Genomic DNA, 215,504 nt, shown 5'->3' with positions numbered 1-215,504 from the left:
TTAATTTGTTTTGTTTCTTAAATTCCACATATGAGTGAAATCATAAACATTGAACTTTACATTGGACTTCCATTGCCTTCCATCAAGGCAAGGACAAGATAAAATGTTTTTGGTCTTATTTTTAGATGAAAAGAGGTAGGAACCATTTCTGGTACTGAATTCTAGATCATTTCAACATACAGATCTTTATGTAAAGGACACCAAAATAATGAGCATGGTCTCCACAAGAAGCTTTTCAAAAAGCACCAACATTTCTTCATGGTTCTTATATTGAGTCCAGCGAAGGCCATTTGAACATTAAATTGTATTCCTGGAAAATAATTTTTCTTTAGGGCAAAAAAGTATTACTTTAGATGGGTGTATTACTAATAACCTCAATTGAAGCAGGAATAGAGTTTGAAGCCATTGAAGCAATGAAGATTAGCTTGCTCTATTGAATTAATTAAACATTTGGCCATTTGATTGATGTGGCTCTAACACTGTGGTGGCCTATATAAACAAACCAAAATCTAAGCTTATAAATGCCTCAAGATCATGCAATCTAAAGGCTAAGGAAACCAATCCCAAATAGCCAACTAGGCTTTAAGCTCTAGCCAATCAAATAATTTCCTTTCTTTGCTTCTGTACTTCATATAAGATTTTTCCCTGGCTCCTGATTGGGGAGTGCTCCCGACCACCATGGGTTAGGTGCTACCTGATTTGAATATATTTTTGCTTAAATAAATCCTTAAAAATTTTTAATGTGCTTCAGTTTATCTTTTAATATCCCTTACAGTCTTATTCAAATATTATAGAAATGATGCTTTAGGCTAGAATCGATGCCAGCTCATTCAATATTGCATCGTAAACAGCAGAATGAAGGATATCTCCTCCTTGGATTACCTGGGACTGCGTGGGAAAAATTGATATTCTTCCCAGGATATTCTTCTAGAGATGCCTTCATTCCAGCCAAAGTCCCTGTAGGGAGACACAAATGGGAGTGGCTTCCCTCGGCTTTCATCAGTGGGTCTAAGGAAAACAGGATTTTCTCCTTCTAACTATAGGTCTCTGTAGTCATAACCTGGCTTCTGTGAGGGAGGGCAGGTTATGTAAACCACATAAACTCTACAGGCAGTCTTTATTGTGGTGTAATCAAATCATGAAGGTCCATTTTTCTAAATTAATCATCAGTTTATTAATTTTCCCTTTTTTCACTTCTTGGTGCTAGACCTTACTTTCTTAGGATACTGACATTTTTCTTTTGCATTCATGTTAGTCCATGTCCTCCAAGAAGCAAATACCAGTATCAGATTAACCATGCTAGAAATTTATTAGGGCAACTGCCAGTGAGAGTCAAAGGTAGGGAGCTGGGAGAGGCCTTGCCCTGAACTTGGGTGAAGGAGAGAGAGAGGGAAGGAAGGAAGGAAGGAAGGAAGGAAGGAAGGAAGGAAAGAAGGAAGGAAGGAAGGGAGGAAGGGAGGGAGGGAGGGAGGGTTGATTCTAGATGGGTCTTGCAATTCTAAAAAAGTTCAGTATGGCAATGACAATCTCAGAGGTCTTGAGCCAAAGGCTCTGCTGCCAGAGGAATCCCGGGTCTCCCGGGAACAGACCTGCCTTAGGCTCGCTGCCACACCCAGTCATTGGCTGGAGGCCAGTGGAAGGTGTGGCCAGCCCTTGGCAGCCAGGGGCCGCATTACTTGTCCTCTCAGCAGTCAGAGATCCAAGAGACACATTCTCAGGGCCACCATAGCAGTATACAAATAATAGCCTTACCTTACCGTGAACAGAGTTATTTATACTCCTTTCCATTTTTGTTTATTTAATATATAATAATAATCACTTTTTGAGTGTTCACCATGTGACAGACACTGTTAAAACCTTTACATGCATTATGTCATTTCATCCTCACAAACACCCTGTTATTATTCCCATTTTACAGAAGATTACTTAATAAGTCTCCTGCACAGACACGCTATGATGGACTATTATGTCATCTTCTTTAAATGGAGAACTATATTTCCCAGAATCCCCTCATCTATATGGTCCCCCTACCTATATAGTTAGCCAAAAGAAGAACTTGCAAGAGATTTGAAAATTGGAAGTATGCAGCAAACATTATTCTCTGAAAGTTGTTTTGCTGCCCGATGAGGTGATGGACAGATGAAGCCGTGATCAGTGGGTTCCAAGCATCATCTAGTTCTCCTCTGCTCTGACAGTATGTCTTTTTATAGCCTACTGGCCCTGATGATCAACAGTGACCTCTTGTATACCTCCAAACACTTGACTGTGGACCCATAGAGTTGGCCTCCACAGAAAGAACAACTCTCCATAAAGCTCCCCGTGGGATCCCCTTTTATGGTTCTAATTTAGCAATAGGCTGTACTTGGCTTCCCAGATTGACTGCTTGTTAACTACTCTGATCTTCTAAACTCTGCCTTCTAGACTTTCACTTCTGCAGCTCCTCCCACAATTGTAAAGTCTAATTCCTATAATAAATCCTTTTTCTCAGAATGCACAGTGACTCTCCTCCCCTGCCTGAACCCTGACTGATAGAGTAACAGTGCAAACACCTGTTGAATGAATGGGCAATTTAGGCCTAGCCTAGGGATTAAGATGTATGCAGTCAGTCTTCAGAGTCCAATATCCTTTGTTTTGGATTAAAGTGAGCACAGTTCATTTGTTTCAAATACCAAATACAGAAGAAGAAATGTTACTATAAATTATTGAAGTTAAAGTCCCTCATTGGTAGTTTCCCATATAGGAGTTTATCCAATTACCCCACAATGTATGAGACACAGGGCCAAATTCCCCCCCCCCCCAAAAAAAATTAAATAAGTATGAAAACCTATAAATGTACCTGGTTGAGACTCCAGATTTTGGTGTCCTAAAAAGCAGAGCATAACATTTTAGTCAAGAAAATTTTAAGAGCAGATATTATCAGCCAAGCCTCTAATATTAAAAATGTCTCATGTGTCTACAATTGCCTGCAAAATTTACCTCCAAGAAACTGAATGGAGTTAATTTTATTATTTAGTAAATACGTATTAACTATGTCAATGTATCAACTTGAGTGTTGAAAAATATCTTTCAAAAAATAAGGGCTTGGCCATAATTTAGATCAAGCTGTTTTTTCTGAGAATAATTTTACAATACACTTCTCTCTTTTATGCTTTTCACCTTTAATTTTTGAACAATATAGAATCAAAATAAGAAAAAAAAATATCACCAATGGTGCTATCACATCAACCTTGGAGAAAAAAAAAATATGGGGCTGTAATAATAGTTGCACACAGTTCTTTTCTGTGCTTGCTCCGTTTATCTATTACGTCTGCCCCAAATGTATCTTTCTGCAAGCCTGAGCGTGGTACAGCTTCGCTAGCTGATGTCCTATTACATTGTGCTGATAGGAGTCACCAGAGGGAGTTCAGAAGCGAGGGAAGGGGAAGGCAAGGGGCAGAAACTACCTCCCTCCTCTTTTTTATTTTTTCTCCTCGCAGCACTTGGCAACAGCAATCTACTCCAAAAGTGACTGTTTATTCTCACTCCTTTTGGCACTTCTAGAGCAAGACTCATCATGGCCTTAAAGAAACAAGCACCAGCCAGGTGGACCCCCTAATCAGGGGTCTGAGCCTGAGCTCTATGAGGCCCCTCCTCTAAGCTGCTACTCCGGGAACCTCCATCTTTTGCCTTCTGTTCCCATAGTCCTTGGGGCAGAACTTGCTTGTCCTCATTAGCTCTGAGTTTTCCCCTGTGCTTCCCTCTTGCCGGCCTCCAGCACCTGTGTCACCGTTCCTTATGTTCAGTCTTTCTTGTCGAAGCACTGAATGTGAATTCTGTTTTCCTGCCAGGACCCTGGCTGATACATTATTACATGACTTCTAGCAAATAAAAGGGCTTTAGATCTCCTTCCTGCCTCCTTCTTCCCCTCCACTATTTAAGGGTGTCTTTAAGGTTTGTCTTAGATGTCCTCGAGAAACATCCTGTCAGAGTTTTCCTCGACTTCTCAGTTTTTTTGTGATGTCTATTGCCAGAGCCTTGAAAGCTATGAAACTCTGATCCTGCTGATAGGCATCAAACATGAGATCTTCCCTGATGGCCCATTCTACTTATTCTGCAGCTCCATAGACTACCCAGTCCTTGCTCCAAAAATTTCCAGCATAATATAACCTCTGCTCTCCAGGGCTGCTTTCTTTGGCAGCCTTTACATATTACTTTTGTGTTGGGTTTTCAGTATTTTTCAGACTTGAAGGGCACAGCTTTCACTTTTACAGTTCTATTTTATTGCAGACCCTATGGCAGAGGTCTGAGTCATGGGGCTGAGCTGAAGGGCAATCCGTCACTGACAGAGTGAACCACTTAGAATTACCCACACTTTCACAGGAGGGGAAGATGTCCCACCCCCCATGCCTTCCCTACTGCAACCAGATTATCATCAATTTTATTAGTTTCATTTTCCTTTCCTCTGAAGATTTCATTTGAACAAGGGAGTCTTCTGCTACAAAAAGATTTTCAAAACTACTTGCATAGAGCCTTCTGGTATACCCAAACTTATCCAATTACAAAGATAAAAATACCTAGGTTTCAAGCTGAGGCCACCACTATAAATGTAAAAAAAAAAAAAAAAATTACGTGGTCTATGATTCTTAGGATTTAATATAAAAACTTCTCCCAAGTTTTATAATATTGAAAAAAGAATGACTGTGCCCTTTATTTGTTGAAGAGTATTGCTGTGTGCACATGGTCTCCTAGGAAACACAAAGCCTATGTTCCTTGGAATGGTAGTTGTGGGTCCAAAGAACTTAGAAAAGTTATAGAGTGACATTTAATACTTTGGAGGTTCCAGAGTACAAGAAAAACTTCCATCAATTAAAATGATCATGCATCAGAACCCCTGGATTTCACTAGTTAAACAAGAGAAAGTGAAGAAATGTATTGAGCTTCAGATATCTCTAATAAGACATTGTAATTTGCATTAAAATGCATTAGTTCCAAGGAGTAAATGAAAATTGCATATGAGAGGGATTTGAAAGCTGTGGATTTCTAACAAAAATGACATGCAGATATTTGCAGTGCTCTTCTCAATAAAAGTGAATACCTGAAAAAATATTTGAAAAGAGAGAAAAGAAAGGTAAGTGAAAATACAGAAATTTAAAAGAAATCAGAACTCTATGTAGGTGGGAGCTATATAAAGACAGGATTTTTAAGAACTGACTTAATTTGGGACACCTGGGTGGTGCAGTTGGTTAAGCATCTGACTCTTGATCTCAGCTCAGGTCTTGATCTCAGGGTCCTGAGTTTGGGCCCCTCATTGGGCTCCACGCTGGAAGTGGAGCCTACTTAAAAAAAAAATTTTTGACGTATTTCTTTCAAAGTGGTAAATTCACTATACATTAGTGTCTGTTAGTCAAAATAAGCAAAATGGGAAAATTTTGTGGGAAAATTTTAGTCTTTAAACATTGAGCCATTTACTTGTGATTGTTGCAATAATTTCTGTGTGGTTCCAAAGATTGTTTTTGAAGGAAAATGGTTCTTTTTTTTTGGTAAAGATTTTATTTATTTATTTGAGAGAGAGAGAGAGAGAGGTAGCACCGGTGGCGGGGGGTTGCAGAGGGAGAGGGAGAAGCAGACTCCCGCTGAGCAGGGAGCCCCATGTGGGGCTCTTGATCCCAGGACCCTGAGATCATAACCTGAGCCAAAGGCAGACCTTAAACCGACTGAGCCATCCAGGCACCCCAGAAAATGGTTCTTGATAGAAATTTCTATGAGATTTTTTTGATGTGTTCTATCCTCACAGATTTTAGAATGGATTGCTCTAGTGTAGCTTTTTCTCTCATACGTTATCCAAGGTAATCTCACAGATAGCCTGTTGGTTTTCATATGTGTATTTAGTTGGAATATGCATTCTTTATTGCCTATGATATGACTTTTATTTAGGGAGTAACACCTTACTCATATTTAGTTTTCTTATTTATGATCCATTTAATCCAGTTGAAATAAATGAGACTGTTAGTTTCAATGAATATTCCTTGACCCTTATAGACATGTATCATTCGTGGACTCATCTACATAAGCTTAATGTTGATCCTTTATGCTTTAGCCAACCTGTATCTTAATAGCACCATAGAGACATAGCAAGTATTTTTGATCTCTAGATTGATCCAACAATAATTTCTAACAATTTTGTAATATTTTTGAAGATGTCGGATGTATCTTCCATCATGACAGAAAGATCCACCCTCTCCCATCCTTCTGAAGAAAGAATGTTTTGTTGACTCAGACTTCATGCCATTCCAGGCAACTGGCTCTGCTATTCAATTTCTAGCATTAAAGATTGCCTAACATAATCTATTCTAAAGCTAAAACACAATTTTGGGTAGGGATCTGTAATTAAATAGCTTGTAGCTAATGACTCTGTGACAAAAATTGCTAGTTTTCCCCAAATAGTCATTCTCCCCTTATTCGTTTAGTAAAAGAACGCTGGAATTTTAACTGAGCACGTGGATCCCCAACATAAGGAATTTCATTTCTCAGCCTCCCTTAAAGCTAGGTACAGCCATTTGATTAAATTTTAGGCCATAGGCTATGAGTAAAAATAATGAGCAATTTCTAGGTCTGGCCTATAAACCAGTACACCGTGCATTTTCTTCTCCCCTTTCACCAGCTGGGATATGGATATGATGGTGAGAGCTTGAGCAGCCATCTCTGGCCATGAGATAAATTCCACATGTATCTGATAAAGAGCTTGATCCAGTTCTGAAGTACTTTTATGTGAACTAGGAGAGGAATAAACTTCTATATTATTTAGGGAACTGTTATTCCGACCTTTGTTACCACATCCAAAGAAGTAGCATAAAACCCAAATACATAGAAGTCCTATAATGGGATATAGGATAGAGTGGGTAAATCTGACTCAACTATTACCAATAGGAATTTGAGCAAATTAAAGTCTCTTATCCTCAGTTTCCCTTCCCTTCAATGAAATGTGGGTTGCTATAAGGATCAACATACTTCATATCTGGAAGTGCTCACCTCTGTAACTGACACAAATTAAGCCTTCAAAAATATTATCTAGTCTTATTGTTAGACCAGGATGTCAACCCATTCAATTACATTGATTATTTTTTGGCAAATAACTGTCTCAAGAGTTTCTTTGGAAGTATGTCACTAATTAAAACTAGTTAAATTAGTTATATGTCATGTGTACTTTATTGAGCTCTTTAGGGCTTATAGCACATTTTTTTATCATCCACTCACAAATTTTCTAGATTAAATTTTGTTCTATTGTATAAACTTTGTGATCTTTATTTTTGGCTGTGAGTTAAATTGGATTCTAGAATTGATTTTTAAGTAGAAACCTCAGCTTTATCCATAGGGACACCTTCTTCCATTTCAATGAAGAGGTGGACAGACCTTCAACTGAGGCCCATATACTAGAGGTGCTATGATTTTCCTTTGAGTTTGTCACTCCTGTTTCCAGGTTGAAGTCTTTGGACCTTGAACAGACATCTAGAATAGCTGTACCTTGGAAGCATTTTAAAGATCATTTCCTTTTAACTCGTGCTGACCAAAATATTCTCAAAACCTTTGCTATAAGAAACAATAGTCAATAATCTTCTTTGAGCATTACATATAAGATGTGTGGTTCCCTAATTAAACTCTATCAGCTTTTCCAAAACTGTGGTTCAGCAAACTAAAGGTGTTATACAGAAAGATGGTTTCCTGATCCAATAGACCTAGGAAATGCTAAGTGAAGCAAGATTAAATAGGTTTTTTTTGTTGTTGTTTTGTTTTTTTTGGGGGGGGGGTTGTTTTATTTTGTTTTGTTTTGTTTTACAGGACTCCTGTAAAGGCTTTAATATGATAATGTATGTCATAAATCTCTAGGAGAGAGTATTGAGGAAAGCATTTTCAAACTTGATCAAGTAGCTCTAGTTTTCATAAAGCATTACATAGACCTAATACAAAACCTTAGTTTGGAATTGCTAATTTTATGACTGGCTTAAGCAGGGTCATTGGAGAGCTGCATGGGTTCTCTGGGGGCATAACCATCCCATCAGATTAAGTCATTAGTCAAATGCTTTCTTGGATCTATCTTTGCTCCTTTAACCCCTTTAGACTATGAATTCAAATAATGACTATTCCTCAGGCCTGATTCTGGCTTTCTCTTTTTCCTTTGAACCTTGCCACTGCTCCCTATGGGCCTAATAGCCAAGAACCTTAATTTTTTCAAGGTTTTGATATGCTGTTTTGCCTCTAAAGCAAATCTACTTGTTCTGAACTTGCCATGATGCTAATGTTCTTCTGGAAGACCTGCCTGATAACGTTACTAACTGAACCCATTTTTTTTTTCTCACAAGCTACTATGCATAATATGATTATCTGCAGTGTTCAAAGATGTCATAAGGAACTTGTGAACTGGCATTTAAAATGCATAACTAGACTCCTAGAAATCATAACTAAGTAAACTATAAATTTCATGAACTATCAGAAGAAATGTGAATCAGAACATTGTTGACTGTATTATTGATGCAATTTGCAAGAAGATATGTGAGGGGGTGGATGGATGACTTTGAAGACTTGGGTTTTGTTATTGTTTTGCATTGTTTAATTGGAAGATTACAGTCATGTGTAGGCCTGTACCCAGGAAACACCTCACTCAGTGAAAGATTTCTATCAATAACACAGAGATGAAAGCTGTTGTTAAAGTCTGTTATCTGGGCAAACCTTTGGCTATAGATGCAAGAATCCATTTAAATACCCCAGCTCCAGTGACTACTTAAACTGATAACAGTCCAGTTCCAAGGGAAGGTGGCTTGATGTAGTAATTGCAGTGAGCAAGACTTATGCATCTGACAGTGGTACTAAGTTTGAGTTCCAGCTCTACCATTTACAAGGTATGTGACCTTGGGCAAGTTAGTTAAACTCTTAAACCTCTAAGTAACCTCATCTATAAAATGAGGCTAATAATAGAATCCAATTCATAGAGCTGGTATGAGGATTATGAGAGATGGTTTATGTACTAGGTCTGTGTGTGGGTAGTTAATAAAGATGACCCCAGCATTAATAAATATGGGTAGTATTTAATAACTATGACCACCCACACATGCACACATACCGACACTCCTACATAAGTGAGACTCCAGCTTTGTGGATGGAGTAGCATGTTCTTCTTTACAACTTGTCTCTATCAAATGATATACTTGTCCACTGGCTCTTATCTATTATTCTCAGCCGTGTTCGATGTAGTATGGGCAGCAGTTTGAGGTTCAGCTTGGAAAAAAGTAAGACAACCGTTCATGCACCTGTCATCAATGCCAGATGTGTGTTTTAAAACTCGCTGAAGACTGTGGACTGGATGAGAGGTTTGAAGCAGGCACTCAAGTCTTTTGAAAGAAACTTAAGGTATCAGGAAGGTGTTGAGCTGGGGTGTCATAAGCTGCTGGCTGAGAGGAAGTATTTCCAGCATCTCTGGAGCATCCAGTAGAGTCCAGACTCCAGCAGTGGTTATGAGAGGGTGGTGGTGAAGTGGGGATAGAGTTGGGGAGAACCAGGAGAGGAAAAGCCAGAAAAATTAAACTGCACCCACCGCTTCAGAGACAACCTCTCCTCTCAATCTCCTTTTCCGATGGACCTGATCCTTGAGGGGTCTGATCTAGCAGCTAGCAAATGAGGGAAGAGGTGAGCTACCGAGAGAAATACTTCTAACCATGCCCCCACACCACCACTGCAAGGAAGCATTTTAGACCAGAAGCAGGCTTGTGGGAAAGAGGGTGGGGACTGAGGACAGTATGTTATATACTGAATGAACTGTATTGGAGTTAGTCTGTCATGCTAGATCAGACTGGACATTTTTATCAAATAAATTAGACTCTTCTTTTCATTGACACAGATCAGAAAATCTAAGGGACCTGCCCTCTATTTCATTCATGGGCAAGAGTAGAGTAACTCCAAAAAGCATAGTTTGGAAGGGACAATGAAAGAGAAACTAAAGTTCTTTGTATTTAATTATCGCCTATTGAATTCACCTGGTTCAATAAAATACCCATCTGAAGATAATGTTTTGCTTTTTGTTTGAAAATGCACTCTGCACTTTAGGAAGATAACCTAATGAATTAAATTGGTGTCTTTTTAAAAATTATAGCCTTAGTAAAAATTGTCCCTACTCGGGGCATGAAGACAAGTGACTGATTCCAGTGCTGTTTTATTTTCTTGTGTTTTCTGGAGATGAATGAAAAACAAAAACAAAAACCTCCTTTTTTTTAGTGTCCTAGTAACTATAATAAAAAAAGCCAAGCATTCATGGCTGAATGAATGCATGAGTAGTAGTTCCTTTACAAGTGAAAGAAGAAAAGTTCAATCAAGCATGACTGCCCCGGTCTCTTTAATATGCTTGCAAAATGTACTGAGCAGACACCATGTATTCTGATTGCTAAACCAGACTGAAGTTGAAGTAATGTGGGTATGAGAGTTTCCACAGGAAAAAATACAAAACCATTATACAGGATGCTACGAAGCCATGTGGAGTAAAGGAAATGCAAACGAGAGTTAGGTCTTTGAAGATCTGTGCACCTGCTGTTTGGCACAACTGAGATGGTATGTCATATTTCACACATAGAAAATGATCAAATGGCAGATAGATATCTTTTCTTAAGAATGAGTTTTAAAGAAACTGAGAACACTACCTTTTCAGACAGAGAAACAGGATATACGGATCTTCTTTTTTTTTCTGTAAGAACAGCAGACACTGATCTAATGGAATAGAAGTTGCTAGTAACCAATGTACAAACTATAATGACGAATGAACCTTTAAATCACGTGTCCATTTGTGGCACTCTTAGATATAGAAAGAGTAACTTGGTTAGCATCTTCATTGTCAAATCTATCAAAACTTTTATATGAAGTGTTAGGGCATTGTTATCCTATGTTCCCCTTCCTCCAATCTATTTGTAATTACCTGGTTTTGGGGAAATGATTGAATTTGTTTATGTAACACAAAAGAGGTACCTTACAATAAAAAAAAAAAAATGAAATCTTCCCTAACACTGGAATTCTGTAGAAACTGGAAGGATGAGTTGACTCAATCATCTATTTTGTTTCCCAAAACACAGAGGTATCAAATTATAAGTACCAAAATTTTTTATAAATCCCTCAAAAACCTGGTGAATCAGACCTAGCTATTATTTGTACAATCTACAAATGCACATATACCCTGAAATTTCTGCAGATTAGACTGTGTACTTCTTTTGGGTAGGTGGAATAGAAGAGTGGTTACAAGAGTGTTCCCTGGAATCATATGTATGTGCTATCAAATACTACATTTGCAATTTAACCTCTCTGCATCTCATTCTATTCAGCTGATATATTGGCATAACAACAGTACCTTCCAACAAGGGTTTTTTTGGAAGATTATATGAGATGAGGAAATAATTTCATTCTCCCCTGCTTCAGTCCCTTCAGTGATTTCTCACTGCCATCTCAATGGACTCCCGATAAAATCCCCAGACCTAGACATGGCCCATAAGGCCCTGTGTAATGTATGTTCCTGTCCCTCCAGCGTCATCCTGTCTACTCTGTCTACATCCTTGCTCCCTATCTAGCTGAAAGACCATATTTCAATTGCTCCAAAGTTCCTGCTTTTGCTGCCTCTGAGGTTTTGACAAATGCTCGTCTTTGCCAGGAATCTATTTCCGTCCTCCCACACACAAGCACAACACACATAGCTCACTCCCACCCAGCCTTTACTTCTCAGTTGAAACATCACTTGTTTCAAGAGGACTCTTCTGATTAACTGGTCAAAACCCATTCCTCTCCTTATTCTCTCACATAGAATCTTGTTCATTCCTAATACCAGAAATATTGTGGGGGGTGGAGGGGCTGCTTGTTTGAAATGAATGGAAAAATAGACAGGAATCAGGCAGACAAGGAATCAAATATTACTTTTAGTCAACATATCAGGCTCTGGAAGCTATGACTATATTTAAACCTCCCATAGGTGTTACCGCTTGGAAGAGTAGCACAGAATTCTGGCTCCCTGTGACGGCAGCCCACGCTGTAAGAGAGAGGAGATGAAGGAGTGGGGTTCAAGTGGCCAGGCCCTCCTTCCAAAGAGACGCAATAAATAAGATACTCCACTAGCACAGGGTAGTATGTAGAGATGAGGAATGGGGGCAAAGAGAGGCAGTAGGGTTAGAAACTCCCTCTGCACGAAGGAAAGATTGGGAGTAGGGGAAAAGCATTTCTTCCATTCTCAATTACAATGTATTAATATAAAGCTCAGGCAGTGACCATTTTTGAGGTTAAATATAGACAAATATCAGCAAATTCATATGGGTTAAACATAATCATACATGTATATGTTGTGTACACATGTAAATATGTAAATGAATATGTATGCATGCATAGATATACTACGTAGTATGCACTATATGTAACACATGTACACTCTACTATGGGTTATATATGTAAATGTATAATAGCACATGCATGTGCCATATATATACATATATATTTGCATAATAATTTGTGTAATATCTGCCCGTGCTATCATAGCGCAAGCTTGAAAAGGTAGTGAAGTATGTCAATGTTTATCTCTGCATCTTTGTGACTCATCACATTTTATAACATTGACAAAAATTAGTTGAATGAATCACAGTTACAAAGTGTTTAACATGTTATTTGACTTACTTTAAGAACTCAATAGATACAAGATCAGGCTGCTGCTGCTTCTGCTGATAAAACATTCTTAATATATTGGGTACTAACTTTTGACCTGGGCTGTATATTTCTAAGACTTCCATTTTGGAAATTCATAAGCTTGCCTCATGGGTCACTCATATAGCTGGTCTCCCACTGATCGTAATTTCAGGCAAGATTCCATATTTGCAAACTTCACAGCTCCTAAGTTACAACCTCAAGGAGAAACAGGGTGAGTAGGACTACTGCAAATTAGAAAATGTCTATCCTGGCCAGAAAGGGCAGCTGGGTTTCCAGTCAATTCAGACTTGCTTTGTGGGAATATGAGTTCAGTGTTAGCAGACATTCTGATTTTTCGAGAGAAGCTGGAAATCCATATTTTAATACAAAATCTTCTAAATTTGGGAAACTAATTAAAAATTGGTAAACTCTATGTGCTTCTGAAAGATACTTGGACTTCATGCTGCCCACAGCTAGTTCGTGACCTTTGCTTTTATGGCAATTGTCTTGTGGTATGAGGTTTTATCAATCCCTTTCTTGTTTTTTGTTTACCTTTTACATGGGTATTAGTCTGTGCTTTTCTTTTTTTTTAAAGATTTTATTTATTTATTTGAGAGAGAGAGAATGGAGACAGAGAGCATGAGAGGGAGGAGGGTCAGAGGGAGAAGCAGACTCCCTGCTGAGCAGGGAGCCCGATGTGGGACTCGATCCCGGGACTCCAGGATCATGACCTGAGCCAAAGGCAGTCGCTTAACCAACTGAGCCACCCAGGCGCCCTAGTCTGTGCTTTTCAAATTAGTTTTTTAGTAGTTTAATTTCATTGGTCTATAAGGGATCTATTTCTAGCTGTTGTTTTTGTATTTCTAACCTCTCTACCTTTTGCTTCTTTAAATCCCTCCCCCCTTTTGTTTCTTGAGGTCAGAAGAGCTGTCAACGTTAATTATCTATTATAAAGATAGCATTTTTAGCAAAACAGAAAAAAAAAAAACGGAGCTATATAGTATTTTCAAACTATAGCACAAATAGAATTTTCTGGTGTGTTCAGTAAATTCAATTTTGAAAATATATGAGAACAATTGACACAACAAAGTGAAAGTAATGATTTTACACTCAGTGAATGTATTTCATCTGCGAATCCATTGGGCAATAATTAGGTTCTCTGGAATTCCTTTTAACAATAATTTTTCCTCAAGGAACTTCTTTTCCATAGAAAAATAAAATTAGATATTTATGTTAGCAGTGGTAGAAACTACTGGATGTCAACAACTCTAAAATGCAATCTATTTTAGGATACACAGATCTTTTTTAAACCATGAGAAAAAAAATCAGTGACCTAAATTATGATATAACACAAATCACTTAGAATTTTTATTATATACATATGTGAAAATGCTCTTTGAGAATTGTTTAGATGTAGATTTTGATCTAATATCACACTTCTCTGTTTCCTTGACTTTTTGCAGACGTGTAGTGTAATCTTTTTAAAGACATTGTAAATGACAGTTAAGCTTAACATGTGTTGCACTGTCAATGCAAGTAACTGAAATGATCATATAAACACGTGTGGTCAAGTTCACGAACATGCAGACAATGACAAATTATAGTATGACTGCTGCCTGGCCAACCGCAATTCATCTAAAGATGAATCCCCACTTCAGAAGTAGTAAAGTGTAAAATATGTATCAGTGTCAATGAAATACTCTAATTTCTAGTGCCTAAATAAGTTTCTGAAACATTAGTTTTATAGGAAAACTTATTTTTTATTTTTATTTATTTTTAAGGATTTATTTATTTATTTGAGAGAGAGAGAGAGAGAGAGAGAGAAAGCATGTGAGCGTGGGGCTGGAGAATGGCAGAGGGAGAGAGAGAGATAATCTTAAGAAGACTCCGCAAGAGTGCTGAGCCCCACATGGGGCTCGGGGCTCGGGGCTCTATTCGATCTCACAGTCTGAGCCAAAAGCAAGAGTCAGTCGCTTAACCTACTGAGCCACCCAGGAGCCCCTATTTTTATTTTTTTTTACTTCTTATCTTTTTATATCTTTGAAATTTTCTAGTCTAAAATATAAGTTATATACAGGGCAGTAGGAGAGACAAAATTCTCATTGAATGGTACATTCACAATTTATATGAGTAAAGTTTTCTTTGCACAATTGAGGTCTCTAGTTGGATTTGGGTATCTGTTCTCTTCTATGAGATGCAAACCCCTAAAGATAATGTACTCATTCAGACCGCAAGAGAATGAGGAAGGCTTTGAGGAGATAAGAATTCAGAGGTGTGTGGGGCCCGCTGATTTTAAAACTGGCCCCTAAATTTGCTTCCTTCATTCATCTTTTTTTTCCTCTGCTGCCACCAGCCTAATTCTATCCTTTTGCCAATTCGTATAGTTTTATAGGAAAATTTATGGTCACTTTTTAAAACATTGGATGATTTCTGAAAAACATATCTTATTTCATTTATTTTTTTTAAGATTTTAATTATTTGAGAGAGACAGAGATAGAGAGAGAGAGTTTGGGGTGAGGAGGAGTTAGAGGGAGAGGAACAAGTAGACTCCACGCTGAGTGCAGAGCTCCATGTGGGGCTCATTCCAAGGATCCTGATATCATGACCTGAGCTGAAACTGAGAGTCAGACGCTTAACAAACTGAGCCACCCAGGTACCCCACAACTTATATTTTAATATCAGTTATTTCCACAATCTCATCAACCTTTGGCCAAATTTAATTGACTGAGTATTTGACATTGCTCCTTTGTCTGCCTTATAATAGACGTCCACTAGGTAGTTCCTTTGTGGTGAGAAAGTTAATAAAACTTTCAGAGCAACTCTTAAAACTTATAATAAAGTATCAAGTATTTAACCTAATGAATATAAGTATTTCAATTTAATAAAACAAACATTTATTCAAGGGCCTATGGTGGCACTTCAGGGAATTCACATAGTAATAAAAGATTCCAAGTACCCATAAGGCAAGGCAGACTGACAAGAGGACTCCAGCACAGGTAACGGAACTTCAGGGAATACAAATAGTAATAAGAAAAGCTCCTCAGTATCTGTAATGCAAAATCCCCTAACATCAGTACCCCAATAGTGTTAAAAACAAGGGTCAATGGGAAAATCCAAGAGAGAGTATTGTATGTGCCTGAACATAAGGCACATCATTTCCCCCAAAAAATCAGGCATCAGAAAAGATATCCTTCTGGCCAAAACGTTAAAAGTCTTCTCTGAGGAAGAATGCTTGAGACAGGTATAGACTTTGAATTCACATCATCTGGGTTCAAATCCTTTTTCCCTTATGGTTCTTAGATGAAATAAACTGTGTCTCCGTTTTTTTCACTGGCTAAGAAAGGATATAATGATAGTATGTAACTTCCAGACTTCTAGTGAGGATTGAAAGTGTTAAAATGTATATTGATGCCTGGTACCTAGAATCTATGTATTCCAGGATCTCGACGCTTCTGCCATTATTGTCCATTAACATTATTGTCCATTAATCCGAACTGCAAACTACTTGAACTGGGCGTGGGGCGTGTAGCCTGAAACATCCTCAATCAGATACATACAAAGGTCATCTGAGGGAGTTGGTTTAAAAATAAAGTGGGTGAAGATATTTAAAACAGATTAATTATGTATGGAGGTGTGACTTCACAATTTAAGTGTCCTATGTTAGTGCAAGCATCCTTTTAAAAAGCATTGAAAAAACTAAAAATTGGTGGAGATTACAAATGTACCTATTTAGGATGAATGAGAAAAAACAACTTCTTAATATAACGCAGGTGGAAATTTGTGGTTTGTAATAACATTCCTGGTGACAGAAACATAAAAGGATTCAGAAAGTTAGGTTTCTTCAAAATTTAGACACAAGTGAAAATAATATGCTTTGAAAAAACAAAAACAAAACGTTGGTGATTCAAAATGTGGCTCTGGTAATGCTGTTATTGATGTCAAAGTTGTATGCTAAAATGTGAATAAAATTATTTTATAAAATATAAGGGAACAAGCAGTGTTTATACATTAATCTATAATTTTATTTTTATAAATAATTGCTTATCTAAAATGAATTAAATACTGTAAGTTGACATATGCCTATTTTATCTATATTCCTAAAGTTTTATACTTGGCAAAAATAATGTTGGATTTTCCTTTACAGAAAAATAGATTAAATTCTGTTGTGTATATGATTCTGGGTAGCAGAGATTTGGAAAGGCTTAAGAGGGAGGTGGGATTTGAACCTAGTTTTGAAGAATAATTGGAGTAAAGAGAATAGAACTAAATGTATTAAAGGACTACTATTTTCTAGGTGCCTTAGACAAGCAATCACATTAAATTCTCATAGGTATTATTATTCCCAGTTTACAGATGGGGAAATTGAGGCTCAAAAAATTTAATGAGTCTTTTCAAAACACCACAACCTACATGGTCAGGCTTCATTTTCAGAACAGGCCTTTTCAATTCCAGCACTGTGATTTCCCTAAAAGGCAATCCAGTGCAGAGGGTGGATCCTGGAGAAAACTGGGTTGGACTTCTCTTTTCTTTATTTCCTAATTGATGTAAATTACTCAACCTCTCTTTCTTAGGTTTCTTATCATGGGGATAATAACACTGTCTCTTTAAGGAGCCGTTGAGATAATTCAGTGAGCTTTTACAAGTTCTGGGAATAGCAGTTGACACCTCAGTGCTCTATGGGAGCTAGCCTCCATGATATAAGGAAAAGGGGGAGGAGGGAGAGAAGGGAGAAGGAGGAAGATTTCCGCTCTGTCAGATTACCTCCTCCAGAAGCAGAATGCATTCTGGGTAGGAGGGATAGGAGGAGCAAAGATACAAAATCTGGCAAGGGACCTAGCTATACCTGCTCTCTGACTAAAAATCGAGGAAATAAGGGTAGGACTAGGTCATTTCGGAATAAATCCAGCCTAGCTGGAAATTACTGGGAATATATATATTCAATGGCCTTGGCAGTAAACAGATATCATACCTCAGTTTTTATGAAGTTAATTTTCTTGTATACTTTGCTTCCTGAATGCCTCACTGTGAGGGCTGCTAAGTAATTTATCGTATATGAATACAGCCTAGATGTGTTCAATCTATACACTATTGACCACTTAACCTACGTCTTAATTAAGCCTATATTTATAAAATTGGAAAAAGAGTTCTAACTAATAGAGTTGTTTTATATCCACAACATGCATATTAGATGCTTGGCTGGAATCTGATATAATGAATGAGCAATTAACAAAAGAGTACTTTTGACAGATTTCCTCTATAGATACCTTTTATTTTCCTCCATACATAAAGGTTCTTAAAACCAGAATATATCTTAGAACCAATGTATACATTCAATGGGGGACCACTGTTTTTCTTTCACTTCCCAGGGCTATTCTTAAATCATTGGTGTGCCTTACAGCTCTTAACTTTATTTCCCTTCAGAGAAAACTGTAAATCCAGAGGTTGCATTGTATTTGCTACTACTGTATTCTCAAATTATCAAGCAGTAAGTGTTCAGTAACTTTTTTAAACAATAAATGACTGAATAGTAATCAAGGAACTAAGATACTGTTGCAAAGAGACACAAGGTCCCAATTAGTTTATAAAATCTACCAAGAGAAGTAACTTGAGGCCAAAGCAACGCTTGGCATTCTGAGACACATCATTATTAATGTAAGAATTTTTGTTCATTTATAACCTAACTTGCTCAGAAAAAGATTGATGATGGCTTACAAAAATAAAAATAAATGACAATTATGTGAGAACTCTTAGAAAGAAAACAAAAACCAAAAACCAGATTAAGACCCTAAAATGAAGCCAGGAAAGCCACATAAATACAATTCTACAGGAATACAAGGAAAAGGCAGTGCTTGAGGTTCAGAAAATGTCAAGAAAATTTTCTGGGTGAAACAGGGCTTGCTATGAAGTATTCAGTTTAAAAGACCTGGAGATTTGGTGTCTCTGGAGCTTGTTTTAGCTGCTTCAGAATCTTTCAGGCGGGAGGGTGCTTTTTGGTGGGAACTATTTTGGTGAAGATGACGCGTACCACGGGCCTGGACTCCTGGGAAGGCTTCTCCATGCTGGACCTCACCAATTATCTAATTTTTATAATAAGCTCACCACTTTCCCTAATTGCTTCACTTCTATCAACAGGTACAGTGGAAAGATAAGGATATTTCATCTTTCAAGGGAGAGAATTTCAGGTACAATCTGTGAAGAGATGTTTATTAAAGAAAAAATAAAGGGTTTGGCCTTTGAACTCACTGGCAAAAAAGTGGTATTAGGTACTGGGGGACGCACAGGGCATATTGGGTGGTATTTTTTGTTTGTTTTTTTTTGCAGAGTATCCCCTTTTCTTTTGCTGCCTCCGTATTATCACTTCCAAGAGCAGAATGTCAAGGTCCAACTCCAATGGGTGATGTCTTTCCAGGATCTAACAATCTCAGGTACCATCTGGACTGGGGCATGGTCATCCCTCCCCTCCAGGTGAAAAAGACAAGAAAGGGGAATTTAGAAAATCAGGGAGTAGTTTGTGTTCCTCAGGGTTAAGAGTTCTGATCTAAATCGAAAATCACCTCCACCCCTTAAAGTTGTGTGGGCCTGGCCAAGTTGCTCTGCCCCTCCGACACTTCAACTGGAAAACGGAAATATTAATCCCTTCCTTACAGACACCTTTTGAAGGAGAATCCTACTAGGCTCAGCCTAATCTGCACCGGGCTTGGTAGACAGATTCCTGGGCCCATTGAATGCAACATTACCAAGAAGCAGCCTGGGAAAACCAGCGCCCTGGATGAGTCTTCAGTTTGGGAAACGCTGAGGTAACGAGGAAAGTACTTAGAGGAATACTAACAATCAGTGGTGGTGAGGTTCCGCCCATTTGACAAGCAGCCCCTCCGTCAGTGCGCACCGACAAAGCGCCTGGCGTGCAGGGGCCGGGAAGGGTCACCCGCATCTCCGTCCTGGGAGGGTAATGCCCTCGCCGATCTCCGCTCCCGGACGCGCCCTCGCAGGTATCCCAGCCCCGCCGGCCGGGGAGCCTCGGGGCCGAGGTGCGCCAGGGGGCGAGGGTGCCAGGCGCGGCCAAGTCGCGGCGGACTGAGTCAGCCGCCCAGCTATGCTGCGGAACCAGGGCGGCCAGCTTGGCCGCCCCCGCCGCTGAGCCCGGGCTGCCCCCGCGCCGGGCGCTGGCTGCCCGCCCCCGCGGGCGGAGAGGAAGCGGCCGAGGCGCGGCGCGAGAGCACCTGGGCAGGCGCCGGCGGCGGGCGCGGCGCTTCCGGAGCTGCGCGCGGGCTCGCGTTCCCCGCGCTCCCCGCCTCCAGGTGCGGCGGCCGCGGCGCGCCCGCCCGTGTGACAGCGCCGCCCGCGCGGCCGCCGCCCGGCAGCAGACGCGGTGCGGGCAGCCGGCGTGGACCGGGGAGGAGGAGGCCCCGCGCCTGGGGCCGACGGGTGAGGACCGAGCGAACCGGGCAGGGAGAGACGCCGGGGCTTCCCCGCCCGCCTTGCCTTTCCCAGCTCGGCTGCCCGCGCGCCAGGCGAGTACCGGGGGCCGCGGGTGGGTTGGGCGGCGAGGCCGGGGCGGGGCGGGACGGGGGGTTGGGGGGGGCGGGAGGGCCGTCTCAGGCTGGGCCGGGGCTTTTCGGCACTTTCCGGGTAAATTTCCAGAGCGCAAAGTGCTTGGCTCTGGTTCTGCCCCTTGTATTTCGCTCCCGCGTGTGGGCGTCTAAAAGGAAACCAGAAGCGGGTAAGTGATATAAAAACTCCTTACTAATGTGATTTGACCCGAGGGTGGGAGGGTGAGAATCCGCACAGACAACTAGGCACCTCCTCCAGCACCCCGCACCCCCAAATAAAAAGAAGCTGCCCTTTAGCGAGTTTCAGGCACCACGTTATTTACTCGGTAGAGATAATGAGTTTGCTCGGATCTCTGTGCTCCCCCGCACCCTGCTTGTTACACACTTTAAGAGGACAGGCTTGTTAATTAACTTTAATCACAGTCATTTGGCCTCCACCTGCCTGAACCCAGCACCGTACACGGGGACCTGTCGGCAGTGAGTTTATTACTTGATCTTTCTCATTTTGTTTTGGAGACAAGTCTCTTGGAATGGGTGTCCATCTCATTTAGTGTAGTAAGTTCGCCCAGGCTTGTTTTCTTAAACACTTTCCTCACCTCCTTTCGGCGATCTGGAGTTATTTTGATTTGGGGGAAGGCTTCGTGAAATTATATTGTGAACTGTATGCTTTGATAATTAGAGGAAAAAATAGAATCATGACATTTTAGGCTTTTGCAAGTTTGCGTAGTGATAGGAACATTTTTTTTTTTTTTTTTGAAAGGTTGTCCTTGAAGTAGGCTGCTTGGTGGAGTATATCTTTCTGGTTATAAAAAAAAGCGTATTGAAAAAGAAACTATTTTTAAAAGTACATTTAATCGGATGTCATTGTGATTACCAATAATAGTATTGTACTTAGGACAAGCTCAGTATTGATTTCCCCCGCACTTAAGCACTCTACACCGCATGAGCTTATGGAACTTTGCCCATAAGTAATTGGAAGATGAAGTTATGGTAGTTTTAAAAAGAAAGCTAACTTTTTAAAGGGGGGGAACCCCTCTAAACCTTTAGTTATGACTTTCATGCACTTACAAGAGAAATACTGAGGGAAAATTCTCATGACATGACACTGTTTAACAATGTTTAAAAAAGAAAGAAAAGAGTAAAATGGGTCATGGAACTAAGCTGGAGCCTACAGTGGAAATGCCTCCCTGGCTTCTTTTTAAACATATATTTAACAGATAGACATTTAAAGTGGGTGTTAACCCCAAGAGTGTTTTATATAGATTTGGTTTGTTAGTACTCAAAGATTTATTTATTTTTTTATTTTTTATTTTTATTTTTTTTAAATTTTATTTATTTATTTGAGAGAGAGAATGAGAGAGAGAGAGCATGAGAGGGGGGAGGGTCAGAGGGAGAAGCAGACTCCCCGCCGAGCAGGGAGCCCGATGTGGGACTCGATCCCGGGACTCCAGGATCATGACCTGAGCTGAAGGCAGTCGCTTAACCAACTGAGCCACCCAGGTGCCCCACTCAAAGATTTATTTAAATTAAAATGTATCTAGGGGGTAAGTCAGTTGACTTGTTAAAACTTATTTATGTTGGTGCGTGTTTGTATTTTTTCTGTCCTCTCTAAACCTGTCAGATTTTATATGGGTTGTCCACGAGAGGAAAGTTGATTGTGTGTGTGTGTGTATATATATATATATTTTTGCTGATGGTATATTTAAAGATAAACTCTTAATCATCTAATATCACTACAAGTTTCTAGCAGTGAAAGACTTGTAGATATTCAATTAATACTTTCCAATTCAACTACTCTTACTGTGGTTAAGTAGGACTCCTATTACAGTGAATTGCAATTTTTTAAAAAGATTTTTTAAAAAATTTATTTGAGAGAGAGAGAGAGAGCATGTGGAGGGGGCGGGGGGGTGGGGTTGGGGGAAGGGGGATGGGCAGAGGGAGAGGAACAAGTAGACCCCCCCCAAGCAGTATGATAAGGGGCTCCATTCCAGGCCCCTGGGATCACAGCCTGAGCAGAAGGCAGACGCTCAACAGACTGAGCCACCTTTGTGCCCATGAATTACAATTTTCTTGGAAACTTTTACATTAGTACTATGGAACTATGAAGTTTTAAAAACCCCAGAACTCCGAATTCTAGACTTCATGATATCCAAGAAGTGTTTTGTTTTTTGTTTTTAATTTCTATCCCACCTTCCTGCAACTTTGAGGAAGTTTGGTGAAAGATGTTTTGAAATTGCCAAGTGTTATGATGGTCTTTGCTTTCATAGCTTTCTTTTAACAAGAGTTGTTTTTTTTTTCTCATTTATTTATAGACTCATTTATTGGATCCAATCTTGGCACTTACTAAATTGAGGAATTTTTGGAATTTTCTGTAAAATATTAATTATGTAGAGAACTTTTTATTAATGTTGGAAATATTTTTAAAAAAAATTTTTTATTATGTTAATCACCAACTTCACATCATTAGTTTTTTATGTAGTGTTCCATGATGCATTGTTTGTGTGTAACACCCAGTGCTCCATGCAGAACGTGCCCTCTTTAATACCCATCACCAGGCTAACCCATCCTCCCACCACCCCCTTCCAGAACCCTCAGTTTGTTTTTCAGAGTCCATCGTCTCTCATGGTTTGTCTCCCCCTCCAACTCCCCCCCCCCCCATTTCTTAGCTTTGACCAAATGTGAATTGATGAGAGATTAAAAGCTATGAGATGTCTTTTTAAGCTTTACTGTGAAGTCCTGGACCCCGGTAGTTTGTCATTTTAGGTTTTTTTCCTTTTTTTAATAGTATTGGCCGGATTAAACATATAATGATGGTTAAACCATTTTGCTCGCTTATTTCCTTATTTGAAGTTGTAGTCAATGGTATTCTCTTTATAAGATCTTTTCTAGTATAAGTATAAGCATATTTGTTTACCCATGCTATGGAGGAAAAAAAGGAATCCTCATCTGGCTTGGGTAGTCATTTTGAGCAGCTTCAAGGGTAAAAAGTACTAGTAAAGAGGTGGGAGGAATTTTGTATGTTTTACCATTTGTGTACAAAGGTAGATGGGTAGCTGAGGGCATACTCAGGGAAGGACTAAGGTGGTGGTGAACATGCCCTCATGTTTCTCATAAAAATGGGAGGCACAAAGGGACTCTCTACAGGTTATATTACATAGCTTTAGGAAAAGGAAAGAATGATTAATCAATTTGAAGTTGGAGAGATGATCAGGAAAGAGCAGAAGAGAAGTGTGGTCTGCATGCTGATTATCAGGTGACTTAGGCTCTGGAGGTGGTGATGATAACGGTCATTGCCAAGTCTCTTTCACAGTATCCTGATGAAGTTTGGAATCTTTAGACTGCTATTCAAGGCCCTTCATAGCCAATTCCACCTTCCTTTTCTGGCCTCACCTTTCCTTACTTCTTGAACATTAAGTTGGCTCCAGCTCTTCTCATCTCCTTGCTGTTATTACCGGAAGACATCTCCCTCTGTGCCCCCTTTATGGCATTTCTTCTGCTTCGGATAGTGCTGCCTGTATCTACGTTTCTTCCTACTCATCTTCATATTCCCTTGCCTAGCCCCTTCACGGATCACTCCATTCTCAAACCTCTGAAGGGCTGCATACTTCACTTACCTTCATGGAATTAATTTGAGATTTTTAGAGTTCCCTGGCACTCATGAAAGATGATGGTTCTACTTCTCTATGTAATTAACAATAAAGCAATATTCAAAATGTAAGCCATGTGAGGGGCGCCTGGGTGGCTCAATTGGTTAAGTGACTACCTTCAGCTCAGGTCATGATCCTGGAGTCCTGGGATCGAGTCCTGCATCGGGCTCCCTGCTGTCAACAGGGAGTCAGCTTCTCCCTCTGACCCTCCCCCCTCATGCTCTCTCTCTATCTCATTCTCTCTCTCAAATAAATAAATAAAATCTTTTTTTAAAAAAAAATGTAAGCCATGTGAAAGTCAAAGTCACAAAATTAGATTTTTCTTATTACTATTTAAGCGCTTTTTGGGGGTATATCAGAGTGTTCCAATTTCAGTATTCCTTCTTTACTGGCGCTTAACTGAGGGGTAAAGAAATGATTGTTTGCATGTGTGCTATTTTCCTTTGCTTATAGATCTTTCTATACTCCTTTAGATTTTTAAACTCTTTGAGAGAAGACATTGCATCTTCACTTTCTTTGTGGCACTTGACACTGTTCTCAGATGAGGTAATAGGTGCTGTAATCTTGAACTGCAAATATTTCCCGCTATTACTACTCTTGGAGAGAGTAGTGTTCCTCAAATATTTATTGAATGAATAAATATAAGTAAATGAGTCAGGAAGTTGGGAGACATTTGCTGAGATACCCTCTTTTCTTAAGAAAAAGAGACTTTGACAATAATGGAACCAATAGGAGTAAGATCCCAAATTCAGCTGGAAAAGAGGTCAGGGTGCTATTTATAAATGCAAAGAGAGGAAGTTCACAGTAGGCTATTTTGAAACATCTGGTTGTTAGTCTAAAAATGTGTCTCAAATTCAGAGAAATGGTAGGGTATACATTTATACTAAAATTTTAGAATTAAAATATAATGTATAATAAAGTGCACATAAGTGTAAATCTTAAAATCTTCATGTTGAACTACAATATCATGCTAGTTTTGACCTGAGTAAATTAAAGCTATGTTCAGTGTAGCATGAAATGGAAGAGAATCCTGAAGAATGTGTGCTCATGTTCTTGTCAAGATACCTAAGTGGTCCAGTTCTCCTCTTCAGGCTGCACTGGGCAGAAGCAGCTGCCCCACTAGGGAGCCACAGGTGGGAGATCTCCACAATGATGCAGGCTTTGGCTTAATTCCTTTTTACTGTCCCCACTTTCGTTCTTGTAGAAGCGCAGCAAGGTGAAACCTGTCTGGTTGCTCAAGAATTATGGCTCTCCTTCAAAGATCTGTGAATTAGAACTGAAAACAAGTTTCAAACGTTAGCCAGTTAACTTAAAAATCTAGATGGACAGCTTGAAAGAGAAAGATTTACTGAAGCTAGGGAGATTATCAAGCACTTAACTATTGAGATTATTATCTAAAATACCTAAACCTAGGTACTACTTAACCTACTAGTAACTTCTCATAGTAAGTCAGTGAATTATCACTCCTAGCCTTCGCTGGATGTGGAAATGGATATTAAGTTCTAGATTTTGAAAGAGTTGTATTTTTCAAATTGCACAGTAAATAATCAAAATATAACTTAAAACAATCCTTTCTCCTTGATCCAGGCTGCAGAATGCTTTTGCCCAGGCTTTAGCTATTTTCAGCTCAAACCTTTCCATCCGGCAGACACTAATTAAATGCTGATTGCTCGCCAGGGACTGTTGTAAGATCTTTATGCATATTTACTCATTTCATCCTTGAAACAGGCACTATTGTCACTACTCCTTACAGATGACAGTGGTGAGGCGCAGAAAAATAAAGGAACTTTGCCAAGGTCATGCAGCTAGCACATGGCAGAGCTGGGATCACTGGTAATCCCCGAGCTCTGTGTCCCAAGTCTAGTCTTCAGGTAAAGTCCTCATTCGCACTAATCTAACCACAGCTCTATATTATTAAATTAATAAAACTATGTTTACTGCTGTGTTTGGTGCATTGTAGGCTTATTAGAAGAATAATTTACAGTGCTAATTTAAAGGCATGTAATTTTACTAGGCAGGCAGAGGAATACCAGTCAAACCAAGTGCAGCAATACAGTATATGACCAAGTCCAACATTGTTACAAGTGAGTGAATAATAATAGCCAACATTGATTGCACATTTGCAGTTTATGTGAGGTACTATTCCATGTACCTTACAAATTTTACTTGTTGAATCCTAACAAATTCTATCAATATGAGGTATATCATCCTCATTTTACAGATGAGGAAACTGAGCTTCAGGGAAATTAAATAACTTAGTAAAATACACAGTTAATAAATGGGGAAGGCTGATTTGGAATTCTAGTACTCTGACTCCAGAGCGCTGTGCTCCTGCCTGGGTGGAAGCATGGACAGAATAGGTAGGGAAGACTCATGGATGTGGTGGTCCCCAGTTGTAAGATTTGAATTGGCCTCTAAAGGAAAGTAAAAAAAGTCCCAAGTATGTACAGGAAGTTCAGTTTGAATAAAAGCTGAGAAGCTGGCCCAGACCTTCTAGTCTGTCTCCCTAGCTCCTCGTTGTGGTACACAAAACAGAACAAAACACATCACGTAACATAAAGTATGCCATCTCCACTATTCGAGGGCATAGTTGGGTAGTTAGTATATTTACATTGTTGTGAACTAGATCTGCAGAACGTTTTCGTCTTGTAGAACTGAAACTCCACACCCATGAAACAACTGCCCTCCTCTGCCAGCCCATTCTACTTTCTATGAATTGTCCTACTTTAGATACCTCACAGAAGTGGAATCCTGCAGCATTTGTCTTTTTGTGACTGCCTCATTTCACTTAGCATAATGTCCTCAAGGTTTATCCATGTGGTAGAATATTGCTGAACTTCCTTTTTATGGCTGCATAGTATTCAGTTGTCTGTGTACATAACATTTTGTTTCTTATATGTCAGTGAATATTTGGGTTGCTTACACTTCTTTTGCATCACATTTAAAGTTAAACCTTTAAGACCCTCGTCTAGTACCTTCTGGAACAATACTTCAGTACTTTCTATTCTAGTCAAGCTGCGTTTGTTTTTGCTTTTACCGTCACTATTGACTTCTGGGCAGTGACTACTTACTTCGGTTATATTTGATTATTTGATTTTTTAAAATATTTTGTTTATTTATTTGACAGAGAGAGACACAGTGAGAGAGGGAACACAAGCAGGGGGAGTAGGAGAGGGAGAAACAGGCTTCCCCCTGAGCAGGGAGCCCGATGTGGGGCTCGATCCCAGGACCCGGGGATCATGACCTGAGCCGAAGGCAGACGCTTAACGACTGAGCCACCCAGGTGCCCCTGATTATTCGATTTTGACTTCATACTTTGGTAGTATATAGTGCCATAGTAGCTGTTTTCTGAAATGATAGATGCAAAATAAGTTTTAATCAGCTAAATTTTAAGTTACCATTGCTTTATACAGTAATTTCAAAGATTTTTTTGTCATTTTGTCTCAAATATCACCCTAAGCAAAGGTAAATTAATGTAGGCTTCCATTTGTAACCACTTTCATGGACACATATACTCACAAACTGAAAAGGTATGTAACACTTGAGCTTACAAGACATGGTATATTGAAACAGGATTTCCCCAGTGACTGTAAGTGCTTATGCATAGCTGGAGAGTCAAAGGAGAGGGAAAATATCTTCGTATTGGTACCATTCTGTTGTTAAATCAGTTACGTGACTGTTTGGGGGCATGATGGTTAACAGCACAGGGCATGGAGTCTGACCCTTCGAATTCTGGAAGCTATCTGCTGTTTATCTGCTGTGTGGCTTCGAGCGTGGGACTTTCCTCCCCGGGCAGCTTTGAGGATTAAATGAGATCCTACACAGGTGGTTTGCAAACATCTGCAGATACTGGCTATTATTAGCGTGTACGTCTGGGGGAGAATGAACGAGGATGGCAGTGTTTTCATGGGTGGGGAGGAGTAGCGGTCAAGGTAGAGAACATGGCAGTGAAGGTCAGGGCCTGAGGGTGACCACAGTTAAGACAGATGGCTAGATTGGGGGAACTGGGCTTCCTGTAAGGGGTTTGGTGGAGGTAGTGTTGCCGCAAGCAAAGTATGTGAATGGGCGGTAGAAGAGAGGGACGCTAAACAGCCGGTTTTACAGTATTTTTGGCAGCTAAGCACTCAGGCTAGAAAACTAAGTTAGGATTTTTGACTTTTGACCCTTTGCAATCTATTCTATACTATGGGATGGAGTATTGTGACAACAAGCATATTTTCTCTAAACCACTTCCTCTTCTACATGGTTGTGGGGGAACAGTCAAATATCATCTTTATGAATACTTGGAGTTGACATCTTGGTATTAAACATGAGTTAGCTTGATATGCAAAAACCATGATATGTATTTCTTGTTGACTATATTGTGTGTTGAAGCAATGATGGAATTCTGTGAAGACCTGTGGCCTGAACTAACTAGCTCATGTGTGTTATCCATATGGAGCTCCCTGTTTTTTTAAGGGATTAGCTATTTCTCCATAGTAAGTTTATTCTCAACTTGAAGTCAGGGACACATCCCTTATCATCTATAGTGTCAGTCATCCTCTGGGGGTAACTGATTAGTTGTAGAGATTTAGAGGAATAAAAATTGTGAGGTTTCTACCTTGGGGATCATTGCATGGTGTCATAAATCAATTTTCCTATTTACTGGTACCATTCAATCATTATGACCAGCAAAAGCATTTTTTTTTTTCCCACACATTTCCGGGTTTCCCCTGGGAGATAGTTCCACTCCATTGGGAACCACTGTTCTGGTATACAGTAAACTCTCATTGTTCTTCAAATCAGTAAGAGTTGTATCGATAACCTTGAAAGTTTCATTATTCGTGTGGCAGCCTAATTTCTTTTTATTTGGTAGGTATTTTGTAAGGTTCCTTTTGGTTTTGTGATCCTGTGATGGTTAAACCTATTTTGACACATTTGCAGTTTCTAAATATTCTAAGGTTATGTTTCTGATTTTTAAAAAGGTGTGCTTTAAAAAATGGGTTAAAATTATGACTGAATTCAATTGTATGGTGCTACTTTTTTCCCTTCCATAAGATATGAGAGTTAGGCAAATGGGATTCCAGGAGTTGTCAGCACTGAGTACTTTAATGACTTCATGGTTTTCAAGAAGTGGCCCATGGTTTTCAGTTGTTTCTTTCCTAGCTCAACTAGGGGATGTGACCAAGGTCCACTGGTAGTGGGTGGAGGGATGGGTGGTGGGAGTGGCTCACTGTGGTGGTTTACCTTACTTGAGGCATTGGGAAAGAGAAAGCTGTCCCAACCCATGAGTTTTTAAAAGCCCCACAGGTGGGTTGGAATGCTTCCAGCTGCTTCTGCTAACCCCCAACTCCTAATTTGAAGATCTCTTTTAGTGGTTAGATGGATTGGAGAAGTCTGTATGTGAATCCTGTGTCTGCTCTTGGCAAATTTGGTGACCTAGACAAACAAGCTTTAACATTGTGTGTGTTTTACACTTTCCGTTTTAAATCATCTGAAGGCTGGGAAGAAGTCATTCAGCAAACATTTATTGAGCACCTGCTGTATGCCTGACCGTGTTCAAACATAAAGGCTAGAGCAGTGAACAGTACACAAGATCTCTGCCCTCTTGGAACAGTCCACAGATACTAGGTTGTAACAAAGCCATAAGACAGAGTAAGAGTAAGGAATAGTGAGGCACCAGGCCACTGGCATGCATGGGAGGGAGTAGGGAAGGCCTCTCTGAAGTGGCCACATTTGAACAGAGACCTGCTAAAGTGATGGAGTGAGCCATGGGTGTTATGTTGGGAAGGCAGATTTGAAGGAGATGTGAGGGTGAGAAGTGACCTCATGAGGTGGGAATAAAACTGAGGCCAACTTGGTGGCATTTGAGTGATGGCGTAGACAGCCAGGGAATATGAAGTTGGAAAGTCCCAAGGAGTGATGTGGTGTGACTTTTGTTGTAAAATGAATCCTTCTGGCTGCTCTAGTGAGACTATACTATGTGTATATGGGGGTGGGGGGCCGGACAGAATCAGGGATATGAGTCAGAAAGCTATTATAGTGGTCTGAGATGGACAAGATGGTGGCCTGGATGAGGCTGTGAGCAGAAGTGGTGAGAAGTAGTTGGTTCAGGATGGAGTTTCAAGGTTGAGCTCAATAAGATAATAAGATAATGTGTTATTAAGTGATATCCAAGCCAGGCATGGAGCAGGGAGTCCTAAATATTACTTCCCTTTTACTTCTTCTTGAAAAGTGGTCAGGATAGGATGGGGAAATGTATAACCACATCTGTAATGCCAACTATTTGTACGTTCTCTAAACATGTGCCACATATACATTGTGCACTATGTTTATAAACAATTTGGCATTTATTGGGCAGCTTATATGGGCTGGTCATCGTCTTGGCAGAGTTATTAGTTTATTATGGGATAATAAAAAATCATTATAATGGCAAGCACTTAACATTTCTGTGTGCAGTTGGTTTTCTAGATACTTCACAACAGCCATATGAAATAGGTATTATTATTCTATTTTCCTGATGAGGGGAAACCGAGGCCCAAAAAGGTTAAATACTTGTTCAGGCTCACAAAACTAGCAAGTAGAGGAACTGGGATTTGACTCAGTGTGTCCAGCTCCAAAATCTTGGTTTTGTACTGCACTGTCCCACTTCTGTAGGTTACTATGGAATGAATGGAATATGATTAAATGCTCTTAAGTAGTAAATGCCGTAGGAATACAGAGAAGAGAGTTTTTTTGTTCAATAGAGACCTTGTAAAGGAAGTGGCATTTGAGTTAGACTTCAAAGAATGGGGAAGATTTTAGCTGTGGGGAGATGATGATAGGGATGGAAATAAATAAATATAATGGTGGAAGTGTATGTCTACTAAGCACTTAACATGTACTAAGCACTGTTTTAACACTTCATCAGGACGGAGGTACCTTTGAGTGTTTCCATTTTATGGGTAAGGAAACAGACACGCAGACATATGCCTGTGTTTACACTGCAAGGAAGTGGAGAAGGTGGGGTTTGCGCCCGATACCAGACTGAGGGGCAGTTGTGTTAAGAGGGGCATTCCATCCTAGGGGAGGAGAGTGATGTGCTTAGGCTCAGGTGGGATGGTATAAAGTATATTCGGTGAATGTGAGGAATTTAAAACTGGAAAATTTTCTTGCACATCCCCAGTCATCTTTGGGGTGTGTTACAAGTACAAAGTTCTGGGCTTATTACCAGCCATTGTTGCTGGTCAGAAGATCCACAGACCAGTGTCGTGGAGAGCCACTGGGCCAGGGCATAGCATGCGTGCCCCTGTGCCCAGGTGGAGGCCAGAATATAGAAGGCTTTGATATCATTTTAAGGAGTGTACACATGGTAGCCTTTGATAGAATGGGCATGTCCATCTCTTTGCATCTGACGTGCATATGGGGTAGAAGCCTCTGCAGAAAGAACTGGATCTGTGAACACCCTTGAGTGGTCAGACAGTTAAAAAGTCTGGTGATTGGAGGATGGAGCTGACAAAAGCAGAGAGGATGATGGTAGGGCCTGTGGAAGGAACCCTCTTCCAAATCTTGAAAAGGAATCAAGTTCATGTTCAGCATGTGGAATGATAGTAGAGAGATGGTTTTGGGTATTTGGTGTATCCATCCTTGATTGAGCCACCCAGGACGTGTATGTGTATACTCCAAGGGAAGGAAAGGGAGTTGTGTATAAAACATAAACGCACACACACCGCAGAACTAACTCTCAACCACTTCTATCCCTTCCATCCTCTGCTGTCTCTTAAACATGTCCCAAGCACTTTGCAGAGTTCTAGGATTCCAGTTATACATGTGTATGAAGAAAGGAGGGGTCCATTGTATTTTAAGAGGTTGAAAGGAAGCCTTCACGGAGGAGGTAATACCAGCCTGCCTATTCAAAATTTTAAATTGTGCATAGGATTTTCCAAAATGTTCAGATTTGCAGGCAGATGGAGCATATGCCAGAGGTGTGGGGCTATTAAACAGTTTGTTGCCTCAGGAATGATAATTAACAATAATGAGCTAAAGTGAACAACGAGGCTGGTAGCATGTTTGGCATGGTTGAAATTGAGACTGGAGCTGGTACACAGGAACACCTACCTTGCGGTAAATAATGGGAGGTATGGTATCTGGCACATAATTGCTGTTTACATCAGTAGTAGCTGCTATTATTGTTATTATTAGACTGAGACCGGACTGTGGTAGGACACGGTAACAAGCTTAGACTTTATCCTGTTGAGGATGCGGAGGGATGTGCTAAATTTGGATTTTCAGTAGCTCACTGATACACGGAGGCTGGGCTGAGGGATTTGTTTAGAAACTGTTATAATCTATAATTTATAACTGTTATAGGCAAGAGATCTAATGAGCATCTGAACCATGGCAGGGGCAGTGAAGACAGAGGAGTGTATTAGTCAGTTTGGGTTGCTGCAACAAAATACCACACACTGTTTGGCTTAAAAAAAAAACAAAAAAAACCACGTTTTTTTTCCCTCACATTTCAGGAGATGGGGAAGTCCAAGATCAGGGTGTTAGCCAGTTTGGCAATAGTTATTTCCATTTGTGATGTGCAAAAAAAAAAAAAAAAAAAAGATAATGTATTTATAAAATAATTGTGTAGAGCAAGAGTGGTATATTTGAGCATTAGTTTTGTATATAGTGTTGAGGTTTAGCTTTCTACTTTTTTTGTCCTGACATTTTGTCATTTTGAGTGTGACAGCGGGATACCTTGTTGTCGACGTCATTTCCTGCCGTGCATCTCTTGTTCGTATCTTTATTTCTCTCCTTCTGCAGTGCTGCCTGAGTACAGTATGTGCTTTCCCTTTTTTCACATACCTGTGTGTCCGTGTTTGCTGATATTTTTAAGTAGTCGAGGCAGTAGCTTTTGGGTCACTGGAGAGAAGACATGCAGTGTCTGAGTTGTGCCTTTTGGTTGGAGAGCTATTTTGATTTGTGATTTCCAGAGATAGTGCATCAACACTTGTTCAGATCAATTTGCCTAGGTGGGGCGTGTCTCCTTTTGTTATTTCAGCATATGTTATGCATGTTCTGTACTTTTTTCTTCTTATTGAAGCATAATATCCAGAAACGTGCACATATTCTACATTTATATGACTGAACCCAGTCGTATAAACAGCACCTAGATGAATTGACTTTTTAAAAAATTTAAGGATGTTGTTTGGGAGAAAAATGAACATACGTGAATCTGCTGCTTATAAAGGAAAATGTGATCTTTAAACTTCCTTTTCCTTTCATATTAATTTATTTCCTATTATCTAATGTATTTGAGAATTAACTATTCAAGTAGTCTTATCTTGTATATTAATATTGTACATAAAATGCTATTGCATTTTTTTTTTAAAGATTTTATTTAAGAGAGACAGAGCACAGGAGTATGGTGAGGGGGAGCAGCAGAAGGGGAGGAAGAAGCAGACTCCCCACTGAGCAGGGAGCAGGGCGTGGGGCTTGAACCCAGGACCGTGAGATCATGACCTGAGCTGAAGGCAGATGCTTAACCGACTGAGCCACCCAGGCGCACCAGATGCTACTGCATTTTTGAAATGAAAACTCCTGACCTGAGAAAAATGTTTAACTGTGCTTTTTCAGAGAGTCTTTGAAGGAAGTGTATAAAAGGGGAAAGTTGTTCATAGCTAGTTACTGTTAAGAGAAATCTAAAATTTGGAAATCAAAAGACTCTACAGCATGTTCTTTCAATGGCTTGTGTGGGGGTGTTGTTTAACAGGCCCACCCTAGGGGTATTTAATTCTCATCTTGTGCTCTACTTTCTATTTACTGTCTAGTTAGAGCCCTGAACAGGGAAGTTATCTGTTAGCATATAGATTTTTGTCTGGTAGATAACCCCAAAGGTTATGGTTTTATTGCCCTGTAGGACGTTAACCAGTTTTTTAAATCTAACCTACCTTAGTCTAACACTTAAAAAGAAAATCTTTTCTGATGGGCTGTCTATACCTGTTCCATAAATGCTCTTGGAACTAACCTTACCATCTTACTGGTTCCCTCATTAATGGGTTGAATACATTATTTGACACATGTTCATTTTATATTTGTGGGAAAGTCATTTTTTACCTGTTCTGAAAATCATTATTGGATACTACCATGGCATTTCTGTCCTGTACTTCCACACTCTACCTAGGAATTGACTTCCTAGGGCATGCACAGTAATGCCAAAGATTCTAAATTCTGAGTGAGCTGAAGGAATTATCCTCATTTCTGTTGTGTTTCTTCAGAGAAGTTTATAAGGTAAAACTAGGTTTTACTAACTAAAATGTCCTAATAAATTAATATATATATATATATTTTTGCAGGCTTAAGCACATAAGATATTCACTGTGAAGAAAATAACATTTTGAGACATTTTTCTGTCACAAGTGATAGAGGAAAAGCCAATACAGAAGTGCACTCTCCTGTGTGTGGACCTCATTGTACTGCTTTTGATATATCAGCTTAGTAATGAAGCCACCATTATGTCCTCAGTCAGTGAAGTAAATGTTGATATCAGAGATTTCCTAATGAGCATTAATTTGGAGCAGTACCTCCTACGCTTCCGCGAGTTTGGTTTGAATACTGTGAAAGACTGTGTAGCAGTAAATGATGGTGTACTACACAAAATTGGAATATCACCTACAGGACACCGGAGGAGGATACTGAAGCAGTTACAGATAATCTTGTCAAAAATGCAAGATATCCCAATATATGCAAATATCCATAAAACAAAGAAGGACGATGAGACTTCAGAGGATCGCCACGCTCCGTCTTCTGGTCGGAATACCTCCGCAGAACCTTCCGGGACGGGTGGTGTGCAGGCACCTGGCCCGACACAGTGGGAGACCGTTACCAAAAGTCTTGACCGAAACGACGTTAGTGTAGAAAGTAGCCAGTCTTTTAAATCAGATGATAAGCTGTCTCTTCTTAAACACAACTTTCCCATTCCAGAAGAAGAACAACACCTGAATTTGAGTTCTTTCCAACATACTTTATATGGTAATGAAAATATTAAAATAGAATCTTTGATTACAGAGAAAACTACGGATTGCACAGTTGAAGAACAACAAGCGAAAAGATCTGATTTGATCTCAGAAGATGCGAGTAAGCTTCCTGATGTAGATCCTGAATGCCTTTCTTCCCTTGGCTGTTCAATATCGGAGGCAAATTCTGGAAGTGGAACTAATGGTTTAACAGAAAGATCACCACCATCCCCATTCTTCCAATTTCAGGGAGAAATGGTTGTAAATGATTTATATGTTCCATCATCTCCAATCCTAGCACCTATGAGAAGCCGTAGCAAGTTGGTTTCAAGACCATCTCGGTCTTTTCTGCTAAGACATCGGCCTGTACCAGAGATTCCAGGGTCAACAAAAGGAATTTCAGGGAGGTAAGAATTTTTATGATGAGCTATAAGTATTCGGTTTGGGGGAATTTAGTTACTTTTAATACATATTTTTAGTGTTTGTAAATTCGACTTATATTAAGTTGCCTACTGACCTTTTTTTTCTTCTTTTAAAACTAGAAAATGCCATTTACTTTATATACTTTTTCCCAGGTCCTATTTCCAACTTATAACTGCCTGGGACTCTAATTTTCTCCCATGTAATTGGGGGAAATTCCCTTCAATTTTACCTGGCCGTTCCTTCCCATACCTTCCTTCACACTTGGTATTATATTCTTCCACGAGTGCAATTCTCACAGTAGAATTGCTGATTCTGTCTCCCCACTGGATTCTTTGTTCTTTGGCAGGGGCCACCTTTCTAATGTGTGTATTTTACTGCCCGACACGATGCGTTGGCATGAATTAATAATTCAGGACACATCTAAGGAGCCACCTGCTTGGGTGCTGGTCAGTGCGTGAGGTGCAAAGGAGGTAGGGAGGAATAAAGGCCCTTGAGGTGCTGTGTAGGAAACATATAAAAACATGGTCACAGTACAGTGCAAAACCAGGTTCACTCGCATCAGAATTCTGAGGAGGGGCCCCCCAGCATGTTGGGTTGGTAGTCCTTTGAGGTAACTGCCGGGTCTAAGAGCTGACTTAACAGCAGAGCAAGCTTTCATCCCTTTCTCAGAGTTACACCTAAAATAGTTGTGGTTTTCTCCAGGGTTGTGGTGGGATGTTTTTTTTTTTTTTTTTTTGTCTGAAAGCTAACACTTGTCTCTGCTGGGAGTCCTGAGGTGGTTCGACTGTTAACTGCTATGGTACTAAATGCAATTACGGATTTCCTGCACAGGCTCTTGCCTGGCATTTTTGCAAGATCCTCCTGCCCTGCCCGCATCCACTCTGTCCCTACTGCTGGTACTTTAGCCGTGGGGTATCTGTGGTAATTATTGTGCATGATCCTGGTTGTGTTTGCAGGAGAAGATGTGGTAGTTCAGTATTTGCCGAAGAAAATGTGGCAATTTACAGGACTGTTAATTTAAGAACCTCTCATTAGAACATAAGCTCTTTGAGGGCAGAGAGCCCAGTTTATTTGTCTTTGTGCCAATAGCAATGTCTAGTCTTTCCTTGGAAATCAGTAGTAATAGCGTAATTTATTAAACACCCTAGGTTTCAGTTTGGTTTATAATTTCCCATGGGTTATCTAAATCCCACGGTGGCTCTGTGGCACAGGTATTATTAATTCATCCATTTTCTTATGAGGTAACTGAGCCTTGATTCATTTTTCCAGGATCACATGAGTGATAAACTGGAGTCTCATTCCATTACGTCAGACTCCAGAACCCATTCACTTTCTTAACCGCTCATTTAGTAAATATTATTAAAAATGTGGATTGCATATATGAGAATTAAAGTATTAGTTGCACATGTAGAAGATGACCAATTTTGTATGACACTTTAGTTTTAAAATGATTTGCTAATTTTAAACAAAAGGAAGTAACTGAGAAGGGTTTGCTTTGAATACACACGTTAACAGTATATCTTTGCCAGAACAGAATCCTTTTGGGAGTCGTAACGATAACTTCAGATAAGAAACATTTGGCTTAAGTGTTAAACAAGATGTGCTATTTTTCATACATTTTTGAGAATATTCAGTTGTAAGTGTAAGTAAGCTGCGTATCATATGAAAGTCTTCTTATTCACATTATTTGTGAGTATGAGTCTTTGAAAATGAGAATTGAAATAATGTTAAAATTATTCATAAATAACTTAGTACTAGTTGCTTCATAACCCTGTCAGATTACCCATTGTAACCTTTCTTCTCTGATTGTGGCGGTAAATGGTACCTATGTATCTATGGTGCTTATATCATAAAATGAGAAAGTAAACTAAATTATTTTCAGACTTCACTGTGTTTTTCCTTGTGGTCCTGGCCTGAATTGCAAATAATAATTTTGTAAGATTTTAAAAATGTTATATGACTTTAAAAATAAAACTGTGGATTATATAACCTGAGATTATCTGTAATCAGATTCACATCTAAATGATATTTTAGTACATTTCTTGATGTACCAAATAAAAATATTTTTTTTTGTGTGGCCAATGCTGTTAACATATTTCCTTTACTAGTTTAACATTTCAGGTATCTGTTAAAAGGTATAGATGTTGGATGTGTTATCCTGCTGTGAGGCCCTTTGTTTCTCTCTCCCTGGACACGAATTCCTACCCCCTGCCTCTTCCCTCCTTATCTATCTGACACAGTTGACTCCTTCCTGGTCACATGGATTATTTTTGTCCTTGCCTTGAGTTTTCCCTGAATTCCTGCCTGCTCCTAGTCTTGGGAAGTCTGGGCTGGGTGGGAGTATGGACAGTGAACCTTAGAATCTCTTTTTAATCTTGAAGAGCCAGCTCTTCCCTTATCAGCTTCACCTGGAGGTCTCCCATCGAGGCCTCCAAGCTGAAAGGGAGTTCCAGCATCTTGTCCTTTCCCTGGGAGCCATAGGTATGACCTGCGGCCCTTTCTGGAGGATCCTCGTCAGTCCACCAGGTGGGAAAGAGCAAGCACCTTTCAGCCACTGAAGAGGTACCTTTCTTACCCTCCTTCCTAGTTTCAAGATTTTCATACATCTTTTGTGCAACTATTTTATCCTTGGCATAAGTCATAAAGCCCTCTCCTTTAGGTATTGTGCCTCTCAATGTTTTGAGGGAAGGGAAAATAAGCAGAGATGGGGGGAAGGAGGGTGATACGCAGGGCTGCACTGTGATCAGAGGACATCCATTAAAATTTAAGACTGAGGTACTATATTGACTGGGGGCCCTTTAAAAGTTTGAAATCTAAACCTGAAGTGTACAGGCTTCTTTGAACTTTTTATTAAAAATAGCAATCTTAGATATTTTTCTCTAGATATACATAGATATGATATGGACATTAGAAATGGGTAACACTATATTAGACTTTAATGTTGAAATATATATGAGCAGAAAATGTACAGGAAAGTAATAAGCAATTGTTAGGTACATCGAATAGGAAAAATACAGAAACTCATCCTATCTTTCTCATGTTCAAGAAAAACTGCATATTTCATGTTATAGCGGAAAAATGCTTAGCAATCCAAAATTCCTTATTTTCTTTTAAAATACCTTCTTATAAATTCTGTGAAAAAATAGGCTGATTATTTCAGTATTTGCAAAATTTTGACTTCATCTAAATAACAAATCAAAATTTAATTCATAGTTTGATTTATTCTTAGAGGATGATAATGTATGCTCCATACTTTTTATAAGTAAAAAGACATTAGGTTTATACTTTTTTATTTTGCATAATTAAAAACACCACTTTGAAAAAATTTTTAAGTTTTTGCTTAAATTCCAGTTAACAGATGGTGTAATATTAGTTTCAGGTGTAGAATAGAGTGATTCAGCACTTCAGTACCTGGTGCTCATCACAGCAAGTGCCCTCCTTAATCCCCATCACCTGTTTAACCCATCCCCCCCACCCACCTCCCTTCTGGTTACCATCAGTTTGTTCTCTGTAGTTAAGAGTCTGTTTTTTGGGTTGCCTCTCTTTCTCTTTTTATTCCCCTTTGCTTCTTAGTTTTGTTTTTTAAATTCCACATATGAGTGAAATCATATGGTATTTGTCTTTCTCTGACTGACTTGTTTAGCATAATACTTTCTAGTTCTATGCATGTCCTTGCAAATGGTAAGATTTTGTTCTTTTTTATGGTTGAGTAATATTCCATTCCACACACACACACACACACACACACACACCACATCTTCTTTATCCATTCATCAGTCACAGGACACTTGGGCTCTTCCCATAATGTGGCTATTGTTGATAATGCTGCTATAAACATCGGGGTTTCATGTGTCCCTTTGAATCAGTATTTTTATATCCTTTGGGTAAATACCTAGTAGAGCAATTGCTGGGTTGTAGGGTAGCTCTATTTTTAACTTTCTGAGGAACCTCCATACTGTTTTCCAGAGTGGCTGCACCAGTTTGCATTCCCACCAACAGTGCAAGAGGTTCCCCTTTCTCCACATCCTTGCCATCACTTGTTTGTTCCTGTGTTGCCAATTTTAGCCATTCTGACAGATGTGAGGTGACATCTCATTGTAGTTTTGATTTATATTTCCCTGATGAGTGATGTTGACCGTCTTTTCATGTGTCTGTTGGCCATCTGGATATCTTCCTTGAAAAAATGTCTATTCGTGACTTCTGCCCATGAAAAAATATATTTTGAGCTGCAACTTTTGCTAGTTGATTAAAAAAAAAGAACAGTTTGAGAATAATGATGTAGATTTTTGTGTTGCAATCCTTCTGTAATTATCATTATTCTTATCCTAAGGACATTTTTTGGAACTTCTTGGGTTGAGACTTAATTATCTGTGCGTTGTAAATTTCAGATTCTTGGTCTGTGCTGTAGTTAATACTCTCATGTTTTCTGAAGTCAGATTTGTGTGTTTTAGTTAGAAATTATATAACCTCAAGGCAGTTTTAAACTGATGCCTAATGATTGTGGTTTTCTTCTGAATTCAGTTCTGTAATGACCTGTAGTTAGTCTGTTATGAATTGCAAGAATTGCATTTTTTAAAAACATTCTGTGAAATGATGGTCCATTTATGGTGTGTAATTATTTTTTGGTGTGGCTGCCTTCTCTAAGTAACAGGTAAGTATAGATCCTAAAGGGAGATCTTTAACATTAATTAACCTTTATAGCACTGCTTTTCTTGGTAATTTTAGTGATTAAAACATTTATGAAAAAATAACATCTGTAGGCATGCTGAAGATCTACTTTAATAATCAGAGTTATTTTTTTTTTGCAACTTGGTGTTTTACTTAATATTATTTTTGAGATTTGTCCACATTGAGGCACATATTTTATGCAATAACTGCTGTATAATATTTTACAGAAAACAAACAAACCCACAGTTTATTCCCTTACTAGGTTGTTGACATGTTTTCTCTATCACAAATGAGAAATGTGAATACTTTTAAGGACTTAAATGTGAATAATGTGCACGTAAAGTTTACTGGGAGGACCAACCATTTTTTTTCTCTAATAAAAATAATAATTGGTTCATTCTTGCTGAGTGTTTATATTGTGAAGGGCACACTTTAAATGCTTTAAAAGCATTTTCTCATGAATCCTCATAATATTCCTAGGAAGCAGGCCCTGTTTTTATTCCCCCTCAATAAATGAGGAAACCAGGCTCAGGACTGTTAGGTAACTTGACCAAAGTCACAAAAGCATAATTAAAAGAGAAGGTGATAACTACTGCCTTTCTGTATGGGTTTTTAATTTTTGTAAATCAACCGTGCTTTATTTTTCAAATTTAAAAGCAATCTACAGTTTTTAGGATAAATGGTGGGAAATCAATAGGGCAGAAAGAGACATAAATGAGGAAAGAGTGTTGGCTTTGCCTCTTATTAGCTGTGGGATGTGGGCTGAGAGAGCCTCCTTTCTTTATTGGTGGGATTAGGACACGAGGTCCTATGTCATAGGGCTGTTATGAGGATGAAAGATGAGATGCAGATATATAAATTCCTAACAATGCTTTGGGCATAATAGGTTTTATAATATAAAATAGCTTGTGATAATTTATTCGTAGATAAATGAGAATATAAATTACTGATCACTGATTTTCGAAACAACTTTTTTTCTATATTGAGCTAATCTTTCCTCAACAGTCGATGAAATGAAGTTGGTTGATAGATTCGGTAATTGCTTGCAGGTGGATATTTAGTATAAGAATCAATTAAAATCACAAACATTCTTCTTCACATTTCATATGGCTAATAGTAAAACCAGCAAAATATGCTTTAAAACACCACTAATAGATGTACTTAAAATTATTCTAATTCCTTTTTAAAATGTTTTCAGTATATGTAAAATATGTTAACTTTTCATTAATTTAATTTAATTTATTTATTAAATATATATATATTTAATTTTCTTTTTTGCTTTTTGTAGTCTATTCAAGACACATTTGTGTACTCAAAGGTTGCAAAGATTTTCTTGTGTGTATTTACAGAAGTTTTAGAGCTTTAGCATTGACCTGTAAGTCTAAACTCCATTTCAAGTTAACTTTTGTATATGGTATGAAGTAATGGTTGGTATTCACTTCTTTCTTCCATTGAGAGAACCAGTTGTTCCTGCAACATTTGCTGAAAAGAACATCCTTTCCCCATTGAATTGCCTTGACATCCTGTTCAAAAACTGGTAGACCTTAGATGTGTGGGAGTTATGTGGTATTTTTATTCTGCTCCATTAATTTATGTGCTTATCCTTTCATCAATAACACTGATTTGATTGCTATAGGTTTAGAATAAATATTGAAACCATATAAATCTTCCAGTTTGTTCTTTTAAATATTTATTGGACCATTCCAGGTTATTTATATGTGCATGTAAATTTTAGAGTCACCTTGTCAATTTCTATATAAAAGCTCCCTGGAATTCTGAGATTATGTTGACTGTGTATGTCAATATTTGGCAAATTGGTATCTTAATATTGTCTTCTAGTCCATTAACATGGTATATCTATTTATTTTGGTCTTTAGTTTTTCAGCGTTATATGGCTTTAAGTGTGCAGATCATGTTTTGATCTATTTACCCCTTAGTATTTCACGTTATGGGTATTATTATAAAAGTTGTATTTCAGACTATTTTTCCAGTTGCTCAATGCTGGTCATTTAGAAATACTATTGAATTTGTTAACATTTCCCCCTTATCGTGGGACCTTGCTAGACTTACTTGTTAATTTAGGATTCTTTTTGGTAGGTTCCTTAGGATTTTCTACTTAATAGATACCTTCTGCTTATAAGAGATCTTCCTTTCCAATGTGCATGCTTTTTCTTTCTTTCGCTTACATTGCACTGGTGGAGACCTCTGAAATAATGTGAATGTAAGTGGTGAGAGCAGACCTCCTTGTCTTTCTCTTAATCTTAAGAAAAACGATTCAGCCTTTAACGTGAATTATGGCTTAGGTTTTCCATAAATGCCCTTTATTAGGTTGAGGAAGTTTCCTATTCGTAGTTTACTGAGAGTCTTTGTCCTAAATGGATGTTGAATTTTGTCAATTGGTTTTTCTGGGTCTATTGTTATGAGAATGTGATTTTTTTCTCTTTTATTTTCTTAATTTGGTGAATTACATTGATTTTCCCCACGTTAAACCAACTTTGCTCTCCTGGGCTAAATCTCATCTATTCTTTGTATAGGTTGTTAGATTTGATTTGCTAATATTTTGTTAATATTTTGTCAGTTTTGCATCTGAGTTCATGAGGGATATTTCTCTAACAGTTATCAGTAGTTTTGTTTTTGACTGGCTTTGTTATCTGTAGTACTGACCTTATGGAATGAATTGGGACATAGTCTCTCCTTCCCTATTTTCTGAAAAAGTTCACATAGAATTGGTATCATTTCTTCCTGAAATGTTTGGTGGAATTCACCAGTGAAATGTCTCAGCCTAGAGTTTTTTGTCGGTAGGTGACTAGTTACTAAATTCAGTTTCTCTAATAGATACAGGGATATTAAGATTTTTTTTATTTCTTTATTATATTTGATAATTTATGTCTCAGATAATTTTTCCATTTCATCTAAGTTGTTGAATTTATTGGCATAAAGTTTTTTTCTTAATAATCTGTAAGTATCCCTTTAATGTTTGTAGCATTTGTAGTGATATCCTCTTTCATTCCTAATACTGGTAGTTTCTGTCTTGCTTTCATTTTCCATCCCTGAGGTTTATCAGTTTTATCAATCTTTTTGAAAAACCAGCTTTAGTTACAATGATTTTAAAATTTTGTCTGTATTTTATTTTGTTGGTTTCTATTCTTTTTTTATATCCTTGCTTGTAGTTACTTGGGCAGATACATATTTAAGAGACATTAAGGACACTCACCTGATACTTACATTTAGATAGATTTAAAAATAGAACTTTTTCATATAGTAGTGGATATTCATTGCAGCTGTTTCTACAGTGTTTTCTTTCTCTGTCATTATTATTATGTTGTATTCTAATTAATTTACCTGAAATCTTTCTCTCCCAAGGCAGCAAATTTTTTGAGAAAAGGTCTTGTGTATTTTCATACTATGCTCATAGAGCCCACAAATTTTTGACTCATTGTAAAGCTAATGACAAAAAAACCACATAAATACTGAAATCTAGTTAGAAAATTTGTTTCTCACAAGGGTATGGCTTAGCAGTTTTGAAATTCCAATGTGCATACTAGCATTGGGTAACTATATTTGTTTACTTTTGTGAATTATAAAAGTGAGCGCAAATGCTTGTAAAATCCAGTGAAGTCTCTTTAAAGATACTTAGAAAAACATTTATGGAATTTAGCCATTCTTTTTAATTAAAATAAAATTTATTTTTGAATAGTAGTTTTTTTCTACCCAGCAGAATGTGTGTCTCTATAATTAATCCTTTACTCAAGATAGTAATTTACTTATTTTTGCTTATCTGTTTTAATTTATCTATTTCCCCTCTTTGCTTTAAGCTATTTCCGTGAGAGAAGAAATGTTGCTACCTCAACTGGAAAGTCTGTGACACAGGAAAGTGAGTCTCTGCATTTAAAGTCTTTGTACATTAGCACTCATTTGACAGTTCTAAATGTGTCAAAATTGTGATAAAAAAAGCAGCCCACCTGTGGAACAGGGAATAATGTTTGCTAGGGTTCATAATACCTCAGATGCTTTTAAAGACGAGTGAATAAAAGACAGTAATATGTACTCAGACTCCTGAAAACCTGCACATACTAATGTAAAAAGATTTTTTTGCACCATTAGCCATAGTCGAAGGCATTTAACTAAATTAAGTGGTTTCTGACAGTCTGAGCTACAGGACATAGATTTATGGAAAGTAATTTTGCTATGGTAACTGGAAAGGGCTGACGTTACTTTGGTAAGTTCATCATTGACAGGCTTTTCTTTCTTTTTGAAAGTTCTGCTTATATAAGTTCAGGAACATTCTTCTTAACATAAGATGGCAAACACTTGGTTACCGATCCTTTAAAAAATTTTTGCCATAACAAAATGCAAGTGTTGAGAATTCTTTCTTGTAGATCTGTGTAATTCAAGGACAGTGGAAATTCTCTTGAAATAACTTATTTACAGGTGTGTTAGTGGCTGTTGTGTTAGATTATATTAAGTGGATCCTGGTATTTTGAGTGATACAATATCTAGCTCTTATGTTAGTGAAGTTTTAATAATTCAGTTATTGAAAATTATAGATCTAATACTAATTTTCTGCCATTAATACTATTCTCTTGTTTAAGAATTAATGTTATAAATGGCATCATGACTATTTGCATCATATGTGGGAAATGGGCTTAGTTATGTTAATATGGATCTTAGAGGTTAGCAAGGACATACATGACACATCACACTTTAGGAAACAGTGAGTAGTGTGTCTTGGTCGTGAAGTGAGAGGCATACACAGCGAGTTCTACATCAAGAAGACCATGGGAAGAGTTGATTTGGGGGTGAAAATTATAAGCATAATTTTGGACTCTCAGAGAATAAAGCTTAAGTTGTGATATTGCTATAAAATAATTAAACACTTTTTAAAAAGTAATATTTCACATTATTCACATCTTTTCATTCTCATCCTATCATTTCCCCAGAAGATTCAAATGAGGAAAATTCATCTTCCATTTTTCCTTATGGAGAGACCTTTCTCTTCCAGAGACTAGAAAATTCCAAGGTTAGTTCCATACATTTTCATTTTTTTTCCATATTCAAGTCTTTGCTTTTCTGTCTATATAGCCTCTTCATTTTCATTTAAAGTGTTTGAAGAATGAGTTATATTGAAGAAAGACATTTCCAGTCAGTAAAATTCTGTTCAGTAAAATCATGGTAAATGTGTATCTTTAAATATATTTCACAAAAACATGTTCAATTTCAGGAATACAAGAGGGGTTTTCAGAATTTTCCAATTTTCAGAATTTTCCAAAAGATAAGTTACTTTAAAGACAAACCCTCAGAGAAAGCAAAAGCAAACAAACAAAAATCCCCTCGATTTTGCTTTGCCTTATACCCAAATATCTAATTCTAACTATACATCTTAATTATTCAGTTTATCACCTAGCCTTTCCTCTTGTGCTCTTTTTTTGTATTTTATTTCTTGATCACAATAAAAGAGAAGTTGGAAGACAAAAAGTGACAAAGTAAAAGTAAATAAATTTTGTTCTTGGTTGGCATCTTCTGTTTTTCTTGGTTGAAATGATGAATTATTAATGATTTAGGTATAATACTGAAAAAGGCATCAAATATCATCTCCCTAATTAAGTTGTTTTTACTGAAAATTGATCTAAGCAGTTAGACATTTGTGTAAGAAACTAAACTCAGATGTTGTGGATATTTGTAGAATATTGCTATCCTAAAAAAAGTGTATATATATCCTAAAATATATATATATATATATTTTAATAGAAGAGGTCTATAAAGAATGAATTTTGGACCCATGAAGAAACACTCAAAGGGGAAACAACTACTGAAAGAAACTCTTTTCTCATCAGATCAAGGTATGAGGTCATGATTGATGATGATTAATTCTTTTGAATAAAATGTTAATACAGTGTTGACTTCTTGCTCATACTATATTTCTAAGAAAATAGTTTACACTGGTAAGTTCAAATCTTTCCAGATGTTTTAGTAATGGCATTTATTTTAATAATTGAATTTAGAATCTGTAAATCGGGTACATAGTGATATTCTGCAGCAGTTATGTTTGTTTTCCTATTTGAAACCACTCTTTCTGTCCCAAAGTGGCAGATATGTGGTGCCCTCAACTGCACATTAAAGATAAGAAGTTAGGTTAGTATGAAGGAGAAAGAGGCAGTGCAAAAGATATTACTGAGGTGCAGCATTTTTATAAAAGTAATATATCCTTTTTATTGGAAGTTCAGCATTGACAAGTGGCTTGACAGTTATCCAGTTATTTAGATCACACATTCAATTAAATAGTTTGTGAGGCACCAACTTAAATTTTAGTTTTCTCAGCTTTATTAGGACTTGGTGTACTGCATCGTTACCTAATGTTCATTTTATTTTTCATTTTTATCCTTCCCTTTCCAAGGCTGACACTGTTGTGCTTTTTTTTTTTTTTTTTTGGGAAAAGAGAGGGGGGTGTAGAGGGAGAGGGAGGGAAAAAATCTTAGGCAGTCTACACGCCCAGTGCAGAGCCTCATGTGGGGGTTCAGTCTCATGACCCTGAGATCATGACCTGAGCTGAAATCAAGAGTTGGACGCTTAACCAACTGAGCCACCCAGGTGCCCAGTTGTGGGTTTTCTTAAGTCAAAATTAAATAATTGAGGACCTTCAGTTAGCATTTGATGTGAATGTGTTCTAATGCAAAATGTGGAAGGGGCTAGGTGAAATCATTCTTTTAAGGAAGTAATAGTTTTTAGAACACTATATCCAGAAGGATGTAATTTGAGCCCTATGCTTATCTATTTCATTGATTAGCAAAAACTTCTTTGCAATGAGTTTTATTATACATAAATGACTGAGTGAATCTGTTTTGTCCTTCCTTAAGTCTATAGCAATATGCTTAGCTATTAGGAATGTCTTCCGGTGAATATTATAGGTTACACAGCTTTTACCTTCTGATCGTACCCTGACTCTCATTTTCTGGCCAACAGTGTGGTGTAGTTTTTCCTCATTAGTGTTGCAAAATAGTACAAAAGCTTTCATCAGTTGGATATACTCCCTGTTTTCTTACATTATGATGGAACATAGGATTCTTGGAATTGAATAGTAGAGAGCCAGAGAAGGGCAACAAGTTTGGAAGTAAGATCTCCAAATAGATGAGGTAGTGTTTCACAATGTTGCCCCGGGACTAGAGGTTGGGCCGGCTACATAATGGTGTTGGTGAAGATATGAAATCGTGATGCAGAGAATATGGTCGGTCTCCACCCTTACTACCAGTCTGCACCCAACCCCCTAGAATAAACAGTTCAGATTAATGACACATAAGAAAAATGATATTACTTCTAGCAGTGTTCAAATATGTCTTAGTGTAATAAGAGATTTCTATTTAAATTTTCTGGAAGAATTTTAAAAATTAACAGATGGATTAATTGAACTCTTAAGAGTTTTCTGACCTTTAATTTCTGTGATTTCGGGGCATGTGGGTGGCTCATTCAGTTATGCGTCGGTCTCTTGGTTTTGGAGTAGGTCATGGTCTCAGGGTCTCATGATTAGGGTCCTGGGATTGAGTCCCACCTGGAGCTCCATGCTCAGTGGACAGTCTGCTTCTCTCTCTTTCTCCTTCTCTCTCTCCCCCTCCCCCTGCTCACATGCCTGCATGCATGCACACACATGTGCGTGCGCTCTTTCTTTCTAAAAATAAATCTTAAAAAAAAAATTTCTTTGATTTGTTTTTTAAATAAATTTACAAAGTAACCAGTGGCTTAAATGACATATGGCACTTTGAAATGTTAACACCATTTATTTCCATTTAGCCTATACGATAACAGGAAGGAGAATATAAGTGACGACAAAGTGGAAGATATTTGGATACCTCGAGAGGACAAAAATAATCTTCCAATAGACTCTGCTTCAGAATCAGAATATTCAACAGTAGAAGAATGCTTTCAGAGCTTAAGAAGAAAAAACTCAAAGGCATCTAAATCTAGGACTCAGAAAGCATTGACTATGGACCCCATCAATAGGCACAGTTACCCATTAAGCTCAACAAGTGGAAATGCTGAGTCCTCGATCGTTTCCTCAAATGCAATATCTCCCTATGCCTGTTTTTATGGATCCTCTGCAAGGAAGGTTAAATCGGGATGGCTAGACAAACTGTCTCCTCAAGGGTATGTAGTTATTCATTTTTTCCCCCTAAGTAGCATATTTTTAATAGTTCGAGTTTACCCATTTCTAAATTTGCTAGGTTGCTGCTACTTCTCACCCCTCCCCCACCTCCACGCACACAGATACAGTTTTTAGGGACTTTCAGTGAATTTTTGCAAATGCTGTTCTTTAGACATAAGGAGGAACATGTGCAATGTGCAGTATAGTATGTGGAATGCTGGGATAAGGTTCTGAATAGCAAATTGAAAGTGAAAGTTGCAATTTCACATCTAGATCCTTAATGTCAGTTTCTAACTTTACACTAAAGTGCACTGTGTCTCAATTTGTAGCAAAGAAAAACAACACAGATTGAGTTGGTATTACTAGGCCCACGTTGTTTGGCTTTTGCTCATATTATAACAGTGTTCTGTTTGGGAATACAAGTCTTAATTGTAGTTAGGGAAAGTACATCATTGTTAGATTTCGGGCTTCACTGTTACTGATATATTGTTTTGATTTTTGTATGTTGCACGGAAGGTCAGAGTCCCTTGAATATTATACTTTTAAAATAGATTTATCATTTCAGATGTTTACAAAGAAACTTCTGTCCTTTAAGGGTCTTATAGTACTGAGAAATATTTGGGAGAGGGATTGTGTTTAGTTAGAATTGTTTTCCAGCATGCCGATTTTTGAATGTCTTTTTGAAATATTTACTTGAAGTATTCCTCATGAATTATTAAGTTATTTTGGGATTAAATCTCTTGTGTTTATGTAGTTAATGTGGTGAATCCCTGCAATGTGCTGGTTTTCTTTGTTCCTCCTAAAATGTGTATCATTTCTAGAAAGCCTTGGTTGGACCTAAAATAAATTTTATTAGCAGAAAATTACCTGAAGAAGCATTAGTTGGCTAGTGGGGAGCAGACATTATGTTTCTGAAGAAAGTGAAAAAAAAATCCCAGTACTTTTATGGTTAGTAATTATATGGTTAATACTTTATACCATTGCATTCTTTTAGCAAATTAGGTGTTGAATAAACTGAAACAGAGTACTTCTTAGTACCAGTTATCTTGTCTCCTTTCTTTACATTAGGTTACACTAGGGTGACGAAGTAGTCAACTATGCCTACTTTTCATCAGTCATCAGTATTATTGGTAACTATGTAGTCTAATAGCAAAGGTATGAATAAGCACTCAAAGGTACACACAGGTGGCATGAAACAGCAAGCTTGAATATTCTCAAATCTTTCATTTCTGTAAAATTGAAGTGTTTAGGGAGACCCTAGCACTCTCTCCACTTATCACCAGAAGATTTAGCAGACTCTGGGTATAGAGCCCCCAGAAGCTGTGGTTTCCTGCATGATCTCTGGTGGTACCTCGCTCTCTGCAGGGTTGATATGTTTATGCTCCAGGCACACTGAAAAAGCTTCACCATCATTGGCTACCTCTGGGACATTTAGAACATTTTTCCTCTGTATTTATCAGAACTCAGACTTTCCATCCTTTCTATTCTGAATCTGCCTAAGGTTAGATGCTGTAAGTTGTCTAGATTTATGTTTTTCCATTTTAGGGGAAATAATTGAGTTTTCTGGCTTAACAGTTTTTTTCCTGGGTACCAGGATGAATGAAGATCATGAAATTAAAGGAGCTTGTTATATCACCACGAGATTAAACTCTTCTACATGATTTTATTGCTATGACTTGAAAAGAAGTATGTGTTACTGGCCAAGAAGCATGTATTATTTATTAGAAGTAGAATCTGAATTTCTCCTTTTCCTGATTGGACTCTATGCTATTGTAAGGGTATTTAAGATGCTCATTAATTGGACAAAGTGATGCTTGCCCCTCCTTAAGCAGAGGTTCCTGAGCCTTATTGAACTCACGGTCACATGTCTGTCTGGTGCAGGTAGCGCTGCCGTAGATGGCATTCTGGACTCCAGAGAGAAGGTAGCAGCAAAGTTTTTCTGTAAAGGATCAGATAAAATACATTTTCAATCGGATACAGCCTCTGTGGGATATCTGTGGGAAATCAGCAACTCAGCAGTTGTAGCTTGAAAGCAGCCACAGAGAATATGTAACCCAATGAATGAGGCTGTGTTTCAATAAGACTTTATTTATAAACACATAATGGGCCAGATTTGGTCTGTGGGCCATAGAGGCATAAAACAGATTAGAGAGTTGGCTAGAACCTTATACCAGCTTCTTCTATTTCCCCTGGGCCCCAAGTAGAAAATTATAACTGGATAGATCACAAAGTATGGGAAACTGCTTTCTATTGTTCTAATAAATACAGAAGTCATGGTCATAAGAAGCAGGAGCCCTCTTTGGGGACCTGTGCACTTGTCATTCTTTGTCCTGGAATGCTTTTCCCCGCAGAGCAACATGGCTTGTATCCTTCCTCCCTCAAGTTCTTGCTGCGGTTTCTCCTTTGCATTGAGGTCCTGAACACTAAAGGTAAAATTATCGCTACCTCTCTCCCCCCCCACTACCCCATCACTCCCTTAATTACTTTATTTTTCCCTTTGGGGCTCATATGCTAGATGATTTATTTTATGTAGACTCCATGGGGATAGTCATCTGTGTTGGTTTTTGTTTGCTGTGATATCCTCAGCAGCTAGAATGTAGCCTGACATGTGGCAGATGCTCTTAGTATTTGTTGTTGAATGAAATCAGTGGAAAAGACAAGCATTAGATACATTTTTTTTCTTTAATTTTTTTAAAAACAGGCAGTTTTTTTATGTATAGGGATTTTGTAATAAGAACTGAACTCCAAACATGATATTGGTTGAAAATCTGCAGGTGCATTGATAACGCTGGTATATGTTAACATTGCAGTGGACTCTCAGTGTTCTTTTTATGATTCTGTTTCCCTCTTAAAGACACGTGTTTTTTCAAAACACAGTTTAAAAACAAAGAGCCACACTCAGTTATCCTTCTCCAAATAGTGTTTGAAACTTCATATCCTCAGTCATGAGGGACATTAAACAAAATAATCAAATTTATAATCTGGATTTATTTCATGTAACTGTCTGTTTGCTTTTGCAATGGAAATACCAGTCCTGAATCAATGTAGAGTATGTGAAAACTGCCTAATATTTAGTAAGAGAGTAATTGTAACATCATGCAACTAAAGAAATACTAAAACATTTATAGTTGGGCTTAAAGTATGAACATTCACTTAGCTATTTGAATCATCTAATTATAACATAGCCTGATACTATCAATTTCAAAAATTGTATGGAAGGAACCTAATAAAATGTTGACCCTGGGTCTGTGATTAGTGTTTCAAACAGGCCAAGCAGATGAAAAACTTAATAAATGGTACTTGTTTAAAAAAAACTAAAAACTCACTGGGTTTTGAGGATAAAAAAAAGCAAGTCTTTCTCCCTCCCTCTTCCTAACTGTAACTAAGCTGAAACTCTTCACCCAATCTAAGTGGATGCAAATCTGAAAGACCAGGTAGAATTTATTCCAGCATTTCTCAAATATGTAACTCGGAGGAAGCATCCTGCAAGTTATGTGAAGAAAGGCAAATGTGGTGAATGTGCTTTACCCCTCCTAGGAGATGCACATGGTGAAATACCCAAGCATATCTGCAGCAAAGGAACCTTTTTGACATTTTAACTTGCTGTTTTCTAAAGATATTTGTGTGTTCAGTATAATGCACCACCGTTTTTGTAAAAATTGCAGTGTATCTCAAGGAATTCATATTTTACTTGAGAATATGGTTTGCGACTTTATTTCTTACTCAGCGGAATTCCTCTTTAACAAATTATTAACTTTTTCTCCATAGAGAGGCATCCTGTGGTAATCTGAGCCTAGAACAGCAGAAGCTGAACATGTGAGGCTAACTCAGCAATTCAGATATAGAATATGCTTAAGAATTTGTGGAGTAATACAAATATGTGCAAGATGTGTGTGTTTCTTGTCTTTTTTGTGTCTTCCATTTAGGGCAGAAAAAAGGAAGCAAATAAATATAAAACCAAAATACCGAGTCTACTAATTGGTGCAGGAAAGTCCTCAAGCGTACAGAATTGTGAAGTTACAGAGGGGTTTAGAAAACATTTCTTCCAAGATCTTCTAGGGAGAGGAATTAGCAGTTCATTTGGCCTTTGGAAAGTGCATAAGATTTTAACTAGCATTTTTAGAAGAAATACTTTTTTGGCCAGAGGGAGTGAAAGGACCCTGACGTAGTTGGTACCTGGAGGTACTGAAGTCTGTGAGATGGATAGCAGGGGTTGGTCAGGTTATTTTATTGGAGATGCAAGATTGGGCTCTAGAACCAGGAGGGAGAAACTGCCAGTGGATTGATTGCATGTTCAGGTTGAACAGAGAACTAAAGAAAATGAAAAAGCCAATGGTCAAATACCAAGAAAAGATCAAATCCTGGACAGGAGTTAGGAGTCCGATCACCCAGAAGCCCTGGTGGGAGCTTAGACTGTTGGTGCCTCTGTCAGTGACTGATTTTCCGGCTTGTGCCCAGCGTGTCCAGGGCTGCTTTCGTGGAGCTCTTCCTCACCCTGGTACACAAGTATGAGAGCACCTCAAGTTTCCTGGGAATGCTGACCTCTGTTGGCCCTTCAGTGAAAAGCAGATGTAGTGGAAAGTTGACAAGTCTATCTGACCAGGATCTAATGTACCAATCGCCGTGTTGAACTTCAAGTTGAATCTTAAATCTTTGATGAAAAGTATCTAGTTGGTCGTTTCTCAAATCACACATCCTTTGTGAAGACGGACTGTGCCAAGCAAATAAAAAGCTTCAGTATTTTATTTGTAGTTTGAGGAAACAGTTTCTGAGTTTTAGCGTTTAGCAAATAACACGACTAATTTCTTTCAGTCCGCTTAGTGGCAGAGAAATGAACGTGAGGGTGTTGGAATCAGACAAACTGAAATTAGAGTTGTAAGCCATCTGTTGGTCATTGGCTATGTATCCTAGAACCTTCATTTCCCACATGAAAGTATAAGGTCAAGACTTCCTCTGTGGGATCGGTTGGAAAAGTAGGTAACACTGGGCCTGACACTTAATTGGGGCTCAATAAACTGCAGTTTCCTTTCTCTTCAGAAGAGCATCACTTTATTTCAGGTGACCTTTGATAATGTTGAGTTCTAGTCAGTTCTTATTTACCTTGGAAAATGTAAAGAAAGCATGTGTTCACATTAAACTTTTAAAATTAAGGTTTTGGTGATTGTAAAAGCATGTGGTTTAAAGTGTCAAAGTTGCACATGGTTTGTTAAAAAAAACCACATAGCAACTTTCCTCCCCTCCCACTTCATCACAAGAGACAGCTGCTTTCAGTTCTTTTAGTGGTTTCTTTGGTTTTTACTTTGTATATCTTAATATTCTTTTTAATATATATGTATTTTTTACATTTTTTTTTTTAAATAGGCTCCATGCCTAGTGTGGGGCTTGAACTCATGACCCTGAGATCAAGAGTCACATGCTCTACAGACTGAGCCACCCAGGCGCCCCATCTTAATCATATTTTTATACCTTTTTTCCCCTCACTTTTCAGTGTTAGTGATTATCTTTTGAGGTACTACCATGGAATATAATGGTTCCTCATTTTTATCACTGTCCCCATGCCGCCTCCTGGCATAGACACAGTTCCTATTTATCATCCTTTTCATATAGTTGTACAAAATAGTTAGATTTCTATCTGTATTTAATTTTATAGCCTCATGACTGGAAATGCTGCTCATACGTGAGCTCTGTAACATAGGATTAATTTTTCTTTCATTTGTGCTCTTTAGTTTTCTGTGAGATTTATAATTTTTGATTTTTTTTGTTTGCTTGTTTTTTTTTATATACTTGCCATTCATTCATCCCAAAATTCTTCCTAAGGACTATAAATCTGTGAAGTAACCAAAATACTTATCAATTTCATCATCGCTCAGCCTCCTAAGGAAACTTTAGTTTGGGCTGGTGGTTCTCCAGGCCTCCTGCACAATAAACCAGTTAGCTTTCTATGATCCCTTTCATTATTGTCCTGGGGATTCTCTATGCTGAGTGTTTTTGCCTTTCCTCAATCTCATCTCATTGTCTACCCGCCAGCACACCCACCCATGCTTCTTGGAGCTTCCTCAGAAATGGTGGATAGCAGGGACAGTTTTTGAGACTTTGTATATTTGAAGGTGTCACTTTCTTCCTAAGGATGCTTATCGATAATTTATCATGGTTCTGGAATCTTGATGAGAAAGAATACTCCCTCCAGATCAGCAATCCATAGTCTTCTAGGTCTCTGGTATTGTAGAGCTGGTATTGAGAAATCCAATTCTCAATCCTTTCTATGTAGCCTGTTTTTTAGTTCTGGGAGATTTTCTTGTTTTATTTCTTTGTTAACTATTCTATTTTTTTTTCCTAAACTTCTTGGTAGTTTGGTGTTGGATCTCCCACACCAAAATGTTGATAAAATGTAGCTTTTCCATTTTCCATTTCTGGGGACTTCCTTCAATTATATTTCTAACCCACTTTTGTTTTTTGTTATCCTATATTTAATATAGAAAGCACCTTCTTTTGACTGTCCTTTTTATAGCTTACTGTTATTGTCCCATGGACACAATATTTTCTGTTACCTCTCTGAAGATCTTACTATATTTTTTGAAGCTTTCTTTTCCTGTAGAATCTGTTTCTTTCAATTTTATTTCTTTTGGGGGGATCATTCCCCATCTTTTACCTTAGAGGTGTTTTCCTCAAATGTTTTATTAATCTTGGGCTGTTTATGTTTAAAGTGGGATCTTACTAAACTGATTGGAACAGGTTCTGATGAGTCCTGTTATTTATTTCTTATAAGATGATCTTGCTGGACTTTTCTTAATATGTTTCCTTGGTGAGTCCTCACAGCAGTATCTTTTAAATGAATCTCTTTCTTTGAAGGTGATAAGACTGGTAAAACAGCTTTTTGGGAGTGTAGTAGGGAAAGTGGACTTTGAGTATAAATATTTATGACACAGACTTTTGATTCTTCTGTTTTGAATACTGCCCCTTATCTTCAGTCATGTCTGAGCGTCCCAGCCAGAGATGCTCCCGTTTGATTTTCTGCAGTGAATGAAACTCTGCTATACTATTGAGCAAGAAGAGGGGCATTTTTCCAGCAGTGTGAAGAGAGGGAGGATTCTGGGATGGAGCAATGAAGGGCATAAGTTTATCTCTTAAATTGCCTTTCAGCAAATCTTATTTTTGGCACCCCCTCTCCTTCTTAGTCACTTCCAGAGTTACTTGATGTCTTCCATCTCCTGAGACTTTCTGAGATTTTGTGGGTAAATTGGTTTTCCTCTCATTTTGATTTGTTGCAGGCTTAGCAACCAGCTCTCGGACACTTCCTAAATCAGGCCCCTATCCTTCCTTCTGCTTTCTTGGTTCCTAAATATTGTTCTTATTGTCTACTTCTCTGGTTGTTGTTGTTGGTTTGTAGGTATTTATTTTTGTTTTTTTTTTTTAATCCTTTGACGCTTTGGGAGTAGAGGTAAATGCAAGCTTTTAACTGATCATCTTAACTGGAAGCTGGTTTCCTGTTTGTGTGTGTGTGTTTACAGAATATGACTGCATAAAATAAAGAGGTGTTAATCATTTAACATAGCTTTTCATATACCATGACATGTAAGCTCTCGGTGAATATTATAAAAATTGATAGTGACATATTAAAATGGATGTTTTATTACTGACTTTGGAAAGTTATTTTTAACCTGGAATTTTACATTAAAGTAACATTTGTTTTTTCTCATTGAAAGAGGTATAGCAGAGAGAAGCTGGGATTTCAGAGAATTTTGGTTTGTTTTTGTTTTTTTTGGCCCCAATTCATTTTGGTTCACCTAATCTTAGAAACTGTCATTTTGATTTGCTTAAAAGTGAGGAAATGCATCTTAGAATAGAGAAGTGCTGGCATTTTACACTTGATCTTAGCCAAAAGGCCAAGAAACAATCGTGCTGGCATGTTATACAGATATAATAATTTCTTGCATCTGTACTTGTAAAACACTTCATAACTAATACTGCATCATTTAAAAGCCTCAGGTAGGTAAAATAGGTAAAATAATTAGCTAAATAAAAAATGAGTAATTAGATAAAAGTATGCACTTTTGGAAATTGTGGTAGTTCTAAAACATTGAGGCTAGTTGGAGTAGTGAATAAGATATAATATGCATATAATTCTTCAGGATTATGTAAACAAGGCAGATGAATCTGGATCACCATGTTGATACCCTTTTCATTAGATACTATTTAGAATAATTGAGAAGTAGATTTGTGATGATTTAAATTACCTGATTAATAAAAGCCATAAATTTGACTAAGTGCCTTTGAGGTTCATTTCAGTTGTGTTATATTTAATGACGGTTTGGTAGCCTATGCCACCTTATATTAATATCATTGGTTACCATACTTGTTTATTTGGGGATTTTTTTTTTTTTGAACTAAAATATTAAATCTTTTTAAAAACAAACAAACAAAAAAACCCAAAACCCTGTTGGCACTTAAGAATGAAATTAAAACAGGAGTACTTCTGTGTGAGTACTTCATAAATACAGATTTAATTGTATGTACACTGTTGTTAAAAAAAAAAATTTAAGATACACAGTTTTGAGACAACAAAAACTGACACCAGGTGGTAAGCCTGTATTTATGATAGCAGCTGTAACTTTACACCAGCTGCCCTACCAGAGCTCAGGGGAAGAGTTTATAGAAATTCGTTCCATAAAGTGGCACAAACCTTATGAATTATTCTAAAAAAGCTTCTTAAAGAAATGCTTCCCTTCAGAACCCTAAAATCAGAATAGGATAAGACCTAATATGTTTCATGTCTGCTCTGCCTTTTCTCCTGAAGGAATTCTGATGCACTTTGCAAAATTGAACTCAGATATAAAGTGGATAGAGGTCAAATGTTATCACTGCCTAAAGTAAAGGGATGTCCAGGATGCCTTGCTATAAAATGTTCTAGTCTGTTTTGCTTCGTGGTTAAGAGCATAGACTTTGGGACCAGATTGCCTGGATATGACTCCCAGATATGCTCTTTGCTAGTCATGTGACAAATTACATAACCTGCCAGTGCCTCTGTGCCTTCGTCTGTAAAATGGGAATAATAATTACCTCATAGGATTGCTTAGGGGATGAAATGAATTAATATTAGCATATGCCTTGCAACAGCACCTAGAACGAAGCACAACATACTGTTTGCTGTTCTGTGATTTTTATTATGCCAAATAAATTCTTAATTGACCGAGGCTTTAAAATCTCTTTTCTTTGTAATAATTCATTATTATTTCAGATCTAATTTGTGTGCTATGACAGTAGAAACTCAGCCTAGGATGACCCTGTATTTTATACCATGTTTTTATTTTTAGCATTCACTAAGCAAATTAAGCTGTTAAGTGAAATTTAAGGGAAAATGCTTAACTTACATCAGAGTAAATTTTTAAAGTACTTTTGGAACTGCTAACTGTGGGTAGTAGATTAATTTTACATAATTCCAGTGGAGTTAGTTGCCTGATGTCTAATAGCCTTTTATAAATATGTGAAATATATAACCCTCGCACAGAAAAGATAGTTCTTAAAACTTTAGTATTCGTTAATATTTATTTTAAAATTGTACATTGACATTTAGAAACACCTTCTCAAGTACTCCCTTATTATGTCATTTAAATTTTAATTTGTAGGCTTTACCAACATTAAATCTGAGTTTCCATTTGCTGGAAAGGAGAATAATAATGTGAGAAGGGATATATATGTAAGTTCTTATCTTTAATTACCAGTTATTAGAATTCAGTATTGAACTTACATGCAGAAAACAGTTAATTGAATGTTGACATATTTAATGAGCAAAATAGATTAAACAATATTTTTATAAATTTAGTTTTAGAAACATTTGTATTAATTTATATTTTTAAATAGGAACATGTCAAATGCATACATTTTTTAAAAAGTATATTTTAAAAGTGCTTAAACATAAAATGTATTTTTAAATTACATGGGTATTAGTGATGAATTTTCCAAGCTTTCTGTAGGCTCTAATTTTTCTGAGAATACAAGGTATTTTACAAAGCCTTTATTTTGTCATATTAAAAAAAATCTGGTCTTTAGTATTTGGAAAAAGCAAAAAATGAAATGAAATGGAGGGTAAAATGTTTTAGTGGTGTTTCTCTTCTCTCTATATAAATAATGCAAATTTGAGTAAGCATTTTTCAGTGAAAAATATATTCCTTTGTTCATTAAAAATTTATTAAGCACATTTTATTGCTAGGAACTGTGGCAGTCGCTGGTTTTATACTGATAAACAAAATAGAACTGGTTTGTCCACTGAGGTACCTCAATATCTAGCATGGGAGATGGGTGAAGCAAAACAAATACATAAATACAAAGTCTGTTAGGTGTCATTAAGTGAAGAAATGGAGCAAGAGACCAAGGGGATCTGTAGGATCTGTATGGTAGTAAGGATGGCTACTTGGAGGGAATGCTTTCAAGCTGAGGTTTCAAGGATAAGGAGCCGGCCCTGTCCAGAGCAGACAGGGAGCATTCCAAGCAGGGAAAATCGCATCTGGGAAGGCCTGGGGGCAAGAAAGAGTCTAGAGATAGGAAGCAATATGACTGGAGGGTGGTGTCCACAGAGTAAGTCCCCACAGATTTGATGGCTGGCTGGATGAATGAAATGATGGCAGAAGGAGAGGGTTAATCGTAGGATTGCCAAGTAGCTCTCTCCAACTGCAAAATGGTTGTTTCCTCAGCTGCTGCACCATGTGGCCTCTCTTTCCATTTCACTGTCAGCTGGGATTTGTCCTCCATAGATTATTAGATTTAATAATCTAAGAATATTGAGTTAAAATGGCTGAACACATCCAACAGTTAACCTGGTAGTTGTGAAAATTAAATGGTTGGGAGACTATCTCTGAAACTGCGTCTTACAGAGGCTGAGGTTTTGGATGAGGCTTTGTTCAGAGAGCCAAGGATAGAGTGTGTCCTTTGTCATCAGTGCCCAAGAGGAGATGTGGTCAGATGGTGGTACCCTTGATCCCTAAATTGTCTGCCCTGTCTCTTCCCCTTGTCATTTTTCTGTGGGTACAAATGTTACACTCCTGGATGATGCCTCACACCCCAAACCATCTATTTAGTTGATGATGGAATGCTGAGGAAGCTTTTTGAGTCCAAGTGGCTGCAATTAATGATCTTAAGTAAAACATATTAAAGTAGGTTTTAAAACTTTTTTCACTCTGTGCTTTGGCAGGTTTTGAAACTTTGAATTAATTTTGAGTTTTCAGAAGTTTTCCTGTCTTCCACCAACCTTTTTTTTTTTTTTTAAGATGCTAATTATTTGAGTGCTAGTCATTGAGGTTTATTTGCCATCTTGCTAAAGGGACTGCACTCATGTCACTCATTCATTCAACAAATTCTTTTTTTAGTGCCATACATGTCTCTGTGTTAGTTGCAGATTGTGTAGTGAAAGATGAGACACTCTCGGAGTTTGTCCTTGTAAAGCATAGGGTATGGTATGGGAGACAGACATTGAGCAAGTAAATGCACACACAAACACACACACACAGATTGTGTTAAGTATTAGGAGGAAAAGGTGTGCTTTGAGAGAGAATAACTTTGTCATCTGCTTTGGATTGGCTCATCGGGAAGCAGTATTTGTGTAGGTACTATAGGTAGAACTCTGAAAGAGAGGGAGTCAGTAGCAAAGGGAATAGAGGGGTAATGGTGATCATTTCCCTAAAAGATGTTGATTGTTTTTATTCTGAAATGGAAGATTATATATATACTGTTGAGCTCCAGCTTACCACCATTCACAAAGTAAGGTGGGTAGGGCCCAAAATAAAAATCTTGATTTATAGAATTATTGCCGACATTGTGTGGGAAGATGTGTATTTACCTGCGTTCAAGTATGACAGAGATCAACATGAAATGAGTGCAGAGTGATCGATTGGTTCAATGTATAATTACTTTGTATTTAATACTTCTTTACCTTTTGATATTTTTAAGGCAAGGAATTTAAAGAACTCTTGGGTTTTAAAAACTAGATGTCTAACTACTGCATGTTTCACGGTTAAGAAAACAGACCAAGAGAAGTTAAAAAGGAGCAGAAAGATGATGGAAAGAAAGCTGAGTAGTTATGCTTATGATTTCAAGGTGTTTATTGTTACTTCATAATTAATTCAAATGCTTATATGTGGAAATGTCTGTCCTGATGAACTTTGAAACTTTTATCCATTTGCTCTAATTTTATGTAAAGCCGAATAGATCGGTGTGGGAGGCTTGCTGCATTTCACTTGAGTGATACATGTTTGGTGCTCAGAAAACAGCTGGGAAGGCAAGGTCTCCACACTTCCATATGTTCTTTTTTCTATCTTTAAATCTTAGGAAAATCACAGAACGTTAAACTAATCCCTTATCCTAAACATGTTAGCAAACTACAAATGGAAAAGGTAGACATGGTTGTTATTTACATATTTGCTTAGAAATGACTTTATTTAAACAGGAAGTTAGTTTTCATATATCATTTATGTTAGAAGCTAAAAGTATATTGTGTCAAGTAGAGAAAGCCACTTAGAGAATAGGAATATCTGACTTCAGGGAAGGGTTCTGAAACAAAACAAAAACAAGCCCAAGTCGGAATTGGTTCTTCACTTTTCCCTTATATAGTCAGAAAAAGTTTTTCTTTTAAACCTAAACAGGAAACATGTGATTATGTTATTTTGCTTTGTTTCTCATTATTTTTCCGTAATCATCTTAAATTGCATTTGCCTTTCATCTGATTCTTTTTGAAAAATGTTAATATTTCAATGAATTTTGGATGATTGTAAAGGATTCTCTATATGGGGCTTTTTTCAGCTCATTTGATCAAAATTAAGTAATTTATAAATCCAACTGACAAAGCTTTGTTATTTTGGCAAAATATTATTCATGCTCCAGAGCAAAAGTTAAGGTAAAATAAGATAAATGCTGTAAGCTTAATGAAGGATGAAAGCTTATATTTTTTTTAATGTTTTTTTAAAAAATTATTTATTTTTACGTAAACTCTATTCCCAGTCTGGGGCTTGAACTCATAACCCTGAGATCAAAAGTTGCATGCTCTACCAACTGAGCTAGTCAGGTGCCCCTATATTATCTTTATTAAGGGATTATTTCTGTTAGGGGAAATGGGTGCAGTGCTAGTGTTTTTCACACACTTTTGTGCTAACCCTTATAAATTTGGATATTAATACTGTTAATAATATCATTGTTTTATTTAATTTTTTTATTTGAATATAGTTGACATACAATGTTACATTAGTTCTAGAGTGTAGCCAACAACACTTTTACAGTATCATTGGCTATATTCCCGGGGCTGTGTCTTTTATTTCCATAACCTATTCATTCCATAACTGGAAACTTGTACCTCCCATTCCTCTTTACCCATTTTAACCATCCTCCTAACCCTCTCCCCTCTGACAACCGTCAGTTCTCTGTATTTATAGGTTTGATTCTGCTTTTTGTTTATTCATTTGTTTTTTAGATTTCACATGAGTGAAATCATAAGGTATTTGTCTTTCTCATCCTGACTTATTTCACTTAGCATAATGTTTTCTAGGTCTATCCACACTGTCACAAATGGCAAGATCTCATCCTTTTTTTATGGCTGCATCATATTCTGTTGTATGTATATGTGTGTATGTACACACACACACACACACACACACACACACACACACATACACTTTTATCCATTCATCTACGGATGGACTTTTGGATTGCTTCCATATCTTGGCTATTGTAAATAAAGCTGCAGTAAACATGAGGTGTATATATCTTTTCAAAATGCTGTTTTGTGTGTGTGTGTGTGTGTTTTAGGTACTCTGTAGTGGAATTACTGGATCATAGGGTAACTCTATTTTTAATTTTTTGAGGAGCCTCCATACTGTTTTGCACAGAGGCTGTACCAATTTACATTTCCACCAATGAGGAATTGGTTCCCGAGGGTTCCTTTTTCTCCATATCCTCCTTAACACTTGTTATTTGTTGTTTTGATTCTAGCCATTTTGACAGGTGTAATGTGATATCTCTTTACAGTTTTAGATTTGCATTTCCCTGATGATTAGTGATGTTGAGCATCTTTTCTTGTGTCTGTTGGCCATCTGTATGTGTTGTTTGGAAAAATGTCTATTAAGTTCCTCTACCCATTTTTTAATTGAATTGCTTTTTTTTTTTTTTTTGGTGTTGAGCTGTGTAAGTTGTTTATATATTTTGAATATTAAGCCCTTATCAGATATATCATTTGCAGATATCTTCTCCCATTCAGTAGATTGCCTTTTTGTTTTGTTGATGGCTTCCTTCACTGTGCAAAAGCTTTTTATTTTGAAGTAGTCCAGTAGTCTATTTTTGCTGTTGTTTCCCTTGCCCTAGGAGAAGTATCTAGAAAACTGCTGCCACAGCTGATGTTAGAGAAATTACTGCCTATATTCTCTTCTAGTATTCTTATGGTTTCAGATTTCATATTTAGGTATTTAGTCCATTTTGAGTTTATTTTTGTGGATGGTGCTAGAAAGTGGTCCAGTTTCATTCTTTTGCATGTAGCTGTCCAGTTTTCCTAACACCATTTGTTGAAGAGACTGTCTTTTTCCCATTGGATATTCTTGCCTTCTTTGTGGTAGATGAATTAATTGACCACATAAATGTGGGTTTATTTCTGGGTTCTCTATTCCATTTCATTGATCTATGAGTCTATTTTTGTGCCAGTACCAACAGCATCATTGTTTTAAATACTTACGTTAACTGATTAGGAAGTGTCATTTTATGTTTTTTTCCCTACATGCCATTGCCAAAATGTACACTGTCATAGCCTAATTTTTTTTACACTGTTTAACAACAAATAGGAATGTACTCAACAGTTACACTACAAATGTATTTAAAACCCAAGTTCATGATACTTGAATGTAAAATAACAGTTTCATATGTTTTACAGAAAACGCATGTTTCAGAAGAGATGGGTGAAATTTGATGGCCTTAGCATTTCTTATTACAATAACGAGAAGGTAAGAACATTTTATAGTTCTCAAAGATTTTCTTGCATATCCAAGGTACACTTCAGTACTAAGCAAGCAATTTGGTTTTTAAGAACAGAAGTTGGATTACCAACATGAAAAGAGTTTGCATGTGGTGAAACACTCTATTCATAGTTTAACTTTTCTTTACACATAAAATTTGGATTTAAAAAAATTACACATCCAACAATTATTTATGGAGTGTCTTCTACAACAGGAATTGTTGTGAATGATGTAAGGATGAATAAAAAATTATCTTTCTCTTAGAAAGCACTAAGGAATGTTTACAAAAGGATACTACAGGTAGGCAACAAAAGGAGAGGTTACCTTGTACTCTGGAAGGATATGGAAGAACCAAAGAAGGCTCTTGCATGAGATTTCATTTGCCATGGGTCTTGAAAAAGAGGAACGTTTGCACATAGAGACTAGAGAGACTAGGACGTGGTAACAGAGAACCATGAGATGTCCAGATGCGAAGTCAGTTTTCTGATCGGAAAATAGAATATATGAAGGATAACCCAATCAAGAAATGGGCAGAAGACATGAACAGACATTTTTCCAAAGAAGACATCCAAATGGCCAACAAACATGAAAAAGTGCTCAACATCGCTCGGCATCAGGGAAATCCAAATCAAAACCTCAATGAGATACCACCTCACACCAGTCAGAATGGCTAAAATTAACAAGTCAGGAAACAACAGATGTTGGCGAGGATGTAGAGAAAGGGGAACCCTCCTACACTGTTGGTGGGAATGCAAGCTGGTGCAGCCACTCTGGAAAACAGTACGGAGGTTCCTCAAAGAGTTGAAAATAGAGCTACCGTACGACCCAGCAATTACACTACTGGGTATTTACCCCAAAGATACAAATGTAATGATCTGAAGGGGTACATGCACCCCAATGTTTATAGCAGCAATGTCCACAATAGCCAAACTATGGAAAGAGCCAAGATGTCTATCAATGGATGAATGGATAAAGAAGATGTGGTATATATATACAATGGAATATTATGCAGCCATCAAAAAAAAAGAAATCTTACCATTTCAATGACGTGGATGGAACTAGAGGGTATTATGCTAAGCGAAATAAGTCAATCAGAGAAAGACATGTATCATATGATCTCACTGATACGAGGAATTCTTAATCTCAGGAAACAAACTGAGGGTTGCTGGAGTGGTAGGGGGTGGGAGGGATGGGGTGGCTGGGTGATAGACATTGGGGAGGGTATGTGCTATGGTGATCACTGTGAATTGTGTAAGACTGATGAATCACAGACCCATACCTCTGAAACAAATAATACATTATATGTTTAAAAAAAAAAAAAGATAGTAGGAAGGGAAAAATGAAGGGGGAGGAAATCGGAGGGGGAGACGAACCATGAGAGACTATGGACTCTGAGAAACAAACTGAGGGTTCTAGAGGGGAGCGGGGTGGGGGGATGGGTTAGGCTGGTGTTGGGTATTAAAGAGAGCACGTATTGAATGGAGCACTGGGTGTTATACGCAAACAATGAATCATGGAACACTACATCAAAGACTAATGATGCAATGTATAGTGATTAACATAACAATAAAATTAAAAAAGAGAATATATGAAGGAGACTTGAAGAGATGAAGCTGAAAAGTTCTTTGGAGCTAGAGCTCATTGAACATCTTGATGAGAAAGTGGTCACAATTTTGTTTTTAGGCAAGTGAATCTTAACATGATACTATTTTGATCATGTCTTCATTAGGTATGAGAATGTCTTTATTCTTAGGAGATGTAGGCTGGAATATTTGAAGTGTCCTATCTGCCAATGTTTTTCAGATGTTGCTTACCTATATATTTATATTTATAAATATATTTGCGCACACACATAGGTAAAATAAAAACTGAAGATGTTAACAGTTGTCAAATCTGGTTGGAGGATATATGGATGTTGGTTGTCATAACCATTCTACTTCTCTGTGTTTGAGAATTTTCCTTAATGAAATGTTGGAACTAATAAATATATAGTATTTTTAGTTAATTAAAATCAGGTAATCTTATAGTCTGAAATACAAACATTCTCTTGCTAGACTCATTTAACATTTAAGCACATTTTCTTATTTATAGCTTATACTCTAACATTATTTTCTCATTATTTGGAGAATATTACTTCCTATTGTGATATTTGTGGCTTGAATAGAAACTCCCTTTCATATATTGATTCTTCAGTGCTACTGGGCACATGCTACAATACTAAGAACATTAGAAAGTTTGGAGAAGTATTACTTGGTTTCACCTTGTAGTCATCCAGATAAAGCATCAAATAAGTTTAAACACACCTCTTCGAGGTTTGCAAGATGGTGGGATGAGTATTTTTTTAAAAGCTGATTTTCTGCCTTTGCTACTGTTTTTAGTTTGCTTGTGCATTTGCATGTTGAGACAGTTTCCATTCCAGCGGTGGGTACAATGTGGTCTCTGTATCTGCTGGAATCTGACCCCTAGTTTTTTTTCAGCAGCTGTGCCCTTCTCTGGTTTGATTGAAATGAGGGGGAATACTATTCAAGAGTAAGACTTCCGTGCCATGCGGCTCTGTTGGTGGTGGTATTATCCCCATGTGGGAGAGAGAATTTCTGGTATCCATGTCCAGCAGTGAGATGAGTGCCTGCCACGTTGTTCGGTATTCCTGCAACAAAAATGACGCAGCCTTGGTTTGAAATTGTGATACAGAGTTCATGTTAAAATGAATGGTTACAAATTCTTTTGCTTAACATTGTTTTTAAAATTTGAATTACTGTTTCTGTGGCATTTCGTCCCTCTACTATCCAGATGGTTGGTTTCATCTTGGCAAAAAAATAAAAATGTTGGGATGGGTGTTTCCTAAAAGGAGACACAGTTTCTGTTGTGACCCACCTTGCTCAAGGATGGATTGGAGGGCTGGGAAGAGGGCATTTCAGGGCCAGTGTGCGGAAGGCCTGGGTGTGGCCATAGCGACAGTGTCATCTGTCATGTGCGCTGAGTCCTCGCGCCTTTCAGTGTTTAAAGGTGCATCTGAGGAGTGTATGGCTGGGCAGAGCTCTGTGTTTCCCTGGTTTTCCCTCACTTTCCTCAGTGCTGCTCTATCACGTCTCTGCAAGAACTTTTTCATTGTATTACTGAAAATGGCATCATCCCACCAGCCTTGATATCTTGTCACCTGCCAAGAAATCTCACTCACCCCCATTCTCACTCGGCTGTGGGCAGAATTGCCTTGTGGTCATTTCATTGTCTGAAAGTGGTAGTAGATAAATGACAAACTTGACCTAGATATGTGTGTGTTACAGGCTCAGGGATGCTTTAAAATTTCTGTCCTTAAGGAAAATTTTACACTCTGAAAAACACAGTCATTCTGAGCCTGTTGTCTTTTTTTTTTTTTTTCCCTCTATCTTGTCTTTATCGTGTGTTGTTTGAAGAGAAATATAAAGGCAACTCTACAGTGTTAAGAATGACAAGATTTCTTGGGATCTCGTAATAGATTACAAATGAGCCATTAGAGAAACTATAACTTCCTGAGGTTAAAGTGACATGATAGTTAGCTTGTTAAGTACATTTTGATCACTCCTGGGGGAATTTATTTATTTTTCTATTTTGGAGTATTTACCTGTTAAATAGGATATTATTATTATAGGCATGTGGGTGGGTTGCTTTTTTGTAAGGAATTGTTTTTTAATCTCTTTAAGCAGATCTAGAGGTGGGAAAATCTGTTTAAAATTCTGATTTCTTTTCCTACAGTGCTGCTTGATTTTTTTAATACTGAAAAATGTATTAATGGTAACATTTTTATTCCACAAATGGTTAATTATCTCACTAGAGATCTAGTTTTATAAGCTCTTGTAATTCTTAAGCAAATTAAGATTTGAGAATGGATCATCTAAGAGAAGAAGTGTAAATGTTTGTGGACATTCTGGATTTTTCAGTCTGATCTCAGCCACTGTTGACTTACAGCCAGAGGCCCTTGCACTGTCCCCAAAGGTACTATGCTCCTTCCCACGTCTGAGGTTGCCTGACACTAGGGAGACATTTTCCCCCTTTCCTCATTCCTGGAGCACTTAGCGGTCTAGTAGTGCCCAGCATTGCCATCATACCCCGCTGCATTTATTGGGTTTCCTTTAAGCCAGTCAGTCATGTAATTCTTTGCATGACTTTTTTCAGCGGTATCTGGGTACACACTGTGGGGAATGCGAACATGTTTTTTTCCTGTATTTTCATCTCCATGTTTTTGCTCTTCCATCTGAACCTTCTGAGCCATTGCTATCCACCAAAATTCTGTGCAAACTTCAAGATCCATTTTTTTAATCCCCGTCTATGAACCTTTTCTTTATTTTTTTCCAACTATGACATTTGAACAATCATATGCAAGAAAGGTTAGAAGGAAGAGAAGCTGAAAGTAGGGAGGCAGATCAAGGGAGTGTGCAGTAAATTGGGCCGTAATTATCTGGGTGTAGGCTGTGTAGGCCAGTGCAGGTATTAAAAAATGAATTTAGAAAAAATACCAAAAATGAGTTGTCAGAGCTTGATTTGATTGTGATTGATTGGACGTAGAATTCATTAATTGAGCTTCTGCAATGCCGATTGTGTGTAAGGTCTGAGGAAAATAGATGTATGACCCACCGTCTATTTGGGGAGACCGTCTTAATCAAATGATCACACAGTAAATACAAAAATCACCGTTTAAGTTATAGTTAGTAATTGCTATAAAGGAAAAATGCAGGTTGTTATTAGCTTAAATTAGGGTCATCTGCCTAGGTGAGGATGGGAGCCTATGAGAAGAGGCTGGTCAGAAAACCTTTCTTCTGGAGCATATACTTATGCTGAAATATGAAGGATGGAGAGGCAGGAACCATGTGAAGCTGGATGTGGACAACATTCCTTGAAGAACAGAGTAAGCAAAGGCACTAGATTGGGGAGAAACATGATATGTTCATGGAACCTCAAAGAAGGCTCATGTGACTGGAGAGAATCAGAGAGTGCCAGGGAGGAAGTTGACATAGTCACTGTAGGGAGAGTCCCAAGTTACGTGGGTGCAAATGAGCCACACAAATGAATGACTACTTAAGACTGACTAGAAGAGTAGTATTTTAATGAACAGATATAAAGGGGGGGAGGTTATGTTTTCAGGAGATAATTTAAGGTTTGAGGTGCTTATGGGACAGTTATATGCACCCTTGCAGTTACATGCAACTTGAAATATGAGGTTGGAGTTGACCAAAATGGATAAGGAAGGAACAGATTTTAGAATTTTCCTCATAAAGTTGGCAGTTGAAATAGCAGGAATGGATTTTCTTAGAGAAGATAAAACAAAAAAAGTAGAAAACAAGGAGAAGAAAAGTTACCTTGAAATTTCTTACTTCTTGACATCCTTGTTTTTCTGTGAGGTTGCCCACTCATCTTCTTCAGTTACAGTTCAAAAACCGTGTTCAGTGTCGGCTGTGTGAGGGGATGTGGGAAAGCCTTTGTGGCGTTGGTAGTTAAAATGGTGTTGAAGAATGCAGAGGATTTTGATGCATACATGTAGTGAGGGATAGGAGATTGGAGCAGAGGCATTGGAAGAGAAGAAACTGTCAAAGAACTAAGAGGGAATGCCATGATAGCATAGTATATCTTCTCAGCGGGCAGAGGATAACCTCCCAGTAGAGCACCGTGCTGCTGACCGTGACTGTCCCTTATCTATCTGATATGCATGGCAGGAATTTACCACTAGGAGGAATATGACCTTGACATTTGTTCTCTGCATGGAATGGTTTAATACATTTAAACCAGTGGCTTCAGATACTTGGGATCTGCTAAAAAATGAGGGTTCCGTGAATCATTCTGTGGAAGGAAATAGTAGAAGAAACCCTGTAAAGATGTATCCAGACTCTTCTGATATTTAAGACCTTCCATAATGTGTCCTTGATGTATGTTTCCAGTTTTACCTCTTTGGACTCTACACTGTGGATGCTCTTATTTCTCTACTTTGCCTTTATTATTATTAAAGCTTTCCAGCCAGGATGGCCTCCCAACCAGTTATCTGTGTGGTTAAACTCAAGCTTTCTTCAGGTCAGGCTCTAATGTCATTATGTCTATGAAAACATCTGACCTCTTTTAAGTAGAAGTTGGGAGTTCCCATCTTTGTACTCATACGTTCCATGGTTCGGACTACGTTTTAAACTTTTCTGTCATCACATTAGCTTGTTTTTCATTTTGAGGCTCCTTGAATGTATAAATACTATTTGAATTTTCTTTCCAACACAAGGCCCAGTAAATATTTCACCCTTAGTAAATAGCTGAAATTGTCAGGTGGTCCTTATGCCAAATGGTTTTGGTGGATCCAGAAAAACGAAGACTGAGAAAGCTACCAAGAGTCTTCAGAATGACCTTCTTGAGCAAAATGGTAAAATGCATGTGCCAGTCACGAACAGCCAAAATTGCATTAGGTATATGTCGGTTGCAAACAGCCAAATCCATCTTTTTTCATTCTTTTGTCTTTTTCATTCATTTTTTGTTGGGGATTAAAGGTAAAGTGAGGCAGTTGTGATATTAAGATAATTATTAGAATCACTGGGTAATATGTTTAATTGATATAATGCAACAGTCTGGTTTTGATATATATTCTTGTTCACAATATGCAGTGGCAGTAGTTTTGAAGTAGTTTAGTTACAGTACCCACCATGGCCAGCAGATGCCTGCAAACACCATAAAATCATTTTGACCAGATAGTTTTAAAAAACATACAGCTGGTTTTGGGAACTCTGTATTGCTGGTCTAGTGCAATTGTTTGTATTTGATTCTTTGCCTTTTAGTTTTAAATTCCAGAAGAGGAGAAAATTGAAAAGACATCTCATGTGAAAGGACCATTTAATATTTTCCTTTCTGGAGTGTTAAGTGTGTCTGAGGATATATACTATTTGTATGTCATTTTAAAAATGTAGATTAAAATTATGAAAGAGAAGCACAATATGCTTGTAAATATTTGTAAATATTGTACCATTCTTTTTCTGATAAGGTCACAAGAATTTCATTTTAATCAGTCTTGTTTGTGTATCTTTTTCTCTAACCAATACAGGAAAAGTATTCAAAAGGAATAATTCCCCTTTCTGCTGTATCTACGGTACGGGTTCAAGGAGACAACAAATTTGAAGTTGTTACAACACAAAGAACTTTTGTTTTTAGAGTAGAAAAAGAAGGTAAGATTATTTCTTTATCCCTGTAAAAACACTCATAGACATTAATATCTGACCAGTCAGAAGACTGATAAACTAGTGAAGCTACAAACGTCAAGAGATCTTAAAATATGTTACTTTTAAGTAATTTACATTTTATATTATTTTGAATGCCATAAACAAGTTGGCAAGTCATTTGCTGTTCATTATTCTTGCATGCAGCAAATACTTAGAATCTACTAAGTGCCAAGAATTCTTCTAAATTCTGGATACATAGCAGTAAAAAAAAAAAACAAAACAAAAAAACCCAAAAATCTCTGCTTCTTTGGAGTCCACCTTTTAGCTGTTGTTTCATAATGCAAAGTAGTTATTTAATATGCAAAAACAATTTTTCTCACTATTAAAAGATTGGTTCTAGGGAAGTTAACTTATGCCAGGTTCAACTGAAGACATAGGCTCAGTAATCATTCTAGTACAGATTTTGGAGCATCTTTTATACTTTTTCAATTCTTTTTACCTTCTTCCTCTGCTATAGGTCACTTGATGGTGAAAATTAGATGGCATGCAGTTTATGGATAGAGACTAAATCTTTAGATCTTTTTTTTTTTTTTAAAGATTTTATTTATTTATTTGACAGTTAGATAAAGAGCACAAGTAGGCAGAGTGGCAGGCAGAGGGAGAGTGAGAAGCAGGCTCCCAGTGGAGCAGGGAGCTGGACGTCGGGCTCGATCCCAGGACCCCAGGATCATGACCTGAGCCGAAGGCAGCCACTTAACCGACTGAGCCACCCTGGTGCCCCTAAATCTTTAGATCTTTTCTGACTTTTGAGGGGTGGTAAGGAGGGAGATCCAGGAGAGCTAAGAGTTTTCTGTTGCATACTTTGATTGACTATCAGTACGTTATTATTATATTCCTTACTACTTTTAAATAATATAGGTAAGGCCATCCTCATTAATTAAAGAATTATAATTTTAACTTATTTTTTAAAGCTTTTATTTTAGTATAGATTATAACTCAGTTTTGAAAATACTTCTTGGTACTTAATTATTTGAGTAATGGTGATTTAGAGAACTTACTAAATTCTTGATATATGCAGTGATCTGTGCTTCATTATTCACGATAGTCTTGTGAGGGATGTAGGTGTTACAATTATCCCATTTTATAAAAAGAACAATCCTATTTTACACAGAGCCCATTCTACCCTTTTATAAACTACAACAATATTAGATCTTATGGGGCAATATTTGTCTTTTTTATACTGATAGATTCCTAGAACATATACCAGTGCAAGGCACATAGAAAACATTCAATAAATCCTACCTATTTCTAGAAAGCTTTCATTATTCCTTGGCATAATCAGTAAATGCCTAAGTTCCAGCTGCTGTCCACACTGGGGCAGCTTTTTTCAAACTGTGCATCACTATGCATTTGTGAAATCAACTTAGTGGTTTCTGATGGTACTAAAACAAATCCCCCCAAAACAGAAAAAACATGAAATAGAATAAGAAATATTAAAGTGCATTGCTTCTAGTAAGTATCGTATTGTGAGACATACCTGTGTAAATATTGCACATATGTAGGGGAAACAGTGCTTCTTACTTAAGTTGCTATTTAAAAAGTCGTTGAGGTCGATAGCCCCGAGTCGGGGTTGGCAAACCATGGCCCGTTGCCTAAATCTGGCCACTGCTTATTTTTGTAAACAAAGTCTTGTTCCATCACAGTCACCGTCATTCGTTTGCATATTGTTGCATATTGTCTGTGGCTGTTTTTGTGCCTTAGTGGCAGCGTTGAGTGTGACCAGGAAGGCCCAAGGTATTCTCCTTTGGACTGGATAACGTGAGGATCTTTCCTTATGCTTTGGTTTCCTCTGCCTAGAAGGTGACTGCCTGTTTCTTTGAGGTGCTTATCACTTTCCCCTTGGCTTCTCAAAATGAATTTCACATATGCTGCATAGCTTGCATTTTAAGATAGACACACTAAATAAAACTTCCCACCTGTGTGAAAATCTGTTTAGCCATATTTACTTACTGTAGTTAAAAGTTAAACAGACACATTAAAGTAGAATATATCAACCCACATGTTTAAAAGTTACATGCTGTGATACATAGTTCATATATGGTTCATAGTTCATGTATCACATAATTATGATAGAAACAGCATAAGAATTTCATTAAAACTTTGGTGTAAGTTATTATTTGTAAAATAAGTCTTAGGTCTTTAAGTTTTAAAACATGAAAATACTGCTTCAATAAAAACTGAAACTATCCACATGGAATTACTGAGTAATGTGGTTTTATTGAAAGTCATTTTTAGGGCGCCTGGGTGGCTCAGTCGTTAAGCGTCTGCCTTCGGCTCAGGTGGTGATCCCAGGGTCCTGGGATCGAGCCCCACATCGGGCTCCCTGTGCAGCGGGAAGCCTGCTTCTCCCTCTCCCTCTGCCCCCCTTCTCTCTCTCATGAATAAATAAATAAGATCTTTTAAAAAAAAAGTCATTTTAATGTCATAACTAACGTTTTTAAAGATAGGTAAATGTAGAGATGTGTGTGTATAAATAGTATACATGTGTCTATATATTTAGTATGGCACCTTCAACAAGATACTAAGTATGTTTTATTGTTTTTTCCTTCTCCCATGTATACAGATGGTTGATTATTTTTTACTTTGGGGGAACTGAGAAATCAATCATAGTGGCTTATGAAATATTTGACTTAACTTTTAAGCCAAAAGAAACTTTACTTCAGTCTAACCAAGAAGCAAGACAAAAGTTTAGAACACAAAGGGGAAATGGTTTGACATCCTAGCAGAAATGAATTCTCCATTTTTGGTGAGAAGGTTCTGAATGGCCTATCCTTTGTCTCCTCTGAAGCCAGGGTCCCTGTTGCCAAACTGTTGCATTGCCCATTGGCATTGCTAAGACAGGATTGTCATTTGGCGTCTTTTCCCCACAAATTTTCAAAGGCTTCAATTCCCCCAGGTTTCCTAGTGAAGTATTGTTATGCTCTTAGTTGAAAATGAATTATGTTGAAATAATAACATTTTAAAAATACTCTTCCTCAAATAAAAAATTTAGTGGGATTCCTTTGTCCTGAAGCAGAACCACTGGAGCTGATCATAGGGTCATAATGGCTAATGCTCTCTCCAGTCTGTATTCCCCTGGCAGCTGTGGTCACACACGCAGATGCATGACTTCAAAAAGCAGGTGATGTTTTGAATTCGCAGTTCTTACAGTGAGGAAAGGGCTTAAGAATTCTAAGTGGTCATTTGTGTTCCTGGGCCATTTTCAGTGCTGGGTTTCAGCTGCAGTCTCATGTTCCTGTCTGTCTCAGCTGGTCCTGGATCCCTGGGAGGCAGGCAGGTGTTTTTCCACTCAACTCTGTTTCCAGACAGCATCTTACAGCCCTCCAGTGGCAGCGATGATGCCAAGCTTGTTTGTTTGTTTGTTTGAAGGAACACTTGGTAAGAAACCCATAAATTTCCCTTAGTTATTGTGGGCAAGCAGACTTGCCTGTCTTGAAATAGTCAGTGTTGTTTTTGTTTTGTTTTGAGGGAGAAAGAGAGCACCGTGGGGAGGGGGGCAGAGGGAGAGAGAGAGAACCTTAAGCAGACTCGGCGCTGAGCGTGGAGCCTGACACAGGGCTCAATCTCACGACCCTGAGACCCGAGCCAAAATCAGGAGTTGGACGCTTAACCCACTGAGCCACCCAGGTGCCCAGAATATTTAATGTTTTAGAACATTGTAAATGGAACATTTACTAGGTGGAGGGAAAGCCAGGGGAATTAAAAGTTCTCCGTTGTATAAATTGGCCGACTATTGTAACGGGTCACAAACTGTGGAGTCATTCTTGAATCTTTTTCCTCTCATATCGCACATCCAGCCCATCAGCACATCTGATCATTTTTGACTTTGGGAATATATCTGGATTCTGATCGATTCTGACACCGCTGTCATTACTAGTCTAATGCAAGCCACCACCTCTCTCTGGGTTATTGTAATAAACTCCTTTGATTGACTTATAGTCCTGTTTTCTATACAGCTGTCAGCGATCATGCATCAAGGAAGTCTGATCACGTCAGTCCACTTCAGATGCTGTGCTGTCTTTCCATCTCCCTGAGAGTAAAATACTTACGTCCAAGAGCCACTACGTGATCTGGCTCTGGTCTCTGTCCTTGTCTCCTCCCGTGCTCTCCCTCGCTCACTACATTTCAGCTCTTCTCTTGCTCTTGAACATGTCAAACCCGCATGTCAACCCCAGGGCACTGACACTTGCTTTCTTCATCTGAGAGTGCTCTTCCTGCAGCCATCCTCCTGACTTGCTCTATCACTTCCATTTCCTTTGGCTTTTGCTTAACCATTGCCTTCTTTCTGAGGCTTTTTCTAGTATCAAGTATAAGGTAGCACTTCTTGTGTCCCTCATCCCTTGCTTTACTTTGTCCCATTGCACTTGTCACTGTGTAATACATTATATATCTATGTTTTATTGCCTTCCTCCTTTCACAAGAGGGCAAGCTCCAGGAGATTAAGGCTGTGGTCTGTCTTGTTCACGCTTCCATTCCTGGTATTCAGAATAGGTCTTGAAGCCCAGTGGGCACTCAGTTAATATTTGTACAAATGAATGGCTATTGATTTCATGAATAGTCATGGTGTGCAAATACTTCCTTCTCTGAAATTGATCATGGGTTACGTTGAGGAATCTTTAGTTCAATTATATTAGCATATCAAAAGTAAAGGTCCATCTAGACTTTGTTAGATTCTGTTACTAATCTTTTACACAGCCCTTACGTAGTAATCCCTAGGATAATCAGTCCTTTATGTTACTAATGAATATGCCTACTGCTAAATCTAGTGGTCAGACAATATTGTCTCTTTTTGGTTTTTGTTTGTTTTTTTACTTTTTTGATTCTTACAGTAGTTGGCATACATTCCTGAAAACCTCAAGAACTGGTTTGAGGGAATTGCTATTTTATTTATATTCTAGCATAATTATAAGAAAGTGGTGATTTTGTTTTCTCTACTCCCCCCCCCCCCTTTTTTTTTTTCCTTTTTCCAAACTGGAATGCTCTACTTTGAGCAAAGCTATATCTAGGTCAGGGCAGTTCTCTAAGGAATAGTGCTTAGCACAGTGCTAAGATCAAGACAGACAGTAAATGTTTGTTATTGGAAAGAATAAAAGCACCTTGGTGTGAAGAGCAGGCAGAAGCTAGTATAATAACTAGCTTTGCCCAAGACACTTAGCCCAAGGGAAGATCAGTATTTGATTTGGAATATTGTGATATATGGAATATTGGAATGTGTGTATGGAATATATGGAATATTGTGTAATATGCTTATCAAAGCATATTCCCCGTGTCTAAGGACACACACGTTGCATAGCCAAATATCAATGATGCTTGTAATCTATTTTATTGTGTTTGAATGATCTGTATCACTGTTTATCTCCATTGGCATGGGTAATTAAGAAGAAACTGAATGTTACTATTAATTCTCATACTTATTCATGACTGTTTACTTCCTGTTAGTAAATGAGGCCCTCAGGAGCTAGACAATACTTCTAGGCTGTAAGAGAACCATTTGTTTAGATGCAGCCATCATATGTTTAAGTCCAACAGATGCAATTGCCAGTTTCAAATTATTTTCCTGAGAAACTGAGATACATGCTGAGAGCAAGGTAGAAGCCACAAACACTTTGGCCTAATTTATAAAGTTATGACCTACAAAGTGAAGCAAATCAGAGAAGGACAAATAGCATGTGATTTCACTCATGTGGAATTTAAGAGACAAAACAAAATGAAAAAAGAAAGAAAAGAGAAAGAAAAACAGGCTCTTAAATACAGAGAACTAACTGGTGGTTGCCGGAAGGGAGGTGGGGGAGGGGATGGGTGAAATAGGTAAAGGGGATTAAAAGTACACTTACCTTGGTGAGCGCTGAGTAACATATGGAAGTTTTGAAGCATATTGTACACATGGAACTAATAGAACACTGTTGATTATATGTCAATAAAAATTGAAAGAAAATTAAAAAAAACTAAGTTGGGTTTCTTTTCATAAAAATATGACCTACATTTCAAACTAAATGATTTATGTAGATTAATATAAACAAACAAAAAACATTGTGTTGTTTACTTGGCAGGAGTATCTTGTGTGAAACTAATGATCACAAGTAATAACCAATGGAAGGTTTGTTGTTGTTCCTGAAAATATAAATTATCCTAGTGCAGTCTGGATCTGTTTGTGTAGATATAAAATGGAGACATTTTCATGTGTTTTAGTTTCTAATGATGCTGGGGAAGTTGGGTAAATATTTCTTCCTGATCCATGGGAACTATTACCTGGGGACTACGTAATGCCTATAGTAAAGCATTGTTGAATGAGTTTAAATAAATACTTTGGCCTTGGTCATTAAAGACAAAACTGTGTTTAGTAGTTTGGAAAGTGAGGGAAAAATAAAGATAATTTAAAAATTATGGCTCATTATAAAATAACTTAGGGTTCATGTTTGAATGGGAGCAAGTCTAATCTGGAGACCTACACCAAGATCTAGAGATCTTGAATCCATAATGGAGTAATTCTTTCCACACCTTAGATCTGAGATACTACCCCAGTTTTCCAAGCTTGAGCTCTGCTTATTCTTTCCTTCTTCTTCCTTCTTGATAATTTTTCCTACCTGGAATTCAGCCTGTTTTGTTTTGTTCCTTTTGCCTTGATAATCACTTCTTTGTTTTTTGCTAGCCCATTTTCTTGCCTCATAGATAGAGTTGTACCTCAGGATTTGTCCCATTTCTTCTCCTTTCACATTAAACGTTTATCTACTTCCATGGATCTTCTTTTGTGTAGGTTACCTTCATTCATGCATTGCTGTCCACCTAGATGCTCATGCTAGGGCACTGAAAACCTGAGGTGGTTCTGTTAATAAAATGGAATCTTCCACCTTCTTTGCTCAAGTCATTGTACTAAGCTAACTTTTATTCTGATAATTTATATTTTTTTGTGAATACCTGTCAAACATATTTAAAACTTCAGCTGTTTTTTCCGTCACTTAAGGTCTTGACTCTTCAGATATGCTTTTGTTTCCATTTTCATTGTACTTCAAGCCTCTCTTGCCTTAGTCCTGATCCTCCCCAGGCTTCCAGTTTGGTCTACCTATCATCATACTAATCATGTCATTTCCTTGTTAAGAATCCTGAGTTTTTTTTTTTTTTTCTTCCCTCTGTAAAAAAGTTTGGAGGCAAAATTCCATACAGGTACTGCAGAAGCTCTATCCATATTTCCTATTTCCTCTTGAGTTCAAAATTATCAATATGCTTATCTATAAGTTAGTCTCTGAGCAGATGTTGGTTCTTTCTGCCTTTGTTCTTGTGTTCTTCTCTGCTTAGAGTCATAAAGTTCTGCTCTTCCTTCACCAAACTCCAGTTTTGTCTTTTCAAATGCTCCTCATTCCAAGACCTAGCGCAAATACTTTTTTTTCATAGTGCTGAGAACAGTTGTCTGAGTTAAAACATTTGATTCTCCTAATTTTAATACTAACTTGCTGTATGACCTTCAGCAAATGACTTACTTCCATTGAACTGACTCATATTTTATTTGATATCATTTGTATGACATTTATGGTATTCTGTGTTCTATGTTCATATATAACTTGACTTACAACTTTGATTGCTCTTTGGGGACTATATCAGAGTCCTGTGTCTGTAACACAGTGTGTTATACATAGTTGAAGGTCACTTAGCTTTTGTGGAGGGAGAAAACCAAATTTTAATTTACCAAATGAGAAGCTATTGTTACTGTAGTGAGAATGGAAGGATGAGTGAATATCAAGTCAGCATACTCTTAAGTAGAGTAGGCTCTAAGTAACAGAAGTAAGATTTTCTGGGCCTTTGAGCAACTTAATTGCCAGATAAAATCTGTTAACTCGTGTCAGTATTACTTCTATTAAAAGAGAAAATCCAATCTCATGAATAATCTATAAGAGTGCTTCTTAAATATTAACATGGTTTCAAATCACCTGGGGATCTTCTTAAACTGAAGATTCTGATTCATCAGGTCCTGAGTGGGGCCTGAGATTTTGCATTCTAATAAGCTCCGAGGTGGGGCCAGTAGTATTGATTACAGAACACCTGGGTAGTGTTATTTCTTTTCTCTTACAGAATTGGGCCATTGGGCTCTCACTGCAGTAGCATTTAGATTGTGGTTGTGGGAAAGAATCTGTAAATTATGTGTTACAGGGAAAATAGATCCTTTGCCCGTGTTTCTGTGCCTGTATAATTTATATGAGTATGGATGTATGTATTTTCTCCTGTCTTCATTTTCAGAGGAGAGAAATGACTGGATCAGCATACTATTAAATGCACTGAAATCACAATCCCCTGCCTTGCAGTCTCAAGCAGCTGCTGCACCTGAGAAATGTGGATATCTTGAACTGAGAGGGTATAAAGCCAAAATTTTTACTGTGTTAAGTGGAAACAGCGTGTGGCTTTGCAAAAATGAACAGGTGAGCTCTGTTACAGTAATTGCAAATTGCGGTGCCTTGATTACATTAACAACTGTGGCTTTTTTAGACTTATTAGTGTTTTTACTTATAGCGCCTTGCTTTTGCCTTGAGTACTGCACCAAATGTAACAAAGAAAGCGTTGTTTTGTTGAATTTTCTCAGTTCCTCAGTGACAGGAAAGTAATCTACATCAAATTTGAAGCTAGACATCACCTTTTTAAGGGACTGGGAAAATAAAATCTTGAAAATAATTTTTGAAGGGTATTCTTTAGCTGAAGTGTTATAACACTATATGAGGTAACAATCAAGAACCAATTAACCATTACAGCTGTTGATGAAATAGGCACAGTTCTGCACCTGTTGTGTTTCTTTTGTAATAGAAAATTGTAAGAGTAGGCACAGGTAACATGTTTTCTTGAGTTTCCAGCATTTTTTTTTTTAAAGTAGATATGTTGCTTGCAGAGGAAATAATTCACTATAGGCAAGTGGTTCATATATGCACATACATACACATACACCACATATAAATGAAGTAGACTTGAGTTGTTGACTTACTGAATTTGGTTAATATTAGAAAGACTTAGTAGAGAAGTTCAGTGTTTTGAGGAGACTGGTATTAAAGTTCTAACAAATTCTGTTAACTTTATTTGATTCTGTAGACTTCCCTTTCTCTAACATATCTGATTTTTATTTTATATATTTTTTAAAGATTTTATTTATTTGAGAGAGAGAAAGCATGCGCATGCATGCACACACACAAGCAGGGAGAGGGGCAGAGGGAGAGGAAGAAGCAGACTCCCCACTGAGCAGGGAGCTAGATGTGGGGCTCGATCCCAGGACCCTGAGATCATGACCTGAGCTGACTGAGCCACCCAGGTGCCCCTAGCATATCTGGTTTTCAGTATGTATAAGAAAATACCCCTTTTGGGGAATGAATTCTTAATCTTTTAGCCTAGAATATGCTAGATGCTTAGTAATTTGTGGAATTGCATGGTGTGCTTTGGATATCTGATCTAAGATGAACTCATTAATGACATATAATGAATTATGATAGGGTGGGATATAAATGCTGACTGTTTTCATAACAAATACAGATGTCAACTCAAAACAAACATTAGTTTCAAAAATATTAACTATAGATCTTTAAAACATCTTCTGAACTTCAGTGTGATCTTATTCATTATATTTTTTGGATAAGATTTTTTAGCCAGTTAACTGTGGAAGGCGTCATTGAGCATTGTTGGCATATTAATAACTTGGATAGTTAACATATTCCTCAAGAATAATAGTGATGTAAAGCTTATAATGTGTATGAACTGAATGAACATTTTCAGTCTGAAGTGAGATGATTAAAACTTTTCTCATTGGAATGGAGTTTAAAAATGCATAATTTGCATTTATTGGTATGTAAGTTACTCTGCCAGATTAATTGAGGTATTCATTTTTTACTTGCATGGATTTGATGGACTTTACATTATTAGTTTCATCGCTTCCGTTAGCTAGATTGTCTGAGTTTATGTTATTCTCCCAAAATAGATGTTTTTTTAAAGTTTTATTAACATTCTCTGATTAGAAAGAAATTGTATGAAATTATTGCTTTAATATTAGCAATTGAACATAAAAAGCATAAGAATGACTATCATCTGGTGAGTACCAGGTATTGTGCTAATTAATTTATAAACATTTCCTTTTAATCTTGCCCACAAATGTAGGAGGAAGATCTTCTCCTCCATGTTTTATAGATGAGGAAAATCAAGATTGCGTAAGGATTGTAGATAGTCATGCATAACAAAACCAGAACTTTATGACTCTAAGTGTAGCATCTTAGCAACTATACCAAACTTTCTTTTTAAAGCTTATGTTGAAAATTTCTGGCCTGTGACCTTTTAGAAATAGCCTAAGCTTCTTTCCTTGAATAACTTAGCTGCTTAGGAGGTTCGGAGTATAAGTGTGTATTGAGTAATACACATTCTACCAGGTGAGGCATTCTGCAAGTGGTGCGCTTGCTTAGGACTCAAGTCCTGTCTTCCAGGAAGAAAAGTCTGACAAGACCATTGTTTGTGATGGATGACGAACCCAGTGCTTTATTAGGCTTATGCAGGAGTTGTAGAGAAGTGCAAAAAAGGGCAACTAATGAAGTCTGGAGATTAGAAACACTTCCACATACACAAGTAATGAATACATTCTCCTTAAAAGTTAAACCATTAATGCTGGACCCCTCCTCATCTTTTGAGACATAAACCTACTTTCAGTGCATGTATATTTCAGGTCCTTTTCTATGCATTAACATGCCTTTATATATACCCTTAAAAAGTACATACTGTTGCTTGTGTATGTGTTAGTTTTAAAAATTTTTTATCATTTTATATGGAGCTGGGTCTTCAGGGACTTGATCTTGAGTCAAGTCTTAAAAAACTAGTTGGCTCAAGACTGGATGGTTAAATTAAGGAAGGCCTTCTATGTTTAGGCCCTAACTTATCATTCCAGTTTTATCTGTGTTTACATCCTGGTGTATGCCTTTCTGTCTAGAGGAAAGTTGCCTATTGGTTTTTCACATGGTTGAACAGATTGTGTGAAGAACTTGGGTGATGTGCTAAATGGGGAGGCTTTCTCCTGAATGCAGGGGGCTTTAAGCTTGCATTTAAGAAAAGCACTAAAAGGTAATCATTCAGTGCTACTTCTAGAAGTTTTATATATACAACACATTAGGTAATTTTGTGCTTTTTTTAAATATGGAAAAAAATTTACTTATAAAAATGTAAGAGTAAGAGGTGTTATCCCTGAAGCTAATATAACATACCAATCATACTTCTATAGTAAAAATAAAAAATAAAAAAAGTGAGAGGTGTTAGCTTTGAACTTCTGTATCTAAATTTGCGTTGGATCTAATTGAGTTCCATGCATCAAAGCTAAACTATTTTCAGTTTTAAAAATTTAAAAAAAAAATAGTGAATTTATTGCCCACATAATTTGTAGTGTGAATAGAATAAAAAATAAGGAAAATTGACCTACACTACCCTAAATATGAATTATTTTCATTCTTCTTGCTTCTGTTGATGCATAGTTTTACAAATTTACTTTGGAGGTCACTCCAGAGAGAGGAAACATAATGGATAAAGGTGGAAAGGTAGCATATATTGAAGAGTTACTTAAAAGGAAGCTCCAACAGTCATTTAGAGCAAAGACGATTGGACAGAGCTAGCAGTTCCGGGTTTTCATTCTTTCTCTGCTACTAATTGGCTCAGGTAATTAAGTTAATGTCTTTAGGTTTAAATGGCATCATGTAAAGAAGAGAGATGGCTTACTATTCCTAAGGCCATTATGTAAACTGCATGTTAAAATTCCAGATATCTGGGCTCATTTCAGACTGTGGACTTTGAATTTCTGGGGATAGAATGTTGGAATCCACATTTATATAAGGCCTCCACATGTATCAGAAACTACATACAGTAAAACACTGCTCTAAGGGTATTTTTTTTTTCTTTAAAAAATGATAAGCATCTAGGTAAAGAGAGCAAGATATTTATGGAGTTGGAAAATGTGTAAAAATAGCCTTCAGCAGCATTGAATTCATCATCCTGCAACTTGGGACTATCATACCTCTTTTTGTGATTAACTTTCATTTGGAAGTGATCTTTTCCCATTTTTAAATGTGCCAACATTTAAGTGCAAAGTTAAGATAATCATGATTAGTAGTAATACATTTTGAAATTTTGAAGAACTGTTACTAATTGTGCATAGTTCTGAACTATAGCTACTGGTATTTTTTTTTTTTTTTTGCGCTAAGATCTCAATTTTTAAATTAAATTGAATTCTACAGTATCATTTAATCCCTTTTTCTTAATGTAGACTTTTATTGCCAGAGTATGATCTAGCGCAAACATTAAATTCCATTTGCAAACTCAGCATAAAGGGGACAATGTTTGGAAAACAGTTTGAAACTGTTATTTCCCATACATTCCTTCAACTCTGTCTGTCTGGAAGTGTACTCTAATTTTGTGGATTATTGTTAATCTTTTCCAGAGCTTTTTCTCTACTTCCAGAAAGTGTCCTTAAGATTCTGTGTCAAGAATCCCTACAAATATATTTTCAGTAATTCTTTCACCTTTTTCTAAATCTGTCCCTTCTACTGAATCAGTAACTAAGTTAAAATAGCTGTTAGAACAGGCTATCATAATTATTGCCTTTGCTTGTTTTTGAAATTCCTTCTTTTTTAACAGAAATGGTATGATGATAGCTAGGGGGATGCCAATCTGCATCTCCTTATGGACACTTCACTGACAGGTCTGAACTCTATGGAATTAACATGGACTTTTTGTTTTCCCAATTGCTTGGTTCAAAGATTCATTTTTTTCTTTCATCTCTGTCTTTCCCTTTCATTCATTAGTAGATTGTAGGAACTGAAATTTGCAGTAGTTTTCTACTGAGTAGGAGAAATGCCTTAGGGAATATCATGTCCCCTCCCCCTGCCCTTGCCCAATAGGTTGTAAAAAGTTGAAAAGAACTATGAAGAGATATGTAAAAACATTTGTTAGAAAGGAGTTTGGCAATGTAGAAACAGACACAAATTCTCTACCTAATTACTCAGTTGTAAAACACTGTGGCGCTGTTATCACATAAATTACACGCCATCCCTTTATTTAACACCATCTCACAAACGCAGTGTTTAATTTTTACAAATATTGTTCTCTTATGTTTTACATGCCTGCAGTATAATTATGATAGTTTTTCTCCAGTGTTACTTGAACTTGTTTAAAATGAGTTGTGTTTCAGTTTATACAGCTTATACTACATACAATTCCCTGTGTTTCTGTATTCATCCATTTTACAAAATGGATTTTTATTGGACACCTTCTCATTTCTGGGCACTGCTCTAGGCTCTAGGGGTATAGCAGTGACCAAAAGACGCCTTCTGTTTAGGGTCTCACCTTCCACTGTGGGTATCGCACATCGTGATAAATAAGTGGGACTTCTGGTGGCTTTCTGTATGTAGCCTTTTCTTCCTTTCTGATTATTATTATTATTATTTTTGGCATGGACTTTTATGACCTTTTCCTAAAGAATTGTTTACATTTTAAATGCTGTTAGCTACATGAACTAGGTACCAGCTTGATTTTAACCTTAAACGTGTTGTAATTTTATATTCTCAAATTAATGCTGTGATGGTTTATTCACTGTTAGGTCTTCAGGAGTTTCAGGCCCGTAGCTGACACTCAGTAAACATTTTGCAGAATGAAGCTTGTTGAATGAGCGGTCATTTACAGCTGTTTTTCTTGTCTATAGAGCTTAACCATTTTTTGTTTTTCAATTTGTTTTTAAGTTACTCTCTTTTCTGTGAATTGTCTCTTGATTTTCTTTTTCCTTTTATTTATTGGGATTTTATTGTCTTTCCTGACAATTTCTTTAAGCTCTTCATATAATAAAGATAATTAATCGTCAGGTCATTTTCTGTAACTGCTTTTTTGAGCTATCGCTTACTTTTCATTCTTCAGTTAATTTTTATTGTGTAGAAATTTTATTATAATTAAACTGCTTTTTATTTCAAAGCTTATAGATTTTCTATATTCTGGCAAATAATTATTTTATAAATTTATTTGCCTTGATGATGTGGATGTAGTATATAACCCACTATTTAAAATTTCAAATGAAATAATAAAATCTCAATGTACACTGAAGTATATGTAGTGTTACATACATGGTATTGCTATTTGAATGAAATTTCTGCAAATGGATGTGAGGCACATTTAAGATAATTGGCTTTGGTTTCCATTTGTTAGGTTGTTCCCACAGCCAGCCTCCCCCATTTATTTTTTTTTTTATCTTTTTTTGTGATAAGTTTTTTTCAGGATCATGTTAATATTAGTGAATTTGTTACAACCAGATGTCTTGCTTGGTGGGTCTGTGTATCCATTTAATGATAATTGTGGCATTGAGGATTTAACTATATAAATTTACTTGATTAAACATTTTCAGATCAGGGTATAACAAGAGACTCGTTCCCCCTCGTTCCCCCTACATAATGTTCCCGGTGTTTGGCACGGGCATGAAACTCTAATAGAATTTAAATAGACCTCACAGGGCTGTGGGTTGAGTAGCAAAGAAAGAAGCAGCAGGATGTAGGTGGTGACCTCAGATTCTCTGGGTTCTGTATCTGGCCAAACTCTGCATCTGGTGTTTCCCCGGAAATGTGGTGCCAATGTCATACAATGCCACATCTGTTTTCAACAAATGTTTAAGCACCAAGTTCTTAGATTTCTGGCATGGAAACCTGGCATCCAGTATTTCCAAAAATAGGTTTGAGATTTCAGCAAATTTGGGGTTAACAAACCCTTCTTTAATTTTCCCGGTTAGGAATCAAACTTTTATTTTGCTCTTCCGCCATGTAGTTTCAAAATGTAGCTTTAACCAGGTTCTGTTGTTACAAATTCATACAAATAACCCATTTCAGCATCTTGGTAAATATTTACCATTCATTCTAAACCGAGTATATACTATAGAATCATTGGTGTGAATACTTTCAGTCCTAATAAATAAAATGGAGATACTTTTATTGAAGACAAATTCTGGGTTTAGAACTCATAAATGAAAGAATTGTCTGTTTGTATTAGACCCTTCATTTATGTGGCACTCAATTTTTACAACCGTGCTGTAGAAGGTAGATATTACTGTGTTTCTATAAATGAGGAAGTTGAGGTCTAGATAAAGTAAGTAACTTGGTAGTAGTCGGAGAGCCAGTAAATGGCTTAGCCAGGATTCTCCCCCAGGTCTGACTCCCAGTGCCGACATGGTGACGACCACCTTCGCAGGTTGTCCAGATCTGTTCGCCAAGCAGTAACATTGTTACGGTAGTGCTGATGGAGGGATTCATGCTTTCTGAGATCCCACATTCTGTGATAGCAAATTAAATATAAGATATTGTTCAGAATCTGTTTTTAGCTTTTTGCTTTCTATAGTAATATTCTACCCGCTGAATTTTCATGCTCCTGTTTTTTTCTATCCAGCTTACAGCATTTTAAGTGTCGAAAAGTGTGGCTTGTCCCTGACTTGTGCCTATTTTCAAAATGAGACTATTACAATCAGATTGTAGTTAAAGGGTAATTTATTTTTTAACATTTGCCTTCCACCCCATTTTTATTTATTTATTTATTTATTTTTTCCACCCCATTTTTAAAAATTTATATATGCTTGCTAGTTATCTTAAATATGTGTTTTCTTGTAATTAGCTTTTTCATAGATAATATGTTCACTTGGTTTCAAATCCAAGAGGTAGAAACTAAGAAGAATGATAACAGTAGCTAACTAGGTCTGTGTAGCACTCATTGCCTGCCTGGTGTTCTTCTAAGCATATTTAATGGGTTGATTTAATCCTCCCCACCCTGAAGAAGTGTCGGTACTACTGTTCTCTCCATCCTGCAAATGAGTGAACTGAAGCCAGAGAGGTGTACCTGATCAAGCTGGTCTGGATTTTGTCAATGATCTGGTCAAGTTTCACTTCCTTTGGAAAGTCTACTAGAGGTCTTAATGATTTAAGATGATTTTTGTGTAATCACTGCATGCCTTTTCTTGTGCTCTACAGAAGGCAGAAGCAGCTGTTGATATCCTGATATTTAAATATTGCAGACTCATCCTGTCTAGATTCTACAGCTGGTTCTGCTGTCTGATTCAGTTTTTCTCAACATTGGCTGCATATGAGAATCACAGGGTTGTAGTTTTGCTTTTTAACTGGAGATTCTTAAACTCTGCTTTCCAATTCAGGGGATAAGAATCTCAGGGTCGGAGGGAGCATTGAGGAATTAGATATATTCTTAGTATATTCTAAATACAGTCTGAAAAATTGGCTTAATGTCACCACAAATATTTTTAATAAGAAACACAGTTGTTTCATATTTAAAAGCTCTCAAGAGCATGGACATTTGTTTTGTTACTCTGCTGTACATTTTACAGTCCACTTGTGCCAATGAATTCAGTAGATACTCTTAATTACTCAAAACCATATGGCCATGGCCAGCAACTGATAAATGGGTTACAATTTTCTTCCAGGCTAAAAAAATCATTTTTGCCTTGTTCGAAAGAAATTTGGGGTCTAGAGCCCACCCTCACTTATTTTTTCACAGAAATTGCAGCTTTATATGTAGACATTTCACAACTTGCTTGTAGAAATGAGGGGCCACCAGTTCAGGCCAGAGCCTGGATAAGGCTCATCAGTATCCATAAAACACTGTTACTCTTGCCATTTGCTAGTCTGATGGATTGAGTAGGTATCTCTGCCCTTCCTAACACACAGTACCTGCAAGCCAGGTGCTCATCAGAGAATATAACTTGGCATGGAAGATAATAGTGCATATCCAGCTCTTGTCAGGTCTCCATTATGGAGATCTGTTGGAAGGACATGCGGTCTGTTCTAGAGTTACTGCTATATCGAGTCGGCCCATCAGGTAGCTGTTTTTGAGATATCCTACCTTGCCTGACATACGGTAGCTACACTTGTGAGCATAGCACAATTTATAGGATTGTGGTATCACTATGTTTGCACACTCGAAACTAATGTTACTTTGTGAACTATACTTCAACTAAAAAAAAAAAAACCCAAACAAAAAAACCCCACAAAAACAATACAAAAGAACCCCCTGCTTTATTTCTTCATTTATAAAAGAGAGCTTGAGTTTCCGGTCACTTGCTTTGGAAGTTTCTCCAACAGTTGTTATCCAGCAAGAACACTGATATGGACAATTGAGAATTTTTTTTTTTTTAATTGTAGTAAGTAAGTATAACACTGAACCTATTTGATTCTCCTTGTCCATATAGATCACATTAAGTATTGTTTTATAGATGAGTTTGCCATACGAAGTGGAAGTATATTACGTTTTTCTAATTATTTTGCAACACTTAGCATGTCAGTGCATCTTCTCTTTTATATTATTGACTCTCAGTTTCTCTCTTGTTTCTCCTAACATAATAAGCTATTTGTACTTTCATAGGAAAAAAAAAATCAAATTGACGATACGTTTTATAAATGCGTCATTTCCTTATTCTAACTTAACATCTTATGTTAAAAATATGAAGGGAGGCTTTTCTGCAATTTATGAATGAAAACTCTGGATACTTTTACAAGTGGGGGAAATTTGTTACTATTTTATTTCACTTAATTTATTAGGAATGCTTTAGTATCAAATGACAAAAACCCAAAGGATCGCTTAAATAGGGATTTGTTTTAACAAATCGATTTCTTGGTGTAGGCAGCAGAGAGCTGATGCTGCCAGGGAACAAGGTTCTTCCTATCTTTTTTTCTCACTCTGGCATCCTTAGGTACAAGAATTTGTTCTCAGGCTTTTCATTTCAAGGATTCTAACAGCTTCTGTGCTCCGATGTTATTTCCTAAGAAGATGGAATGGCGAGGGGTTAAAGTCTTTCTTCTTCCAAGATTTGTTCCCTCCCCCCAACTCCTACCCCAGGAATTTTTTATATTTTATTGACCAAAACTAAGACATATGACCCCTTCTAGCTTGCAAGGGAGATGGGAAAATAGTACTTCTACTTTTAGCCTGTTGAGAGAAGGCCTGTGAACTTTCACAGTCTCTGCCAGAAGTATTCTTATTGAAAATGGACCAATATTTTTTGTAGCCTGTCTTTAGTATGGCTACTTTTTCTAGTCAATTTGAATTTTGGAATTCAGAGCACATTTAATCTGAACCTGTTTACATGCATAAATCTTTTGAAGTAGAGAATAATTATATTTTTAAGGTGTTGAGATTATTTGATAAATCAAATTCCCAAACCCTTATGATTAGATAACAATATTTCAAACTTTAATGCTTTTAGAAGGTAGACCTTGTAGCCTTTTGAACAGTTTCTAATTTTGGTGGGACAAACTGAACAGATTGGTATTGAACTATACTATAGGTATTGAACAAATGGCACTTTTCATACCAAAATTGCATTAAAGGAGCTTAAGAATTTAATTGAAGGAATAGGAAAGTAATAAAATATTGGGAATGAAATAAAATTATAAAATAAGTAATGCTTTTGTTTGAGAGTAAATGAGAAAAATAATGTGACAGAGCAGAGGTCACATCACAGAGTAAAACAAAGAATAATCAGCTTGGGTTTCAGTCACTTTCTACCACATACAACTAGCCGTGCTTTCTAAGTGACTTTCATTTCTTTGGGCCTCAGTTTCCTCTACTTTTTTATAAGTAGTAACTATAGCAGCCTCACAGTGTCATTTGACTCCCCTACTTAGAAATTACTAGGCACATGCTAAGGGCTAGTTAACTCTTAGTTTCCTTTGCTGAATAGATAAGGATGAAAAAGTGCCTAACTTAGAAAAGCAAGCATGTACAGTTCACAGTCTGTGTCCTAGTCAACTTAACATTTCATGTGAAAGAAGTCTGTACTTGATCAGTAGCCCAGCTGTCCAGCTTGCAATGGGACTGGATCGAGAGTGCCTACCTAAAATAAGAAAACCACTGTCAATCCATTTTTAATGACTTATTTAATTCTACATGTATATGTGTAGTAAAATTTAGTAGGATATAATGGATTTTAAAGAATATAATTGTACTTGCAAAATCCATATTTTTGTTTCTTTATAATGTTGTTACATATTTTTTTCTCCCAACTAGGATTTTAAGAGTGGACTTGGTATTACCATAATTCCTATGAATGTAGCAAATGTAAAGCAAGTGGACCGAACTGTAAAACAGTCTTTTGAAATAATCACTCCCTACAGGAGTTTTAGGTAAGCTATATTTAAACTTTTGTGTTTGTGTTATTCCAAGAAAGCTTGGGCGATCTACTTTTACATTGCTAGTGGTGGTTTTATTTCTTATAGATCACATAATAAAATCATGTTCACTGTTTTCTGTATTATCTAATTTATTAACCAGTATGTAAAAACACCTCATAAAAGTGACTTGAATTATCACACAACCTGCAAAGTTACTAATTTCATGAGATTTGGGATGTTTCTTTTCTTAATACCTTTTTTTCTTAGTACGCTTGATAAATATATTAATTTTTTATCAGCAAGTATATGAAAAATTCCTTCACATTTTGAAGGAATGAAGAATACTACATTGTCTTTAAGCTGTATTTTTATTTACCTTCTTTTAGCCTACTCAGATGTAGTCTTCCTTTAAAATCAATTCCTGATTACAGTTGCTCCATAATGATTTCCTAAAAGGAACTCCTGATTGAAATAATGGTGATGGATCTCATAGCACTTATTCATCAAATATTTTAACAGTTTATTATATGTTTTGTGTTACGGTAATCTAGTAATTACTTCATATGACAATGAGAAAGAAAACTTCAAGTTCCTAATATGTTTTAATAATCTATAATAACTCCATAGCTTTGGTACACAGAAGAGGCATTAAGTCAGTATCTGTGAGTTCACCCACATTAATTCATTTGTTACAAATAATCAGCATATCACAGGGTAGTATGCACGTCAGAGGCAATTGTTCAGAGGCCTTTGAAGGACTAACAATTACTTAGCAATTTCAAAAATACTCCCAAGTCTGGTATTCATTTCATCTGTCAGATGTGTCGCTGGCTCAAATTTTGAGGAAAAAATAATCACCTAAAGATTAACAAACTTTATTTTCACATAGGCAGATTCAAGCCTCAACTGAAAATGCAGACATTGGCTGAGCTGTTTTTACTCATAGTATTTCTGACACAAAATATGTGGTGGGCTTTTTCCTCACACCAACCAATTCTCCATGTCTCCAGATCCCAAGCGGGTGTTGGGATTCAGTCCTATTCCAACAGCAGCTACTTGGCGTGAGCATTAGACCCCACAAGTTTAAGGGCTCAATCCCACAGAGCTGCCTTCAATTCAGACTCCAGTCACAAGTACTGGGTCCTCAGCTTACCCACGCTTTGTTCTAACTTGGCTGCAAATTGGGATTCCCAAGACCCCAACTCCCCAGGTTCACTAATTCGTGAGAATGGCTCGCAGAACTCAGGAGAACAGTTTAATTAATTATTGCCAGTTTATTATAAAGAATGCATCTCAGGAACATCCACATGGGAGAGCCACACAAACAAGGTACAGAGCTTCCATGCCTTCTCTGGGTACATCACTCTTTCAACACTTCAATGCATTCATCAACCCGGAAGCTTTCTGAACCCTGTTGTTCAGGGGTTATTATGGGGGGGGGAGGTGTTTCATTCTGTAGGCATGATTGATTAAACCCTTTGTCTTTGTTGATTAACTCAATTGCTAGCACCTCTCCCATCCCTAGAGGTCAGGGGGGTGGGGCTGGAAGTTCCAACCCTCTAATCACATCTTGTTCTTTGTGGTGGCCAGCTCCCATCCTAAAGCTATTAAGTCCTCCAGCCACAAATTACCTCACAAGGATACAAAAGGCACTTGTCACTCCAAGAGTTTTAGAATCTGTGTACCAGTAACCCAGGTGCAAAGACCGTTGTGCCATATTGGCTGTGACCAATCTCTATGTAAAAGTGGAAACCACAAAGAAGTTTATGAATATTATGCTGATGATGGCAAAGTGCTTCAGAAAATATCCATTGTAGGCCTCTCAGTTTCCTTATGGGTTATTTGGAATATGTTAGTCATCTGTTATTTTCATTATATTTCAAAACATTTTCATCTTCGGAACAGAAAACATGACTGTGAAACATTTTGTGGGTCATTGGCCGAGTTTGGAGCACTGTAGCACATTTCCTGACACATTGCAGATACTCACTAAACATTTCTTGGAGTGAACCCATGGTTAATGTTTTATCCCTTTACTCAGGTATCCAGTAAACACTAAGAATTAGGATAAATCAGAACATGGCTAAAAATGAGTTAGAATTCCGTTAGAATAGTAATCACTTGAAACTTTTTTGATTTCTCAGTTTCTTAAAGCCATCTGGACATTCTTCTCATTAGAAAAGAAAATCTATTTTTAAGACTGAAAAAAATCAAAATTTCTGGTGGGTGTTTTTGATAATTTAGTTTCAGACTATCATGGCATACTTTCTTGGCAAAATAATCCAATAATCCCGAAAGTCTGAAACTCAGCCAGTATCTCATTGATTATTATATAACCACTGCTTAGGAAACATGGCCTCTCATTTAAGCTGTTGACCTAACAAGGCGATTTTTATATCCTGGTCAGAAAAATGTACATATTAATTTTGGTTCAAGATATGTAAACAAATTCATAAACAATGTGGGATGTTAAAGGAAAAAAGATGGATTTTTAAATTAGATGATTTTTAACAGAAAAGACTATTCAGCTGTCTGGAAGGCATATTTTTCAGCTGCTGTTTAATTAGTGAAATGAATATGCAAACTGAACATACCGCTTAATTGGCCTTTACAAGAGAGATCAATAATGCAGAAACATTAATTGTCTCAGCTTTACAGCCGAGTCTGAAAAAGAGAAACAAGAGTGGATTGAAGCTGTGCAGCAATCGATAGCAGAAACTCTCTCTGATTATGAGGTAGCTGAGAAGATTTGGTTCAACGAGTCCAACAGAAGCTGTGCCGATTGTAAAGCCCCGGACCCTGACTGGGCATCCATCAATCTCTGTGTTGTCATCTGTAAGAAGTGTGCAGGTAATTAGTGATCAGTTATGCTCAGCACTGTTTGGTAGCAGATTGGCACTGAATGCTCTTTATTGTCATACGTAATGTGTCCCAGCCAACAGTTGTGAAAAATAAAAACGGAGGAGGCTTTTACATTTCAATTAAATTTAGAAATATCTTGTAGTTCTAAACTTCTTTTATGCATGACTTAGACGTAAAAATTGATTTTTAAGCATGTAATCATTTTGAGCGCCTCCTGGTCCATGTGTGGATGTTAAAAAGACAGTGTTGAAATTTTTAGATTTTAAGGTGAGTGTGTTTCAGAATGCACCCTGAACATGCTTGCATCTTTGCATGATTTGCCCACTTTTCCCCAGTCATATTTTGTAAGATGTGTATTTCATATCAAGTCATTCTGAGCTCTAAACTTGGTACAGCAGATCCCATATCTCTTCTAATGAGAGTGTTTATCTAGAAGCATTTCCAAAGAGTATTGAGGTTTCTGACAGTAACCAGTACTATGACTGGTTATCTTATTGTGACTTTACAGCTTACAGACCATCTGACAGCTCAGTGTATTTGGGGGTTCATAGTTGTTCCAGTGAGTGGAGGGAATGGACCCCAGCTTAGGTGTGTGGTCATAGAGGTCTTGAAGAAACTTAGTCGTGTCCTAAACTTTACGTCAGCATCCTAGCTTTACCAGGTACTATGCTGATCCTGGGAATTAAAAAAATGTATAAGAGATTGATATTGCAGTAGAATTACAGTTCATTGCAGTAGAATATGATAATGGCAAGACCGGAGTTGAGCACAGGTTTCATTGAGAGAATACGGAGGAGGAGCACTACCTCAGTTAGAGCAAAGGCTAGGACAGTTTCTTCAATCCTCAATACTTTTCAAGAGTTCTGTGCTTCCACACTTCTTAACGCGCTAGATTTTCTCAGGAGCTAATTAACATCAATGGCAACAAGAAGAAGCATCAGCTAATCTCCCTCTACTTTGTATTTCTTCCCAACCTTTTTTCCTCTCCAGTCTCATTGGAAGAGAGCCTTTGTGTTGTCCGAGGCTATTGTTTCTACTCATGTCTTCTGCTTCTTTCTTCTCTTCTTAGGATCCTCACCTCATCGCTTATTCCTTCTCTGTAATTATTCAACCGTGGTTTCTTTTGTTTCAGCATATATACTAACGCATGTCTGTATGTTGACACTAGCTTCCTGAAAACTTCCCGTTTCCCTGTATGTATCATTCTCTGTCTCTTTTCCCTTCACAGACAGGGTACTTTCAAGAGTAGAATTCTGGGGGTGCCTGGGTGGCTCAGTCATTAAGCAGCTGCCTTCGGCTCAGGTCAGGATCCTGGGGTCCTGGGATCGAGCCCCATATCGGGCTCCCTGCTCCGCAGGAAGCCTGCTTCTCCCTCTCCCACTCCCCTTGCTTGCGTTCCCTCTCTCACTGTGTCTCTCTCTGTGAAATAAAATCTTTAAAAAAAAAAAATAGAATTCTGCACAGATTTCCTTCATTTCTTTAACTTCCTTGTTTTTCTTCATCCTATGATCAGTTTTCTCTTCTCTGTAGTCCAGTAAAAATATTTTCACCATGTTTCCCTGTGTATTTTACCTCTCTGTTTCTGTGTGGTCCGTTCCTATCTTTATTGTCTTCTCTGCAGTATTTGGCACTTCAGTATTTGACCAGTGTGTCTCTCTGTGACTTCCCATCCTCCCTTACCTTCCAAAATACCATTTTCTCTTTGTGTGTTCTTAATACTCTGGTCATTCTTTTTCAGGTTACTTTTCCTTTGCCTGGTCCTGAAATACATGTGTTCCTCTGGGTTACATCCTCAGTTCTCTTTCACTCCAGTGTTCCTGGTTGATGTTATTTATCATTTTAAGTTCAGCACTCACTTATGAGTGGACAGTTCTCACCATGTTGGACATCGTACTCGTGGGTCTACCTACTGGACTCTTTTCTTGGATGTGCCCAAGATACCTCAAAAATAGCATGTGAAAAATGGAGCTCTCATTGCTGCCCAGCTTATTACATAAAACTGAACATTCTCATTTATTCTAAATCTTGGTCAGAAGCAATACTGTCTACCCTACATTCAAGCCTAAAACCTGAGACCCTCTTGACCCTTCCCCTCCCTTAAAGCCAACCAAGTCTCAGTAGTTTTTATCGCCTCAGGATTTCTGAATCTGCCCTCCCTTTTGTGCTCCTCCTGCTTGTCTCAACTCAGATTCTATCTTTTTTTTTTTTTTTTTTTTTGCCTCCAAGACTCCAGGGGTTCTTTCCAGTTCTTCTACCTGTTTTCTGAGTTCAACCCCTTTCAGTATTGCCTAGTTGGTCTTTATAAATGCAAACCTATGCATATTTCTGCCATTGGGATTTTAAGACTTAGTGCTCTGAGTAGTTACCATTTTAAAGAAAGGAGGAAAGGACCCTCTTACCTAATGTAGAGAGAGGAATGAACTTTCATGCTCATAGGCAAAAAGTCATTAAGATAGGGACAGTGTCTTAATACCTTATTCTCTCCTCAGCCTAGAAACCCTGAGACACATTCCTGGGTGCCCAGTAATGACTGAATGATGATTACACAGCATAATTGAATCGATTGTAATAGAATGCTGGGCTCTTATTCTCTTTCAGGCATATAAGTAGAATAAAGAATCCACTTCATATTTTTAGATACATGTTTATTAGAGCTGTTGCTAGTTTTTTTTTTTTTAGGCGTAAAAGGATATCTATGTTTACATACATGGAATTTAAACAAACCTATTATAAAGGTTTTCAGTAACCTCTAATTGCTAGTTAATTACCAAGTGATGAATATACACACATACATATTGGTATACATATATACTTAGTTTTAAAACTATAGTTTTATACCACTACAGGGTAGTGATGAAGATGATTACTGTTATCTTCATTGTGGTTGGGATTTCTGTGTAATTATCACCACTACTTTTAATGCTATTGGCATTAGGAAATTAGATATTGACGTGTTTTAAGTTGAAAAGGTATATACACACACACATACATGAATGCATACACACATTTTTTAAAAAGTTTTAAAGATTAAAGATTTAAAGATTTCAAGATTAAAAATAAAAGATTTAAAATACATTTACATACAAATTGAAATAGAAATGCAATTGTGTCTTGACTTCAGGACAACATAGATCTTTAGGACCAAAAGATTCCAAGGTTAGAAGTCTAAAAATGGATGCCAGCATCTGGAGCAATGAACTCATTGAGGTAAGTCCAGCCTAACTGTGGATGTGGTTAGCAGGGATCAGGTGGTAGTTAGCAGTGGAGTGGCATGAATTACTTTAGGAGCTCTTTGATAAAGTTCTCACCACACTGTAAAAAATGGCTTATAACCTGTTCGGTAGTAGTAGCTTCCTACTTCAACTTTTAGAATGCTTCTTAAATGAGATAGTTATTTTAAAAATATAAAATACAAGGAATTTAGTAGTAATAGCTACTTTTAAAGGCTTGACAGCATTCTTTTTTTTTAAAGCCAGAATTTCTTTCTTTTTAACCCAGCATGGATAAAATATTAGAAAAGTGAATGAAAACATTTGGCAAAATTTTGTCTTCTTTTTCTTGGCCATGCTCTGTCATTAACTGTGCTCATGTCTGACTTTCTGTCTCCTGTTTCCGTTTTCTTCTTGGATTTCAGTAACCCTCTCAACCACATTACCCCACCTCCTAGGCTGTTTTAAATGAATCTGTCTCTATGTGACCTTCAAAAAATAATAATGCTTTTGCTGCAATTTGGGTTGCTTGCAGTTTCTTTTCTAGCTTATCTTGTACCGTTACTAAAAGCAATGAGGCTATATTTAAAATAGAAATAATATCTGCTTTCACACACCATCTTCCTGAAAGATATGGGTTTTTCATGTTTATGCATATTTTATACTAAGTTATTTTTTTTTGGGCGGGGAGTATGCACATGGGGGCAGGGAAGGGGCAGATAGAGACAGAGAATCTTAAATAGGCTCTATGTTCAGTGTGGAGCCCTATGTAGTGCTCGATCTCATGACCCTGAGATCATGACCTGAGCCAAAATCAAGAGTCGGATGCTTAACTGACTGAGCCACCCAGGCACCCCCTAAGTTATATTTTAATATGTGAGTCAGGTTTTTGTAAATTCAAATACATTTTATGAACTCATATTGTTTTATAACTTTCTGACAATTTAGCTCTTTATTGTCATTGGAAACAAACGAGCAAATGACTTTTGGGCTGGTAATCTTCAAAAAGATGAAGAATTACACATGGATTCACCCGTAGAAAAGAGAAAAACCTTTATCACTCAGAAGTACAAAGAAGGAAGATTCAGAAAGACCCTACTGGCATCTCTCACCAAAGAAGAATTAAACAAGGTATCAAAAAATATATAACAGTAGACATGGATCTTAATGTCTTTTGAAATATGGGTCAAGGATTTTGAAAAGAATTTTAAAAAGTCCTTTACTGTTTGATAAAAGTATTGTTTAATGTTACTTTATTTCCATTTGCGAGATTGTAGTATTGATTTTACCACTGTTTTACTTAAGAATTCATTATCAATAGTGAATAAATTCTTTGTCCATAACATGAGTTTCCAGCTAACTTAGGCCTCTTCCAATATTCTGAGAACTGTGGCAACTTTCCTATTTTAGGGACAGGACACTAAGCGTAACTTCAGCTTGTACATTGCTGACACCCTGTCACCAAAATAAACATCATTTATTCAGTGTATTGTTACAAGCGATGCTTTGCTTAGTGCTGTTGACCCCAACTGGTGTTTACCTTTGGCTGAGTGATTCCAGACCTTCTGGTCCCTGTTTTTTTGCTGCCCACTTGTTCTTTACCCTTTTGGCAAAGGATATGGTAAGCATCCTGCCTGATTTCTTTTTTGAAATTGCTGCTTCAATTTCTTACGTGTTAGGAGGCTCGTCCATGTAGAGATATTTAATACATGCCTGTTGTTTTTGTGCTTAGAGACTATGTTCTTTCATGGTTCCCAGTTTTTTAGTATGCTTTTAGGGGCAGTACTTATGGATAAAAATCCTCAAGTAAGTAGCATTATGCAGAACATTTTGGGAAATAAATAAAGGCCTTTTTCATCCTTCTGTAGAAATTACAAGATCATACAATTGATTTACATTTCTATTGGATTATTTCCCCTAAACTAAGTTTTTAGTCTTTGTACATCTTTGGTGATAGTAAAGTGAGGCCACCGATTGATTTTAAAGCAATGGCACATAAAATATGAAGGCTTCAGAATGGGCAGCTAAGGTAGAGGAGAGTGGGGGTGATGGTATGGGGATGGTGTTTGGGAACTATTTATATAGGTTATTACTAAGATACTTTGTTTTGGCTGGTGGTTTCATTGGTGTTAAATACATTATTAAAATTGACCAGTTATACCAGACATGCATGAAATAATAACAACAGGGTACATAAACCAAGGATTTTGATTAATTCTGTGCACCAGAGGTCTATAATAAATACATATGTAAATAGTAAGTTGTGGATTTTGGGAAATAATTGGTGAAATTGTAGAACCAGGGCATAGATTCCTCTAATGGTCTCTTTCTTTTTGATAGTGATGGGTATCTTATTAGCAGGTATACTAATGTCCCCAAATAAAGTGCTGTCTGCCACACCACACAGTTTCCATTAGATAAGTTTTACATTAATTACTAGCAATTGAATTATTCTAAGAATATTATAGAGAAGTCTACCCATTGGGATTTATTTCTACAGTGGGCTTCTTAAAAATGGTACTCTTAATGTCAGCAAATAATTTTTACAAAAAATATATTTAATTGAATAGACATATTTTTAATTGAGATATAATTTACCTACAACATTGTATAAGTTTATTCAACCTGTTGATTTGGTACATTTATATATTGTGGTATGATTGCCACTGTAGCTATATCACATAATTATTGTATTATATCACATAATTATCATTTCTTTTTTATAGTGAGAACATTTAAAATCTAGTCTCTGAGCAGTTTTGAGGTAAATAATATGGTATTATTGATTATAGCTACTGTGCTGTTCATTAGATCTTCAGAACTTATTTATCTTCTAGTTGCAAGTTTGTACCCTTAAACATCTCCCCACCTGCCAGACACCCCGTGGTAACCACATTCTAATCTGTGTTCCTATGAGTTTGGCTTTTTTAGGTTCTACATATAAGTGGTGATATATAGTATTTATCTTTCTCTGGCTAATCTCATTGAACAATATGCCTTCAGGTTCCATCCATGTCCCAAATGGCAGGATTTCCTTATGCCTCATGGCTGAATAGTATTCGTGTGTGTGTGTGTGTGTACCATATCATCTTTATTCATTCATCTCTTGATGGATACTTAGGTTGTTTCCATATATTGGCTATTGTGAATAATGTTCTAATAGACATGAGATTGTAGATCTAATACCATTCTAATAGGTGTGAGATAATCTTTCATTGTGGTTTCCCTGATGATTAATAATGTTGAATATCTTTTCATGTAACTGTTGACCATTTGGATGTCTTCTTGGAAAAATGTCTATTCAGTTTCTCTGCCCGTTTTTTAATCGGATTGTTTTTGAGCTTGTGAGTTCTTTATATATTTTAGATATTAACTCCTTATCTAATGTATGGTTTGCAAATATTTACTCCCATTCTGTAGGTTTGCTTTTTCATTTTGTTGATTTTTCTTCAGATGTGAAGCAGCTTTTTAGTTTGACAGAGTCCCGCTTACTGATTTTTTTTTTCTTTTGTTGCTTGTGCTTCTGGTGTCGTCTCCAGGAAGTCACTGTCAGGACCAATTTCAAGGAGCTTTTTCTTGTGTTTTCTTCTAAGAATTTTAAGGTATCAGGTCTTATGTTTAAGTCTTTAATCTCTTTTGAGTATATTTTTGTGAATGGTGTAAGACAAGGCTCCAATTTCATTTTTTTGTATATGAATATCCAGTTTCCCAACACTATTTGTTGAAGAGACTACCTTTTTTCCATTCCGTGTTCATAGTGGATGGATATTGATTGCACACTTACAAGTTCTGAGTTCTTTTTTAGGTTCTGGGGATACAATTGTAGTAAAACGTAAATGTGCTTCTTTTATTCATGAGAGTTGTAGTCAAGTAAGGGAGACTAACCGTGAATGGCTGGAGTCCAGTAAATGTACCATAACAAATACATTGTGCTGTGAAGGAAAACAGTAGTGGGGAGATGGAAGAATAAGAGGAAATATGTGTGATTAAATGTGGGAGGGCAGTCAAAGGCTATTGCAGTGGATGGGATGTTAGCTGGTATCTTTTTCAACAGCCTCATGTTGCAGATGAGGTAAACTAAGACTCAGGCAGGTGAAGGGATTGCCTACGATCACCTAGCAAATTGGTACAAAGTCAGGTATAGGTCGTGCTGTTTGATTCCGATGCAAAGGAAATTCTGTAGGTCAGCTAGACCATGGTAGGAAAGGTACATTTTTTAACAGTTAACCGTGCAGGGCTGGAACTGTGAATGCATCGTGGGACTTCTTGGCTGTCTACTCTGAGCTACCTATTGGGATATTTAATGAGCAGTTATTCTGAAGTTGCATTGTAGAGGGTAAATTAACCAGTGATCTATCTGGGTGCACCATGTCAAGGAGGAGGTGAAAGGGTCAGTCCGGGGCTAAAAAATCAGAATCAGGGTGCCGAAATCACAGGATTTGGAAGCACATGGGAAGCCAGTAAAGTGAGGAAGCAGAAAGAGAGGATGAGGAGAGAGGTGAAGGCAGCTTATTACTTCGAGGTAACAACAAAAGCAACAACAACACAATTAGATTCTGGCAGTTGCTAGTGTTTGTACGATGATGTATAACATAAGTCAGGGTTGTTTTATTACCCCCTGCTTGCCATTCCTCCTCCCCACCCGTACCCCACACAAAAGGAAAGATACTGGATTTGTTTTGCACTCATCTTTCAAATTCCCAAAGCACAACAATACTTTAAAAAATTACATAGATCCGATTAGGCTGAAAAATACATACATACAACATTTATATGACAAAACATTTAACAGATACTTCATTATTACATTTTACATGTTTTGCATTTTCTGAGCAGCCAGCCATTATCATAGTACATAAGCATAAAAAATGTCTTCCTAAGCAACTGTGATGGATTGGAAGGTTGGAACATCACAGCAACAGAACAAGGAATTAAAACTTGGAGGGCTTAGGTTGTAATTTCAATTCATACAAAGCAGACCTTTTGAGCCTGGTACTTAATTCAGGGCATACTTATTATTAGCTTTCTAGGTTAAAAAAGAAATACACACTTCATCTTACAAATGGTTTGGCAGACTTTCACGCATTTTAATAGCTAGAATTGTATTTCCTTCCCTTAAAAGGTGTGTTTTCTTTTAACGACCAGGCTCTGTGCACTGCTGTTGTGAAACCAGATGTTCTAGAAACAATGGCTTTGCTGTTCAGCGGAGCGGATGTTATGTGTGCAACTGGAGACCCTGTGCATAGCACCCCCTACCTGCTGGCCAAGAAGGCTGGACAAAGTCTGCAGATGGAATTTCTCTACCATAACAAATTCTCCGGTCAGTCCCTGTCCCTACATTAGCCTGGTCTCTTCTGATATATCTCCAAAAGGACTGAAGTACAAATCTGCATATTTCTCAAATAAGAAAAACCATCAGAAGGAAGACAAGGGTGATTATTGAAAAGATAGAAGATGCTTAAAACCATGTTTTGTTTCGTTTCAAGGAAATTGTTTAGGAAATATTTTATATTTCTTTAATCTTATAAAGATTAAAACAGTTAATCCCACCTAATCATTTTCACCAAAATTAATTCTGATTTTCATATGTGAATAATAAACATAACAAGTGCTTATTTGCAAATTCTGTGTGACGTGAGATAAATACCTGTGTATTTATTCTGTGGTGAATTTGAAGTAACTTCTAGCTAAAAACTCACCTACATATTCATAAGCAAAGGGAAAGTATTTACATTTTAGATTTCAAGTGTATTATTTCTGTATTTTTTTTCCAGATTTCCCTCAACATGACATTCACTCTGAAGGTGGATTAAGTCAAGAGCCCTCCCAGTCCACGTTCCTCTGTGACTTTCTGTATCAGGCTCCTTCTGCTGCTTCTAAACTCTCTTCAGAGAAAAAACTGCTTGAAGGTATCTTTTCAGCTTCTTTTCGACTTTGTTATCTGACAAAACTTTATTTCATTTTCAAAACAATTATGTTTAAATTTTTATTTTTTTCCCTTAAGATGTTAGATTTGATCTCGCAATAGAGAAATATTTTTTGAGGATTTATAAATGCTTCAAGGCACAGACATGATTTCATGCACTGCAGCAGGGATTTACCACTGGGTTGGAATGCTGGTGAATTCTCAACAGAATTCACTGATGTCTCTTTACGGCCAACCAACTCTGTTTCAGGATTTAAGGGTTATTCCAAAGAAATATGAAACTCAGCCCTTTCCCTTAGGGACAAACACCCTAACTGGGGAGATAATAGAGATAAATGTCAACACATAGGCAGAACTGACAAGTTTTCGGTTTGTTCTGATTATAAGCGTATGTGCGTGTGAGTGGAATACAGCTTAAGCATGGTTTCAAAAAAATGATGGGAATTAATTCAACAACCTCTTCTAGGTTTGGGGAATTATCTGAGCAGTCACGGTAGGTGTTTCTCCATCTCTGCATCCAGTGTGTCGAGCGTGTGCTAATAAGCATTAGGAATTACAAAAATGAATAAGACACAGGTCTCATGTTCAATACATATGAACTAATTTGGGAAATATAGGCCGAAAAATATAATGAGATCTGTCTTAATGGAACAAAGAGAATTTTAAGAGAGATTAAGCTGTACAGGCCAATTGGTGGTGGGTGTTTAGAGGCTCAGGAGCCTGGTATTAATCCCCTAGGTGGGATAATCCAGCTGTACTACTCTATCAAAGGAACAATAGGATGAAAAAACTCACTTTAGAGTGTTAATCCTGATCTTTGTGCATTTAAAGTGATTATTTCAGTATAAATGCTTTATATCCAAAGAAATGATATCCCTAAGTAGAATTATATTGGGATTAGCCCTACTTTATTAGATTTTCCAGAAAATAGTAGCTATCCTTTAGTGAACAGGTACTATGTGTAAAGAATTGCTTTAGGTACTTTATGTACATTAATTGTAATCCTCATAATGAAAAATGGAGGAGCTCAGCATGAAACAGAATTTTACATCTGATTTGTGTTATAATTGTTATTGTAACACTTTGGCCTTGGTCAAAGTGTTATGCTGGGTGGCATTTTGAATTTGGATGTTTTTGGTTCTTTCAGTAATTGGTTATTAAATGTCGTCCTGCACTCAAACTAATAAAAATGACAAATTTTATAGAGATCTTCTCGAAATCTTCTATTGCTCTTCAGTATTTAACCCTTAGGTAGTCAGAAGCTGGTCAGAAATGGGGAGGGAGTACCTGAATAATCTGTGAATTGGCTATAGTAATTATTAAAATAATTCTAGGCGGTTAATGCACTTGTAAATAAGTTTACAAGTTTTCTAAAATATTTCTTCTGAATAGTAGGAGATCTTAGACCCACCCTTCAAATCACTTATAAAAAGATGAGATAGGGAATTTGAAATAAGAGATTTTCTTTCTAAAACTAAAGTGTATCATAAGCACTTTGCGGCTAAAAATAAGCTTTCATTTATTTTTTGGCAAAAATAAAAAACATTGTGCTTATAATATTTATAGACTTAACAGTTTGTTTTAATATTTCCTTGAAGATTGCTTTTCTTAATCACTTGGGGAATAAATTATGTTTTAAACTTGTAACTAAATCATTCTTTCCTTTTATCTTTTATAAATTAACTATGGATTTTTTTTGTTAAATTTTATTTCCAAAATTAAAAACTGGTGCATTCTTTGTAATTTAATTGGGGATGTTTTTTCATTTTGGAACATCCTGTTTTAAGTAATATGAAATTAAGCTTTTGCACTTTGGCTGTGTAGCACAACAGAAATGATTTCATTGGAAAATAATCTCCTGGTAATATATTCTTTGATGGTCTTTGTTTCTTCCATCCAGTTTGTCAGCAACTTCTATCATTTCAAACTCAAAATAGATCTTGAATCAGTTGGCTCCTCTCCATCTTAACTAATAGAATCCTAGCCCAGCCACCATCACGTCCTACCTGGGCTGCAACACCCCCCTTAATTTGTCTCCCAATAACTAACCTACCTTCCTTCCAAATCATTCTCCAAAAGCAGATTTAATGATCATTAAAAATGTAAATCAGATCTTGTATTTTCATTGAGTATATTCATCAGTTTCCCATGACAGAATATATCCCTGTTCCTTAGTGTGACCGAAGAGAACCTCCTGTCCCTTCCCTCTTCATCTCACATATTCCTCCCTGTACTCACAGGCCTGGCCCCACTGTTTTCCTCTCCGTTTCTGCAACGTGTCATGTTCTTTTCTGCCCTTCTGGACTTGTACAATTGCTGTTCATTTTGCCAGGAGGGCACTTCCCCCAGTTTGGCTTTTTTCTCATTTTTCAGGCATCAATTTAGTGCTACTGTGGTATGCTGTGACTGGTAGCTCTTTCCTTTCATGGGGTTCTTCTTATTTCCATCATGGCATTTATTGCATGAAGATGATCCCTCCTTTATTGGTTTCTCTCTCTCTCTCTCTCTCGTGAAAGCTCAATGAGACATGAGCATTTGCTGGCTTATTCAAGATTATCAAATCTTTGGTGCCTACAATAGTGTCAGCACAACAGTAGTCATGTGTAACTATTTGTTGAATAAGTGACCATTTCTCTTATCAAGTTATTACTGGTGTAAAAGGGCAAGAGACTTGTTAATATTTTGTTTTTGACTTGTGCCTAAAAAGATATAGTTGTGGGTCAACAGACACGTGAAAAGATGCTCAACATCACTAATCATTAGGGAAGTGCAAATCAATACCATCTTATACCTATCAGTGTGGCAAGGATCTAAAAGACAAGAAATAGGTGTTGGCAAAGATGTGGAGAACCCTTATGTGCTGTTGGTAGGAATGCACACTGGTGCAACCACTGTGGAACACAGTATGGAGGCTCCTCAGAAAATTAAAAATAGGAACACCATATGATCTGATGATTGCACCGCCAGGTATTTACCCAAAGAAAGCAAACACACTAATTCAAAAAGGTATATGCAGCATTTTTTACAGTAGCTGAGTTATAGAAGCAACCTAAATGTCTATCCATAGAAGAATAGATAAAGAAGACATGGTGTATATATATTACAATGGAGTATTACTCAGCTATAAAAAAGAATGGTATCTTGCCATTTGGGACACTATGGATGGACCTAGAGGGTATTATGCTAAGTACAATAAGTCAAATACTGTATGAATTCACTTATAATGGAATCTAAAAAGCAAAACAAATGGACAAATAAACAAAGAAAACCAGAAACAAAATCATAAATAGAACAAACCAGTGGTTGCTAAAGGGGAGGGGGTTGGGGAGGATGGGCAAAATAGGTGAAGGGGATTAAAAGGTACAGGCTTCCACTTGTGAAATAATTAAGTCGTGGGGATGAAAGCTACAGCATAGGGAAGATAGTAATATTGTAATGATCTTGTATAATGACAAATAGTGGCCGGTGATGACTGTGCTCGTCATGGTGAGCACTGCACAGCGTATAGAATTATCAAATCACTGTTGAATACCTGAAAGGTATGTTGTACAGCTAAAAGCAATATAACATTGTATGTCAGCTAGACTCCAATTAAAAAATTACATAATTGCTGATGCAGAACATTTTGTTCAGAAAGTATCTGCTTAAAAGTGAAGAAAAAGTTGAACTACCAAGAAACAAAGTTCTGTTTATTGTTGTTGTTGTTGTTGTTTCTCAAGATGCTGTAGCGGTGTTACTCCTGTTGAGCACCAGCATTATGGAAACAAATGAATTATTTGGAAAGATTTAGAGATGAAAGTGTGTGTGTTGCCTTTGCCTCTGGCCGTCAGCGCTTGTCAGGACAGCCGGAGAGCGAAATGATTAAACAGGAAGAAGAAAGTCAGGATAAAATGCATGCAGTCCTTCAGAGAGTTACAAGAGGCTTCAAGTCGTCAGTTCAGGTTTTCAGGATTCGAAGTTCTTCTAGCCTCAGGTTATGAAGACTGATCTGTATTTTTCTTTTTCTTTTTCTTTTTTTTTCTTCTCAGTTTAGTGTTCATGAAAAGAAAGATTGATAGCTCGTGTTAAACCTAAGTATAGAGCTGAATAATAGCATCCTGGTTTTGTTTTCTGTTTTCTACCCTCAACCATGTTTTTTCCCCCTTGGTGTCTTACCGTGATTTGTTGACACGGTGTTTGATTTTTAAAAAGAAAGTGGTTGATATGGTTTGCTAGAAACTCTATATCATCTGTTTATATTTAATTTCATAAATTAGCATTGAGGAATTTTGAAGATCTTTTGTTCTATCAATGCCTAGCTTGTATAGTCTTAAAATGTTCGAGGCTAAACCACATTTATTTTATTTATTTATTTATTTTTTTAAAGATTTATTTATTTATTTGAGAGAGTGAGAATGAGAGAGAGAGAGAGAGAGAGTACATGAGAGGGGGGAGGGTTAGAGGGAGAAGCAGGCTCCTCGCCGAGCAGGGAGCCCGATGCGGGACTCGATCCAGGGACTCCAGGATCATGACCTGAGCCGAAGGCAGTCGCTTAACCAACTGAGCCACCCAGGCACCCCAACCACATTTATTTTAAATGAAAAGAATTCCTTGTGTGTATTCCTGTTTTCAGTGAATGCTGAATACCATCAGTTTAGGAAATCCTTCATCAGGAAACAACTTCATGGTTTCAAAAAATAATAGTTTGCCTTCACTGTCTTGGAGTTACTGTGCACATGTGTATTAGAAGCTATGACCTCGGGGCGCCTGGGTGGCTCAGTCGTTAAGCGTCTGCCTTCGGCTCAGGTCATGATCCCAGGGTCCTGGGATGGAGCCCCGCATCGGGCTCTCTGTTCAGCGGGGAGCCAGCTTCTCCCTCTCCTTCTGCCCTCCCTCACCCCCGCTTGTGATCTCTCTCTCTCTCTGTCAAATAAATAAATAAAATCTTAAAAAAAAAAAAAAAAAAGAAGCCATGACCTCTACTCTCCCTAATATGTTTTAAAAATGGACATACATGCTTCAAATGTGTAACAGGCGCAGAGAGGCAGTATCGGTAAGTGGTCAAGAGGCTCGGTTCCCAGACTTGGCTGCCTGGGTTCTACTCTCCGCCCTGGTTTCTAAGTACTTGTGTGATCTTGGAGAAGTCAGGTAACCATTCTGTGCCTGTGGACGGGGTACAAGGGAGGGATGTGTGGTAGAACTGACCTAGTAGGGTTTTTCTGAGGATTCAGTGAGTTGATGTTTATAAGATGTGTAGAAGAGTGCATGGCATGTAAATACGATGATGAGGGGATGAGAAGCAGAAGCAGCAGCAGGGGTCTATCTGTAGTCATAGCTGTTTCTGATTTCCTGTTAGCCTCTGAGTTTAGGCGTATCCTCCAGGTGGTAGCTGATAGCCAGTGTTCCCAACAGTAGCATCCATGTCATTGCATAGTATTCCAGTAGCTCACCACTGGAGTCCTTTCTTGTGTTTGAGCAAATTCCAGTAATGTTTTTCTTCCCTGATCTAAATATCAAGATTGAATAGAAAGAATGAACAACCTATCCAGCCACTCCAACCACCATACACACCAGCTCTTGTCAAACAAATAGCTTGTGTCCTGAGAGTTGCCCTCTGTGGCCCCAGTTTTATTTCTGGTGGACATCTTCTGGTAATTGGTTAACGGTAAGACTTCCTCTGTAGCAGAGTATGTGTTCTCAAATAAGAGTTGGGAGAGCATATCTGAATTGGGCTAAGCAGACCAATGTAATCTGACATAAGTTCTTCCTTGCTTCCCAAATGAATAGGAACGCCAAGGTTTCCTATCACAGCTTTGTTATTATAAATCCTCAAAGGTGATATCTTTGCCTGCCTTGTCTGACCATTTCTGGCCCATTTCCACTTACCAAAAAAAAAAAGGCAAATCAAGGGTTATAGTGATGATAATGCTATAGGACTAAATCCCCTCAAGCTCATATTTCTAACCGAAAATGAGATTGTACTCACCTTTTTAAAGGATCTGTCATTTGTTTCCCATTAGAATTTACACAATTAGATTCTGCATTTACATTTATTTTATGCATCATGCATTTGGCACTTTTTGTTTAAGACCTTCCAACGACTCCCACTTGTCTGCCGAGAAAGGCACAAACTCCTGAACACCTGTCACATAAGACTCCTGGGGCCTGGCCTCTGCTGTGGGTCTGTGGTCTTCTTTCCTATTTGCTAACTTCATGTGTAATCTGGTTCTCTGGCCAAATCGATTTTTGGCAGTTTCCCCTTTCCTTGACTTTTCTCACAGTGTTTTTTCCCAGAATTATGGAGTGGTTATAGCTCAAAATGTATTTTTCACTACTTTAATGTCTTTTCAGTTATAAATAACTATTTTGAAAGCTGTGTTTTTCTGTGAAATGGTTTATCATTCTAGTCTGAGGATGGCTTCCTTCCATGAGTGCTTCCAACCCCTAAAGGCACCCCTGCCCCCACCATGGTTATTATTCCAGACACATCTCCTCTTGGATTGGACTGCAAAATGTTTGAGAACAGGGGGTGGGATTCCTAACTGTGCAAGTCATTATCTATGTACTCAGTAAATGTGCATTTTTTTGCATTATTCTTTATGAGGATTATCCTCTTCATCTGAGTACGTTGTTTTGAAGTTGTTTTATAACTCCAGTTGGTTGGTACTTTGACTTTTCCTTGTGTTATATCTCAGAAGTCTACAGTAAATATTCATTTAAAAATTATGGCCTTTCATGATTTTCATATAACCGTGCAGAGTACACACTGTGACTCAGGATTTGAGAGTCCTGGATGTTCAGTATATCACATTCCAGTAGGCATTGATTGGGTCTCTGTGAGCATTCTTTCCCAGTACCCCTCAGGAAATTCCTTGTGCTGTTTTCCTCTGCCATTTCTGATTCAGCTTTTCATTTGGCAGTTACTCGGAATACAGTGATCCTAAGCTCTTAGGATTTTAGCCTTTTAAGTGTTTCTCCTCTTGATGGTTTTTGAGGCTAAACACCTCATCTTGTTTTCTTTCTTCTTTACCACCCTGTGATAAAGGGAAATTTAAAGAGTAGGGTAACCTAAAGTTTCTTTTAACTTTTTGTTTTTAATTGTGTTATCATGATTTCAGACTTACAGAAAAGTTGTAAGTATGGTATGAAGAATTCTCATATACCCTTTACCCAGACTTCCCAAATATTAATATCTTACATTCAGTTTATCCTCTTTCTTCCTGTGTATGTGTGCATATGTACACACAAACAGGTATATGTGTGTATATATTTTTAGAATTACTTAAAAGTAAGTTGCAGACTTTTACAAACTTTTTTTATCCTTAAGTAATCCATTGTGTATTTCTTAAAAAGAAGGACTTTCCCTGAAATAACCATGCTATAGTGATCAAAATCAAGTAATTATCTGATGTACAGATTTTATTCATTACATCTGTATGTATAAACCTTATTTATTAGTCTTAATATCTGTAGATCTAATGTATATTTTAAATGCAACATTATGGGTTGCTTGTATAATTTAATTCTTGGCAATAACTTACAATTTGAGAGTCTGTACAATTTCTACAGTCCACAAATAGGATGGCAAGATGATAATTCAAAATAATTATTTTTTATCTCAAGAGACTGAAAATTTCAAATAGTTTCTGCTTCCTAGCTCTCCTTTTTTTTAAAAAAATTGAGTTTAATGTTTTTACCTCACTTATTCGAGAGTTATTTGGCAAACTATAGACCTTGAATTACATCATTAAAACTTGTAGAAAATAACATGTTTCAGAATTTAAGTTTCATGTTAGTGTCTTTCACTAGGAAATATATGGGATGATTAGTGGGGGGATTTTTGCTCAATTCTCAAAGCTCATTGTTTTAGTTTTTTAAAGTCGGAATTAAAAGGAAGTGATAAAGATTAGTAACGGCAATGCAAAGACATTATATAAAATCACAAGGTGTTCATCCCTTTCATTTGAACTCTTTTGCATTTATATTTTTGTTGTCTAAGGTTCAGTTGGGAAAAAGCTAAATGCAAGGAGTGACATGGGTACTTTTGGAATGTATAATAATGTAAAACCCACTAGAAGAGCAAAGTAGATAAATACGTGCTTTATATTTGTACATAATTTCCAGAATTCATTAGGAGCAGAACAAGCCTGAATAGACCTGTTTCCAAAATGACGCTTTCTTCCCAGCCCCACAGTCTTCCATTAGACTCCACTCTAGCAAATAAGCATTGTGTCTTTTTAGAAAGGACCCAGAATTTTATTTTCAAAATTAAAAGGGAACAGACTTTAGGAAGTAGTTTCTGATTTCCACTATTAAGTCTCAATTCAGTTGTAGCAGTTAATAACTTCTCCTCCCCCTATATCCATTTCCATTGCCAATAACAATCTTCTTTAGCTTAAGTTCATTTATCCCAATATCGTTTCCATGTGTATGGACCATTGTTGATACCCATGGCTGCATTGACTCAGATGTTCTGTTAACCTGTATATATTACTGTACTTCCAAACTGATATTCTCATAGTTGATGCATTAGCAGAATTTGGCTCATTCTGTACCTTTAAAGTAACGCTCCATGGTTACATTGTTGTGGTCAGGCCTTATTGTTACATGTAGTTCTTAGACCCTTTCAGTTATTCTTGTTCATCAACTCTGAACCATTTCCAGTTCTGGTTCTTCAGCCCTCTTCCATCTTTATTTGGATCCCTATTGTGATTTCAGAAGCATTCTTGCTACTCTCCAAAATTGCTTGTTTCTTTTTACCCATTAAAAAAAAAACAGCTTGGCCAATCTCTTCTATTTTCCCTGCTTTTGCTTCCAGACCTTTGAGATTGCTGAGAATTGCCAGTTAGGGAACCAAGCCTTTTGAGTTGACCACAAATTCGTGTGTGTGTGTGTGTGTGTGTGTGTGTGTGTGTGTGTGTGTGGTTTTTTTTTTTTTTAACCTAATCTGGATGCAACACACTAATTGGTGATCTTTATAAGCAATTTTTTCCTAATTTTTATTTTACCAAAGCAGTACGTGCACATGCACAATACAGTTTTAATGGAGAACATATTTGTTCCTTGTTTTTTCCCCCCATTTTTAGACATTATTCTTTGTCTTTGATAAATTCTTTTTATCTGATCTTTTTTCTTGGAAGTAATATTACTTCTTGTATTACTTCTATAATCTTAAAGCTCCATCATATTGTATTAACTTTTTTCTCCCTCTTACTTTTGGGAGAGTTTCTTTTCTAAGCTTTCTCTCTCTTTTTTTTATTTTTTAATTTTTAAAATTCGTGATTCCATTTTAAATTATCAAAATGTATTTTTTGTGTTCTTAATTTCCTTTTTTAGAACATCTGTTCTTGTTTTATGCCTACGGTATCTTCCCTTGACAGTCTGATATTACTTATAGTTTAAAAAAATTATTATTTTGGTTTTGGTCTCTGTCTTTTATGTTGGAAGCTTTCTTTTAAATGTTTGGGATCAGTTGTCAGAAGATTCCATCTCTTGCTGAGAGTGTTGGGATTTGGGGCTTGGTTATCACTGGCTTCATTTTGTATGTAAATGTGGGCAGTTAACTAGGAGTCCGTAGAACGTCCTGTAACCACTTTGTTTCTAGAATGGCACCATACCTCTGTCTCCAGACCGTGCCTACACAGCCACAGATAATCCATAAGTGAATACATGTGGCTGTGTTTTAATAAAACTTTATTTATAAAAACAGGTGATGATATGGATTTGGCCTGCAGTGTAAGACCCCTTACAATTTGAATTTTAAATTCCCTAACCAGGGCATTAGGGGCACTGCAGGTTATGGCCCCTTTCTTCTTTTGCATACCTACCTCACGTCAACCACAGTCTTACTTTTTACACTACATGTTTTCCTCTGAATACTCTATAGACATCAGTCCTTGCTGTTTTGGAGTTGTTTTGCAGCAGTCTCTTATGGATCTGTCTGCGTTTCTGGTCATCAATGTCATAGTTATTTTTTGTACTTTCCTTGTTACTAGATTGTACATTTTTTAAGAGCAGAGAGAATGACAACTGTATATCCCATACAGCAATGACGTACTCTTTACACAAAATAGGAAATTAATAAATTTGAATCCAGTTATTATTTAAACCATTTGTTTTTTAAAAATGCGCTGTAATTATGACACATTATTTGTTTTAAATTCCTAGAGACAAATAAAAAGTGGTGTGTTTTGGAAGGAGGCTTCTTGAGTTATTATGAAAATGATAAGTCTACCACACCTAATGGCACCATTAACATCAATGAAGTTATCTGCCTGGCTGTACACAAAGAGGACTTCTATTTAAATACCGGGTAGGTCTACTGTTAGACAAGTGGGAGGTGAAGAATATTTCCTGATATTTATCATACCAGATAATAAGAGATTTGTTAATTCTTCATTTGCTTATTGTGGAAGAGTTTAATAGTTTCTTGAAGCCTGATCATTTTGCAGCTTCTGAAAGTTCCTTAGGGAATTTGCTAAAAAGTAGAAAAATTAAAATATTATACCAGGTACTATGAAAGGCTAACGTATTTGCATCTAATCTTTAATAAATTTATAGCATTCCATTCTAGAACATGTAGTCCTAAAATTTTTATAATTTACTCATTTAAAATGGTGGACTAATAGCAAAATTTATGCATTCGTTTAATGCATTATTCAAAGGAAAATATTCAGTAATGACTTATTTCCATTAAAATAAAAAACTAAAAGTATTTTATACCATATTGAAATGCTAAATTCCCTAAAGATTCACTTTAGCATTTTAATGGTCTCAAAAAAGTTGCAATTAAAAGAGTAAGCATTATTTATTTAATATAGTTGGCTCAAAGAATGGTTTAATAAATTTTTTGTGAGGACTTTTAAAAACAAACCATCTAATATACTTGGTATGAAAGTTACATTTTATAATGTAATTAATGAAAAACTATAAATATTAAAATCTGCATAAATCAGTTTTATAGAAACATCATATTTGAATATAAATTTTATGAGAATGGAAAGAGATTTGCAAAACTTTGCCATTTACATAAAATTACATGTACCATAGTATCATTAGTATACCATGACTAGTATATCCTAGTTAAAGTGACTTTGTTTTTTAGTAAATCAACAAAACTGATCATTAGTGATTTTGTTTTTGTTTTAATCTTTTTTTTTTTTTTTAAAGATTTTATTTATTTATTTGAGACAGAGAGAATGAGAGAGAGAGAGAGCACATGAGAGGGGGGAGGGGCAGAGGGAGAAGCAGACCCCCTGCCGAGCAGGGAGCCCGATGCGGGACTCGATCCCGGGACTCCAGGATCATGACCTGAGCCGAAGGCAGTCGCTTAACCAACTGAGCCACCCAGGCGCCCATGTTTTTGTTTTAATCTTAATAGTGCTTTTATTCCAAATGAATAATTAATGTGGCTTACTGTGGAATATTAAGATAAATGCATTCCTAGTATTCAGTTGCTTACTTAGTAAATAAAATATAATTTAAAATAATACTAGTTTATGTCAGCATGTAATCATTCAGAAATAAAACATTCTTGATAGAATGTTCCTGAAAAAGTAGACATGCAGGAGAAACCATCTACAGTGAAATAAGGTTAAAAATAACTATTGCAGCCATCCTCTGAGTCTCCTTAAATAGCACTTTATAGAGTTTGGACTCAGTAATGTAGGCAGTGAGGAGTTACATAGATTTGTATTTGAGGAAGAAAGCTGGCTGAAGTGGTGAGAGAGAGATGGGAGGAAGAGAGACCACAATTACTGAGAGTTTACCTAGAGGAAGAGATTGTTAAAAAGAGAAAAACAAAAAACAGTGAGTTGAGAGAATTTTATGATTGAACTAGTAAGAAATACTCTCTTGACTGGATGAAGAGCTGCTGTTAAGAAGAAGAAATTAGGGGCGCCTGCGTGGCTCAGTCGTTAAGCGTCTGCCTTCAGTTCAGGTCATGATTCCAGGGTCCTGGGATCGAGCCCCACATCAGGCTCCCTGCTCTGCGGGAAGCCTGCTTCTCCCTCTCCCTCTGCCCCTGCTTGTGTTCCCTCTCTCGCTGTCTCTCTCTCTGTCAAATAAATAAAATCTTAAAAAAAAAGAAGAAATTAAACCCCAGGGTTTTGAGCTTGTTGATAAAGTAGATGGTGATGCCTCTAAATTGAAACATGAGGCAAATATAAGCAGTATGGGGTAAAAAAAGAGGAAGAAGAAAGATGACTCTGATAATAGGGTATTTTGAGATTTTTTTAGGTAACAGCGGCAACGTACTTCACACGTTCCAGGAAATAGTTGGAGCTGTGGATGAGGGCCCCAGGGAAGAATTCAGGACCTGGGATGTTAGTCTAATTTTATCTGCAGTAAGGAAATAAAATTTTGGGATAAGATGAGATAATGGGCGGAAGATTTGTGAAGTAAGACAGGAAGAGGGCTGATTACGGAATGGTTTGGACAGTGTTTGCTTTAAACAGAGTGTCAAGATGGCCTGGTCTGAGAGGGAAGAGGAGACCAAAGAGAGCCCTTTGCCATATCAGTCAACTAATGAATGTCCAGGGCATTAACACAGTCATGCAGTAGAGTGATTAAGTAATCAGAAGAATATTCCTTTTGTCTGATCCAGTGTATTCCATTTATTCAAATGAATTAAAATATAAATTGTTGGGAAAATATGATAGATTTCAAAGCATTATCCAGTTTTCAAAGGGAATTTAATTAAAAACTTGATTTTTGTGTTATTTGTTTCCATAAGAGCCAAACAGAAACAGTGGTATCTTTTTATTCCCGTGTGCTGCAGGCCCATCTTTGCCTTTGAGATCTATTTACCCTCAGAACGTGCGTTTTTATTTGGAGCTGAAACATCTCAAGCTCAAAGAAAATGGACGGAGGCAATAGCCAAGGTATTTAAATATTGCATATTTACCCTAAGTCCAGAGAATATTCTTAACTTGGGATCTATGGTTGAGCTTCAGAGATCCGTAAAAATTTTACACAAGATTCTGGGAAAAATGTCCATACTTCATTAAGTTTTCAAAGGTTATAGTCAAAAGAGATTAAGAGTTTCCATCCTAGAACCTTAAGCTGAGAAACAACAACAAAAAAAGAAATAATGTAGGACCTTGGAGGAGTCATTCTTTGAATTCAGCCATGTTATGATGATTAAGATCTTTTCACTATTGTGAAGTCATTTCTATGTATGTCTCTTCATAGGTAGATGTGTTATTCATGGTACACACAAAGGGGAAAGGAACAGATTCAGTGAAAGATACAAATGGAGACAAACGTTTTGAAAAATGCCACAAATCAGCATAGATGATGTCTTCCCATTTCAATTCTATATATATCAAAAAAAAGTGGTTTAAGACGCTGCCATTTGAAAATGCATTATAGCTGTGCAGTTTTAAGACTGATAGCAAGTTTAAATAATTGTTTTGAAATTTGGGTTACTTCTAAATTTTTAAGATAGAGAAACTATTTTTGTTTTTCTACCTTCCCTCGAGTCCGTAGGTAGGGAAGGGATTTCCTATTTGCACTGTCTTTATTACTTTTCTGTATTTGTTTTAACAGCATTTTGTTCCCTTTGTTGCTGAAAACTTAACAGAAGCTGACTATGATTTGATTGGTCAACTCTACTACAAAGACTGCCATGCCCTGGACCAGTGGAGAAAAGGCTGGTTTTCTATGGAAAAGTCTAGTTTGCGTTTTTGTCTTCAAATGCAAGAAGTTCAGGAAGATAGAATGCACTTAAGAAGACTGCAGGAGCTAAGTAAGATTTTTTTTCCTCTTTCATCTTATATTTTGGATGCGATTCTTTATAGTATATGATAATAGTAGCTTTTACATAAAATTATGATGACTTATTTCCAAACATGACTAAGTAGTATTAATAATTGTGTCTTTATGGGTATTTGGTGTCTTGTTTTAAATGATGGATTCATGCTTTTCTCCTTTTTCTCCAGCAATCAGCACAGTGGTTCAAAATGGGGAAAAAATGGATGTCTTGCTCTTGGTAGAAAAAGGGAGGTAAGTGCATTTTTGCTTTTTACTCTTTATTGCAATAATTCTAGGGAGTAGGGTGTTTTGGTTATCTTCTTTGAGGGAGAAGCCACTATTTATAGCCTGTTGGAAGTTTTCTGAAGTGTGTGTATATGTATGTCTATACACGTACACGTATACACACACACACACACACACACACACACACACACTCTCTCTCTTCAATAGAAAGAATACACCAATAAAGCTTGCATATTTTTATATTTGTATGGGTGATCAATGTTACATTTGTCATCAGTGTGATCAATTATTATACTTTTCTGTAGACTTAGATTCCTTTGGGACATTCACATTTAAATATTTGGAAGCACTTTGGCAGTTGTATAAATATGTTTTCAGTGTAGGTATACGATAAATATAAATAATATCCTGAATTACCTATGCATGTGAGTCATGTAAAAATAAAACTTGATTTCTTGAATTTATTCACTTTTTCAACAAATATTAAACACTGCTTTGTACCAGATGCTGTTATAGGTATTGGGCATACAGTTTGTATGTAAAATAAAAATTCTACACAAGATTCTGGGGAAAATGTCCATGTGTTTTTGGGCATGGTTTATGCCCTCATGAAACATGTGCATTAGTGGTAGAAACAGAATATACGCAGACAAAAAAATAGTTACATAGTATCATGTCCATCAACTTTAAATGCTTGAAGAAGAATAAGGTGAAGAGAGAGAGCCTGATGGAGCAGTATTCTGTTTTAGATAGGGTGGTAAGAGAGGGTGTCTTTGATTAGAGATGTGCCTAAGGTGAAGAAGCAAACCATGGAACCGTCTGAATAGAGTGTTCCAGGTATAAGGTCAAGGATATTTTGAAGACCCTAACAGTGTGCTGTATTTAGCATGTTCACGATCTGCAGGCAAGCTGCTGTTGGTTGGGAGATTCGAATGAGTTTGAGGGTGGAAAGAAATTATTTCAGAGATCTCTGGGCCTTATCATATAGAGCCTTACAGGTAATAATATGTAAAGATGTGAATTTTATTCTAAGCCTGATGGGAAGCTGCTCATTTTGAGAGTCAGGAAGTGGAATGATCTGACTTCGGTGTTTAAAGGACTACTCTGACTCCAGATGAATAAGCCTTTGGGGTACAAGAGTGAAAATGAGTGTCCAGTTAGGATGCTGTTACAGAGGCCGGGCAAGGGATGGCAGACATAGTAAAACAGTGTTGAGTGATTGGAGCCACTGTGAAGGCAGAGGCCAGAGGGTTTGTTGATGGATCAGGTGAGTGTAAGAGTTAAGGGTTACCCCAAGATTTTGGCCTGAGCAAGTACATTAATGATAATGTTCTTTTTTTCCAGATAACAAATACAGGACAGTAGAATTAGGATATTAGTAAGTTTAGGGTAGTAGATCAAGAATTTGGTATTGAAAATGGTAACCTTGAGATGTCTATTTGACAGCGAAGTGGAGCTGGTGAGTGGACATGTGGATATACAAGTCTGGAATTAAGTGGAGAGGTTGCAACTGGAGATAGAGATTTGAGAGTCATCAGCACACTGATGTTAATTTAGCCAAGGAACTGGATGGATTCACCTAGACGAAGAGTATAGACAGAAAACAGACTTGAAGATGAGCCCCTGGGACTCCAATAATTAAAGATCAAGAAGAGGGGGATGATCCAGAAAGAGAGCCTAGGAAGGAGCAGCTAAGGGTCATATCACAACATTTAGGTATAGCCTCTTGAACAAACTTTTTTTTTTCTATTTTTTATCGTTCCTTAATTATAGTGATATAGTATGTTTAGCTCTACAAGAGTACAAGATAATTTGCAAAAACATCTATTATATAAAAATATAGCTAAATTAGCTTTCCCTTTGGTTATTTTCTCTGCTGGTGACATGAATAATGACTTTCAACAGTTGTCTAACCTGTCTTTTCAGTTTCATGGGAGGACATCAACAGCTTTAGACAGCAAGCATATTGCGGATTAGATATTTATGTCAGAGGGTGTCTTTTAATTTACAGGCATAATTAGTATTCTGTGTTTTTACTTGTTTATTTCTGGGATTATAATGATTCATGATACTTGAGATTCCGATTTTTGGTACCAGGTGATGGTTACACTGTACTTTCAGAGTACTGTTCATTATATGTTCACAAGTAACAACGAGATAGCATTATGTTGAGATAGTTTTATATTGTTAAAGTACTAGCAGAATGCAGTTTTTACTCTCACCTATTCATATTTATGGAATGCCTGTTGGCCTCCTACCATAATGGCAGGAAAAAAGTTGGTCAGCAGTACAGACTTGGAGTCTGAACTCCCAGAATTTATGTTTTTAAACAAATAAACCAAGAGCAACTTGTTAGTTAAATTTATTGCATTTATCATTTATATTATCAGGTTACTATAGCCAGTGTTTTTTTGTTTTGCTTTGTTTTTACCATTTTCAGGCTAAGAAACATTTGACCAGTGATACATTGGTTTTAATTAAAATGTTGCAAACATGGATTAAAATGTAGCAAACGGGTTGGAATTATTCTAATCAATTTGATGACTTTTTATTTAATGCTTATTGCATGCAGTGCACTCACTCATGAATGCAAAATAGGAAGCCAGAAGACAAAATGTGTTGTTATTTTGTAACATTTTGACCTTTTCACTGGACTACAGCCATCAGTAGGTGAACTCAGATACACTCCGAGTTCATAGAATAGTTGAAAACTGATGGAATTGCAAAATAATGGTCAGAGCTGCTTTAATAGTGTTTTTGATAATTTCAAAAATTTTATCTACATGTGTTATTAACAAGTCATGTTGCAAGCATTTTTACTAAAGTGAAGCACAGGGAATGTGTCAGAGACCTACAGGGACAAATATATAACCAGGTTATTTTCCTAAATCTGTTTGAACAGCTACCATACAAAATGTACCATTTGAAAACGACTATTTATCACATGCTTACATCCTGCTTTTCCTTGCTTTTGCTGTGTTCTCCAAATCAGTGATGTTCTGACCATAACAAGAATACAATGATGAGAATGTGTATAGAACTCACTGTATCAGGCACTGTTTCAAGCACTTTAACAGCCTTCTAGTGCCTATGTGATGTTGAGGAGGATAATCTCGTACCTCTAAGGTAAATTTCACCAGCAACAAGGGGTTTATTTGGGAACAGAGAATTGCAATTAGGACAAGCACACTGTAATGAAAGCATAGGCAAGTCTGGAGAACAAAAGAAAAAGAGTAGTCTCTGGGAACTTGTAGGGGGCTTTTATAAACAAAAAGTCTTGTGGAGTAAAACTGGCAATTTATAGTGGCTTTTCATTGGCTGAGTTGTGACGGTTTCTCACTGGCTGGGCAATTGCTGGGAAGGAGAACCCTTTCTTCCTCCTGCCTGAGTGGTAAAGAAGTATTTGTAGTATGGACTTGCAAGATTCCCTTCCTGTTGGGTCTGCAATTAACTAACTAGTGGTTGTGCTTGAGAGCTCCCCCTTCTGGCCTCTTGACTCCATTTTAAACAAGATTTTCTTTTATTATAAATTTTCACAAATCCATTTTGAAATCAAGTGAGGTCAGTTTGTAACTTAACAACCTAAAGATTCTTTCCTTTTTGAAACGAGAATTAAGGGGCACCTGGGTGGCTCAGTCAGTTAAGCCCAGGTCCTCGGATCGAGTCCTGCATCGGGCTCTCTGCTCAGTGGGGAGCGTGCTTCTCCCTCTCCCTCTGCTTGCTGCTCCCCCTGCTTGTGCTCTCTCTCTCTCTCTCTCCCTCTTTCTCTCTGTCATAAATAAATAAATAAAATCTTTAAAAAAATAAAACAAGAATTAAGTTTAACTTACCGACACCAAGTCATTCTCAAGAATTAAGTCAACAAATGTACCAGGATCCTGGATAAACGATATAAGTTATCAGAATTTAAAATTTCGGCATTTTATGAGAAACTTTTATCAGAAAAAATCATTTTGTTAGAAAATATTTTGTTAGAAAAAAAATATATATCTCCATATAATTCTTACCTAATTAAAGAGAGAGCAGAAAGAAGGGAGGTCAGAAGTGTGACTAGTTAAGAATGTGCCTGGGAGATGATGAGTGCACTAGATGGTAAACCCTGACAGAACAAGTACTGGCAGTGGCACCTTGTGTGGGGCAAAGTAGGCTCTCATATGCATATATCTATGTACTTATATACATAGACACATGTGTGTATGTATATATGTGTGTGTATTTATGTATGTATGTGTTATGTGAATAAATCAGCTTCAAATAGGGAATAATGGGAAGAGAGCAGGTTTGAGAGGGAGCTTGGGAAATAAGGAGTTTGATTTTAGATGTGTTGAACATGAGTTGCTTATAAACACCTAAGGACAAAGTGCTAGGAGGAAGTTGTATTTATAGATCTGGAGTTCATGTAAAGGTTAATGGGGTGGAGTTACAGGTTTTGGAGTTACCCATATATAGAAGGAAGGACAGAAAGTCACTTAGGAAGAGTCTATAGAGTAAGAAGGGAAGAATTAGTGTGTTGGAGCCTTGATGAATACACATCATTTTAGAGGCCAGATAATTGTCAGGGCGGAGTAGCTGCCTTGAGTTGTTAAGCTAGTTTATCCAGAAAGTGAGGCAAGAAACCAAGAGTGGGGTCGTAAAACCCAGGGAGAGAGAGTATTACAAGAAGGCAGGAACAGTCAGAACTGTTAGGTGCTGCCTGATGAGGGCAGATACTTCCTGGGATAATTGATGCGGAGTCCATCTGGTGACTTTGAGGTGAGCAGAAGTGATAAAGCAGAAACTGGATTAGATTAAGCCTGGGGATTGAGTAACTTGAAACAGCTGGTGACAAGTTTGGCAAGGATGTCTGGAGGTTAATAGGATTCTCGAGGTAGAAGGGATTTGTCCCAGGAAGGGTATGTGTGTGCAGTTTGTTTTAGATGGTTTGAACTTGTGCAAGTTTAAATTCTGATGGAAGGAGACACAAAAAGGGAGATACTGAAGGTATAAGAGAGAGGACAAGAAGAGAGCAAGGTCCCTCGATTGTAACCAGAAGAAAAGAGGAATTGATGGATGGTTTTGGATGTTGGAAACTTTCTAGATCTCGTGGGTGGAATGTTGAGAAAGATACCCAGTCTGATGGTTTTCAGTTGCTTTGTAAACTAGAAGATGAGGACGACTCCTGAGCTTTTTTGGCCTGGGTGACTTTACGATGGTTGTATCATTTACCGAGATAGGGAATGTGTGCTCCTCTCTCGGTACTCAAACAAGGCCAGTTAATTATAGCTGTGATTGCTTAATGAGCTGTTTTAATACCATGTCAGAAGAAGAGAATTTCACTGCATTGCCCTCTTTTTCATCTCTTTTTTCATCTCTTAGCCTCTTGGGAAATAATGACTGTAAGCTAAAGTAGACTGTTAGACTTGTCAATGACAGATAAAGTTGTGGCTTTAGGAAATAGAACAACTTCCAGTTATTCATGTTGATGGCATATAGAGATATTGTGAGTAATTGGAAGAGAGAGAAACCAACCAGCTCTAAGTTTAACCTTTGTTTCTTTTTGCTAGTGATGTCTTGAACCAGAACTGCAAATCATAAATAAATTTAATAAATTAATTTCACATCTTTTCCCTCACCTTGTCTACCTTCGATTAAAGTGCTAAAATATATTAATATTTCTTAAAGCCAAGAAGGAGAAAGAACCCCCTGAACTGGAAGAGTTCATAAATTGATAATCCTCCACTGAATATAGTCACTATTTAGATACAGATTTTAATCTTCATGGTGATTTTCTCTATGTGCATAGCATGAGTGTCTTTAGACAGAAAAATACTACAATAATATTTTGCACACACAGAACATTTTTGCTTTAAAAAGCTCTAAACAGAAGGTGTTTCAGATGGTGTCGCTTTAATGTGTATTCTTTGTATACTTTAAAAATTATTATTTTGGAAAATAAAGCTTTCTTGATTACACTTTAGGGTTTCTGGCATGCTATTTGGTGCTATTTGGTGCTATTACTGGGACTTAGATTTTGCTTTTCTTTTATGCCTTAGTTAGGATTTGTGTGAAAAAAATAGTGTTTTTGAATATCTCTTGTTAGTGAGTGTTCTGGACCGTGAGGTCAGAAGGCATTTTCCTGGGTAGTAGGTTATATATTCACTTTAACTAGAATGTTCAAAACATCCCTTCTTAAAATTTGAAAACTATTTCTCCACTTTAGCCTGCACACTCTGTGTATCTTTTTCTGATGAATAAGCTGCTCTGTGCACAATCTTCACTTTCTATAGCTACATGCCCATTTGTCAAAGACACCTATTATTAAGCTTTTGCTGAAAGGTTGTTGGTTATAATAAATACAATATGAATAACTCAGATATGTTATCAGAAGCAGAAAAGACTGGCATTTTTTTTGTTTTGTTTTTAGTGGGTGTGTGTTTGTTTTTTAAGATTGGTTGACCTATAGTAAAGCATAATACACTTGATGGCTCCCAAGCCTGGCTGCATTCAGTTTTAATTGCAAATTCCAGACATAAAGAAGCTAACACTGGAGAGTAAACACTTCATCAGTACATTCCACAATTATGGGACAGACTACGTTTCTCAATTTGGGAGATTAACGCCCTGAGTTTAAGATTCTTATTTTAGATCAATTTATTACATATGGTGTTTTTTTCCCTCTTGAATTGTATTTTGTAGCAGCCGATATGTTAGCAATACTCTGGAGGGTGAATTATCTTAAAGTGGTTTCTAAATTGTGCATGTAATTGCAAATTAAATAGTAGCCGATTGCCCAAAATATCAGCTTGACTGCTTTTGTAACTTTCTGATGATTTAATTCGTAGAGATAGTTTAATCTGAATGTTGCCAAGACAAACAAGAGATTCTCTTCTCTCACCGCCTCCACAGGTTTTGCAAAAAGAAAGGGACTATTCAAACTTATAAAGTGATTTTTTGTTAGATAGAATTACAATAAAGGGAATGCATGACCATTTAACATAAGGTAGATTTTTTTTAAAGATTTTATTTATTTATTCATAAGAGACAGAGAGAGAGAGAGAGAGAGAGAGGCAGAGGGAGAAGCAGGCTCCCCGCTGAGCAGGGAGCCCAATGCAGGACTTGATCCCAGGAACCTGGGATCATGACCTGAGCTGAAGGCAGACACTTAACCATCTGAGCCACCCAGGTGCCCAACACAAGGTAGATTTTAAAGTATATATTATTTGCTTCCAAAGTTTCTCTTACTCAGTTTAAAGCACCATCCAAATGCTAGAATGTAAGCTTATGAACAAGTAAATGTGATATTCTCTGAAGAAATATGAAAGAATGAGAAGATTGCTTCTCAATAAGTAGGAGCAGGATAATCTTTTTTTTTTTTTTTTTTTTTTTTTTAAGAGAAGCGTATTTAACTGGATCTGGAATTCTAGGTAGGATTTCAATAGAAAAAAAAATGAGGGGGCTAAGAGACTAAAGTATTCAGGAGGTGGAAACAATAGATTCAGAGGAATAGGAAGGCTAGGGAACAATGTCAGTGCAAATTGGCCTTGACCTTGAGTTCCTGAGGAGGAAGCATGATCCATTGAACCTGGAACCATATTAGTATTATCAGTTAAATGTAATTAATAGTTTGTCTTGTTCTGGAAAAGGATTGCAGGTTCTTTACAAGGGTACAGAAGATGTAGTTTTTTGAAAGATATTTTAAAACTTAAAAAAAAATACTGTTGTTAAAAGGGTGAATTTGGATTTATTCTGCAGCCAGTGGAACACCATTAAAGGTTTTAAACAGACCTGAAACAAGGCTGGTTCTTCCTTTCCTATATGTGATTGCCTAATAGTGTGCAGAGATGAGATTGTAAAATGGAGCCTTTGCCTTCCTGGGGAGTTAGGTGTTTTGACACTTCTTACTGAACTGTTGGCTTCAGAGGAAACAAGATACTTAGAATAGTATTTCTTTCTGCATTTTTGTGACACAGTCTCTGCATCTGCAGATTTTCTTCACAATTGTTTGTTTGCTTCTGGCTAAACTTCTATCCTTATGCAGCGAACTCTTATCTGAAGGTGTGGGGAAAAAATGCTGTATTTCTATAAATTAAAATGAGAGTGATTTATGGTTGCAGTGACTAAAGGAAATGTGCCAGACTCCCATTTCTGACCATGAAGAAATAACTGGCATGGAACATGCCCTCCCATTTCAAACAACTAGAAAGCCGGACAAAATATATGAAACTATTTTCAGACTCTGGGACAATAGGCATTCCAGGATTGTGATTATGAAGAGAAGAGAAACAAACAAAGTAAGATTTAAGATCACCTTGTCTCTCTACCTGCAGGCCCTTTTCAGTCCGTGGCACAGGGAGAGGGAAGACCGAAGCAGAATGTGGTGGTTTTGCTACATTGCAAAGGTAGATATAGGAGTTTGGGGAATCTGAAGTAGCTAAAATTTTCCAGAGAGAGTATGAGAACAGAGGTTAATATGTAGAAGAGAGTTTTGGAAGTCTTCGTAGCAGTTTCCTTTTCAGCTGTGGCTCAGTACTAATCTGGATATTTGTCGATGAGATTCCCAGAGGCTGGGCCATGGTACTGTGAGTTGAACAACGCCCAGAACTTAGATGACACTGGAGTGCGGTCACATTCCATCCAGCTAGATGAGACCTCATTAAACATACAGGGCATTGACAGAGACCCCAAAGGTAACACCATTGATTTAAGGCTAAACTAGCCCTAAGGTAAAGGTAGATTTATTTTTACCTTATTACTAAGCTTAAAAACAGACCTCTAGCCTAGATGTCCATTGACAGATGAATGGATAAAGAAGATGTGGTATACACACACACACACACACACACACACAATGGAATATTATGCAGCCATCAAAAAAAAAAGAAATCTAGCCATTTGCAATGACGTGGATGGAGCTAGAGGGTATTATGCTAAGCGAAATAAGTCAATCAGAGAAAGACAATTATCATATGATCTCACTGATATGAGAAATTTGAGAAACAAGACAAGAGGATCATAGGGGAAGGAAGGGAAAAATGAAACACGACGAAAGCAGAGAGGAGGACAAACCATAAGAGACTCTTAATCTCAGGAAACAAACTGAGGGTTGCTGGAGTGGAGGGGGGTGGGAGGGATGGGGTGGCTGGTTGATGGACATTGGGGAGGGTATGTGCTATGGTGAGTGCTGTGAATTGTGTAAGACTGATGAATCACAAATCTGTACCTCTGAAACAAATAATATATGTTAATAAAAAAAAAAGAATGTCTTTGCAAATCTGAGGAAAATAAAAACAGACTTCCAAAGGACCCCAGTGCTCCACAAGTAATTTAGTTGCCAGGTGTCAAACAGGCAAATGATGCCAAAATAAACATCAACTCTCTCTAAAAGAGGACAGCAGTCCTGACACTCAGCACTCATAATGTCTAGCGTATGATTGAAATTACTAGTGTTGTGAAAAAGCTGCAAATCAGTTCACAGAAACAGAACCAGAAATGAGAAGGATAATGGAATTAGCAAAGACCCTAAATTGGGATTATTAAATATTATAAATGTGTTCAAAGATGTAAAAGAAAACATAAACGTAATGAGGAAAAATGGATAATTAAAAAAAGAACCAAATGGAATTTCTAAACCTGAGCAATACACTCTCTGTAAAGAAAACTTCACTATCAGCTTAATGCCATAGTAGATTCTACATAAAAAAGAGATCAGTGACCTTGAAAGATCAATAACCTTGAAAGCATATACTAGGAGCTATCAAAACACAAGCGTGGAGAGGAAAAAGACTAAATAAAATCAACAGAGCCTCAGTGACCAGTGGGGCAATATCAAACAATCTCATGTAAGTGTTAATTGGAATCCCAAAATGAGAGAAGAGAAAGAAGTAAAAAAATCTTTGAAGAATTATGGGCAAATCTTATATGAAATTGATAAAAACTGTTAACCCACATATGTACTAAGATCAGCATACCTCAAGCATGATAATCAAATTGCTGAAAACCATTTTGAGAGAAAAAAAATTAAGTACCAAGAGAAAAAAGACACATTAAATATAGGGGACAAATATGAGAGTGTCTTGTCACAAACACTGCAAGCCAGAAGATAGTATATTGAAATCTTTTCAAGTGCTGGAGAAAAACAAACAAAACAACAACAACAACAAACTCACAAAATAAGCAAACCAGCAGCTGTTAACCTAAAATACTAAATATAGCAAAAGTATCTTTCAGAAATGAAAGCAAAATAAAGTAGTTATGGCCAAACAAATGCTAACTTACACTACAAGACTCAGTGTTTTCATTTTTGTGTAAATGCATAAGATACTCCCTTTTTCAGTTATATTTGTGGGGCATGCTGTTAGCTTTTTGGTTGTGTTTAAAATGTTCTTTTTGTAATTGTATTTATTTTTTATACAGTCAAATTTATTTGTGAAGACATTCTGGTGTTGGACAGTAGACCAGGATAGAATATGATAGTCTATCCACACTTTGTGGTTATTATGTTGCAATTTTGAGAAAATTGTTTTTTGTAAGTCCTGGGGCTTGGTTTCCAGGTCTTATTGAACGGTCTTGATTCATTATAGGATATAAGATTATTTCTTTATATGACATTGAAGTGCCCTTTAAAGTTTATGTTTGAGAAATGGACATTTAGAATAATTTATTTCTCTGTAGTTAGAGTTCTTCAAAGTAACTTTTCAAATTTTCAAGATGTAAATGAAATATTTATTTGGTATTCTTATCTAGAAATGTAAAATCATTGTTTGATAATACTTGGAATCACAAAGTTGGCCAGTATATGTGTTGAAAATGTCTTTTGATGCTTTATTCCAGGCACAGAGATTAGATAAGCATCACAGGAGAAAGTTGAACTGAGGCTATTAAATGTCACACATCTACTTCACTAGATGCTATATTTTAGGATTCAGTGCTTGACAGGTTGACTCAGGAGTTAACTTGTCATTACTTGTTCTACCCATCACTAGTTCACAAGGAGACAGCTAAACTTGTCATCATGGGATTTCTTCTGAATAGAAAGAAAACATAAAGTTTGAAATGTGCACAGTTGATGGCAGAATTATACTGGTACTGCAGGAAGGTTGTTGCATTTTGGGTTTCTTTCACTGTACCTGTTTGTTTATAAGCAAAGAGTACCAAATATTTTGTATATATTTAGAGTTTAAGTATCAAGTTAAAAAAAATATGTAAGAATCAACAAAAATTAAAACTTTCCCTTTACCTAAACTCCTGAATCTAGCAAGTCCTTATTTTGATTGTCTACGTAATGTGGGGGCTTGATATTTCTCAGGGAAGTTACCTGAGTTATATAGTTTCAGTTAGACAAATGGATCCAGCAATAGAACGCTTTTGAGCTAAAGATGATTTGAGTTAAACAAAAAGGCTAAAGCATGCCATCAATATTACAGCAAGTGTGAGATTTCTTCAAAAAGAAAATTACAGAAACAGGAGGTCAGGGCTGCTCTGGTGCAGTGGAGAATAAGAACAATAGATACATATGTCAGAAAGCAAGAGATGAAGATTATAGGCACGCATGTCAGGGAAGAAGTAGTCGTTCTAGCAAGTTCAGAAGATGTTAGCAGTGTGTGTAGTAAAGCTGCTAGCTTTATCTTCTTAGAGAAACATTTATAGAAAAGAAACTGAAGGAAAGAAAGGTGGACTTTTATTTTCTTTTTAAATTAGGGCTAGTGAATTACCAGGAATGTAAAAGATGAGCGCCCCCCAAAACAAAACAAAACAAAACGAAAAACAACAACCTAGTGTTCATGCAGCTCATTTCTTTCTCTTTAGTTGAACCCAAAGTAGCCTGCTCAGAGTTTGAAATCAAGATCAAATAGTTTTACTTTGATATAAATATACATCAGTGATTACTTTTAACTTGTTTTTCAAATGAAATTTTTTATACCTAATAATAGGACTTAAAAAACTATTATGTACCGCGAAATGCCATGCACCATGCTTATGACTAGACATACCGAAATGCTTTCTTCCTTATTGTCTGTGCCAAGTTTGGCTTCTAGCAGCAAAAACATTTATACATAGAACAGATGGTATAATAGAGGGCAAATCAGCTATTCATAATTAAGAAGGGACACACATACTAAGCATCTGGATCTTAGGGATAGGATATTAGGGATAGAGTGTCAGGGAGGGTTACCTGGAGTATACTTGGGAGAGAGTTGGAGTAGCCAGCCAAAGATCAGGAAATATTTATTGCAATAACATGTGAATTTTTTTTTAAGTGTGTCTTTAGTGTAGGAGACTGGCAGAGTTGGAGGGGAAAATATGGGCCAGATCATAAAGGCCTTTTAGTCTTGAAAACTCCAGAGCTGTAGAAGGGAAATGACTAGGAAATGATGCCATTAGCTTTGCATTTATTTATTTATCAATTCATTTTTAATTTTTTTTAATTGAAGTGTAGTTGACATGTAATGTTAGTTTCAGGTGTACACATAGTGATTCAACATTTATATATATAGTGAAGTGATCACCATAATAAACCTGTCTACCATTTGTCACCATAAAAGATTATTACGTATTAGTATATTTCCTATGCAGTACCTTGTATCCCTGTGTCACATTTATTTTAACTTGAAGTTTGTACCTCTTATTTTCTACTTATTTTGTACCCTTCCCCTATTTTTCCCATCCCTTCACTCTCCTTCTCTCTGGCAACCACCATATTATTCACTATTATCTAGGGGTCAGTATCTATTTTTTTTCCTTAGTTCCACATATAAGTGAAATCATATGATATTTGTCTTTCTCTGACATATTTCACTTAGTATAATATCACCTCTGTCCACCCATGTTGTCACAAATGGCAAGATTTTATTCTTTTTTATGGCTGAGTAATGTTTCATTCAAACATATAAACATATATACATATAAACATATATATATATATATGTATACACATATACTGTTAATTTCTTCCTTTGTGTCTTAATATTTGCTTTATATAGTTAGGTGTCCATATGTGGGTGCGCAGATATTTACGAGTGTTCTATCCTCTTGTTGGGTTGATCCCTTTATCATTATGTAATGTTCTTTTTTGTCCCTTGTTACATTTTTTTTGTTTTAAAGTCTATTTTATCTAATATAAAGTATTGCTACACCAGCTTTCTTTTTATTTCCATTTGCATGGAATATCATTTTCCATTCCTTCACTTTCAGTCTGTGTGTGTCTCTAGATATGAAGTGAGTCTCTTATAGACAGCGCATATATATATATATATATATATATATATATATATATATACATGTCTTTTTAATAATCCATTCACCCCCCCCACTTTCTCTTTTGATTGCAACATTTAGTTCTTGTTGTAGTTATTTATAGATACGTACCTATTGCCATTTTGTTCATTGTTTTCTGTTGTTGTTCTTGTAGTTTTTCTGTTCCTTTCTTCTGCTCTCTTCCCTTATGATTTGGTGACATTTGGTCCCTGGTGTCAAGTTTGTATTCCTTTTTCTTCTTTTTTTTTTTTTTTTGTGTGTGTGTGTGTGCAGCTTTTATAGATACTTGGTTTTTGGTTTCCATGAGGTTCATATATAATATCCTTAGTGTATAGTAGTTTGCTTTAAGTTAATGGTTACGTTCAAGCATGTTCTAAAAGCACTACATTTTAACTGCCTACCCCCTGCCACATTTTCTGTTGTTGACATCACATTTTACACATTATTATCTTAGTAGTCCTAGATGATTTTACTACTTTTGTCTTTTAATCTACATTCTAGCTATGTTGGTAGCTAGATCCACTTCCTTTACTATATATATTTACCATTACCAATGAGATATTTTTTCTTTCATAGTTTTTAATTTCAGTTATGGCCTTTTCTTTTTTATTTAAAGACATCCTTTTAACATTTCTTGTAAGACTGGTTGGATGAACTCCTTTAGTTTTTGCTTATCTGAGAAACTTCTTATCTCTCCTTTACTATTGCTGGGTGTAGAGTATTCTTGGTTGTATTTTTTTTTTTTTTTCCATTCAGCACTTTGAATATATCATGTTACTCCCTTTTGTAAAATTTCTGATATAAAATCAGCTGATAGTCATAAGGGGGTTTCCTTGTATGTAAGTAGTTGTTTTTCTCTGGCTGCTTTTAAGATTCTCGATTTAATTCCTGACACTGGTTATAATACGTCTTGGTGTGGGTCTGTTTGGGTTCATGTTATTTTGGACTCTGTTCCTGGACTTGGATGTCTATTTCCTTTACCAGGTTAGGGAAGTATTCAAGCATTATTTCTTCAAATAGGTTTTCTGTCCTTTTTTCTCTTTGTTCTGCTTCTGGACTCCTCTAATGCAAGTATTTGAATACTTGACATTGTCCTGTTGGTCCCTTAAACTCTGCTCACTTTTTAAATTACCTTTTCTTTTTGCTGTTCTGATTGGGTGATTTTCATTCCTCAGTCTTCCATTCCTCTCCACTGATCCATTCTCCTGCATCATTTAATCTGCTGTTGATTCCTAACTTCCTTCCAGTTATTGTATTCTTCAGCCCTGATTTCTTTTTTATATTTTCTACCTCTTCATTGAAGTTCTACCTGTGTTCATTCATTTTTCCTTTGATTTTAGTAAATATCTTTATGATCCTTACTTTGAGTCCATCTGGTCTAGCGTGTCATTCAAAGCCATTGGTTCCTTGTTTATTTTCTGTTCAGATTATCTGTTGATTAAGCGGGGTGTTAAAGTCCCCTACTATTATTGCATTATTATCAATTAGTTCCTTCATGTTTGTTATTAATTGTTTTATATATTTGGGTGCTCCCATGTTGTGGGCATAAGTATTTATAATTGTTGGATCTTCTTGTTGGATTGTCCCCTTTATTATGATATAGTATCCTTCTTTATCTCTTCTTACAGCCTTTTGTTTTAAAGTCTAGTTTGTCACATATACGTATTGCCACCCTAGCTTTCTTTTGACATACATCTGTGTGATAAATGTTTCTCCCATCCTCTCACTTTTTTTTTTTTTTTTTGGTAAGATTTTATCTATTTGACAGAGAGTGCACAAGAGGGAGAAACAGGCTCCCCACTGAGCAGGGAGCCTGATGTGGGGCTCGATCCCAGGCAGACGTTTAACTGACTGAGCCACCCAGGTGCTCCCATCCCCTCACTTTCAATCTGTAGGTGTCCTTAAGTCTAAAATGAGCCTCTTATAGACAGCATAATGATGGGTCTTGTTTTTTTATTCACTGTGACACCCTATGTCTTTGGATTAGAGCATTTAGTCCATTTACATTTAAAGTAATTATTGATAGATATGTATTTATTGCCATTTTATTATGTGTTTTGTTGTTTCTGGAGATTTTCTCAGATCCTTTATTGTCTTTGTCACTTTTGGTCTTTCCTTTCCACTCAAAGAATCCCCTTTAGTATTTCTTGCAAAGCTGATTTAGTGGTATGACCATTACTTTGAACTCTTTATCTGATAGATTGCTTATCTCTGTTTTGTTTAGTTTTTCTGAGATTTTGTTTTGTTCTTTCATTAGGAACATATTCCTCTGTCTCCTTATTTTGCCTAACTCTCTGTTTCTGTGTATTAGGTAGATAAGTTACATTTCTCAGTCTTGAGATTAGTTTTGCTATTAGATCATTCTGGCAGCCCTGAGGAGTGGAGATTAGAGAGGTGGAGAAGTGGGAAAGCAAGTTTATTAGGAGGCATTTTAGCGACCTTAAGGAGCAGTGTGAAGACCTGAAATCAGTGTCAGAATGAAGAGGAAGCAGAGTAAATATATTCAGGAACAAGAATCAACAGAATTCATGTGGCAGTGATGGGGTTGGGGGGGGGCGGGAGCCAATTTAAAATTAATTAATCCTGGGGTGCCTGGGTGGCTCTGGGTTATGAGATTGAGCCCTGCGTTAGACATGCTGGTCGTGGAGCCTGCTTAAAATTCTCTCCCTCCCCCGACAACTTGCGCGTGTGTGTGTGTGTGTGTGTGTGTGCGCGCGCATACTCTCTGTCTCTTAAAAAAAAAAAATCCTAGATTTCTGGTAGGATAAGTGGAGGATTTTAGTACCAGTTTGGTAGGAGAAAGAGAAAGTTTTGAGATAATTGTGGCACATTAAGATGAGGGTGTCCAAAAATTAATATTAATTAGTATTATGGTTTACTACTTAGTTACTAATATTACATTCACTGAGTGTTGAGGTGTATACTATTATTACCCTCATTTTGCCACTGATGAAACTGAGGCCCAAAGAAGGTTGATAACTTGTCCCAGGTCACAAAGGAAGTAAGTGGAGAGTGAAAATTTGAATTTGAGAGATGATTACATTTTCCAGTCTCTTGGCTGCTTTATGCTCTTGCTTTTCAGTCACATGGAGATCTGATCTGTGAGATAAAGTTATAACCTGGAGATAGGGATTTGGAGTTACCACCTCCAGGTGAGGGACGAAACCACTGGCCTGGATGAATGACAGGTCTTTGCAGAGTCCTTGGAGTTCATGCAAGTGCACTGAGGTTCAAAAAGAGGAAGTGAGCTTGTGTAGAAATTGAGTGACCAGAAAGACAGGAGGAAAAAACAGAAAGAATTGCATTACAAAAGCCAAAATGTATTTTTTTTTTTTTTCTTAAGAAATGAAATCATCGACAGTTTTCAAAATCTTGAAAAATGTAGCCGCAAAATCCAGTCACCCATGATGCTGGCCAGAGTAGTTTCAGTTCAGTTATTCAGAAACAAAATAAAAGGGATCAGGAAATGAAGGGAGGTGAGACCATGAATTCAGAGAACTTCTGTACTTCCTAGAGAGATGTAACTGCACAGGCAAAAGAGAGATGGAATGGAAGCTAGTGGTAGACAGGGGTTTTCTTCTCATGGATGAGACAAGATCACATTTATATGGATTTAAGGATAATCTGTCTAGAAGTAAGAACTAAAAAAAAAACAACAACAACACCCAAATTATAATTTGAAATGCTTTTAAACTTTACAGAACGTTATACATCCATGGGCATACCAAGTTGGATTTCACAGTCTGGCGTACCGCAATTGAGAAAGCAGCGGGTACAGATGGTAATGCATTACAGGAGCAGCAGCTCAGCAAAAATGACGTCCCCATTATTGTGAACAGCTGTATAGCATTTGTTACACAGTATGGTAAGTATCACAGAGTTTTTATTCAACCCCCAGAACTCATACTATCATTCTTAGAGATTTAAGTGGTACCTCCATTGGACTGCATTAGAGCTTTATATTTGTAAGTGCATCCGTGAAAAATGAAAACGTAGTCCCTGTTCAGCCAAATGCCATTCCTTCTCCCAATAAAATTCAAATTACATAATGTACTTTTACTATTTTCTTCTTTCACATGCATAAAAATTTTAAATGCCAGATGGAAAGAATCTATATTGTAAAATGTATATTAGAAATAGGTTGAAGACTATATTTTTAAGAGGTTACAAGCCTACAGTAAAGTCTAGGAAAAGGCAAAGGGTTGCCCCATAAGCATGTTTTTGGAAGTGGGAAGCTATGGGACAGTACGTAAAAGAATTTATTTTTTTGGGGGCGCCTGGGTGGCTCAGTTGGTTAGGCGACTGCCTTCGGCTCAGGTCATGATCCTGGAGTCCCTGGATCGAGTCCCGCATCGGGCTCCCTGCTCGGCGGGGAGTCTGCTTCTCCCTCTGACCCTCCCCCATCTCATGTGCTCTCTCTCTCTCATTCTCTCTGTCTCAAATAAATAAATAAAATCTTTAAAAAAAAAAAAAAAAAAAGAAATTATTTTTTTGGTGCCATACATTCAAAGTATATGTGATTATTTATTTCATTCACCATGCTCTTGTTCACATGTTTACATTAAGAATCATGGTTATCATAATAGTTTTGACTTAATTTTAATGGGCATTTTTATGAATAGCTTGCAAGTAAAAAACAACTGGTTGACACATGGTCTAGCTTCATTTTAATTTAATATGGTGTGATAGTATTTTAGATGTGCCTGAAAAGTAAATAAAGTATGCCTTGATTTTTCATGTTTATTTTCAAATTACTTTGAATTCCTCAAATTCCTTCTTTCTGCTACGTATTTCCTTAATACTCTAAAAGGTAGAAATTTGTTAACTGTATTTTTAATATAAAAATGTTTTCTACCTGTTAATCTGTAGATAAGTGCCATTGATTTAGATTACAAATGTGGAAAAGTAAAATGATTGATCTTATATCTTGAAAAGCAATTAACTTTTATTTTTGTTCTCTCAATATTAGAAGTGTCCTTGGGTGTTTTTATTTTGAAAAGAAGGTGTAATCAGTGAGAGAGCTGCTGTAAAACATTGTTTTACTGGTTCGTTACTTATTTATTGTCTGTTGTGTGCCAGCCATTGATCTTGGTACTGGAAATATAGCAGTGGGAGTAAAAAGTTAAAGACAAAGCCATGAATCATGGGTTTCAGTCTGAGAACTGACAATAAACTGATATGAGCAAAATGTCAAAAATAACAAAGGCATGAAGAAAATAATTTTTAGAAATTAAATTTATAACATGCATATATTAATCTATTTTCTTCTGGGGAGAGTGCCATTTTATGTATTTTGCTTATTTCACATGTAATCCAGTACAGTTATCATTGATATTCAGATTCACTGGGTTTGAATTATATAGGTTTGAATTATATATCTACTGTAAATATGTATGTAATCACATTATGTGGCTATTACTCTATGAAATTCCTTCCTATGATAGTATGTCTGTGTTCTCTTTATCAACGGTAATCATCTGTTTATATGAAAATGGGGGAGGAGGAAGGTTATGGTCTTCATTTATTAGCCATTCCTTATTAGCGCACTTGAATTTCATAGGTATAAATGAATTACACACATATTATGTTTTAGCAAGAGCATAACCTCATTGGGAATTTTCACATCATGTTAGTTTCATAATGGCATAGGGTCTTTCTTAAGCTGAGAAATGATTAAAATAACTCTTCTAGCTCCAGTGTATCCAATTTAATGTTTCTCTAGGGAAATCAGAAGTTTCTTTGTGATGTTTCTTTGGATTAAGCATTAGATTTTTTCAACCAAATTTCATACATTAAAACTACTTTGTAACTCTGGCACAAGGTACATTAACTTGCATTTTAAAGTAATAAAGCCAGTGAAAGACTCTTTATGTTTTGTTTTGTTTGTTTTTAATGAGCAGAACATGGGGAAAACCCAATGTTGCCAGCATGTATAGAAAGGAAGATACCATATGCACTTAGAAAATGCCCAGTAATTAATAGAATGCAGGTGGTTGACTCAGAGCTTACAACAGCAATTATTTTGAACTTCCTGACCTTTGTATTAAAATCTGAAAGCCAGGGGCGCTTGGGTGGCTCAGTCGGTTAAACAGCTGCCTTGGGCTCAGGTCATGATCCCAGGTTCTTGGGATCGGGCCTCACATCAGGCTCCCTGCTCTGTGGAGAGCCTGCTTCTCCTTCTCCCCTGCTTGTGCTCTCTAGCTCTCTCTCTCAAATAAGTAAAATCTGAAGACCAATTTTTTGTGCTCACAGTGTCAAGATTTGAACTTGACCAAGTTCAGAGTCAAATTTTTAGAGTTTTAATTTTTTTAATGGGTTATAGTAGTTAGTTTTTTGGGGAAATTAATTTTTGTAAACAAAATTTTTAAATTCACATGCAGTTAACTTGAGGACTTAGCTATTAGAAATTCACTCAGCTAGGAACATAATATCTCAAAAACTTAGTCCCATTTTTTTTTTGTTTTCGTAGAAGTTGCTTATTCTTGCATTAAATAATCATTTATTGAATGCTTGCTAAGTTCTAGTCATAGTGTAGTTAACTGTACACAGAGAGTAAGACATGATCCTTGCCTTCTAGGTTTTTACACATTTTTTGAATCAAAGATAAACAGCTGGGCAGTTACATCTCAAGTGTACAAAATTCTGTGGTAGAGAGGTTCAGGGGTTGGTACGGGGTGAATTTCACCCAGAGTAGGGGTGGTCGTAGGGAGCTTCATGGGTGAGATGTGGTGCCTACCATGATGGTTAAGAGAAAACAGGAGCTAGTTAGGAGAAGGGAGTAGGGATTCTAGGAGGAGGAACAGGGTACGACCATGTATAGAATCATGAGGGAAGTCATCTGTTGAGGGAACTTTGTGTAGTTAAATGTGGCCAGAGCTTAGTGTTGGAAGAACCAGAGATAAGAGGCAGGAGGGTTAGGCTTATTCATGTAGAGCCTTAAATGTTGTAATATATACTCAAACTTGCCCTCTAGGCAGTGGGAAGGTGGTATGCAGATTTTTAAGCTGTTGGTAACACCAGCAGACCTGTATCTCAGATCAAGCTGCTATCAGTGTGGAGGCGGACTGGAGGGCTGCCCAAGAATAGGGGCAGGGTGTTGTGAAAGTGTAGTGAGGAATTGGGTGCAAAAAATAACAGTACATGAGATGGAAAAAGGGGGACAGTTTTGAGAGCAAGATTATGATGAAACATATATGTGACATTTGTTTTGTTTCATTTTAATACTGTAAACGAGAAAGAAAAGTTCTGACTTACAAAGAACTGGGGAGAAGGCACTGCTGTGTATTGAGATACAGGAACAAGATAAAGAACATATTGGGATTGGTAGGTGACATAGCAAATGGGGCAGGAGACTTGATTCCTCAGATTTTTTTGATTTGTCCATGACAATCGTGTGTGTGTGTGTTACAGGTATATTATAAAGAATCTGTATATTAAAGGGTGATTGTGTGTGTGTGTGTGTGTGTGTGTGTGTGTGTTTGACATCTTAGAAATGAAAACCTGGGTGAAAATGTATATGTAGTAGTTGAAGTGATAAAGTTGGATGGGTTCACCCAGAGAATTTGTGGGGGAGTTGGGAAGAGAAGAGACTTGAGGATGGATTTCTGGAATCATTAGTAAATATTAGGTGGTAGTGTAACTAGAGGACTGGAAGAGTCATCATAGAGGAAGGGGGCAGGAAGATATGGGATCATAATGTCATGAAAGCCATGAAATTAAAAGAATTTTAGCAGGGATTCATTTGGAATGTCAAATACTGCAGGGGATTCTCATTGGATAAAAATAGAAAAGCATATAGAAAATAGGATATCATTGGTATTCTTGATGAAGATGGTCCCAGTAGAGTGGGGATTGGGCACAGAAGCAAGATTGTGGTTCAAGGATGAACAGGAAGGTGAGATGGTAGGAAGAATAAATATAGGAAATTCAATGGGGTTTTGGAAGGAGGAGACACCAGAGACCTGGGAGGGGGGGCAAGGGAGCATTTAATTTTTTTTGTTTGTATCATCATCATTACAATCACTCCTCTTTACTCTTCTTCCTCTTACTAACCATGCCTCCCCCCTTTGTTTATATAGGGCACTTAATGAATCAATCAATAACTGTGAAAAGGAGATGACCCTTGGGGCGCCTGGGTGGCTCAGTTGGTTACGTGTCTGACTCTTGATTTCAGCTCAGGTCATGATCTCAGGGTGGGGAGATCGAGCCTCATGTTGGGCTCTGTGCTGGGTGTGGAGCCTGCTCGAGTTTCTCTTCCTCTCCCTCTGCCCCTCTCCCCCCTCAAAAAAGCAAAACAAAACAAACAAAGAAAAGGAGATGACCCAACTCTTTCATCTAGAAGAAGGTGAAAATGTGAAACAGAAATTAATATACAAATATGAGTGCAGACGGTTAAGAAATATTATACCAGGGAGCCTCTTTACCGGCGAAACTGGAGACAAGCTTGAATTCTGGGAGACAAAGTGAAGATAGGGTACCTGTGGTAAAAGAACATTTGCAGATACCATGAAAAACTGGGGGAAGGGCTGACCAGGGGTTTGCTAACAGCTGAGGCTGAAATAGCTCATCAGGTTTACATTTTAAATACTAAAATTAGTGGGCTGGGGAGGCTTTTTCCCTCATGCATGTTTATATCAACTCTTGGGTAATGATTTTGTTTTGCTTAATATCCCAACACAAAATTTTTCTATTTCTAAGATATAAAAGTGGATTTTGATTTTTGACTTTTTTTCATATAACTTTTTTTTTTTTAAACAAAGGTTTAGGGTACAAATATATCTATCAAAAGAATGGTGATCCTTTGCACATAAGTGAACTCCTGGAGAGTTTCAAAAAGGATGCAAGAAGCTTTAAATTGAGAGCTGGAAAACATCAGCTTGAAGATGTGACAGGCGTGTTGAAAAAATTTCTCTCTGACATTGATGATGCACTTCTTACTAAGGAGCTCTATCCATATTGGATCTCTGCTTTAGGTAATACATATAATATAGAACATAATAAATGCTTGCCTTCTAATTTTATAATTATATTTTTAAAATCTTTAATAATCTGAGAATTTAATTGAAAGGAAAAATGTACATAATGGCTTAGAACAGAAATTGTGCAAATATCAATAGTTGTTTATATCTACCTCAAAATAAATTTATAGTAATAATTGCTAAATAGTGTGTTAAAGTAATTCTTAGTTTTCAGATTTCTTAGTGTTTGCTTTAACTTTAGAAGTGTTATAGTCAAGTCCATGTATGCTATTAATTTCTCATTAAGATTAAAATGAAAGGTGTAATATAAGATTTGTTTTATCCCATTTCCCCATTGGCTCTTCACCTCTATCATTTACTCTACCTCTGTAGGGGTACATAACAGTATTTTTTTTAACTCTTTCTTCATTTTTCTTTCATTAATTAAAAAAAAAAAAGCTTTATACTATTTAAGAAATGACCCTAGGAAAGTAGTTTATTTAATCACTTATTGGTTTAAATTGATTCAGTAAAACCTACATTTACATCCATTAATTCAAAATAACTCCTTTTACAAAAATTACAAAAATGAAGACTTTTAAATGTAAACATTACTTTTAATTCTATCTTTCTAATAGAACAATTTTCATTTTTATATATTATTTTATAGTCTTTGTCCCTACACCTATAATTTATATATAATCCTTATTATATTAATAAACCACAAACATTTCTCATATATCTACAGTTTTTAAAAATGATTTTCAATCTTCATTTTTTTCAATTAAAAAAATACTGAATTTTTTACCATAATTTACTAATATATTTCTCACTTGTACATTTAATCTGTTTCAAGATTTTTTGCAAAAGTGACCTTTGAATTTCACTATATGATATTCCTCTGTTGAGACAATAGGCTTTTTCAGTGAAAGTATTTGTTTAATCTCAAATATAAATATGATATTTTAAGGGGTTAATGTGGAAATGATGTCATAAAACATTCACAGGTTGAAAAATTATCCCAAGAATGACCTGTATTAGTGTCAGCAAGCAGGGAGTGGGATTGTTATTAAAATAAAGCTTTTCTTTTTTAACTACCAATTCAGAAGCCTTTTATTTGCCTCCTGATATTTCTCAAATCAATAGGTTCAACTCTAATCAAAAAGAGAGTTGATTGCATAATTACATGGGATATAAAATATGGAATTAGATAATATATCTCTTTAAGCTCAGTTATCTTGCCACCCTCATTTTTGTTTCGGAAAGAGTTCTTTGTAATTTATAGCTATGAAATTATAGCATCTCGATAAAGGCTTATAATTTCTTTGTTGTAAAATCAGTTATCAAAAATTTGAGGCAAATAAACTTTTGCCCAATTATCAGGTTCTATGTCTTTAATGTTGTCAGGGGGAGGTAGTTGGTAGATAATAGCATGTGTCAAAGAGGAATGTGTTCACCTTTTACTTGTATGTGAATTCTTGGAGAAGGTTTTGGATACTAGGTCAGGTAGCCTTAAAGTCATTTGCTTTTAGATCCAGCATAGCCCTGACTTGTCAGAAGTGCCCTATGTTGGATCTGACAAGAATAAACTGGAACGTTCATGGTGACCTCGTAGGAGAGCTCTCTTGGGTCCTGTGCACTGAGGCAAAGAATGCCTTACAGTGTCGTACCACTTATTTATATGATATATGATCTGTTCTAAGAACACCATTAAATTGAAGTCTGTGGCTAGCTGAACAGTTCCTTGTATTTTCTTTATGACCTGAAATCTATCTTAAGTTTTACTTTCAAATTGCTTAAGCTTTACTTTGAAAATATCATCTATTTTATCCTTATTAGATTTGTGAAAATATGCTGTACTAGCATGACTTCTTTAAGTGTAGTAGAATTAATTACATTTTATTAAATAAATACCATTACAGTTAGAAACTGGATGAGAAGAGGGTAAAATTTGGATTGTACTAGAGATGATAGATAATTCTTCATTCACTTCCAGTATAGTCCTTTGAATGTAATTTGGGTGTTTTCCACTCTTGCTTTTAGAGACTCATCCACTAGCAGGCTTAAGTCAGTATGATCACGTTTACTTTCGGAGACCTTACGTGCAGGCTAAATCAGTACAAAAGAGCTATCAGTTACAGTTTTGAATAGGAGTCTACTTCAGAAATGTGCCACAGAGTTTCTTACCTCCCCAGGGATCCTAATGCCCTTTACAAGTGACTGTGTACTTTTAAAGAATCATTAATGTGCTGCTGGCTTTCTGTGAATAGAATAGGTAGGGCTAAGCAGAAAATGAAAAAGTCTTGTTTCCAAAGGTAGTTGGGAATTGCAAGGGAATTTATAAGTGCAATTCCCTTAAGTTACAAAGTCAGCACAAGGGTGCTTTATTTGAAGAATGGCCTTTCATTTCCCTTATGAGCTAGCAGGTCAGATCAGACCACCACTATACATCTTCTAGAGTCTAGAACTTCGGGAGTTCCTGGGTCTAGTTTCTCCAAGTATTTGACCTCTGGAGTTAGGATAAGGAAGCATAATTCCTTTTCATCCTCCTCTCCATAACAGAGGGTCTGTTCTCCTCTAAGTCTGTGTAATAGTTTTCAGGGTCTGCTCATGACTTCTTTCATTACCCCCTCCCTTTTCCAAGGAGTTGGAGGTGCCAGCGTTGGTTAAAGGCCCTATACATGGATCTGCGGGGTAATGCAGTTCATAGCTTTGGGATGGTTCATAGTTTTGGTAAGATTTTTGTGATTTCCCGAAGAGAAAAAATCAGAAATGTCATTTTCAAATAACAGATAGTGAAATCTTTCCATAGCCAAAGAAAGTACTTTTGGTTTATCTCTCAATTTGTACTCCAATTTGAGTTATTAATTAAATATATTCCTATTAGTTGAAGTTCAGTAGTTCGTAAAGTGGAAGATAAAACGCAAACCTGGGTTTTGAAAGTGCTTCATTTTTAATTAGAAAGTATTAGAACTATAGTTTATGTAATGTTGATGTAAATGCTTTTCCAGAATTAGAGAAGTTTGAATGTTTATTCTATTGAAATTCGATTAGATCACTTAGTGAAATACAATAATGACTACTCTTTTAAAATACTGTTAAAAGGCAAATTTGTAGTACAGACTCTTAGTTTAGGTCTAAAATTGTTTTTTGTTTTGTTTTGTTTTTAACCTCTAGATACTCAGGATGACAAGGAAAGAATTAAAAAGTATGGAGCATTTATACGTACTCTTCCAGGGGTCAACCAAGCAACGTTGGCAGCTGTAATTGAACACCTTTACAGGTGGGTGGTTTCATGAGCTTTCCTAGACATTTCAAACATGCCTTTCAATACGTCATTATTTCTTAAATTTAAAGTAGTATAGCAAACTTTCTATATGGGACTGTGAATTTCCCATCATATCTTAAAAATGGTTTCAATCTACCAAAAAACTACTAGAACTGATAAATGTATTCAGTAAGGTCGTAGGATACAAAATGAATATATAGAAATCTGTTGCATTTCTAGAGACTAATAATGAAGTAGCAGAAAGAGAAATTAAAATAATTCCATTTATAATTGCACCAAAAATAATAAAATACTTAGAAATAAACTTAACCAATGAAGTGAAAGATTTGTACTCCAAAAATTGTAAAACACTGATGAAAGAAACTAAAGATGACAGAAATAAATGGAAAGATATACTATGCTCAAAGATTGGAAGAATTAAATTGTTAAAATGTCCATACTACCTAAAGCAATCTATAGATCTAATGTAATTCCTATCAAAATACCAATGGAATTTTTTACAGAATTAAAACCAAGTAATCCTAAAATTTGCATGGAACCACAAAAGGTCCCAAATAGCCAAAGCAATCTTGAGAAATAGTGGTAAAGCTGGAAGTACCACAATCCTAGATTTTAAGATATATTACAAAGCCCTAGTGATTGAAACAGTATGATACTGGCACAAAAATAGACACACAAAGCAATGGAACAGAATAGAGAGTCCAGAAATAAACTCATGCTTACATGGTTCGTTTATGACAAAGGAGGCAAGAGTATACAATGAGGAAAAGACAGTCTCTTTAACAAGTGGTGCTAGGAAAACCAGACAGCTACATGCAATAGACAGAAACTGGATCACTTTCTAACACCATACACAAAAAAGAAGCTGAAATGGATTAAATACCTAAATGTGAGACCTTAAACAATAAAAATCCTAGAAGAGGACATAGACAGTAATTTCTTTGACATTGACCTTAGAAAAATCTTTCTAGATGTCTCCTTGGGGAGGGAAATAAAAGCAAAAATAACCTTTTGGGACTACACCAAAATAAAATGCTTTTGCACAGGAAAGGAAACTATCAACAAAACAAGGAAGCCTACTGAATGGGGGAAGATATTTGCAAATGATATATCCAATAACAGGTTAATATTCAAAGTATATAAAGAACTTCTACAAGTCAATGACAGAGAAACACATACTCTGATTAAAAATGGGTGGAGGACCTGAATAAACATTTCTCCAAAGAAGACAGTCAGATGGCCAACAGACACATGAAAAGATGCTCAACATCACTTATCATCAGGGAAAGGCAAATCAAAACTACCATGAGATATCACCTTACGCCAGTCAGAATGGCTAGTATTGAAAAGACAGGAAATAATAAGTGTTGGCAAGGATGTGGAAAAAAGGGACCCCTCATGCACTGTTAATGGGAACATGAAATAGTGGGAATATGAAATATGAAATAGTGTAGCCACTGTGGAAACAGTATGGATGTTGCTCAAAACAGTAAAAATAGAACTATCATATAATCTGATAATTCCACTACTGGGTATTTACTCAAAGAACGTAAAAGCACTAATTCAAAAAGATATATGCACCGCTATGTTTACTGCAGCATTATTTATAATAGCCAAGTCACAGAAACAACGTTAAGTGTCCATCAATAGATGAATGGATAAAGAAGTAGTAGCATGTATACACAATGAAATATTACTCAGCCATAAAAAAGAATGAGGTTTTTGTCATTTGCAACAACATGGATGGACCTAGAGGATATTATACTAAGTGAAATAAATCAGACTGAGAAAGACAAATACCATAAAATACCATATGATTTCACTTACGTAAGGAATTTAAGAAAGAAATGAACAAAGAAGGAAAAAAAAAAGACAAAAAAAAAAAGCCAGATTCTTAAATACAGAGAACAACTGGTGTACCAGAGTAGGTGGGTGGGAGGATGGGTGAAGAAAATGGTTTTAAAATAAAATCCCCAGTAAACTATCACTTTAGTGTTTCTTTCTGTAACTAAGACCCGTTTCAGATAAATAGAATACTGGAAGATTTCTTAAATGAATTAGAAATAATCAGGTACGGAATCCCCAAATGAATCCAGTGCATAAGCACAAACTTTTTGAAACTCACTTAAGAGGGAAGCTGGAGAAGAGAAGGAGACCAGAATTCTCTAGCAGGAGTCTGTATGTGAGCATAGTATTTTTCTCATGGTGGACTCTATAGAAACTTTTAATTCTTCATTATGAATTTGTATCTAATTGATAATTCTAACATTTTAGTGTCAGACTGTTGATCAGAGGAGAAAATTTTAAAAATAAAAAATACTGTCTTTGTCAGCGTATGTAGTTTTCAACATTTGGGAGGATAGGAAGAATATAGTAATAGCTTGAGAAGTGAGATCTCTGAAGGATGAGGAATGTTTTGAAAAAAAGAAAAAAAAAACCTTTTCCATTAAAATGATAGGTTTGGTTTGTTTTGCTATCAGCAAGAATTACCACAGAACTTTAATAAGTGTAAATATGGCTTAAGGAATATCATTGTAGCTACAATCCTTCCTGCATGGATGCAGGACTCTCTTGAATGAATTTTAATGAAGCTGATTTCTACTAAAACTACCTTATTTGCAGTCTACATTCAGAAATTATTCACAATTTCTTTTCTCGTTATCTTTCTTTTCCCACTACCACTTCTCATGCATGTAAACTCCATTACTGTAAAACTGATTTTCTTATTATACAAGTATAGTGTATATGTTGTATAGTCCTATCTCCAAGGAGACATTGGAACAGATTTTTTTTCAAACATTTTAATGTATGACCAAGCTGCTACAGTTAATATTAATATTTTAAATATGGAGTTACACATATTTTTTCTTAAAATCTATTGATTGAGAGAGAGTGGGCACATGCTTTTGAGAGGGAGGAAGTGGGGGAGAGAGAGAGATGGAGCGGGAGAATACCAAGCAGACTCCCTGCTGAGCACAGACTCTGATGTGGGGCTTGATCCCACAACCCTGAGAACATGACCTGAGCCAAAATCAAGAGTCGGATACTTAACCAACTGAGCCACCCAGGTGGTTAAGAATCTTTAAATTCTTAATTCAGGTTTGAATTTGAGATAATGAATTCCTGTCCTTCCCCCTCCCTCCTTCTCTCCAACTGACATATATTTTAGTTCCTACTACATACACAACAGTACCTATTAAGATTCCACGTGAACAGAAACATTTGATAATAATACATGAAGACAAAGTCTTAAAGTCCACCGTTCCCAAACTGAGCATCTGGATGTCCGAGTGAATATGCAGGGTTGCTGCAGGGCATTTTATATTTTTTAGGGAAACACAGCAACATTGGGACAGTTTTTAATATAAAGAATTTTAGCATGGGCAGAAGGATGGAGTGATTTGTCGTGTGTTGACACCCAGGGGATGCTTCACATCTAAAGGGGTATGTGAGCTGGGGTGAAAGAAAGGTAAGTACAAGAAATGAGTGGAGGATATTTTCTGGGAAACAGGTGTGCTAGGGGATGAGCTGGTTGGTAGTTGGCTGGCAGGTGGTTGTGAAAGGCTCAGATGGTCATGTAAAAACATTTAGATTTTATTCCTTTAGGTAATAAAGAGTGACTGATCAAATCTGTTTTAGGACAATAACCCATGAATGGGATTGATTGGGAAGAGATTAGAATAGATGCAGAGAAACTAATCAGGAAACTGTTTTCTTGGACTTCTAATGAGAAAGCCTGAGTGAGAAGAGACTCAGTGGGCTGAATAGGAACACTTGGGAATGATAGCATGTGGGGCAGAGAAATAAAGGAAGGAAAGGAAAAAAAAAACTGTAGTGTGGACTTTATGCCAGAAATTAAGGCAGTTGCAGAAATGGAAGAGGAGTGAGGTGAAGAGTAGCAAAGAGGATGCTATGGCAGAAGGAAGTCTCACAAAAGGTGGGAACGTTTGATAGAGTTGTCAGAAGTTTGCGAGGTCGATTTGGATAAGGTCAGGTTGATTTAGCATTTAATTCCATCCCTGCCCCAGATAACAGATCGCTTCCTCCATGACTAACATTTACTTAATTCCATTCACCAGATATTTATTACACAACTCCAGGGTGATTAAAGCAGGAGTCCCAGACGGGGAGATGTTTCGATTCTAGTAACACAGGCAGACCTGCAGATAAATTTTTCAGATGTTTATAATTTAGTGTGATAAAAGTACAGAAGTGGTTTCGAGAGGGATGTCCACAATTATTATACCCTCCTCTGTTAACTTGCAATTCCTTTTGCATCTTATGAATCACATATGATGATTATACTTGGTCTGTCTCTGCTATGCAATTTGGCATTTTATTGTGAGTTTCTTACATCATCATATATATATATTCCTGTCACCTTTTACTTTTTTTGTAACTACTAGAATCTCTGCTTTTTATAGACGGGTGTACTTAACTTAGTCTTGTTTTATTCCTTTGATACAGCTGGTCTCCCTTTTTTAGTATGTATTTTAAAATTTATAAATGTAATTAGGAAATTGAGCAGGGTCCTATTATATATAGTCAGTGACAAATAGCATCAACAGATACTTCTATGGGTATCACTTATAGTTATCACCTGTGCATTTTTATAGATGCAAATGTTATTAAGAAAATCATAAAGAAAATATATTAATAGTACTGTAGTGTATTTATGGAAAAGAATCCACATGGAAGTGGACCCACACAGTTCAAACTGTGTTGTTCAAAGGTCAGCTGTACTTTAAGGGCTCTTCGTAAGACCCAAATGTTGTAGCTTACTCATGGTGAGAGTTGACTCCTCTGTTCATGTCTGTTCATTGCAAAAAGCCACTCAATAATATCCAAGAAAAGTATAATTGTATTTTTAAATTAAGTGTTTGCTTTTTGAGAGATAATATCCAATTTTGAATAACCATACAAACACATGCCGCCAAATATTTTCTCACCTGATTTGCCCTTCCTGGAAAACTCAGCTCAGCCTTGAACCTTGAATTTGGAACTCTCTCCTATATGCCTCCCAATTCACCTTTCTTGCCTTGTTTCCTCCTTACCTACTTCCCCCTATTCCCTCTTTCATTTATGCTTCAGTCCCTCTAGTCATTTTCCACCATTGTGCAAGCACATCTTTATGCCTTAGCCTCAGGTTGCACCATTATCTGGAATTATTTGGATATGGTGGGTCCCTCCTCCAATCAACAAACAAGTACTGCTTTGTAACCTGTAGTCATATCTTCTTTTAGTTTTTTTCTTATGTTCTTAACTAGACTGTAAACTAGCTGGAAACAAGAACTGCAGTTTTCTTTAAATCACCACCATACCTGTTATATCAGAGACCTTCAATATGTGTGTGCTAAATTATGATAAATGGGTATTGTGACTAAAGTTCTATGAAATTTTCAAATAGAAGTGTGTGGTAATGAGCTATGCTTTTCTCTAACAGGGTTCAGAAATGCTCAGAAATCAATCACATGAATGCGCATAATTTGGCCTTGGTCTTTTCATCCTGTTTGTTTCAAACTAAGGGACAAACTAGTGAAGAAGTGAATGTAATCGAGGACTTAATTAATAATTATGTTGAGATATTTGAGGTAAATATTTTATATCCTGCCCTTGTTAAAATAGTTTTGATGTTACTGTTGGCAAATTAAAAAATACATTTTAGTTTGTTTATAATCAAGTCTTTTGAATATCTAAAAATAAAAGATAGTTATATGATTTTTAATACTTTAAATACAACTAGCCTTTTAAGCTGTAGCCATTCATTTTAAATTTGGCTGCTTTGAAAGCCATCTGGTGTCTTTTGGACAGAGTATTTTCTATTTATGGTGTTTCTGTGGCTTTTTTTTTCTTTGTCAGTATGTTGTATGTATTAAGTATGTCTACTCAGAGGTGTGAAATTATGAATTTCATAAATTTGGTAAGAGATACCAGGCTGATAACTTCTGCAATTGAATGCATTTTAGTGTTTTCTTTTAATTGTGTCTGAATTAGAAATGAAGAAAAACCTGAAATAATATCCTGTGGTTTTTACTAAGTCATCTATTCTAATTATTTGACTTTCATTTGCTATTTTATGAAGTCAATATATTCAGTGTTTCATCAGGAAACTGTCAGAATAAGGATGATTTCTTAGTTGAAAGAAGTAAAAATAGAGGAAATAAGCCCAGGATTTGAATATGGGGGGAGAATATAAGGGATCTGAGTCAAAGGTCCAGTTTCATCACTTAATTACCACTGGCATGGCTGTCATATAACCTTTGGGGGCTCTTTGTTAAATGGTGTTGTATAAGACTTCTTGTTTTTCAGGGTTATGGATATGTTAGTTGAAATCAAGTGGGTTAATGTAATAGGTTATTATATGTAGACTTACCTTCTTTAAGTGATCACAAGATTCCTTAGCCAAAGGAAAGAAACTCTATTTTAATAAAATAAAAACACAGAGTTTTTATCTTAATTTATATAGGAATGGACACCAAAATTGTTGGATTCTCTTTGCTCTTTGATCTCTTTTTTTATTTTCTTTCTATATGTGTCCACTGTTTTTGATCAACAGCAGCTTCTTTGCAATAATTCTGATGCTGAGAAATGAAAGAATTAGGAAAAAAAGTAATGTGTGGCTTTACGTGCTCTCTTTATTTTCTATTTTTGTACTGTTATGTGAATAAATAAATGGTTATCTTTGTAGTTTTGCTAACTCCAACTTGAAGTGGTGGAAATTTCGTATGCACTTAATGAGCATTTCAGTTTGAGACTGAGTCTTGTCTCTCAACCTACATAAACTCTAGCAAATCATTCATAAGCCCCTCTGCTTATGAAGTTGCTTAGTGATAAAGCTTCCATTGATGGAATCCACAGTTTGAAGTGATGTCATCATAAAATGCTCTGAACTTTATGAGGCTCTGTCATGTTGGCTTTATTTCTGCCCTAGCTGTGTGGGCCCATGCTGATTAAGATGGCCATTCTCATTTATTTTTAAATTGTTGGTCTTTAAATTCCTGAAGAGTTATGTGAGGATGAGTACCATCACTTCTTGTATTTTATTAGAATGTCCCAAATTATATTTTAAACAGGTTAAAGAAGACCAAGTCAAACAAATGGACATAGAAAATAGCTTTATTACCAAGTGGAAAGACACTCAAGTGAGTAGTATTAGTTAGATCTCCAAAGAATAAAAAAAAAACAAAAAACAAAAAAAAAACCCCAAAAACTTCTGTTGTAAGTAAAGATGTTTGTTGTATTTATTTTCAAGTTCCTATTTGAAGCAAAGTAAAAGTAATGGGGAAAAAAGAACCTAGATAAAATAGTTGCATATTTTTGCAGCATGATGCTTCTATGCAAAATGCCAAAGTATGTTAATGTAAATTTTTCAAAATACAGAGGGAAAAATCATTATTAATCTCATTAATGCCCTTTATAAAATCAATTTTTACTTACAAATGCACTATTAAAAATGCCAGTGGATTTCAAAGGAAGCATTTAAAGCCAAAGAAATACTAGAGTAAATTGAAAATTCAGCTCTATAATGATTCTTTCCATTATGATTTTGAAAATATAAATTATTTCTTCTATGCGTTTGCTCTGCATGCTCTCAGATGATTATATTAGTGGAATGTTTCTAATGTCATCTTTGTCACATGCTGATTTTGTCTTAAATTGACTATTTCCTAAACCTTCTTTTGCTTTCCTCAGTCGCATTATATTGGATTTGTGTGTTCAGGTTGCACTGCAGTTTTCCAGCATAGCTTTCCTTGTTTGGTGAACATTCACTGGATTTTCTTAAAATTCATATTTAATCTTCCTCTAATCACTTTGAATTGTAGTGGATACAGGATACCAGTGTAAATAATACCAATGGGTCAAATATATTCTGTTTATAGATATACTCAAAGAATGAGGCAAATGCTTGCTTATTAGTCAGACTCTAAATTTACCTTATTCCTGAAATATTAGAAAAGTCACTGGAGCTACCATTCCATATGAAGGAGGGGAGGAAAACCTTCAATTCTAGTGCCCGAGATCCTGAGTACTAGTACTGTGATAGAGTACTTACCTAAGAAAGCATCTCCTCCATTTTGACCCTAAGTAATTAATGCAGGCTCCAGAGGAGTTATCCCTAACACTAAAAAATCTGGCTCATTGAGTTGAATTGAATTACTTGAATTACTGCTTTCTGGGGAGTTTCAGTCATGAAATAAAGGGTTGTAAGAGCCCAAGGGATAATCTTTAGCAGCATTACCTATGTTGTTATTAGATCAAGTATGAGTGTCCTTTTGCATTTTTATCTTTTATATTCATATTACAATAATGAGTCTTGGCTGCTTTTTAATTAAGTATAAGTCACTAAGTAGAGGAAAAGAATTGTCTATAAAATAGAGTAACTGGACCAGAAAAGTAGACAACTTTGGAGAAACCTGTTATTTCACGTGCGTTTTTCTCTAATCCATTGAAAACTCTGCTATAGCGTATTTTTCTGACAGCCTCCGTGTCTTATCCCTGTTTGAATTTCTTAGCTATTCTTCTTTTGGCTTCTCTCTATGAGTCCTTTGTGTTTGCGTTTTTAATTTTTAAAATGTGTCCTTCCTGGAGAGTTGTTTATGCAAACACAGTGAAAAGTAGAAATGTCAACTGTATCGTTTCTTCCCTCGAATTTTTGTGTAGTTTTGAAAGTGAGGAAGACAAATTGGAAATAAGGTTTTCTAAGTCTGTAGTGCCAGAATAATTAAGAACACTTCCTCAAAGTTCCTTTTTAATATTTTCCTCACTAATTTCTTCATCAGGTTTTATTTTTAGTCAAATTTAACTTCAGAATGATTGTTTCTCCAATATCATTTTTTTTTTAAATTGAGAGATACTATTTCTAAGTGGTTACATAACTTAAGGCAATTTCTGAAAAAAGCTACTCAAAATATTTTTCATGGATTCCTTTGGTTTTTCATTACCCTTTTCCACATTATACTATCGATCTACATAGTGATATCTTATGGTTTTTATTTTCTGGATTGTCTCTTCTTCACTTAATATGTCTCCTGGGATATAATAGTGACCCAAATATTGGAACACTACATGGTTGGCTGACGATAATTAAAATAAAAGCTTCTCTTTTTCATCTACCTTATTCTATCACTTCACTTTTTTTTCTTTGCTAAATATATTTTCTCTATTTTTAGTTTTAATATAGCTCCAACCTAATTTATCCTCAAATTTCAATTTTTGATATATCTCTTTGAAAATTTAGCAACACCTTTTTTCCTTTTTAAATAATGGTATTATACCCACACTGTAGCTTAGAGCACAATTACATATGGATCATTTGCACTTCTCATTTTGTTTGTCCTATTCATGGTGATGGCTCTTCTGACTTCTCTTGTTGACGTCAGCCTGTTGCCATTGTAGCCAGATTCATTATTTTACCAAGAATATTCAGGACATTAAACTCTTGGTTAAGAGATGAAAAAAAAAATTGCACTGGGATTACATCATTTGTGTAGATTCCTTGTCAACCGCATCTGGAAAATGTGTATCATCATGCTATCGACAGGCTGATTTCACTATTATGAAATATTTAGAAATAGGGCTAGGACTTTGTGTCTTAAGTGTCATACTTACATTTGTTGTTTTCACATCTGCCCCTTTCTAGGTTTCCCAGGCTGGAGATTTGTTAATTGAAGTGTATGTAGAAAGGAAGGAACCTGACTGCAGTATTATAATTCGGGTGAGTCCTAAAGATGGATGTAAAGAGTACTTTTGGAAGTTGCCAGTATTAATATGCATTAATTTCTATATCTTGAATTCTCCATTATTTCTTGTATTTTATTTTACCTGTCTCGTTCAAACAATGACTGGATTGATAGGATTGACTTTTTATTCCAAAATCCTCCAGGAATTCCATGTTTTAGTCATTTGGAAAGAGAACATCTTAGATGCTTTAGGTTATGGTTAGGATTTTCTGTAGGTTCTAGAAAATAACCTGACCTCAAATACTTGTTTCTCCCCTTCATAGCATCTTAACATTAGGCAAGTTAACTTACTCTGAGTTGCAGTCGTCTCACCTGTAAAATGAGGATAATTAGAGTATTTACATCATATCATTGATGTGAGTCCTCAATAGGATACTGCTTCTAAAACAGTAAATTGCTTGGCACGTAAGTGTTTAATAAATAATCAATACTACTAGTCCTATATTATTTTTATTATTTATTAATAGTCTTCCACTCTTGTATTCTAGACTAACTTCCTATCTTCCAATTTATTTGAATATTGGACAACTCCTCTTTTTTGAGAATATGAATCTTTTTTTTTTTTTTTCTGAATTAAAAGTGTCCTTGTGCTGCCATATTCTGTATTCCATCTGCCTTAGGGAGGGTAACGGTGATAATTCAGTTTCCTACTCAGTTAAGACTACATTCTCTGTATGAGGAAGACATTCTGCCATCTAAAGTCCAAGATTTAAATAGAGTCTTATATATTTCTGGACTTTAGTTTTGTTAAATATATTGTAATCACTCATTTATATTTTTTAATGATTACATATTGTGTCTCTGTGGCACTGGTTACTCACTTAGAACGTGGCGTGAACTACCACAGTAGTAAGTCGCTAAGAGGCAGGAGTCTTGCCACTCCTTGGCCACATCAAATTTCTTATGCTGCTTGTGGTATGTTGATAATAGGGGACACAAGGAAGTAGTACAGATAATCAGCACAAGTTCATCGTTAATGCTAGAAGAGGTATTCAATTCAAAGCACATGACTTAGCTCCACCTACACACAAACTGTTTAGCAGCTCATTTTAATTTTATCTTATCGATAAGACATAACACAAGTTATTACAATAGACCAAAATTCTTATTTTAAGTATATGCACATAAAGGACTGTCCAGTTTCACCTATAACAACTCCAAATTCTCTTTAAAAACATAACAAAAACTATGTAAAAATAATCATTAACATTTGTTTCATGCTTGAGACTTTAGAAAACTCTTCAGTTATATTTATTTCAGCTGGTCGTTACCTCAGCCCCAGGAGATAGGTGAAGCAAGTAATGTCTCAAGTTTACATGAATACAAACTGGGAATTAAAAGTATTAAGGCCAGAACACATTCCTTGATCATCATATTCCTAAGCTGATGATCATCATACTGATTTGTATATTCCTTGGAGTAATGATTTCCAAAGCATGCTTTGTGTAGTTCTAGTAGTTCTGGGGGTTCCCTGTCCTTGGGAGTCTTTGGGGACAAGGAATGGAGTTCCAGTTCCTGTGTCAACTTGAGGCACTCCCGGCTGACTCCTTCACAGTTTGGTTTCTCATTAATTTATCATTTTAAGAAAGAGTATGCTTCTTAAAAAATGTTAAAGCCATTGAGGTGTGAGCAGCATTATTGAAATGATTCATCTAATGTTTCTACTGCTTAAAGTTTTCCAGTTTTCCCAGATAGTGAGGTTTTTTATTCTTTTAAGATTATATTTAGTTGGGATTCTAAAAATAAAAACCAGTAGACTTTATTGTATCATTCATATATTCCCGAAGAAAGCTATACATTCCACAAAGTACAGAAGATGGACCGTAGGAGTTACCTGTAACAAAATGTGTTTTATGTTACATATGTGTGATATGCTTATGTACTGGACAGGAGAAATGGTAATGAGCACATTCCTTTTTGAAGAAATTTTTAAATGGGTACATACTTTTACTGAAAAAGTACAAACTAGGTTGCAGTTGCAGTATCCTAATGTTTAAAACATCTTCTGTTTGTTTGACATTATAACTAAATTCATATTGAAAAAAGCCAGCTTGGTTTTGTCCAGTATGCATTTAAGATTGGCAAAAACAAAAACAAGAAGAAACCAATCAAAAACCCCAAAAGTCCCTGAAGAAGATGGTGTGCTTATGTCATGGCCTGAGGCTTTGGGACTCTTGTGGAGCTGGCCCCAAGGCTGGCACTGCAGACTCTGCCCTCTGCCCTGAAATCCTGGCTCCAGCATGCTTTGGTATCCCACCATCTGTCGCTTGGCACGGCAGGGCACACCACAGACCACTAAAACCCTGGGGCTTTTTGGCATGGTAGACAGCAATCGACTGTGTATAATTCAGGGCCCAGACTGAATAAACCAAACCACTTTGAACTCTTGATTATTGAACTGATGAGTGAAAATTTTTAGTCCTGGAATACCATTGGATTCACTGTCTGGTGAAGGTCTTTCTGTGTATGACTAGTACCTTCTTCCCTCCTTGAGTGATCTAATTGCTCACTAAGTGAGAAAAAAAAATATTCCTGATTATGTCTATTTTGTAATATCTTTTTGCACTCACATTACATTTTACGGAGAAGATCGGAACAGGCTGTTTTTCCTGTGTGCTTAGAGAAGCTAGGTAAACATACTAAGTAAGAAACTTGGAGCATCATAAGTTGGTAGATGGGGTGAGCACTATTGGCCCTGTCATTAGGCGACTTCTGTGTCTGACATACATTCTGAAGAAATTTTGCCTCTGTTATAGATATCTCCTGTGATGGAAGCAGAGGAATTAACTAATGATATATTAGCAATAAAAAATATAATTCCTACAAAAGGTGATATTTGGGCCACATTTGAAGTCATTGAAAATGAAGAGCTGGGTAAGTGATTTTCATGCTAGGATTCTTAAATTCCTTAGAGTGTGAAGAAGTACTATTTTTGTGACAAGTCATTAAAACATGTTTTTTAAATATTAACATCTCATTTTGAATTCCCTTCTACCTCAGTGCTTGTGTTAATATGTTATTGCCACTTGAGGTTGCCCTCCTATGATTTTACTCATCTCAATAATTATTGACTATAAAAATATAGTGCAAAGCATTAGGCATCTATGTTGCTGCTTTATGAAATAGGCCTTTGTTTATAAGGACATGCAGTTTGATTTGTAACCATATGGCCACCCACCTCATTGCTATATACTACTCTTTTAATAAAAACAAAGAGTGTTGATTTAAAAGATTATTATTTTAAAAAACAATTTGTTTTAAGCCTAGTGGATTCTTATTTTTGGCTTTTTCCCTGTCCTCTGTCTTCAGTGGAGTGGATCAGATATCTTGTCATCTTTTATCTCAGAGGCAGAAAGATGAAGAGAGCTTTTAAAACACCTTGACTATTCCAGTAGTCAAATGCTAAATAAGCTTTACATTCTAATGACACCATTTGGTTGTAAAGACCTCTAGGAAAAAAAAAAAAAAAGATGCAGAAAGTCTTTGTACCTTGACCATCTGTCTAGCTGATACCTACTAAGGTCTTGGGACCCTTTCAAGTATAGTTGTCAAACTGCCAAAAGTAAAATCTTGCCAACTGCAAGCTCAAGATAAAAATGAAAATTCAACGTTGAAATACCCCATCGTGTATTATTAGGAGTGTTGCAGTCAATGTTAGAATGAATGGGATGTCAGATACTTTGTCTTTCATTAGTTCATCTTGATGTTTTCATTTCTTTCTTTTTATTGTGCATGATTCTTTACAAATCTAATTTGTTTCCTGAGATTAAGAATTCCTCGTATCAGTGAGATCATATAATACATGTCTTTCTCTGATTGACTTATTTCGCTCAGCATAATACCCTCCAGTTCCATCCACGTCGTTGCAAATGGCAAGATTTCAGGAAACAAACTGAGGGTTGCTGGAGTGGTGGGGGATGGGAGGGATGAGGTGGCTGGGTGATAGACATTGGGGAGGGTATGTGCTATGGTGAGCGCTGTGAATTGTGTAAGACTGTTGAATCACAGACCTGTACCTCTGAAACAAATAATACATTATATGTTAAAAAAAAGAAGATAGTAGGAAGGGAAAAATGAAGGTGGGGAAATTGGAGGGGGAGAGGAACCATGAGAGACAGTGGACTCTGAGAAACAAACTGAGGGTTCTAGAGGGGAAGGGGGGTGAGGGGATGGGTTAGCCTGGTGATGGGTATTAAAGAGGGCACGTATTGAATGGAGCACTGGGTGTTATATGCAAACAATGAATCATGGAACACTACATCAGAAACTAATGATGTAATGTATGGTGATTAACAGAACATAAAAAAAATCTAATTTGTATTCAAAAGTAATTTTTTTTTAATATTCATTGTCAAGAGTACATGACTCCCATGCTTTGGTGTTGGTTCACATTGTGTCTCCCCATACTCAGTCACCCCATTTACAGGAAGTGGTCTAGCAGGTGATCAGTATGACCCCCCGTTCCGCCCCCCGCCCCCAGCTTCCAAGTCCAGTTGATTTGCTTCAGGCTTTACTTGTCCTTTCTGTAGAGTTTATTGTTAATGAGCATTCCCTTTCCTTTTGAAGGTCTTCACTCTGTTTTTGACACTGTGTGGATGCTCCTCCTGGCTCTCTAATCGTTTTATCTCATTTGTCAATTCTTCTTCTGTCTGTCCCCTAAGTGGTAGGTTTCTGCTGACCCAAGCTCCTTTGCCATCTTTTCTTATTTTACATGTTCTTTATAGATAATCCCTTCCTTCTTTGTGCTTGCCTAACCTGCATGAGCTGGTGTTTTCCCAGTGCATCTTTACTCTCCCCCATCTGGCCCACCAGCTGACCTCCTTTAAAACACATACTAAGGGTTCTTTGCACTTTGTCTTATCTGATAGTGCCCATCACATGGATTTATATTCATCTCTTGAGAGCTCCTTGGAAGGAAGGGGGGGGACTTTCTTTTTTCTGTATCTAGTATCTGGCATAGTGCCTTGGACGTAGTTTCCAGACAATTAAAATCTACTGAATAAGTGAAGCACAATTTTTGCATTACTGTAGGTATATGGATGGTGCAGTCCTTTGATTTTTGTTGTTGTTTCATTTTAAGAAAAGGGGGTAGGTTACTAGCTTCATCATATTTGTGAGTAAAAGATAACTGTATCTTTCTGAATTACAAATAAGATCATATTGTTCCGCCATTTAAAATCCTTTTATTATTTCCTCATTGCCTATCCTTCAAGATCCAGTTCAACTAATCTTTCTTCCTTGATGATGTTTAGATGAACATAGTTCTTCTCAGGGAGCTTTTCCTGATTACTTGTTTATCGATCTATAATACTGCATATTATCTACTTGTAGAATAGTAATGTATATATATCTGGCTCTGTCCTAGACCATATGTTTTTTAGGACATTTACTATGTTTTTTAGACCTTTATACCTGTCACTACCTCTAGTAGAATGCATTGATGTGGAACATACCCTACAAGTATCTTGTTAACTGTGGTGGGACAAAAAATAGATACATTCTGAACTCGAGTGACTTGGACTGTTGCTCTTTGGATCAGATGTATCAAAATGTGGAAGGTACATGAGAAGTGATTTCTGCTTACAGATTAGGAATCACTAGGAGATCTCAAGGCCCTGGTTAGCTCTTAGACAGCTGATTGTTTCCTATATGCTTCTGTTTTTGTTGTTTTTATTAGGAGATCCACAGCAAAATCATGAATCATGGATCTGGGGGTAGGTATCCTCTCCCCACTACTCTTATTCTCTCGAGGATTGAATCAAAGAATATCTCTGTGTCACATCGCTGGAGCTTTGTGCCTGTGGGCATTGGTGCTCCTGACTGAGAGGAGCAAGCAGAATGAATGAGGATAGGTAGGAATTATATATAGCTAGAAGAGAGATTGCCATATATCTGGAAACAGTTACTAGATTTCTCTTGGAAAATGAAGGGATGCTTACTCTGAAAATGAGTATCAACTTGAATATGACAATTAGTACATCACAAATGGTGAGATTGGATTGTTTTTTTCCCCCCCCTTGGTTCCTTTTCTCCAATTTAAAAAAAAAAAAGTTTTGATGAGAATATAAAAAGACTTAGGAGACCTCAAGTCATTTGGATTTGCAAATATCTAAATATATAATCAAAGGAACACCCCATGTACACCAAGAAAAAAGACATTTGATGGAGTTAAGAATTCAGATTTGGCATGGTTTTAACATTTGGTCAACTCTTTAAGTAGAATTCTCTGGAAGAGAAAGCTAAGATCATTTTTACTGCTTCTGAGGGAGCAGTGCTGGGAAAGCAGCAGAGGGGCCTGGGACTGTGCGGGCTTACTGAAGCAGATGGGAACCTGTGTTCCACCTGACCTTCTGAAATGTTAAAAGCTTTATTTCTAGTAACATGCAGGGAGGCTAAAGTGAAATATAAAAAGAAGATAAAAGTGAAGGCGTTGGTAGTCACAAGACTGTAAGTTGATAGGAAAAATGTCAGCAGGGGAATTGCTGCTTTTTCAAATGTAAAGATAAATCCCCCCAAGTAACAAAGTAACCAAAAATAAATAGGTAATGGGCGCCTGGGTGGCTCAGTTGGTTAAGCGACTGCCTTCGGCTCAGGTCATGATCCTGGAGTCCCGGGATCGAGTACCGCATCGGGCTACCTGCTCAGCAGGGAGTCTGCTTCTCCCTCTCCCGCTCCCCCCTCTTGTGCTCTTTCTCTCTCTCACTCTCTCTCTCAAATAAATAAATAAAATCTTTAAAAAAAAAAATAGGTAAATAGGTAAGTAAGTGAATCAGAAGTGCTGGATTTTATTTTAGGTGTCAGTAAATTTTAAAGCAATAGTTTTCTACCCTATCCTATCCACTGCCCCTTTTTACAATATTTTGTAATGTTCCTTTTACTTTTCTGAGATAATCTATTATACTTACATTTAAAAAAATTATTATTACCTAATTATATAAAAATAAGCAAATATATATTGTATAAATGCTCAGACACTCCTAGATGGTTGAGGATAATGAAAATAGATTTTTTTTTTTTTTTGAAGATTTTATTTATTTGTCAGAGAGAGAGAGCAAGCACAAGCACGGGCAGCGTTGGGCAGAGGGAGAAGCAGGCTCCCTGCTGAGCAAGGAGCCTGATGGTGGGACTCCATCCCAGGATGCTCGGATCATGACCTGAGCCGAAGGCAGACGCTTAATCGACTGAGCCACCCAGGCGTCCCTGAAAATAGATTCTTTTTTTTTTTTTTTAAGATTTTATTTATTTATTTGACAGAGACACAGTGAGAGAAGGAACACAAGCAGGGGGAGTGGGAGAGGGAGAAGCAGGCTTCCCGAGGAGCAGGGAGCCCAATGTGGGCTCAATCCCAGGACCCTGGGATCATGACCCAAGCCGAAGGCAGACCCCCAATGACTGAGCCACCCCGGCACCCCTGAAAATAGATTCTTAAACCTATAGATGGAATTACCATGGATGTGACAACTGCAGATGCAGACTGAAGCATGTCCATTTGTGACTCATGTATCATTAGCATCGTTACTGTCATTGGTGAAAGTGTCTTAGTCCATTTGGGCTGCTCTAACCCTTCTGTAGACTGGGGGCTTATAAACAATAGAAATTATTTTTCACAGTTCTGGAGGCTGGGAAGTTTCACAAGATCAAGGTGCCAGTAGATTCAGTGTCTGGTGAGAGGCTGCTTCGGGCTTCATAGAGGGCTGTCTTCTCCCTGTGTTCTCACATGGTGGAAGGGAGCTCTTTGGGGTCTCATTTATTTTAAAAGGGTACTAATCCCATTCATGAGGGCTCTGTGCACATGACCTCCAAAAGGCCCTACCTACTAATACCATCACATTGGGGATTAGATTCTGACATACAAAGAGTAATCTTGTTTTGCTTATCTGGTAGTCAAATTGATGGAAAAATATGTCATATTAAAACCATATAAATATTTTGAGAATATATATATAAAGCTGAGTTAGATTCTAGGCTCAGTTAATTTATAAACTGGTTTTTCCTCTAAGTGAATGTCTAATGGGACATTTGAAATTTGTACTGGATAAAGAAAAGTCATTCTTTGTCTCATTCTTTGAAAGATGCCAAACATCCTTAACCCACTGCTGCCAATCACTAAGACAAGCTGAAACCCACCTTAGGAGAAGGTATCACCTTCATGAAGAGCTAACCTTCTCAAGTATGCTCTTATTTTAATGCTTCATCTTAAAACTGAAGCTCTCCTCTGCAGATGTAGTCCCATATCCTCAGGGCCTTTACATGCTGGAAAAAAGTAAATAAATAACCACCCAGGGGGCCTAATTTAAGTAGACTTCTTCACTGAGAGGTTCAAGTTTGTGAAGCAGTTACATTCTCTAAAGCAATATCGTAACAAAGCGTTTTCTTGTTTCTTCCTTATAGTTAATGTGATATGAAAGATCTGTTCATTTTCTTTTTTAAGATTTTATTTATTTGAGAGAGAGAGTGAGTGAGAGAGAGGACACGGGCAGAGGGAGAGGGAGAAGCAGACTCCCCATTGAGCAGGGACCCCTATAGGGGGACTCTGGGATCATGACCTGAGCCTCAGGCAACTGCTTAACCGACTGAGCCACCTAGGTGCCCCAGATCTGTTCATTTATTTAATCAAGATTCTTTCCAGCCTCTCTCCTGATGACACAGAAAGTGCTTTCACCCTCTGATTGTGGACAGGACAGAGAAAAACTTGCACAGCTCTTAGTTTCGCACTAAGAATTTAACTATTGAGGGAATCATCATTGTTTCAGGAAATCCTGTGTCACTACTGCCAGAAATTTAAGGATAACACCCGTTATTTGGAGTGCAATCAAGATGAACTAATGAAAGACAAAGTATCTGACATCCCATTCATTCTAACATTTGGAGTGCAAAATGGATAGTTCTCTCTTTAACAAGGGAGGCCAGGTTTATTCTGTGACCCTGATTTTAAGATATTGATAATGTGATTTACCTAGCTATATAACCACCTCCATAACCTTTTCTTCTCAAATAACTACACTGAATTTTCAGCAATTTTTATGCTATAGATAGTATGCAACTGAGTTATTTATTTCTAGTAATGCCCTAATGCCAGATGACGTGCATACCATATAATCTATCATGACAGATGGTTTGCAAATGGAACTATAAATAAAAACTTGTTTATTTGTAGGAATTTATATTCCAGCAATGTTTGATGTCTCAATTTTCCCTGCCTGTTATCTCTTAAGGTAGATTTTAATGCCATTTTATAAATGTAGCATTTGATAGTCTAATAAATACTTTTCATCCCATGTTTCAGCTCTTACTTTTATACAGGAACTTGGATCTTCAGGATTTTCATTCTCCTGAAGTATTTCATACTGTGATACTGATGAGAAAAACATACTTGACAAATTTTTTTGCAAATCTGTATTTACTTCTCTATCTATGGTGTCAGTAACACTGTGATTTCAGTATAACGAAGGACACTTTAGATGTGTCACTGTAGTATCTACTTGTAACAGTGACCCTCTTTAATACCAATGTTCTGATACTCGGAAGTCTCATTACCAATTTAATCTTGTAATAAAGAAGAGGGAGATTTTATTTCAATCCGGATACTGTTTTCCGGTTAGGAATATAATTCTCACTTCCAAGCCAGCTGTGGGCTCATCAGTTTCGTTAAGTGCAGGATGTTGAAACAAAGTATTATTTCCTTATCATCTCCTCACAATGATAGGCAAGGGAAGGGGGAAGTATGAACTGACCTTCTTTTCACTTTTGTTACCTTGTTTGGTCCTCAAAAAAATCTTAGCAATTTGATGCTTTTTTCCCCAAATTACATGTGAGAAAATCATTATGGAGTTTACATAGTTGCCCAAAATAAGACTTAAGTGTGGCATTTAAAAATATTGGGCTTGAAAGTAAGATTTGAGGTTCAAATCTTTGTTCTTCCCTTGAACCAGCTAGGGTTTGACTTTAGGCAAGTCAACTCTGATCCTTGGGTTCCTTTACATGTAAAATATGAATGATACCTAATGAAGAGTGCTGTGTAGATTAAAAGTGGTAACAGATGCAAAGTATTCAGTATGTATAATGTCTGATACATAGTTATTCCAGAAATGGCAACTGTTAATGGTAACAGTAGTATCCCAGAGATTGCAAGTAGTGGAACCAAGGATTAGGTAATGTCAAATGTAAAGAGAGTGCTCATTCTATTACTAGTTTTTTTTTTTTTTTTTATATACAGTTAATTCTAATTATAACCTCCACTAATAGAAGACAGCCATTTATGGAGTAATCAAAAATTGAATTTATAACTTTGGCAATTTATGGGAAATTATAATTTTCATCAAACCTTTAGAAAATTACTTGAAGAGGAGGCGTGCCTGGGTGGCTCAGTTGGTTAAGCATCTGCCTTCAGCTCAGGTCATGATCTCAGGGTCCTGGGATTGAGCCCCACATTGGGCTCCCTGCTCAGCGGGGAGCAGCCTGCTTCTCCCTCTCCCTCTGCCCCTCCCCCCTGCTCATGCTTGCTCTCTCTCCCTCTCTCTCTTTCTTGCTCAAATAAATATTTTTAAAAAATTACTTGAAGAAAAATGGAATTGATAAAGCACAGATTTTGTCTGAATTTACAAAGAATTTTGTCTGCTGATTCATTTACAAATATTTTCTGTTAATTATAGTCCACCATAGAAATTCATGAGATACTTCATTCCTTGAGTATTTATTGAATGTTTATTATGTACTTAGCAGTCTGCTGTGTACAAAGGATATATTTGTAAATAAGAGGTAGATTTGCCTTTAAGATGTATGGCTTAGTCGCTCATTTTTTTGTTGTTTTTTGTGGGTTTTCTTTCTTTCTTTTTTCTTTTTTGGTAATTGCCATCATCATAGTGAGTAGGATTGCTCCAGTAAGCATAGAATGCAGAACTGTATTTCCTTATACTGAACAGTAAGCAAAAATCTGGTTCTTTACACTGGAAGCAGAAAAATTTGTTTTCTTCTTCTGTGGACCTGAGATTATTGATAAGTTCTGGAATGCTGTGGTCATAGCAGGGGAGATCAGTATTAAGGAGGATGTGATATATTTGGTCATTTTACTTTTGATTTTATCATCAATTAAAATATCATGGTTCCTGTATGATACTCTTGACATGCTCTTTCTTGTTTGTCATTAGCATTCTTACTTCAACTGAAAATGAAAACCCAGAATGCTGTGCACTTTGTATTTAGGAAGGGATGAAAGAGTTGAATTGACTTATACATGGCTATGATCCTGAAAAAGCTGCATCAGCATCTTTATGTAAAAGCTGATGTTCTTGCTGTTTCAATTATGCCATTTTCAGGGTACTGTGAAAAGGTTTCAGTTTCCTTTTTTCCGAGCATATGTTTCTGTTGTAACATTTTATTAACTGATTGTCATGTTTTGATCAGGAAAAAGCTTTCTATGAAGCTTTGATTATAATTGTAAAAACCAGGTTTTTTAACTCTATGCTAAAAATTTGTGATATATTTAAATATATGATTGCCTAAAACAAAACATATGGATGGGTATTTATCAAGAAGAAATCTATAAGATGTCATTAACTTCTTACTTTTGGACTATTGTATCAACAGTTACTGTATAATATTGCCACATAATAATTCTGATTGATATTTTCACTAATAGACATAAATGACTTAGTAGTATTTTATGATTATTTTCATCCATTCTCTGTTGAAGGCATATTTTATAATTTATGTTAATTGTGATATTATCAGCTATAAATTGTTCACTGGTATTGATCAGAAATTATAACATGCTAATCATGTTGGGATAAACAAAGGTTATTACTTACTACTAAACAAAATTAACTTTGCTAGTCCTTTTACAATTAATTACTTGCAAATGCAAATAGCTTTCCATAAGCAAACCAGAATGTTATATGAATTAAGAAGAAGATGGGATAAGAAACTGGTTTCTTTTACAAAAGGGTAGCATTATTTTTGAGATTTTATCTGAAGGATAGCACCTCTGAATTTTTTTTTTTTTTTCAAAAGCTGAGTAACAAATGTCCCTGCACAGATTCATTTATATAGTAAATTTTATGATATGCTTAATGGTGTTCTAGGTGTTAGGGTCTCTTCTGTGTAGTCCTAGCATTGTTACTGTATAACATAAGATATGGTTATATTTTTTGTTGCATACAGATCTTTTTTAAAGGATTTTTTAAAATGTATAAAAACTGATAATTTTTTTTTTCAATTTGATTTGATGTTATTCTTTGCAGAACGCCCTCTTCACTACACAGAAAATGTGTTGGAACAGGTACTTCGGTGGAGTTCATTAGCTGAACCTGGCTCTGCTTATCTTGTGGTGAAGAGATTCTTAACCATTGATACAATTAAACACTATAATGGTAGGTATTGTTATTTCACATTGCAACTACAATTGAAAATTCAGGTGGCTAAAGGATAGTTATTATGGCATAAGTATTATTTGATAATGTAAAAAATGGGAAGCTAAATACAGAATCCACTTGACACAGTATTGTAGGATTGGAAGAAGACTATCTAGACAGAAGTCCCAAGTGCCAGATGCAGATTTTCCTGGAGAGTAGCACTCTGCTAATAGTTGGCTAATTTGAGAGTTCCAAGTTAAGGTTTTTGTAATGAATGGTTTATATTTTTAAAAGGACTTTTGCAATACTTAATGTGTTTTTCTAATTTTTAGATAGATGGTGATTCTTCTTCCTGAATTATGTTTCCATTTGGAAGTTCTCTGGGCAGTCAAGAAGTGCCAGTTATACAAGCTCTGAGACTGAGTACTTGCTGTAATTCCCATTTATTTTGGGGGTGATATTGGCAAAAAAAAAAAAAGGAAGTGCAAATGATATACTTCCAATAAGGATACTTGCCATCCAGTTGGGAGAAGACATGTACACATGGAAGGTTAAATAGGTTAGCAAGCACAAGGGAAACATGCCAGCCGGTCTGGGAACCCTTGTGAGCTATCAGACAACTTTTATTTTCAAATTGATTCTTCTGTTCTGTTGTCATTTACTGACAAATTAGAAAAAAGATTTTCTGCCAGTACTCTACATAAACCAACCCTGAAAGCAAAGGATTTAAGTTCTATAAGAAAATTTACTACTTTTACAATTGATATTAATAATAACTGCTACTGTTTATTAATCACATATCATTAACTAGCGCTGTACCTAACAGAGCTCATTTACAGTTTTTTAAATTTCCTAGTGCATTATATTGTTATTTTAAATTTCCAAATGGGGAAAGAGAAGTGCAGAGAAATGAAGTAGTTTGCCCCAGATCATACAGTTTCTAAATATTGGATTTGAGAACAGATTGGTCTGTCTTCTAATTTTATATATATGTACAGCTCTTAAATGCTATAAACCTGCTTAGAAGGATTTCAGGCTCTCCAGCTAATAGCGTAGATCATAAGTTCTTAGTTGTACCACAGCTAATCTGATATGTTTCCGACTTCATGATCATGTCCTAGTCTGTTCAGGCAGCTAGAACTACGGTAGACTGGGTGGCTTATAAACAGCAGAAATTTATTTCTCATGGTCTGGAGGCTGGAAGTCTGAGACGAAGATGCCAGCATGGTTGAGTTCTGGTGAGAGCCTTCCTCAGGTTGCAGACTTCCTTTCTTCTTGTCTCCTCACAGGGTGGAGAGCAAAGAAGGGGGAAGCAAGCTCTGTTGTGACTCTTAGTAGGACACTAGTCCTATCATGAGCGCTCCACCCACTGAACTCATCTAAGCCTCATTCCCTTCCTAAAGGCCCCACCTCCTAATACCATCACACCAGGAGGTAGGGTTTCAATGTATGAGTTTTGGGGGACACAAACATTCAGTCCATCACGTGTCCTTTATATCTTATATATCTGTCCTTTATATCATTTACTTACCTGAAAGCATTTCGACAAAAGGCAAACAGTGTAACAACTTCTGTGTCATTCTGATCTTACAGGCATATAAATAAACAGAACAGGTATATTCTTCCTGCTGGAGAAATTTAGCCTTTTAGAAACCATTATTTTATTTTAAATTCCTTTATTGTAACTGCGTATGTTTTTGACCACATACCTACACCTCTTCAGGATTGCAGCAGAAATTTTCTCTAGTCCTACACATATGACATGATGTAAAGCAGTGGTTCTCAGGTGGGTTCACTTTTGTTCCCCAGGGGACATTTGGCAGCGTCTGTGGATATTTCTTGACTCACACTAGATATAGTGGTGTTTCTGGTGTTTAGTGAGTAGAGACCGGAGATGCTGCTAGTCATCCTACAAAACAGAGGACAGCTCTTCACAAAGAATTATTTGGCTCAAAATGTCAGTGGTGCCCATGTTGAGAATCTCCCATTTAGATAATCTATGAAATCTGTTCTAGCTCTTAAATTCTCTTATTCTTTCACGTTGACATTGAGATGAAGAAAAAGTATCGAGCTTATGAACCAAATCCTGTCAATATTATGAAATACGTATATATAATAGGTTCTCCTGGTTTCTTTTCTTTTAGAAAATCATCTTTTCAGGTACATTTTTATTTTTCTGGTGAGAATTTTCCTTTTCCTTTTTTCCAGTATTCTTCTGAAATGTCTCTATTTTACCATGTTGCAAAATACTTGAAACCCATACCTAGACATAATACCTTAGCCCTTGTTTGAATGCTAGTGGATTGGCTAGATGAATAAAAACAGACAAGAATAAGATCTTAAAAGGCTGTGATATAAAAGAAAGTTTTGTGCAGGTGGGGGTGAGGGATAATCAATGCAAGGATACCATTAGGTGCTGATCTTTAAAGAAAAAAACAACAACATTGAGCTGGTACACATTGAGCTGGTTGAGAGCAGTCACATCAGAGTAGAATCGTTGAGGTTGTTTAAAGACACAAAGGAATGGTAGAGTGACAAGTGCATTGGCTCTGTCTGCAACTGGGTCAGAAGATTAGGTGTTGTCATGATGCTTCACATATTCCTGTGCGTCCTCTTTGTGGGGTCAGGAGTGTGTCCTTCTGGTGTGAAAGCATCAGGCTTCCATAGGTGTAGACAAAACATCTGCATAAAAACCTAGAGAGCCCATGCAGTGGAAAGCAGGCTCAAATGATAGGATCAGGGATTTGGATGACACATTCTCTGGGGTAAAATGTCAGCAAACTTTTGTGTTACTCTCACATCTCCTTCGTTATGGGATGGGAGCCATAAAACACATGCCTGTTCCCTGTATTGGCCTGGCCTCAGTTTGCCGAACCAGTATCCAACTTGTTATTATAGTGTCTGTAGTTCTTTCTATCAGGAAATGATTTCTGTTTGCATGGGGGGAAAAAAAAAAAGTCAGGTGTTAGAGTAACACCATCAGCAGGTAGATTAATTGGACCATTTCATATTAGTTATGTATTTTTGGTCAAAAAATAGGAGTACTGATGCAGTAAATATTTTAAAAACATTTATCTTCTAGCCAATAAAATTTTTATAAATGTTTTTAATTAGAGCTTGATTTATATTTAGATTGTCAAAGCAAAATAATCTCTTTCATTATGGTTTGTTCTGTGTCTGTGTGAATTTAGGATTGTCATTTTAAAGCAACTCCGGCCTGTTTATTTTTTAAATCAATTTCTTATGTCATGATTTTTTCCCCCTATAATTGTATCTTGCAGCAACCTGGAGTTTATAAATACTTTTTTTTTTTTAAGATTTTATTTATTTATTTGACAGAGAGAGAGGAACACAAGCGGGGGCAGTGGGAGAGGGAGAAGCAGGCTCCCCGCGGAGCAGGGAGCCCGATGCGGGGCTCGATCCCAGGACCCTGGGATCATGACCTGAGCCGAAGGCAGACGCTTAATGACTGAGCCACCGAGGCGCCCCTATAAATACTTCTTATTGGGTATATTTGGTGGTAGATTTTAGGTTGGTTAGATATTCAGTCTACTTTGTCTCTGTCTTGGCGAATGTCTCCTAAATCAGTCACAGTGACCACCGACTCCAGAATTACTGCTCTGTTCATTACATCCACTGCTCCTTAAAATTGGGATCTAAAAGGAAAGTAATGGAAGTAAATCAAATGTGATTTCTCTGTCAATTTGTTAGCAGGAAAACTGGAGTCATCTCAGAAATACATTGCTCCGCATGGCAGAAAAAGAACAATGTGAAGGATTTCTTTTTCTTTCTTAAGATTTTCTTATTCTAACCTGGGGACCAAGTGGAAATTAGCAGATTTTGAAACAAGGGTAGTTGGTTGCAGCCACACTTTTTTCTCATAATAAATAGCTAATGTTTTAACATTTTGTTAAGATATAAAATAGTACAACCTATGTCTTTCCATACTTGAGGTCTAGTTGCCACAGATTTTACTATCTGCCTACCTGTCCCTACCTCTATTCCTGTATCTACATATACAAATATATATGTGTATATATATGTCTGTGTGTCTGTGTTTGAGTATATACATGACTTGCATTTCATTAATTGTATGAGAGTTTTTCTGATGTATATAACAAATTACAAGCACATACTTTTGTTTTACATTATGTTTTCAACACCTACTTGCTAAATCAAAAATTTTATCAAATAATAAGTTTAAGGGTTTCAGGTAGTTTAGGGGTTTTCATTTCCTTAATTTTCTCACTTTATCTGAACAATTTAAAATGTTGACATCACAAATAGGAGTGGATTTTAGAATCATCCAACACTTAATTTCTGCTCATTCATTTGAGGTAATGAGGTAGTATACTTTCCTTTTATAAAAGTATATGAGAGTAAATAAATTTTCTGTTGCCTCTACTTAGAAATCAATTGTGCGTTCTTCAAAAGCAGCATTTTATTTCTTGGAAACATTTTATCCCATTGTCATTATTGTAATGAGGAGTTAACTAACTTGAAAAGAAAGATAATAGTCCTCAAATTTCTTTTCTACCCCATGGATTGACTGAGACATTACGATAAGGAGAATAAAACTTCATTTAAATTGCCATTTAGACATTGTCGTAGCTAATCTCATTAGACTGTCTTTTGTTATCATTATCTCTTGTATTGAGTTAAGCTTCAGCATCTCTATCACAAGTAAACCATAAATGAATACCTTCTCTAAGGCTCCAGAATAAATAATTTTATGTTGCTAAAGTCTTGTTTTAAGCATTAAGGATCTTTAAAATTATCCCAATAGAATGTAATACATTGGAGTCAAGTTTTAATGATCTCAATGGGGAAGAAATACTTTTAAGATATAAGATATAACTCAGATGCAGATCCCTGTGGGTTTCTAAATTTAGATTGCTGCATATGACAGATGCTTTGGAATTAAATTTGCATTAGAATAGAATAGTTCAAAATGCAACTGCTTCTGGCAAATACAGACCTGGAAAGCTGAACCATCCACTATGAACTGACTGAGGAAAATAAAAGAAAATTCCAGCGAAAATAGTACGAGTCCATAAATCATAGTCTAGCTGAAATAATTCACTTTCCACTCCCCATCAAATCTTCTTAAATCCAAATGTATATAAACATTGAAGGTAAGCCTAGTCCACATCAAATGGAAGCATCCTCTTGGAAATTGATGAGTCTTTGATACTCACTATGAAGCATGAATGTTCCGACTTCTTTTAATATTATAATTCTGTAGGAGAAAACCAACTGGTAAGTTCCTATTAGGAATCTACCAGGCATCTACTGTGGAAAATTTAAAGGATTGTTAAGCATTATCTTTCCCCACAAGGAACAGAAAATCTAAATATATGAAGTCTATTTAAATTAAATTCCAAGGCTACAAACAGCATGCAGTACATGACTGCAATAGGCCAGGAAGTTTATGGAGAGCTTTCAGGCACAGAAAAGTGGTTCAGTTAGTTGATCATTGACATCTCTTACAACACTGGATGTCTCTCATTCAACAAAATATCATTTCTTGTTTAGTTTTTCTTATATGGGTTATCCTCTGTAACAGGACTATGTCTTATTCTTTTACTCACTAAAAGTACACACTGAGTAAACTTTTCAAAATATAAATGAACAAAACACCTCGTTAGTGGTCAAGTACTGACAGAATATCCCAGCAGGGCAAACTCAGCTTTTATCTGGATAGTTAGGGAATGCTTTCCAAAGGAAATTAGCATCGTAGCATTATTGAGAAAGCAGGATATAGTCCTCCTTTTCTTGATTTAAATGCTTTGTGAGATGGGCGCCTGGGTGGCTCCGTTGGTTAAGTGTCTGCCTTCAGCTCAGGTCATGATCCCGGGGTCCTGGGATCAAGCCCCGCAGTGGGCTCCCTGCTCAGCGGGCTCCCTACCTCTCCCTCTCCCACTCCCCCTGCTTGTGTTCCCTCTCTCACTCTCTGTCAAATAAATAAAATCTTTTAAAAAAAATAAAAATAAATGCTTTGTGAGAGATTAGGATAGGGAAAATAGAAGGGGTTGCTGGTTGGGATGATATAGGGGTGGGGTCACTGAATTCAGTTTTGGATGTCTTGAGTTTTAGTTGTCAGGTGTTCAAGGGTATATTGTCTAGAAGGGATCTATGTACCCATCGCTATGGAGCACATTATTTGGAGCATGGTTTTAGTCTTTGGAGAATATAACATCATGCATTTGTAGTGTTAAAGTAAGACATTAGAGAACTGAGCATAAAATTACCAGCATTAGGGCACAGATGTATCAAAAGAGGCCCCGTGTATGAAGGAGCAATCAGAAAGGTTGCCAGAAAAGAAGGACAGAGCAGTGTCATGGAATCATCAAAGGAGTAAGTTTTAGGAAAAAGTATGTTTAACAATGTAAAATGGTGCACAAGGCCAAGAAAGGCACTGGAAAATTTATTATTGTGGTAATGATGGTGGTGGTGATCATGATAATAATGACCATTACTAGGAAGTGTCTCATTATAGAAAACAGAATTCTATGTTACATGTTAAGAGACCTGAATTGTAATTTTTAACCTTGTCGCAAAACCTTTGTGAGCCACAGTTTTCTCATTTATAAAATGAGATCATATTACCTATACTTCCTACTTTAGAAGCTGCATGGGGGACACCTAGCAGGCTCAGTCAGTAGAGCATGCAGCTCTTGATCTCAGGGATGTAAGTTCAAGCCCCACATGAGGTGTAGAAAGTACTTAAAAAAAAAATCTTAAAAAAATCTTAAAAAAAAAAAGTTGCATGAGAATCACATGAGATATATGAACACTTTGGAAAGTCTAAAGTGTTAACCTATGTGTTTATTAAGAGTAATATGCTTAAAAACAACATGGTGATTTAATATAAAAATATTTACTATGCTAAATTTTATTTCTAAAAGTTTATTATAATTCAGTGTAACAGTAAAAACAGAATAGAAAAGTAGTTTCTACTTTCTGTAATTGGCTGCACTGTCAGTAAAACAGCATGGAATTTCTGGCACTTTTCTAGTCAGTCCTTCAATAGTAATTATAATTTTATTATTTATGGAGACTCTAATTGTAGAAGAATGTCAATGGGCTACTAGTTCTATTAAGCATTACTTCTTCAGTACAACTAGCATAAAGGAAAATAGACTGGGAATAAGTCAGGGGACATACTTGGCTTTTCCTAAGAAATAGATTACTTTCCAGCAGCTATTACCAGTTTGGTTTCTACTCAGTTGTAGAACTAAATTTTACTGAAATGCACTTTGACTGAATGTCATACAATGAGTACAATGTATCTAAAATTCTGCTTCCTCCAAATTATAAAAAATACACATGTTCTTTGTCACACTTGGTTATTTGTCTTTCTCAGCCTGACTTATTTTACTTAGCATAATACCCTCTAGGTCCTTCAAAAACAAAAACAAAAACAAAACAAAACAACGAATAAATAAACAATGGAATCAGACCTATAAATACAGAGAACTAGTGGTTGCCAGAGGGAAGGGGATGGAAAGGGGGAATTAAGCAAAATGGTAAAGGGGACTGGGAGGTATAGTCTTCCAGTTAGAGAATGAATAGTCATGGGATTATAAGGCACAGTGTGGGGTGGGGGGCGCCTAGGTGGTGCAGTCAGTTGAGCATCCTACTCTTGGTTTCTGCTCAGGTCGTGATCTCAGGGTCTTGAGATCAAGTTCCGAGTCAGGCTCCGTGCTCAGCATGGAGTCTGCTTGGGATTCTCTCTCCCTCTCCCTTTGACCCTCCCGCTCATGCTCGCTCGCTCTCTCTAAAATAAATGTTTAAAAAATAAAGGCATAGCATAGGGAATAGAGTCAGTGTTATCATAATAGTGTTGTAATGAGACAAATAGTAACTATACTTGTAGTGGATATAGCATAAACTTGTCAAATCACTAAATTAAAACCTGAAACTAATGTAACATTGTGTGTCAACTATACTCAAAAAAGAAAAAAAAAGAGTATACATCCTCTGTATAATCAATGTCAAAGGAAAATTTGCCTAATTTTTAATTTGTAAGAAATTTTTAGGTGTTAGGCAATAAATATTTCCAGTATCACTTGGTCGTGGCATGTTTTCAAGAGGATGTCTCTCCTGGAAACTGCCCATTTGTCCCCTTTGCAGTTCACGGGCAGAGATGGAATAAGGAATTTTTTCAGATAATGTACAGCCCTGAAGAAATAATCTTTGCCAGCAAAAGGGGGGGACACATAGAGATCATGAAAAATAGACCTTTTTTTAATTCCCTTGTCTTGCTCAGAACATATATAAAAGAAATATAAGAGGTAACAATACATTTTAGTTACTATGCATTTACTCTGTGCCAGATGGTGGGTTGAATGCTTTGCATTCACCATCTCATTTATTCTTCGTAGTTAGTCTACTAGTACTTAACTAGGCCTTCTACAGATGGAGAAATTAGGATATGGAGACATTACAAAACTCCCCCAAGGTGACCTGCTTATAAGTGGCGGAGCAAGCAGTTGAATCAAGATGTCTCCAAGTCCAGTCCATATATTCTGTCCTAACCGACCTACTGTACTGAAATCAGGGATAAATCAGATTTTAGTTTTATAAACTCTTAAAAATTCCGTCTATAAATCATCAGGACTTTGGAAGTATAGTTCTTTCTGTTTTTGCTTACTGCAGACTTAGTATAGAGAAAAATGATGTATGTCATCTGTTAATTAAACAAGCAGTTACATACTACTTTTCTGTACCAAACACTGTTCTAAGCACTTTACACACCAAATCCATGGGGTACTGTAGGTGTCCCCATTTTGCAGTTGAAGAAACTGAGATTCAGAGATTACTGCCTGAGATTGAGTGTAGGATGCGATTGTCATTAAAACCCAGTTCCAAAGTATGCTGTCAGTCACTGTGCACTGTCAGCTCTCACATAGGTTGGGGAGGAAAATCCAAAGCAGACATTGTTTTAAAAAGCAAATATGAAATTATCATGTACTTAAGAGCTAAATTATTAAGCAAATATGGTTTATGTATTCAGGAACTAAATTATATCTTAAAGACATAAATAACAAGTATGGACTAGAATAGTTAGAACAATCTCTGTTGATAAGTTGGGCACAGAAGGGGATAGAATTTGTATAGAAGCAAGGAGAATGGAGTTTCTCTCAAGTTTATTAAGGTGATCAATTTAAGTCATGCCATGGAGATGAGGATTGGTCTTCCAAACAGTATATTATGATCAACTGAATTATGAATATATTTTAATTTAATATTTTATAGAGAGGGGTAGGAGAAATTCAGTTTATTTAGCCCTTTATTTTTTTTATTTTTTTATTTTTTTAAAGATTTTATTTATTTGACAGAGAGGCACAGCGAGAGAGAGGGAACACAAGCAGGGGGAGTGGGAGAGGGAGAAGCAGGCTTCCCGCGGAGCAGGGAGCCCGATGTGAGGCTCGATCCCAGGACCCTGGGATCATGACCTGAGCCGAAGGCAGACGCTTAACGACTGAGCCACCCAGGCGCCCTATTTAGCCCTTTAAATGTCGGGAAAAGAAGTTTAGACTTTTAATAGTAGGAAAGTAAGGCTTTGAAGGGAGTTGGGGGAGGGGATTAACGTGTTAGAACAGCATTTCCATAACACCAATCTGGAATCATTTGCTGGACCTGTTATAAAAGAGTGCATGGAGTTATAGAATCCTGGAATCCCCAGGTAGTGGGTAGAAAAGGCAGGGGTTAGAAGATAACATTGGGAGTGAGGTGGAATTGAGCCCCAGAGAGAAATTCTTAACGAACAATGGCTGACTAGCCAGCTGTCTGCCATGGAGGATAAAGGAGGAGTTTATATTTTAGAAGTACCATTCCTGGATTTATGTTTCTCCCTCCCCCTCTCTCTGTCTCTGCCTCTCCTTCCCAGAACCCTTCCACCTCCTCTACAGATCAGTTCTTTTATTGGGATTAGGGACCACTAGTTAGGAATTGTTCTTTTTGTATAAGAACTTGAGGTTTTCAGATGATTTTGAAAAACTCCTTTCTGTTGTTTTCATTGCCCCAGTAATATGATAGTCTGTTCTGTTTAAATAAATTTGGCCATTCTGTTTTCCTTCATGCATGTGAGTTTTAAGGGCTTTTCTAATTAATAACAAAATTATAGCACAACTAAGTACTATTTTTTTTGTCTTGTCTCCCCTGTTAATTCAAAAGATGCTTTAACTCCAGTTGTGCCTTCCTTGCCCTAGCAATCAACAAGAAGGGGAGAGCGATACATGATTTTCTAGAGACAACAGTATGCTGGAATTTTATTGGAATGAAAGACAAAGATAGTAAAGGAAATTCTACCCATTAGGGTACATCCCAGAATCTTTCTCTGAAGGAATTAAGTGCTTTGGGGAGTGCATTAAATCTTCAGATTTGTTACATTTGGGAAAAAATTAGATGATTTTCCCAAGTTACTTAACGGCTACTTTTAGTACATTAATCATATGCTATAGCGGGTTTCTTTTTCAATTAAAAGCAAATTTACAGGGTGTGTCCTATGTTTTCTTTTTTACATTCTTAGTACATAGAAGTATTCTATGCTTATTAACTTACACCATGCTGAGGATTGATGTCATGGACCCTATGACATGTGAAATCATTCTTTTTGATTGGATCAGAGGGATTTGATGTATACTGAATGACCGTAGCAAAGGATGTAGCCAGGAGGACTGCTTATGTGGCATTTGAAATACTAGAGCTCTGAAGTTTGGATCCTTAAAAAAAAAAAAAAAAATCTAGAAAGATCACTGTGTTGGGAAGGACTATGAAGAGAGCAAGACCTCATGGAATTGAGAAGCCCTAGAGCAGGAGTTCTGGCCAGAATCTCAAGAGTTATGAAGCAGAAATTTGAACTCCAGCTCAGAAGAGACGTGCAGGGCAAAAAAAGCTTATATTCTGACAAGCTAGAGTTGAATTCAAACCTGGACAGGGTCTGGACAGCAGGTAGAGTGGACACATCTGGCATGACCTTTTACTGAACCAGATTCCCATAGAGCAGAGGACCTTAGTAAGCCTTCTGCCTGGGGTGAAGGGGAGGGACTGAAAATAGAAGAGTGAAGTACCCCACAGTTGAGGGACCAAGCAGTCCTGGAAAAGTTTGGAAAAGTGAATTATTGAAAGCCATTTAATTCACAACTGATTTTGTTACATGCTGAGTCACACAGGATGTACCCCAAAGTATGTAGCTTCATTTTGTCCTTTAAGTAGTGGGTAATTTTTCTACATGTTTTAACATTTTGAGATCAGGCAGAAATTTAGTTGTGAGAGCTTTTAAAGTCTTTCATGTCCTTGATAGTTATAGAACTTCATATTTCAAAGTTCTTTTCACTCTTCCCTCCTCCTTCACATATATTTCTCTCGAAGCCTTCCTCTTGAGTCCTTTAATAATGTATGCTGCAAGATTTAGCTGATATACTCAATTACACAAGTATGAACCAAACACGGCAACAATATTTTTTCCCCTAAGCCTATTTTCTCTTTGACCTACAAATGGTTTACTTAGGCATTGGAAATATGGTTATTGGTAAAATTTGAAGGGTTTATTAATTTGGACAAAAATCTAAATGAAAAAGTATAATTAGAAGGTGTGAATGGAATTTGTTTGGCTTAAGCAATATATAATATCTATATCTCCCAACTTGGTTATAGTTTAAACTTTTAAAAAATGATTTACCTGTTTCTAAACCAACAGTGTTATAAATGCCTTTCTCCACTTCCCTGTTCTACATCAGCTGAATCACTAAGCCTACTGACTGTTTTTTGAATTGTTCACTTCTGTCAGCAGATATAGTTTTGCTTGTCAGCTCACATTGAACTTGTCTCCAAGATTGTATATTACTAGAACCAGGTGCATACCAGACCCTCAGTACTTTATGAAGAAATGAATGATTTGATGTAATATGAATTTCAGTGAATAGATTTATATTTATTTTTTTCTTGACATTCCAGTTGTATTAAAATACATCTTTCTTTTTATTGGAAAAGTTATTTTTAATTTAAATAGAAGTTATTTAGCTGTTAAAATATCATTTGAAATATTTTTCTGTGGAATTGAATATTGAATAATTGAGAAGACAAATTTTAGCAGTGTTTTTCAGAAATTAAAGTCGCTATCTACCAATAAAGAAGCTATTTTAGTATGACAGAATGAGAGGCAGACTCCCCACTGATTAAAAGAATGTGTCTGTGGCTAGTATATGTATTATGAAAACTATTGGGGTTTGTTATTTACATTTATTTGTATATCTGTGCTTAGCATCAGGGATATGATTATTCTTGGGAATTTTTGCTTCCAGATATTCATGCCATGCTCATAGTTGAGTATAATTACAAGGAACTCTTTCTATTTTTTGAACTTTAGTTTTCTTATGCTGATTATAATTGTGAACCTCTGTGTATTATTTGTCATAGAAGTACAAGTTTTCCTCAAACCAAGGAAATGTTAGATTTAAGACTAAGAGTTCTTTCTAAAACCATTCAGGTTATTCTGTAAATTTCAGAAACAGTGCATGAATTTAAAAATTTTATCACCTGACAGCAGAAAATTGCTAAAGGTCCTCGTCTGATACAGTGTCCCACCCTACATCTTTTTGTGGTCATTCTCTAATAGCAGGCCCACAATAATCTGCAGGATAGGTATTATTACTCTTATTTTCCAGGAAGAACAGACGTTGACACCATAGTGACTGTGTCGTAGCTGTTTGACTTAAGGTTCCTCCCCCCCACCCCACCGCCCGTTCTTCAGTTCTCAAGTAGGCAGTTGAGTATCGTCTAGATTTCAAGGAGGAAGCTTTAGACTGGAGTTGTATTGATAAATTTCTACAAGTACAAATTTGGTGTTCTTACCAAAAAGTATTTTTATAGAATTGGTTGAATGTTTCTAAGTGTGGGACATGGCAATATTGTACATGAAATGTAGTTGTTGATAAATGCTCTACCTTAGCAGTTTTGCCTTTTTTTACCCTCACCTGGTTCCGATGTATAGGATTTTCTTTAGTGCCCTAAGAATTCCTGGATTCCTGAATCAGAATTCTGGGAGAGGCTTCCATTTTTGCCTCTGTATTTGCACTTTTTTTTCAAGAGCTGTTCAAAAGAAATATAATAAAGCCAATTAGGTAAGTTTAAATTATCTAGTAGCCACATTAAAAGATACAAAACAGGTAAAATTAATTTTACTAATAAAGTTTATTTAAACTCATTATTTAAAATATTATAATTTGAGCTTGTAATCAGTATTACAAACTTATGATTTTTTTTACCTTTTTTTGGTACTAGGTCTTTGAAATATGGCATATATTTCATACTAATAGTATGTCTCAGTTGAGATTAACCACATTTCAAGTGCTCATTAGCCAGTAGCCAACTGGACAGCATAGGCAGGCCTATAAGTAGATATGAATACCCTGACACATGGTGCTCCCAGAAATTAACCATAGGCTTCTTACTGGTAAGAAACAAGTTACTATTTTATATTATCAAAACAAAATATAGAAATGTTTTATATCATATTCCAAATAAATGAAAATATACTTAACTTACAAAAGCAATGTTGTACCTTACAGAGAGGAGGGCCCTGGAAAGTATCAAAGAAGGAGTCTTGAAAATTAAAGAAGAACCATCTAAAATACTGTCTGGAAATAAGTTTCAAGACCGGTATTTTGTTTTACGAGATGGGTATCTCTTTCTCTACAAGGACTCAAAGGTAGTTGTATATTTAGTATTTGAATATGTATGCATGTTTGTGTAGGTATTAACATTCTCATTTCGTACCTCTGTCAGTCCTCTCTTGACAGTCAAGCCCTGTAGTAAACAGAACACACAGTCAGCTGATGATTTCTTGCAGCCTCTGGATTATAACATTAATACACTAAGTAACACAGTGAAGAACTTCATATAGCCTTTTTTTTTTTTAATATTTTATTTATTTATTTGAGGTGGGGGAAGCACAGAGGGAGAATGAGAGGCAGACTCCCCACTGAGCAGTAGAGCCCGACGTGGGGCTCGATCCCAGGACCCTGGGATCATGACCTGAGCTGAAGGCAGACGCTTAACCAACTGAGCCACCCAGGCGCCCCGCATATAGCCTTTCTGAGCACTTCTCATTTTTTAGTGCAGAGAAGTCCTTAAAGAAAAGTCTAATATGTGTTACATAAGCTAGCATATAAATCAGCATCTTCATCAGTAAAATTAAGAGCCATCAAAAAGGATGAAATCTTACCAATTACGTGGTTGTAACTGGAGGGTATTATGCTGAGCTAAGTAAGTCAATCAGAGAAAGACAATTATCATATGGTTTCACTCATATGTGGAATATAAGAAACTGCACAGAAGATCATAGGGGAAGGGAGGGAAAACTGGGAAGAAATCAGAGAGGGAGACAAACCATGAGAGGCTCTTAACTATAGGAAACAAACAGGGTTGCAGAAGGGGAGATGGGTGCGGGGATGGGGTAACTGGGTGATGGGCATTAAGGAGGGCACATGATGTGATGAGCACTGGGTGTTATGCACAACTGATGAATTACTGAACTATACATCTGAAACTAATGATGTACTATATGTTGGCTAATTGAATTTAAATTAAAAAAAAATGTTACGCCCTGAGACAAAAGTTTATTTCTAGGATGAGAGAAATAAATGTTCTCTATCCAGTTTTGGGTGGTGATTACAAGTGTATGCAGTAACATCTCTACCTCCTTGAGGTTCAAATAACACCTACACAATAATTTAAATGTAGAATGACAGCAGGATCTAAAGGCACTTTTTTATATTGAATTATAAAATTTATTTGGGTATACATTGCTTGCATACTTCAAGTGTGTGGTGCTTCGCTGTGGTCTGTTGTGGAGATGTATAAACACAGACCAGACTAGTAGCATCTGTGAATATGTTGTGAAGAAAGGATTCATAGGCAGCTTTCCAAAGCTCTGTGGTCTCATTTTTTTATGGCTTCTGTTGAGCTCCCCACATGCTTTGACCACTTTCCCTGTATGTTCCTCCAGCAGAGAGGCCTCCATGTGAGCATGAATAAATCTGAATAGCATTCTTCCTTTGATTAGGACAGTGGACTCTCTAGGCAGGGGGGCTAACAAAACAGCACTGAATCCTGCAGCCCTCATCTATTCAGAGAGCTATATTAAATACTGTACTCGAACTCCCACCTTTTTATTCCATCTCATAGACCCAGCAGGGAGTCTGTATGGATATCAGATAGTTATTATTTATTATCATTCTTCAGTTTTTCTAGTAGACAAAGAGTGGAGTTTGCAGAAGTGAGGCACAGAAGAATTTGGGGTTGTGTGAACTGAACACACCAGATTTTGAGGTTCATGAACTTAACAGATTTGTATTCATGAAAGTAAATTCAGGACTTCACAGCTGATTATTCTAGCTATCTAGAACTGGATCTGATTGAATTTTCTTTGGTTTTCTTCAATGGGTCACCCACTTTGACCTTCATTAGACTGACTTCCTTAATCCTTGCCCTTCTATATACATAATATGTTGGTTAAGGGTCACTTTTGTAGTTGGGTACCTGCTTAAGGTATTTAAAAATGAACCTGAACTTTTTGGTCCCACTAAGGAACCAACGCTTCTTTTTTTTAATTAATTTATTTTTTTAAAGATTTTATTTTATTTATTTATTTGACACAGAGAGAGAGATAGCAAGAGCAGGAACACAAGCAGGGGGAGTGGGAGAGGGAGAAGCAGGCTTCCTGCTGAGCAGGGAGCCCAACGCGGGGCTCGATCCCAGGACCCCGGGATCATGACCTGAGCCGAAGGCAGACGCCCAATGACTGAGCCACCCAGGCGCCCCAAGGAACCAACACTTCTATTGTGTAGCAACAGAAAGTTGCTCTATAAAAAGTAGAGTTCTATACATTTCACTTGGATTATCTCATTTTACGTTTATAATAACCCTGTGAAATTAGTACTATAATTATTCCCACTTTACAGATGAAGAAATGGCGCTTACCAAGATATTACATAACTTGCCCAAGATACCATAGCCAATGAGCAGCAGAGTGTTCATTCCCAGGTGTCAGATTCCAAAGGCTCCATGCAGGGACTTACTAAACAAATAATAATTTTGCATTATTTTAACTTGGTGGATAAGTCTTTTTCATTTAAGCAGTACCGAAGATTCCCAAATATGACAATCCATACAATTCGTTTTTTTATAGTGTTTTCCCCCAAGCTGATGTAAATTTAAAAATCTGCCACAGGAAGCTTGTTCATGGACAAGTGATTTTTTTTTTTTCACATGGATTGATTTTTGTGAGAGAAATAATCTCATACCCTTTAACAATATGTTTTAAGAATTTATATCTTTTTGAAAGGTTGAACCTGCTCAGTCTAAGATAATTCATAGAGTGACAGTATTGAGTTTGTCTTAAAGAGTGGTTTTTTGTTTTTTTGACATTTGAAATACTTCTTTTTCCCAGCTTTATTGAGGGATAGTTGTATATATTTACGCTGTACAAGATGATGTTTTGATACACTGCACATTGTGAAACGATTACTTCAGTCAAGCTAATTTAACATACCCATTACCTCACATAGTTACCTGTTGGCTTTGAGTGTGTGTGTGTGTTTGTGTGTGTGTGGTGAGAACATTTAAGAGGTACTCTCAGCAAATTTCAAGTATGAGGTACAATATTAACTGTAGTTATCATGCTATACCTTAGATCTCCAGGACATTCACTTTGCATAACTGAAATTTTATACCCTTTGACCAGTATCTCTCCATTTCCCCACCTCCAACTCCTGACAACAACCATTCTACTTTCTGCTATGATTTCGACTTTTTTAAATTCCATGTGTAAGTGTGAGATATGCTATTTGTCAGAAAGACAGTGCTTTTTAAGGGCATTGAACACATTTTGTTTTTATAACAGTGACCCCAGGTTATGGAATTATGATTATTGTGCTTAAAAGTTGTATGTGTACATCTGTCAGAATAAATTAATGCAACGGATACTTTAATTAGCACATTCAGGCAAGCAGAGGAGACTTGGCTTATGGTTTTCCTTAAATTACCATTTTTTTCAACACATGATTTTATGTGGCCGGTTATTTTTTCATGTTGCTGCTCTGTCCCTTTTAATATTGATGGTTGAGTCACTGGCAATGTTAACATTTCCAATTATTTTACAGTAAATAAGCAATAGCGAAAACCTAACTTATTTGAATAAACAATTGGCTCTGCCATTAATATATGTGTGCTTGAATATACTTAGAAAATGATTTACTGAGAAGGAAGTGGAAATTACAAATTGAAAAGTATATTTAAAAAGACTGTGTTAATTAAAGATAATTTATGAATGCTCATTAACAACAAATTAGGGTAATACACAGGGGAAGATATATTTTGTTTTGAGTTTTCCCTGTACAGAAAATGTTAATTAAAATGTTTTCAGACTTGATTTACATAAAAGGTGAGAAGTTTCAAAGAATATTACCATTATACTGTTAGTGGTGTGAAAAAAGCAAGTGGGTAAGGGAGGGGTCATTACAAATTGCATGCACTAATAAGCAGATTCCTTTTAGGAGCAAGAATAATTTTTTAAGCACACTAATTTAATTGGCTTAGTTAAAAACTTTATTTTGAATTATAGTGCCTGAAGTAACACATTAGAGACTTCCTAACAGTCTAGTATATTGAGCTTCTTGAAATTCTCCAGCAAATACACATACCAAAAGAGAGAACTGTAATAAACCAACAATAATCTTGCCAAATTAGATTTCTTTTTATAGAACTTTCCGTTAGTATCCTTACAGTTCCACTTTATGCATATTCAGTTTAAAGACAGAAACTTAAAAAGCCTTCTTTCCACCGCTGCTGATTTCCTCTCAAATTCTGTCATTAGTGTTCTTTTTGGACAGGACATATGGTATAAAGTAATGAACCTGCATGTCAGGAGAATCTCTTGTATGATTTCAGACTCTATTGCCAAAAGTACGTCAAAATGTAGGCAGTCCTGGCATTACTGATGTCCTGTTATAAATGAAGACTACCTGCTTCAGCACTACTGCTCTCATTCTGAACTGTGCAGATCCCGTCATACTGCCTCTCACCTTACCTGGCCGCCTCCCTCGGGACTGAGTCCAGGGGACTCGCAGTCTCAGCTAGGAGGGCCATTCCCCTCAGCTGCGGTCTGATGTAATCTCTGACAGGTGTGGCCAGGAGGCTCCACTACTGGATACGTTCCTAAATTCTCCTTATTCTCCTTGCGTTGACTCTTCCCTACATGGAATACTCACTGCCTTACAAAGCTACCTCACAGTTCTTTATTAGACTTCAGTGCTGCTCCTTAACATTCAGTAAAGTAGCACACTACAAAATCAGTACCCCAAAACCAGCCCTCAGTCAGAATAAAAAGACAAAACACATAAACTACCAGAAGATGATCTTAGCAAGAAGTACAGGCGTTATGAGGGAAACTACAGAACTTCACTGGTAGAAATAAAATTTATGTAAAGTCTACTAATATTTATCGATAGATTTAATGTAATTCTTTTCAAAATCCCAAAGGAATTATTTTTAGCATCTGGCAGAAATGATTTGATAATCACCTCAAAGTGTAAACAGATAAGAATACTTGCAAACATTTTGGTGTATAAAAAACAAAATAATTGTGTAGTATTTTCCATCCAACGATCATGGTTATACAGTAAAGCTGAAATAGCTGAGATAAATATGATCCTGGAATAAAAATGAACAGAGATAGCAGTGGTACCATAAAGTCAGGTAAAAGACCTACCTGTATATTAAGATTTGTTTTTGATAAATATGCCACCATAAATGCATGTCTAAATAAAGGTTTGTTTAATAAATAGGGCTGGGATAATTCTTAAAATTTTTCAATTTAAAGTCTCATCTATACTGTATATGAAATACATATTCCAGATTGACAAAAGAAGTAAAACTTTAAAAATAGCAACCCTTCACATTCCATGGCCATGCAATTCAGTCTTTGTCAGCTATGTGAGAACCTTTAAAGTTGAAGAGATAGTTAAGAAAGTTCAAAAGAAAAGATCAATATGACTTCCTAAAAATAATAAAAGTAAACAGCAAAATTAAGACAAACAGCAGTTTGTGTAGAATATTTCATTTAAAAAGACAAGGCAATTTCTTTTTTCATATATACAAAACTAATTCAAACAAGTAAAGACAGATAAATTGTGGACCAAATCAAAAGTGAAAATTGCTAATGAATATACAAGTGTATGTTTAATTGTAAGTAAATGTACACTCTCAGTTTGGCCAAAATCTTATTTTTTTTTTTAAAAGATGTTATGTATTTATTTATTTGAGAGAGAGAACAAGGGTGCGAGCGGGAGGTAGGGGAGCAGAGGGAGAGGGACAAGCAGACACCGTGCTGAGCATGGAGCCTAATGCAGGGCTCCATCCCATGACCCCGAGGTCACAACCTGAGCCAAAATCAAGAGTTGATGGTCAACCGACCGAGCCACCCTGGTGCCCCCAAAATCTTATTCTTAAAAAAAAAAAAAAAAGTGTTGCTAGTGATTCCATTTCTAGAAATGTAGCCATAAGACAAAAAATATCCAAAATAACTATTTTAAATTATCTACCATGATGATAATAGCAAACATTGATTATAGTGACTAGGAGTCAATTCACCATGTTCATACCAGGCCTCATCAATGCCGTAGAGCACTGGTCACCCAAGCATTATTCCTGATCATCTTCTTGCTTGCTTTTGCCTTTATATTTCCTCTCTATTCTCTTAACCTGTTTTATCTATGAAAGGCAGTTTTTAATTTTATAAACATATTTTCTATCCTTTACTTTTCAAATTCAGCTGCTTTCATGAAGAAAAGACTTCATAGTAATAGTTTAACTTTCATAGAACTTAGTTCTAATTTCAGCTAATTGTACTTAGTACTAAATTTCAGCCAATATTTGCTAACTGGGCTTTTGCATACTGTTCTAGGATTCTAACTTGTGTGTATTATTGTGTCTCTGAAGCGATGTGTCCTAAGTTCCTAATAACAACAGCTGTAATTTACTGCACACTTTTGCTGATTACTGGATTAAATGCTTTATAGACATTTTTCTCATTTAGTCTGTAGAATAATCCTTCAGAGTACCCCTTTACTTACTTCACCTTCTTTTTTTAAGATTTTATTTATTTGAGAGAGAGTGAGTATGAGCAAGGGGAGAGGCAGAGTGACAAGCAGACTCCCTGCTGAGCAAGGAGCTAGATGTGGACATGGGGCTCCATCCGAGTACCCTGAGATCATGACCTGAGCCGAAGGCAGCCACTTAACTGAGCTGCCCAGACACCCCCTTACTCAATCTTAATAATAACCCTATGAGATACTCAATATTTTTATTATCCCTCTTTACTCACAAACAAGAAGAGCAGAGCAAAGTAACGTGAAGTCACAAACTAAGTAGCAAGCCAGATTTGCTCCCAGGTTTCTATGATCCCAAACCCCTTGCTCTTAGTTATAAATGCTATATGTTTGAAACAAAAGATTTCCTTCAGAATTCTTAGGGTATGGGGAAAGCATGTGTTAATAATAATTTCCAAGGCTGTTATCTTTATAAAATTATTTCAGGTTATCCAAGGATCTATAATAAAGTGTGTGTGGTTTGATATAAGTTTTGAAATTAAAGTATAATGATTCAAGTTTTGCCTCATGGCCTATGTTCCAGGATTTTTAAAAAATATTAGTTACAGATAAATATGTCAGGATGTGTATGGAGAATAGATCATTGATCCAAAGTAGATGTAAATTTTTAATAGTCTACTTTAATTATTTGTGAAAAATGTTATTAATATGGATACTTGAGATAGTTCAATATATACCATTGTTTTCATCATCCTGAAATACAAAAAATACAGAAAATCATAATGTATTTGGCAACAAAACCTAACATGAAGGTAGTTGTCTTAGTTATATGAATGCAGGGTGCTGCCCCAGACAACACTGATGGAATTACATAATACTGCACATGATTCTATTTTTAAAATGTGAAAAAATTGAAAAATTATCAGTTCCGATTTATATCTGGTCCCAGGTGTCTTGAATAAAAAATTGTGTCTGTGTATATATGTACACACATATATAAACATATATGTGTATCCAAAATTTTCTACTTAAATTTATAACCTTGTAATCAGAACAGTCTTCATGTACTAAAAACTTAGTATAACATCCCTAAAACATTAGAGAACTAAATAATTCTAAACCCAGTCATTAATACTTAAGGAAAATAGAAAGATATTTATAAAGTCTATTTAATTACAAATTATTTTGTTTTCCTTACAGAGTAGTAAATACGACAAAATGTTTGCTCTTGGTTCAGTGAAGTTTTATCTTGGAGTGAAAAAGAAAATGAAGCCTCCAACAAGGTAAAGTTTGAAAGGGAAGGGTTTTTGAAAAGTGAAAGTTGTAGGAATATGTATCTATTTAAGGATTTGGAGGTCAGAGGCATTAATCAGGCTTTTTATAAATTAAATTATAGACAAAATCTTTGAGCTGCCACAGACATGGTCTTTGAGCTGCCACAGACATGGCAGGGGACCTGTTGCAGATCAAGGGAACTTCTGTGGGCAGATAAAAAAGCATGATGTTCCCACTGAAGTCATATTCCTTGGTGATGGCGTCTCTGCTGCATAAAGCAAGAAATCCCCAGAAGGCCCCATCTACTGAAAACACCTGGGTTTTTCTCCGCATTCCATTCCTTGATCAGTCGCACAACCTGGGGACATAAGGAATGTTCCAGACAATTCTACACACAGGAAAACAGCTTCTTGATGCCTGGCTGTGTAATTTGCCCTTGTTGTTTTGCCAAATTTGGTAGTAAACCCACAGCACCCAGATGGTGGAGAGGAAGTGGACCCTCTTATACATTGTCCTCCTCTTCAACCTTTGAATCATGCCAGCGTGTGCTTTATGCCATACTTTCTAGTCACAACTTAATTTGATTAGCTAATTAATGTTTTCACAAATACTTATGAAACATTTTCATGAACTGTTAGATGCTTACTTTGGGTTTCTGTTACTGAAAATGTTTCTCATTTTTGCCTACATGCTTAATGTGTAAACCCAACACATACACCTGTGTTGCTGTTGACATATTCTTTAATTTCCCACAATATCAGTAGGAGAAGGTATATATCTTGTTTTGGCCATTTTCCTAGATATCTATCCTTGCTCAGCCAAGAGTATCTTCTGAGAGATTTCCCTCACTTTCCCATGACATCATAAGACCCCTTCCCTCCATCACCCTTGAGCATATTTAAATTTGTAGCCAAACCCCTCACTTATCATTCACCTCGAGATCAGTCATACCCATTGAATCATCACTTGTATCTGTTCTGTTATACATTGCCACCATTGAATTATCTCCTTAATATCTAATCCTGTTTTCAGTTTTGTACAATTTCTTTTTTAATATGTATTTAATATGTGTGTTTTTTCCCATTGGATTTAGTTGGGGATTGACGGCGTATTCTGAAAAACATCACTGGTAAGTTAACAGCTGACAGTTTTTGGATTGGATATATTGATAACTTCAGTAAACAAATAATGTTATTGGCAGATAGATCTACAGACAGGAAATGTTTCACCAAAGTGAAGTTAATTTTTTTTAAAAATACTTTGAGAAGAAGAAAATAGATTTGCTTCAAGGTTTAGGTCCATTTCAATCCCAGTGTCCTACTTGCTAGTGCTCTCCTAAGAGAAACTACGTCTGATTTCTCCCTAGTTATTATGTGAGTGTGGAATTCCCCAGCTTTTATGGGATAAGCAGGCAGAATCCAGTTTTATATAAAGGATAAGAACTAGTCAAAAGTTAGTATAAAAAAAAACCTTGGCCTCAAACCTTTTCTTTGCAAATATGTACTTTTTTCCATTGATGTCACAGGATCTAGCCAGTCTCCCTAGAGATTGTACTATGTCTTCTTCTCCCATCCTAGCTGTGTCTGACCAACCACTAAGCCACACGGGATCCGCCTCTTAAATTGTCTTTCTGATCAGGCTATGCCTTCATCTGTGTGGATTATTCCAGTTATCCTAAGTGCTCTTTATGCCTCTGATTTTACTTTTGTTTTCTAGAATATTCTCTATCCAGCCACCAAAGGGGCTCCCTAAAATGCATTGTGTTTCTTTCCTGCATTAATGCTCTTCTACAGAATAAAGTGCAGGATTGTTGGCACAGCACATAAGGCCCTTTAATATGAGGCTCCATCAGCTTTATTTCCCATGGCTTGCTTGCTTTTTTTTTTTTTTTTACTTAAGGATAAAACAGTAATCTGTCTTTAATTCACCATACATTCCTTGCTCCTTCATCTTTCCATGTTGAATGTATGTAGTCGCTTTACTGAGCCTTCTCCCACACTATATGCTGCTCCCATCCTCTTCCTACTGATGTGCTGGACTCAACAGTCATTCTTCTTTCAAACTATAGCTCACATGCCCCAAAGTCTTATCGGGTAACTCTCACCTCTAATCATTACTTACTTACTTCTCGGTTTCTGTAGTGTTTTGCACACATGGGTGCTTAATTATAGAGAGGACAGTGTCTTTGTGAGAATCTAATGAAAGAAGCAAGAATTTTTTACAAATTTCATTTTAACATTTTTACAAATAATTTTTCATACAGGAGTAAAAATACATAATTACCTTGAAATGTCCATGTCATTTTAACATCACTTACTGAATTTTCCTTTTGTAAGAATCCTTTACTGCATCCCCAAGTGTGCTCTTTCTATATTTGTGTTCAACTTGACTTTCTCTTTCTCTCACTGTGTTCTAATTTATTGGTTTACATGCCTAGCTCCTCTAATAGACTATGTGAACCTTGAGGGCAAGATCTCTGTTTTACATAGGTTTTCAATAAAAGGTTACTGAATCAGTGTTATTGGACATGCGGTAGTAGTTTTTCATTTAGTTCATTTTTCATGAGTTTTGTGGGTATTAATGTTTATAATCCTAATGGTGGAGACTAAGCCTTTTTTAAATGTCTGCTCTTTAGAAAATGTGCACATATTTTTCTTCTTAGGCTCAGAATTTCTGGGGAAAAAGATGTTTAACATCATGTACCTGAAAAAGTAAATACATTGACCTTTCTGCCTTTCCAAAAATATTGCTGACCATTTTTCAGCAGTTACCAAAGCCTGTAGCTGTATTTTGTTTAAACTAGCATATTTTACTATTACTTTAATGTACATTTAACAGAAGCCTGAAGCAACTTATACTGAAATACTCCCATTTTGATTGCATTAAGTCATGAATCAGGAGAAATCCAAAGAGGTTTCTGATCACTTAATAACCAAAAACACACCAGAGAACAGTCTGCTGTCTTTTTGAATTATGTATTTTATAAACCTTGTTTTACAGGCACATTTGTTGTGATAGTCTACAAACTCAGATGGAGTGGATGGCCAATGTCTTCATTGCCCAGGTACGATCTTGGTTTCACCTCTCCAGCAAAGAATAACCACTGCTCATAGGAAATGTTAGTGTGATGTACAAAGCATTTTTAATGAGTTTTTGTGTATGCTTTTATTTTCTCGTTTATATATTTTTAAAATATATGAGAATCCGAATTTATCCATTACTCTTCGAAAGAGAGCTTACTGTCTTTGTTGAGGCTTCTTTTGTTGGCACTCCATCAACTCCTTACTGTAGGAGAGGTGTACTGCTTCAAGATGGTAGTATAAGAAAGAGGAACTTGTTTTACCAGAGTCCCACATTCATCTTCATTTAGAAAAGTGTGCTGTTTTCTTTCTTGTTCTCCCTATGGCCGCCTACTCCCCCACCCCCCACCCTAGCCTTTCCAGAAACAAGGACAGGAACCTGCATTCCTTTAATACTTACTGTGTGCTGGATTCTTTGGAAGAGTTAACTCATGTATTCTTTGTAACAAACCATGCGGGGCATTGCTTGTAAATGAGGGAATAAAGGTAACGAAGATTCTCTAACTAGCTCAGCACCATACATTTAGTCAGTGGTTTAAACCCGGGGGTGCCAGAAGCTAATACCTATACTCAATCCCCCAGTTAGTCTCCTCCCTATAGGAGGACTGTGTCTTTGGGGGAAGGGTTAAATAGTCTCATTAATAGGATTGTTTCTTTCCCCTCAACTTGTTTGGCTGAATTCCCAGCAATGCTTCCCAAAAGAGCATTGAAATTCACTGGTAACGATTAAGCTGCCACTCTTTATTACTGAGGACGTACTTCCCTGTTTCTCTTATAAGTGGGAAGTTAATTCACCCCCAAACTTGGCCCTTACTTGTTTTGAAACCCATTTTCTCTCTTCACTTACTAACCTTTCCGGTGGTTAATAAACACTGCTCTTCTCAGTCTGACGCTACTGTTACTACCAGAAAACACAGGCAGAAAAAGACTGTTTTTAGAGACTTTTCCTCTTATTTGTGACTTCTCAGAAATTCAGATATTTTAAAAAGAAAGCAAACTAGTTTTGAAGTGTTTTAGTAAAATTGGAACCACAGAATCAAAACTGTTATAGTGTCTGTGGTACAACTACTCTGATTTTTTGTTGTTTTTATAATTGAAGTCACTAGACTCTGTGGTTGAAAATCAAGGTATAAATAGAAATAACCAGAAAGCAAAGGTTGCTCTCATGGCCAGCTGCTTTCCCCCTGCCTCATCTGTCCTTCATTGTCTTGGCCCCAGAGATTCAGCCCAATTACTTTTCCTCTGCTCGTTCCACTTCTTTGGATTAAGATAAACACAAAGACCTTCTTGGATTTAAGGATTTAATGGCTCACTTCCATAGGGAGACAGGAAACTAGCAAATGTTGATATATATATGTTAACACACACACACAGTAAGTGCTCCTTAAAAGGAGTTCTTTAGGGTGTGCAGAATACTTTTCTAATATCCAACCCCATCTGCACCCTGATTCAAAAGCGCTCTAGATTTTCACTTCTGTGTCACATTCTCAGAGAAATTCTCCCTCATCTTCAGACCAGTCGGACGTTCAGGCTATAGGAACCCTGGACATTCTGTACGTCAGTTGTATTTCTAATTAGAAAGCGTTGTGTAATTAGATTTTTCATTTCTGCCTCTCCTACTAAAACGTAAACTCCGTGAGAAGAAGGGCTCTGTCAGTCTTGTAAGACCTGTATGGACACCTTCACCGGAGAACCCAATACCATTTACAAAGTACATCGAGCCCCACATTGGGCTCCCTGCTCAGTGGGGAGCCTACTTCTCCCTCTCCCTCTGCTGCTCCCTCTGCTTGTGTGCTTGCTCGCTCGCTCTCTCAATATTTCTAAAATAAGAAAGGGGAGAGAACGTAAATAATTTGACAGAATTTCAAATAGATATTAGTTTGATAAAATAAGGGAAAGGAATGGGTGTGACTGAGGTAAGGAAGGGCACTAACTAGGAAAGGTTCTCAGGAAAATGCCTTTCCAAATAGCTGACAGGTATGCGGAGACCTGTCTGAAATTAGGGAGCAAATCATGCAGGTATGCAGGAGTGGGGAAAGCATTCCAGTTACAGGGGCCAGCAAGGACAAGGTCCTGAGATGTGGTTCCATGAACGTCATGAAGGGCTGTGTGCACGAAGATGTAAAAAATGAGGACACCACTAAGCAGATCATATAGTCCCCATTTAGGAGTGTGGGGAACAGGAGAAGGATTTGATCTGATTTATATTAACTGAAGAAATAATAATTTAGTTTGTTGAGGGCACACTATTGGGGGTCCAAGATGGAAGCAGGAAGAACAGCTGTGAAAAGATGGGCAGCTCAGACTAGGGTGGTAACAGTGGACATGGTGAGACATTAAGATTCAAGAGTAGTTGAAGGTGGAGCCAACAGAATTTGCAGATTGATTGGCTACAGCAGTTTGAGAGAAGGAGTACAAATCAAGGAAGAGTCCTAGGATTTTTTTCTAGCCTTGGGCAACTGGCAAGTAGAAGTGATAAGATCAGAGATGCAGAAGAAAATTGAGAGTTCTTTCAGCCATATGAAATTGGAGATGCCTGTTAGATATACAAATAATATGCTGAATAGCAAAATTGGATCTGTAGATCAAAAACTCAGGCAAAGGGTGCCTGGCTGGCTCTGTTGGAAGGGCATGTGACTCTTGATCTCAGGATTGTGAGTTCCAGCCCCACGTTGGGTGTAGAGATTATTTAAATTAAAAAAACAAACCCTCAGATGAAAATTTGGGGATGCAGTGTAAATTTGGGGGAAGTCAGTATTCAGTTTGCATTGAAAGCCCTGAATTTGGGGTAGATATGAGAATATAAAATGAAAGGAGGGTATGGTACAGGGAGAGGAAGAAAGAAAAGGACAGAAGCAGCAGCCCTGGGGCATTCCAAACTTTAAAGGTTAAGCCGAGGAGAAAAAAAAAGAAATGAGAAGCGTTGAGAGGAAGAAAAAACAGATAACCAGTATAGAAAATCCAGTCAAGGAATTTGCTATGCAGATAAATAAGGCTGTGTGACTAGAGAGAAAGAAGAGGTCAGGGTAGGTTTTGGGGTTTCAATTTATTTGTCTTTAAGATGGGAGGGTATGTACTTTGCACAGATGCTAATGGAGAAAATTCAGTAATTGGAAGAAAAAATTGACAGAAGAGGAAAGTGATTTTTTTTTTTTTTTGTATTGGAACTGGGCTTTTTTTTTTCCTTCCAAGTTTTTATTTAAATTCAAGTTAGTTAACATAGTATAGCACTGGTTTCAGGAGTAGAATGTAGTGATTCATCCCATTGAGCACTTTTGACTGAAGAAAAGTTATTTGTAACCAGAGTAAATACTGGGAAGAAAAGGGAGCCTCATTTATATGGCTAAAAGATGCAGGGAGAGTAGTATATTTCATGGTGGGAAAATGAAATTCTTCAGTGATTACTAGTAGTTTTTAAAATTAAATCAGTGAGCTCACCTTCAGTGAGTTAGGGAGGGATATTGGAAGTGTAGGGGTGGAGGAAAGGTGAGAAATAATCTTCAGAGAGTAAGGAAGCCAATTGCACTATAGTAAAACTTCAACTTAATGCTGAGTGCTTGCCTGAACTTTAAGGTTAAATTTAAAGTGAGATGAATCTATAGAGTGACGGTCTTTTTTCTTCATCAATTGGTAGGCACCCATAGAGTAAGTAGAATTGGCTTTAACTAGGATGGGGGCTTTGCCAGGCAAGTATGATGAAAGGAGAAGTAGCACAGGACTTGAAGGTATTTATAAGGAGGTGATTATACTTCACGACTATGAAATCTATGACAGGCTATGAAGGAAGTGGGGGAAGATGTGGAAAGTAGGATGATGGTAGAGAATAGATTGGAGGTCTCAAGGAGTCTAAAGAAGTGAATAAAACTAAATTGTTAGCTGGAAAGGTAAGAGGTCAAGGTCAGAAAGGGCGAGGCAGACTCATGTTCATTGCAGCATTATTCACAATTGCAAAGGTATGCAAATCACCTTAGGTCATGTCAAATGATCTAAGTCCAAGGATGAATGGATAAAGAAAATGTGTGTGTACACAGACACACACAAACATTATTCACCCTTAAATAAGAAAGAAGTCTTGTCATTTCTGACAACATGGATGAACTTGGAGGGCATTATGCTGAGTGAAATAAGCCACACAAAGACTGCAAGTATCACTTATATATGGAATCTAAAAATAAGAGTTGAACTCCTAGAAACAGAGATTGGAAAAGTGGTTGCTGGGTGGGGAAATAGGGAGAGGTTGGTAAAAGGGTACAAACTTTCAGCTGTAAGATGAACAAGGTTTGAGGATCTTATGTAGAACATGGTCACTGTTGAGATAGTTAATACTACACTGTATCACTGCAATTTGTTAAGAGTAGAAGTTAAATGTTCTCACCAAAATAAATGAGATGATAGATGTCTTAATTGACTTGATGGAGGAGAATCCTTTCAGTGTATACATAGATCAAATCATCACATTGTATATTTTCAGTATCCTGTAATTCTGTCACTTATGCCTCAAAGCTGGATGGATGGGAAAAAATAGAAAGTGGGAGATAGAACTGAAGATTTTGGGGTGTGATCATGGTTATAATAATGAAAGTAAGATCCTCAGCTATATGATCCATGCAGTATGACTCTTGGGGTCACTTATAAATAACTATAAATGTCAGAATGTATTACTAGGTACAGTGTTTTGTATGTTGGGAAAAATACCTCTTGGATCAATCTGGTAAGAACTAATTAGTATACACAACGTAGTATATCATGTCAGAAAAAGAAATACGTATTTGAGACTGCGTTTGCTCTTACGTTTCTCTGATTATCATTTAGCACATGCATTATACATCGGTGAGTAAAAGTGTAAGCATAATCCATAGGCTTAATGAATTCCTTTCCAGCCAATTTTCTTTGAGCTTTACGTGTTGGGAACATCCCAATTATATAATATCAAAATTATTTTTACCAAGTTTGGGGCTGTGACATAAATATAGCATTACAAAGCTTGTAACTTTCATTTAATAATTTACCATTACAGATTTGCTGAACCAAAATAAATGCTTCACTAAAATTCAAGGGCAGATCTGATGCATAGACAATCTAGCAATAAAGATCTACACTGTAGGATCAGTGAAGATTAAATAAGATTATAGTTATATATGTTAAGTGAGATTGTATAAATTTATATGATACGCATTAATGAGATAATGCACACTGATAAGCACCAAGTCTGACAGTATATTCCTCAATATAGTCTCGCCATTATATATGGGTACACAGTCAATATTAATTGAAATGAACTCTTTGCTTTAAAACACATTAAAGTACTAATTGCAACTTAAGATAGGAATGTGTTGAATCATAAGAATAGGCATTTAGCTATATAGTTTACCAAAAAGTTTTCATCAGAACATACTTGTAAAGCTTATCATTTTATAATTGGTATTCTATATTTCTTTCATAGATTGTTGTCTGAAAATCAGTTTGTTTTGCCAACTTCTGAAAAGTTAATCTACCCTGAGGAGTAGAAAAATTCTTTTTAAGATTTTTCTTTTATATGCATATCTGAAGGATTTGTCACTCAGGGGCTTATATTTTTACCTGTGGCTATTTCTCCCCACTGCAAAATTAATTTTTCTCCAGTCATATCTATAGTTCTTCAGTTGGCAGAATATGTAGTCAGTAATTTGAGAACAAATGTGCCATACTCTTTTGTACAGTGATTTCAGTATAAACGTCTGTGTGCAAGGTAGTTTCTTTGGAATTCAATTAGATGGGAAAGTAACATTTTTCAAAAGGTCATAAAATGAGGCTAATTTTTCTGATAGCTGTGCCTTAGGTTGAATTGAGGACTATGAGGTTAAATTATTTTTACGCTAAGGTTACCTTTGGGGGAGGGAGAAAATGGATGCATAGTTACTTTGATTACAGGGCCGAGAAATATAGACAAGTGTATTATTTTTTTCCCCACAAAGAGATTTGCCAATTTCCTCAAATATTTTCCTCCTTTTGATTTGGTAAGTAGTACAGAAGCCATGGATTTGAAACTTAGAAATTGAACTGAGACCGCAAACCTCTGTTCACTTAAGGGTTTTAATCCTCAAGCGATGCTCCTGCCAGGAGTCCACAGCTTAATTACAAATGGCTTTCTCATGGAAAGCAGATCATTTGATTTGGATATATGGAAAAGGAGCCAAGTGACTCTATAACATGATATACCACATAATAAAATCACACACCAACAGCAAGAAATTGTGTTTCCTCAGCATGAAAATGATATATGGCCACCAGCTGGAAAGGAACGAAAACGTTCTATAACCAAAAATCCCAAAATTGGAGGTTTGCCTCTGATTCCTATCCAGCATGAGAGAAGTGGAACCCAAGCCCGGAGAAATATTGAGGTAGGTTAGGATTTTATTTGTTTTATATTAATTATAGCATTTGTTTTCTTATGTCTTAATGTGATTAAGTACATTAATTACTTCTTTGGCTTCAAAAGCACAACAATAATCTTTGGAAAGCATAGTAAAAATCACATCCAGCAAGAAAACATTATGAATGACCCTGTGCTTCTCCTTTAAGTTTTGTATTTTAACTTTTCTTAAAGAGTTTTAATAATGTCATTGACCATTCAATTAAATATGCATAATACCACTTATTTTCTTATCCCTCACATAGCCAAGCAATTTTAAATGTGTATACAGAAGTCCGCCTGGTAAATCACAGTCTCAAATTAGTCTTACAAGTTCACTTTTAACACCCTTACAATAAGCCCAGGGCCGATTATGTCTGGAGCCATGGTAACTAGACTTTCTAGTAACACAATCAAATTCCAGTGGTTTGGGAACTGATGGGGTGTCGCAGTTAATTTAAGGAACTGCTAGATGACCCCTGAGCATCAATAAAAAAGACCTAGCATCTTTCAGAAAAGCGGCTATTTGTTTTCCTTCTCACCTTGCGGGGTGGAGAGAACATACATAGCATCAATCTTGACTTGAGAAAATCTGTTTGCACTCAAAACTCATTAGATACTTTGGGATTAATGCATGTTTCAATGCCTTAATTGAGCCCCTCAAAGCAAAAAGAAAAGCATGTAAAAGGTGTTATTTCTTTGGGGTTTGGGATTGAGCTGTTTGAATCTCTTTCTTTCCAAACAGAAATAACTTCTTTTAAAAGACTAAAGGTACTTTAATTTAGTGATCAGATTTAAAAAATATTTTTCCCATGTAGATCTTTCCTTGAACATTTACCCCAGTGTAATATTCCTCTTCACTAAAAGATAAAAGCCATGAAAATAATGGTTATTTCCTTTGTTGCCTATTCAGTCATTCTGCACAATTATGGGTTCCTCAGCTAATCTAGAATCTTCCTAAGAACCCAAATTAGGAAACATAGTTTGAACAAAAGAAGCAAACATGGGAGTAGATGTGCCCTGCTGGGACCCCAGCTTCTTCTGATATGGATCAGTTATGGAGCAAAGCAAAAAATAAATTATTAGGACCAAATCAAAATACATTAACCAATATCCAGTATAGAATTAGGATGATGACTTATAAATATATAGTGTAATAATTTGTTACCTAATCTCAAATCCAGAATTTTTTTCTCTTTTAGCATGCTTAAGATCAGAAAACTGATGAACTCCAAACAACAAAGAACTTGTTATAGGCTTTTAAAAATAATTCCATGAAATATTAATTGCTAGAAAAAAAATTTACAAGTAGTTAAGCTAAATTAACCTTTTTGTAAATGTGGTGATTCAACAAATTTGGCAAAGAAAAATTTTAAATGTTCCAATGTTGGAAAAACATTGGAAGTTTAAGAAGCATTAAAACAAAATTGAAATTAAAAATTTCACATGAACCATTGAAATGTTTGTTATAGAATTAGATTCATGTAAATATTTAAGAAAATATGTTTATAAAATGAATCATTTTGATCCTTTGTTTTAAAAAGGGAAAATGGTTTAAAATATTGCTAAGTATGGGGGCACCTGGGTGGCGCAGTCAGTTAAGCATCCGACTCTTGGTTTCAGCTCAGGTCATGATCTCGGGGTTGTGAGATCGAGCCCCATGTCAGGAGCCGTGCTCAGTGAGGAGTCTGCTTGGGTTTCTCTCCGCCCCCCCCCACACACACTTTTTCTAAATAAGTAAATAAGCAATATATTTTTTTAAAGATCTATTAAGTATGATATACTCATAAGAAAATTTGATGCTTCAGCCATTTGGTAACTTACCATTTCAAGTCTTGTCTTGATTTCATGAGGTTTTATTAAAATCTACGTGAGGATACCTCATTCAGGCAGGAAGTCTTCCTGGAAAAAGCAACTTCTAAAATGGAGTAGTGAGCTAGCTGAATAAGCCAGGGAAAGTAAGTTGTTGTCAAAGGAAATCACACAGGAAGAGGCAAATACAGTGCTTAAGAATATACATGCTAGGTCCCACCTGTGATTTGGGTACCTCCTAACTACATTGTGCTCAGTCTTTTTATCTGTAAGCATGGAGGGATAAAAAAAGGCTCTACCTTATAAGGCTATTATGATGATTCAATGATATCATACTTTAGAATTTATTAGAATAACGCCTAGTGCACAGTTAACATTCGAGTCAAAATAATAAGGAACTTGGAAGACAATATGGGATAATTTACTCATTTCCAAAATTGTCATTTTTTTGTCATCTGTAAAACAAAAACAATGAGCAAAGAAGAATGATGCAGTTCTAGCAGAAAATGGTGACCTAGAATCATTGCATGCTTCTCTCCTCTGTCCGCATCCTGGAGCACATAAAGAGGCACATTGGTTCCCAACAGGGCACCATGGCATCCCATTCCAAACTCCCACTTCTGTGACCTTGGGCAAATGTGCATTTCTATTTCTGTGTCTTAAAATATAATTTACTTTATAGTTTAATCAATGTTTATTTACTGTAAATAATGCCTCTAAAGCAGTATTGTGAGGATCATGGAGATTATCAACTAATACAGTGAGTTTAGTAGTGAAAGTTATTTAAGAGCATTTCTGCTGTAATCAACATATTGATCATTGTATGTTTTGCTATTTTTAAGGCCTCCATAACTAGAGGCCTACATCTGGACATAATGGAAAACAGATGTGGATGCAGACTAAAGACACGTAAGGGATTTCCTCTGAGAACACATTCCTGTGCAGGGAGAAGGACTGCTTTTCACACTGACCTTTCCATTCAAACTACTACTTTTCTCTAAACATACTCTGACACTTCATAACTTATCTATCCTTTTTAAATTATTAATGTCTTATCTTGTAAGGACAGTGTAGCACATAAACTATGTCCTCCTTTCTCCACAACATGAAAGGTGCTCCCAGCACATCAAAGCCTCACTGTCCCATCCTCTCAACTCTTTTTTAAAAAGATTTATTTGAGAGAGTGTTGGGGAAAGTCAGAGGGGGAGAATCATCAGCGCAGAGCTCAACATGGGACTCGAGCTCAGGATCCTGAAATCATGACCTGAGCTGGAATCAAGAGTCAGATGCTTGACTGACTGAGCCACCCAGGCCCCCCCCTGGCCCTCAGTCCTCTCGACTCTTAACAGATCACTTCCCTCCCTCTCTCCATCTTCGTATAAGATTACATCTCTTAGGCTAATACTAAAGTTTACTTGAAATTTCAGCATTACCTGCATGAATACTACATCTGAGAAAATCCCAACGTCTACCTGCTGATGGTTGAAAGATAATGAGAACTGTTACTATGATGTGTAAAATCACTATAGACCCTAAGACACCACTAAAAAACCATTAGAAGTGATAAATGAATTCAGTAAAGTTGCAAGATACAAAATTAATATACAGAAATCTGTTCTTCTAATAACAAAGCAACAGAAAGAAATGAAGAAAACAGTTCCATTCGCAATTGCAAGAATAAAATAACCTGGGGAAAAAACTTAAGGAAGTGAATGACCTCTACTCTAAAAACTATAAAACACTGATGAAAGAAATTGAAGATGACACAAATGGAAAGACATTCCATGCTCGTGGATTAGAAGAATATTATTAAAATGCTGAGTTTCTGTACACTAATGAAATAGCAGAAAGAGAATAATCCCATTTACAGTTGCACCAAAAATAATACCTAGGAATAATCACCTAACCAAAAAGATGAAAGACCTGTACTCAAACAATAACACACTGATGAAAGAAATTGAAGATGACACAAATGGAAAGATTCTCTATGCTCATGGATTGGAAGACCCAGTATTATTAAAATGTCCACACTACCCAAAGCAATCTACAGATTTAATGCAGTCCCTATCAGGATACCAATAACATTTTTCACAGAACTAGAATAATTCTAAAATTTGTATGGAACCACAAAAAAACCCTGAACAGCCAAAGCAATCTTGAGAAGGGTATCACAATCCTAGATTTCAAGACACACTACAAATGTATAATATCAGAACAGTTTGGTACTGGCACAAAAGTAGGCATAGATCAATGGAACAGAATAGAAAACCCAGAAATGGATCCACAGCTACATGGTAAACTAATCTTTGACAAAGCAGAAAAGACTATCCAATGGCAAAAAGTCTCTTCAATAAATGGTGTTGGGAAAACTGGACAGCTACATGTAAAAGAATGAAATGGGACCACTTTCTTACACCATACACAAAAATAAATTCAAAATGAATTATAGACTTTAAATGTGAGACCTGAGCCATAAAGCTCCTAGAATAAAATATAGGCAATGTTGGCCTCAGCAACATATTTATGGTACATCTCTTCGAGCAAGGGAAACAAAAGCAAAAATGAACTATTAGGACTATACCAAAATAAAAAGCTTTTGTACAGCAAAGGAAACCAAGAAAAGGCAACCTGCCGAATGGGAGAACATATTTGTAAATGATATCCCCAATAAGGGGTTAATATCCAAAATATATAAAGAACTTTTACAACTCAACACCACAGTAACAAATAATCCGATTAAAATGGGCAGAGGACCTGAATAGACATTTTTCCAAAGACATACAGATGGCTAACAGACACATGAGAAGATGCTCAACATCACTCATCATCAGGGACATGCCAATCAAAACCATGATGGAAAAAAAAAATCCTCAATGAGATAGCACTTTACACCAGTCAGAATAGCTGGTATCCAACAGACAGGAAATAGCAAGTGTCAGTGAGGCTGTGGAGAAAAAAATCCCTCATTCACATTCCCCTGTTGGTGGGAATGTAAATTTGTGCGGCCACTATGGAAAACAATATGAAGGTTCCTCAAAACATTAAAAACAGAAATACCATACAATCGAGTAATTCCACTACTGTGTATTTACCCAAAGAAAATGAAAACATTAATTCAAAAAGACATATGCACCCCTATGTTTATTGCAGCATTATATGGAAGCAGCCCGAGTGTCCATCAATAGCCAAATGGATGAAGAGGTGTATATGTATTGAATGAAGTATTATTCAGCCATAAGAAAAAGAATGAAATCTTGCCATTTGCAACAACATGGATGGGCCTAAAAGATACTGTGCTAAATGAAATAAGTCAGAGAAGGACAAATACAATGTGATTTTACTTACATGTAGAATCTAAAAAACAAAACACAGAAACAGATCCATAAATACAGAGAACAAACGGATGGTTGCCAGAAGGGAGGAGGGTTGGGAATGGGCAAAGTGGGTGAAAGGGAGTGGGAAGTGTACAGGTTTCTAGTTATGGAATTAATAGGTCATGGGAATAAAAGGCACAGCATGGGGAATATAATCAGATGATATAATAGCACTTTAGGATGATGGTAGGTACACTTGTGTTTAGCATAACATAACACAGACTTGTCAAATCACTATGTTGTACGCATGAAACTAATGTAATACTGTGTGTCAACTATACTTCAATTAAAAAAAAAAAGTTTATATTGCTCAGTTTTCCTCAGGTAAGAGATGCCAAGTGAAACTTAACATGTTTAATATTTATAAACTTTATAAAATTTATTTTATAAATTTTATAAAATTTATAAAAAAATTTATAAATCACAGCCCTATGCTGGTTAGCCATCATTCTTTGCAGGGGAGGGGTTATTTTGTTGTAGTAAATATATGTAAAAATATAAAAACTGTTCATTTTAACCATATTTAAGTGTGATTATTGGCCTCGAAGTATATACATTCATGTTATGCAAGCATCACCAATTTCTCAATATTTTAACATATTCAAATGAGACTTTGGAATTAAGTTAGATACTAAACATTTCATCAGTTTTTAGAGTAGAAGAAATGTATTTACCTGAGATATATAATCATAATTTTATCAGAAAATTCCAAGTTACAAAATGTATAAAATACATTTGTGAAAATATTTGTATTGAGCCTGAATTTGTAATGTTTCAATTCCAAATCTGGATTTGATGGAATTTAGGAAAATAGAACATGTTATACATTTGAAAAATTTTAAACTGACCTTTAATTCACTATTTAATAAGTTAATGATCACTTTCTAAGTGCAGGCACTGTACTAGGTTCACACTTCAGGGAACATATCAAACAAAAACCCTGCTTGCACTGAGTCTTTCTAGCAGGGCATTCAGATAATCATATTAGATAACTGCCATGGAGAAAGGTGGGATGTTGTCTTTTAAACATTATTATATTGAAGATCTTTACTGTTTATGCTACTCACAATTTCATACTTAATGTTATATTACCATTTTCATTACATTTTCTTTCAATATTCATAACTTAAGTGCTCCCTCAGATTTTTGCTTTCTAGGCTTTGCAGTTTTTACTGGGGGAAATTTTGAAGACGTTTCTTCAATTGTTGCTTCTTGTGAAAAGAAAAATAACTTTTCTCTTTCCACTTCACCTACATCCTGATCCAATTTATTGGGTATCCTTTCTGTGTGGCTCCATACTGCTCTATGCTTTTGATTCTCTGTTTGTTCTTGTATCTTACACTTGATTAAATTTTCATACCCTTTGATAATATGATGGAAGTTCTATATGCCAGAAATTGCCCAGTCACAAGATGTTCTGAACACTAGTTAGGAAAGCGCACCTTTACAGCTCACTGAATTAATGTATACTCTAATCCTCAGATACAAAAGTGGGTTTAATACATAACTATATATTTTTCAGTGTTTCCAGGAATGTATCTGTGGGATTCTAATAGGCATTGTGTGGGAGGAAGAAAAAAACAGAAGTTAAACCGATCTTTTTGCCATAAAACTTCTCAACATTTTTAATATACTACTATGTACTGTAAGTCTCAAAGAAGGGGCTGTAGTACAAGTATAGAGCATGTCCCCAAATCACGTGGCCACGGACAGGACACCGTAGGAATTACAGATACATGAACGTATGATGCATTCAAGCAGAAATGAATTGGAAGAGGCATGTTGGAAATGAGTCAATCTGAATAACCTGAGAGACTTCTTTGAAGCTGTATGTTAAACGCATGTTAAAATGAATTTCCATGACCTACCTTTCAGTTGATTTTGTAGCTCTAAGATGCCTGTATTGATCTCTTGGTTAGTAAATTCAGACATGGCAGTTCTGTCGAAGTAAAGTTAGAACCTCAGTCATGGAAATAAGCATGAACATAAGGAGCATCAACATTTAACACGGCATGTGTCTTTTAAACTTACCTTGTACCAAATCTTGCTTTCCTGTGAGATGATGTTGTATTTTCTTTTCAGAGTGCCAGAGCAGAACTGGAAAGGTTGCGGCTCAGTGAAAAGCGGGATCAAGAGTTGGGGGATAGCAGCTTAAAGGAGAGAGCCTCCATGGTGGCCCACTGCCTGGAACACAAGGATGAGAAACTTCGAACTCGAACCAGAAAACATCGGAGTTTCAACTGTCTGGAGGACACAGAGGCTGACGTCCTTCATGGGCAACAAAAAAGCCATAAAGGCCTCAAGACACTGAGGAAGACTGAGGACAGGAATGGCAAAGCTGCTTTGGACTCTGATAGTAAGTTACCGTCAAGGGTAATTGAAGAGCTTAGTGTGGTGCTGCAGCGGACGAGAACCCTTCCAAAAGACTTAGAGGACGAGCAGATCTTGCAGAAAGAGGTAAAATAGTTCTGCACATTATCTTTTTTAAATATTGTGTACTCTGTGTGTGTGCGAACCAGAAACCAAACAGCAAAATTCATGGTTTGTGAGATTTATCTAGCTCTACATAAGCATTTAAATAGCATTTAAAAATATATATGTACATATAAGTAGAAGATGACGCTTTTTTAGGTCTGAACAAAGCTTGTACAGTTCAACTGGAGAAGCATTGGGTTACTTTGAGTCAGCCAAGCTTTTTACAGTAGTTGTCTGTTGAATGGTGTAATTTATGAGCAGAAACCTCAAACTGTACTGTATTGTATAAAATGCTTTGTTTAAATGAAGCCTATGAAACTGTGTGTAACACATTTTGCACTTTGAGAAACCTTGTATATTAGGTTACCGTATATGTTTTTAGGTTTACATAGGGTCCACCTTACGGAAAAGAAAGGGAAGTTGAAAAGGGGAAGGATTTATTTTAGTGGCTGCCTATCAAACATTGGAGTTTTAAAAAGAGGCAAGGAGTGAACAGAAAACGAAGGAGGTCAATTAAGTTCTGATCCATAGTGAACCAGAGTGAATCTTATCAATGAGAAACTGCTTGTTAAGAAAAAAGTCTAGTGACTGTTTCCCAAAATGATGGACGTTCAGCCAACAACCACGAATAACGGCAGTGGCCACGCTTACTTTCGGTGTTAGTGAACCGGCCACAGAATACACTCACTACACTTCAGTTCTGCAGAGGGGTCTGCTGACAAGAAGCGTACCCTGCATATGCACAGGACCTGGCATGGACGCCATTTGCACTGTTGCTGTCTACATTTTAATTCCTTACTATGGTTTTCGTACAAATTCACTATCACAGGGTTTTGTTATTGTTGTTTGATTTTTTCATTGTTGTTTTACTTGGTATTTCATTTCTTATTTTAAGTAAGGTGATAATAGGCTTCTCTGCAATGTCAGAATTAACTGGAGGTTTACAACATAGGGCCATTTGATAGCTTGTCCCACTTTTGGTGGCTACCAGTTCACATTTGATCAAATCTCTTTAAGGGGGGGAAAAAAAGTCTCCTCCCTGAGCCTAATAAATAATAACAAAACCCTCTGTTTTTGCTTCCACATCAAGGTCAGCTACTGAGTTGGTGATTTTCCTCCAACAGTCAAGACTACCTAATTATAGTTCACATTAGGAACAGTGCTTTTCATCGATTTCTTAAGAATTTTATTAGGTCTGATGAGTTTTGATTAAAATTATATCGCTAAGCTTTATTTCAACCACTGTTTCCCCCTGTTTTTCAGGTGACTTCTTCAGAATCTGTTATACAAAGGCCCATACTTTGGTCAGTCCAATCTTAGTATAGTAATATACTCTTAAATGCTCTGAATTTCTTCATTGTAAAATACTAATCACTTATATTTGGTGGTGATACAATATTTTACCATGGGTGTGTGATATTTATGCTTTAAAAACAAATTCCAGTCGATTTGGATTTAAAGAAACTGCAGGTCAGTTTATGAAACAGGTATTAGCACTGCTGGGGAGCCTTCATTTAAAGCAAGAAATGGTATTTAGGAAAAAAAAAATCAAAAATAAAACTATTATTCCTAATGATAATATTTATGAGATAAGCAGGCATATGACAGTCTTTGACACTGGGAAAGTATCTGGAGTTTTTTACCTGCCTTATCCGAATATTTTTTAAACTGGAGCTTAAAATCTAATAGCCCTGTTTCCCTTCCTTTCCTGTATAATTGTCTCCATTTTTCAAGAGTAAGATAAGGGCTAATGATGACATCTCATATTTTGAATAAAAATTAAAAGTGTTTTACAAGTCCATTTGAATGTGATTGTTATTTTCAGAAGTTAAAGGTTATTTTGAAATAAATCCAATCTTCTTTCCTCTTTAAATATTTGAATATATACTTCAAACAAGCTATGTCATTTTTTCCCAAACATGTCAGTGTGAATATTGTTCTACTTTAAATGATGAATATACACAGATAGGGCACAAACATGTTGATGGTACTCTTTCATTTTTATAGCCCTAAAGTTAATTACTAGACATGGCTTTTAAATATTTGACTTCTAAACAAATTATTACCTGATGATTTATGAAAGTGGCACTGAAAATTCAAAACTAAGCAAAAGTAATTGAAGCAAAATGACTTGTGTACATAACTGTAATAGCTGCCAATTTGCATTGTTCAGATGACAATTTATAATTCTAAAATACACATAAACTGCTTATTGCAAAAGGAAATATTTTTGAAAATGCATCAAATTTATTTGAAGAGACTAGCATTCACATATTTTCATGTTTTCTCAAACTTTTGAAAATCACTATGGGGAAAAGATTAAAACTTTTACCGTCTTATCAAAATTTGCACCAAGACTTTCATAATTATCATTCGCTCAACAAAAGATAGAATTACATTTATAATGTGAGCAATTTTTTGTCATGTGTACAATCATGTTTATCTCTAATCATCTGGAAATGCAAAGCACAGAAATGAATATTAGATAACTAAAATTAATCTGTTTTATAGCTGTTATTTTGAACAATTTTTTATTGCAAATGTTCTAAGTTATATTGTACATTCCTATCTTCTCTGCCATGGCTACCATATGTTGAATGTAAACTTAATAATTTGGATAGCTCTATAGACTTAAGACCTTTTATGAATTATGGGATTCATGTTCAGAATCTAAGTGTCTTCATCTGAGAAGTGGGAATAATACCTATCTTGTAGGCATTTTGTGATAACTAATTTTATATATATATTTATGTATGTGTTTGTGTATATATACAAATACACACATCTCATAGAGTTTTAATAAATGTTACTTATTAATGTATTAGTTTTTCTAGCTCTCCTTTGATTCAAGTCTTGAGACTTCTTTTTTTTTTTTTTTTTTTTTTTTCAAGTCTTGAGACTTCTTACTCATTTTCAAATTGTCTCTATCAGTTCTTTTTTTTTCCCCATTGTTTTAAAAATATGCACTAATACAACACATTACCACAGGTTGTGGGCTGAATTGTGTTTTCCCATACCCCATATGTTGAAGACCTAATCCCCAGTACCCCAAAATGTGGAATATTTGATGATGGGGGCCTTTAAAGAAGTGAATTAAGTTAAAAGGAAGTTATTAGGGGTGCCTGGGTGGCTCAGTTGTTAAGCGTCTGCCTTCGGCTCAGGTCATGGCCCCAGGGTCCTGGGATCGAGTCCCGCATCTGGCTCCCTGCTTGGCGGGAAGCCTGCTTCTCCCTCTCCCACTCCCTCTGCTTGTGTTCCCTCTCTCGCTGTGTCTCTCTCTGTCAAATAAATAAATAATCTTTCATTAAAAAAGGAAGTTATTAGTGTAGGACCCAATCAAATCTGACTGGTGTCCTTAAAAAAAAAAAAAAAAAAATTTGGACACATGACAGAAACACCAGGAATGTATGTGCACAGAGAAAAAGCCATGTGAGGACACAGCAAGATAGTGACCATCTGCAAGCCAAGGAAAGAGGCCTCAGACAAAATCATCTAATATCTTGATCTTAGACTTCTAGCCTCCAACCCTGTAAGGAAAGCCCTATTGTTTAAGCTGCCCAGTCTGTGGTATTTTGTTAATGAAAGCCCTAGCACACTTTTATGTTAATATAGATATCAAACAGAATACTCCCTGGTACTTATATGTATTGGTTCTTACACTCTTGTTATCCCACCTATCAGAATGTAACATTCCATCAATGCAATGAATACAGTGTAATATTACAGCTATCATAATGATTAACGGAGAATAAGAGAACATGTTAAGATGTAACTGCTTAGAAGTGTCAGCTAGCCAGATAACTTGAATGCTGAAGTAATATAAACCATTGAAAATTTGCCCAGCAAAATTATAGTTTGGGTCTGCTTGTAAAGATTCAAGTTCTGTGACCTCAAGAACACTATTCCAGCAGAGTGAAGATGCTGACTCCTCACACACCTGATAGAGAATACTGTGAATCCTTCCAACGAACAACCCAGAGAGATCTTGAGTTCAGTAACTGAGTATTCACTAGACTAGAGACATACAGTCCTTTCAATTAACCCAGATGAGCCAAACCATAAACCTACTGCCTAAGATTGGATCAACACTAACCATCAAATAAAAGTGACATTTGTATCTCATTGGAGGGGATCTCTTCTTCCCCTCCAGTAAATTGTCTCACTTGCCACCTTTTTTATCCCCTCCCATTTTCTCTCTGAAACCTCTTCATTCAGCCTTGTTTCCTGCTATTTACCGTAACTGCTCCTGGCAAGGTCAGAACAACCTCATTGCTAATTCAAATGGTCACTTCTCAGTGGTTGTACCTGATCACCTATCACCGTCTGTAGCATTTCACACAGTTGATCACCCCACCTTTGTGGAATACAACCTAGCATTGGTCTCCAGGATATTTCTATCATGTGGTTTTCTCCTTCACTAATCCATCTTGGATACCTTACTGGATACTCCTCTCTAAATGAATTCCTCTAGCTCAGTTATATAATCTCATAGCTTCAAATATAGTACATATTCTGACTAAATAGTTTCATTCTAGATTACCCATTGAGCTCCAGACTGTAATTTACATTTCCACTTGAATTGCCCCGCTGTCATTTCAAATATACCATATCTAAAGCTTTTTACATGTTCCTCATCCTTTCCATTCCACCCTCTTCTGCCCTTTCTAGGACTCAGGTACAGAAAGGTCAAGCAGATTATTCAGGTAATGATCAACAGAGTTGGCATGTGAATGTCAGCAATCTAGCTCAGAAGTCCACACTTCTGAACTCCACATTAGCTTGCTCAGACCACTGTCCTCTCTTGCCTGAATGATTACGAAAGATGTACTATGTGGAACAAATCACAAATTAATCTTTTTAAATATAAGTAAAGGCCAAATTAATCTTTTTAAATATAAAATAGTCTCTCCTAACAACCCTTGAATAGCTTTCTATTTCTGTTAAAAGGAAAGTATCTATAAATACAAGCCCAGGAATAATTGGTTTCAATGTACCAACTGCTACTTCTGTCACCAATCTTCACCACCCTCACTTTGATACCAGCATACTTGTTCCTCAGAATCACCAGGCATGAAAATGCTTTAGTTGTGCATGAACTGTTCCCTGTAAGTAACATGCTGTCCAGACATACACATATCTCACTGTGACCTTCATGTAGGTCACTGTCAAATAGTTCCTTAACAGACAGACCTTCTCTGAACATCCCATATAAAATGGCGTCATCACTTTCTATCCCCTTTATCTTCTTGCATCATAGAACTTACCACCACCTAACAATTTACATATTTATTAGTATATATTTTCATGGTCTAATTATTTCCAATAGAATCTGTCAATGTAGGATCTTAGATTACCACTATATTCCCAGCACCTAGGACAGTGCCTGTACCATAGCCTATAGTCACTACGGAAATATGTATTAAATAAATGAAGTCATGGTATAAGGAAATAGTTTGAAGAAGAAAAATGGTCCCACCAAGACCTAGGAACAGTGGATTAAAAAAAAAAAAAATCTGTAAAGGCTATTGCTGAAGTGAATAGGAATGAAAGTGGCAGCATTCTGAGGAAGTAGAAGCATTCAAGATATTGTGTAGCTGCTCTTTTTCTGGGGGTATTTACAGAATCTATACACAGGGAAATAAGTTGAAAAATCTGGTCTTTGATCAAGTTGAGAGATGTTTTTTGCAGAGAGATAAATCAGTTTTTGGACCCTTGTGTAGCTAAGGAGGCAAAATTGGAGACTCAAGGGACAAAAATCCCAGGAAAAAGGGAAGAATGAAAACTGGCTATAGCTGGCTTTCCTTTTACGACGATTTGCTGAATAATGATGCCACATAGGGCAGCAGGCTAATAAATTCAGTGGAAAGGCTTCAATAGCAGAGTTGAGTTTTTTAACAGGCTTACAGTACTAAGAAGGCAAAGATTCAAGTTTATTGACTATCATGGAGACGTTCCCCTGTGAACATACAAGCTCCAGTTGGAAACCTTAGAGATCCATATGGTCAGAGCATATATGAATTGGAATCTTAACAGAACATGGTCAAAACTGCCTCACAACCTCAATTCATCTCAGTCCCTGACTGGGTCAAGATCATCAGCTTTTTCTGCTAAAACAGGAAAAGAGGAAAAATAATATTATGTAGAGTTCACTGTCTGGCATGAAAAAAAAAAAAAAAGGCATCCCCCTTCTGGTGCCAAAACCAGATAAAGACACTACAAAAAAAGAGAACTACAGGCCAATATTCCTGATGAACATAGATGTAAAAAGCTTTAGCAAAACATTAGCAAACTGAACCCAAAAATACATTAAAAAATCATTCACCATGATCAAGTGGGATTTATTTTCAGGATACAAGGGTGGTTCTATATTCACAAATCAATCAACATGATACATTGACAAAAGATAAAAACCATATGATCATTTCAATAGATGTAAAAAAAAAAAAAAAGCATTTGACAAAGTACAACATCCATTCATGATAAAAACTCTCAACAAAGTAGCTTTAGAGGGAATATTCCTCAACATAATAAAGGCCATATATGAAAGACCTACAGCAAACATCACTCTCAATGGTGGAAAACTGAGTGCTTTTCCCCTAAGATCAGGAATAAGACAAGTATGTCCACTCATACCACTTTTATTCAACATAGTACTGGAAGTCCTAGCCATAGCAATCAGAAAAGAAAAAGGAATAAAAGGCATCCAAATTGGTAAGGAAGAAGTTATACTATCACTATTTGCAGGGGACATAATACTATATATAAAAATGCTAAAGACTCTGCCAAAAAAACTATTACAACCGATAAATGAATTCAGTAAGGTTGCAGGATACAAAAATCAATGTACAGAAATCCATTGCATTTCTATACACTTTAATAATGAAGCAACAGAAAGAAATTAAATAATCCCATTTACAGTTATACCAAAAATAATAAAATATCTAGCAATAAACTTAACCAAAGGCCTGTACTCTGAAAACCAACTTAACCAAAGACCTGTACTCTGAAAACTAACTTAACCAAAGACCTGTACTCTGAAAACTAAAATATTTTTTAAAAGATTTGAGAGAGCGAGCGAGCATGAGTGGGGGTGGGGGGAGGGAGAAGCAGACTCGCTGAGCAGGGAGGAGCCTGATATGGGGCCCGATCCCAGGACCCTGGGGTCATGACCTGAGCTGAAGGCAGATGCTTAACCAACTGAGCCATCCAGGCACCCCTGAAAACTATAAAATATTGATGAAAGACAACACAAACAAATGGAAAGATATCCCATGCTCATAGATTGGAAGAATAAATCTTGTTAAAATGTCTATACTACCCGAAGTAATCTACACATTTAATGTCATCCCTGTCAAAATACCAACAGCATTTTTCACAGAACTAGAAAAGACAATCCTAAAATTTGCATGGAACCACAAAAGATTCTGAACAGCCAAAACAATCTTGAAAAAGAAAAAAAACAAAAAAAACCTAGAGGCTTCACAATTCCAGAGTTCAAGTTATACTATAAAGCTGTAGTAATCAAAACAATATGGTACTGACACAAAAACATAAATCAATAGAATAGGATAGAAAGCCCAGAAACAAACCCACAATTATATGGTCAATTATTCTTCAACAAAAGAGGCAAGAATATGCAATGAGGAAAAGACAGTCTTTTCAATAAATGGTATTGGGAAAAATGGACATCTATATGCAAAAGAATGAAACTGGACAATTTTCTTACACCATACACAATAATAAACTCAGAATGGATTAAATACCTAAAAGTAAGACCTGAAGCCATAAGAATCTTAGAAGAGAGCATAGGCAGTAATTTCGCTGACATTGGCCATAACATTTTTCTAGATATGTCTCCTCTAGCAAGGGAAACAAAAGCAAAAATAAACTATTGGGACTACATTGAAATAAAAAGTTTCTGCACAGCAAAGGAAACAATCAAAACTAAAACACAACCCACGGAATGGGAGAAGATATTTGCAAACAATATATCCAATAAAGGGCTAGTATTCAAAATATATAAAGAACTTATGCAACTCACCACACAAAAAACACAAATAATCCCATTGAAAAATGGGCAGAAGACATGAACAGACATTTCTCCAAAGAAGACATACAGATGTCCAACAGATACACGAAAACATGCTCAACATCACTCATCATCAGGGAAATGCAAATCAAAATCACAAGGAGATATCACCTCAAATCTGTCAGAATGGCTAAAATCAAAAACACAAGAAGCAAGTGCTGGCAAGGATGTGGAGAAAAAGAAATTCTTGTGCACAGTTGGTAGGAATGCAAACTGGTGCATCCACTCTGGAAAACAATATGGAGGTTCCTCAAAATATTAAAAATAGAACTACCTTACAATCCACAATTCATACTACTAGGTATTTACCCCCAAAATGCAAACACTAAGTCAAAAGAATAGATGCACCCCTATATTTATTGCAGCATTATTTACAATAGCCGAATTAGAGAGGCAGCTCATGTGTCCATCGATAGATGAATGGATAAAGAAGATGTGGTATATATACAATTGAATAGGATTCTCCATAGAAAAAAATGAAATCTTGCCATTTGCCATGACATGGACGGAGCTAGAGAGTAAAATGCTAAGCAAAGTAAATCAGAGAAAGACAAATGTCATGATTTCACTCATGTGGAATTTTTTTTTTTTTTTTAACATATAATGTATTATTTGTTTCCAAGGTACAGGTCTGTGATTCAACAGTCTTACACAATTCACAGCGCTCACCATAGCACATACCCTCCCCAATGTCTATCACCCAGCCACCCCATCCCTCCCACCCCACCACTCCAGCATGTGGAATTTAAAACACAAAACAAATGAGCAGTTGGGGGTGGAGGGGAGAGACAAACCAAGAAACAGACTCTTAACTATGGAGAACAAATTGATGGCTACCAGAGGGGAGGTGGGTGGGGGGATGGGTGAAATAGGTGATGGGGGTTAAAGAGTACACTTATCATGAGGAGCACTAAGTAATGTATAGAATTGTTGAGTCACTATATTGTACACCAGAAACCAATACAACATTGTATGTTAACTATACTGGAATTAAAATTTAAAAGCTTAATAAAATTAAAAGCAAAAGATAATGATACAGAATAACTGCATAAGAATTTCAGATACAGTTCATATTCAGATACAGTTTACGTTAAAATTACATTTGAAACAACCTTTAATTTCAAGGCAATAAATGGACGGAATATTTTTTTTTAAACATTTAAAATTTTGGGAAGATGGCAAAGTAGGAAGATCCTGAGCTCATCTCATCCTGTGGGCACACCAAAATAGCAGCTACATCTATGTGACTAACTGCAAATAATCTGAAGTCCAGCAGAACAGACCTTCCATAGCTAATCATAGAGAGAAGGCCACATGGACAAGGTTAGGAAGGGTGGAGATGGGAATGAGAAACAAACCCCTAGCATGACTGGCCACAAACAGAAGGGACATCACAAGCATGGGGAAATGAGAAGATCAGACCCTGCACCGGGTCTCCCCAGTATTAGGGAACCTTGTTGCAAAGATGAGTCCCCATAATGTCTGGTTTTGAAAACCAGCACAGCTTAATCCTAGGAGCTTTAAAAATCAGCAGGGCTTAACTTTGGGAGAGCAAGAGGGCAATAAGAAACTGAGTTCCTGCCCTTAAAAAGTAAGCATACTAAAGAACTTGGCTCAAGACACTGCAAAGAAGCAGCAGTTTGAAAAGTCGGGGTATATGTGAAGGCAATATATTGACTAATCTTAGAACATGTGCTGGAGGGACAGGGATCTGCAGGAGATTTCTCCAGGAACAAAAGCAATGACAGGTGGTATTTTTTCTTCCCCTCCCCCAGCCTAGATAGCTAGAATGCTTGTGAGAGCCAGCAATAACACTCTTTATCTATACCTTGCTAGCAGCACAGGTGCCCTGCCCCCATGTTCCCCTGCCAACCCACTCCATCTAACCCACCTGCCCTGACAGGCATCCCTCCAAAACAACTCCGGCAGAGCCATACCCGGCAAGCAGTCCCAGCAGGACCAGCACCACTCCAAAAAGATTCCTGCCCTGGGGATGGGGGATTGATTAGCACATATACCAGCAAATCCATGGTTCCTGCAGCTTAGCTTCTTAGCTGGCTGTGCAAGGAGCAAGCCCTGCTATTCAGTGCGCCTGCAGCTGTGGCAGAGAGGCTACCTGCAGACAACCAGGCTCACTGCTGCCCAGTCCACCAAAAACCACCCCCAGTGCACACAGGCCTCTCAATACTGCAGATGGAAAACACTGCCCAGTGCATCCACAGCAGACAAATCTGTCATTGCTGCTGGCTGGGAAATCATGGCGCAGCCACAACATGCAGCCCACAGAGGGGCAGCCCACACAGGGGCGGCCCCCACACACGAAGGGCAGCCCCCCCCCCCCACAGGGGCAGCCCTGGAGTACCTGGTCGTGGTGACTGGGGGCATTGTTCGGCAGGGCCCCCGGGACCTCTTCACGAGGCCACTACTTTCAAGACCAGAAGACATAGCTGACCTACCTAATTAACAGAAACAAACACAGAGAGACAAAATGAGACAGATGAATATGTCCCAAAGAACAAGACAAACCACAGTAAAAGAGCTAAATGAAATGGAGATAAGCAATATGCCTCGTAAAGAATTTAAAGTAATGGCAATAAAGTTACTCACTGGACTTGAGGAAAGAATGGAAGAACACAATGATAACTTCAAAATAGAAATAGAAAATATAAAAAGGAACCAGTCAGAGATGAAGAATATAACTAAAATAAGAAAAAAGAGTGAATCAACAGCAGATTAGAGGATACAGAACAGATCAGTGATCTGGAGGCCAGAGTAATGTAAAGCAACCAAGCTAAACAGGAAAAAAAAAAAAAGAAAAGAAAAGAAAAATGAGAATAGTTTAAGGGAACTCTGTGACACCATTGAGCATAATAACATTTGCATTATAGGGATCCCAGAAGGAGAAGAGAGAGAGAGAGAGAGAGAGAGAGAGAGAGAAGGGGGCATAATACATATTTGAAGAGATAATAGCTGAAAGCTGCATTAATTAGGATAAGGAAACAGACATCTGGGTCCAGGAAACACAGATAGTCCCTAATAAGATTATCCCGAGGAGGTCCACACCAAGACACATAAGAATTAGAATGGCAAAAAATAGTGATAAAGAGAGAATTTTAAAAGCAGCCGGACAAAAGAAAAGTTACATAGAAGGGAAACCCCATAAGGCTCTCAGCTGGTATTTTCAGCAAAAATGTTGCAGGCTTGAAGGGAGTAGCAGGATATATTCAGGATGCTAAAAGGAAAAACAAAACACCCTACAAACAAGAATACTTTACCCAGCAATGTAGAACCTAGAACAGGAGAGAGAAGGAATTCCCCAGATAAACAAAAGTTAAAGGAGTTCATCACCACTAAAGCAGCATTACAAGAAATATTAAAGGGAATTCTTTAAGCAGAAAAAAATGCCACAAGTAGAAGAAAATTATGAAAGGAAAAAATTTCAAAGGTAAATATAATAAAGGTAGTTGAGTAATCATTTATAAAGCCAGTATGGAGGTTAAAACACAAAAATGGCAAAATATCTACAAAAATTAGCCAAGGGATACACAAAATGAAAAGATGTAAAATATGACATAATGTATTTCAGACATGGAGGAGGGAGTAAAACTTCAGTGCTTTGTGAATGTGTTTGAACTTAAGCAACCATCAACTTAGTATAGACTGTTGTAAGATGTTGTATATGAACCTAATGGTAACTACAAATCAAAATCCTGTAATAGATACACAATAAGGAAAAGGGAATCTAAGCAAAACACTAAAGAAAGCCATCAAACCACAAAGAGATCAAGAGAATAAGTAACAGAGAAGAACTACAAAACCAGAAAACAACAAAATGGCAATAGTTATATACCTATCACTAATTACTCTAGGGGTGCCTGGGTGGCTCAGTCAATTGAGTGTCCAGCTCTTGATTTCAGCTCATGTCATGATCTTGGGGTCCTGGGATCGAGCCCCGCGTGGGCCTCTGCACTCAGTGGGGAGTCTGCTGGAGGATTCTCTCTCCCTTTGCCCCTCCTTCTACTCATTTTCTCTCATTCTCAAATAAATAAATTAAAAAAATAATTACTCTAAATATAAATAGACTAAGTGCTCCAATCAAAAGATATAAAGTGACTGAATGGATTAAAAAAACCAAACCCTGCCTATAAGAGACTCACTTCAGACCTAAAGACACAAAGAGATTAAAAGTGAACGGATGGAAAATTATATACCATGCAAATGGAAGTGTAAAAAAAAAGCCAAGCTAACAATACTTACATCAGACAAATTAGACTTTAAAATAAATGGGTGATTGGTATTAAGGAATGAACTTATCGTGATGAGCACTGGGGGTTATATGTAAGTGATGAATCACCAAATTCTACTCCTGAAACCAATGTTACACTGTATGTTAACTAAATAGAATGTCAATAAAAATTTGAAACAAATACAGTAGCAAAAGGCAAAGAAGGGCATTATATAATGATAAAAAGGATCAGTTCAAAAAGAGAATACAATTGTACATATCTATGCACTCAAAATAAGGGCACCTAAATGCATAAAGCAAATATCAATAGACATATAGGGAGAAATTTACAGTAATTCAATAATAGTAAGGGACTTTAAAAGTCTATTTACATCAATAAATAGACCATCCAGGAAGAAGTAACAAGGAAATGGTGGTTTGGAACAACACATTGGACAGATGAACCTAACAGGTATATACAGAACATTCCACTCAAAAATAGCTGAGTAAACATTCTTTTCAAGTGCACATGGACCATTCTCTAGGATAGATCACATGATAGGCCACAAAACAGATATCAATAAATTTAAGAAAACTGAAATCATATCAAGCATCTTTTCTGACCACAATGGTACAAAACTAGAAATCAATTACATGAAAAGAAAAAACTAGAAAAAACACAAACATATGGAGCTTAAAAATGGCACTAATCAATCAATGGGTCAACGAAGAAAACAAAAACTAAATAAGAAAATACATGGAGAACTATAAAAATGAAAGCACAACAGTCCAAAATTTGAGACATAGGAAAAGTAGCTCTAAGAGAGAAGTTTATAGTGATACAGGTCTCCCTCAAGAAATAAGAAAAATCTAAAACAAACAACTTAACTTAAATGATCTAGAAAAAGAACAAAGCCCAAAACTATGAGAAAGAAAGAAATAATAAAGAGTAGAGCAGAAATAAATGAAATAGACTTTTAGCCTTTCATCAAGAAAAAAAGGACTCAAAATTAAATAATGATATCACAAAAATACAAAGATAAGAAATTATGAAAAATTATATACCAAAAAATTGGACAACCTAGAATAAATAGATAAATTCCTAGAAACATATAACTTCCCAAAACTGAGTCAGGAAGAAATAGAAAATCTGAACAGACTGATTACAGCACTGAAATTAAATAGGTAGCCAAAAAACTCCCAGTGAAACTCCAGGACCAGATGACTTAAAGGTGAATTCTAACAAATGTTTAAAGAAGAACTAATAACTATTCTCAAACTATTGCCAAAAAAAATACAAGAGAAAGGAAAATTTCCAAATTCATTTTACAAAGTCAGCATTACCCTGATACCAAAATCAAACAAAAACACCACAAAAAAAGAAAACTATAAACCAATATCTTTAATGAACATAGATGCAAAAATTCTCAACAAGATATTAGCAAACCAAATTCAACAGTACATTAAAAAAAAATCATTCATCATGATCAAGTGGAATTTATTCTAGAGATGCCAGGGTGGTTCAATATTTGCAAATAATCAATGTGGTACATCACATTCACAAGATAATAAAAACCATAGGACCATTTCAATAAATGCAGAAAAAACATTTGACAAAATACAAATTCATTCATAATAAGAACTCTCAACAAAATAGGTTTTGAGAGAACATATCTCAACATAATAAAGACCATATATGAGAAACCCACATGTACCATGATATTCAATGGTGAA

General features: G+C 36.6%; 1 protein-coding gene across 4 annotated transcripts; it reads left to right on the top strand.

Moving 5' to 3' along the window:
* The first annotated feature begins 20,295 nt into the window (after window positions 1-20,295).
* Window positions 20,296-204,277, top strand: ARAP2 (ArfGAP with RhoGAP domain, ankyrin repeat and PH domain 2). Of its 4 annotated transcripts, none has more exons than XM_078068483.1 (34): window positions 20,296-20,392; window positions 34,171-35,237; window positions 43,737-43,795; window positions 44,865-44,941; window positions 45,670-45,761; window positions 47,704-48,057; window positions 62,955-63,024; window positions 70,082-70,202; window positions 78,486-78,664; window positions 89,286-89,401; window positions 92,040-92,239; window positions 95,373-95,458; window positions 96,409-96,591; window positions 100,606-100,780; window positions 101,235-101,369; window positions 111,533-111,677; window positions 114,144-114,246; window positions 114,914-115,112; window positions 115,306-115,369; window positions 132,298-132,461; window positions 137,356-137,568; window positions 140,731-140,836; window positions 146,286-146,433; window positions 147,916-147,984; window positions 150,483-150,557; window positions 153,339-153,456; window positions 162,822-162,950; window positions 176,510-176,649; window positions 184,250-184,332; window positions 185,418-185,453; window positions 187,325-187,388; window positions 193,650-193,784; window positions 201,064-201,438; window positions 202,720-204,277. In XM_078068483.1, exons 2-34 carry the CDS (start codon window positions 34,330-34,332, stop codon window positions 202,774-202,776), a joined length of 5,178 nt encoding a protein of 1,725 aa, XP_077924609.1. In that variant the 5' UTR covers window positions 20,296-20,392; window positions 34,171-34,329; the 3' UTR covers window positions 202,777-204,277. The 4 variants fall into 4 exon arrangements, with proteins under 4 accessions (XP_077924609.1, XP_077924610.1, XP_077924608.1 ...); XM_078068484.1 differs by having other exon boundaries at window positions 44,862-44,941; window positions 45,673-45,761; XM_078068482.1 differs by having other exon boundaries at window positions 20,297-20,392; window positions 44,862-44,941.
* Window positions 204,278-215,504: the final 11,227 nt, after the last annotated feature.

The sequence above is a fragment of the Halichoerus grypus genome, chromosome 3 (genome assembly GCF_964656455.1).
Source record: "Halichoerus grypus chromosome 3, mHalGry1.hap1.1, whole genome shotgun sequence".
Classification (NCBI taxonomy): Eukaryota; Metazoa; Chordata; class Mammalia; order Carnivora; family Phocidae; genus Halichoerus; species Halichoerus grypus.
The sequence above is the reverse complement of the archived record's forward strand: the minus strand, read 5'-3'. Positions and strand labels throughout refer to the sequence as shown.

Coding starts and splice junctions, on each gene's coding strand:
- ARAP2 (XM_078068482.1), top strand. CDS start 34,330: ATGTCCTCAGTCAGTGAAGTAAATGTTGATATCAGAGATTTCCTAATG. Junction 44,942..45,669: donor AGAGACTAGAAAATTCCAAG/GTTAGTTCCATA, acceptor ATATTTTAATAG/AAGAGGTCTATAAAGAATGA. Junction 92,240..95,372: donor CATCTGTAAGAAGTGTGCAG/GTAATTAGTGAT, acceptor TCTTGACTTCAG/GACAACATAGATCTTTAGGA.